This window comes from Prionailurus viverrinus, chromosome A3, assembly GCF_022837055.1.
Source record: "Prionailurus viverrinus isolate Anna chromosome A3, UM_Priviv_1.0, whole genome shotgun sequence".
Lineage (NCBI taxonomy): Eukaryota > Metazoa > Chordata > Mammalia > Carnivora > Felidae > Prionailurus > Prionailurus viverrinus.
In genome coordinates this window covers 38,659,195-38,947,552 of record NC_062563.1, presented here as the reverse complement: position 1 = coordinate 38,947,552, position 288,358 = coordinate 38,659,195, and the positions used below count along the sequence as shown (strand labels likewise).

General features: G+C 41.1%; 2 protein-coding genes across 4 annotated transcripts; both read right to left on the bottom strand.

The window, feature by feature from the left end:
- Window positions 1-10,274: 10,274 nt before the first annotated feature.
- On the bottom strand, window positions 10,275-84,902 carry ISM1 (isthmin 1). Of its 3 annotated transcripts, XM_047852077.1 has the most exons (7): window positions 84,468-84,544; window positions 57,216-57,339; window positions 37,738-37,977; window positions 28,522-28,786; window positions 19,400-19,543; window positions 15,834-15,923; window positions 10,275-11,983 (listed from the first exon to the last, which is right to left on the bottom strand). In XM_047852077.1, the coding sequence occupies exons 2-7, from the start codon at window positions 57,285-57,287 to the stop codon at window positions 11,466-11,468; spliced, it is 1,329 nt and encodes a 442-aa protein (XP_047708033.1). In that variant the 5' UTR covers window positions 57,288-57,339; window positions 84,468-84,544; the 3' UTR covers window positions 10,275-11,465. The 3 variants fall into 3 exon arrangements, with proteins under 3 accessions (XP_047708033.1, XP_047708032.1, XP_047708034.1); XM_047852076.1 differs by lacking the exons at window positions 57,216-57,339; window positions 84,468-84,544 and adding an exon at window positions 84,691-84,902; XM_047852078.1 differs by lacking the exons at window positions 57,216-57,339; window positions 84,468-84,544 and adding an exon at window positions 72,449-72,508.
- A 53,320-nt stretch (window positions 84,903-138,222) lies between these two features.
- Window positions 138,223-269,555, bottom strand: SPTLC3 (serine palmitoyltransferase long chain base subunit 3). The gene is made up of 12 exons (XM_047854390.1): window positions 269,127-269,555; window positions 239,499-239,684; window positions 226,812-226,966; window positions 226,026-226,174; window positions 208,221-208,345; window positions 205,943-206,036; window positions 191,441-191,546; window positions 181,850-182,069; window positions 173,178-173,304; window positions 150,680-150,815; window positions 144,932-145,061; window positions 138,223-140,336 (listed from the first exon to the last, which is right to left on the bottom strand). The coding sequence occupies exons 1-12, from the start codon at window positions 269,241-269,243 to the stop codon at window positions 140,223-140,225; spliced, it is 1,659 nt and encodes a 552-aa protein (XP_047710346.1). The 5' UTR covers window positions 269,244-269,555; the 3' UTR covers window positions 138,223-140,222.
- Window positions 269,556-288,358: the final 18,803 nt, after the last annotated feature.

Sequence of the window (288,358 nt, the reverse complement as noted above, 5' to 3'; positions counted from 1 at the left end):
GAAACTGGATCCCATACCTCCATGGAACTCTCTAAGGCCAGATGTATTTTTCACAGGAAAGTAATAAACCTCTATCTTAGTTAAGCCATGGTTATCTTGTTTGATATGTATCCCTCTTACATGATATGTGACGTGGTTTTATTTATTTATTTGAATCTTTCTAAAGCTACCCAACATCTGCCTCATATGCTTCCTTTCTTTTTAAATTAACCAGAGTTAAGTTCTCTTGGTTTCAGCCTTGAGTCCCGACTGGCACCATCTGTCTCAAAGTGTTGCCCTGGGTTTTGCAAACACACGCTGATACCAGTGCTTTTAAGGTTAAAATACCTCCTGCAACACAAAGCTAGTACACCATACGGACCTCTGCTAATGAAGTATGAATTCTCTTTGGAATTTGGCAAGTATTTTTGCTTGACGTGTGCACTACTATCCTTTCCATGGATTTGTCTTAGTTCTCAGAAAGACAGGAAAAATGTCCTGTGCTTCTCCAGGGTCCATGTCCCCTCAGCCTTTGCTGGGGGGGTGGGAGTGGGGGCTGTCACTTCAGGACATGGTTGATGGGACCAGGAGTGTGAGCTGTTGGTCCTCTGCATGGGACCGGACGCCTGGGCCCTTTGTGCTGCAGTTCCACCTGCTGCGTGTCCTCCCCACCCTCACCCCCTGCCCCTGACTTTGCAGTCCAAGGTCATCCCCTCAGAGCAGGCTGGCCAGATCCTCCAGCCCCCAATCCACAGACGGGTTGTTCAGAATTTCCAGTGCTTTCTTCCCTCCCTGCTTACGGGCCCCTGTGGGACCTGTGCTGGTCAGAGAGCCCCCTTCCTTTAACCAGACTCCAGACACACCATTGCCAGGTGTTCTGCTGGGTCCACAGCCCCAGAGATTACAAGATGCCATGCCCTCTTTGGGCCTCTGTCATATCTGCTGTGTGTGTGTGTGTGTGTGTGTGTGGTAGGGAGGGGCTCAGTGTTAGTCATCTTTTACATGTAGCCGAACTTAACCCCTTCATACCTTCAAGCATCATAGCAACCTTAGAACTCTGAAAACCAACCCTTTCTTTTTTGGGACAGATAAATAAGCTAGAATGTGGGTTATGTTTTTTCAAGCCTCCATTTCTTTTTTTTTAATATGAAATTTATTGTCAGATTGGTTTCCATACAACACCCAGTGCTCATCCCAACAGGTGCCCTCCTCAATGCCCATCACCCACCCTCCCTGCCCTCCCTCCCCTCCCTCCATTTCACCATCCTTTTTTCCCTATAGTTCTCTCTCTTCTCCAATCTGTGCCTTGTTGAGCCCTCTTCTCCCACTTTCCTAAGTGACTGTTCCCTGTTAGGATTAAGTGAGGCTCACTCTTCAACCCTTGGCCCCTGGGAGACCCAGACAAGATGTGGATCAGCGGCCCCTGGTGTGCCTGAGCTCTGTCTTCTATAACTTCCAGTTTCTTACTAGAAGCAGAAACACCTGGCATGCCAGGCTCACATCTGGTTCTTCCAGCGGAGGCCAGAAGTTGCTCATAGTCTAAGTTGCTCTTACTCTGTTTGCTTTTCTGCAATTCAATTTTTCAAGGGAATGGACGGTGGGAGAAATCTGTGGCAGATGAATGCTGAGTCATCGGTGATGGTGATGAGATGGACCACAAGAGGGACTGGTGGGGGTCGGGGGAAGCCTGTTGGGATTCAGGGGCCCTACTTGAATTTGGAAGGTGTTTAGATGAGAATCAAATCTCACCCCCTCACACCTAATCCAGATGCTGGTTGCATGAAGGGAAGGTGGGGCAGAGGGAACAGAAGTAAGAAGACAAACTATCTCCATGTTTGATGTCCAAATGGCGAAAAGAAATGTGGATTTGGAGCCAGACAAACCCAGGTTTAAACATGGATCCACTTGAGTGATTGTGGGCACGTCTTTCTACTCCCTGAGCCTTGGGGTCCTCACCTGTGATATGTTAAAAAGGTGACCGAGATGATTTCCCAATCCAGTGTCTAGCACAAAGGAGGTGCTTAGTAAGTGGGTATTTTAGCCTGAGGTGGGAGCCAATGGTCCCGAAAGGGGCAGTTTTTAGGCTGTCTTCTGGGCTCTGGGGGCAGCTCTGGGAGCAGGACTGCAGGGGTTGGGAGATGATAGGAAACATGACTCAGCAAAGCTGTGGGACTGCTTGAGGCCTCCCATCCAGGAAATGCTGGATTTGGGACCAGTGCTGTGTTTATCCCAAGCTGTACACACAAGAGAGGAAGGAAGAATTTGGAGAGATGCCAAGTGATTCTCTTGGAGTAACCAAGATGGCTGCTAGTCGGAGTGGGTTCACTGCCTGGGAGTGGGCGAATACAGATATCCCAACCTTAGTATTACCATCAATAGCCAATGGTGGCCTGCACAACTTCCTCTGTGTATGGACTCACATGTGCCATGGGGCATAGACTCATGACCCTGTAGGATTCCACCTGACCTCACTACATCATTTATTTTTTCTTTTCAGTTTTATTTTTAGTACTTAGTTCAAAATATATCAAATATATAGAGAATAATGTAACAATTGTATGTTGTCCAATGCTCAGATTTAACCAGTATTAACATCTTGCAGTATATTTTAGGTTTCTTTTTTTAAAAAAAGAAATATCATATTACCTCTAATGTTTTTTGCCTTCTCCACCCACTCACTGTCATCCATCCCCAGAGGTAACTGTTACCTTGAAATTCGTGGTTAGCCTTCCCATGCATAATTTAGTACTATCCCCTATGTCAGTGTCCAGACATAATGTAGTATTGCTTTGTGAGTTTTTAAATTATTGAAATTGTGCAATACTTAATATATTCATTTGCAATTTGCTTTTTTACACGTTATATTTTTATGACACTGTGACAGTATGCATAGCTTTAGATCATTTATTTTCACAGCTGGGTGGTATTCTGTCTTACTAATACAACACGGTTTATTTGTCCATTCTTCTATTGGTAGACAATTAAATTGTTTCCAATTTTTGATAATACAAAGAAAGCCCTCAGGGGTGAAATTGGTGACTTCTGCTACATGCACTTTACAGCATCCATGTTATAAGGTAGAGTCAAATTATCCCCAATTTATATCCCCAAAAGTGTGGCAATAAGAGTTTCTGTCTCTTTGTCCCCTTGCCAACACTTGATATCATAAGACCTTTTTTCCCCCTAAATAATATGTGGCAACTCTGACTTATTAATTACAACCACTGTAATTAATCCTCATCTGGTCCCATAGTACCTATCGCATTGTATGACAGTCATCTGAATTAGTCACCCCCTGCACCATTCACTTATGACAGGATTCCTATCTGTCCCTCTATCTGTCTCCAGTACCCAGCACGGTGAATGATGACAAGCACACAGTAAGTGCTCAGTACACACATGTTGACTTAAATCTAAAGAATTAACATATCAAAGAATGGTTCGTGTAGGAGTGGAACCAAGATTGATCAAAGAACCAGAACCTTCAACCCCTCCTGGATAGAATGTCAATTAATGTAACCACTTGGGAGAATTCTTGGATGGTATCTGCTAAAGCTGAACCTGCCCTAGGACCTATTAATTCCACTCCCAATGGAAATGTGTGTGTACAAGCACTAAAGGACACACCCTAGACTGTTGCAGCACTATTTGTAAAAGCTCCAAACTGGCAAGGACCCAAATGCCTGTTCATGGTAGAAAGGTTAAATAGAAAGGTACAGTCCTAGGCAGTGATGAGAAAGAATGACCTAGAGCTGCAAACAGCAATATGGAAGACTCTCATAATGTCATATTGAACAAAAGATGCCAGACTTCAGGGAGCATATGCTAGAGGATTCCATTCACTTGATGTTCAAAATCAGGCAAAACCAGTATGGTGTCATGATACTGATTACTTTTAGTGGGAAGTGGGTATTAACAGTAAGGTGGCACAGGAGTGATGGTAATGTCTTCTTTATTTGTTTTCCATTGAGGTAACATTTACATATGATGAAATTCAATTTTTTTTATAAGTGCACCATAGTCCAATGAGTTTTGGCAAATGCATACAGTTGTGTAGCCATCACCATAATCAAGACATAGAACATTTCATCCCTGGGAGCTCCCTCATGAACCTTATATTCTATTTCTTGACTTTGGCCATGAGTGTGTTCACTTTGTGAAAATCCATTGAGCCACCCATTTATGACGTGTACGTTTTTTCTGATTGTATGTTATACATCAATAAAATGAAGAGTATTTTTGAAAAAAGATTGGCTCAAAGAATGGAAGTTGGCTACAAGATCTCCAGTTGGGTGGCAAAGGGAATGAGAGATGAGCAGGGGGGAAGGCAACTGGGAGGGTACGAAGTAGAAATATTGAAGAAGAGGAAACAAAGTGAGTTTGCTTTTATCTCAAACTTCAGTTTTTTATATTTGCTGATGGTGAGTAGTGTGAGCCAGGCTTTATCTTCCTAGAATGGGATCCCTGCTTTCCTCCTTTTTTTTTTCTCTTTATAATATCTTGTAATAGTGGGAGGGAGTGCTCAAGAGTGGCTCCATGAAGGGCTTTTGCCTGAGACCTGGAGAAGGTGGCCTTGGCCTCCACTCAGTAGAAGTCCCCAGGTGAGGGCCCTAAAACATTCTTGATAGAAAGGTCTGCCCTCCATAGCAATCAGCACAGAGGACCTCACTTTTCTTTTGACTGGAAGAATCCTGATCACATGGCTCTGAAGCATGAGGTCTCTGGACACCTCTTCCTGGTCTTGGCTGGTCCCTGAAGGGGAATTTGAAGGCACCCTGGGAACAGGTGCATCAGTGGTGTGGGTGTCCCCAGTCTTACCTGTGTGAAGATCTCATTGGAGTTATATGGACAACAGAGGCACTGAGTTACTTTAGAAGCTCCAAAGAAGATTTTGTCCTGGGAAACCCTGGCTTTTCTCTTTGCCTTTTCCTCTTCTTTCTCCTTCTCCATTTGCTAAGCTCTCCAAAGGTAAAACAAACCAAACCCAATATAGGTGTAGAGGAAAGGAAGGCAGAGCTAGACAAAGCAAAACCACTTGTCTACTGGTATAAAACTTTGAAGCAGTTCTTGTTAAGATCTGCTACTGCTCACTTTCACTAAGGAATTAAAGGGGTACTTCATTTAGACCATTCCCTTCCATGGCAGATAAACCTAATATGTGGCCATGGCATTTGTGAAAAATAAACTTAGCTGCATAGAAAAAAATTTATTTTTTCTTTAAAAGTCAGGCTTGAAATTTTTATATCCTTTGAGTCATGTTCTTGAAGCAACTGGCTGATTAATTCAAGAAATGTTACTTTCCCAATTCAAATATGACATTTTGAAAATCATCCATGAATTACATGCCTCAAGAATGAAAGGCTTTTCTGTGCCATTTAAAAGGCTTTTTTTTTCATTTTAAGGGCAATCATGAATATCTATAAGGGTACATTTATTACTCCCAGAACAGATAGAAAATTAGCAAAGCTATAAAATTCTTACCCAGCTTTGCTATTGCAGCTGTGTCTCCGTCCAGCCCCCCGCCAATTCCCCTGCCACTAAAATGGTTGAGGATGATGTTATTTTTGCCATTACAGGCAAGGCACTGGCTGTTGTATGTTGGCTTTCCAAACCTCTACAAGGAGATGGAGATAGTAAAAAAAACCAAAAAACAAAAAACCAAAAACCAAAAAAAAAAAAAAATCCCCAACTGTATCTAAACTTTGTTCTTCTGGTTCAGCAAAGAGTGCTAGTCCCATAAATTTGTTTCTAAAAAGTCTTATCTTCTGATCCCAGAAAATGCCCCTCTTCTTCTAATCCTGTATGGTAAACCAATACTAAGTTTCAGAAAAGTAATGGGCTGTAAGCTTTCTGTCTTAATTTATACTACTGTATTCAGGATCTGTACACATGGATGTATGTTTCTGTGTATACCCACCCAGTAATTACTGAGGCAAGTCTTTAATTAGTCTGAAATAGTGCAGGCATAGTGGTGACAACCCACACATTTTTCCATTGGAAATTGTAAGTAGATGACAAAGGGAGAACCCCATCCTCTTTCCTCCCCACACATAACTTCCTGTGAAGCCTTTTCATGATTTTGTATATCAGGCCAGAATCATTGCTCTTGGGGATATTGATTACTGTCGCCCAGTTGATTATAACAGTGCTACTCAAAGTGTGGTCTATGGAGCATGATTGGTTTGTAGTCAGCAAGGAGATTAATTCAAAAACTAAGAAAAGGCGTTCAGCAATTTTTGGAGGTATCTGGCAGAGTCTCTGTCTGTTGGCTCTAATTGTAAAAACTGAGGGTTTATCATGTTGTTTTGTAGAAACAAAAAAGATCTATTAGAGCACCATTTTTTTTTTTTTTGGTAGAGCTATCAACAACAGCAAAACCTCATTTCCACATGAGGGTGATTATAGTAAGCTTATTTTTGAATAGCACTCAGTAAGTACTAAAGCATAAAGTCTTGGTTTGGGACTCACCCAGAAGCAAAGACAGAGAGAATGATCTGAGCAGGTAAGCACATTTGGGAGATGATTCCAGAGAGCAAAAGTAGCGGAGTCGGGAAGAAATACAGGGAAGGGAAGGAAGCCGATAAATGGTGTGTTAGCAAGCAAGTTAGCACTGTGGGTGACTGGAGCTCAGTCCCACTGAGAATTCTGGGAATGGTACAGAATATGCTTCAGAATTGCCCCACTTGGGTGAGGAGCTGGGGTGTTCCCCCATCAAGTTCCTGTCAGTCAACTGTTAAGTGTTCCTGGGGGGGCACTGTTAAGTCCCTGGCACTTTGGTCTGTTCCTATGCAAGCCAAGTGGGTCCCACTGCCTAGAGAACGTGTTCAGGCAAAGGCTTGCAGGAGCTTCCAGTTGAGAATGGGGCTGGTGTACACAGATGTGTAGTCAGTGTGGTAAGTGCCAAGGGGCAAGTGCTGGACATCAAAAGCATCTGCCAATGAGTAGGTAAGACAGGTTATCTTATCCAATTTATAGATAGTAAACTGAGGTCCAGTTTAACACTATAAAACAATGTGGAAGGTGGTGAGGGGCTGGGAAGGACTTCTCTTCTTTGGTTACCTACTTTCAGCCCACCCAGAGTCCTTTTTTGCTTGCTTACATTCCTGCTTTGTGTAATCAGGTAGTTGGTGATCTACCTCTGTGGCAGACTGGCTAATGCTCACATAGTCTTTCTCTGCTTCTTTCACCCCCAACTAAATTCCGTTTCCCAGTCTGCCTTGTGAAAGAGTGTGGCATGGAACAGAGCTGTGGAGATGAAGTGGAAATGATGTACAGTACTTCTCTCCTTGACCTATGCAAACCTTTATGCATGGCCTGCCTGCTCTTTACTCTTCAAGCAGGCTGGGATAGAGATGACCCCCAGGACATCCTAGAGAGTTACATTTTGAGGATGGCCAACCCACAGTATGGAAGGAGCCTGGACCCTTGACTCATCACCTAAAAGAGAGCCACTTGACCAGACACATCCCCTAGATTTTTACTGTGTTAAGCCACAGTGATTTTGAAGATTATCTATAATAGCTACTAGTATTACTATAAATAATGCAACATACATGTGTAATCAAATAATTTATTCTTCTTTATATCACTTATCATTATCTCAGATTATGTCTTTATTTTTCAGCTGTCTGCCCTCCAACAGGAGTATCTGTATTTGTATACTGTTTTATCTCTGGCATCTGGAACAATGCTGGGCAACTGGGAGACGTTCAATATACATTTTTCAAGTGACTAAATCCCAATGTCCAAACTTCATTGCATCTGACAGGCTCCAAGAACTTCATGGCTCTTATTTCATTCTCATAACAACTGCATGAGGAACTGAAATGCATAGAGGCTGATTAATCTATCCAGTGGTACCCAACAGGCAATTGTAGAATCCAGGACTAGAATCCAGGAAGTTTGACTCAACCTTCAAATTCTTAAGCCCTCTGCACATTGTCTGACATCTGCCAGGGGCAGTGCTAGGAGCTGAGACTGTAGAAAAGTAAGAGACACAACACCTGCCTCTGAGGCCTACCCAACAGGCAACAGCATGGGGTTTGCTTGCAGTAAGTTTGCTAGAAATGTTGAGTTCTGTTACTGACCCAACTGGAGCAAGGGCTCTGCTATAGGAGCAAGCATCCTCTTACAGAATGACAGAACTGAGCAGAATATGTAGAAATAAAGCCAGATACTCTGTCTCCAATGTGAGATATCATAAGGACTGATGCAGGGACATTTGGCAGATTTGAACAATTCAAGTAAAGGCAGAGTGAGTTAGAGAAAAACAAACACCAAACTGATCCTGTGAGTGCTGTGAAGACTTAGGAAGAGAGTAGAACAAGGGTTAAGGTTACAAATGTTGGGTTGGTGATTAGAAAGAACTGGCTTCAGCTGGCTCTGCCATTTATGGAGCATTTATGACTTTGGGCAACTTTGCTAACCTGGTTGGGCTTCTTTTTCCTCATCTGTAAAATGGATGTGATGCACTATGCTTGCCTCCCATGTTAATGTGAGCTGCACAGAGGCACAAAGTGTGTGCTCAGGAAAGGGTGGCTAGTATAGTACCTATTCTTTGATCCCTGATGTTAGGCTGGAGAACTCTATCCTCTTGGCCGCTGAGCTACACAGGCGGAAACACCCCGGAGGCTGTAATCATGGTGGACAACTGTAATGGGGCCAAAGAGAAAGTTCCGTTGTCCCTGTTCTCTTTCTCAACTTTCCCATGTGCAGCCACTAGAGGGCCTTGGGCATCTCTGTTTGCCACTATTGGCTTGCTCACATGGCACCCAGGAGGCCCAGTGATTAGAAAAAGGACTCTTTTTCCAGCAAAGGAGCAAGAAATTTGATGAGAGTCATTTGTAGAGCACTTGTTGAGGGTCATATTTACAGGTGCTGTTGGTGAAGGTGCAGCCTTCTCTGCTGCAGGCAAAGTTGGCCCTTGAGCACATGCTCCAATTCGAAGGAGAGAATTACTTGGGGCTACCAAGGGGCTGGCTTGAAGCCTTGTGCTGAATCAGACAAGGTTGCCTTGTCTTATTAGATAGCTGAGCAGAGGGGTCTGGCTTTCTGAGCATCACTCATTGGCTTTGGGACTGACAACTAGCTTATCCTGATTAGAGGCAGACCATAGTTCCACAAATTTCCAGAGGTGTGACACTAACTTGTACTGGAGAGTAGGGATGTATTCAGTAGGCAAAAAGCCTGGGGACCTCTCTGCTCCCATTTCACTTCACCTTCCAACTCTCATTTCACTAGGTCAGCAAAGTCTGATATGAAAAGGCAAAGAGCCCATTGCAAACATTGCTCATATCAGTCATTCTCACTGTAGTAGGAAAGAGCTCTGTTCCTTTTTGTCTTCCAGGCTAAATCCTTAATAAAGACACCTTAGATATGGCTCCATAACTTACCACTCTTGTTCCTCTGCTTATTCTAAACATACTAGCCTTTGGGAAACACCAAGCTCATTCCTAATTCCTTGTTTTTGTTCTTTTTTTTCTGACTCCAAATGCCTCCATTTCTCCCTCCCTCTTTGCTTTATGAAATACCACACCTCCATTGGACTCGATAGGTACTTACCTGATTCCTGCCTCTGTTTTCTCATAGTACTTTGCATTTATCCTTAATAAAACATTTATCAGAGGGCTATTATACGTTTTTTTCTCTCCTCATTTGGTTTTCTCATGTGCTTCATTTCCAGTCTCTGCTTGAATACCTGTCTCAACAGGGAACTCACCACCTCAAAAGTAATGCAATCTAATGCAACCAACTCTCTTTGCAAAAATAGTTTCCCTATTATAGAAACCAAATCTGCTTCCCTGATATATAGGTGTATTGATTCTCTCCCTACCAGTTCAGTTACCTAAAATTCCTTCAGATGTCAATAGGCTAGGAAAGGAAAGATGGGTCCAGTGTGATATATTCCCCCTCCCCGAGTTTTGGTTTTCTCATCCGTAAAAGGAATAATCTGCATGATTAGTTCTACTTGCTACTGTAATTGCTGAATTTTGTCTGGAAGCAGCCCTGCTCACCTGGACTGTCTTAAACCTTTGCTCTGGCTTGGTTTTCTTAGCTCCTTCTTAGCTCTGAGGAGGCAAAAACTTACCTGTGGGTCAATGACTTCAGCTTCCTGGGGACTGGGTTGACGTTCTTGGTGCCAAAGATGCTGAGTTATACCACCCACCATCACATCAATCAATGAGCCTTTTATTCCCACCTGGTTTAGACCTTCCTCTCCCCCTGCCTTGGAGTCCAGGGCTTACCAGGATTATTTATGGTATTTATATCATAAATATTGGCAGGTAACACATTTATTGCAGGTAACACATTTTATTATGATTTTATTATATATTCTCTTTTCCTGGAGTTTTGCAAGTAAAGATTTCATAAGAACAAATTCTTTATTTGTCCTAAGTTCCACATTACAGAACAAGGTAATTGCTTGAAGCACAAGACTCAGTGACTCAATAAATACTTTACAAAAATAACGTAGTTTTTCCCCCTTTCTTAAAACATAAAAAAATTAGGTTTTTTCTAAACATGAGTCCCCCTACTCTTTCTATATGTATTTACTGGGAATATATTGGTGGAGAAAAAAAATGTTACAATGGTATTAAAATAAAATAGATGAAATGAGGTTTATGTTCTTTTACCATTTATTTCGCTTGTTTTTCTTTGGAAAAGTGCTACTATTTTTACATCTGACCTTCCTGCAGCCTTCTGAACCTACTAAGATATGAGCAGAACGTCTCCTACTCTGAAGCCTTTCAGTAGAATTATAGCATTATGCTAATATTGGCCTTTTATTTTAAAGCCTATTTAAAACCAGTCATCATATTTGCCCCTAAAATACCCATGTGCCCCCCACCCCCTATTCAATCTTAGGCAAGGGCATTTTGGAAGCTGAGACTCCAGCAAGGTCCCTCAGGACTAAAGAATATTTGTTTTTAGGTGGCCGTTTTCTTATTTTGATACACTTATGTTGAGTTATTTAGTTTTTCTTTTTTTAAATCATTACAAAATTCCCTTTCTCTCCCACCTCCGGAAGCCCCTGTCTGAACTCTCACAGAAGGGATTAAACAGTTTCACAACTCCAGCGAAAAAGTTTATGCTTAAGTCACATTCATATTAAATAAGTTATATATAAAAACTGCTTATAACGTTTACAACTCAGTCTTTTCCTCTTTGCTTCTCTAGAAAACATTGGATCGGGGTGTGAGTTGAATCTCACCCACTATGGCTTCCAGGTTCTTCTGGCTTCTTTGTCCTCATCCTCCTGCTGACATCGCCCCTTGGAGGAATTTCAAGGAGCTCTGTGGGCATTTCAGATGGCAAGGTGGCTTCAGATGGCAGTCACCTGGAGCTGGTGCACACCCCTAGTGTAATTTATGAAAAATACCCATGTGGTATATACAAATATACATGTATGCGGATAAGAGGGGCGCTGCCCAAGCGGTAGATCAGTGTAGTGCATTTGTGTCACAAATACCCGAGGTGGCATCTCCTTAATACTCCCTGGCCTCTTGGAACTGCTTAATGTAATCTTCATCCGAGGGGCTCTCAGTGCACTTCTGTCCATTGTTGGGAGGCCGGGCCTCGTTGTATCTGCTCCAGTCACCCTTGCAGATGATCCAGGGCAAGACGTCCACCTTGTAGTGGAGCTCAGCTGAGAACTCAGTGCTGATAAGGTTGGGCGTCCCAGCCCCTTTGCCCCTGGTGATGAGCTGCATGTTGTCGCCATAGCAACAGTGCTGGGCGGCCAGCGTGGTGCTCTCCAAGGACAGCATGGAGCGAATGCAGTACCGGGCCGTGGGCTTGTAGATCTCTAGCTTCTCTTTGGGCCCACTGGCGTCCTTCCAGCGGAAGTCCTTGCGCTTAATGCGGTCAAAGATGTCCGCCGTGCTGTAGGCCACCTCTGTGGGGTAGGAGCAGGGGCAGCTGGGCAGGTCATTGATCACCTTGTGCATGTATTTCTTTAAGAACTCACTTTTGCAGCTCATCCATCGCTCGCAGCTGTCCGTGTCTGAAAAAGACCAGGGAGAAACCCTCTCACTACATGCAAAAGGGGAAGCAGGTTAAGGCTGAGGTCAACTCCTGCCCTCCCAGGGGCAACCCCTGCAGCCCCCTGGAACCACCAGCCTTTGGTTGGCTTGCTCACCTCCTTTGAACTTGGGAACTTTATTCACAAGGCAACCCCCTCTCCACTTTATACTATGAAAAATTTTCAGACACATAGAAAAGTAGAGAGAATACATTTAAGCAGTGACTACCTATATGCCATCACCCAGATTTAACCACTACATTTGCTTCATCTTTTTTGTTTTTTTGAAAATATATATTATCCTTGAGTTTTAGTAGGCATATGGGGGGAAAAAGGAGGATATGGGGATAACCACAACCCCCTTATCACCTATGACAAAATTAACAATAATTCAGAGGGCTATTTTGAATCTGCTCTTTAAATAAGTGGTGACAAGGTAAGGCAGAAAGTACCTCCAGGGGAATTTATAGGAACAAGTTTTATTTGTGCCCCTCACTCACTGGTTTAAACTAGAGCCATGGCCTGATCTCTTAACCATGGGTACCGAACAGCGACGACCACTGCAAGCAAATCCATACAAGATGCCTCAAAGAGGAAGGGGCTGGCCCCTGCTTTTAGGGCACTTAACATTTAGGCCAGAGGCCATTGACCTGAAGAACCCAGCCCTGGTGGTGTTCTATTTGGACCTTACAATATTAAAAAATATTGAATTAATTGCCAATGAATTAATAAATTATTGAATTAACTTAAGGCTTAGGTGATTCTAGTTATTAATGTGGATTCCTGGTTTTATTTGAAAAACCTAAAGATATGTTTATGCTGGTCCTGCACTGCCCCAAGGGAACAGGCGTCATGAACAGGCAAATAGTGGCGAATGTTGCACAAACCAAGGTTGAGCAGAAAAAATCTGCTGGGGTTGTCTGGGGGTGGGGAAACATTCAGCGTCACCAGAGCAGAGGTTATAGGGAATGAGGCTGTTGGCATCAGATCATGAGAGTCTTTGGTGCAGTTTAGGCTTGTTTAGATGGCCCTAGGGAACTGATGAAGGCTTCTGAGTGATAGTGAGCTATTAGCTAAGCTGTACAATAAGAAGATACATTCAGAGCTGATATCTGTCATAAGAGTCCAGGTGGGAAGGGAGGGGATGGAAGGGATCAAGAGTGGTCAGAGAGTTAGGGCTGCTGGGCCTTGGTGGGCTTGAGGGTAAAGGAGAAAAGACTTTAGGAGTGACTCCTCAGCTCTGACCCCAGGTGCCTGGGAGACTGGTGGTGTCCTAGGAGGGAATCAAGAGACTAGGATGGGGGTAGGGTTGGGAGGGGCAGTTTGGAGGAGGGTTCAGGCTTCTCTTCAGTGGAATGAGGAGGAGAGATATAGGGCATCTCTCAGGAGCTCAGAAAGGCCTGGCCTAAGATAAAGAGTGTGGGGTCTTGTGTTGGACCGCCTGGGATCAACTTCCCGCTCAACCGTTTGGTAGCTCATGACCTCGAGCATAATATTCTCCCTCACTGTGATTCAGCTTTCTCATCCTTACATTGGCGATGAAAATAATGCCTGTCTCATAAAGTGTGCTGAGGATTAAACTAGAACACAGGAAGTACCCAGCACGCACGGGACCGGGGTGCTGCCTGAGGGCATGTGCGAAGGCTCCATTTGGACCTGAGCCCTGAGACTCCACCCCTGTGGAGCCCCTGACTGAACAGTAGTGAGAGCATGCAGGCCTCCTCCTGGGAAATGTGTGTCTGCAGAACCAGTGAGGGTCTCTTTCAGAGAGCACGGTCTTCAGAAACAAAGTTCAGTGAGGTGCTAGAAAATGGCTTTGTTATTATCCTTCTAGTGTGGAAGGTCATCATAATTCATGTGCCTATAGAACATGCATTGACTTATTTTTATCAAACTTATGTAGATGTTCAGTGTGATGGGCATGCTCTAAATGCTTTGCAAATACTAACTCATTTAATTCTGCAATAACTCTATAAGTTGGCACTATTACCTCAGACCATTTTACATATCAGATAACTGAGGCAGTACAAGGTTAATAAATGACCTTGTGCAAATCAAGCTTTGTCCCATCTCTGCTAGGCATCTTCTGTTTGGGGTTTTATATCCTCATTCCATGTTTTTTCTTGCTCTGGAAGGTTTTTCTTGCTCTGGAATCCTCAGTGGATTGCATCAACACACTCCTTGAGCCCTGACTTCTTTTTGGGTTGAGCCAAGGGGAGGACCTGGCCAGAGACCAGGGGAAGAGAGGAGAGCGAGGTCAAGGTATTTGTTCCCGTGTTTCCTCCCTTGCTACTGCAGGTTGGCTACAACCTTCTTTAGCAACAAGAGTGCTGTTGGTAACCCTCTCCACACGGCTGTGGATTGTGGTAGCCACTCCTCCCCCTGCTCCCTTCAGGCCAAGGGGCAGTAAGGGCTCCCCACTGCTCTGTACGGCCCCGTACATCCCCTTCTTGGTTTCCATTCTACCCTGCTCACACCTTTGCAAACAGACCCTCATCAAATGCTCTTCAATTATCTGTTCAGTGTGCCATGTTTGTACATGCCCAGAACCTGACTGATACCCAGTCCTACTTGTGTCTGTGAGTCCTCAGTCGTATCTCAGGTGTGACTTTGCACAACAGGACCCATCCTCCCAACAAAGCAAGCAGCTGCCTGTCCGTAGGGAGTGCAATATGGAGAGACCCGAGAAGCTCTCTGCCCCACAAAGACAATCTTTGTTGCTCTACTATTTTATGTAAATGTCCCACATTTAGTCTTTAATTTTGGTGTCGGGGGAGTCAAACGCACAGTGTTTGCAGAAGGCTCCTGCGAAAGGTAGCTTGTGTGTGTGTGAAAGACTGAGGTGGAATCCCCGGTTGACACAGAATTTCCACACTGCCTCCAGTTTGGCTGAGGAGACAGGGCAAAAGTGAAGAGGCTAAGAAAGACTTTCTGGGTGACACAAAGAAGTGTGACAGAAGGAGTCTCATCTTTCTGCAATAAAGAATTGCACCCCAAAGCATGTGAAGCTATTTTTAAAAAGGAAGCTTTCACCTCACACCTGAGTAGTCACTTTTTTAAAAAAATTTTTTAACGTTTATTTTTGAGACAGAGCATGAATGGGGGAGGGTCAGAGAGAGAGGGAGACACAGAATCTGAAACAGGCTCCAGGCTCTGAGCGGTCAGCACAGAGCCTGACGCGGGGCTCGAAATCACGGACCGCAAGATCATGACCTGAGCCGAAGTCAGCTGCTTAACCGACTGAGCCACCCAGGCGCCCCCTGAGTAGTCACTTTTAATTTTGTCTGGTTCATGCTTATTGTGTTTGGTCTAGCACTTTCTGGCAGATGAGGAGCAGGGTATGCCGAAAGGTTACAAAAAAATTGATGGGGTAGAGAGAGGCAGGTATAATGCCGAGAAAGTTCCCTTTTTCTCTCCGTCCCTCCTTTTGCTGCAGAACTGAGATCAGCATTTCCTGACTTCTTGGGGACACTCAGTGAGGCCTGTGAGAAGAGACCCCATGCAGCCTGAGGCCCTACTGAGGCTGACTCTGTGCTCAGGGAGAGCAGTCCTGTCCCACTTCTTGCCACGGAAGCTGTGTAGCAAGCAAGGCAGACCCAGCAGGCTGCTCTGCTCAGGCTGGTCTGGGAGGCCCAGGACTGCTCTCTCCTGCTCGGACTGTATTCGGGTAGCAAGAAATGTGCTGGGAGAATTGGACCCCATAAGAGGAAAACAAAACACTTAAATGGATCCTGGGATGGGACGGCACTGCAAAAGCAAAAGGAATCACCAAAACATTAAATCAATATTTGAATAAAAAACCAAAAGGGGCGGGGGAGAAAACTCTCCTTACCAACTTCAAACAGCTTGGTGGCGTTAAACTCCTCGCTTCCCGCAAGCAGACTCACTTCGGTGGCAGCTGTCCTGAAGGTGTCTTCGATTCCTAGACACAGACAGGAGCTCATTTTTCCCTAGTTTTATGGAAAAAGTTACCCTCCAACCCCCCCCCCCCCCAGCAAATACAGAAACAAATACACCTGAACAAAGCTTTTTTTGTATTCATGACCACTCCTGGGTAGGAACTTGCCAGTGGAGGAAACAGTAAAAAGCAGGTAGTAGAGCATAAAATATATTAAAACCCCAGATACCATTTGCAGCATGAAATCAGATCCAAATGTGCCTGAATTAGCCTTTTTTTTTTTACCATATTTTTATTTTTTTAGAGAGAGTGCAGTGTAAGTGGGGGAGAGGGGCAGAGGGAGAGATAGAATCTTTTTTTTTTTTTTTGAGAGAGAGAGAGAGAGAGAGAGAGAGAGAGAGAGAGATGGAGCAAGTGAGCCAGGGGCAGAGAGAGAATTCCAGGAGAGGCAGAGGGAGATAGAGGGAGAGGGGGAGAGAGATAGATAGAGAGAGAAGCGGGGCTTACCCCAAGCAGAATTTGTGTTTACCTAAAGTGGGGCTCGAGCTCACCTGATGTAGGACTTGAACTCACGAACCATGAGACCACGACCTAAGCCAAATTCATATGCTTAATGACTGAGCCACCCAGGTGCCCCTGAATGAGTCTTAAGGAACTCATTCACTAGGCCCAGGAATGGGGTTTGGGGCAGTGGGGGACACATGTCTGCAAGGCTGTCTGTCTGCTGGTGTCAGGGTGACAAACTGAACTAGAGGCAATGGTTAATATTTTGTCTAGTGGCCAATACCAGTTTTAAGGACTGACTGGGTTAAAATTATAACTAGTCTGGTGACGTTGGGGAAGCCTCTTTACCTTTGTATGCCTCAGCTTTTGCATCTGTAAAATGGAGAGAAAGAAGTGCCCCACCTCATAGAGCTGAATGCATTCAACAAATTATGTGTAAAGAAAGCACGGTAGTTAAGCGGTAACTGTTGGTTGAGTTTTCCCTGGTTGAGAAAACCAGTTTTCCCTGGTTGGTTGAGAGTAGCTCATTTTGAGGATGTCGCAGTCCACAACTAAAGACCAGATACCTCAAATTCTAGGACTTTCAGCATTGACAACGATGCTTCAAAGAGAATACGCCGACCTTGTCAATACTTGCTCTGAGGGACTGAATTCAGCTTGCCTCATACTTCTTGGTTCCTCTTTCATCCCCAAACTACCATTCCCATCCAGGCTTCCCTTACGGACAGGAATCCTGTGCTAGCTGAGGCATCCAAGGAGGCTGGAGTGGTGGAGAGCCTTGGCTGCCTGCTAGGTGTGACTTGATTTCCTTTAAGGGGCTCTCTCTGACTTTATGTGAGGCCCCTTGAACTTATTTGTAGGGTTGACTTAGGGGACAAACTTTTACAGGGTAATCACTGCCAGGCTGGGGAGATTGCCTGCCCCACGACTCCTTCCAGTAAGGCTGAGAATCAACAAACCAAATAAAGAAAAAGATCCTGTAAAAAAAAAAATCCTTCATGAAGCCCTGAAAACCTGGAAGGCTGAGGAACAGAGAGGCAGAAAGGATGGAAGGAGGGCAAGATCAGATGAGAAGAAAATGTATGAACAGTGCTGCTGGGCATGCTGCTCTTGGTGGTGAGAGAAAATGAGAAGTAAACATTCAAAATGGTGGCAGAGAAACATTCACAATGGTGGTCACCAGGTGGTAGACTTGGATCTGGATGCCAGCCTGGGAAAAGAAATAACAGGCAAGCCCCCAAGCCCTGACAGTAAATGCCATCTGTATCCATGACTGGCTGAGCCCCATATCCTTCCTCCTGGTGGCAGTGGAATAATTTAATGGTTAAGAACATGGACTCTGGAACCAGACTGCCTGGATTCACATTCAAGATTGATCACTTGCTGCTTGTGTGACTCTTACAAGTTAATCCCACGCCTGTTTCCACAGCTGTCAAGCGGGTACAATAGTAAATACTTATTTCATGAGGCTATTGCAAGGATTAAATGAAATAATGCCCCAAAAGACCTAAGAAATTGGCTTGATACTTAAGTCCTCAAACAATCCTATTCTTCATGATCTTCATTACATTTTGTTTTCCTTCTTCACCATCTTCACTTTCTTTATCTTCATCTTCACCTTTGTTTTCTTGTTTTATCTCATCTCCATCATCATCATCTTCTTCATACTGTCCTTCTCTCCCTTCTTCCTTTTCTCCATGTATTTCTCCTCTTCCCCCTTCTCATGTTATTATTATTTATTGGTATATTTTGTACCCACCTAAATCCCATCACACCAGACTTCCGACTCAGCTTCATTACAGTGAGCATAGGAAAGATCGGGAAGAGCATCTTGATGGTTGCTCCATTTTCTGAAATCCACCTGCATGGCTGACATGGAGCCCAAGCTGCCGCTTGTTAAACGTCAGCCCCATTTTCTACACATGCCCCTTTGCTAACAGACACATGTCCAGTCTGATCCTTCCTCTCTCCCCTCAGAAACCCCTTTGCTCTTTCACTTCTTTTCTGTTTCAGATCTCAGCCTCATGGTCTGATAACCAAGTTTCTAGGAGTAGGAAAAGGAAGTCTGGGGGTGCAGGGATCTAGTTTTCTGCCTCTGATAGTCATCTTTCAGATGAAGCCATTTGGAATGTACAGTTTCTTGGAAGAACCTGAGATATTATTTGAAGCTGGCATTCTACCTGGCAACGGGAACACAAAAGTAAATGTAAAACTGCAGATCAGGAGCTGGTAAATTTTTTTTGTAAAGGGGCAGAGAGTAAATGTTTTGGCTTTGTGAGTCACATGTAGTCTTGGTTGCATATTTCTTCCCCTACCCCTACTCACCCTCCTCTCCCTCCATTTCTTCCTCCTCTTTCTTCTCCTCCTTCTCCCCTTCCTTCTTCTTGACCCTTTAAAAACGTGTAGGCCATATAAAAACAGGCCACATTTTGACACCCAACTGCCACAGACAGTCACAATTATTCTTTTACCCCCAATGGCCTCTCTCCAATTGCAATTAGTTTAGTTTTTAAAACACTGACAATGCAGTTTAAAGGGATAATTAACTGCCAGGTTTCCTCTGTCTCCTCCCTTGGAGGCTTCAGCAACTCTCACACATCACCGACAGGGCTACCTGCATGGTTCTCCTGTATGTGGCTGTCAATCCACTCATCCTGGCTTCCTTATCAGACCACAAATGTCTGTCTGTGTCTCTTCAAGGCACAACAAATCCCACATCAAAGTCTCAAGTTAAACAGAATCCCCCCTTTAAATTAAACAAGTACACTGTGGCATTGCATTCTAGGTCATGGCTCTAGCGATTGTGCATAAGGCTCAGAAAACCCATCTTTTCATCCATTCAGCTCATTATGCTTGTGTTAGCTCTTGTTGTTTCAGCCTGGTCAGAATTCTTACTAGGGAAATGGTTGTCTTTTAGAAAGTGACTTTCTCTAAGGCTTAAAAATAAGTTAAAAACTTCCCCCCGAACTTGGAGCCACTCCCCTGTGTATACCAACCTGGGCAGTTTGGACGATCACATGTCCTAGATTCTGTTGCGGTACATGCGTAGCCACAAGACCTAGTCCGTTTCTGGTTGCCGTTCCCACAGGTGACACTGCAGACAGACCAGAGACTCCAGTCGCCCTCACCATCTGTGGAATCTGGAAGGGAGCCAGGGATACGGTCACCAGCCTTGCCCAAGGAGTCCCCAAATCCCTCTTGTCAAGCAGCCTGCCAGTTGTCTTCTTCCATCGTTCTCACTGTTGGAGAGGACTAGATGCCGGCTGGAGGCAAAAGGCTTATGGCTCCAGGGTTCATTCTGGGATTAGCTTCATGAGAGCATGACTCTGTCTGAGGTTTTGAGCACTGTGGTGGTCAGCACACAGCCAGGGCCTGACTCCTAGAAGGTGCCCGGTCAGTGCTTATTGAGAATGCCTGCATTTGTAGAGTATGGGATCATGGAATACTATGGTAGGTAGTTTTCAAAGATGGCCACCATCAGTCCTTTCCCTCCTATTACATATGAGAGAGAGAGAGAGAGAGAGAGAGAGAGAGAGAGAGATTGAGAGTGTTTATTTCCCCTTCTTTAAAATCTGAGCTGACTTTGGCCTTAAGAGGGCCTGGCAGCTTCTGACTTTTGCTCTAGGCAATCTGGTCACTGTGAAAGAAACTGAGGCTAAACTTGTGAGTTGTGGGACACCGCATGGAGATGGAGGAGGCACATGAGGGGCTGCGAGGCACACACACATGAGTGAAGCCTTGTTGAATCTTCCAGCCCTTCCCAGTGGACAGATGAACACAGTGGATGCTTAGGAGCACACCAACTGCCTAGTGGGGCCCTGCATGAACTCCTGAGCCACAGAATCGGGATAAATAATAAACTGCTGTTTTTTTGTTTGTGTTTTGTTTAAAATTTTTATTTTAGAGAGAGTGAGAGTGCAAGTGGGGGAGAGGGGCAGAGGGAGAGAGAGAGAGAAAGAGAGGGAAAATCTTAAGCAGGCTCCATGCTCAGCTCAGAGTCTGATACGGGGCTTGATCTCATTACCCTGGGATCATGACCTGAGTCGAAATCAAGAGTTGGATGATCAACTGACTGAGCCACCCAGGCACCCCTAAAACCATTGTTGTTTTGGGATGGTTTGTTATATAGCAGTAGATAACTGCTACATAAAGGTAGAGATAGAAATGATCCTTTGAGTTCATCACTCAATATCTATCCAATGAATATTTATTGAGCCCCTATTATATGCCAGGCATAATTCTAGTTATGTGGGAAATATCATTAAATAAAACTTTCAAAGATTTTTTTCCTGGTGGAACTAATATTTTAGTAAGAAAAGTCAGACAATAATCAATAAAAAATGAGTAAGTTATACAGTGTATTAGAAGTCAATAAATGATAAGGAAAAAAGGAGTAGACCAAACTGGGGGGTGGGGGTGCTGAGAATGTGAGTGGTGTGAGGAAAGTTGGTATGTTATCAAGATGAAGTTCCTCTTTTAAAAGTAAAGAAACCAAGTCCTGGAGGGACTGGGGAACTTACCCAACGTCATAAGGGTAACAGAGAGGAAAGCTTGGGCCCTAGTGCTAAGCCCTCGGTCTGCACAGCATGATCCCCTCTGAAGCATCTGCACTCTGTAATACTTTCTCCTGATTTGTCCAGATCTTCCTACGGCCGTGGGGCTGCCGCCAATGCCAAACTTGGAGCTACAGGCATGTGCTTTGCAGGGAAGGGGCCCTCTCTGTTCATAACAGGTCGCGGTGATTGTTATGATGTAGGCCCATCAGGAATGTAGTCCACACATGTTTCTACCTGCAGGATGGGCCCTGTGCCAGCCTCCCAGGCTGCTGTTTGCATGGCATCCACTCTGAACACTCCTCAGGCAAACACAGGGCCGCCGAGTCTCCTCAGCCCATTAAACGGAGTTGGGGAGGGGGGTGTCGTTCATGGTTGTGTCCTCTTCCCTAACCCAGAGCAGAGAGTTTGCCCACACCTTGCCTGCCCCAAGGGCCCCCATCCATTTCTTCTCTCTCCCCAAAAAGGAATCTTTTTGTATTTTGATTATCTTCTAAGAAATGGTTTTCTAGAAACACGGCCGAGCAGGTGTTTGAAACTACTGTCTCGTGTGAAGGAGTTGGGCCCATTTCCCCAGTGTCAGCCTCTCCATCTCTCTTATCTCTTACTAGGCATCAACAGTAGAATTAGAGAGACAAGTTGCTTCCAGAGGGCGAAACCACCTCAGTAAGGGTGGTTGCTGCTCCCTCCAAGACCTCTGTGGCCTGGTATCTCTTGGTAATCTCCCCCTGAGAACACCAGAGCAATCATGAGATCACACTCTGGTCAGTGGGAACATCCAGGTGCAGTGGGTTATAGGCACACACGAACACACTGAACCACATCCAACACGTACCACCAAGACCAGATTTGTTGAAGGGAACAACGACAACAAAAGTCACAAGTAAAGGTCGTAATGTCATTAGACTCATAAAGGGGACGGTGGGCAAGTCAGAGAAAGCTTACTAAATCAGGTAAGTAGAGTTTATGTCATGTATATGCTAGGTACATAATCCAGTGATGCCAAGTGGTGTAGCTGTTTTGCTCAGCCAAAGCAATGGGACCTCAACCATCTAGATCTCCTACAGCCTTTCCTTCCTGTTGCAGTAAAATGGAGAGACATTTTGGAAAATATCTTTGACCTTTAAGATTCTAACATTAAACCCGCCATGCGGCTTATATTGGAATCTTTGCACAAGGTAATTTCTGGTCTTGGTTTCTTGGATCTAAATTATTGAATGTTAATACTGTGTTGGATATGTGAAAAATGACTTCCATCATTCCTTTCCCCATATCTGCCCTTCGGTTACTCTCTTCTCCTGCCCACCAGCCTGGGCCATATGACTTGCTTTGGCCAATGGGAAAATAGCAAACATGATGCAAACAGAGGCAGGAAAAGTGTTCGTGGATTAGGGTTTGCTCTCTTGACACAGAGAACTCTTCCATCACTATGTGAAGAGCCTGGGCTGGCAACCTGGGGGGTGAGGGACCAGTTAGAGGCCCCAACCACCCCAGCATGCCCAGCTATTCAGCTAGGGCCCCATCATTGAGTAAAGCCATCCTAGACTATCCAGCCTCAACCAAGCCAGCCCAGAGCTGAATGACAATTCAGGCAAAGTTCAGACTCTTTTCTTTTTTTCTTTTTTTTAAATGTTTATTTTTGAGAGACACAGAGAGGCAGAGAGAGAGCATGAGCAGAGGAGGGGCAGAGAGAGAGGGAGATAGAGAATCCCAAGTAGGTCCCATGCTGTCAGCGCTGAGCTGGATATGGGGCTTTGAACTCATGACCTGAACCCAAACCAAGAGTTGGATGCTTAACTGACTGAGCCACCCAGACACCCCAAAACTGTAGATTCTTAAGAAAGAACCCATTTGGGGGCGCCTGGGTGGCGCAGTCGGTTGAGCGTCCGACTTCAGCCAGGTCACGATCTCGCAGTCCGTGAGTTCGAGCCCCGCGTCGGGCTCTGGGCTGATGGCTCAGACCCTGGAGCCTGTTTCCGATTCTGTGTCTCCCTCTCTCTCTGCCCCTCCCCCGTTCATGCTCTGTCTCTCTCTGTCCCAAAAAAAAAAAAAAAAAAAAAGAAAGAACCCATTTGTTCTTTTAAGACACTAAATTTAGGGGGTGGTTTCTTAAGCAGCAAAAGTTACCTGTTACAAATACACCATAAAATTCTCCCTAAAATATGCTCTCTAGATGGCTAGCAGAGTCTGGAACAATGAAGGGTTTATTATCCCAATAAGTGGCTCTCTTCATGTTATTATTAGTTTTTTTGTTTTTTTAAAAGCATAAAGAGAAAGAGAGAGAAAAAATGAGCAGGGGAGGGCCAGAGAGAAAGGGGGACAGAGGATCTGACACAGGCTCTGTGCTGACAGCAAAGAGCCTGACGTGGGTCTCGAACTCAGGAGCTGAGTTCAGATCATGACCTGATCTGAAGTCAGACAACCAACTGAGCCACAAAAGCGCCTCTTCATGTTTTTATTTTAAATGCTCACAAAGCCACTGATTTTTCCAGTTTTTCAAAACATGGTCCCCCAAATCAGAAACAGAAAAGCTCCATACCCATGTGGCTAATCATTTCTATTAGGTTAGCAATGAAATGAAGCCACCTCCTAGGGCAAAGCGTGTATGTCCACTCACTACCCTGCAGGCTCCATAGCATACTGTCCCAGATAAATGTCCCAGCAAAGACCCTCCTCTTGGGTAATCTCTATTTGTTTAATGCATGCAAAGGACCGAAAGCTTTGAGGGCAGTATTCCTTTCTGCTATAGCAAAACAAGCCTGTTGTCATGTGCTCACCTGCCACGGAGCATCGCTCAGAGCAAAAAATGAATATGAACAACAGTAACCACTAAGATGACAACAATGGCAGTAAAACACAGTCCCTGTGACATCAAAGAGTTCAATGAAGGAAGAAAACAATCCACAGGGTACTGGGCTGAGAGCTGGGTCTCAATCATGTCATTTGAAATTTTAAAGTAGTGATTAAGCAGTTTCAGGTCACTAGAGTTCTGTGGGACAGTTATAGTGTCTGGGCAACTGGAGTGATTTGGGTCTTGACTTGGTTACTGGCAAGCCTCCACCACTAATCCTAGATGAGAGTGGATACCAATTATTGAGGGCCTGCTTTAACCAGCTTCTCCGTCTAAATACACTGATTAAACTCCTATAATAATCCTGTAAGGTAGGTAGAAACTTCCTCCTTTTATGGATAAAGAAACTGAGGCTCAGAGAGGTTAAGGGTCTTGCCTAAGGACACACAGCTCAAGCCTGGCAGATCTGGGATTAGATGTGAGGTCTCTGTGGCAGCATGCTGTTCTATATCCTGGTACTCCTGCAGCTTTAATTCTGGCCCATGTTGGCCTCTCTTTTTTAAGACACCCACTTATGTGGCCATAATTCAACATTACAAAGAAAAAGCCTCGACAAAAATCACTGTGAAATCTATTAAAATAGGACCATGACCAGTCAGAGAATTGCAAAGAACTGAGTCCCAACCCAGGTTTACAGTAAGCGATGCCTATCTGATTTCATTATATGGTTGATTCAGAACAATTTTGGCAATGGTATTCTACTATTTGACAGAAAAATATTTACTCAGATTCTTTCTTGGTCCTTGATGATACCTTAAGTGTCTACACAGAAGGTATTTAAAATGCAGCATCTCAAATTGAGTCCAAAATTGAGCCAACCCGTGGTCACATCATATGTTTCCACAATCGCAACTTAGGTGTAACTAACTCCCATTGTGTATTTTAGAATTTATTCTAAAGATGCCATTACATTCTATTTTTTTTACACCAACATTTTTTTGAAGAACTCTTTGGCCACAAACATTTAAATTATTACGAAAGATCCTCCCTTCAAAAATCCGAGATCAACTTCCACCACAAAGGCCAGTTCCTGTGGTGATTTTCACACATACTTAGGCACAGTGAGTCTTGCTGCTTTGCCACCGCAGGAACCTCGCCATCCTGGGCCATGTGTTCATTCCCTCTGTCCTTCACCACACACATCATAGGGATAAATACTTAGACATTGTTTAGTAGTTTCTTATTGATTGAAATAAAGAGCATTCAGCTCATCCGATGCTGTGTGGAATTCTGGAAATCACACATTCCTTGTGAGCCCGTCAGGGATGTAAGTAATCATTCATTCATTCTGCATGCTACTGAGCATTTACAACATGCTCAGAGTCTTGCTAGTCAAAGTGTGGTCTGAGCACTGTCAGCTTCATCTATGGCATCAGACGCTGCATTTTAAAAGACCCAAGGTTAGGGGTGCCTGAATGGCTCAGTCAGTTAAGTGTCTGACTTCAGCTGAGGTCATGATCTCATGGTTAGTGGGTTCAAGCCCCATATCGGGCTCTGTGTTGACAGCTCAGGGCCTAGAGCCTGCTTTGGATTCTGTTATCTCCCTCTCTCTCTGTCCCTCCCCTGCTTGTGTTCGTTCTCTCTCTCTTTCTCTCAAAAACAAACAAACAAACAAACAAACAAACAAACATTAAAGAAAAAGACCTCCAGGCTATTTGTGTGCACACTGAAACCCAAGAAGCACTCCCTTAGGGATATTTTAAGGGACAAGATTTTCTTTATAAAGTAGCAATCCTGATATCTGCTCTAAGGATGAGGAAGTTACCAAGAGATAGTCCAAACCCATGAAAGATGGGGGTTTCCCATGGCCCAGGGATGCTGTGAGATCCAGATGTGGGATACTGCACAGGTATTCTAGGCCTAGAGAGCTGGGGTGAAGGTGACAGAGGCAACCACAGGAACTGTCCTAGTAGAAGCAAATTCTATCCTCAAGATTGAAATGGACAATGTTCTTAATGTTCATGAATTTGGTAGAGTGTATTCTGTAAGAGCTTTAGATGCAAAAGTTGTTTCTAGTGGTGGTCTTCAACTTCAATGAGCATGAGAATCACCTGCTGACCTTGGCTGAGAAAAGAAAGAAACAAAAAAGCAAAGAAAGACCAACTCCAGGTCTCACTCCTAGACACTCTACTTCAGCAGAAGGACAGCAGCATCTCTCAAATGAGGCTGCACACCGGAGTCACTCATGGAGCTTTGAAAAACTAATGCTTGGGCCTCAACCTGAGAGATCCCAATATAACTGGTCTGAAGACAAGTCTCGGCATCGACTTTAAAAAATTGCTGGGTGAGTATAATGAGCAACCAAGGCTGAGAACCATTGCTCTGGGATAGTGGTGCTCAGTGTACCAGAACCTCTGGAAGGCCTGTTCAAACACAGATTTTGGGGATCCCACCCCAGAGTGTCTTATTCAATAGGCCTGGGGTTGGGGCCTGAAGATCTGCATTCCCATCACAGTCTCAGGTGATGTTGATGCAGCCGATTTGGGGTTTACACTTTGAGGAATGTTGGTATAGAGAGAGACAGGGCTGGGACCAGGATTGGCATTTTATTTTCATTTTTTTTTTATGGGTATTTTTGAGAGAGACAGAGTGTGAGCAGGGAAGGGGCAGAGAGAGAGGGGAAGACACAGAATCTGAAACAGGTCCCAGGCTCCTAGCTGTCAGCACAGAGCCCAACATGGGGCTTGAGCTCTGAAAGGCGAGATCATGACCTGAGACAAAGTCAGGCACCAAACCGACTGAGCCACCCAGGTGCCCCAAGGATTGGCATTTTTAAACATGCAACCAAGGGATTCTGATGTGGAGGGTCTGAGCTCCATTCTTTGAAACAATGTTCTGTATGTGCTGAGCAAACAGCTTAAGCCAAAAACCAGTGGTGACATGTCAGACTGGCACCCAGGGATCCCCTGTGTTTCTCTTGCTCAACACCATGGGACTTTCCCCCCCATTTATATCTTCTAATCTAAGCATCCATTTCTTTTGTCCTAAAGGATGTGCTATGTTTTATTCCCTAGAGAGGCAGAATAACACAATGGTTAAGAGAACAGATGCTGGACTCGGACCGCCTGAGATGAATCCTAGGTCTTGACCCTTCAAGCCAAATTGTTTAACTTCTCTAGCCTTCAGTTTTTCCATCTGTAAAATGGGGTATCGGCCTCAAATCGCTGATTAAATAAGCTAATGTATGTGAGATGCTATGAAGTGGGACTGGGGCATGGGGAGTGCTATAAAACGTTGATGATTATTCCCAGTCCTTTCTCTTAGAAACAGATAAATTGGACTTCTTCCAGAAAAGGGGGAAGGTTTGAGAAGCCTCCTGGCTGGCAAGAATATGGGAGTTCTCTTTCTGCTACCCTAGTATTTGATGTGTATCTCTACCATGGCACTGTTTTCCTCTCTCACTTAACTTTTCTCCCTTATACAGATGGTGAGATCCTCATTAGGGAAGACCCATGTCTTTCTAACTTTTGGATTCCCAGAGCCTAGCATGGTGGCAGACACAATGCATGATCTTCAGAAAAGGTCTTCCTGCTTTGGAAGTTGCCTGCTATCATCTATTAGCAGCAGAAATGACTCTCCAATATACAACTGGTCTTCCTACTGAGAAATGGAGGTAAGGGTGAGAAGGCAATGGTGTGAGACAAATCATCCCCATTGTATAGCATTTGTTCCTAAGGCTGCGGATGGTGAAGCCACAAGAACACTGTCATGATGGGTGAATTTGTAAGATATCAGATATTCTCATAACATGAGGCAGACTGCCTGATTCCCCACAAAGCCTTGCCAGGTCTGTTTCATTTCCTCTTTTTGCACACATGAGATGTGTTTCCCAGCTTTCCTTGAATCTATGTGGGCCATATGACTACGTGTCACCAACAGAATGTGGTGTGGTGGTGTGCTAAGCAGATGTGATGTGTATCATCTCCAGGCTGAGGGGTTAAGATCATGGGTGCCTTTTCTAGGCCTCCCCTGACCCCTTGACTGCCAGCCAAGGAGCATAACTCAGGTCCTGATGGTTTGCCGAGCTCCAACATGGAAGAAGCCTGGATCCCTGAATGACTGAGTGGAGCTGAGTTTCCCCCACTGTCTCCCACTCCGACTCAAGTGAACCATGATTTTTATTATTTAAATCACTGAATTTGTAAGTTGTTTGTTACCTCACTTCTCCTACTCTAAAAACATGGGAAACTAGAAATCCCAACTTGGGGTCTTCACATTTATTCGTGGGGGAGCCTTACTTTGACAACCTGTGAAGCACATGTTCATGTGGATTCCCAAGGGCTGCTCCACTGCCAATGTCAAACATAACATGGTTGCCTGGTCAACAGAGGCAACTGAACACATCTCTTTTTACTAAATTGATTTTTAGTATGAATTTTTCAGTAAAATATGCAAGGAAGTTAATTTGGTGCTATCTTCACTTTTAGAAATAAAACTTTTTTGGGAAAAAAAGCAGAATGTCAAAGATCCGTAACTAAAAAAAAAAAAAAAAAAAAAATTCTCTCCTAGGATAATTGGTATGATTTAAAAATTATAGGCTTTCCAGAAAAATGTGGCTGCTGGTGCCTCCTTGGGGCTTCTGTGGAACAAAGTCTTTATGAAGACCAAAAACCACATACTGTAAACTGGGTTTTGCTTGGCTCCGTGTCCATTAGGCCTCATCATCCTCATTTATTCTCCCCATCAATTTTAGATCGCTGGGTGGTATACTCACCATATTCTGGCTGGTCTTTGGTTTCAAAAGTCCGGTGGCCTGGGGCTGGACGGTCCCACCCCCTGGGGGGGTTGAGGAAGTTGCTGTCGTCTGAGGTACTGTCGTACTTATAGTCTTGGTCCCCGCTGTTGGCCCTCGTCAGGGACAAGGACCTCTGCCACCAGGCCCTCCAGTCAGGGGACGGGACTGACCAGCTGGGCTTATTCTCTGGATGCTGATCTTTATCTGCTTCAGAGTCAGGACCATCCACCACCTCTATGGTGACCTGAAGAATTCAGAACAGGGCAGAGTCAATGAGGAGTTGATAGTCTCCAAACTAGGTACCCTCAGAAGAAAGTCTAAGAGAGTAGAGGGAAATGATGGCTGTGTCCCTCATGGAGGAAAGCTGAGGCCAAATGGCAATACAGAATGGAAAACACCCAGGAATGGCCCAAATGAACCACATGACCAGACAGAACTGATGTACATGGGCTTCAGGTTGTGAGGAGACAGTTCATCACTAGGGTTCCTGATTTTCTGATGACTACATTGCTGGGAAGTCTTTAATTCAAGAAGTAAACATGTACTATATGTGTTTCTAAGGTGACACAAGAATAATTATAATAAAACCAAATACTTCTTGAGTACTAAATCTGTAACCAGGCACTGTTTTACGTGTTCTACATATATTAATTTATTTAATCCTCATAATAACCGAATAAAGTTGGTACTACTGATTGGCCCCTATGATTGACTGTCTGAAAAGATGGCCTCAGCAATTCATCCCATCTTTGTATTAAGAAGTGGAGGTTATTTCCTCTCCCTTTTATTCTGGCCCAGTCTTGTGACTCACTTTGTTCAGTAGAATATGGTAGGAGTGACGCTGTGACAAGCCTCATGAGGTCTTGCAGCTTCCATTTTCATTCTCTTGGAATGTTCCTACCACTAGGTAAGGAAGCCTTACACATAGTGAAGAGAGAGGCCACTTAGCAGAGAGCTGAGGTACTTCAGCCAATGGCCAGCTCCAGGGCCCCAGTCATGTGAGTAAGGCCATCTTGGATGCTCCAGCCCAGTTGGGTTACCACAGTCAATACCATGTGGACCAGAGACAAGCTCTTTTGGCTGAGCCCTGTTCAAATTCCTAACCCACAGGACTGTGGGCAATCCAGGATCATCGCTTCAAGCTGTTAAATTTTGGTTGCTAGACAGCAACAGGTTAGCTTTTTGCAGAGAAGTTAACAACTTGCTGAAGGTCACACAGCGAGAGTGGCAGATGCAAACTGTCTAGCCCTAAAGCCCATGCTCTCAACAACTTTGTGACACTAACTCTCAAAAGGTAATAGAAGTACTGTCCCCTCATGCAAATAGGGGGGGCAAGAAGGCCACAGAGGCTGGTGGGGACTGGCCGCCACAGGTTGTGTAGAGGTGTGAGCACAAGGTCCTCAAGAGCCGCAGTTGTGCCTTTCACCCATCCCACATCCAGACTCTGTGTGCACTCCTCAACTGACCCTGAGGGTCAGAGCAGATAATCCCAGAGCCAAGGTTAGAACTTGCTCTTGGATGTACAGAGCCTAGTTTTGAAGTCACGGGGCTGGAAGAATGCAGTTTCTTGGCTCTGAGAGACAATCAACGTAGAGAAACTTGTTTAAAAAAATATAATAAAAGACTCATTGGGTTCCTTTGGCCATCACATAGCCCTTGCAACACCCCCTGGATGAGTTGTGTGCAAATGAATCAGAAACATGTGCTCCGAGTAATCAGCGCAAGATGTACTGGGCAGATGCGTTTCCAGTTTTGCCCTAACTCGACATCTGAGAGAGTTGCTGGGATGCTCTGCCAAATTGCACCAGGGTGTGCCCATCTCTGAGACAAACAGACCCTTCCTTGTGTACTAGGAATGGGGAGGTTTGAATTCTACTCACTTTGACATTCCAAGGAGGTTGCCCAGCCTATGGTAGGCCTGGGCTATGGCCTTGTGTGGTCCAGACACAAGGTCAAGGGTATGACCATCAGTCCCAGAGTATCCTCGGGCTACAGGAAGCCAAGTGAATCTTTTTCTGGTGTGGGATACCTAGAAGGGCATCATTGGCTTTATTCCATGCCACCATCATCTCCAGCCTGGTAAGCATCTCTTGCATATTAATAAATAATTATGGAATGTTTAGTAGTCTTCCAGAAAGGAAAAAAAGGGAAGAGAAGAACAGGAATACCTCATACATCTTATATCACTGCTGTTTGTTGCAAAGGCTGATTGCTGGAGAGTGACTGGGACCCACATGCAGCCCTGGGAGGACAGGTGCCCCTGGAATGCACAGCTGGGTGGTGCAGAACTGACCCAGGTAGTGACAGGGCAATGCTGAGCCTTCAGAGACATAACCTTTCTCTTCTGCAGTCTCGTTCCCCTCTGCCTACAGACTGAACGACTGAGCCGCAACAATCATCTGTAAGGCTATTAAGGGTCTCAGAGGGGAGAAACTGCCAAGAGCTGGGCAAGCCTGCAATTATGGTAATGAAATCAGTCTCTGGGTAGAAGATAAGGGGGAACGTGCCCAACGGTTTTGGTATTCCATTTGTATTCAGACTGGAGTCGAAGGGATTGCCTAAGCAGACGTGCCCTGCAATTTCTCCAAGCTGGGAATAAAAACAATTTCATGTTTTAAGCTATTACCGTCAATACGATTTTTCCCCCCAAACTGTTGCTCAGGTCCAAACAAAATAGATTTGTTGCCTGGCCAGGCAATAAGTAGCAAAATACGAATTTACTCCAAAAACCATATCGATGACTGAATCTTAACAGCTTAGAGGTTTCTTTTTCCCCTTTAGTTTCTGGCCACAGCCCCAACTGAATTAAAAACAAAACAAAACAAACAAAAAAACAAAAACACACATAAATCTTAAACCCACCCTTCCCTGCAGTTAATAATGTGGAAATCTCATACTGATATCAGAAGAAGAAATCTAATCTTGAACCTGAAATTTTATAGGCATCCAATTAAAGAAACTTAATGAGCATGATCAGTGGCTTCTTGGATGGCAGAGATTAGTTTTATATTTCCTGTTGCTCTCATTCTTATTTACATGTTCTTCAGCATCAAAGAATGTGTGGATAAAGATGCCTTAAACAATAATCAATGTGACAGGCTGAAGATGTGGGAGTATAGCAGATTTCCAAGCCAAAAAAGATGCTAGACCTTACTATCTTTTCTGTTCCTTAATATGCATAATTGATGTGCTTTAGTATATTTATTTTTTCTGGACTTTTCCACACCATGAATCAAGACAGTACAAGAAAGAGAACTCTTTTAAAAGACCCAAGCCCAACTTCTGGCAGGAACTTGTCAGCTCCAAAAAAAGAAAAAAAAAAAGTCCAAAATAAGTGTCGATTTGGGGAATTCTGTCCAAAATTAGGAAGTGAGGATAAGATCCTATGAAGTGCTACCAGCTTCTTTCCTTCTCTTGATAGTTATTTGTTAGAAACAAACTCTTTACAGTAACTTGCTCTGAAAAGCACTTTTCATAGAGAAACTAACACATTTCTCAGTCTATAGGTTAATAAACTAATGACTCTGCGAATACATAAGCTTTGACCTCTCAGGAGAATCTTCTAGAATCTTTTAACTCAGTCCTCTAGGCCTGGAGACCTCTGGTGATTAGGCAGGTGTGGGTTGGTATTTCCCAGACAGGAAAATGAACCCTGTATGGTGAAGTGATTTCCTGAAAAGCACAGAGCATCCAGACAAGGAAATAATCTCCAGTGAAGAGTTAGGTCCCAGATTACGCTCTCCCTCCTTCCATGACAAATGCAGCAGAAAGAACACAAAATGGACTAAGGAAGTATATAATCTCTGCCTCTCAGACTCACCGATGCTCCAAAACACAACTATAGTAACCCAGCAGTTACCAGTAACTGTGGTTAGTACTTTGAGGTTTGCAGTGTGCTTGCCCAAACATTATTGCTTGTTCTTCACTAGTTAGATCTGAATTTCAGGCACAGAAACTGGATTGGAGAATTCAAGTTCCTGAGGGGAACAGCAACATGCAGAGCTGGTCTCAAAACTAGTTCTTATGATTCCCAGTTATTTTTTTTTAAGTTTATCTATTTATTTTCAGAGAGAGAGAGAGAGAGAGAGAGAGAGAGAGAGAGAGAAAGAGAGAAAATGCAAGTGGGAGAGGGGAAGAAAGAGAGGGAGAGAGAGAAACCCAAGCAGAATCTGTGCTGTCAGTGCAGAGCCCTATGTGGGACTCGATCTCACAAACTGTGAAATCATGACCTGGGCTGAACTCAAGAGCCAGACTTAATCAACAGAGCCACCCAGATGCCCCTGATTCTCAGTTATTTTATACATGTTTCCTCTGTCATCTTAATCCACTATCATCACCAACCTGAATCTACCCATTTGGGGACACTTACCATATACCTGTCTCTGTGTTAAGTGCTTCATGTGGATGATCTCATTTAATTCCCACAACAAACCTTCTTTTGTTCAGTATTGTACTACAGAGATACTCATGGGTAATATTATCACCCTCATTTTATAGATAAGGACACTGAGGCATAGAGAGGTCAAGTCACCTGCATGAAACCATAGAGACCAAGCCTGGTAGATTCAAGGGTGATGCCTGATCCAATGCAGCTCAGTGCTCTGGACAACATGCTCCCATGAGAATCTTAACAATATAGGCTTGTCCACATAGCCGTGTGGGCCCATGTCTTGGGCACAGAATTTCTTGTTTCTTCCTCAGTCAGACCTGCCATTCCAAAAGTATTTTAGAGGAAAAGGAGGAGGGGAAATCACAAGTCGTAGCCCTGCCCAACTCATCTGGTTGTATCTTGTGGCACTCAAGAGGCCTATGACCATGTAAATAAGTCTGTGCAAGTAAAAAAAAAAAAAGAACTTTGGGTGACTATTTTAAGTCTCCCTCAATTGGAAAAAAGAAATAAGTATATTGGTTGAAATTAATACTAATTTCGGCTTGATCCAGAAAAGAGAAGTATTTGTTTGTGAATAGCTACTATGGTAATGAAGTGATGCAGTAAGACTAGTAATGAGTTTATTTTAGAGACTTTTGTCTTTGCTATCTGACCATCAGCTGCAGACCAAAAAACCCAGCCAACAATACTAAAGTTCAAGTCTAACTTGTCCTGGGGGAATTTCCTTTCTTTCTGAATGATTTATTTATTTATTTTTAACAAAACCCAACTTCTAGAATTGTTTCAAATTTAATATGGAGATTGTGTTCAGGAGTTTGAGGCTCTTTCTTTCTAATTCGTACATTGTTGTCTTTTCTTTTTCCCACTCACTTCCACAGCCCTAAACCAGTCCCACCTGGTTTGGAGGGGTGGGGTGGAGGTGGGGTGAAAAAATCTCCCAAAATCCAGGCTTTTTAAAGGATTTCCCTTCCTAAAAGTTAAGAGGTCCAAGAGGGATGTGACAGGCTTGCACAGGCTCAGCAATATCACTTTGCAAAGGTGTGGGCTATTTGGCAAGAGGGACAGCAGACCCTAGTCCTGGAGCGTGGGAAACTCTTCCAGACACTGGATGGATTGTGGGGGGGGGGGGCTGTTCAGAGAGAGGGGTATCACATTCCTGTTCAGCTCCCCGGCTTCAGAGCAGGACAGCTAGGTGTGGGGGTGAAGGGCAGGTTGCCAGGGGAGGGGGGAAGACAAGGCCAGGGGCCCTAGCAGCGGAAGCTGACCCACTGATGCGCCCTTCACCTTCTTCACTCTCCTCCCCAGAGAGACAAAATGCTTTGACGGCCTGGGTGATCAGTGGGGCTGTCTGCTTGGCTGAACCGCCTCGTGTCAAACCAGTGCATTTCAACAAAAGGGCAGTGTTCTAAGGAAGGGGCAAGGGCTGCCAGCACAGAAACCATCACCCCCTTTTAGAAAGCACCTCATTTTTAAAGGACCACCAGGGCACTGGTTTACTCAAGTGCAGTGGTGCATGGGGCTGCAGGGGATGGCGCTGTGTGTGTCTGTGTGTGAGAGTGTGTGTGAGCATGCGTGCTAGTGTACTCACACGCAGACCTAGGATGGGGCGCTCAGGGATGGCAGCTGCTTCGTTCTTTCTTTGAAATCTTTCTGAGTGACCCTTGTGGTCTTCCAGAAAGAAGAGGCCAGAAACACGGCTCAATTTTCTTTTCTGTCAGGCCAACAGGTCATCAGATCAACAAAACATAGGCTGCTCACCCCTTTCTACTGCCTGAGGAAGGCTAACAGACACAGGGATTGCACAGAGCAGAAGTGGAGTGGCCCATTCAGGCAGTGGACAGAAAAGTGGTAGTAGCTTAATCTTCATGGGCTTTGGACACTACAAGTATCTGGGCTAGAGTACCATTAAATTTTTAATTCATTCTGCCCATAACCCTGATATTTGCAGCTTTGGGGAGACCTATGTTCTTGGGAGTTACGGTGATCTTTGCTGTCCAAAGGGCAACTCAGAAAGGTATGAGGTCCTGAAAGAGCAGCCCTGGCCTCTTTCCACTCTGTGCTCTAAAGCATCCCTTTCAGAAGCAGCACCTGAAGGAGAACTTTTTGTTCTTGAGCTGGGGTGGTGGTAAGACAGAGTGAAAACAAAGCACTGATTGTTTCTTTCCACCTGTTGTAAGTCTATGTAAACAGGTGGCTTGGGGTCTGAGAGGACACAAGAACAAATAATTTCCATCTCTGCTGTCATTCCTTTCTGACAGTGCACAGGGAAGCTGCATTTTATGAAAGTGCCAGAAGCTTTGCCAGAATCTGGTGTTTGGCCTTTTCATAACTCACCTCCATTTATTCTTTGCTCCTTGGTTCATTCTAGTTCTCTCCACATCCACCAACTCCAGCAGCCCCTCACCTCAGGAAGCTAAGTGGAACTGTTCCAGAGCATTCTCTCCTTCCCATCCAGACAAACAACACAGTTGAGGATGATTTAAAATGAATTGTAACCTTGGGTGTTCTATTGACCTCATGCACAGATCCATCATGCACTTCGCGGTTGCCCTGTCCTTCTTTTTGAAAAAGTAATCTGGGTTTCCCATGTCTAAGGATCTCAACCACTATTCTTCCCTGACATTTAGGTTCATGTTTTAAAAAGGCCCAAGTGAGGTCTGGGGATTTCCAGACTGATGGATTTATCTGGGAGAGAAGGAGGGGGGAACTTGAAAGTGTTGCCCCAAATTTGGTTCTTAGGTAGAGCTCCATGCACTTAGTAACCTACCAGTGAGAGGACGCTCTCCCTGTAGCCTTCAGTTTGTCCGCATCTGGGTCTTTTCTTGTAGCTTTACCTAAGAAACTCTTAAATCTATTACATTAATAGCTCAATCCTCAGCATTAAGCCCTATACTACATTTCCCACCTCTGGGGGAATAAAAAGGTGAGTCACAACAAACCTAAAATTGTTTGGAGCATGGCCTAAGCTCCCCTGGAGTGAAGGTAGTCTGGTCCTGAAACCATAAATTCTATAAAAAAGGAAGAAATCACTTCCTGTAGAGGAAGGCCTGATGGGGAGCACTGTCGAGCAACAGTAAGGAGATGTCTGCACCTTTTTTGCCAATCTGCACCTCCCTCAAGAAGATCCTCTGTTCTTTAGCAGAAAGCCATGCAGCCACTTCCTGGAGAGAGAGGAGTGGAGCAAAAGGCCTGTTTTTCTAATTAATCAATTAGAACAATAGAAGACTCATTGGAAATGTTAAGAGGTGCATGATGTGATTTCTGTGTATGAGTTGTCAAAGAATTACCTCCAAAGCATTGTTCACTTCTACACCCTCAACATTATCCTGCCCCATTTCTTCCCATCTATGCAGACCTGTTCACAATGGAACATAGCATTTTTTTTCTCTCTCGCCTCTGTCTCCATGATCCCTTTGGCATGGTCTTAAGTGGTAGCTGCGACCTTCATATGCATGTCATTTCCTGGAGGGAGAAGGTCTTACATTTCTTAATTTCCCATAACCTAACTCAGCATTTTATACACAGTAGGAGCTGGTCAACATTCTAACGGAGGTGTAGTCTCTGTGACATTTCTTAGCCACTATGACACTGGTATGATGAGCAAAACAACTCTGACCAAGGAAATCTGATCTAAAGTGGTGTCATGCACAGAATGTTAGTTAATTAAGGATCAATAGCTATGAGGTCAAGTTCAGGAACTTTCTGCCATGTAAGCTAATTGGAATTTGAAGCAGATAGGAAGAATACAAAAATGCTGCCCTTCCCCCAAATGAAAAGAATTGAGAACAAAGCTTAAAAGTATGGAAGCAGGCAAATGAGGACAGGAGCTACAACAGGCACTAGGTTGCCAGGGGTGGGTGAGCCTTCCTTGGTTATCATGGCTACCATCTTTGGGAAGACACAGAAGGAATTACAAGCAAAATTCAAAATTAGGAGTTTGTCTATGAAACATGGATTTGTAGGGTGAGTACTTCTGGGAGCTCAAGAGTCTACATTTGAGCTGCAACCACTGTTTACTAGACATATGACCTTGGGCAAACCAAATAGGAACTTACTGAGTACCTGTTGTATTATTGATAATGGAAAATGATGTGTGCTTCAGCTCCTTCATGAGAGTGTTGGAAGAGTCAAATCATATCAACATTTGCTTTGTAAAGCATTCTATTTCAGTGTAGATGACTTATTTTTAATCCCAGGTACCCTTTTCCCTAACCTGCCATTCTCTTCAGCTTCTTCCCATCCCATCTTAGCGGTACTGATTCATCTCTCTCCCAGGAACTTCTGTTCTCCCCTCCCTTTCTTTTATCCATTTTTAAAAATCAGTCATTTACATTTTAGAGCAACTGAAGTGTTGTCATCTCCTGAGGGGGTTGCTGGTGTCCAAGGCAAGCTAAGAGGCATTTGTGAGAGGGCCTTCCTGAGTACTTTTGAAACCCTACTATGATTTGTCTAGTGCAACCACGTGTGAGATGGGCCCTTTTCTAGAGCTACCATATTTCATCAATTTCAGGGCATCTTATTTTGTTTTGTTTTTATAATTCAACAGCTCTGAAATCAGGATGTATTGTAGTCATTGGTGTTTTCTTTTTTTTAGTGGTTCATGAAATAATGGTTCCTCTCACAATCAAGGGTGTTACACAGATGAAATACAACACTGTTCTCATAGAGATAAAATGATCGTAAATAGGATTCATTAGGAGTTAAGGAGGAAAAGGAGGTGAGGCAGTGGTTGCTTTGGAATCAGGTCAGGACACAAAGAGACAGATTGTTTCATTTTCTTCCACCTTTCAACTCTCTAGCATTACCTGGATATTTGGATTCTGCCCATTTATATCAGCTTTGGAAAGATCTGGAAAGTTTGGTAGATCAAGGAGAAAGGATCTGGGGCCATCTCTTTGTAGGGAAGGGTGCCCAGTGTCTTGCCGGAATCGCTGTCTGGGGAAGGGTTGGTGTGCAGCCTGGTGGTCCAGATGCTCCTCTGGTGCTTCTTTGGAGAGAGAAAAGCTGGTTTCTGATGTAGAGTCAGTTTCCACGTGGAGGTTATTCTAAAACAAACAGACAAGCAAATGAATAAATGAATATGAGGCACATGATTTAAAAATACCAGCCTTAACAGTCCATTAAGTTCCGGAGCAAAGACAATTCCAGTGGCTGGAATTAAACCAGGATGGCATTTCCAACTCATTTTCATTCCCCCTGGTTTATTTACTCCATCTTCAAAACGCCCAATCATCAAGAAACATTTCCCAGGCTGCTACCTGGGAATTTTCTGAGGGCTAATGAGTTATGGACTATATATTCCATTAAAGCACATCAACACAAAAGTGCTATTTTGAAGGAGAAGAGGTATTCATTCAGAACTGCAATCAAATTATGGTTTCTTTCTCACAGCTTCAATTAATTAACCACCCTGGCATTAGTTATAGCCCCAGTGTCCAGAGCTCATTTCGTCTGTGCAGGCCATGCAACAAAAGATCCGACCAAACTGGATAAACTACTTGAGTCAAATCATTGAATATATCCATCCATTGATCCATCCATCGATCCATCTCTCCACCCATCCACCTATGCGTTTCCCCATCCTATCCATCCATGCAACCATGTATCCATCCATCCAGTCAACAAGTGTCAACCACATGCTAGGCACAGGAGATAGAGCCATGAACAAGACATAGGCCCTATTCTTTTAATGTGTACAACTACTATGACAGATCAGATCAGAGGGTGGTGACTGGTAAGAAGGAAGAAGAACATGATAGTGGCCAGGGACAACATTCGATGGGTTTCTGGAGAAAACCTCCTTGGGAAGGTGAGACTTGAACACCTGCAACAATCTGGGGAAGGAACATTCTCAAAGAGGAAACAGTAAGTAAGACAGTCCTGAGCTGGGGATGAACTTGGCCCGTGTGAGAGACAGAAAGAAGGCCAATGAGGCTGGTATGGAGTGAGGGAGGGAAGATGGCATGCGATGAGGAGGAAGAGACAGGGATAGAAAAAGAAAAGTGACAACAAGGCATTTTGAAATTTAATGCCTTTATTCTGCAAAGAAAAGTGCAAGTCTGTTGTTTCTCTCAGCTCGTAAAAAAATGTCTCTATTTAGTTGTCTTTTGGGGGAAATTTTTCTAGTGATTGAAGGGTGTAAAAGTTGTTGGACTTCTTTCCTAAACCAGCCCTTCTTCTCCTCTCATTCTCCCTGGACTTCTCACTGGAGGTTTCCTCCATCCCGTCAGGGATGGCATTTTCATGTTTACTGGTGAAGGGAGATGTAGAGATAGAATTTCACCAGCGTTTGGGTCAGTGGTTAATGCTTTTGTTATTCTTGGGCATGTTCTGGGGTTTTGGAGTGTATATTCCAGCACACTGTCTCCACACGCACTCCCTGCCCCCACCGAAGTGCCTTTGACCCAGCCAAAGGGTTACATCTGGTATCAAAACACTCCTGACTCTGAGTACCAAAGGTCAAGAATGGCCAGGGGATGGAACACATGCAGCAGATAAATATCTTCTTAGAGAGCTAACCTGAGGGAATGGATTTTTCCTGTATCTCTTTAAACAGGAATGGGTCTGAGGAATAAACTTGCTGGTGCAGGGACCACCTTTGTGAATGTTCCAAGAGGCGAAGCGCAATTCTGAGACAGCCTGTCTTCTGTCTCCTTACAACCTGCAGTTATAGAGTTACAGAGTGGGGAAGCTGGCTGCTCCTCATCATGTTTTTGCTTGCCCTCCCTTTTTGCTCAAGAAATGTGGCCAAGGGCTGTGTCTTTGTTCACCTTTCCAGCCACCTCTCTGCCATGGTTTTTGTCTCCTGGCACATCCTTGCAAAGGGAGTTGCCCTGGCATACCCAAGCATTGCTCAGTGCAATGAGGGCCAAATGTATTATGCTGAGACTGAGCCCAGCACATGGAGAGAGGGGGTGGGGGAGGGGAGGGAAAGGGAGGGAAGGGGGAGAGAGAGAGTGAGAGAGAGAGAGAGAGAGAGAGAGAGAGAGAGAGAGAGAAGCATGCTAAGTCTTCCCTCAATATGAGTTCTCTATCATTGTTCCCTTGTTCTTCTTCTGGGATCCCCAACCCTAAAACTTCTGCAACAGTGTTAGGGAACACAGTTGGATTCTCATGGAGAATTTCTTGCAGCGGATTTGTGAGTATAAGTCTCAGAGGGAACCAAGATTTGCTTACCAATTGCTTCCGGAATCACTTGAGAATCCAGCCCTAACTTCGTTGTAGTTACTGGGACATACTGCTTAACTGGGTTAAAAATGGAGCTCTCTTTCCTTTACCCTGTGATGAAGTACACTTTCTACTCCTAAAACTCACATTTTAGAGGAAGAGATCGGAAAGGCTGTTTGGCATTTTGCTGAGATGGCTGAAAAACCAAGGACTGAATCTGAATGGTTTCTTGCTCTGAGTCTGGAATTTTCTTGGTAGGAGATACACCACCACAGAGTGATCCTGGTTTAGCCACGAACCAAGAAACCCATTAAACATTCTATGGCTCAATGATCCTCCATGTAAAACAGTCCCATGCTGTCCTAGCAGGATGGTTAAGACAACTCAGTTGGGTTGTTGTCTACACATGAGAAAAAAAGAGAAGTTTAGAGTTAGGGCAATCGGCTGGCCAGCTCAGGCCACAAGCTCCTCTGCCGGGAATAGATTGGGGCTAAAGTATGTTTTGGCTTGAGTTCTGCACACAATTGTGGCATTTCTCCATCTTTTCCCGATCCCCCTGACCACCCCCCAAACAAATTCAGTGTTTGTAAAGCATTTGGAAGATTGTAAGTAATAAAGAAACACCAATCACAATCTCTGAATATCTGAATTATCCTTGTGTCTTTATCAAAACATATTTATCTGGAAACCTTGGCTCCCTGCAATGGGCAAGCTCCCAAATTTCCAGAAACTGGAAGCCCTGGGGAAGGTTGTCTTACAACACCTCCTATAAAATGAAACTCCACTCTATTCAATCAATAACAAGATTTGGGAGTAGCCATTATTTTGGAAATCTAGATTTTTACATCTGGGGTGGGAGGCAGCAGACAGGATCTGCCAGCAGTGTAGGAGAAAGCCTTTTCTTCCTCTTGTCTTAGGAGCACACTGCACATCTTCCTTGCAGAGGCTCCACCAGAGGTCTGGGTTGATGGCCATCACTGCATCTATAACAATGAGCTCACCCACTGAGTGTCCCCTTAAGTTATTCTAGCAAAGTGAAGATTCTCAGGAAGGGTGGATCTCAAAATAAAGATGTTAAATAGTTTGTTTTACTCAGAAAAGCAAACACCTTTTTGTGAAGGTATTAGCTTGGGAAAGTCCAGGAACTGAGAAAGGAAAATGTCACCATACTTTCCAAGGTGCTGCGGGATTCATTTTGCCTAAACTCACATGACATGAAGAGGTCTGCTTAGTTTGAGAAAATATTTCTTTACCCACAATGTGTCTTTGAGCTGATCTTCAATCAGTGTTGCCACTCCAATAGCATTGTTCTCTCTGAAACTGTAATTTAAGAGCTGGGATTACCAATAAAAAGAGGAACAGAAGAACTAATGCTATCATATGGTTCATACACATTCACTGTTCAACAGCTGAGGCAGGTGATCTATAGCGGCCAAATTATATAGCTTCTGCTTGACATTCCTCATCTTTGTGCATAGCTCCTGTCCCTCTGTTATTTTATAACGATTCTTACCTAAAATAGAAAACAAAGTAATCATAAAATGTTAACACTGATAAAATAATAAAATGGGAGCCATGTATTTTGCCTCAGAGAGCAGTATTATGGCAAATATTGCAATTTGCCTAATTCTATCTACCTACACCTATATCATCTATATCTATATCTATATATGCATCTATATATGTGTCTATATCTGTATCTATATCTATAAATATATGGGTTTTTTCAGTATTTGTTTCAGGCGGCAATGTTCCTGGATAAAACTACATTTCCCAGCATCCGCTAGAAGTAACTGTGTGATACAGTTCTACCCAATGAGGTGTAAGTGGAAGGTGCTGGATGAGACTGCTGAGTGGGAGGCAGTCAGTTTACCATTTGCTTTTCTCTCTTCTCCTTTCTCTTGCCTAGAATGTGGACACAAGTGCTTTGAGTAAAATGAGGCTGCTGGCAGGCATGAAGTCGAAGGCTAGTCTCTAAAGGTGGCTGAATGGGCTTTCAACAATAGCCAAGTTATGAAAAGAGCCTAAATGTCCATCAATGATGAATGGATAAAGAAGATGTGGTTTATATATACAATGGAACACTACTTGGCAATGAGAAAGAATGAGATCATGCCATTTGCAGCAATGTGGATGGAACTGGAAGGTAGTATGCTAAGTGAAATAAGTCAGTCGGAGAAGACAGATATCATATGTTTTCACTCACATGTGGAACTTGAGAAACTTAACAGAAGACCATGGTGGAAGGGAAGGGGAAAAAATAGTTATAAACAGAGAAGGAGGAAGGCAAACCACAAGAGATTCTTGGATACAGAGAACAAACTGAGGGTTGATAGGAGGTGGGGGAGAGGGGAAAATGGGTGATGGGCATTGATGAGGGCACTCGTTGGGATGAGCACTGGGTGTTATATGTGAGCGATGAACCACAGGAATCTACCCCCCAAAACCAAGACTACACTGTATACACTGTATGTTAGCCAATTTGACAATAAATTATATTTAAAAAAATAATAAAGGTGGTTGAATGGAAAGATAGGGGAGCCTGGGTCCCTGAAGGCATGGTAGAGCCATCATACCAGTCCTGGATTGGTGGCCTCTGAACTTCTTTTACCACTACCACGAGCATTAATGTTGACATTGACAATGCTGCAGCACCGGTAACAACGTTCCCTGTTGTGACTCTAATTTTAGAGCTGTGACTACCAATGAGAAGGGAACAGCCCATTTCAGTTAAGTGACTCGAAGTTGGGCACTCTGTTCTGTGCAACTGAACACCATCCCCAGCTGATAGAGGTACCGACAGGGCATTTAGTGAGTCATCATGGTGAACTTCACAGTGGCAGCCAGGCTACTGATACCAGCTAACTTTCCTAATAGCCTATTCCAGATCTGCCATCCGTACCCATCTCCACACATTTATAGAATCTGCTCATTGTCTCAGCATCTATATATTAAATTTCTCAAACGTATTACTCACTGTGTAATGTAATATTTCCTTCAATTTGTCCTAAAGTCCTATCATTAAATTTTAAGGAGTTTGTCCTCAATAAAAGAAACCAGAGCTCCTTGGGCAAATGGCTGATTCCAGAGTTTGGGCCAGGAAGTATAGGTGAGTTTGGGATACTTTGATGTGGCAGAAAATGAGGAAGCTTTTAGTGGTTAATAGTGTCCTCTCTGGGGCGCCTGGGTGGCTCAGTCGGTTGAGCATCTGACTTTGGCTCAGGTCATGTTGTGACTTTTCCACCAGGCCACCGCTTCCCTAGTGGCATTTTCTGGGTCATTTGGAGGCTTCTAAAGCTATGTGGTTCTGGGATCTCCTCCCTCCTCCCTGCTCTTAGCAGATGATCCTCAGTGCCCCTGGGAAAGATGAACAGAGAAGAAAAAAGTCTCTCATCGGTAGATTGGGGACAGTTTCTAAGATGCTAAGCCCAGACACTTTCTCATTTGTGTCCTTTCTTCCCAGGACATCACTGGCCCAACCACTGTTTCCAGCCACTGCCTGGCCAGAGCTGCTCATTCTGGCCATCCTTGTGACCAAGGTGGGTTGCCACAGCCACATCAAGGTCAAAGTGGTCACAATGTTTAGAGTTTCCAGCTGGACATTTGGCACAGGTAGAGGGAGAGGTTCTTTGGAGAGGATAGGGTGGTAAGCTCAAGGGGAGGCAATCAAGGTGTGGAAATGAGTGGTGGGTCCACCTTTGGAAAAAGCATGCTAAGCATCATTGTCCCAATCTGCAAATAGCCACCTGCCCTATTCTGCAAACACCCACCAAAGGCTGGTATGTGAATAAAAGGGCTTATCTGACCATTTCCAGAACCTCCAGAAGAGGCACCAACTGGTGGCTGGCTAAGAGAGTTTTAGTGCCTTATTTATTTATTTATTTATTAATTAATTATTTATTTATTTATTTATTTATTTATTTATTTATTTATTTTTTAAAAGGCTGTGGTAACTATTCCCAGATTAACACAACCAGGCAGACTTCTTGGAGGCAGACGGGATGGCAAATTTCTGGAGGGCAATGAACAAGTATATCTGCAATCGCGAAGCCCACACCCTCCAATTCCACGAGCTCAGGGGGCACCCAATAAGTACTAGTTGATGATAATGATGGCTACGGGCCTAGTTAGATTTCATTTTAATTAGGCTCAGGCTACAGGCCTCATTACCCTTAATGGGGCTTTTATGTGGGATTCTAAAGAAAAAAAAAACAATCTAGGAATCTTCTATTGAAGATATTAAAGAAGATATTATTAGCAATGCTTTTGGTCTCATAGACTTTGAACAACAAACAACAGAGATTATAATTAATGTCACTGCAGCCTCTCTCCTTAAAACATACTAACAATATAGCTAATTAGCAATATGTCCTCATTTGGGGCTGGACATCTGCATATTATTATCGACAATGCTTGTTTCCTTTTTCCAGATTAAAGGAAGCCATGCTGCACCCAGGCATATGGCCATTCTCCTTTCACATTAAAACACTCCGCTTTTCTTCTACCCACGATAAACACACTCAGAGCTTTATCTGTGCTAGGCATCGATTTTTGTCTGGAACACTTCCACGCATCTAAAAATAAGTTCAAGAATGCCATTGGTGGTATTTCAAAGGGAAGAGCAAAATTTCCCTGTTTGGGAGATGAAAGAATGAAAGGGCACCCTGATTATCTTTACACATGATCGGAGAGCAGGCGCTTCTAGGAAGAGAAAACCAGAATAAACAAATGAGTTTCAGGCAGTAAAATCGGCTATCTCAAGGGGGTGCACTTGCTCGTAGGGCTCAGGAAGATAAGCACAGAGACCATTATAGCCATGGCAGCAGGGGGTGATGGAGGCTTGTCCTGTGAACTACTGGAAAGAAGTAACCAGGACCCATGGGGAGAACCCTGCACTGGTGAATATATGGAGGACAGGGCTGGCCACCCTCTGTTCTCTCTCTGTTCAGTGTGTGATGGCAATCACGCACCTTCAGCCAGCAGGAACAGAGAGAATATCAACAGCTTTATTTTACAGCAACCATGAAAATGCCAATTCCTGGCAGAGGGGAAATGGCTAGAGATATGCTTCCATCTTTGCTGTGGAAGCTTGAAGACAACCCTGGGAACTAGTGACATGGGCACATCATGTTTCAAGAACGCAGGAGTGTTGCATCTTGGTTGGGAATGGAGGCTTCTGTTGAAAGCCTGACTAATAGCTGAGGAATCTTTTGTTACAGTGGCAGAATGTATCACAAGAATGTTTATTTTAGGGCTTGGGAATGACCCTGCTTATGATCCCAGGTGAGGCTTTAGAAGACATGAAGAATGGTCAACTGGCTGCACTTGAGCAGGGAGCTGGCTCCATGGGGAAGGAGCCACTACTGTGGGCCACCCACCCCTGTGATTCTTTCTTAATTGAAGGCTCTGGGGGCTGGCTGACAAAATGGAAGTCAACACCCCACTGGCTTGTCTCAGATACTTCTGTAAACAGCTTTGATCTTGAAAATGTGCATGTTATTGGTGATTTTTCAAGTTGTGCTTTCTCCACTGCTGGCAAAGAAAACAGAGTGGGAACTATCCAGGGCCCATTTCCTTTATGTCCTGTTAAGCTAAAGAATGAACAGAAATGAAATACAAATTTTTCTTTCAAGTCTAAGAAAACATGTAAGAAGCAAGGGGAGGAAGCCAATTTGGCCAAAAAAACAAAACAAAACAAAACAAAACAAAACAAAACAAACAAAACAAAACAAAACAAAACAAAACAAAAAAAAACCTTCACCCATCATCTAAAACATCTCTGCAAATGTAGGGGATGGAGAAATTGTATTTTCCAAAACCCTTCTCAGGGGGAATGGTGGACCTGCCTAGAAGGCACACTTTGGTAAGTCCCTTTTGGTGTGAGACAAACCCTCCTCAAGAGTAAGCTCAGGGGAGGTTTTTGTCTGCTGAGAGGGCTGTCTGAATCTCAAGGCTGTAAAGAACAGGCCAGTGGTGGCCACCAGGGGGCCCTTGGGCCACTTGGAACTTAGCCTCCCCTCCATGTCAAATTTTGAGCAAAATACTTAATGAGTCTGGATTACTGAGGGTTTTTCAAGTTGTGCTTTCTCCATTTGTAGTAAAGAAAAAGTGGCAACTATCCAAGACCCATCTTCCAGGACCCAATTTGAAGAAGCACCAAATTGTTAATGTGCCTAAATGGCCCAACTATCTAAGCCAGCCCTTGACAAGAGAGGGCTGGTGTCAAACAGGACAAGGAGTCCCAGGAGGCTAACATCTCTGCAGGGATTCAGTGTCTCCCCACATGAAATGGGGGGAGGCTCCCAAGACCCAGGTCAAGGCTGGTGTTCTGCTGTTGACAGAACTAAAGAGCATTGGAGGGCAGAGTTCAGCAGCTGACCTGGGCGTGGGGGTGACCCTGGAGACCCTTGCCCAATTTATTATTTTAATCACGAAGATGGACTTCTCTCAACACTCAAAGTCAAGATCCTTCCTTGAAACCTACCACAAATCTCTGCTCCAAGTACCTCTAAAATAGATTTTATTAATTAAAAAAATTTTTTTAATGTTTATTTATTTTTGAGAGACAGAGAGAGATAGAGCATGAGTGTGGGAGGAGCAGAGAGAGAGGGAGACACAGAATCTGAAGCAGGCTCCAGGCTCTGAGCTGTCAGCAAAGAACCCGATGCAGGGCTCAAACCCACAGACTGAGAGATCATGACCTGAGCTGAAGTCAGATGCTTAACCGACTGAGCCACACAGGCAACCCCTCTAAAATAGGTTTTAAAGGAATTTAAATTTATTTAATTTAATAAATTTATAAATAAAATATAAGAAGTATAAATAAAATATAAAAATATAAATAAATTTATATATAAATAAATTTAATATCAAATTTATTTAAAGGAATAGGTTTCAAAGGAATTGGACCTTGGCCTGGAAATCCTGGAAGAGGGCTTATGGTATTGTGGAAGGTGCCTGGGCCAGGAGGTATAAGGCCTGGTTTTATGTCCTACCATTGTCCCTACCTAGTTTTGTAAACTTAGGTTTCTGTACCTGTTTGTCTGTGGTTTGCAAAAATGTCTACAAGTACTCTAAACATCCATGCCTTGGGTAGCTGCTTCCAACGCTGTCATTCTGTTTGGCCACGTGATTTACTTTGGCCAATGAATGGCCAAAGCAGAGAAAAGTACTTGTGTATTGGGGCTTGTCTATTTTTGTTGTGCTCTGTAATCCCAAGACCACTGTGTGGAAGAGGCCTGGGCTAATCTGTTGGATGATGAGAGGCATGTGGAACACAGATAATTCACCCCAGACAAGCAGCCAGCCAATGACTAGCCACTCAAATGGAGACCATCCTAAGACCATCCAGACCTAGCTGAGTCAACCCAGAGTAGAAAAGCCACTAAGACGACCCATAGAATTGTGAAAAATAATCAATGTTTGTCAGTTTAAGCTAATGAATTCAGAGTGATTTGTTATATAGCAAAAGCTAACAGATTCAGGGCCTCAGTGATTTCTTCTGTAAAATGGGCATGGTGAAGTGGGGTGGGAACTGCAAAGAACTTCTCCATCTATCCAGTTCTGACATCCTAGCAATGGAGTCCTTGAGAGACACTTGTCCTGGAGAAAATATTTTCCAACAATGCAAAAAGAATATTGTATCAAATGCTTCAAATTAAAGGTGGGAAGATTAAACAAAAAATCCAATGGTTCTAAATATATAAAAATGTAACTACGATTTCAATTATTACAACACCTTCACCTTCTCCACCTGCTAACTCAAAGCTGGGTAAAATCTGTCGGAAAACCACCCTCTGCCTACTGCTTCCGTCAATTACATGTGCTGCTTTGTTAACAGCTCTATTGCCAGTTTTTCAAAGATTCAACTTGAGATTTAACAATTCTCCCCTTGCACTTTCATGATGCACCTGTACAGCTCCGTGGGCTGCCAGAAACTAGCAATGCCCATTTACTAGGGAACCCCTACTGACACTATAAAACAATTATAGAGCTATCATAGACCAAATACAGCCTGAGGTGAAGAGAAAGCTATGCACCACCAGGAGTGGCTCCCTTGCCCACCTGCCCATACAGATTGTTCTTATTTGGACTGCTGTTCTGTTCTCCAGGGAAACTGTTTGATCCCTATTTGGAAAGCTGGCAGAACATGCGATTGTGATCCCTTGGCTTAGTCTGGCTAACCCTTCTCTATAAATGGTTCGGGTGTTTGTTCTTTTCGTGGATTCACTCAACAAACACCCTCCTGGGCACGCACTTTGTGCCAGGCGCTCTGCTGTGGGTGAGACAGGTCAATAGCACATCGCTTGTTAAAGACAAATTATCCCAAACTTGGAAATAAAGGAAGAGGATGTCTGGAAGTCAATCAGTTCATTCCAGGGCACAGTGTGACAGGCCGGTTCAAGATTATTTAACTCTAGGAGAAGGTAACTTTGTTTCACTTATTATTGACTATTGATGAGGGCCCAGACTAAAAGTTACACAGTAACTTGTACATTTTGATCTTGTAGAAATCCAATTTGTTTTTTGGCCTGGTAGAATATTAACTCATTAAAAATTGTCATCATAAGAAAAAAAAATCGTAACTCTGTGAGGTGATGGCTATTAACCAAACACTGTGGTGATCATTTCATAATATATACATCCATCAAATGATTATGTTATATACTTTAAACTTATACAATGCTATATGTCAACTGTATATCAATAAAACTAGCAAAAAAAGAGAGAGAGAGAGAGACAATAACTGAAAGTTTACTGTTTTATTGCCCTATAGGACATTAACCAGTTTTATTTCTAACTTACAAGTTTACATCCTCATGATTTTCTTAAGTAATGTTTTAATTTTTTTTAATGTTTATTTATTTTTGAGAGACAGAGAGAGAGAGAGACAGAGACAGAGAGAGAGAGAGAGAGAGCAAGCAGGGGAGGGGCAGAGAAAGAGGGAAACACAGAATCTGAAGCAGGCTCCAGGCTCTGAGCTGTCAGCACAGAGCCTGACGTGGGGCTTGAATCTACAAACCACGAGATCATGACCTGAGCCGAAGTCGTACGCTAAACCAACAGAGCCACCCAGGTGCCCCTTAAGTAATGTTTTAAATATGTGTTCCTCAAATCCTCTGTTCTGGCATTAACATCTTAGTTCTCTCATTAATTAGTTAATGTTAACAGTAGGTCATGTGCCAGATCGGGTGGGCACCCTCATTACTTTCAACCATTTTATTACCTCCCTGTACCCATACCGTTTCCTACTCTGACCGTAGAGAAACAAAGCAACCCCCAGCGTTGTTCTCCGCAAAGATAATTCTCCTGCTAGAAATCATTCAGTTCGTTAAGGTTCAAGAAAAGAGAACAACAGGTTTTCAGAGGCTGTCTTTCTGCGAGTGGTCATGAAGTGAGGGTTTGCAACCGAGAACATGCTTATAGGTTTACTACTCTCCCCAGCATAAACACCATGGTATTAGGATGTATTGGTCTGATTCTGGGCAGAAAATGGATGGCACTGAAGTCCTAGATGAGCAAGGAAAGCTTAATAAAGGAACAATTAACACATGTCTGAGCAAAGAGGCTGGAAACCACTGAAGACACTGCAGTGCCCAGGGCCACTAAAGCCAGGGAAATTTTATTCCCCCAGGCCTGAAGAGACAAGGAAAGAGGGAGGTCTCCATTGCCAAAAGTGAGAGAGAGAGTTGTGTGTGGGGGGACATACGGGGCTTACTCAATACTGCAACTTCCCTCTCCTCTTCCTCTCACCTGCTGCCTGAGAGCAAGGGAGCCTGTCGAAGTAATACACACAGATCAAGCACCCAAGAGATAAGCTAGGATGGAGAAGGGCAAAGTTGGGTCTAGACAGAAAAACAGAAGATATAGGGCACATAGCTCATGTCTGGGAAAACCACATGAGCACTTGTGCCAGGCACTGGATATGAAATCTAATCTTTACAACGTCCATTTGATGTAGCCATGAGTACCCCTATTCCACGGATGGGAAAGTGGAGTCAGAGAAGCCCCTAGCTAGTAAGTAGGCTCCACAGCCTTGTTCCTCCCGCTGTGCCCCATGGTCCTAACTTCTCCCCTGGACTAAGAGGGTACTTACTCTTTAGAGTAAGAGGGTCTGCAGCCCCTTGAAGCCCCGTCCTCCCCCAACTGCAGCTCCTGCCCAGGGGTAATGAGGGGTAGCTGTTCCAAGAGGACTGGCTTGCAAACACTGCCCTGAAGCACACTGTTGATTTATTCTTCCACTCTTTTCCCCCATTTTGTTTGGTGGGGAAGTCATGGTCCCATTTTCTTAGGAAGACTCATTCTAGTCCAATGCTTCTTGACTTGTGCAGTCTGACCGTATACATTAGTATACATATAATATATATATTTATAAATATATTTATATTTATTTATATTTATAATAATATTTTATTATTTATTATATTATAATTATAATATATTATAAAATTATTGTTATTAAATTATTATTATTTATTATAAATTATAAAATTGTTAAAATTAAAATATTTATTATTTATTATATTTTATATAATATATATTTACCTACATATTATATATAATTTGTGTTTATAAATATATTTTACATATTATTTATATAGTGTATATTTACATGAGATATATATTTATAAACATATAAACACTTATATATAATAATATATATAATATATAATATTATAATATTATATATATAATAATATAATATATAATAATATATATATAAATATATATATAAAACACATATAAATACAGTCACACTGTACAAGTTGAGAAAGATTGGGCTAGTATGAGTTTTCCTAGGAAAATGAATCTAGGACTCCCCCCTGCTAAAAAAGTATATACTTAAATGTATATATTTATACATATAAATTCTACCTATCTATTGAGAGAGGAGATGAAATAAGAATGAATGGCACATAGTACTTCATTCAAGCATTGTGACCGCTATTCAGGGGACCAGATGAGGCAAAGAACAGACAGAACAGGTCACAAAGAGCCAGTCCTCAAACATGTGTTGCTTTTGATATTAGCATTTGGTGCCATCACATTCATCCTCATGCCTGCTAAATTCGGGGTGAACTTTGGAAGTGGCAGTGGCCCAAATGGCCAGACACCCACAGTAAAATGTTTAAGTAAGATGCCTGCATAGAATAGTCACAGAATGAAACCCTATAGAGAAATGAGCAAACTACAACCACACCCAAGAACATCGAAGAATCTCACAAACATGATAGTGAACAAAGCAAGCAGATACCAAAGAACATAAAGCATATGATTCTATTTATACACAGTTTAAAAGCCAGCAAAACTAACAGTGCTGTTAGAAGTTAGGACAGTGGTGCCCGGGGCATGCTAGTGACCTGCAGGGAGTTCTTGACTGGGCTCTGGGGCACTGACCATGCTCTTTTCCTGGTCTGGGAGCTGGTCACACAGTGCATTCACTTTGTGAAAATTGATTGAGCTGTGTGCTTATGATCTGTGCTCCCTTTGGTATGCATGTTACTTAGATGAAGAACTTACCCAACTACCAAAAACACAAGAGAAAACAGAAAAGGAATCCTAGAGAAATGGCAATTGGCAAGATCACAGATATTACTTAAAGATGCCAAGCTTCTCTACTACTGCTATTTTCTGAACAATAAAGGGAAGAGGGAAACACACCTTTTGAAAAAAGAGGGGCTCCACCTGTAGAATGGGGAGCATCTCTGTGGTAAACACACGTCTTTTTTATTATTCCCTTTTCTCATTAGTCTTTCTAGTACTCACGGGTATATTGTTAACCTTTGCTCTTGAACATTTCCCTGCCCCCTCAGGCTCAGCTCCTATCTTCCCTAGTTGTAACCACACCTCCGTCTCCACCACCTTTTCAGAAATGTCTTCTCTGTGCTAGCCTTGTCCCAACACTCATCGTGCATCAACTCAGTGCCTCCCCAAGTTCCCCACCGGGTGGGTACAATTACATCATCTCCACCATACAGATGACAATGCTGAATTGAGAATGTTATCAAAGTCACTCAGCTCATAAAGAGTCTAGCTGGGGCTGACTGTGACTGTGAATCCGGCTGATGGGCAGGGGCTGTAGGTGTTAATGCTGGACAGTGGAGACAAGAGATGGCAGCCTGTGTTGGCCAAAGCCACCGGGAAGAATGTTAACCACCCCAGCATAAAGGGAAGGATCAGGACAGAGAGAGAGAACCAACCTAGATGACTAATGGGCAGCCCTTCCAAAGATGCCTACCCTTCAGGACAGAGGGAGTGGTCAGTGCTTTAGTCTTTTGAATTTTAAAGCCATTTTCATCTCCACGATCCCCTATTAAGACATAGCTAGTCCTGAGAATAGTCACAACAGACCTGTCTGGCAAGAGCAGGGCACAAAGTGGGGATCTGGCTCCTCATGTTGACGGAACATGATCCCAGAGATCTTTGGGAGGAGGTGGCACATGGAGAGAGTTTCTGGGCTGGGCCCAGAATGCAGGATTCCCAACTCCCAGCCTGATCTTCTTCCTACTGAATTGTGTGCTTCACAACTGGGTGCTAAATACCCTCTAAATAAATAGATGGAAGGACAGACGGGTGAATGAATGAATAGGATTTCAAAGCTCCAGAGCCATAGGCACAGCTGAATCACCCTGCCTCCCTGATGTTAGGATCCTGGGATGTGGGGAGATGAACAGAGGCTCTGGCAGAGGTGGGGAAAGTCCTCCCTGCCTCAGTTTCTGGCCTGGTCTCCACTGGTGAGGTGACCCCAATTTCTGTCCAACATGACATGGCACCCGCCTCCCAGTGATGTCATGAGTAGTGCCTGGCTTTACTCCACCCAGAGAGAGAATGTAGAGGCAGCATTGGAGGCTCCAATGCAGACAGCCACCTGTGTGTGACTGATTCACCATTCAACACCGAGTAAGTGCACCAAGCAGAAGCCTTGGTGGGGCAACATGGGGCAACAGGCACTTGGGAAGCAAGGACAGAAGGGAGACTCTGAAGGAGATGAGGGGTAGGAGCCCAGGTATTTTGTTCTCTTACATTCAGTTTAGATTCTAAACATTTTCTGAATCTACTTGTTTCTCTTCAGTGTCAAATAAGAATCCAAATATATTCTATATGTATGTCTACATACGTATTTCTTTACATATACACATTTATAAGTGTGGATACATAAGTGTATACATGTGTTCACCAAGCTCATGGAAAGTGTTAATAAGCTGAATTATCACCTGAACCTACTTGTTCTCAAAGTGTGGCCGCCAGTCCAGCAGCATCAGCATCACCCGTTAACTTGAAAAATCCTGACTCTCAGGCCCTGTCCTGCAGAATCAGTCTCTGGGGTGGGGCCTGGCAGCTTGTGTTTTAACCAGCCCTTCCAGGAAGTCGGAGGCAGGCTAACATCTGAGATCCTTGGCTTTACCCAGGAGAATATGAGGAACAGGTGGCTGAGTAGTAGCTAAGGAGCTATTATTCTGAGGGTCACTTTAGCAAAGGGAAAGATTTTCAGAAATGAAGGGCTCTCAAATGGTTGGTAAACTGAGGGAAATGTAACCAGGTAAATAGCAAATGAGCCCCAAGGCATCCAGTCCAGCACGGGAGACCCTCTGAGCAGTCACCACTCCTCAGGGACTCCCCCCCTCCCTGCAATGAGGACACCAAGGGCAGAGCTCCTCAATTCTTGGGTCCCTGGGTGAAGGAAGGTGCCGCTGAGTCAGGTGACATTAGGAACTAGGTGAAAAGGTAGAACCTCAAAGATGGAGGCTATATTATAAGACTTGGCTCGCTTCCCACTTATCCCCAGCATCAATGTCTTCTAGCCTCGTCCCGCTCATTTAGGTAGCTAGTGTCCCGAATGGGACAGCAACGGGTTTCTAACTGACATCCCCTTCACAGTGTATCTGTCTCTGAATAAGCCACTCTGGGCCATGGGGAGGGACAGGCGTGGGCCCTGACTGGCTATGGGATAAACTTTCCTAGCTCAGAGGGCTGGCAGATTAAACAAGGCCCATGAGGGGGCCCTCAGGAAGGCCAGAGAGAAATTATCCATCAGTATATGAGAGACGAGGGAAGAAAGAAGGCAGGAGACAGAGGAGACAATTGGACCAAGAGTTTCCTTCAGGCACCCCAAATGCCAAGTGCCTATTACCATGGTTTGGAGATGGCTCCTCTTCAAGCCTGAGAGCTCCCTACAAACCCATCACAAGGATAAACCCCAAAGTGTCCACCATCAAAGCTGCAGCTTTCCAGGAGATGTAAGAATGACACAGGTATGAAGTTGGAGAAGCAAAATCAATCTGTTCCCAGCATATCTACAGCCCTTACCATCAGAACCAAATGTGCCCCATTCCACAGGGAAACACCCCTGAGGAGGAGTCCTTTAACAGCTCCCTTTCACACTTGCTCCTTAACCTTCCAGGGAGGCCTTCTGGGAACAGAAGCCTGATGGATGAGCCCAACCTGAGAAAACGCTCTTTTCAGACAACCCACACAGGCCCTGACTGGATAGGGCTCATGTAGCAACCAGAGCTCCATTCTCCTCCAGCAAATTTATACCTCATTCTGTGAAAATGACATTTATTTGCTTCAGCTCAAACTCCCCCATTCACTCCCCAAGTCTGCAGATGGAAAGACTGGCTTGGAGTTAGAGAAAAATCCATTTTTAACCAAATGCTGGGTAGTCAGCCACTGAGAGGTCCAAATGCTCACCTTCCCCAGTGGTCTAGAGAAAGGCACAGAGTATGCAGAAACTTCTCCAACAAGGTACATGACAGAAACTTACAAATGTCTTTCAACATACTGACTTTTGAAAGCAGGCTCTATAAGGTCAGAATGTAGAGTTTGTTACAAGTGGATCTGCTCATTCCCTGACCAAAGGAAGTAAGTTTCTTGCCTTTCCAAAGACAAAAAAAAAAAAAGCATCTCATGATCCCTCCCTCCCACACGCCACTTCTGGTTCCCTCCCCTCCCTCCCTGGCCAGGATCTCAGGCCTGGATCCCAACTAATAGAAGATCACGTTCCCCGGAATTCTGCCCTCCCCAAGGGAATTTCTCCCATCCCAGGTCTTGAACAAAGATCCACGATGCATGTTTGATCTCTTCACGCTCCATTTTCATTAGTCCTTCACACTCGCCATCACTTAGAAAAATACAAACAGCATGGTTCAGTTTTAAGGTTAAGAACTGACAGTCTCCATAAACATTTTTACAATGGAAGCTGACTTATCCACTGCCAGGATTTGGTGTCTGTAGGAGGGGGTGAGGTGGGATGAAGGCAAGGAGTGAGTAGTAGAAGCCTTCAGTGTCAGAATGAGAGAACAAGTCCTGGGCATTAAGTACAGGTGAAAGACGCCCCTGTGGCATTGCTGGCAAAGAACTGGATTGGCCCATCTCTGGATAATTAAGGCATCGCAGGGAGAGACAGGGAAACCTGAGATGCAGCATACCCCAGGTATGCATTCCTGACTTATGGAAAATACAAAGCGATCAGTAGTCCTAAGCTGGGAGGTTGTATGTCATGAATATTAAAAGTGACCTAGGAAGAGGTTATAAAATCATCTCATTCTCAGGAAGAGACAGTGGGGTAAAATAGATGGATGCATAGTAGACCCAGAACTTAACCCACACTCCACCCTAAATCACCTCAAATATTTAAGAGCTGAACTTATCTGGGATTCATTTTGAATGGTGTGTGGGCAGATGCACCTCAGGACCTTTATTCATTTACTCACTCAACATGTAATTACTGAGAGGCAATTACTCTATTCCAAGGACTGGGAATGTGATGGTGAGAAGACATACCATTCTTGCCTTCATGGAGTTTCTAGTTTCTAGTAGGGGTTCCCATGTTTTGCTGTGCCTCCTGATGCCCAGGTCACACCCCAAACCATTTAAATCAGGGTGTTTGGAATAGGACCCGGATACTTTTCAAAGATCTCTAGGGGATTCCATTGTGCTGCTAAGTTTGGGAATCACTTAGGATTCTTTTTTTTTTTTTTTCCTCAAGTTAGTTAACATACAGTGTAGTCTTGGCTTTGGGAATAGAACCCAGTGATTCATCTCTTACATATGACACCCAGTGCTCATCCCCAAAAGTGCCCTTCTTAATGCCCATCACCCATTTAACCTCCCCCAACTCCCCCACACTTAGGTTCTTGACTGCGTTGCAGTGATTTGTCCCATCGATGAGCACCAAAGCTTGCCAATCATTTACCCTAGCAGCTCTTGCTCTGCCTTCTGAAGCTCCATGTGTCCACAAGAACTTCATCCTAATGTCTTCAGGACAAGTGCAAAATTCTGTGTAGCTCCCAAACGAGTTCCCTAACTACAAGTACTAGCCACATTCTTAAACGCTGGTAGGAGTACCTCCTTATTCCAAACCCTAAATCGGAACGCATTAGCCAGCACCTAATCTGATAATGGTATAAAATATTTGAGACCCAAGCCATCCCAGAAACTCTAAGCCTCCTGCTGCCATAGCTACAAGGTTATTTCATGGCATAAATCCTGGGAGCAGACTCCCAGGGGGTTTAAATCACCCGAAGTCTTTGTTAAGATAGAAAAAGAGAACTTGCTTGATAAGCCCTCTCCCTCTGTTCTCTCTGAGCTTTTATATCCCGTGTTCCCCTTCAAGCAATCAATGGAAAGCCATTATAGATTTTCTTGGACCTACTCCTGGATTTTCATCAATTTAGAAAGGAAACATTACATTAAGTCTTTTTCTGGAAGGCCCCAGGAATTTTCAAAAAATGAGAATAAAAGAAAAGAGAGAGAAAAAGGAGTTTGCTTTGAAGTTGCAATGAACGTGCCAGAGGAAACAAAACAAAACAAAACAAAAACCCAAAACCAAAACGATGGATCCTGAGAAAAATGTTGCAGAAGAAGGACTTCCCCTGCTTCCCATAGTGCGTTCTTAAGGCTGAAGTGGTCCCCACTCAAACGGCCAGCGCCTGCCAGTTGGCCAGCCCAGCAACATTCCACTATAGAGATTAAAACCAACTTTATGATTGTGGTGCAAATAATAAAGAGCCTGGCAGGGTTTCCTTCCAAAATGAAAGCTCATTTATTTTCCGAGGTGTATAATTTGGTTGTAAATGTTTCCTTTGGGCCAAAACATCCCAGATTGGGTTCTTGCCTGGAACACATCACTGCTTTGCTGGAGAAGAATGGCCTCCGTGTGGTCCTGCCGCATCCATCCACTCAGCATGGAGGGGTTCAAGTTGGCCTGCTCTTCTTCCCATCTGGAGGCAGCAGCCAGTCTGCTGGGCAGAACCAGACATGAGGAGGCAGGAGGCGCTGGGCCTGGACTGGCTGCACCAGCTCCCAAGCCCTGGTCCACCTATGAAATGGGCAGGCTCAACACTCACCCTCACTCATACCTGTTATGGTACTTCTTGATCGTGGGGAGAGTGGAAGATCATTAGAAGCCCTGTCCCCTGTAAGACCTGGCTTTTCTTCTAGGTCTTTGTGTCCTTATTTTGTTTATCTTTTCAAAAATTATCCTAAAAAAATCCACCCAGCAATGACTAATATTTGGATAAAGGCAAAGTCAGATTCTTTCCAGGGCTCATGGGCTGACCACATGTACTTAGGGCCAGAATTTGGACCGTGGTGTGTAGTCAATCTCACCCAAGTATAAACAGCTCTCTCTCCTATATAAGTAGCTTCAGAAATAGCAGCCCTTTCTACCAATTTCATGTTTATCAACTCTCTTCCTTATATCATATACTTTCACCCTATCTTCCACTTGTATCTTCATGGTAAATTCAAAGCCAGAGCTATGCTTTGTGGATAAATATATATTTATTGCACTTCCCCCCCCTCCCAAACAGCTGGTAACACAGAACAGGGAAACATCTTGTGGGATCAGAGGAATGGCATCAAAGTCATCCCTTCAGGATATCTGAAGTTGTTACTCTAACACTGGGATCAGCGCACAGAAAGGGGAGAGAGGTGGGCTGAAAGGAGAAACAAAATTAGTGCAGTTCACTGTAGGGAACACGAGAGGAACACTGGTAGAAATTAGTGTTATGGCACCTGGCTCAAGGGGTGAAGTTCAATGGTCTCACGTATTATGAAGTCACCTGCTGGGAAATGATGAAGCATGCTTTGGCTAAACCTAAGACCCTTCTGAGATTGACCTCAAAGCAGTATGTCAGGCACAATGTTACATAAAATAAAGTTGCTTTCTACAGAGTGTAGACACCTCACTGCTAAGATGAATGGCCCACCAACTTGTCAAAATTATATCAAATTTTCCAGCTGATCATGGCTTCTCTGAGTCAGTTCCCCCACCAGCTATGGGCAGTTCCCCTCAGCTTTTTGGATAATCACTTGCTGCTGGACGTTAGACTGCTAATTCAAGTGGAGAAACAAGAAATGTTCTTAAAGTGGAACCAAGGGATTAAATGCTAGAGGATAAAGGTTTCTGACAATTCACGAACAAAGAAATTACTAATATGAATAGGGCACCATAGCCTTAGTCTCAAGTAGCGAATTCCTTCAACACTTTTTGCTGCTGCCATCAACTACATGGCCCACCTGAAACTTGGAAATTCAGGTTCATACAGTATTTGGAAACCACAATACTGATGCAGGATGAAGAAGTCATAGAGGAAATTCTGACTTTCATCAGTATCAGACCCACCAAAGCAAAGGATTCAGACAATGCCTGTTGCATGAAAGTCATTTTTGCACTGTGGTTAGGCAGTTTTATTCTAGGACACACACATTATACTGAGATAAAAGAGAAACCAAGATCTGACTTTTTGAAAAAACATAATTCTTTCCTACTTCACTACCTTATGTCAATACATCTGAGCCTCTGGGGCTGTAAGTCACTTCCTGTCATGGTCAAGTTACATCTCCTTTATGAAGCTTTCAATATTTTTCACAGTTCCCAGGTGCAAACATGACTTGGCTGAAAGTCATTTTGAATTCAGAATATTGCCTACAGAGGTCTGGATAGTGGGTTTTGAGAAATAATTACCCTTCATGCCTGAGTCTCTCTTTTAAGTTGCTCCTCCTCCTACACACACACACACACACACACACACACACACACACACATCACATATACTTTTCCTGACAGAAATGCCTGTGGTTCCAGCCAAGGCATCTGGCAAAGTCTCTCGGGTCACTGGAACCCTCTTGACCTGTGCAAACTACAAGCTGCATGATAACTTACTTTATCACATAGTCAGAAGTGAATCAGGGGACAGCAACACACACACACATACACACACACACACACACACACACACACACACACACACACGGTGACATTTAAAAGCACAGTGTTTCCTGATGCTGCTTTTTGGGGTAAGTTGGAAAGGTTAATTCATGGAGGAACAAGAAATTGCAGATTCAGGGCCCCCTCCTACTCCTGATGGTCTTTTATTTATTTATTTAAAAAATCTCTGTTCTACTTCCTCCTTTGCCCTGGGATGGTTAAAAAAACTCGAAAGAATAAAACATTTATTACAATACAGGGGTTGGTGAGTGACTGTGAATCATCTCACTAAAAAAATCAGGTCAAGCTAAGTAGTTTTACATTTAAAAGAAAAAATCAGATCTGAATGGAGAAGCCCGAATTAGTCATTTCCTTCTTATAGGTCAGGGCATTGGAACTTGGGAACTTAATTGGGGCTCTGTCATTGTCATCAAGTAGGTCAATTTTCTGGGTGTCAGTTTCCTCATCTATGAAATGAAAATAAAAACACCCACTTTGTCTTCCCAAATACAGTGAAGGCATTTCGGAAAGCACATACTAATGGACAGAGCAAATTTCATTGAACATGTGCTATATGCAGGGGCTACACCATGTGCCCTGGGGGTATAAAAGAGAAGCAAGCTACTGTGTCTGCTCTTAAGACCCTTACCCTGTTTTGGCAGGCAGAGGCGGGGGAGTAGAGATGTTTCACACCCTCAGATAATTATATATAAGGAAGAATGCAATCGTCACTTAATGAATGTACAATGTTATAAGGTTACAATGTTATAAGGGTTCAGAAATGGCCTGACAGTTCATAGAAAAACTGTTGTGGCTTGTCCAGAATTTTCACAGCTGGAAAGAGGGAGGAAGGTAGTATTCGCCGAGGGAATGGTCTGAGCAGAGAGGCAAAAGAGCATGGGGAGGGCACAAGGACAAATAAGCGTCCAATTTGGCTGCAAATATAGCCTATAAAGCAAAGAGTGAGAAAAGTTGATTAATTCCAGATATGCAGTTCCTCAATACCTGGTCTGAGGTGAGGAACAGGAGAAACCATTGGAGGTTCTTAAGCTATGGAGCACAACAATTTTTAAGAAAATTAATGTGAGTATTACATTTTGAATAGGCAAGAGAAATCAGAATGAAAAGTAAGGAGATCGTGAGAAGGATCCACACGAGACAGTGAAGGGGAATTATCCACTGGGACAAATAGGAATTGGCAGGGACCCAGATACATGTGGAGAGGAGTGTGGAAGGCAGCTTCTGAAGGGCCCTCAGTGGTCCCATCTACTGGAATTCACACTTCTGTGCAATCTTCCATTCCTTTGAGGGTAGGATGGAACATGTAACTTAGCTTCTAACAAATAGGATATGACAAAAGTGATGGGACGTCACTGAGATTAGGTTACAAAAGACCATGGGTTTTGTCTTGCTCACAATGTCTTTCTGGCTTTACTCACTGTTTGCTCAGATTAAGCAAGCTGCCGTATTTGAGATCCTCTATGGGGAGGCCCCTGGAATGGAACTTTGGGCGCCCTCTGCTCACAGCCCATGAGAAACTGAATCTTGCCAATAAGCAAGTCAGTAAACCTGGAAGCCAGTCCTCCTCCAGCCATGTCTTGAGATGACTGTTGTCCTGTCTGATAAACTTGATTGTGACCCTGCATCAGAGGTGCCCAGCTAAGCTGTGCCTGAGTTTCCGACCCACTGAAAATCTGAGATAATAAATGTCTTTTTTAAGCTGCTAAATTTTGTAATAAGAGATAACTAATACAGGGAGGAAGATACTTAACTGGCGTGGAGATAGTGGGGGACAAATGCTCTTTGAGATTAAAATCCCAGCCTCATGGCCCAAAGTGGTACACAGTCTCTTTTCTAGGCTTTGTGGATTTTAGAAACTTTTCATAAAAAGAAACCTCTCCACCACCCTCTTTTTTTCACTGGTTCCTAGAGCTGATGAAGGAAACATGACTTGATTTTTGATTTCAAGCAACTCAGGGGGGCATTCCAGTAGAAAAACCAGCAGGAAATTAATGCCATACATACTAGGCAAGGCAGATGCTTCTAAATCTGACATTTAGGTGAAACACACCTTTCCTTTTGCCCTCTTTTGCTTTTGCATTGGCAGTTTGGTTTTAGGAGCCTGGTAAGGGGAATGTATTCTCTCAATATAAAATGCATCACCCCACCAATGCATTTGTGGCACCAAAATACTTGAATGATAGTTAACAAAAAAACTTGGCCAAGGGATTTTTAAGAAATTATATTCTCTCTTCATTTGTGTTTGAATTACAGCAGTATGTAGCAAAGCTAATATCATGCCTGTGAACTATGGAATGAACTTTCATGTTAAACCTTTTAAATATGTTTTTACATGGAATGCGATTACTTGTAATTAAATTCTTTTTGCTGGTCTTCTTGTAGTCAAGAAAACTGCCTTACCACATAGCTTGCAGGACATAAGGACATACAATGTCTAAGGAGGTAACCACATTCTGTTTTTATTAGCTAAGGCTTTTTTCCCCTCATAATGACATCCTCCATCTTCCACAGTAGTGGGAAACAGAGCCTCTGAACTTGAGCTTGACACCTAGGTGAGACCTGTAGTCATCACTGTGGTGAGAGACTGCCACCTGCAAACCAGTCAGAGATGAGCTGTTCTGGATCAGCTCTCCTCCTCATATAGACTTCATTCTAAGAAAATGAGCTTGCATTTAGTACAAGGTTGAGGCATATTTTCTTTCTGCATGAGTTTACCACGCTTGTCTGAGAGTGAAGGGGAAGACAGCAAAGTACAATTTGGGTTTGTCCATGAGTGTGACCTTTCTGAACTGCTAATGGGCTCTGTCTCTCACCTGCAGGTGGATCAACCCCTCCTCCATGGAAGCTGTGGTAAATAGATGAGTATTCCCTTCTGAAAATTCCATGAGCATTGAGACTTATCTCCATTCCACTAAAGCAAACACATAATCTGGATAATTGAGAAAATAAGTCCATCTTCCTTTCAAACATCTAACTATTTGGGGGAAACTGCACCTGCTACTCTAACTGCAGAAATACTGTGAATTCAATCCAACTGTATTCCCAATTAAGTGGGTTATAGCAACTTCTACCTAAACTATCTTTTGCTGATTAGTATCTGGATAAATATTCACAACACAATTAAATGCTTAGAGGTGATGGCTGTGGCTTGAAATTTGGGGCACGCTTAATTTCTTCCTTAGGTTTTGGTGCTGGGCAAGGACTAAGTTTTTTCTTGACTACATGTCTTATATTCTGAGAAGTCATGGACTGCATGGTAATTAATGGTCAATTATTGGTCAGGCAATGAGACAAACCCAAAGGTGAGGCAGGAAGAAGACATGAAGCTGAGAGCACAGGCTCAAGTGTACACAGACGTGCACACACAGAGTCTCAAAGCATAAGGCACATTGAGTAATAAGGCAGAGATGGCTAGCTGTCCACCAAAAATATGTACACTTGCTCCAAAGTGGAGGCCGCCAGGGAATGAATTTCCCAGCCACCTTGTATCAAGGTATGACTGATATGAACAGAAGTGACGTGTATAATTTCTAAGCTGGGACTATTAAGGAGACATAGTGCCTCCATCAGTCTGAGTCCCTGAATGACTGCATGGAACCGGCCACTAAGAAAGCTGAAGAGGATAGAAGTTGAATGTTGTGTCCAGGACCACAGCTGGTTGGTGGCAGAGTAGGGATTCAAACCCATGGTCTGATTTTCAAGGCAAGAGCTCTTTCTGACAATTAAAAAGGAAATTTTGCCTGAACCTACTGTGGGGCATAGTGGTCATAGAGACTGAAAGTATGGACTCGGGGATCCAGGCAGCCAGGGTTCAAATCCTGCCTCTACCTCTACTAATTGTGTGACTTGGACAAGTTATTTAACTGTATAGTGTAAAACAGAGTTAATAATAGTGCCTGTTCATGGTGTTGTTTTGAGGATTGAATAAATTAACATTCATCACATGCTTAGAAAAGTGCTTGACTCATAGTAAGTGCTATATAGGTGTTTGATAAAACCAGGTAGATAGAATCAGGTGAGTTCTGTATAACTACCAGCTTAACCAATACCACACTGAACACTAAAGGATCTCAAGCTATCGCTGCCAACCCCACCTTGTGAGACCTAAGTAACCCCATCCCTCATCTAATGCCTTTACACCAAACCAAATAATCACAGAAACAAGAACCCAGAGGCCACCATGCCATTAAGAAAAGGGTGTCAAGAGAAGCTCAAGACCATTCCCATTATGGTTTCTTTAGCTTCCACTGAGCGATCTCCCATGACCATATGCTCTCCATCCCATACAGCTTTAAACATTTCGTAATTGAACTCAACCTGTCCCCCTCCACCCTCTGAAACCCTTGTAAGACTTTCATTCCATGATAAACTATCTCCTCTCATTGTCAACTTCTTGACTTTTCCTTCAACCTCCTCCTATGTCTTCCTGGTCCCCATACCTGCTTTCTGACCATTTCTTTCCCCTTCTTCCTGAAAAACAAAACCAAAAACACATAAACAAACTCTGCTCCTTTCAGGATGATGGCTGTTCTAGTTGCTATTGTGATCATTTTTCCTCATTTATTGAAAATGTAAACTTCTGGCTCAGTCTTCTTCACCAATCTCATCTGTTGTCCTATTTAGTAACTTCAACATCCATACAGATGGCCCTCCTAGCCCCTTGATCTCTCACCACCAACAACCTTTTCCTCCACTGTATCTCAGCCACCCTCTGCCCAAGACCTTCCATCAGCAAATCTTCTACACAAAGGTACTTCCCGTCCTGTTAGCTCATTTCCCTAGTTTTAAACTCACTGAGATCCCTAGTCTTCTACCATTTTCTCACCGCCCTTCAGCTTTCTATTTTACTTTCTTTCTTATTTAGCACATGGTTGTATATATATATATATATATATATATATATATATATATATATATAAACCATTTCTTTGTAACTCCCCACGACTCTCCTGGCCTCCTCTCCCTCTGATCTATTTCATGGGCAAAACCTCAGTTCTGGTTGAATCCAATTATCCAACTTCCCTATCTATGTTAGTAGCCAAGCACATGGATGATGGGAAAAATACAATAGCTCAACTTTATTTTTTAAAATTTTATTAATGTTTATTTAGTTTTGAGAGAGAGACAGAGACAGAGACAGAGCACAAGCAGGGAGGGGCAGAGAGAGAGGGAGACACAGAATCTGAAGCAGGCTCCAGGCTCTGAGCTATCAGCACAGAGCCAATGTAGGGCTTGAACCCACGAGCTGTGAGATCATGACCTGAGCTGAAGTTAGACACTTAACTGACTGAGCCATCCAGGCACCCCACAATAGCTCAACTTTAAAACCTGGTCTGTTTCCCATGTTCTCAAACCTCAAACAAGTATTCAGCACTGTTCCAAAATTGACGGCCCTTCCCTCACAATTTTGCCTTCTCTGTTATCCAAGATGACTATTTCATATCTACTCTCTCCAAATCCCCTACTCTTCCTCACTGACCTCACTGCATATTCCATTGAAGGAACAGGAGCTTTCTTCATCCATGAGAGTTGTATGGTTAACTCTCATATACTCACACTATATCTACACTCCTAACTGCATAGTTCATCTTCTTCTTCTTTTCAACTATTGCATGGAACAATCATCCCTGCTTCTATCAAAGGTCAATTCCCATACACAGATTCTTGCTTTCTTGATCAATTTACCCCTCAGCCCTTCCCTCTCAATCTGTCACCATTCATTTTCCCCTTTTTACTGGCTCAGTCTCAGCATCAGTGATGCCCTGGTATCTCTGATCTTAAAACAAATGAACCAGAGCGTCCAACTTTGGCTCAGATCATGATCTCACAGTTCGTGAGTTCAAGCTCCGTGTCGGGCTCTGTGCTGACAGCTCAGAGCCTGGAGCCTGCTTCTGATTCTGTGTCTCCCTCTCTCTCTTCCCCTCCCTTGCTTGTGCTCGCTCACTCTCCTTCTCTCTTCTCTCTCTCTCCCTCTCTCAAAATAAATTAAAAATAAAATAAAATGTTAAAAAAAAACCCCAAATGAACAAAATACCCTCCCTTAACCCCAAGTCTACATGGTTCCCCTTCATGGCAAAGCTTCCCTAAGACTTAATTATAGATGTTGTTTTTTTATTTTTATTTTTTATGTTACTTTAGAGAGAGAGAGAGAGAGAGAGAGAGAGAGAGTACATGAGTGGGGAAGAGTGACGGGAGAGGGAGAGAGAGAATGAATGAATGAATCTTAAGCAGGGTCCACCCTCAGGGCTTGATCCCATGATCCTGGGGGATCATAAGCTGAGTTGAAATCAAGAGTTGGACACTCAACTGACTGAGCCACCCAGGTGCCCCTAGATTCTGTTTCTTCTTCTTCACCCACCTTTGCTACTTTACCCAGTAGAGGCTGGTATCAATTCCCATTCTTCTTAAACTGCTCTCATCAAGGCTTTCAACAATGGCCATGATGCCCAGTTGAATGGGCACTTCTCTGTCTTCATCTTTGCTCTCACAGCAGCATTCAAAATAACTCCTTCCTTAAGGCATTCTCCTCCCTTGTTGTCCGTGACACAACTCTTGGTTCTCCTCCTATCACTTGGTAGGACATCTCAGTCTCGGTTCCCAGTCTATTTGACCACTTCTCTGCTCATCATCTTCCCTTGGATGTCCCACAGGCATCTCAAATTCTATACATTCAATATAGATCCACTGATATGTATGCCCCCCCCCCATAAAACTGGAAGTTATCTTTGACTCCTCAGTTTTTCAACTCTGAAATATAACCCATTAGCACATCCCGTTGGCTCTGTGTCAGAACGGTGTCTTGCATCCATCTACTTCTTCACATGTTAGTCCACGTCCCTTCATGTCTTGCCTGGATTATTTTGTTACAAAACCTCCTAACATGTCCGCACCCCTCCAACCCATTCTCCACAAATCAGACAGAGCCATCATCCAAAATCTCTTTAATGACTCCTTCCTTGCTGATCTCAAAAGCACAGCTATATCTTTTATCATGACCTACAAGGCTCCACCCTCTTCTACAAATTCTAAAATCACTTTTTCCTTTATACTTACTCCCTTTCTCCAGTCTTTTTTCTGTCCCTTAGTCAAGTCAAAGTTTCCCACCTCAAGGTTTTGGTGTGTGGGATTACATTGCCTGAACTGCTCTCCTCCTAGTTCTTTGCAAAGATAGCCCTGTCTTATTCTTCAGCTCCAGGCTTCAGTGTCACTCTTCCACCAAGTCCTTCCTTGGCCACACTCTTTTAGTAGGTACCCGCAGGTATTCCCTATCTTTGCTCCCTGTTCATGTCCTGCTGGCACTTATTACCATCTACTTTACCATCTATTACTTTACCATCTATTACTATTATTGCTAAGCACCTATTACCATCTACTTTACATCTATTACTTTACTTATGAATTAATTCTTCTCAATCTCCCCTTCCAGAGCATAAGCTTGTACTCTGTTGAATCTCCAGTGTCTAGCACAATGCCTGCATATAGGAGACACTCAATATGTAAGTGTTAAATGAATGAATGGAATAATGGGATGCTTACTATATAGTCAGGCTATGCTCTATACTTCTATGTACATTATGTCCTTTACCTGACTGCAACCTGGTATCTGAAATAAAGCTACAATTCATGTTCATTGAATTTCCTTTCAGCTCTCATAACAACCTAACAATAACTATAATATCAGAGCCTGGGCACTTTAGATGTACATATGCTCCAGTTCTCTTAAAGATGTCCAGAAATGGGAGGTTGTGTGGCTTCCTGAAAGAGGACTGGCCTACGAGTTGGTCAACCTGGAATGAGTAGTATAGTCTTGAGGAAGTTCTTTCATTTCTCTGGGTTTTGGATTCCTCATGCAAGAAATGAGAGGTTGGGACTTAGTTTTCCAGGGGTCTTGCTGACAACAAAATTCTAGTGTTTGGTGAGTGCCTGCAACCTGCCTTTTAAGTAGAGCACCTCATCATGGTTGTGGGGGGTAGCACAGAGCTTAGATAAAGCCCTGGTTCAACCAAGTGAGCAGGGCAGTGACCATGCCTGCAACCACATGCTGTGACCCTGGCATACACCTGTCATATGCCCCCGTATCTTGATGGCACAAGAAGCGCTTCACTTAGATTGTTAGGACCAAGAACCTTCCAGGGCACAGCCATAGCAATTCTCCTGACAGCATCCACCTGTCCTTGAGTCTCAAGGGGGAGCCCACAGATGGCTCCCTGATGTTGCTTCAGGCTGAACATCTGGGATTTTGCGGGTGCTGAGTTTTTCTTTTAAAAAGAGTCTGTGTGGTCTACAGACAGCCCCTGCCACTTTGGCAAGCTCCATCTCACTGGCAAGTTTCCACAGCACTTCCATTTACACCGCATCCTAAATGGTGTGAAGAACTCTGACCCAAAGAATAGTAGAAACATACAGGGGCCTTCTAAGTAAAGTAAATTGAGTTAATGATTTGAGCAATCTTGGAGCAACAAGCATTCAGGGGCCCAGAGAAAAGATGCAGCCTCCTTAGAGGGTTGCTCTTTAAGGCTGTGATTGTGTCTCTTAGTTTTCCCCTGTGCTCACATCCCTGTCCTTCACTCACATTAGGAAGGTAGAAATGGTGCTCTTCTTGGGTCCATGGCACAGAATTCTTCCCTTATTTTGGACCCTGCCATTCTGTAACTGAGTTGTCTGGTTCTGGTCAGGCCCACTTGCCTTCTCCTCTTCCTCCCCTTTCCCCATTTATGAACAAATTTAGGGCCAAGGACACTGACATTCATTTTTGGGTTATCTCATAGCTTAGCATCGGGCCAGGCCTTGGAGAAGAAGCAGTGAAGGAACCACCGTCAGGCATGGGGACCACACTGGACTGCACCTCAGGGCAAGGAGGCCAGCAGTGAGAACTTGGAACAGAAAAGCTGTCTGCCGCAGGTGCCTTCAGAAGAGCCAGACTCATTATTTCCACCTGCTGCTCAGCAGTTAGAGTTACTCTCCTTGGGATTCCATGGCCTCTTCAAATATTTCCAGTTTCTTTCATTGGATACTTATTCCCATTTTAAGTGAGATTTATCTCATTTCATAGGAGTCTTATGAATTGCTTTGCTTCCATCAAACCCTCAACAGGAAAACTGTAGCTGCTTCACACGATAGGTGTGCCTTCCTGAAGGTGCCAGTGAGGGGAACACAAAGGAAAGGATCTTCTCAGCAGTTAGCCTTTTTCCAGCAAAGTATGGTATGCTGAACCTGTTCAAGAGTAATGGATTAAACAGGAGGGGAAGCCTTGGGCCAGGATGACTTGGCAACTCTTGAAATATTTTATCCCCTGTGGGCCAATGCACCACTGTAATACATGATTTCATATTGAAAGGATTGTTCTGGATTGTTTGGTTTTGAGCAGGCTGGTAAATTTTGACTGCAGAAGCCTCTTCCTCCACAAGCTGGGCCAGATCCCAAGTTACGCCAGGGACAGCCTATACGTTGTAAGGAATTTTACTTGCATGCTGCAGAACCTTATTCCCTCTTAGAAAGGGAACGAGGTTCTTACTTTTCTCACAGTCATAAAACAACTCCATTCTTTTGTCACTCAGTATCCATAAGTGCTAATAACTCCCTGAGACTTCCACACTTAAAGCTGTGTGAAGGAATGCTGTCCATGTTGGTATTAAGGGACTGCATAGAACTGATCCAGGCTTAGTTTGGGCTCAGTCCTTAAAAAATGTGTACTCCACAAAGGGCAACTCCAAATAAGTTAATGAGTACTGGGATACAGACTTTGCCATTCTGCCTGACTTCAGTGAGGTGGCTTGAAGTAGATCACCCCTCATCAAGGACTTTCCCAAGAACTTGCAAAGCCTAGGGAAAGGGTGGGAGCATAAAAATATAACTCAATTGGTCTAAAAAAAGTCACCATGTTGAATAGAAGGCTGTCAGACCAACGGCTAGACTTTTAGGAGTGTTTGGGCACATGTAACCACAGTGATGGAATGCTCACCTCACAGCGCTCTCAAAGGTATTCTTTTTTTTTTTTTTTAAGTTTTAAATTATTGCTTCTCTTTATTGTACACAGTGTCCTATAAAGAAGATATATGTCTACAATTGAGCTTTGAAAGAGGACCACGGGGCCAGTTCCATTTAAAGGGAATGAAGTCAAGCAGTAAATTTGCTGGTCATTCTTTTCATATGGACTGTATCTTAGTCAGCAGTTGGTCTTTGATGTCATAACAATAGCACTGGGCCATGGAGGCAGAGGAGGATCCTCATAACACCGAAACTAGTCCACATTCATTACAATTTGAAGACCAGTCTGCAGGGTAGTACACATCAGGGAGCAAAGAGAGTGGGCTCCAGGGCTTGTGGGTTGCCTTTCCCAGTGAAAAATGGCCATCTCTTCTGTACCGTCCACCCTGCCCACTGCATTTTTTACAGTATTTTTAATTGAAGTCTGATACACATATGGAAAATGCACATATATAACTATACAGCCCAGTGAGATTTCATAAACTGAATGCATCTGTGTAGTCCACACTCACGTCAAGAAACAGAACATTACTACCAGTGCCCCAGACAGCCCCTTTATGCTTTCTTCTAGTCACTTCCTTGACAAGGGCGACCAGTGTTCTCTCTTCTAGTTCTTCCTGGTTATTTTATATAAACAGAATCATCCATGTACTCCTTTGTGCCTGGCTTCTTTCAGTCAACATTACATTTGTGAAATTGTACATGTTGTGACTAGTTGTTCGCTGTGTGTGTACTTACTGATTATCTGTTCTACTGTTGACGGGCATTTCGCTGTTTCCAGTTTGGGGCTATTTAAATAGTGTTGCTCTGAGCATTCTTTTTCAGGGCTTGGAGTGCACATTTATGTTGGGTATATTTCCAGGATGGGATTGCTGGGTCAGAGGGTACATTTATATTATTTTAATAGCTTGGAAACCAATTTTCCAAAGTGTTCATACCAGTTCACATTCCCTACAGGTGCTCCACCTTCTTGCCAACACTTGGATCTCTTCAGATTTGGGTTTTTTTTTTTCTCATTTTTTCTTTCGGGCAGCATATTATAGTGATTTCATATTTTCAGTGGTCATATATTTTTTAAAATTATTTTTTCCTTTCTATCTAGCTATCTACCTAGTCAGTGCTCAATTCTGTGACAATTGGAAAATTAATAAGCTATTAAGATAGCTGAAATGAGACTGGTCCCAACTCAACATCTGGGGTGCAAAGGGAGAAGAAATAGGGCACTGCAGGACATACCTGAAGTATAAGACACAGCCTACCAAAACAAAAACAAAACAGAAGATAAAATACACTGGGGATTTAGGGGAGTCAGGAACTTGGCAAGAATAACTGAAAAAGATCTGGAACCAGAGTGGCTGACTAGATATTAGCAATGTAGTGCCATAAATAAAAACGGAAATATGATACTACTCTCACCTATGGGAAACATTTTAAAAAGCTGACTACTTGTTCCTCAGAAGACCTTGAGAAAATGGACTTTGTGACACATTGAAGAAAGGGAAAATTGGATTAGCCACAAGGAAGTTATCCTTCTGGCCAGCAACAGTCATTAAGAAAGCAGAATATACAGCTCAGAGAGTTCCTCAGGCTTCTGCCCCCAAGGCTTGTCCTGTTTCTCTTCTGTTATGTCTGAGAAAGGAAGGTAGGAAAGGGTGTCCCCCTTCATCAGGGAAGTGGTTGCAGGCTTAAATTGTTAAGGTTTGTGAGTGATGAATAACATATTTGCGGGCACAGTTCCATCCCTGCCATGGAGCACATGAATTTTAAGCAGTGAGACCGCACAAGGGAGGGCATTCAGAATGAAGACACACAGAGATCGACGTGCATTTCTTGACTAACAAACAACCTTTGGTGGGTGGAATCCTGTGCTGGCAGAGAAATCCACAGCCTTTTCTACCTCTAGTTTCTCAGAGGCAGGGGTCCTTCCGGCCTCACGCTTCCCCTCAGCCTGATGCTGGCTCAGAGTCAGGCTGGGCTGCTCCACACCACAGCCCCAAGTGATGGCTGGGTCCCACCAGAAGTGCTCATCACATCCATCCAGCATCTGCTTCCCCATGGTGGGTAGCATGGGGAGGGGGCTGCTGTTTAACCAGGAGGACAGCTGCTTTCCCAGTCTCTTCTCTCAAGCTGCCCCTGCTCTTTCTTTTTCTTTTCCCACATGGGAGCAGAAGCCAAGAATAGCCTTTTTAGAAGCATCACTGATTGGCGTGAGGCAGAATGTGTCAGCCACATGGAGCCAAGCCTGGACTACAGCAGTTCTGTGGTATCTTTCCCTCCACATGAGGTGCTCTGAACAATCAGATGTTAAACCTTGGTTTCCTCATATTGCTTTGCCTCAGTTTCTTCAGCTGCAAAATGGAGATAATCCCCATTGGGCTATTTTGAGTTAAAAGTGTAAATACATCTAACGTCTTTACAGCAGTGTCCGGCATAGAGTAAATGCTCAGTGTTAGCTTTCGCATCATCGTTATCAGTTTTGAAGATGAAGTTCACAAATTAGAATTATCCCATTAGGATGTCTATTCTTAGGTGAAGAAAATGAAATGCAGAGAGTTGAAGTGACTTGCCCAAGATCACACAGCTCTATCATACCCATGAGTTAAACCATTCCTATACATCAAGGGTGGTTGGTCCTTGCAACATTATAAGTTCCCAGTGATTTATATATTACTGTTATCCCATTTTACTGAACAGGGCACAGAAGCAGAGAGAAACGTGAGACTTTTGCCTAAGGGCACACATGTTAGTGAGAAGCACAAGTGAACTTGAAACAAATCCAAAGCCCATGCCTTTTGCCACTCTGTCGGGCCTGGTGACTAGTTTGTGCTGAAGGGATAGTGTGGCCCAAGCAAAGCCTTAAGAGTGCCCGTTGCCTCTGCCTTTCTGTGCATTTGATCATCATGAGAGGAACATGTGGCAGGTAGCTCACTGGTTGCAGAAGTATGGGAGACACATGGAAGAAACCCAGACCCAGCCCACAGGTTGCAACTTAGCCTGCCTAGATCTACTGAACCCCAGATGATCTGCAGACCCATCAGCATGAGAATACATGCTTATTGTTACAGCCACTGAGTTTGAGGGTACTTGGTCGTGCAGCATAATTGGGCAATAGATGAATAATACCTGACCTGTATTGAGTGTTTTCTGGGACTTGCGACTTGTAAGATACGCATCTTGAATGGTGCTTCTTAAACTGTGACATGCATATATATGATGAGTCTGGGGCCCTTATAAAATGTAGATCCTGACTCAGTTGTTCTGGATGAGGCTTGAGATTCTAAGATCCCAGGAGATGCCGTTGCTGTTCCACAAAATGCACTCTGGGTGCAAAGGCAGAGAAGTCACCCCAAGCTTCTCATCTGTGTCTCCGAGCCACAGCTGCACCTGGTGAACATCGAGGCAGCAGATGGGTAAGGGAAGGACAGTCCCTGCCCTCCAATGAGAATTCTGGGTGGGTTTGTAATACTGTGCACTCATAATGTCTGGCGTAGCCAGGAGATCAGCTCATATTAACATTTCCTCAACCCATTTCATGGGCTAAGGATTAGAATCACCTAATGAGATCTCCCCTTTTTTACTTTTTGCCCTTTCTACTTCCTGGAATTTGAAGGTTCATGGCAATAAAACTGGCGTCCAATTCGGGGCACCTGGGTGGCTCAGTCGGTTAAGCATCCGACTTCGGCTCAGGTCATGATCTCGCGGTCCGTGGGTTCGAGCCCCACGTCGGGCTCTGTGCTGATGGCTCAGAGCCTGGAGCCTGTTTCAGATTCTGTGTCTCCGTCTTTCTCTGACCCTCCCCTGTCCATGGTCTCTCTCTGTCTCAAAAATAAATAAATTAAAAAAAAACTGGGGTCCAATTCATTTGGGGGTCATAACCAATACCAGATTTCTAAGTCACAATGTAACTGAGTCCCCAGGCAAGAGATACCAAGTCTATTTCTGGTTTTCTTAAACTCTAGTCAGGGAAGGCCTGGGACAAGAAGATGAGGGGAGTGATGGACAGAAGCTTATGGAGGAAACTGAGTCTTCTGCTGGGACATCTTTCCAACCTGTTTTTCTGTCCAGCACCTAACTTTCCCTCTACCACCGTCACCTGGAGAATTGAGCCCCATGAAATTTCCATACTTTGGGCATCCTGGAAAAATAGGAGAATTCTCTGCAAGAAGACAATCTCTTCTCTTCTTCCTTCCATTTTTCATAATACAATTGAGTCTTGAACAACAGGGGTCTGAATTGCATGAGTCCACTTATGTGGATTCTTATTGGTTTTGTTGGTAAATACAGTATAGTTCTGTAACTGTATTTTCTCTTCCTTATGATTTGCTTAATAACATTTTCTTTTCTCTAGCTTGATTATAAGAATACAGTATATAATATGTATAACATACAAAATATGTGTTAAGCAACTGTTTATGTTATCAGTAAGGCTTCTGGTCAACAGTAGCCTATTGGATGTTAAGTTTATGGGGAGTCAAAGTTATACGTGGATTTTTGACTGCATTGTTCGAGAATCAGTTGTATATTGCAGAACACAGTCTACAAATGGTTTAACTGTAAGAGGATCTCTTCCTGAGACTCAACGTCCAAATTCTCTGAAGTTTTCCAGTGGCATCCGTGGATCGTTACAGATCCCAAACATGTTATGTGAGTGCCTTAAAAAGATTGCCACAATTTCCTAATTAAGCTAAACATACACCTATCGTATGACCCAACCATTCTGCTAAGTATTCACACAGGAGAAATGAAAGCATACGTCCATGCAAAGACTTATACCTGAATATTCATAGCATCTTTATTTTAATAGGCCCAAATTGGAAACAGCCTAAATGTGCTTCAATGGATGAGTGGATAAGCATGTTGTATGCATACAGTGCAATACTAATTGGCAATAAAAAGGATCAAACACTTTATACATAAAACATGGATGATTCTCAAAGTCATTATGGTGAGCAAAGAAGCTTGTTGTACTGTAAATTCTGTATGATGTTAGTTACATAAAAATCTAGGAAATGCAAAAGCTATAGTGACAGAAGGCAGCTCAGTGGCCCGGAGATTGCTGGAGAATGAAGGAAGAATCACAAAGGAGCACAAAGAAACTTTTGGAGATGATAGATTTATTCATTATCTTGATAGCAGTGCTGGTTTGACAGGTGTCAAAGCCCACTGGATTGTTCACTTTAAATATGCATGGTTCCCTTTATGTCAATTACACCTCAATAAAGCTGTTTTTAAAAGTAATAACACAACTGCCACTTTTCCCTCTATCTTCTTCCCACTGCTATCTCCAAGAGGCAGTTGGGAGCCAAGGCATGTTTTTCATTTGTTTCATTGGCATGGGCATGGATATTCTATCTAGATGCCTTTGGGAGTAAGTTAACACCTGGGGGTCTTATGGCATCATTTCCAGCTTCCCTGTATCCTTCATATAGATTCTAACCACATCTCGTTATTTTTGAAAATAGAGATGTGGTGTCTGGCAGGAAGTGGCCTATTGCATTCACAGACTACCTTCCTTTTTCCAGGTCACTTATGTGAACATCTGGGGATTGGAGCGCCCCAAACTGTGAGTCTGGCAGCCCAGGGTCCCAAACTTGAAGACAGGCCCTGCAGCACTGTCTCTGCCAGGGGGTAAAGGGGTACTGCTCTGTTACAGAGGTATATCAGTCCCAGACAGTGCTCTATGCAAGATGACTTGGTTTACTAAAGTGTGCATGGGTCGGACCAAGAGGAAGAAGGAGTAATTAATCCACTGTTTTTATATCTACTCAGTTTACAGAAACAACTTTTCAGTGACACATGCCGGTCAGTGCTTGGGGAGTTGATGAAGCTACATTTATCAAGGTATCTGGGCCTCTGCCTTTTTAAGGCATTAGATGACAATCCCATATATCTTTGAGGACTTTCTATTGTTGCTCACTCTCCTACCTAAAATAGCACACAAGCACAGAATCAGGCTCTCAGGAGAGAAAAGACCAGTTATCTCTTTATACACCAGCAATTTGAGGGTTTGCCCAGGCCTGATCTTTCCCATTCCTACAATTTTGGAATTCCCTCTGTTACCAGCTGCTCTGGGAGGGCATAGCATGGCCTGATTCTGTTGCTGCCCATAGCATGTACCTTTCTGAGACTAACAGGCCTCAACCTTGTTAATGATGGCAAGAAGCAGCAGGTGCCTCATGGAAACTCTGCCCCATAGCTTTCCTATACCATCACTATCTAGAAAAGTGGTCACTATCCCCATGCCTAATGTGTGAGTAGTGCTTCATTTAGTTTGGGTTCTCCCACAAGGAAACTCTGAGACAAAGAGCAAGTAGTATATTTGGGAGATGATCCCAGAAAGCTTTGGTAGGGGAAAAGGAAAGAAGGCAGAGAAGGGAGAAGCCATAAAGTTATGTTATCAAGACAATGACCACAGTGGGCAGTGAGTGTTTAGTCCCAAGAGGAACACTGGCCACTAGCATATTGACTTTATTAGCATTGTATTTCATCTAAAATATGGACTCATCAGCCACAGAAAGAAGGAAATTAAATTTTATCTTTTATGTTCATGGCTTCTTATGAAGTTCTTACTGAAGTGGAGCACAGAAAAGATTTAAATAAAATGCAAAATGAGATCTGTTTCTTAATAGCATACTCCTCCATTACTTCATAAACTCACTGCATATAATCCGGGCATTAAAATGACACCCCTAACTCATCCTCTGAAGAATCTTCTGTCCTTTAGGAAATGAATACAGAGGGATACTCTAGCTGTCACTGAAGACAGAAGCTTCATCACCATCTTTTTTTTTTATAGATTAAAAAATCCTGAGCCAAGGTTTGCAGAAGATGTTCTCAGAAGATGAAAGAGAAATGAGAGGACCACAGAAACCATTAAAATGCTATAAAATAAGACCAATGCAAACAAGTTGAAAAAAAGATTGAGATAATCAAATCTGGAGAAGACAGAGAAACTATTAAATAATAGACTTCAAATCCTACATGAGATGGTTTTTGAAAAGTTAATGAATAGTGGGGAAAAAAGGCAAACATGAAATAAAGATGTCGCATAAAAGATTCAAAGGACACATCAGAGGGAAAATATTGTGACACTGAGGGTTTTTAAAAGACACAGAATATGGTGGGATTCTTTCCTTTGGGAGCTTTAAAACCAAAATAGATTCTTCTTTACTGAATGGATAGTTCTCATGACTTCAAAGATCAATGATCAAGACTCAAAGATCAATGCCTTTTAGAATATGGCTGGCAAAGAAAGAACAAAGGGGCTACACAAACAATAAAACTTCCTTTTGGTTTGTATACAGGAAAATTAAATTAAGAAATAAAATTATAGTGTTTCAGTTCAAGGTGGCAGATCAGGCATTTTCATTTACTTCTTTTCCCTCTCCAAATTCTACTGAAAAGGCAGCTGAAATACAAATAAGTAAATAAATCCAGAACAGACGTGTAAAGCAGAGAAGTTTCGCCTACAGAAGAAGGAATGACTTCTAGTTGACATGAAATAAATTGTATCCAACTGAAAGCGAAACACTAAAGGAGTTGAGAAAAAGTGAGTTTCTTTAGAGGAATTCTTATAACAATATCAAGAATAGAAGCTGTGTCAGTTGTACTACTAGGTATTTACTCACATGACATGAAAATATATGTTCACAGAAAGGCTTGTACAAGAATGTTACCATGGTCTTTTAAAAAAATATATCCAACGCATGGGAAATGATCAAAATGTTTACCAATGGGGGGGATAGAGAAATAAATTATGATATAGTTATACAATGGAATACAACTCACCAATAAAAAAGAGAAATCTACTGATACACACACCAATACAAAAAAATCCCAAAAACATGTTGAGCAAAAGAAGCCAGAGACACACACACAAAATTGCACACCTGTGATGCCATCTACATGAAGATCTGAAACAGGCAAACTAATTGTGATGAGAGGAGTCAGACACTGGTTGTCTCTGGGAGGAATGAACTGCCAATAAAGATTCACAAGAAGGCTTTCTGGGATGATGTAGACATTCTATATCCTAATTTTGATGGTGGCTACATGGGCATATACAATCGTCAAAAATGGAACTGAACTTTTAAGATTATTTTATTGTATGTAAATTATTCATTACTTTTAAAAACTTAAAAAATTCTAAGAGAGAGAAAAAAGAGTAAAAAGGAAGAGGAAAAGGAGAGGAGGGGAGAAGAAGGAGGGAAGAGAAGAGAAGAGGCAAGGATATAGAAGTTAGAAAAAGGTGAGGACAGGAAACTGATTAAAGAGTGGATAAGCAAGGAGATTACTCAAGAAATGTTCTCACGACGAAGACAAACTTGGGGCTTCAGATTTAAAGGGTCCACTGAGTGCCAACCAGAACAAACTACTAAAGTCTTAAATCTAAACACAACATGATGACATTTCTGAACATTATGAATAAAGTGAAAAATCCTAAAAGCTTCTAGTTTAAAAAAATAGCCAGGTACAAAGACATAGCATCCAATTTTGAATGAAACATGAGCTGATGTAATAAAATTGGATTTTATCTTCAAAATTCTGAGGGGAAACAATATGGAACATGGCCAACTGCCAAATTAGCATGTAAGTGTGAGAACCAAATAAAGATATGTTAAAAAATTTAGGATCTCAGAGAGTTTAGCCTTTGATAAAACCTTCCTAAAATAACTTTTTGAGAATGCTTTCCAACAAAATAAAAGATGAAAATATGAGATTCAAGTAGCAGCAACAGCCAGTAAAGAAATCAGTAAATTTTATAGTTATGTCTAGATAATTATTAGAAACATAAATGAAACTGCTAAGAAATTTTCCTAAGAGTTATAATGAAAAATAAAGAAAGGAAGAAAGAAAGAAAGAAAGAAAGAAAGAAAGAAAGAAGAAAAAAGAAATAGAAAGAAGAATAATTTAGCCTAAATATTCAGATAATATGATTAAAAGCTGAGAGATACACAGGACACAGAGAGAAACAGAATATCAGAATCTTGTTTTTGGAGGCTTTAGGTTATAAATATGGATTGATTCTCAGCACTGATAAAAAGTGTAAGTTCAAATCTGTTAAAATGTTGAGAATAACAGCAATAGAACACTTTCAATACTTGAGGAAAAATGAACAAAGTAAATAGTATTTAAGTACTTATTGAATGTTTAAGTGCTAAGCTCTGATAAATTACTTAGTATGCATTCAGTGTTTTAATTTTTACAACAGCACCAGGAAATAGCTATTATATATATAATTTACAGATGAGGAAATTAATATAAAGGCTAAGTCTCTTGCCAAAGGTTACACAGATAAATTGGAGAGTAAGAGGCAAAATGGAAAAAATTGTGGAAATTTGAAAATACTACACAAAATGGGAAAAATATCTTCAAATCTATCAGTAATCACAACAAATATAAATGAGTTAAATTCATTAATGTGTTGCATGGAAACAGAAAATTGAGCTATCAGTTATTAATAAGAGAGCTATTTAAATTAAAAAAAAGTTAGACAATGTTTTAAAGTAAAGGTTGGAAAAGGACATTCGACAAATCTCAAAAGAAAAAGAAATAAAACAAGAGTTGCAACATTAATATCAGACAAAAAAGTATTCAAGACAAAAGTCAATAAAATGATAAATAAGGAATTTCATCTTGATAAAATATAACCACCAAAAAAGGTTATTTTATGTCCTAACACCATGGATTCGAGACAAGTAAAGCAAAAATTAATGGGATAATGAGAGACAGAAAAATCAACAACAGTAGGATAAAAGTGAAATTAATTTTCTTGAGAAATCAGTAAAATAGTGGACAGTAAATAAATCAAGTTGGAGGGTTTTCAAAATATAATCAACAATCTTGATCTGATAGGTTTTATAAAGAGATCCAAGAGTGTGCATCATAAAACATAAAGAATATACAGTTATGAAATATTTGCAAAATATGCTTGTACTATGTATAAACTTTATAGTGATAAAGTATAATTTATCAGTTTATAAAAATATATAATTTTCTGGGAAAACATAATTTATCAAAATTGACTCAAGAAAATTTATATTATCTGAATAGACTACTAACCATGGATTAACATGGAATGATAATCAGTAATCTCAAGCAAAGGTTACCAAGCCTAAAAGCACTTATGAATGAATTCTAACAACCCCATAAGAAAGAGATGATTATTATTTAAAGTGCTAAAGTGAAAAAAAAATGAATATTTTAACCTCATCCCATGGAACTCTAATGATACACTATTGAAATGGATACTGCTAGCTTTCATGCCCACACCAAGAAAACTGTAAGCATATATTTCTATAACTTTCCTATATTCAAGAACTAACAAATTGGAGAATATAACAACAAAAAATAAAACCCTATCCACAATAGGAAACAAACCTAGGTATGATAGGACAAGTGGCTATTCACTTGGACAAAAACCAAAGTTGTATCTTCATCTTAAACCTTAAACCCACAAATAACTTCAAAGCAGACTGTTGTTCTAAACAACAGCAGCCAACAACAATAAGGAACTATAAAACTGTTAGAACAAAATATATTTAAAGATTCTGACAACCTTTATTTAAGGAACCTTTTTGTAAGTAAAGCAAGACAACCGAAAATCATAAAAGGATTCAGAGTTGATTACATTCAAAACAGAAAGTTTTTTGGGGCACCTGGGTGGCTCAGTGAGTTAAGCATCAGACTTTTGCTCAGGTCATGATCTCATGGTTTGTGAGTTTGGGCCCTGCACTGGGCTCTGTGCTGACAGCTCAGAGCCTGCTTCAGATTCTGTGTCTCCCTCTCTCTCTCCCTCTCCCCCTCCCTGATTCATGCTCTGTTTCTCTCTCTCTCAAAAATAAATAAGACATTACAAAAAATAAATAAAGTAGAAAGTTTTTCATGACCAAAGGCAGCATAAACAATATTAAAAGGTGAGTGCAAGATTGGTCTAAACATTTACAAAGCATATGAGACAAAAAAATGAATATGGTAGATATTTGCAAACATAGCCACAGTAATTTCTCCCATTGCTATACACACGCTCCTTTGCAATATTACTTTTCTGGTCCTCCAATCAAGAGGAGTCTATTCCCTGTGCCCTAGACTCTGAGCTGGCCCAGTGATTTATTTGGCTCATAGAATGTAGCTGAAGTTGTACAAGTTCTTCAAGAGGCTTTGCAACTTCTGCTTTTACTCTCTTGCTGCTCTAAGTCCACCACGTCAGGCTCTGTGGGCTAGGTTCCTTGAAGATGAAAGACTCTGTGGAGACAGAGCCTAGGTGACAGCCAACATCAACCATCAGACATATGAGTGAGGTCATCCTGGACTATCAAGCTCATGTCAAGCCAACACTAGGCTAGAGCCACATGAATAATTCCAGGTGAGATCAGCAGAAGAACCACCCAGCTGAGCCTGGAGCAAGTTTTCTTGATGAGCTAACGAAATAATGGTTGTTTCTAGCCACTAAATATTGGGGTAGTTTGTTATGTAGTAATAGCTAAGTGGGACAGTCATCCATAATTTATAAAGAATTCCAGGGAGAAGAGCCACCAGCCTGTCTGGATAATGGGAAGACAAGCCATGAAACAAGAAATACAATGGCTGTTGACTTGAATCAGAGCTGGGAGTCTTTCTGCTGAATAGGAACAAGAACTTGGGCTCCAGTATCAGCCCGCCTGGTTCTGAAGCTCGGCCCTGTCCCCATCACAGCTGTGTGGCCTTGGGCAAGTTACTCAAATCTCTCCAGGCCTCAGTTTCCTCATCTATAAAATGAGTATACAAAGACTCAAATTCTCTGTCAATCCCACAGAATCATTTTAGGAAATGTACTTGTATTAAATACAAATAAATGTTGCTTTTGCTTCTACTGCTATAAATGGCTCTGATGACCTCTTCAGTACCAGAAGCTAAGTTGTTTTACTGAAGGCAAGTAGAGTGATAAAGGGAGAAAGAGCTCATAAAGACAGTAGTTAGGAGATAGAGAACAAAGACACTAAGTTACATTTCAGAGTTTGGGTTGCTTTAATGGCATTGTAAAAATAATCAATTTGATGGTTTATAATACTTGCTTATATCTCACTGTCTTAATAAATTCTAACTTTCCTATTAAAATCTGTAGAAATTTATGGTTTTAAATCTGACTGAGATTCAGTAGAGAGGTAGTCATGTGAATTTCAAATAAAAGAAATATAATAATAGTTGTTATTATTGCCTGGGGATTCTATATTTTGGGATGTTCTATCTTCCAGACTGCTTTTATTATATATCATTGTTTTCTGACTATTATTAAAGACCTCAAAGAACTAGTCTGCATCTCTGAACATGAGACACTTATTTCAATGAAGAGTTTAGATTTCATTCAAAAGTGAAAAAAGTTAATGTTTCTGTACATTTTTATGCAGCTGTTGCAGACAACCAGACAATTTCTTATCAGATATTTTTAAATATTCAAAATGGTGTGACGACTAACATCATTGGTTTCATGAGCCACTTGAAATATAGTGCTTCTAGGTGGGCAACCTTGGACAAGTTACCTAACCTCAGTTCTTTTAGTTGAATCAAGAATAATGATAGTGCCTGATTCACAAGACTTTTGTTGATATATGTAAACTGCTAAGGACAGTGCCTGACACATAAAAGACACTTGAGAAATCTTAGTCATGATTGTTGTTATTCTTACTGCTATTTTATTGGGTGTCCTTAATAATGTCAAAACAACCAGATCTTAAATAAGGGAGTATCTCTTCTTAAATGACCACAAAGATATTACAGTTTGGGTAAATAAACGAACCACATTTATTTCTCACTCCAACCTCATATTTTAGAATATTTTAAGCAGAAATAACAAGAACAATCATGTAGTCTAGGGACTGATTAACTTCCTGGTTACAAAGAATGAATTTAGCAGCTTAAAATATCACAGAACCAACACATTTAAATGGATTTTGAGATGGGTTACACATGTCCAGTAAACAGAAAGAATATAGTGTCTGCAGTTTTGTTTTTAAATACACCTGCTACTAGTGAATTCAGTGTCCTGGGCTGAAAACAATAACCTAAATGTTTTTTGCAGACCTCCTCACTTGGTGGGACATATTCTCTCTCTCTCCACTTGAATGGTAAGATCTTTGGAGAGCCAGAGAAATAACTTTAGTCAGGAAGAATATAAAACTTTTATAATAACAAATTACAAAAGAGAGTAAAATTATGAACCAAACTGTTAAACTCATCATTCTGCCTGGATAAGTGCATTGAGTGGACAGAATAATCAAACACTATTGCAAGATAAGCTGAAGCTGGTGGATTAGCAGCTGCTTGGGACCTAAGATACTCCTAGGAGCATTACTCCTTCTAAATCCCCCATTTCTTTTGCCCTCTTGGGGAACTTCTTCAGCCAAAGGCCCCTTTGAGAATTTAATCCACTTCCCCTTTGCAGCTGCCACTTCCACCAGCTGCTTCTCTCATTACCTTACTGTTCAGGCAGAAAAGGCCAACCCCAGGTTATTCTAATGATAGCAAACACCTCATAAAGAAATCTGCCAAATTTACTTTTCCATAGAACATCATTTTTATAGCTTTTCATGAGTCCATGAGGAAAGAAGGCATCATGTATAAAATACGACTTCCAGAAATCTTGAAGATATTAAGAATTATGCCGGCAGTCGTAGACTGGTGGGTGTCGCACCATCTACAGAATGGGAGTGTCTTCCGTTTCCCCAAAGGAATCCAGTAAGTCTGTCATTGTACCTGTTTGCCCACAGAAGACGGGCAGGCCCCACAAATTTAGAACATCTTCAGAGATGCCCCAAATTAAAATTTCTTTTTAATGGGTATTTATTTCGAGAGAGAGACAGAGAAAGAGAGAGAGAGAGAGAATGTAAGGGAGGGGCAGAGAGAGAGGGATACACAGAATCTGAAGTAGGCTCCAGGCTCCAAGCTGTCAGCACAGAGCCCTATGCTGGGCTTGAACTCACAAACTGAGAGATCATGATCTCAGCTGAAGTTGGTCGACCAACCCAGAATGAGCTACCCAGGCACCCCAGAAATGTCCCAAATTTAAAAGAACTGTAGGCTCTGGGTGTATTCTTTTCCATTCCTGGTTTTGTATTTGTGTGCAAGGATCACCTTGCTTTAGTCTATAACATCCTGGCAGAGAGAAAACTTGGTATAAGTAATCAAGAGTTTGGAATACATGAAAATTGGCTAGTTTCCTAATCTCTCTGTGCCTTAGTTTTTGCATTTGTAAAGGGGGCATATTAACAGTATAGTACCTCATTAAATCAATGAAATTCTGTAAAGCACTTAATACAGTGGCACACAGGCACATAGCAAGCACTACAGAAATATTTAAGTGAATTCTCTAACAATTTTTTTTTCACAAAAATTACATTAAAAAGTACATTAGCAGGGGCAATGGTTGTAAAGTCCTTTGGGAACAATAAATACTACTTATCTCCACACTGCAGAGCAAAGAGTTTAAAAGAGCTGGTTTGAGGAAGAGATTTTAGGAGGCAGAAAATTACCGAGGCTTCCTGGGAAAATCCTTGCTGACTTCTACCCATGCTCCAAGTTGACAGTTGTAACACTCAAGGAAAAACGCTTTCCAGGGCAGTGACAAGAAATCTATACCTGAGCAATCCTTTATTCGGAAAATATAATTAACCTTGCGTCTGGAGCCCCCTCACTTCTCCCCAAAGGCGACCCCCTCTCCAGCCTTGGAGCGCAACGGATGCTCAGAATCTCATTCCTAAAGCGACCCACAAGAGGGGCAGAACGCTGAAAGTCTTTACTATATTTTTAAAAGCCCCAGGTGACTCGGGCCCCAAGTACGACAGGTAGCTTGACTCCGCGCCCTCCGCAAGGCTGGGGAGGGACGTGGGAGGCACGTGGACCGCGCGGGAAAACAGGGTGTCTGTCCATTTTCCTCCGGGACATTATTTCCTGACCCTTGGCGATCCTTTCTGAAGGGGCAGACTCCCTGGGGTTCTTTCTCCCAAACCCAGTTTGGGGGTATTACCCTATAGTTAAGAGTCTCCTGCCGTTCCCCTCACCCCCCAGAGTAACATTACTCAGCCACTAAAGGGCAATCAAAGACTGTCAGCACCCCAAAAGAAACACATACCAAGCCGCCCATCCCAAGCCTCGCACCCCCAGGTACCTGACCTGTGAAAAACCTGGAGGACAGCATCTGCCAGACCTCAATACGGGGTTCAGTCTCCAGGCACGCAACCCCACTCCGTCTCTGCCTAAGACAGGTTGTCCCCGCAAGACCGTTGCTCTTTGGTGGGGCGGGGGACCCGCCCCCTCGCATCCAGCCTGCGCTTGCTCAGCACCCTGCCACCCGGTCCCCGCTGCCACGCGCGCCCCTCTCTGGCGGCGCACTCACCTGCAGCTGCGTCCGGCTGGAGTTGCCCGCGGCCGCGTCCGGCCCGTCAGCGGCTCCCGAACCGCGCAGCACTGTGATGTGCAGCGTGAGCAGCAGCAGCCCCAGCAGCAGCAACAGCTCGGCCGCCAGACGCACCATCCTCTTGAGGCGCGCGGCTTTAGGACCCGGCGCGGCGGGCGGCGGCGGCGGCGGCGGCGCCGGGGGAGGCGGAGTTGGAGCCCGGGAGCCCGGCAGCGCGGCTCCCGCCTCGGCCCCCGCTGGGCCCCCGCTCCCCGGGCCCGCGGGGCTGGCGCTGGGCTCAGCGGGGCGCGCCGGGCCGGGGGAGCAGGAGCCGCCGCCGCCGCCGCCGCCGCCGCCGCCGCACCACGGCGGAGCCACGGCGGGGCCGGGGGCGTCCAAGCCGGCTGTGGAGCAAACCCCGGCGCTCCCCGGCGGCGGCGGCGGGGACGGGGGGCTGCCCGGGACCCGGACCGGGCCGGGGACCACCCTGCGGGCAGGGGGTAGCGGGGGCGGCGGCGGGGCAGGCGCAGCCGAGCCCCCGAGCGCACATGGGCGCCCCAGATGTGGCCGCGGCGCCGCAGCTGGAGCGGGAGCGGCCGCCAGAGGAGCGCGGGGAGCAGGAGGAGGAGGAGAAGGAGGAGGAGGAGAATGAGGAGGAGGGCTTCAGTGGCGGCCCGGAGTTACCTCCACGCTTGGCTCCCCCGCCCTTGCCGCCCGGAGCCACTCACCCGACGAGCCACCTCCCCTCCTCCCCGCGCTCCTTCGGGCCGCAGGCCGCGCCGCCCCGCCGCCGAGTCCTAGGGTGAGCCGGCTCCAGATGGGGACCCCGGGTACACGGGGGCTGTCACAGTTTGGAGGTGACCCGGGCGCCCCTCCGGGGTCGGCGTCCGCCTGCCGGGCTGCGCCAAGTGCGCGCACTGCTGCCGAGGTCGCTGTGGCCGCCGAGGGCAGAGCCTTGTGCGTACTGAGGCTCGGGGCTGTGGGTGGGTGGGGTGCCTGGGCGAGTTTAGAAACCTTTATTGACAAAGTGGAGTTGGGAGTTGTGGTGGTGGAAAACGGAGGGCGCTCAGGGCAAGCCAGGTGTCTGCGACTGTGCGCCCCTTGCTGAAGCTGGCGTGCGTGTGTACCAGGGGAATGATAAAGTGTAGTTCCAGAAGGGTCTTGACACTTGCTCCTGGACGGTGGGCCTCCGCTCCCTGAGCAGCGCTGCTCACGCGCCCGTGGCGCCTGGTAGAGCCTGGAAAGGGAGGCGAGTCGGATTCGCTAGGTGTCGGTCCGGTGGAGAGCGCAGGTGGCGCGGTGGGAAACTTCAGGGCTTGGCTCGGGCGCGCAGTACGTAGGTGGGGCACTGGGGGTCAATCTCAGCTCAGGCAGTCACGGGTCGAGGGGCTCATCCCGGAGGCGCTGCTCCCGGAGGGGACCTAGGGACTGGCGTCGCACAGCCGCCGCTCCTGGGCCACCGCCTCATGACCGCGCTGCAGCCTCCGGCTCCCGCGCGCGGCTCATGCCGTGCTGGGGGCAGCCGGCGAGTGGAAAGGCTCCGGGGTCGAGCAGAGAGCGCGGAGCTTGGCCTCGAGCGCAAGAGCAAACTGGGTCCGATGGTAGGCTTGGATCACCGCAGTGGCACCGCGCGTTCCCCTCTCTTTTGATCTTGCTCAGGATCCCGCCTTCCCAAAGTAGCTCAGAGTGGTGAGCGCGCTCTAAGACTGGGGCCTTTTATACTGCACGTCCTCCGCCTCCTACCGGGTTTCCTCCCTCCCTCCTTCCTTGTGCCCGCCCAGCCAGTCCCTCCCCGCGTGCGGAGCCCTCAGCCTAGGCGTTCGCACAATTCATTTCTCAAATTTCCAAGTCTACCTAGCCTTTAGGATTCCAGTGCTCCGGGGATGAACCTTCCGTCGTTCCCTTGGTGGTTGAAATTAAATAAATAAGCAAAACTTTTTCGCCTGCCCGTCCCCCTGCCCACCCCCCCCCCACCCCGTTTCTGCCCTCCTCCTCCCGGTCCTACAAACTGAAGATTCTTAAGTCAACTACCTTCGGAGTTCACATCTTTACACAAGGCATCTCAGCTGAGTCTAACCCAAATTAAGACAAGAAACACTTCACCATTCCGAAAGTTTCTCGGGTCACCGTGACATTTTGCAGAATTTAAATAGCAATAGTAGGGTAGGGTGTGATAGTTGCGTTTTAATTTGTGTCAGGGGGAAGGAAAGGCTAGGCTAGTTGCCGCTTTAGAGACGCCTTGAGCATCTTTAAAATTCTAACCAGCCTTATCATTTTATTAATGGATTGGCAGGTGTTTATAAAGCACTCGATATCTTTCCCTTTTCAGTAATTTTTTTTGGGGGGGGGTGAGGGGGAGGAGTGCAGGGTCTGGGGAAGGGAGATATTTGGAGGGAGTGCTTGCTCTGGATTTTCAGGCGGTCGGTCCTGTCCGGCATCCATTGCAATCTCCAGGCTCTGAAATGCCAAATAATTGTCAACCCGAGGGCTGGGGGAGAATTTGAAACAATAGACCGTCCGCAGTTCAGATTGGAGATCAAAGGAGATCCTAGCAGTTCAGATCCCACAAGGATCCTCCAGTGTGCTTTCTAATTAGAGTCACTTCCAAAGGGGAGCAGGGTGGGACAGTGGGCGCGATGATGAAATACATAAATTAAGATGGCAAACTAGAATCTGAAGGCAGAGAGAGTTTAAGACCGGCTCTATACCACAGTTGTGCCAGATTATGATGTGGGCGCACAGGGACAAATGACTTTTCCTATTGCCTGAGGCAGGCTGGTCTAAATTAGAATCCAGGCGCTGCTGTGTCCCGTATTTCCATCACACACAGTCCCCACATGTGAGCCTCAATTGCCTCTCCTCTCATCTAAAATTAACATTTTTGGATCCTAAGGAAAAATAACTTAAAAAAAACTCTGGAAAGAAATCCTTGCAGTGAGTGTAAATTCTTGTAAATTTGTAAAGGGGGAGTTAGAGATCAAAGTCTTTGTAAAATGTTGTAAAAATTGTAAATTGAATTTTGGGGACAGAAGTCTTTATAAAATGTTGAACAAATGTATGAATGAATCCTATTAAAATCCTTTCACGCTGCGAGATCCAAATTCCAGGTGAGTTTATGTTCTAGTGAGTATACATAGCCAGTATCGATAAACACCCGTAATCTGTGACTGAATTTGCCAAACCAGGCTGCTTTTTAGGGGGTAGGGAAAACCGGACTATAATTTTTTGTGGAAAGAGAATTACAAATTTAATAGCCCAAACAAATTAAGTTGCAAGCACATTTATGGAATTGTGAATTGCTGATCAGTTAAAAAAAAGATTCCTACCTCCTCTTTTAGAGTCTTATACAACTTATTCATATCTTTATTATTGCTCTTATTTTGCCCTAATAGAATGTGCCTTCTCACCAGATCCGGATCACCATTTATGTAGAACATTCCAGAATACGTGTCCCCTCCCCTCCTCCAGCATATAGTTTTCTTCTTCCTGGGTTCATAGAGAATATTTTCCAGCAACACTAGATCTAGGTGAGGTGTGAAGAGCTCTGTTACATTCAGGTCTGGTTATGAAATATCACGAGTGAGTGGGGCACCCAGATGGCTCAGTCGGTTTAGTGTCCAATTTTGGCTCATTGGGCTCTGTGCTGACAGCTCAGAGCCTGGAGCCTGCTTCAGATTCTGTGTCTCCCTCTCTCTCTCTGTCCCCCACCCCGGCTCATATTCTATGTCTCTCAAAAATAAATAAACAAAAATAAATACATAAAACTCATGAGTGATCACCTATACACACGTTATCTTTCCTTTCTACATAAAAAAGGACTCTGAGGGGAAAGGAGCCCAAATCTCTGAGTTACTGCTCAAAATAGAGCTATTGGACCACGAATATCTGCATTTAACCTTGCGCAGTGAGAAATAAAGCTTGATTGTTCAAAGCCACTGTGATTTAGGGATGTTTGCTATAGCAGCTTATTATTACCTGTCCTGACAAGTACATTCTTTAAGAGAGGAACACCTGTCTCATCATCATTGTATTTCTAGACCTGAGCACAGTGCCTTGGATGGAGTAGTTGCTCAATCAGTGGTTGCCCAATGAATGTGGTCTTTATATAGACCTTACTTAATAAATTAAGTGTCCTTAAAGTGTTCCTACTATAGGCGGCTGACCTATAAATATGAACTCTTCTATGTCTAGAATGTACTATTCTCTCATAGATTTTTGTCTTGTGTTATTGGTCTGTTTCTTTTGCAGACAAACTTGTGTTACTGGAATATTAGGAGAAAGCAAGCAAAATTAATAAATCAGAAAACTTTCTTGGAAAAATTACTAAAGAGGAACTTGCAAGTCTATTATGTCATGATTTTACTGTTGTTCCCTTTTTTAAAAAATTTAAAATTGTTGCAAGACAGTAAAGAGTAGTTTTAGTATCTTTAAAATACACTTTTTTTTAATCATGGAAAAATTTAAATATGTACAAAATTCAAGAGACTAATATAAGAAGTCCTTAGACACCCATCACCTAGCTTCAACAAAACTCATGTTTCATCTGTATTCTCATGTACTTTCTCCCTCTCGGATTGTTTTGAAGCAAAATCCATGACATCATATCATTTCATTTATACATATTTCAGTTTGTAGCTCAAGAAGGCAAGGGGTCAATTAAAAAAATTTTAAACATGCACACTGTATGTGAGGTATAAAACAGATTTGAAAAGCCAAAACCAGAGACTTACAGGGTGCACGAACAATTAGCATTCAGGGATTCCAGTGGAGACTGCTATGTGTTACCAAAAATTGTTTCTTTTTCTCCTAGACTACATTTCCCATTATCCTCTGAAATTCTGGCCAATAGAATGTGGGTGGAGGTAATGTGTGTCACTTCCATATCTAACCCATAAAAGTCTCCTGTGCATGATCCTTCTCTTTTTCCTTCCTTGCTGGCTAAATGTGTCTGCCCAGACCTTAGAACAATGATCAGCCTGGATCCCTGGAGCAGAGCCCTTACCCCACCCCTAACTGTGCCCAGAACACCCTGGCTGGGCTTTTGTTTCATCTATAAACTTAAAAGAAAAATAAACTTAAAAAAATGTGTTAAACCACTAAAATTTGAGGGTTTGTTATAGGAGTTTCACCACCTTCCCTAATAAAGGGAGTACTATTCTGAGAAGGACGGGTGGCAAATCTTTCTTTTTGAGGGACGGATAGCAAAATTTTTTTTTTTTTTTTTTTTTTGGTCTGTGGGCTACAAGGTTTCTCTCAACCCTCCTGTTACAGTGGTGCAGTGGGAGAGCAGTCAAAGATAATACATGAACAAATGGGTGTGGCTGTGTTTTCATAAACCTGTGCATACACAACAGGTAGCTGGACCACATGACTTAGTTTGCGAATCCCTGTTTGGAGAGACTGGCACACCTCCCCACCTCCTCCCAGGTGCCAATATGAAGTGAAGTTAGATGGATTCCACTTGCTAGCCATGTACCTCTTGGGCCAGTTATTGTACCTCTCTGAATCTGTTTCCTCCTCTGTAAATTGGATCTAAGAATGGCTGTTCTAGGGCTGTTGTGAAGTTCAACTATCACTTCCACATCAAGACAAGGTGAGTAGTCCCAGGTCTTTGGCTCTACTAGATGAAGGACACCATGTTGTGTCCATGAGGGCAGAGAGCTTCTTTGTGTCACTCACTTCCAAATTTGCATAGTAGATGCTCCATAAATATTTGTTCAATGGATGCAACTTTTAGAAAACTGCTGGAAATTGTTGCTGAAAGAATCTGAGATAAACTCTAAGCCCTCAAGGAAACACAAACAAACAAAAAGCCCAAAGTGTTGTTTCATTAGAGTCCTTTGAACTATGAAGGGGTCACAGCACTCAAAAGTGAGAAAATCACCACCCTCAGAGGCTCAGAGGCTCAGAGGCACTCCCAGGGGCTCCAACCCCTGGAGCCACAGCCAGGCTTATGGGACACCTGGACCTCTGGCATTCTGCTTCCTGGGGCTCCAACACACGCAGGCAAAACAAAACGTGTGAAGATTGCAGGGATGCCTGTAGCTCTCTCCACTCCACCCTAAGGGCCTCTAAATGTACAAAGAACCTGAATCCACTGAGTGCATGACCTTTTGAGGAGGCCCAGAAATGGCATTCCAGAGTGAGGGCTGTCCTTCCCAGACATGAGCTGGAGCAGTGGGGAGATTGGATTGGCTTTTTGAAAAGGTTTATGAAGGTTCTTCCTTATGCGGCAGCGTCCTTTACTGCATTTCTAGTGTGATATTAAATATGAGATCCTGCCTGTCCACTGACATCTTCGGCAAATACCTGGCCCTCATAGCTCTCCTCTGTATTTTATTTACTTATTTTTTTGACATTTTATTTATTTTTGAGAGACAGAGAGAGAGCACGTGTGCAAATAGGGCAGGGACAGAGAGAGAGGGAGATGCAGAATCCAAAGAAGGCTCCAGGCTCTGAGCTGTCAGTACAGACCCCAACATGGGGCTCAAACTCATGAACTGTGAGATCATGAGCTGAGCTGAAGTCAGACGTTTAACCAACTGAGCCACCCAGGTGCCCTTCTAATCCGTATTTTTAAAAAGACCCCTTTATTGCTTTTGCTTTGCTATAATTACTTCTGTGCAAATCCTGGGAAGCAAAATAAAATCTCAGGGGCATGTTATAGCTGTAAGAGAAAAGCAGTTCATAGTTATAAGGTTATATATTATACATGGTATAATTTTTTTTTAACTTCTGACAATTTCTAGGCAGGAAGTGAGTGAACTATTCACTCAGAATTGAATCTCAGAGTCTAGATGTTGGAAGGGGCCCACAGAATTCACTATCCAGCTACCTTCTATAGATGAGGAAACTGAGGTCCAGAGAATTAAAGAGACATTTGCAATATTGCAAAGGCACTTGATGGCAGTATTAGGTTTTCCAGCTCCAAGACCAATATTCTGTTATTCAAAGTAAACTTTTAAAAAATGAAAATATGATCTACACATGGAAAAGAATACATATCCTAAGTGTACAGATTAGTGGAATTTTTACTACCCAGATCAAGAAACAATATATTACCAGCACCCCAGAGGCCAATTACCCAAATGTTACCAATGTTCTGACTTCTATCACCATACATTTGAGTTGCCTTTAAAAAATTAATATAAATTGAATTTTACAGTAGATTTTCTTTGGTATCTGGCTTCTTGTGCTATCATCTATCCCTTTACTCAACTTTTTATTCTGAAAAATTTCAAAGCTCGAGAAAAGTTACATGTATAATTGAATGAACACCCGTTCATCCTTGTGGTAGATTGCACAAATGATCAGTTTTTCCTTCATTGTACCCAAGCCCTTCACAACATGACTTTGTGGCTTCTCCCATAACCATGTGGAAGCATCTCCCCTTTGACTGTACTGGCCTTGTGATTAACTTTGACTAACAAAATGCAGCACAAGTGGGTTTGTGCCAGTTCTGTGGTTAGGCCTCAAGAAGCCTCACATGCTTCCTCTCTCTTTGTGTCTGACTTGGAGCTTTGTCACTGCCATGTGAATAAGCCAGGACTAGCCTACTGGAAGAGAAGAGACAGGGTTCCAGTCACTCTAACCAATACCCACCCTGTCCCCAGAAGTAGAGCCACCTACTGATTGCACACACACATAAGGGGACCCAACGGAGATGACAAGAAGCACCCAGGTGTTGTGTGGGGGTTTGTCATACTGAAAAAGCTTCTCAGTATAACCCTTCACCCCAAATATGTCAGCATATACCTCCTGAAGAGGTTCTGCTATATCATCACAGTCTAATCTTGCTCAGGACACTTACCATGGATACAATAATCTTATCTAATTTAAATCCCTATTCAACATTTTCTTACTGTCCCTACAATATCATTTACAGTTATTTTTTTTCTATCCAGGATGCAGATGAGAATTACTCATTGCATTTAATTCCCATTGTCGTGTCTCTTTATGTCTGTCTTGAACAGTCCCTATCTCCTCCCCACCACCCTTTTCTTTTGGTCTTTCATGTCATTAACATGTTTAAAGAGCCCAGGCCAACTGATTTTGCAGTATGACCTTCAGTTTATTCTTGTATGATTGATTCTCCAATATTAGTTTTAGATTATGCACTTTGGGCAGGAATGCTACCTGCATGATGTTGTGTTCTTCTTAGTGCATTGCATCACAGGCGCCATGAAGCCCAATTGTCCAGTTGTTTGGGAATCTCTTTCAAGATGCAAAGATCTTGAATCATTTTTTAAGGTTAGGTGAGAATTCTTGACTGAGGATACGTTGGTACTTTTTTTATGTGGAAAGAGAAAAACACAAGTTCATCTAATTTCCCAGCAAACTACGCCACTTTGTTCTAAGTTGTCAACCTTATCCAGTCCCCAGAGGGCAATGGTCTATGACCATATTAGAAGGTGATTTTTCTATGTGAGTCAGTTATTTTTTCATTTGGTCTAATCAGAAGTCATTATCAATTCATTCTTTTTTTAATAATTATTATTTTTAAAGTTTATCTATTTTGAGAGAGAGTGAGAGCACACACAAGTAGGGGAGGGACAGAGAGAGGGAGAGAGAGAATCTTAAGCAGGCTCTGCAATGTCTGCATAGAGCCTGATGTGGGGCTCAAACTCACATACCATGAGATCATGACCTGAGTCAAATTCAAGATTTGGGCATATAGCCAACTGAGCCACCCAGGCTCCCTTATCAATTAATTATTAATCATCTAGCCTCAAACTTCTTCTTCGGAGGAGGAGGAGGAGGAGGAGGAGGAGGAAATAGCAAGCCAGACTTGGTGTAAGACAAAAGAGAAATACATTTGTTATTAATCACAATTGGCTTCAGGGATTTAAAAATAATAAATACACTAACTCTATGTTGCATTAAAAAAATACAAGGAAGCTAAATATACCTAGAGAAATTACAAAGAGCTCAGTCAGATGAGAAAACGAACAGACAAGAAATGGTCGCTCTTTTTTAACAACTAAGGAGTAGTGGAAATAATCTTTTCAAAAGCTCCTGGTGAGGTTATGTCTGAAAGAAAGCTAAAAGCAGTAACTTTGCATTTAGAAATGGATTTAATGACAGCAGTTCCTCAGCAGAGAAAGAGCAAATGGACACCTCTAAGATGCCACATCAGAGATACATCCACTCACAACAGTTTGCAACTGACTGCTTCTCACATCTTTACTAATAAACACAAGATCTCATCACCAATGCTTGTGGCAAGGATTTCACAATGACTGGGGGTGTTGGGCCTCATTTGTGAGCCAGATGTGTCTAAACTGAAATCTGAAGATTCTCATTTGGTAAACTCTAAACATGATGATGAAAGTTAAATGAGAAATAGCCCTTTGGAGGAACAAGCATGAAAGAGCTGTTTACACATTTTTGGAACTCAAATTTGGTATGGTTATTTCACAAAGGTCGAGATTTTCCTTTATTTACCTGGTGTCTAACTTAGTTCTGAAATTGTAGTTGTTTTATCCCGATGTGATGAGTAGGAAGTAGTGTTTTGGAATAAAGATTTTCTTTGTTGGGGATATGAAAGCCAAATAATACTTTTAAGGGATATTCTGGTTACTCACACAGACTGAAGGCTAAACTGTTCTCACACTCTTTGTGTATGTGTATATGAGTAAACAATATGCGATGGTGATATCAGGCACAACAATATTGAAAGGCTTTTTATACATGTATTAGTCAGGGCAAGTAGCATCAGCTGCTATAACAAACAACCCCCCCCCCCCCTCCTACAAAGCTCAATGACTTAACAAAATAAAAGTTTACTGCTTGTGTATACCATAATACTTTGAACACTTTGGTATTAGAGAGCAGACTTCCTTTGAGTAATGGGGCCAGGCTCTTTTCATTTAGTGGCTATGCATTTTCTAGAACCTTTATCCAGCAGACAAGGGAAGAGAGGAAAAGATAGATGGAGGATTGCTCAAGAAGCCATTGGCCAGAACTCAGTCACATGGCCCTGCACAACTGCAAAACAGCTAAGAAATATAGATTTCCTCTGTGTTTAAAAAGAAAATAAAATGGATGTGTTGAATGTTTAGTGTTGTTTCCACATGGCACTATCTCTGCCAAAATACCACTTGTTTTCACCAGTATGTAAACAAAAGCTTGTAGTGTTGTGGACGAGCTAGGTAGAGCAGGGGTCAACAAATTTTTCTATAAAGGGCTAGATAGTAAATATTTTCAGCCTCGTGGGACAAGAAGAAAAATTAAAGACATTACATATGTACTTTTATAATCATTTAAAGTGTACCTGTTAAAGCTCTGGGACCACACAAAAAGAGACAGTGGACTGGCTGTGGCCTATGGGCCATAATTTGCTGACCCCAGGACTAGAGAAGAAATTCTAAAAGGAAATACAAGGTGCTGAAGGATTTTATGTTTCTCAGATTCCTTTCTAAGCTGACTTTGACTTTGGTTGAGATTTTTCAGATGACTTCTTATACCAAATTACATGAGAATGTAGACTAATTGAGGTCATGAAGATTTTGCTCAATAAAATATTTACATTCTTAGGAGATAGCATATAAAATAAAAATATCTACTATAAATTCAATAATAAGTGGGAAATATTAGGTTATATTTCAAAACATAGTAAACATATATGTCATTATAGAAGGGTTCATTTCTGCAACATAATGCACAATTACCACATGCTAGTATTTTCTAGGTACTTTGTAAAGATGTATTTATTGAGATTAATCTGGTACTTTCATTATCTCAATATAGCAATGAAATGTTGCATTTCTCCTTATTTTTCCTTTTCTTGGTTATTGTACGACTGGATAATAGTATTAATGAAAAACCGGATTTATGGAATAGTCCAGGCAGAGACACGAAGGAGGATGCCTGCTTGGCCTCACCATATCAATCCTGACTCATTAGCTGGTGTGATAAGGGGTAAGATTTTATATATCATTTAGGTTAAGTATTTTAACAAACTTTTAAAAAGCGAGGTACCTGGGAAGTTAGGTGTCCGACTCTTGATTTTGGCTTAGGTCATGATCCCAGGGTCGTGGGATTGAGCTCTGTGTCAAGCTCCATCCTGAGTGTGGGGCCTGCTTGGGGTTCTCTCTCCCTCCCTCTGCCCCTCTCCCCTGCCCATGCTCTCTCTCTCAAATAAAAAAAATATATAAAAAGCATTGCAAAAATGTGGTTTGTAACATAAGATTTTACTAATGAATAGAAGATTTGTTATTTTTATTTTTTTAAGTTTATTTATTTATTTTGAGAGAGAGAGAGAGGTAGAGAGAGAGAGAGTAAGTGGGGGAGGGGTCAGAGAGGGAGAGAGAGAAAATCTCAAGCAGGCTCCATTCTGTCAATTCAGAGCCCCATGCGGGGCTTAAACTCACAAACGGAGAGATCTTGACTTCAGCCAAAACCAAGAGTCAGATCCTTAACCGACTGAGCCATCCAGGCACCCCTCTTTTAATTTTTTATTAACCATTTTTGTAATTATAAAAGCAATATGTTTTCACTGTTGGAAATATGGAAAATTATAAAAAAGGAAAATCGATTATACATATTTCTATCACCTACAGATTATCACTATTTGCCTTCTGGTATAGTTCTTTCCTGTTGATACACATACATACACACACCAAACACATACATACATATGCACATGCAAATATACATAGTTTATATACCTATTTAGACATTTTACATAGTTTGGGGACATAACTGAAACAATAGCTCATATGACCATTAAAAATCTTCTAAAAGAAAACTTTTAATGATGGCAGCATAGTATCTTATATGAATATATCATAATTTACTTAGCTAACCTCTGTTTTTGGATACTTCTGTAACAAAAATATCTTTAAATAAAATACCACTAAGAGAGATAGATGCAACAAAATAGTTACATCAATAGAAAAACATGTGAGAATATTCATAGCAGCTTTATTTCTAATAGTCCACAGCTGGAAAAAATCTGAATGTGCATCAATTTTAGAATGGACAAGTAATTTTTGCTATATCTATACAATGGAACACCAATCATCAGTGGAAATGAACTGATGACTGGCTACTGCATGTAACAATAATGATGATTCTCACAGCCATAATATTTAATGGAAAAAAATAGATACCAAAGAACACCTTCCCCATGATTCCATTTATATGAAATTCAAGAATAGGGGCAACGAATCTAAGATGCTGAGAGATCAGAATAGTCCCTTGGGAGGGATGCAGACAGGAATAGGGCATGAGGAAAAGTCCAGAGTGCTAGAGGTGCTGTATATTTTGGTCTGGTAATTACATGCTACATTAATAGATTAAAATTAATTGAGCTGTACACTTCAGATTTGCGCAGTTTGTAAATTGTACCTCAATAAACAAAAATAAGAATAAAAATATCCTGTGATGCATCTCTGAAGACAAGTTTTGACTACATTTCTTATAATAGTATAATCTCATATGTTCTAAAAAGTGCTGTTTTGAACTAAATAGCATACTATTTTGTAAAAATCTAGGATCTCCTTTTCTGTTACCCTTATAAACTAGATAAAGGACAGCATTTTTCAGATAATGCTAGTAGTGCTTAGTTTTGTCAAAGAATAATAAATCAGTTGTCAGAATCAGGACTAGAACCCTTCTTTAGAATTCATAGAAATTTCCATTTAATCCAGTATTGAATGTAAGATATCTGAATTCAAGGGCGTCTGGCTGGCTCAGTTGGAAGAGCATATGACTCTTGATCTCAAGGTGGTGAGTTCAAGCCCCATGTTGGGTTTAGAGATTAGAAATAAATAAATAAACAAACAAATAAACAAACAAACTAACTAACTAAAAAAAAAAAGAAAAGAAATCTGGGCACCTGGGTGGCTCAGTCGGTTTAAGCATCCAACTCCTGATTTCAGCTCAAGTCATGATCTCACACTTCATGGGTTTGAGCCTCGCATCAGGCTCCATGCTGCAAGTGTGGAGCCTGCTTGAGATTCTCTTTCCCCCTCTCTTTTTGCCCCTCCTCTGCTCATGCTCTCTCTCTCTCTCTCTCTCAATAAATAAATACATTAATTAAAAAAAATCAAAAATCTAAATTCAAAAGTCAATATAATTAAAGATGTTATTCCACGAACTACACTTTACAAAAAGGATTCATAATAGGATTCTTTGTCTTGTAAAATTTCCTAGTATAATTCAATTATGCTATAATTAATAACAATTGTTTTATATTTTCAAGATACTGCTAGTTTATAGAGTAAAATAATATGCGTCCTAGAGTATACTAGCTTTATATATCAATACTCTGCTATGAGTATTAGTATTAGTATTAGTCTAGTTTCTGCTGTGATAATGCTGCTTAACAAAAACACCAACATTTCAGTGGATGCGGTAACAAATATTTTAGTTTACACTTGCAAATCTGCAGGTCAGCTATGGCTTCACTGATCTTGGCTGGTCCAGGATGGAGTATGGGTTTTAAGTTAGTTTCAAGTCTGCTCCCCATGTCTGCATTTCAGAACTCAAGCCAAAGGAACAACAGAGAGTCCTGGCCCAGCCACATGAGCACATTTAAAGCCTCAGCTTTATGTCACATCCACTTAACATTCCATTAGTCAAAGAACCATAGCCAAGCTCAATATCAAGCATTAGGGAGGTGAAAGCCTAGGGTTAGTACACTATGTCTGTACCAGTAAATACTACTGCATTACAAACAGCACCCAAACTCAGTGTCTTGAAAGAAAAATTTACTATATCTCACAAGCCTGTGAGTTAGTTGGGGTGGTTTTGCTAATCTGGGCTGGTCTCATGCATCTGTGGTCAGATGCCAGGTGGGCTGGGGACTTGTCCACCCAAGGTCACCTTAGCAGGGGCAACACAGCTCTCTTCCATGTGCTATCTCATTCGCCAGCAGACTAGCTTGGACTTGTCCTCATAATGACAGCAGGGTCCAAGAAAGAATGGAAGATCGCAAGGCTCTTGAGCTAGGCTTTGGAACTTGTACAGCATCATCACTTCTGCTGCATTCTGCTATCTAAGGCAAGTCACAAGACTGGTCCAAATTCAGAGTATGAGCAAATAGACTCTAATGCCTGATGGGAAGACCTGCAAAGGCACATTGCAGAGTGTGCCTTTCTTACTAATAGAAATGCCACATAAGGAATAAAAACCTGTACTGGGTTGCTTATCTTGAGATCTTATGTATACTGTCCAAAACCATTAAGACATTGCCAGGTGAAGGATTTTGTTCCCACTTAAGGTTTTAGTCAGGCTCATACTGAGACCCTGAGGAAGTTGTCTACTTGTACCTTATGAGAGGAGAGAAAGGAACACATTATACTATTCTAATTTGACTCTCCATGTTTTAAGTGTTCATCATTCAATTAACTGTAAAGAAACTACATGATCACAGAAACCAATGTCAGAATAAATTTAGGCAATGAATAAAATTGTGTAGATAGGGTGTTAATTTTATTCTCATTCCCTCATACTTTTCTCCCAAAGATCTTTCATTCTTCCTTTGAATGTCTGTATCGGGACCTGTGGTGGATTAGACTATTTTCCCCGTTTCTCCAGTGGAATGTATTTTCATACTCCATTGATATCAGGCTTAGCCCTGTGACTTGCGTTGGCTTATGTCCTGTGGATAGAAGCAATGGTGTGTTAGTTTCAAAACTAGGTCTTACGAGACCTTGTTTCTTCTCATGCTCTGTGCTTCTGTCCAGGGGCAGCTATGGTTCTAAGGAGGATGAGAGACATGTGGAGCAGACTCGCATCCAGCCAGTCTGTGGTCAAGGCCAACTGGGCCAAACTTAGGTCATGCAACCCCACCTTCTCTGCAGACAGGCGAATAAACGATCATTGTTTTAAGCTACTTGTTTTAGGGTAATTGTTGTGCAGCATTATTTTGGAATTAGTTAACTGATTCCTAAAATTCCCAGGGAAATGAGCTGAATTATCTATGACTCAGGTTCACATTTAACCACACAAAACTTGAACAAATTCCCTGTAAAATTGTATAGTTGGGAGACATTCATATCCTACATTTGTAATTTGCCACATCTGTATAACTCTTCCACTATTATTAACCTAATTTTGTGGACTTAATTTCAAACCAATCATCTATTTTTTTGCTTTTGTTTTTTAATGTTTGTTTATTTTTGAGAGAGAGAGAGAATGGAGGAGGAACAGAGAGAGAGGGGACAGAGGATCTGAAGCAGGCTTTGTGCTGACAGCAGAGAGCCTGATGCCAGGCTTGAATCCATGAACCGTGAGATCATGACCTGAGCTGATGTTGGAGCTTAACCGACTGAGCCACCCAGGCGCCCCTCAAACCAATCATTTAGATCAACATTTCCAACTATCCATATACAGGCAATAATACCCATGAAATCAAAAGTTTGGTGCGTTGTTATATTTTTCATATCTGTAACTGTATCTCTATCTATATATCTGTATGTACATATATACAGTAGTAGTGATAATTCTATGTATGCATCATCAAACCCCATTTGCTACTTTCCTGGGCACATAGAAGATAACATTTCCAAGCTAGGTGGGACCATGTGACTGCATTCTGGCCAAGAATGGTTAGATTAAGAATGGTCAGAATCAGTGGTAGTGATTTACTCATTTCTAGACCTGGTTCCTAAAGTCTCCTACACTATCTATCCCCCTCTCTTTCTTTCCTTGTCTACTGGCTAGATGAAAATAATATAATTTAAGACTCTAGGTTCCTTGAAAATAGCAGAGTCAGCTAAGGGAAGGAAGCTTAATTTTTAAACTATGTTATAGATCAGAGACCTACTCCACTCACCCCTTGACCCTCTCTTGCCATCCCACCAACCTTCACTGGACTGTCCATGAGTGAGAAATTAATGCTTACTGTGTTAGGCTACTGAGAATTCGGAGTATATATTTTTTTAGTAATTAGAGTTACCTGTCTAATAAAAAATGCACAACCCTTAAAATTAGAACATATCCATCCATTTATTACTGAAGCTTAACCTCTGCACCACCTACAATCCATATGCCATAGTTTGAAAACACTGCTGTGATTCAAATCCCCATTTTACAGTCAAAGAAATAGTCCCCCAGAGGGAAGGTGCCACCCAAGTGTGCATGGTGAGTTAGAGCAGGAGCTGGGGCTTGAATCCAAGATGCCCCAGTCCCAGACTGGCCATATTCCAGGAATGTCGTCCATATATTTAGTCCCCTCAGAATTATGAAATAGCTTGTAATCCACACTGCCAACATCCCATATTGCCTCGGCACCACGGCAGATGCCAAGGACTTTCCTCTTTGATCACCTGTGACTCTGCTTGAGGGTCTTCTCTGGCCACAGGAGTGCATCCTGCCTGCATGCGGTGATGTCCCAGGGCTGCCCTCCACCAGTATACACACACAAGAATTGGTGGGCCAGTACTCCTGTTCCCTTCCTTCAAAGCCTGTTCTACACAGTCTCTCAGCAGAGCTTCAGAGGGACCGAATCCCCCCTTACCCACCTACACTCCCCTCTCTTGGCTCCTTCCCTTTTCCTCTCACTTTCCCCACCCTACATGACATGGCAGATAGCTTGAGGGGAGTGGCCTCTGAAGAGAGACCTGAATTTCGGGAAGGACATGCTAGAACAGAGTTTCAGGCAAAAGATTCACCACTTAAAACATCCCTGGAGGTGGGCATGGGCTAGATTCCTATGGAGAGGTTTGAATGTGTCCCAAGAAAGATGGATGGTCAGCAAAAGGTCTTAAGCAGAGGAGCCATTTAACCAGACTTATTTTCAGAATTCAATAACAGACCTTCCCAGAAAATGCGAAGACCAAGGCATTGGTGGTTTTTGGCAAGAAGCAGCATAGGTGCCCCAACAAGGTTCACCTGTGAGCTCCCTCTTGGAGGGGAGGCCAGGCCTGGGTCCAGTGTCCTGTGCATGGCGGCCAATGCCTGCCCTCTGCCTTCCATTTTCACCATGATCTGTCTGTTCCTCTCTCCAGTCGAAAAGAGCTGATGGAGGTGGCCCTGGAGGAGTGAAGTTACCCCCACTGCTTTCTAAACGGACACATTAGTCTATCTTAAAACCCTTAAACTGCCAGCTACCTCATGCTAAATCCAGAGTGGAGTTAATTCAACTGGGGAGAAAATATGAGCCATGATTAAACAGGCATTTCCCCCACACTTCGCCCTGCACGGAATAAACATCTTTTTGTACCACACCCCGTTAAAATTATTAAAGGAGGCTCCAGGAATATTTCCATGCCCAGGGGAGGAATTCTATTACAAAGGTGGGCAACATTGGCCCTTGAAAACTCTAACAAGGGATCCTGGAAATGGCGGGGAAAATTGGGAGCTGTCTATGGAAAATAATTGACTAAAAGTGGCCCAGACAGGCAGAACAACTCAGCCTTCTGAGGGGAGTCTCTGTCACCCCGTTTCCTTCAGAGGTGGGGAATTCTGTTGTGAAAGCAATTAGGTTGTTCAAGACTTGGAACTAAGACATCTCAAAATTAAAATAAATCTATGGAAATCCAAAACCAATCAGTACTCAAAAGACTGATTAAGTCTGTCTTTAAACGTATAGATGCTTGAATAATATTATTTGAGTTATTATATTCATGAGGATTCTGAGAAGTCTTATGGCGTTATTAAGTTTTATGCGAAATGATTTTGCAAAGCTGTTTTTGGTGTGAGCCAATGTGACAGGCACTTGGATAAACAGGTTTTTTTTTTCCCTCTGGGAGGCACATTTATTGTGGTTTCAAAATAGATTTAAAGAGTTGGGTCAGAAATTGTTTTAAAAGGTGAGCTTACATGCAGGTTTTGCATTTCTTAGTCTGAAGCCCTCACACCCTGGCCCCCAGCCCCACTCTGAAGTTTAAAAAGATGATTTGATAGTACAAATTATTTTCTTTGTTTTCCATTTAACTGTGCTCGTGTTTTTTTATAGACATATCAACTATTTTTATAACTTAAATCTCTACAAGCTGTGGCATGAAGAGAAATAGCCAATGATTATAAAAAATGTATGCTAAATCACTGCTAATTAAAAATGCAAGTATTGACCATGTTAACAGAGTCAATTAATTGTTTTTTTTTTACATTATCATTTAACTTTATTCCCTTTTTTATATCCATGAAGACTCATTTTATTAAAAGAGGCCATGATTTCAAGCACCGGGGCGGTTAAAAATGCAAAAGACTTCCAGTATTTGAACAACATACTATGGATATTCAGATGAGTATTTTCAGTTGAAAAAAATACATATTCAAATATGTGAAACTTCATGAATGTACTAAAGGAGAGATTTTACTTCATTTTTTTCTTATTTATCTTTAACTTTAGAGAAGGGATTCAAATCATTACATTATCAATCTGCCCAGTCTCTGTGCTCCGATGTTTTTCATAAAACAGGGATAATAGTATGTTAGCTGACTGGAATTTAAATAAAAATTTGAAAAGAGAAAAAAAAACTAGGGATAATAATAGTGGCTACTTGTAGGACTATCAAAGGTATTAATTCAGTTAATAAAGAATCTAGGACATTGACTGGCACATGGTAACTTTAAATACATGTTACTTGTATCCCCCAACCTCCAACCCCCAGTTATCGAGTGTGTAGCTAATACTTAACAACTGCTTACTAATGAATATTCTGGTCAGGTAGACCTTTTCTAGAATGTGAGTGATAAGACATGTATTTTCATTAGCTCAGGGAGGCCATTAGCTCAATGACGCTCACATTCATTGGTGCTTATCCTGTGGTACAGCAAACCATTGGTGGCGGCGTGCTGCAGAAAGACCCATTTGTAAGACCGAATGTTAAATTTCCCGGAATTTTGTGCACCGCTTTTAAAGCGTGGCCATTATTAACAACTAAATCACATAAATGTGCAATTAAATACATTCTATTAAAAGCAAGTTGATATTCAAAATTTAACATTTCCTCATTATTATACATTTTACGATGACCTCTGCTCTTGAATTTATTTATATCTGTTGTAGCTATGCAGTGGCAAAACTGTTTAATGGTGCGCTTTTACACATCTCCTCGCAACTCTGTGTTCAGTGATGTTATTTAATGTTGGTAGGTTGAAATCAGCCGTGGAGTGAATATTTATACCATAGAACCCAGCAAAGGCTGCAAATCAGGGCTCACAAGCTCCTAAATATTTGTCAGCATACCTGTGACTATGCTCAGCCTGGAGGTGGGGGTGAGGGTGGGGGTGGCAGAGATTAGGATTGATGAATATAGTCAAAAAGTGCATTAAGGGCACCTGGCTCAGTAGGTTGAGCGTCCAACTTCTGCTCCCAGCATGATCTCATAATCTCAGGGTTTCTTGAGAGTTCGAGCCCTACATCTGGCTGTCTGCTCTCAGTACAGAGACTGCTTAGGATCCTCTGTTCCCCTCTCTCTGCCCCTACCCCACTTGTACTCTCTCAAAAATGAATAAACATTAAAAAAAGTTTATCATTTAACAAAACCTACAATTTTTACTGCTTCATCCCAAAGTTTTCTTCATGTTTAAGTTTTCTCGGATCATTACACAGGGAACACTGAACCCCTATTTGTGATATTTCTGATCACTCAGTGTGAAAATCTATGTGTATTTCCTCTTCTCATTTTCTTTCTTTGCACACAAGCATTTAGATGGTTAACTTTCGGTAGCATAGGAGTAGCATTTTATGCTGTTCCTGGCTCTCTGCCCCCAAAATTTTTCTGAAATTCACCAACTTCTTACCCCCAGAGCCAGCTGGCTCAGCAAGGCCTCCTTCAGGCCTCATCAAGGCCCTGCAACAGCCTTGACCTTCTCATTTTCATTCTTGTTCTTTGCAAATCGTTTTCTCCATATAGCGGTAGGAATGGTGTTTTTTCAGAATACATCAACTTTACTTTTTTCCCACTTAAAAATTTTTTTTAAATTTTTAATTATTTTTTTAAATGTTTATTTATTTTTGAGAGAGAGATAGAGCGCAAGCAGGGGAGGAGCAGAGAGAGAGGGAGACACAGAATCTGAAGCAGGCTCTAGGCTCCCAGCAGTCAGCACAGAGCCTGACGCAGGGCTCGAAATCACAAATGGTGAGATCATGACCTGAGCTGGAGTCAGAAGCTGAACTGACTGAGCCGCCCAGGGGCCTGGACCATTTTATTTTTTTTTTAAATTGCATTACTGAGGTATGATTGACACACAAAAAGCTGTACATGTTTAATGTATACAACTTGATGAGTTTGGAGATAACTATACATTAGCGCTATCTGTACGAGAAACACCCATCACCTCCAAAAGTTTCTTCCAGTTTTCTTTCTTTATTATCATTATTATTACTAATCATTTTTGTGGTAAGAACACTCTCGTGATCTACCCTTTTAGCAAATGTTTAACATCTATAATACAATATTAATAACTATAGGCACTATGCTATATAGTAGATCTCTAGGACTTAGTCATAGGAACAAATCTTTGAAACATGCAAATCAGGTCATGTCACTTCCGTCTTAAAACCTTTCCAGGGGGGTATGCATTGCACTTAGAGTAAGATGTAAATTGTGTGTCACAACCCCTAAGAATCCACAAGATCTGGTCTTTGCCTATTTGCCCTACTTCATCTTCTCATTGTTCCTCTTATAGACCCTGGAACATGTCCATTTTTTTCTGTGTCAGAGTCTTTTGCACAACAGCTCTGTTGTCTGGACCATCTCCACGCTTCCCATTCCTCAAAGCCTCGCTGCTTTTTGTCCTTCAGATTCGAGCTGATATGTCACCTCCTCGGAGAAGTCTTCTTTGGTCATCCTATATAAAATGGGTCTCTCCTCTTATATTCGTCTTAATATAGGTCTGTATCTCTTTCATTTATTGCATTTTGCATCATTTTAAAATACGTATTATTTATTTGCTCTTTTGTCTGGTTCTCCAGCTAGACAGTAGGCTTCATGAGTTCAGGGACTGGGTCTATCATGTTTCATCAGAGTATGCCCAAAGTCTGGAACAGTGACAGATACATAGCGGGCACTCAGTAACATTTCTTGAATGAAACATGCATGAAGATTTCTTTTTTTTTTTTTTTTTTTTTTTTTACCTTTATCATTAATTTTGTTTAATTATGGTAAAATACATAAAACATAAAATTTACCACATTAGCCATGTTTACAGTTCAGCGATGTTAAGTACATTCACATTATTGTGCAATCAACCTCTTTTCATCTTGCAAAATGAAAACTTTGTATCCGTTAAGCAATAACTTTGCACTTCCCCTCCCTCCAGCCTCCTACTTCCTGTCTGTATACATTTGGCTACCCTAAGTACCTCATATAGATGGAATCATACAGTATTTGTACGTTTGTGACTGGCTTATCTCACCTTAGCATAATGTTCTTAAGGTTCATCCACATTGTAGCATGTGTCAGAATTTATTTCCTTTACACTGCTGAATAATATGCCATTGTATGGATATGCCACGCTTTATTTAATCACTCATTGGTTGTTGGGCAGTCGCTTCTACCTTTTGGCTGTTGTGAATAATCCTGCTATGAACATGGATGTGCAACTGTCTTTCTGATGCCCTGCTTAAAATTCTTTTGGGCGTATTCCCAGAAGTGGCATTGCTGCATCATACAAGAATTCTGTTTTTACTTTTTTGAGGAAATGCCATAGCGTTTTCCATAGATGCCGTGTGATGTTTCATTCCCATCAACAGTGCACTAGAGTCCTAATTTTTCCACATCCTCAGCGACACTTACTATTTTCTGTTTGTTGTTGTTTGTTACAGTAGCCATCCTAATGCAGGCACGGTGTTTCCCTTTGTTTTTGAACTTCACATAAATGGAACCATTCAATATGTATTATTTTGTGTCTTACCTCTTTTGTTTCATATTTTTGTGAGAATCCTCTATGTTATTGCATAGAACAATATTTAGTTAATTTTCAAGGCTTTATACTATTCCATTGGGTGACTTTATCCTAATTTACTCTTCCACTCTAATGTTGAAGCACTTTCGGGTTGTTTCTAGTTTTTGATTTTTTTTTTTTTTTTTTTTTCTGAAATTTATTGACAAATTGGTTTCCATACAACACCCAGTGCTCATCCCAAAAGGTGCCCTCCTCAATACCCATCACCCACCCTCTCCTCCCTCCCACCCCCCATCAACCCTCAGTTTGTTCTCAGTTTTTAACAGTCTCTTATGCTTTGGCTCTCTCCCTTTCTAACCTCTTTTTTTTTTTTTTTTTCCTTCCCCTCCCCCATGGGTTCCTGTTAAGTTTCTCAGGATCCACATAAGAGTGAGACCATATGGTATCTGTCTTTCTCTGTATGGCTTATTTCACTTAGCATCACACTCTCCAGTTCCATCCACGTTGCTACAAAAGGCCATATTTCATTTTTTCTCATTGCCATGTAATATTCCATTGTGTATATAAACCACAATTTCTTTATCCATTCATCAGTTGATGGACATTTAGGCTCTTTCCATAATTTGGCTATTGTTGAGAGTGCTGCTATGAACATTGGGGTACAAGTGGCCCTATGCATCAGTGCTCCTGTATCCCTTGGATAAATTCCTAGCAGTGCTATTGCTGGGTCATAGGGTAGGTCTATTTTTAATTTTCTGAGGAACCTCCACACTGCTTTCCAGAGCGGCTGCACCAATTTGCATTCCCACCAACAGTGCAAGAGGGTTCCCGTTTCTCCACATCCTCTCCAGCATCTATAGTCTCCTGATTTGTTCATTTTGGCCACTCTGACTGGCGTGAGGTGATACCTGAGTGTGGTTTTGATTTGTATTTCCCTGATAAGGAGCGACGCTGAACATCTTTTCATGTGTCTGTTGGCCATCCGGATGTCTTCTTTAGAGAAGTGTCTATTCATGTTTTCTGCCCATTTCTTCACTGGGTTATTTGTTTTTCGGGTGTGGAGTTTGGTGAGCTCTTTATAGATTTTGGATACTAGCCCTTTGTCCGATATGTCATTTGCAAATATCTTTTCCCATTCCGTTGGTTGCCTTTTAGTTTTGTTGGTTGTTTCCTTTGCTGTGCAGAAGCTTTTGATCTTCATAAGGTCCCAGTAATTCACTTTTGCTTTTAATTCCCTTGCCTTTGGGGATGTGTCGAGTAAGAGATTGCTACGGCTGAGGTCAGAGAGGTCTTTTCCTGCTTTCTCCTCTAAGGTTTTGATGGTTTCCTGTCTCACATTTAGGTCCTTTATCCATTTTGAGTTTATTTTTGTGAATGGTGTGAGAAAGTGGTCTAGTTTCAACTTTCTGCATGTTGCTGTCCAGTTCTCCCAGCACCATTTGTTAAAGAGGCTGTCTTTTTTCCATTGGATGTTCTTTCCTGCTTTGTCGAAGATGAGTTGGCCATACGTTTGTGGGTCTAGTTCTGGGGTTTCTATTCTATTCCATTGGTCTATGTGTCTGTTTTGGTGCCAATACCATGCTGTCTTGATGATGACAGCTTTGTAGTAGAGGCTAAAGTCTGGGATTGTGATGCCTCCTGCTTTGGTCTTCTTCTTCAAAATTCCTTTGGCTATTCGGGGCCTTTTGTGGTTCCATATGAATTTTAGGATTGCTTGTTCTAGTTTCGAGAAGAATGCTGGTGCAATTTTGATTGGGATTGCATTGAATGTGTAGATAGCTTTGGGTAGTATTGACATTTTGACAATATTTATTTTTCCAATCCATGAGCAGGGAATGTCTTTCCATTTCTTTAAATCTTCTTCAATTTCCTTCAGAAGCTTTCTATAGTTTTCAGCATACAGATCCTTTACATCTTTGGTTAGATTTATTCCTAGGTATTTTATGCTTCTTGGTGCAATTGTGAATGGGATCAGTTTCTTTATTTGTCTTTCTGTTGCTTCATTGTTAGTGTATAAGAATGCAACTGATTTCTGTACATTGATTTTGTATCCTGCAACTTTGCTGAATTCCTGTATCAGTTCTAGCAGACTTTTGGTGGAGTCTATCGGATTTTCCATGTATAATATCATGTCATCTGCAAAAAGCGAAAGCTTGACTTCATCTTTGCCAATTTTGATGCCTTTGATTTCCTTTTGTTGTCTGATTGCTGATGCTAGAACTTCCAGCACTATGTTAAACAGCAGCGGTGAGAGTGGGCATCCTTGTCGTGTTCCTGATCTCAGGGAAAAAGCTTTCAGTTTTTCCCCGTTGAGGATGATGTTAGCTGTGGGCTTTTCATATATGGCTTTTATGATCTTTAAGTATGTTCCTTCTATCCCGACTTTCTCAAGGGTTTTTATTAAGAAAGGGTGCTGGATTTTGTCGAAGGCCTTTTCTGCATCGATTGACAGGATCATATGGTTCTTCTCTCTTTTTTTGTTAATGTGATGTATCACGTTGATTGATTTGCGAATGTTGAACCAGCCCTGCATCCCAGGAATGAATCCCACTTGATCATGGTGAATAATTCTTTTTATATGCCGTTGAATTCGATTTGCTAGTATCTTATTGAGAATTTTTGCATCCATATTCATCAGGGATATTGGCCTGTAGTTCTCTTTTTTTACTGGGTCTCTGTCTGGTTTAGGAATCAAAGTAATACTGGCTTCATAGAATGAGTCTGGAAGTTTTCCTTCCCTTTCTATTTCTTGGAATAGCTTGAGAAGGATAGGTATTATCTCTGCTTTAAACGTCTGGTAGAACTCCCCTGGGAAGCCATCTGGTCCTGGACTCTTATTTGTTGGGAGATTTTTGATAACCGATTCAATTTCTTCGCTGGTTATGGGTCTGTTCAAGCTTTCTATTTCCTCCTGATTGAGTTTTGGAAGCGTGTGGGTGTTCAGGAATTCGTCCATTTCTTCCAGGTTGTCCAATTTGTTGGCATATAAGTTTTCATAGTATTCCCTGATAATTGTTTGTATCTCTGAGGGATTGGTTGTAATAGTTCCATTTTCATTCATGATTTTATCTATTTGGGTCATCTCCCTTTTCTTTTTGAGAAGCCTGGCTAGAGGTTTGTCAATTTTGTTTATTTTTTCAAAAAACCAACTCTTGGTTTCGTTGATCTGCTCTACAGTTTTTTTAGTTTCTATATTGTTTATTTCTGCTCTGATCTTTATTATTTCTCTTCTTCTGCTGGGCTTAGGCTGCCTTTGCTGTTCTGCTTCTATTTCCTTTAGGTGTGCTGTTAGATTTTGTATTTGGGATTTTTCTTGTTTCTTGAGATAGGCCTGGATTGCAATGTATTTTCCTCTCAGGACTGCCTTTGCTGCGTCCCAAAGCGTTTGGATTGTTGTATTTTCATTTTCGTTTGTTTCCATATATTTTTTAATTTCTTCTCTAATTGCCTGGTTGACCCACTCATTCGTTAGTAGGGTGTTCTTTAACCTCCATGCTTTTGGAGGTTTTCCAGACTTTTTCCTGTGGTTGATTTCAAGCTTCATGGCATTGTGGTCTGAAAGTAAGCATGGTATAATTTCAATTCTTGTAAACTTATGAAGGGCTGTTTTGTGACCCAGTATATGATCTATCTTGGAGAATGTTCCATGTGCACTCGAGAAGAAAGTATATTCTGTTGCTTTGGGATGCAGAGTTCTAAATATATCTGTCAAGTCCATCTGATCCAATGTCTCATTCAGGGCCCTTGTTTCTTTATTGACCGTGTGTCTAGTTGATCTATCCATTTCTGTAAGTGGTGTATTAAAGTCCCCTGCAATTACCACATTCTTATCAATAAGGTTGCTTATGTTTATGAGTAATTGTTTTATATATTTGGGGGCTCCGGTATTCGGTGCATAGACATTGATAATTGTTAGCTCTTCCTGATGGATAGACCCTGTAACTATTATATAATGTCCTTCTTCATCTCTTGTTACAGCCTTTAATTTAAAGTCTAGTTTGTCTGATATAAGTATGGCTACTCCAGCTTTCTTTTGGCTTCCAGTCGCATGATAAATAGTTCTCCATCCCCTCACTCTCAATCTAAAGGTGTCCTCAGGTCTAAAATGAGTCTCTTGTAGACAGCAAATAGATGGGTCTTGTTTTTTTATCCATTCTGATACCCTATGTCTTTTGGTTGGCGCATTTAATCCATTTACATTCAGTGTTATTATAGAAAGATACGGGTTTAGAGTCATTGTGATGTCTGTATGTTTTATGCTTATAGTGATGTCTCTGGGACTTTGTCTCACAGGGTCCCCCTTAGGATCTCTTGTAGGGCTGGTTTAGTGGTGACAAATTCCTTCAGTTTTTGTTTGTTTGGGAAGACCTTTATCTCTCCTTCTATTCTAAATGACAGACTTGCTGGATAAAGGATTCTTGGCTGCATATTTTTTCTGTCTAGCACCCTGAAAATCTCTTGCCAATTCTTTCTGGCCTGCCAAGTTTCAAAAGAGAGATCAGTCACGAGTCTTATAGGTCTCCCTTTATATGTGAGGGCACGTTTACCCCTTGCTGCTTTCAGAATTTTCTCTTTATCCTTGTATTTTGCCAGTTTCACTATGATATGTCGTGCAGAAGATCGATTCAAGTTACGTCTGAAGGGAGTTCTCTGTGCCTCTTGGATTTCAATGCCTTTTTCCTTCCCCAGTTCAGGGAAGTTCTCAGCTATGATTTCTTCAAGTACCCCTTCAGCACCTTTCCCTCTCTCTTCCTCCTCTGGGATACCAATTATGCGTATATTATTTCTTTTTAGTGTATCACTTAATTCTCTAATTTTCCCCTCATACTCCTGGATTTTTTTATCTCTCTTTTTCTCAGCTTCCTCTTTTTCCATAACTTTATCTTCTAGTTCACCTATTCTCTCCTCTGCCTCTTCAAGCCGAGCTGTGGTGGTTTCCATTTTGTTATGCATTTCGTTTAAAGCGTTTTTCAGCTCCTCGTGACTGTTCCTTAGTCCCTTGATCTCTGTAGCAAGAGATTCTCTGCTGTCCTGTATACTGTTTTCAAGCCCAGCGATTAATTTTATGACTATTATTCTAAATTCACTTTCTGTTATATTATTTAAATCCTTTTTGATCAGCTCATTAGCTGTTGTTATTTCCTGGAGATTCTTCTGAGGGGAGTTCTTCCGCTTGGTCATTTTGGATAGTCCCTGGCGTGGTGAGGACCTGCAGGGCACTTCCCCTGTGCTGTGGTGTATACCTGGAGTTGGTGGGCGGGGCCGCAGTCAGACCTGATGTCTGCCCCCAGCCCACCGCTGGGGCCACAGTCAGACTGGTGTGTGCCTTCTCTTCCCCTCTCCTAGGGGCGGGATTCACTGTGGGGTGGTGTGGCTCGTCTGGGCTACTTGCACCCTGCCAGGCTTGTGATGCTGGGGATCTGGCGTATTAGCTGGGGTGGGTAGGCAAGGTGCTCGGGGGCAGGAGGGGCAGGCTTAGATCGCTTCTCCTTAGGTGATCCACTTCAGGAGGGGCCCTGTGGCAGCGGGAGGGAGTCAGATCTGCTGCCGGAGGTTTGGCTCCGCAGAAGCGCAGAGTTGGGTGTTTGCGCAGAGCGAGCAAGTTCCCTGGCAGGAACCGGTTCCCTTTGGGATTTCGGCTGGGGGATGGGCGGGGGAGATGGCGCTGGCGAGCGCCTTTGTTCCCCACCAAACTGAGCTCTGTTGTCAGGGGGCTCAGCAGCTCTCCCTCCCTTTGTCCTCCAGCCTTCCCGCTTTCCGAGCAGAGCTGTTAATTTCTGACCTCCCAGACGCTAAGTCGCGCTTGCTGTCGGAACACAGTCCGCCCGGCCCCTCTGCTTTTGCAAGCCCGACTCGGGGGCTCTGCTTGGCCGGCGAGCCGCCCCTCCGCCCCGGCTCCCTCCCGCCAGTCCGTGGAGCGCGCACCGCCTCGCCGCCCTTCCTACCCTCTTCCGTGGGCCTCTCGTCTGCGTTTGGCTCGACTCTGTTCTGCTAATCCTCTGGCGGTTTTCTGGGTTATTTAGGCAGGTGTAGATGGAATCTAAGTGATCAGCAGGACGTGCGGTGAGCCCAGCGTCCTCCTAAGCCGCCATCTTGCCGCTTGCATGAAGATTTCTTTAAGCCCAGGGTTACATTTTGTTATAACTACCATTTTCAAATGAAAATAACATGAATTTTGCTTCTTTCTCTTTTGACAGAATAACAAAAATTTGTTCCCTTTTCATGTATTTCTTCCCACTTTTATGTCTTTACTGGTCTGTTTCTTTTTGCCTGGCCTACCTGCTGCCCCTCTACCACCTGCTGTCCATGAGGTTTCATCTCCAAGGTTACTCCCCCAGGAACTTTCCTCTGGTCTTCCCAGATCGATATGCCCTTTATTCAACCTCCCTCTTCCTCTATTGTGCTTTCCCAAAGGCTCTTACCTTGCTGAATGTGATTGTAAAGTAGACTATAAACTTTTCCAGAGCCCATACAACTCTATATCCCCGAGGAACCTAACAACATGCTTTATAGATAACCCTGCCCTCAGTAAAAGTTGCTCAATTAGTTTATGATGAAAAACTGAAAAAAAATGAGCTAATTACCCAAATGTTTCCAAATGTCCAGATGTTTATCTTCATGTAGGAAAAAAGAAAACTTTGAATGACTGATTAAATGTCTTCCTTTTCATCTTTGTGGTTTAGAATTGTTTAAACACAATCCCATGGTTTGTTTCTTATCAGCTTAACCGTGTTCTCTCCCTTGCTCAAACAGTGCAAATTTGCCTTCGCCTTGTGCTTCCTCTTAAAAAAAAAAAAATTAAACAACTTAGTGTTTTCCTCTTTAAAGAAAGGCTGAGAAACACTAAAAGTACTAATACTGAAGAATAAATATCGTGAGGTGAAATTCCTTTTGTGGATTTTGTAGGAAGAGCCAAGGCAGACCTGCTCAAAGGACTGGCTGTCTCTCTAGGCTGGGATCAAAGGGCAGGTGACCTAGATTCCAGACTGATGTTTGCAGCATAATGTGTTTGCAACTTTGCCTCCAAATTCCAAAGAAGGTCACAGTAAAATGAGTGGGGTTGATGATGACTCCATTTTCTTAACTTAAAAGGCTTAGAAAAGTAATGTGCCACTCATTTTCAAAGTTAATGAAAATCTTGTTTTTATTTTGACTTTGTACAAGTATATCTTATAACCCAGCTACACAAAATGGGGGCTATGAACTTTCTGGGATGATGGCGATGATCTCTATTTTGATAGGGTTGTGGATTACCCAGGCGCGTGCATTTCTTAGAATTCATAGAACCAAGCACTTAAGACCTGTGTGTTTCCCCTATAGATATTGGACCACAATTTTTTAAAAGGAAAATATAAAAGATAACACATGGGTATTGGGGGAAAAAAAACAAGCAGTACTGAATTAGATAAAGGAAAAGATTCATAATTAAAAAATGACATAGGCAATTATCAGGCAATGTGGTCCATGGCCAGCAGCATCCTTCGGCATCACCTGGGATCTTATTTATAAGTGAAGACCCTCTGGCCTTACCAGGGAACTGCTGACTCAGGACCCATGGTTTAGCAAGGTGCCTTGTGTAATGCGTCTGCACGTTAAAGCTTGAGGAGCTCTGCCTTAGAAAAACTGGGTGGGGCACAGGTATCTTCTCCACTCTGAGGTCCCTTTTACCAGCTGTGCTGCCTTGTTTACCTGTTACTTTGGTTTAAAGTTAGCCATTTCCTCACCTTCCCACACTTTGCAGAATCTCCGTTTCCTTTTCTCCCTCACAGCCTCCGGTGCCTGTGCCTGGCATTGGAGGCTGTCACTTGGGCCCAATTTTGTTCACAGCCATACAGTGACTGGCTGAAATGAACCTGGTGGAAACCACTTAACTTCCGTGCACTTCTGTTTACGCTTCTTTACAAAAGACATAATGGCACTGGACTACCCAGAGCTTAAATTAATTAATGTTTATAGAGCACTTCAAGCCTTGGGGATAAAAGCCTCTTGGAAAGTGTGTGTAATTATTATTATGGCTAATGAAGCTGGCCGCTAACCCCTCCCCCTTACTGGGGGGTGAGGAGGTGCCTTTAGTAACAAAATCCAGAGAAGGTAGAAATTTAACTCAAAGGTCATTTTCCTTCTTTGGTTACTCTATTGATATTTTCAGGATCTTTTTCTTTCTTTCTCTCTCTCTCTCTCTCTCAACTACAAACTGCATGGCATGTAGATAAATTAAGTCAAGTGGGTGTATGGTAAAATAAGCAAACCATGTTCTAAATGCAGTGCTCTTCCTCAATCTCCTACACTGCACCCCTATTGTTCCCTTGTCTGGGAAGGGAGATCTGAAAAGCCTCAGAGAGAGAGAGAAGCTTTTACTAGAAAGTGACTTAGAGTTTATAGCGATGGTTCTCATGATGCTGAAGTTTATTATTTAGTCTTGGGGTTGACCAACTTCCAGGAACATAAAAGTTAGTGCTAACTGCAGTACGAAGATATTCTCAATAGGTCTCTGCTCTAAGAACATTACATTCTAAAGGAACAGACGCCTCTCCAAGTGGCAAATGCACAATTGACAGCCTTTCAAGGGAGACTCATCTGCTGCACAAATGACACTCAGCATTGACAATCTTAAATTACTCTCTATTCATTTCTATGGTTTCAGTCTCAGGTTGTCTCTGTTAGCTTGATTTCAGGGATCCTGAGGGAAGTAAATGCAAAAAGTCAAGGAAGGTGTCCCATATGAAAACAATCAATTATTTGAGTTCTGGGACATTAACTCACATTTATACGTACTAAGAGAAACTTGCTACTTTATCTGTTTGGAATCATTTCGAAGACAGAAACTTTAGATGGAAAAGATCTTTTGGGGACGAATTCACACATTTGTTAACTGGATTTTATCACGCCTAGATAAATCTTCCCAAGGAAGAATTCCTGAATCAGGCCTCAGGACTGCTCTGTGCAGGAAGAGTGAAGTCAACACCTTTGGTTGAAGGAGTTCATCTACAGCACGGACCATGCTTGGAGGAGGAAGAATCGCTGAACTTGAAGTGTGAACAATGTCTTTTGGCCACTATCTTGGCAGCTTCTTCAGGACAGGCTCACACCTTCACTTCCTCTGTATTCCCTAGAAAGGTTGAAGGCCCTGATTGGGGTGAGGGGGCAGATAAGTGCCTGGGTGGCTCAGTCAGTTAAGAGCGTGACTCTAAGTTTCAGCGCAGGTCATGTTCTCATGGTTGGTGAGTTTAAGCTTCTCATCGGGCTCAGTGCTGACAGTGCGGAGCCTGCTTGGGATTCTCTTTCTCCCTGTCTCTCTGCCTCTCCCCTGCTCATGATCTCTCTCTCAAAATAAATAAATAAACTTAAAAAAAAAAGACCCTGAATGGGGGATAGTGAACAACTGTTCACTGAAAACCTGAGTCAGAGTCCTACAGGCAAATACAGCAAGTTAGTTATGAACATATATATCAAGTTCAATGAGAGGGCAAGGGTAAATTAAGAGGCATTCCTGAGAACCAACTTTGCCCTGCAACATGAAAAGTTGTTCCTGCCCTCAAGGGGCTTGTGAGATACCTACAGAGACAAGATAAACAGATGAATGTCTGTCTCTTCCCCTAGAAGAGTTTTATGAGGGCAGGAGCCAGGCCTGTTTTACTTACCCTTTGGGTCTTGGTGCTTAGCAGAAGCCCAGTATGTGTTCTTCAAATACAGGGAGGGGGAGGGGTGCCTGGGTGGCTCAGTTGGTTAAGCATCTGACTTTGGCTCAGGTCATGATCTCACAGTTCCTGAGTGTGCATCTGGTAGATATGCGAGTTTGAATCTCATAGTTTGTGAGTTTTGAGTCCCACATAGGGCTCTGTGCTGAAAGCTCAGAGCCTGGAGCCTGCTTCAGATTCTGTGTCTCCCTCTCTCTCTGCCCCTCCCCTGCTCATGCTCTGTCTCTCTCTCTCTAAATAAATAAATAAACATTGAAAATATTTAAATGCAGGGAGGCAAAAGAAGGAAGGAAGGAAAGAAGGATGAAAGGAAGGAAAAGAGTGAAATAAACTATGCATGTTGTTGTTATTCAAATAGAAGTCAATTACTATGCTCAGTCTTCAGGAAGGAGGGAGGCAGTGAACCAGGATCCAATGGCAATAAGGGTTTGGAGAAACAAGTGGGAAAAGGAAGACATTCCAGTGGAGGGGAATAACAAGAACAAGGATGAAAATGAGCAAGTATGTTTGTGGGATGAGCTGGGAATTAAAGGTAAAAAAAAAAAAGATGAACAGAGAGAATGAGATCAACTTACAGGCATTTAGGTATGAGGTAGAAAGGCAGTGTTGCCTTTTATCAGGTCTTGTCCTCAGAATAATGAAAATTTATTAAAACTGAAAAATTTACTTAATAACCCAGGCATTTCCAAATAACTGAACATTTGTGATATCCAGAAAAGAATGTCGAAATATGAATGAAACTGAAATTTTCTAGGCTTTTGACAAAGACCAGTAGAGATCCCAGAAAGGCTTTGCTATTTATATATTCATGCTGCATGATAAGTTTTTAAAAAAAATTTGTTTTAATGTTTCTTTATTTTTGAGAGACAGACAGAGCACGAGCAGGGTAGGGGCAAAGAGAGAGGAGACACAGAATCCAAAGCAGGCTCCAGGCTCCAAGCTGTCAGAGTCCCATGTGGGGCTCGAACCAGAACTGTGAAATCATGACCTGAGCCGCAATCAGATGGGACAGATGCTTAATCAACTGGGTCACCCAGGCGCCCCTACTGGATGATACGTTTTGAAATTTTTTGAAATAAGTTGTGTCTGAGGGAAGGCATAATTATAATAGTATATGCATAAAAATCAAAGTCTTTTTTTCATGGAAACTAAATTATTTTTGCAGTGGGCATATCTAAAATCAGGAAACAAGAACAGAAAGGGGTTAAAAATTTGTTTAAAACTTTTCTAAGTCATTGACCAGGATACACAACTTGAACCCTAGGCTCTCTGGAAGTGAGTTGAAATGTTCTTTGAACATAGAATTCTCTATTATAAAATAATAAGTGGGGGGAGTACAACTTTTCACATAACTTAGAGGGCACTCTGATCGCTGAAGCCCAGTCTCTTGATGTTCTGTACAGGACTGAGCCAATTCAGTGAGCAAAGTGTAAGTAGGTTTTGACTTGGTCTGGACAAAGTTCTTTGAGTGTTCAGACAGGCAAATCTAAGAATAATAGTAGTGAGTGAAGTGTGATCTTTCCCATTCATCTTAATGGGGTTGTCAACTATGAAGTTTAATTATATCACTGTTAGCCATTTGACAGCAGTTATGAGACTCAGAGGCCAGCAATTAGTGGTGACTTCTAGCCCAACGAAGTACCTCCAGTTTCTTGATTGTTGTAATGATTGTTCGCTAAGCAGAAGGTCAGTTACAGTCTTTTTGATCCCAGTCAATCGCCTTAGTGACTGAGTCATTGGCTGCCTAATAATTGGCAAATCCTCTGGTCAGTTAGATCTGTCTTAGGTGTGATGGTCATTCTTCCCAGATGAACCAAATAGTCTTTCATTTCTGACTGTGATTTCATAAAGAAAACCACAAAATAGGATTAAGAAATGGCCAGTGAGCAAGTTCTGTTTCTTTTGTGTGACTGCCCCTTTTCTCCCTCTGGGGGGATCCAGTCCAACTCACTAACCTGGTAAATACTCAGTGAGGTTGAGTTGCAATTGACAGGCAGAGCCCTCAGGGAAACAAAGCTCGTGGACCAGTTTTTCCTTTAGTCTTCCATTTATTCATTTCATAAAGTGTGTTTTCAGCTCTGCTATGTGTCAGAAACTGGTTTCAAGTAAGTTTGGTTGACAAGTGAACTTACAGTATACAAGTGAGCAATTTAGAATTTACTTGTGTAATTCCAGTACTCTAGTAACTAGTTTAGAATTTACTTATGTAAGAGAGATAAAGTGCTATGATGACAAGAAAGCAGGTGCTGAGGGTGGTATGGGCATTGACTCAGATCATCACTGAACAGGAGAAATACCACGCAAGTCAAAATAGGAGCCACATACGTCATTATAAATTTTCCTGTAGTCACATTAAGAAAAGTTTTAAAAAAGGCATAATTAATTTTAGTAATATATATTTTAACTTGATATATCCGAAATAAAACTTCAACATGTAATGAGTACAAAAGTATTATTTTTAAATGTTTATTTATTTATTTTGAGAGAGAGAGTGTGTACAAGCAGGTGGGGAAGGGGCTGGAAAAAAGGAGAGACAATCCCAAGCTCAGAGCCCCACTCGGGCTGGATCCCACCAAGCTATGAGATCATCACCTGAGCTGAAATCAAGAGTCAGATGCTTAACCAACTGAGCCCCGCAGGCACCTCATCAATATAAAAATTATTAATGAGATGTTTTACATTCTTTTTTCTTACTAAGTCTTTAAAATCTAGTGTATATTTTACATATATAGTACCTCTGAAGTGTTCAACATCCACATATAGCCAGTGGCTACTATATTGGACAGCGTAGCACAGTTTTAAACAGTGGATGAAGAAGGACTTTCCATCACCCAAATGGTGAGAAAGAGCAGCCATGTAGAGATATGTATTCTAGGCAGAGGGATCATGAAGTACAAAGGCACTGAGGCAGGGTTAATTTTTTTTTAATGTTTATTTATTTTTGAGAGAGAGAGAGAGCATGAGCGGGGGAGGAGCAGAGAGAGAGAGGGAGACACAGAATCTGAAGCAGGCTCTAGATTCCGAGCTGTCAGCACAGAGCTTGATGTGGGGCTCGAACTCATGGACCGTGAGATCATGACCTGAGCCGAGGTCATATGCTCAACCGACTGAGCCACCCAGGTGCCCCAAGGCAGGGCTAAGTTTTTAACCAAGTTTGATTTCAATTATAAAATTAGAAAACAAATATAACTTGACATTCAATTTATAATACTTGTATGCAGCTCTGCTAAATGGCAAAACCAAATTATCTTCTCAAAATGCTCATGTAACACAACAGGCCATCATTTCCTAGGAGCTTAAATGAAATGACCTGTTCGGCTCAATTGAATAGCTTGATTATAATAGAAATGAATTCTGTGTAAAACAAAACTTTTTAAATAATGGCTAAGTGAATGCATCTTGAACATATTTTTTTTCTTTTGTCTTCAAACATGTAAATTAATCACAGTGTAGTGTGTATTTTACTGATAAATATACTAATTGTAGATTCTAGGTTCTAATAGTATTATCTGTCTTCAGGACAGGACTTTGTGAAAAATACATCTGTGGACCATTGCTTGTGTTTTATCTTTCTCTGGAGGCAGGCTGTGTTTGACCCCTCCGTTAGCCTAGCCACATAATGAATTAATTGGAAACAAAGGTATGCTATACATAGAAATGAGAGCTCACAGAGAAATCCCCTAAAAAAGAATCATTGAATACATTTTAAAATAAAACGTCTGGAACATGCTCTTCATATCAAGTAAACATTCTTATATTTGTATATGAGTTTGATGTATGTCTGCATTTGGATTCTTCCAAAACTGACCTTAAGAGGAGAATGTGAGTATAAGAAGCTTATTTGAGAGGCAATTCCAAGACACAGGGGTAGGCAGGAGGAATGAGACAGGGAGGGAAGGAAGCCAGTACAAGGTGCATTAAGAAGCCAGTCATCCTGGAGGACAACTGGAGCCTATTCAAGCTATGCCACTCTGGGATTCGTGTAGAACATGCTCCAGAATGATCTCACTTCAAGGGTAATAAATTTATTCCCCAACTCCATCTGTCACAGGCTACACTGCTCCAGGGCTGGGGGAAAAATGTTGAATCCCTGAACACTTGTGACCTGACTGCCACAGGGCAGAGCGGACTCCAGTGCCCAGAGAAGAACTTCAGCAAAGAGATGTGGGTGTCGGCAATTGGAAGGTGGGAAAGGCCAAGTGAATCAGGTGGTCCCTGAGAGTAGCTGCTCCATGTGTAGAATGGAAATTCATCCAGTTTACCTTTAGCACTTAACAAGTGTATCTTGCATCATCAAGCACTTTACAGTTTTCTAAGGGCCTTCATTTATGTTATTTTACTCACTCCTCCCAGGGACCCTGAAGGTTGGTTTGAGCAGGGTTTACTAGTCATATGTGATAGAGGACAGATTCATGGGGACCTATGCTCCCAGATGGTAAGGGAGGAATGCAGGGATTTTGTTTTTGTGGAAATTATGGTTGCCTCTCCTGTCCCCTCGATCATTGTCTCTCCCCACTGCACAACTATGCACCTCGCACTTTGCATGGGATTGACCCCACCCCCACCTATAGGGATGGGCCTTGATTGGTCAATCGGATCATTGTATTCTTATTAACATAATGTGATTGGTTCAGTTCATTCAGAGCAGAGCGAAGGACCATAGCAAACTAAATGACGGGGATAAGAGAAAGATATATTTTTACCTCTTTTTTGATTTTACACGTGGATGAGACATGTGTAGCCCTATAGTTGTTGGCAGCCATCATGTGAGCGTGAGGCAATCCAGCCTTGCGAAGCCAATGTCACCGATGGCAGAAAAGAGAGATTGACATGCATGCACACAAAGCAAAAAACAAAAACAGGACCCTTGGAGACATTATTGACCCACTGGATAAAACCCTACTGAAGCTGAGAAACTCCTTATATGGTTTATGAAAACCATCTGGGGTAGGATTTTCAAACACTTGCAGTTGAGAACGTTTTACCTGATTCCAGACTTGGTGCTCTACACCAAATGCCCCATGTCCTCCTCAAATGAAATAACTTGAAGCTCCTATATTGAAAATCTAGAGGAATTTTACATACCATTTGCATGACATGTTCACATAAATTCTCTCTTTTCATTTGAAGTCTGTGTCATAATCTGTGGAAGCATAAATACAGTCCCCGTTATAGCCTGAAGACCAGCTCTATGTTAGCAATGGAAGAGCAGAAGTGTTAAATAGATGATGAAGAAGAAATTGTTTCAGTTTTAAGTGAATTTGTGGCTAACATAGAGAATATACTATAAATTCATTTTTTTTTGAGAAATCATAAGTTCAGACAATAAAGGAAGAAAAAGTAAAACTAATGATACCTAGAAAATCAGATTTTCTCTTTTTGGGGGATATGTAACTGTAGCCACTATAAGGGGTTTGTCTACCTTTTTCTCCTTCACCCATCTCACTTATATAGGTTAGAAAAGTGAAATACTCATGGTCTTAGCCTATCTTGTTGCAGCTACAGATGGTTATGTGATATAGTTCCAGCCAATAAGATGTAAGCAGGTTGTTTTCTGAGGGAATTTCAGGGAAAGCTTTTGTTTTTCTGATAAAGTGGGGCATGTAATACCATGCCCCTTTCCACTTTTCCCTGTCCTAAATGATGCAAAGTCCAGAACTATTGTGGCCATTTGGAGATAACGAGGAGACAGACATAAAGCCGAGGGAGGTGGAGTGAAAAGATAGAAACAATCTGGCTACCTGGTGGCCCTACCAGTGGAACTCATGCCAAAAACAGTTGTCTCTGACTTTTCCTAACTGGTATATGCAACCACCTCAACAAGTTTTTGAATATCTAAGGTTATTTTAGACTTTTGCTTTATGTGTTTTTTTATGTTTCAATGGTTGTAACTTGACTCAGGAGATATTCGTATGTCAAACATGTCAGTGAGTGACTCTTTTTTTAAACATGTATTTATTTACTTAGTAAAAGAAATGCCCACCTGCTCTGGTAAAGCAGAAAGAGCCTCTATTGTGGATTCAGACAGTTTTAGGAGAATATCTGGGTTCTTCCCACTAATCACCTCTTTGATTTTTCATTCACTGGGCAATTTCTCTCCTAATTGGTATATTTAGACCATTCATATTTAAAGTGATTATTAATATAATTAGAATAATATCTCCCATTTTTGTAATTAATTTTTTTTTCCATTGCATTGTTCTTTGCCTCTCTTCCCCAGACTTTCTTCTTTTTCTGGTTTTAATCAAGTGTTATATACGGTTAATTCCATTTTACCTTTTCTCTTGACATATCAGGTATAATTAAGAAAAATTTTAGTGGTTTCCTTGCAGTGTAAAATATACCTTTTTTAAAAAGCTAATGTAAGTCCATCTTCAAATAACATTATAACATTTTACATGAAATCCAGGTTCCTTTTAGCAAAATATTCCTAATTTATCTGTCTTATTCTCTGTGACATCACTGTCTTTTTTCTTATCCATATCTTATATTCACTGCAATATGTTACTCTATTACTTTTTAAGTTATTATTTAAACTAAGAATAATAAGAATATCTTATCTCTACTTATTCCTTCTCTGATACTTTTTTGTTCTTTATGTAGATGCGACTGTCTGACCTAAATTATTTTTCTTTTGCCCGAAGAGCTTCTTTTAATATCTTTCTTGCAGAGCGGGTCTACTTGTGATGAATAGCCTTGGTTTTGTTTGTCAGAGAAAGTCTTCATTTATCTTTCAGTTTTTTCTTTTTTTAAGATTTTACTTTTAAGTAATCTCTGCACCCAAAGTGGGGCTCAAACTCACAACCGTGAGATCAAGAGTCACATGGTCCACCTACTGAGCCAGCCAGGCACCCCTTTCTTCCAATTTTGAAGGATTATTTCACTGGATATAGAATTCCAAGTTGATGGTTGTTTCTTCAACACTTCAAATATTTCACTTTGTTCTCCTTTTGCTTGTGGTTTCTGATGGCAAGTGCACTGTCATCCTTATCCTTATTCTTCTCTAAGGAAGGTATTATTTCCCTGTGGCTTCTTTCAAGATTTTCTTTTTGTCTTTTTCTGCAGTTTGACTATGATAGGGTTTTTGGTTTTTGTTTGTTTGTTTTTGTGTTTATCTTTCTAGGGTTCCCTGAGCTTCAGGATCTGTGATGTCTTAGTACCCATCATTAGTTTTGGAAAGGTCTCAACCATTATTACTTCTAATATTTCTTCTACTCTATCATTTCTTTCTTCTTCTGATATTCCCATTACTTGTATGTTACACCTTTCAAAATGGCCCTGCAGTTCTTGAATCTTCTGCTCTGGGAAATTTCTGTAGCTTGAGGATAGTTTAAACCTATCTTTAAGGTCACTAATTCTTAACTCAGTCATGTCAAATCTATTGATGAGCCCACTAAAGGCACGCTTCATTTGAATTACAATATTTTTTTTTAATTTTTAACATCCCCTTTGCATACTTTCTTAGAGTTTTTATTTCTCTGCTTATGTTAACCATCTGTTATTGCATGTTGTCTACTCTTTCCATTAGTGTCATTAGTGTATTAGTATAGTTATCTTAAATTCCTTGTCTTATAATTCAAATATTAGTGTCATATCAGAATCTGTTCTGAGGATTGTTTTGTTTTTTTTTCAAACTATGATTTTTTTCTTTTGTATTTTGTATGTTGTATTAGGTAATAAGAACTAAGGTAAATAGACCTTTAGTCTGAGGATTTATGTTTGTCCAATTAGGAGTGTGACTTTGTTTAAGGCTTGCTGTAGCTATGCATGCGAGAAATTTAGAAATACTCTAGTGTCGCTGTTTTTGTCTTGACTTTGAACTTCCCTAAGCATTCCTTACCAGAGAAAGTCTGTCAGCATTTTTAGTGATGGTTCATTATTAATATACTGGAGTTCTATTAATATTATGATAAGATGTTGGGGAAAGGGCATACTTTATAGACTTTAAATTAAATCTCAACATTTTAGTCAGTCTTTGGGCTGTGACCTTCACAAGTATTTTGCAATTGATATAGCTATTTTCCCCTCTGCACCCTACTTCCTTACCTGGCTGCAGTATTCCCAATCTATTTCCTTGGAACCCTGTCGCATGTTGACTATGCTCCCCAATCCCTTCCTCATTAGATGAAACAAGAAAGCTAGAGGGGACTGGAGTGGGAGACATGACCCTTTCCCAGGTGAGAGAAGGCTCTGACAACGTTTGCCCCCCACCCCCCCCCAACCTCCTTGGAGAGTATGAGTTTGTTATGGAAATGTTCTGGACATATTTTTATAAGGATTACTTCCATCCTGGCCAGTGGCCTCTTCACTGTGAGAACCTGGTGGATTTCCTGGAGATAAACCACATAAAAGTTTGATCCCCCCTCTTCCAAGACCAAGGCCCTATGGATTTTCTTACTCTCATGCTAGTCCACACAGCCTCCAGAAATTCATCAGAATTACCTTTGAGTGTCTCTACTACTTTATGGCTCCAACAACTTCTGTTCCAGGTCAGCAGATCATAATGGTCACTTCTGGATGACTCTGCCTCTCCAGATTTCAGAGCGGCTGTTTACACACCTCAGCTCTCTGATGGGTCCACAAAAAGTCATGGATTTTCAGTTTGTTTAGCCATCTTGCTGTAAGAATGGGGGTGACACTTTCAAGCTCCTTCCATGTCAGGGCTGAACCCAAAGTCCCCTTCCCTCTCCTTTGGATGTCTCTTTCTTTACCTATTAAAATGAGTACATTTATAGCTACCTTCTGATGCTATTGCCATTATTTTATGAGGCAATAATCTGTGAAAAAAGTAATGCAATACCTGTAGCAGGTGGTCAATGAAATGTCATTCTATATTTAAATTTTAGATGGAATTCTGCTATAAAAAAGCTAAGTAGATTTAAATTCGATACATTTACCTTGCATGAAATCAAGTGGATGTGCTAAAAACAAAAATTAATAGAGAGAAAATAATTTAAACAATATAAAGAGTTCTGTCAATCCATAGTAAACTTATGTCAACTAACAGAAAGGAGCAGTAAAAAGCTGGGGAGTGAGGGTGAGGAGGAGAAGGAATGAAAACTTCCAGGCAAGAGAAACAATGGATGGGAGATGCTTGGGGTGGGAAGAAGCTAAGAACATTTAAGAAATATGGGAGTGGAACTGAAGGGGAAGAGAGGTGCCGATAAAGCTGGAGGGGAGGTCTAGTGATCATTGCAGAGTGCTTGGACTCTTTTTTAAGATTAGTGGACTAGTTTCTCCAAAACTCAGTTTGTATCATTCACATATTTCATTGTTTTAATTTTTTTAGAGGTTTTATTTTTTTAATGTTTATTTATTTTCAGAGAGACAGAGAGAAATCATGTGCAAGCTGGGGAGGGGTATAGAGGGGGGTGGAGAAAATTCCAAGCAGGGTCTTCATTGCCAACACAAAGGGCGACATGGGGCTCAAACTCTAGAACTGTGAGACCAAGACCTGAGGCAAAATCAAGAGTCAGAGGCTTAACCAACTGAGCCACCCAGGTGTTCCTCATTCACATATTCAATAAGTAGAAAATTGGCAATGGTGCCTTACTGTTGATTTATTTTGTATTTTTTTATTGCTATCTGAAGTCAATATTTTATGTATTTATGTGAAATTATTATCTCATGTCTTATTTATTTTTAAATTTATTTTTAATTTATTGGTTCTTTTTTTTTTTTTTTTAATTTTTTTTTTCAACGTTTATTTATTTTTGGGACAGAGAGAGACAGAGCATGAACGGGGGAGGGGCAGAGAGAGAGGGAGACACAGAATCGGAAACAGGCTCCAGGCTCTGAACCATCAGCCCAGAGCCCGACGCGGGGCTCGAACTCACCGACCGCAAGATCGTGACCTGGCTGAAGTCGGACGCTAAACCGACTGCGCCACCCAGGCGCCCCTAATTTATTGGTTCTTATTGGTTGTTATTACTGTTGAAAAAACTTATTATGTATTATTTTTTAAATCTTTCATATTTGGGGGGAAGTGATCTTCTCCAATCTTTTGTTTTTCTTTCATTTTAGTTCCTACCATCTTAAAATGTATGGCTCTTCCTATCTGTTGGTGTAATAATTTGGTGGCTTATAATGATAAGCATTCATTTCTCACTCATGTGTCTTTGAGTTAGTTGATACTCACCTGATCTAGACTGGGCACTGTTTACAGAGCTGGTGTTTGTTTTTGTTTTTGCAATATGGTCCTTTAAATACATCCTTGTTTGGTTTCTTGGACTAGGTTATAACAATGCCATAGTTGACTGGGCAAGTTTTTGTGACTCTAATGACCACAGAACTCAAGGTCAGACATTTGTAAGTTAAAGAGAAAAAGGTGTCTTTTTGTTTGGGTTCACCCAACAGAAGACCCAGAGATAAGGATCTGGGTGCCAATAATTAGTTTGGGAGATGATTCGAGAAACATAGTGATAGAGTGGGAAAGGGAGATAAGAAAAAAAAACAGCCAATAAAGTGTTCATTGATGAGCAGGTTACCTCTGTGGGCAGCTGGAGCTTTAACCTGTTGAGGACATTGGGGGAAACTGTACAAGACATACCTTTAAATTATCCCCCAAGATGGCAAAGAGGTTGAAGTGCTTACCTGCCAACTCCCATCATTTACTGGGGAGGGTTGCTCCTGGGATATCAACTTCTTCTTGGCTACAGGTGGCTACTAAGAATAGAAAAAAACCCTTAGGAAGAGAGATGCCAGTGCTCTGGTAGGAAGCTGTCAGCAGGAAAATGTCCACCAAGCTGCAGGTAACCTCCAGGGTGGGCAGAGAGGACATAGGCAGAGCACCTGCCACAAGAAGGTACTACAATGCAGAGACTAAAATAAACCCAAGAATGTCATGACTCTTTTTATTAAATACTCTCTGAACTCAGCTGGTCTTCAGTAAACACTTATTATATTTAATTAGACCTTTGGGTTCATTTAGCAGAACGTGAACACCTTGCAGGTAGGGACAGAATGTTTGCCTTCCTTTCCCGACATCTAGTTCAGAGCCTGACATACCATTATTCAATAAATGATGATGTAGGGAGGTAGTTTAGGAGAGTAGAGAGAGTTTGACTTTTGGGGCTGAACAGACTGCATAGACTTTTGTGGTTTGGTGACTTATGCCTTTGTATTACAATGGTCAAGTTACTTGCTTCTCTTATTCCATTTCCTCATCTTCAACACTGAAATAGTGATGTTGAACTCAAATATTATTGTAAGAAGAAAATGAATTAACAGATGTTCTGGAATTTCTATATTGGGACAACTTAGAGGAGACAGCAATCTAGACAGAAGAGGAAACAGGGATAGGTATTTTGCAGAAGACTGAGAATATCATCATTCGGGGAAGAAATCCCTCCAAACACCCACTTGATGTTGCTACAATATTTGTTAGATTCTTAGACTAGAGTTTAGCAGGTTACAGGCTTTTAACCAAATGTAGATGTTAGTATCAGGCTATTCTGCAAGAGATTGTCCTGGTTTGGAAATGTTGTTGTGTTTATATCTTGTGATACATAATTGGAAATGTTTGGAAATGTTGAGTGTTTATATCTTGTGATACATAATTGTTATTGCAGTATAGTGATGTGAATCCTGAAACAGAAGTTTATAGTCCAAGACAGAAGGTACCCTTGAAATCATTCCTTTCTCCTTTGCTTTTTCTTTCTTGTGAGTATCTGAGTCCTTGTGGGTGACTATCAATCCAGGAATCAAAATTCAGAATAGGGTGAGGAACCCAACCCAAAGCCTGGATGAGTGATGAGGTCAGTGTCCCTACCCTCAACATTAAGAATGGCCAATCCTGTCCCCATAGGGTATGAACTTTGTAGCATAGGGAGACTTAATGGACGGTGGTATTGGGGAAATCAACAAATTCATCCTAGAAAACAGGATGGAGTCCAGCTCTGTCAGTATTCTCACCATGTTGGCTGCTAGGCAGGTTTGCAGGGTGTCTTGAAAAACTTGTAGCAGGCTCCTTAAAGTAGATGACCATGGGGAAAAGGTACTAGATGTTAACCCTCAGTGATGAACATTCCATGTCTGTGATCCGGGTTTCACTCTGAATGGAGCTTAAGGCCTCTCGAGAGGCATCTCCACTCTCCACTCTTTTGTCTCTGAATGCAGAGCCATAAACCTATAAACAGCCTTGACTAGTTATCTTTAGGGCCTGGCATCCAGCCAGCAGGGACTTCAAATCACGACAGGAAACAAAAAAGAATTGTTAACCCAAGAGAGTAATGTTCCGAGCTATTTATGTTGGTATTTTTCTTCCAAATTAAGTTTGTTTTATTTTCTAATTGTGGAAGATCACACCCCCCCCCCCCACCTCATAATCCTTACCCAGAGAAAATGGGGTGTAGTCTTCCAGATCTTTTCTTATGCACTATATAAATACATGTTTTAAATATGTAATTAGTCTTGTAAAAATATTTATACTTCCAATATCAATAGATACATTTTTTCAGTATTGTTAAACTTTGAATTCATTAAACTTAAGTAAATCTTAAAATAAATAAAAAGTCGTTTAAAAATGAGGCATCAAAATTAAATAAATCTATTTATGGACAGTTATGTTATTTCCAACATTTAGATTTTATAAACAATACTTTGATCCTTGTTGCTAAATCTTTGTGATACCTTTATTTGTTCCTAGCTTTCTTTCATATGTATATATTTTTAATCTCTTGATCTCCTTGGGCTGCATTCCAAAAAGTTTCTTTCTTTGTCTACTTAAACCTTCTTTTGTTTTTTAATGTTCATTTATTTTTGAGAGCAAGAAAGGCAGAATGCAAGGAAGAGAGGGGCAGAGAGAGAGAGAGAGAGAGAGAGAGATAGAGAGGCATGGAATCTGAAGCAAGCTACAGGCTCTGAGCTGTCAGCACAGAGCCCTACATGGGGCCAGAACTCACGCACCCGAACCATGAGATCATGATCTGAATGGAAGTTGGATGATTAACCGACTGAGCCACCCAGGCAACCCTTGTCTGTTCAACCCTTCTATTGAGATTTTATTTTTAATTATCATAATTTAATATTTCTAAAAATTCCATTTTTCAAGTCTGTCCTCTCTTTCTGATATATTCTATTCATTTTTTAAAAAATGTCTTTAATCATTTAAACATGATTTTTTTGTGGTGTCTACTATCATGGTTTCTGATAACAACTGCTAGTGCTCTTGTTCACAGTGGATTCTTTCCCCATGAGTTTTGTAATTTTCGTTCATGAGCTCATCTTCTGTGGACCTCATTGGGAATCCTGGTGTAAAAATATGCCCCTTCAGAGACATTTTCTGATAGCTTCTGCCAGGCACACAATGGGTATTATCAGCTCAGAACATGTTTTATATTAACTGATAGGAGAACTCTAGTGAAAATCTGAATGCCAAATCCATGTGGTCAGACCCATGATTATGAATTCTCAGACTAGACCAATTTTGTCTCCCTCTAGATCCTAGACAGAAAAATGTCATTGTCATCTCTCTCTGCCTTTGGGTGGATTGTTCTAGTTCAACTTCTCATCTGTCAGTGGCCAGAGTCCTTATCTGTGTTCCCCTACATGGGCATTAAAACCCAAGCCTAAGTTGTGAGACCAGAAAAACATCCATAGAACATCCAGAGTTTCAGCTCAGTTGTTATAACTTAAGATTCCAGGTTCCTATTCATTTTTTATCCCAAGAGATTTCCCTAACTTTCTTGCAGGGCTCAGCTCTGCATCTAAAAGAGTCTTAACATTTTCTCTAGTGTTTCCACTTTGTAGTGAGAGAGTTTTCGGTTATTTAGACTAAAATGTTGCCAAAACTTAAAAGGTCTTAAGTATATCTGCAGTGTAAATTCTCAAAGGAGGAATTTCACGTTTAAGAGACATGTATATTTTTAATGTATCTCATACATTAACATTTCATAGCTAATACACAATGTGGAAAGCAGTTTGTCCTCAGAATATCTTATAACTCAAGAGCACAATGATAACCCAGGACAGCTTTGAAATAAATTCTTAACTCTTTGGTTAATGAAACCTGTCTTCTTATTTCTCTCTCACTTTAAGCATCTTTTTGTTAAAACTCTATTTTTTCAGAAAGTGAAAAAAGCAAATTTCAGAGAGTGAAGCTCACTCTTTGATTTTTATTTCTGGTACGTTTCTTCTTTAACAGAACATCTGCCTCATCATGAACTTTGGAAGTTTAGATCAAATGGGCCTAAACAGGAATGCTCATGGAATTCTGATGAACAAGAGTTTTCTAAAAATGTGTTCCCAAGTTCTTCCCTCTACAAGGTGAGGACCTACTATATGTACATTCAATGTTCACATCACTCGCATATATACATGTCTAAGGCTGGGTGTTGAAAACAGAGGAAGACACTACCTAGGGGTGAGGCAGGAATGAATTAGTGCACATGTTGTGATTTTTTAGTGGCTACCTCTCCTAGTCCTTAAACTGTCACTGAAGAGTAGCTTTGAACAAGTTGCAAAACCCTGAAAGGTCATAATCCAGGAAGGGAGAGACTCCAGGAACATGCACCAGCAAAGATGCATATGGATAAACAAGCCATAAAGTGCACCATATTTTCTCTTTTCCAGCATTCACTGAAGAGTTGGCCTCATGCTATTACCCTGTGAAAGTGGAATTTTAAAACAGCCAACCCCAAACAAACCTGTACTAATCCCAGGGTGGCCAGCTTTATCCATCGCTAATGAAACCCAGGAGGGTCCCGAAGTGAAGTGTGACAATTTGAGAGGCAGAGTGAAGATCACAGAGGTGAGAAGCCTATCACCTCTCTTTTCCCATCCCAAGGAACATACGGGCCAGACTTAGCATGTCTGAAGTTCTTGTGGCCTGGACAGAGGTCCCCTGCCTGAGAGCTACAAGGAGATGGATGCCCACCTCTGTCACACCCTCTCCTCTAGCTGGCCCAGCTCAGCCCTTTCAAAGGTGCCTTAGCTGAGGGCATTCAGCTGTGACAGCCATTTGCACATGTTATTTCTGAGGAACTAGGTGAATGCACTCACATGGAAGGAGGTGATGAGAATGAGAAATGGTATAAGTGACTGGTCTGATCTCCTGGCTGGCAGGCTGTAGGGTCATGACTCTGTGCTCCCTCACAGGGGTATGGTTAGAGCTTATAAGTTCTCTTCTGTCTGACTGGAGTAAATGGGGTGGTGTTGGAGCAGTGCTGGCAGAGGAGGGCTGGATCTCCAGGAACTAAGATATAAGGATATTATCTGCCACAATTCTGCTTCTTATTGATCTCTAGATACTCCCTTGGATCGTAGAATCAGGCTCTGCCATACTCCTCAGAATGGATCCAAAGAGTCAGAATTAAGTCAGTCATCAGACAGGGATCAGAGGTGGACCTCCTCCATGCCCACTTTTCCTTTCTGACTGGTTGAAATCAAGAGCCTCAACCACACATGAAATGATGATGTCCTGGAGCTTTGTGAAGCCACAGGTGGGAAAATAGCTTGGGTCCTTGAAACACTGTGGCGGAGTGTGCTTTACAACCCCAGATATTAATTTTGAATTCTATACAAGCAAAAAAAAAAGCCCATCACCTTATATTAGGAAAGTTTAATGTACTTTAATAAATTATCATTCTGAGATTTCTTTTCATTGGATTCCTATATAAATTCTGCTTTTTTTTTTTCTGGATGGCATGTCTTCTTTTAGTTTGGATGTATTTATTTTTGAGGATTAATCAAATAATATTTTAGAGAAAGGGTACTGAGGAAATAAATTTCTGGACATTTTATGCCAAAACAAAAAGTCCCTATTTTGCTCTTTCTTGATTAGGTAGATTTTTATAGACAAAGGATTTTATATTTAAAACTATTTTTTCCCTCTGAATTCAAAGGCATTGTTTCACTGCCTTTATGCATCTATGCTAATGAGACATTTATGATAGAAAAAGTGTCAGGAGATAACAGCAACCGTGCAAACAGCCAGTACATACACGAACAAGAATCATGTGTAAATGAGAATCAAACATTAATGAGAATCCATTTTTTTCTCTATCAGATTGACAAAGATTATAAAAATGGTAATACTCAGCATTGGTGCATATTGGAAAATGAATATTTGTCTACACTGCTAATGAGTGTGAAATTGGAACAAAATTTCTGGAGGACACATTTATAATATCCAAAAATAAGATCTATTACTTTTACTTTGTAGGTGAGATTTTTTTTTTTTCCTAACAGGAAACATTCTAGTTCTCTTTTATCTTTGGTGTAGCAAAGTTTCATTGAGCTACATTTGAGTGAAAAGCTATTTTTATTCATCAGCTCAGCACTTACTGGGCCATTTCTACCTTCTGTTTTGTTCTAGCCTCAAGAAAATAGTTCTATGATTTATTTTTTTTTCCTGCTTTTCATTGTCCTGATATTTTTTTTCTTTCTCAAGCTGTCATTAGATGGATATTGGTCCTTCTGTATGGATCTGTTATACCTTTTAAAGTTTCTCTCATGTTTTTTATCCTTTTTTTGGTCTTTTGCTTTATATTACTTTTTTTTTTCTCTTAAAAAAAATTCTTTTTTTAAAGTAACCTCTAGGCCCAGCCTGGGGCTCAAACTCATGACCCTGAGATCAATAGTTGCATGCTCTGCCAACTGAGCCAGATAGGTGCCTCTAACCTTTGCTTTATATTTTTTAGAGATTTTAAAAACTTCTTTTCTTTGCTTTCTATTGGTTTAGTTTCATCAAATATTTAAATATTTTAAATTTTCATGAACTCTAGTTCCTTTTCATATCAACCTATTCTTGTTTTGTCGATGTGATATCTTCATATAATTAGTTTGACCAACAAGGGTAATAATTAGAATATGTAAAAAGTTCTCTTTTTCATGTTATCTGTTCCTGTCACTGAATGTTTTTCTCTTTTTTCAGGTTGGCTACTCATTTTGGTGTTGTTGATTTTCCTCAAATATCTGGTAATCCCTGATCTTTCATCCTTCCTCACAATTGAGGTCTGTGCTGATTAATTTGAGTAGCTGGCATGTTTCTTCTTTACTTGGCTATTATAAATAATAAATGCACAATACAAAATGTAATTTTAAAGAGTGTTATCTTGTTAGAAATGGGCTCACTTTAATAAAATATTTTATTTTTCTATATAATATGCTGGTAATATTGACTATCGATAGGACTGCTAGATTTATCCATATAGGAAATCTATAACATTTGTTTGATCCCACCTAAAGCTATCTGATTAATAAAATATCTTACAAATATACACTTTGAAATTTTGTCTAAGAATTTTTTGAGTTAAAAATCTCTTCGGGGCGCCTGGGTGGCGCAGTCGGTTGGGCGTCCGACTTCAGCCAGGTCACGATCTCACGGTCCGTGAGTTCGAGCCCCGCGTCGGGCTCTGGGCTGATGGCTCGGAGCCTGGAGCCTGTTTCCGATTCTGTGTCTCCCTCTCTCTGCCCCTCCCCCGTTCATGCTCTGTCTCTCTCTCTGTCCCAAAAATAAATAAACGTTGAAAAAAAAAAATTTAAAAAAAAAAAAAAAAAAAAAATCTCTTCATATTTAGTTGAAATGTTTTAGGAGAATCAGATTATATTTTTTTAATATCAACACATTATTTTATATGTAAAGGAAAATCCATTGTGTCATAGATGTCTATACTTTGTGACCATGATGTATTGATGCCTTATGTGGGCATAGATGTATATGTAAAGTGTGTGAAATTGGTATGGACACTATTAAAATAGTCACATGACTTAGCTACAATTATGTACAAAATAAACACATTATGGGGAAATCATGTATTGTTGGCAAAAGAGATTATTTTTCTTTAAAAAAAAACCCTCATGGAATGATTGGCTGAATCAGCCTGGTGAAAATTTTCATTCAGAAGATGCCAACATATTTTTCCATGATCTTACATTGCTACCCATTCATTTTTCACACATAGGGCCTTGTTCATACTGGGGCTCACAGTCAAGTTGTAGGCTAGATTGATCTCATCACAGTGAAGCCATTACACTTTTTTTGGTCTTCCTTACACATTTGCTCCATGCATGCTTAAAATCTGGAAAAAAACATACTCATGGGCTGGAGAAACAAAGAAGCAGCAATTTCCTTGCCTTATTCCTTGGCCAGTGATGAAGTAGAGAGCATGATGTGGTGATTGGAGCCAGACCTAACTCTGGCCATGGGCATTGCTGCCGACCCCAACCTAATTAAGAAAGATCTTGAATAAACTTGGGTGAGAGCCAAAATCACTAGCCTCTTCAATCAGTATTTTTGATATAAAAATTAGCATCTGGGCTGAGTAAAAGGGAGCCCTGTTTCTTGCCAAAGCAAAAAAAAAAAAAACTCTTTTGCTTCTACTCTGACTTCCTGATGTTGGGTATTTTATCAATTTGTATCTGTGATCATTTTCAGAGCAATTGACTTATAATTGTCAAGTTCTGTCCTAAACCCTGTCACAGGCATCAGCCTTTTCCAAATGGGTAAGCTGGACTGACTTGTTTTCTTATTCCTCCTTGAGTTACCCTTCTAATATATAAAGTTTAGCTGAAGTAACTGTAAGAAATTTGACTGGACAAGGGATACGACATTCAAAGGAAAATAACGCAATGCCCCGTTGGAGCTTTGGAAGTCCTCTTTACACATTGGTAACACCCTGAAAACTTCAACAAAATGGCCTTCCAAGATGAGTCCACTATTAATCTCTCCAAGAGTAGAGGATCATAGTAGAGAGTAGTAGTCTAGAGGATAATGTATGTTGAGGTCTTGGTACAGTATCTGGCACATAAGTGTCCAAAAAATGATTGATTTGCTTTCAAGATATCACATGACTGCTTCAGAAATAATTCCTAGTCTTGAGGTGCCTGGGTGGTTTAGCTGGTTGAGCATCTGACTTTGGCTCTGGTCATGATCTCACAGTTCGTGAGTTTGAGACCCACATTGGGCTCTGTGCTGAGCTCAGTTCAGAGCCTGCAGCCTGTTTCAGACTCTGTGTCTCCCTCTCTCTCTGTTCCTCCCCCACTAGCACTCTGTTTCTCTTTTTCAAAAATAAGTAAACATTAACAAAAAAACTCTTTAAAAAGAAATAATTCCCAGTCTTGATCCAGGAAATTCACACACAGGGTATGATATAGAGAAAGAAAAGATTAATATTTGATTCATGTTAATGCCTTTGTTATACTAAAGACTACTTTCAACGAAATTGAAACAAATTAAGGGACAAAGACATCGCTACCTTTTAGAGAAACTCAGTGAAATATTCTCTGATGAAATAATATGATTTTTGGGGCTTTCTTCAAAGTAATCTGTGAATGGGGGGAAATAGATGAAAGGCCATGAACTGATAATGTTTGAAGCTAGGTGATAGGTGCATGTGGGTTCTCTATACTATTCTCTCTTATTGTATGTTGAAATTTTTCCATTTTAAAACCTTTTAAAGTAGATGGATTAGAAATAATTTTTAAAAAGTGGATGGACTTCTGTCAGTTCCAATCTGAGTCCCTCCCTAAGAATTCCCTTTGGCTGAATAGAATTGTCTTGCCCAAAGTAATGCCCTCTCCCACACCTGTACCTTGGTAACTTGTATCTCATGATTAGTTGATGGCAGAAAGAACATAGAGGCTTGTCTCCTTTGCTTCATTTTGAGATAACTGTAACAGGCCATCTCTGTTGCATAGCCCTCCATGGGATTGACTGAGGCCTTTATTACGATGAAATCACAGGCTTCTCCTTTTTCCAATCCTGTTTCCTTGCTCCATCCTAGATATTGTCCCATTGTATGTGGTTTCAGTGGTGTGCTGGTAAAGGTTTAATAGATGGCTCTCCAGGTACCTGATTTGTAGTGTTTGCCAATTTCCATGGTGTAAATACTTTCAACATGGCCAAATTCAAGCTACCAAGGTGACGTCACAGAAGGAGGAAGTGGAAACAGATGGGCACAATTGGTTCTTTTGACACAGTTCAAGTCAGCACTACCACTCTTGCCAATTTTCCTTAATGGAATTCTTAAATGCAAATCTCTGAGTCTTTATTTAGGGTAACCCAAACTAACACAAAACCATCAATTATTTTTTATATTGTCTATTTTGGTGATTTGTCTATTAAAGAAACTAACATTTCATAGGCAGAATGAAATGACATTGGTCACCTCAAGTGTTTCAGTGAAACACACACACACACACACACACAGCCCACAATACTGTAAGACAGTGTCCCATAATAATTGCTTCAAAACATTTAAAATACAGACACCTTTTAATTTCTTAAAATTACACAGCTACATAGGGTGTTCTGAGAAAACAGACTTCAAATAAGTTGTTTATACTGAGACTAGGAAAAATGGCCAAGAGATCACCAGATAAGTTCAAAATATAATTGTTATTACTGCCGTAAATCAAAGTACATATTTAAGAGTTAAAGTTTCCTTATCAAATATTTTAAGTAAGAGTAAGCCATTTATAAAATTTGCTATCTCTGTAGAAAATACAGAGGAGCATTGCATGTTTGAAGAACTGTTAAGACTTTTACCCTATTCAAGAGCTGTTGTTGGAATAAATAAATAATCAGAGGCAAATATCCAATTTTGTAGAAAAAGAAAGTACCTGGAAAATGGGAACAAAATGTCCCATTGAGGAGAAAAGGTTGGAATAATTCACTTTACTTTAGTAGTATAAGCACCCTTAATTATCAACAGACACTCAGGACAAAGTTTCTGTTATGTTTAATTAGAGACAACTGATCAGTCAAAACAAGAACTCCAACAATGGTTCTCAAATTATGACATGGATTAGAATCCCCTGAGGAGTCTTGCTAAAATGTAAATTCCTGAGCACCAACAGCTATTCTAATTCAGTTAAGTCTGGCGTGGGGCCCAGGGATCTGCATTTTAACAAGCTTCCTAGTAAATTCTGAAGCCCATGTTGTCTGTCAAACCAAAGCATGCTGAAAGGCAATGTAGCCAAACGTCCACAATACAGTTCCATAATAAGATTAGGAATGTGTCTATGCCATTTCCGTTACACAAATGTATTTCCCTTACAAAATCAGTCTGCATCCTTTATCTACTGTTTCACTAAAGGCCATTTTTAGAACATCTTCTATCTATCTATCTATCTATCTATCTATCAGCAAGCCAGATTCTCATCTCTGTACCTTTTACTCTTGCTTGCTCTGTAAAGGAAGGGGAAAGTGTGTGTGTGTGTGTGTGTGTGTGTGTGTGTGTGTGTGTATGCATTTGGGAAGGTTGGGGTGCATAACAGAGTTTTGTTAGAAAATTCTCTTTCTCAACAGAACTGGCCAAAGGGACATTTTGGCTGTGGTATAGTTACTGAGATTCAATAATCCCTATTGATTTTAAATTATGCTTTTATTAACCTAGCAGATATTTTCTTATAAAAATTAAAAATTCTCACAATCACCCTCTTAACCAACTTCACTCTATATGACATGTGCTCTTATATTACCAGCCCTATGGGATCTGGGACCCTCCTAATGTGCATTGCATTTAGTTGTCCTCATAAGTGTATTCAGTGTAGACCCTCTGACAGAGTGTTTTTTTTTAAATCTTGCACTTGAGAATGTAATAAATTGCCCTAGGATCTTGATGAAACAGGAGTAGGAGTAATGTCCGCCTTGCTCCCCAGGCAAGGTGGGTAAGTAATTATTTTCCTATCACGACTTAGACTCCGGATCTTCCATAAAAGGCACACTGGTCACAAAGACATCCCTTTATAAGCTTAAAACTCAAAGCGTGGGTGTGAAGATGTGTATGAAGGTCATGGACATCCAGAATGGAAGGGGATGTTTACTGCTTACTGTACCTCAGGTGAAGCCCAGATGTTTCACTGGCCTCTTTGTCTATTGTTCCCTCTATAGGACTGAACACACTTATGCATTTTGGATAATTAACTAGAACCAATTTTGTTTCAATGAACATTTTCTTTCTTTCTTTCTTTCTTTCTTTCTTTCTTTCTTTCTTTCTTTCTTTCTTGTTTTACTTATTTATTTTGAGAGAGAGAGAAGGCATGAGTAGGGGAGGAGCAGAGAGAGAGGAGAGAGTGAGAATACCAAGCAGGCTCCACACTGGCAGTGCAGAGCCTGACTCGGGGCTCAAACTCATGAACCACAAGGTCATTACCTGAGTCGAAGTCGGCGCTTCACTGAGTGAGCCACCCAGGCACACTTAAGTGCACATTCTCGAGTGAAAAGACCTACATGTCTTCCTTTTTTGGGGACATTTATACTACATATATTTTCTTTGCATAAGTAATCCTATGCCAATTCATTGGGAAAAGTTGGAATTTAGTTATCAATATTAGTCCTGGGATGGGGCAACTGCATTTTCAGAACCACTCTCTCTCCTCTTTTGCTAAGAGTGATCCTAACAAATGTTTATGAGAAACTTTACCATTGTGATCCACTTTTAAACTGATGTACCTAGTAGGGGTTATACTTTCCCCATAAAAAGCTCTCTACACGGATCACCTTTATCCTTTAATAAGTTGTGAGCATCAGGGCATATTGCTGTATCCAACACTGGTGCTTCAGGCTGGGATTCTTTCTCGGTGCACAGCATGAAAGCTTGGGTCCATCTGTGTCACAAGTCAAACCTCTCTTGAAGTGATTTGTTTATACTGTCATTTGATGGAGTGGAATGTTCTGTAACTCATTCAAACTATTACAGAAGCTTTGCTAAAAGGTCACTATTGCTCTTTGGAGTTTCCAAATCTGGGAGCCATCTGGGAGCTTGTTAAAGATAAGGTTTTCCACTGGCTTTTTCCATACCAACTAGATCCAATTAGCAAAAGGGTACTATTCCAGATAAGTTTGTGTTCACATTTAGAAAGAGAGAAAGACAGACAGACATAACAGAGACAGAGAGAAAGAGACAGAGAGAGAACGGAGGTAAATTACAATTAGTCGCTCAATAGTGTATAAGCCTATTTTACACCAGAATTGGAGTTCGTGTGCCAGCAGACAGTAAGAACTCAATAGGTCTGAATGGGGGTGTCAGTGTTAAAAAAGGTGAATAGAAGTTGCTTTTAAATGTTGTTTTTGAATCAATACATTCAAGTATAGTCTTGAGAGTCAACTCTAAAGGAAATTGAATCTCACCATTTACTCAAAATTTAATAGGAAAATGACAACTCATTCCTTAAAGTAATAAGGGCTATGTTCGCAAGCTAAACATTCACTCCACATGGCACAGACAACCTTCCAGTTGCTATAACATTACAGTTTTAGTCTAGGCCTAAAATTGGCTTGTGTTTGCTTTCTGCCCCCTTCCTTACAAAACAAAAGTCTTGGATTTTCCAAACCTCAAAAGCTCAGCTGTAAAACTGTAGGAGACCAGCGAGAGGAAAAGGAAAGTTTCCTTCAAAGGCGTCTTTAGTCACTGCTGGCCGATTCTGCTCTCTCCCTCCAAACGTTAACTATGGCTTTTGACACTTGTCCTTGGAAAAAGTCCAAATGTGGCAAATGGTAGAAGCAATATTTCTTTACCCTCCTGCCTGGAGCTCCCCATGATACAGATGAGTTCTAGCTGGGGCATTCATGGGTGAAACAAGGAGGTCAGCTACTGCCCACCACCTCTGCTCATGTCTGCAGATGAAATAAGTAAACACTGAGTGAGAATCTACTGAATTAAAAATCAAAACCCTCTCATTTGGTTGGAATGCCTGAAAGAGTCTGGACCAAAGAGGCTGCACAGTAGCAGCTAAAACACAGGCTCATTGCCATTAAAAATGTTCTAGGAAGTGTGTGTGTGTGTGTGTGTGTGTGTGTACGTGTGAGTGTGTGTGTGTGCACGTGTGCGCATGCATGTGTGTGCATGTGTTTGTAGCAGGATACTTGGATGAGGAGAAAAGTTAAAATCTGGAACCATATTTTTGTCTTTGCAGTTCCGGATTGGAGACATTAAAAACATGACATTTCCTTCAGTTCAATTCAGCTGGTTCAGAAACCAAAATTGTCCTTAGAAAGGGGGAGAAATCCATTTATGTTCCTTTTGAGGCAGGGAGGGAGGTCTTTCTGGCAAAGTCTTTAGGTGCAATTCAGGACCAGGAGACTTAATCGTCCAGTTCAAAGCTTGTCTCATCATAGAGTTCAGGGCGCGCTGACTTCTTGTGCCGGGAATACTTCAGTTGCAGGAGATCACCCATTTCATCCAGGTTTTCCAAAACCTGCAAAGAGATTGCCTTCCATCAGTTATTCTTTAAACTCCTAAATGGCTCTGCAATCCAGAGCCTCAGAGATACAATCTTCTTTTGCCATCTTCTTTGATTTTAAAGAAAAGGAGAAAGATCCAAATCATTAAGGTGTGGTTTACAAACCAGCTGTAGAGGAATCTTAGATGCTAATTCATCTTATTTCATATTCTTTAACAGCCTACCCCATATTATGAATATTTAACTTATTTTGGGGGTGTGAAGAGAGGAATAAAAGTGTCTGATGCATGCTTACCCTTTCAGGCCTTATTTTAAAATTTAATGAATTATATATAACCTTGTGGAAGAAAAAGGTAAGGTTGCAGGTTACAACTGGGTTATGTCTTCATGACATAAATGGCCAAGAGCAAAATGGAACACTGTGGGAGCTGATTAGTGTCTTCTTCTCTCTCCCAAATTTCCCTACCCCCAGCTATTAAACACTCATCTCTGTGTTCCATGGAATCATCAAACTTAAAACCTTAAGGGACTGAGAACTCATCCATTTCAGTTCTCTCCATTCAGGCAGGAAAATGTATCCCCAGTTTTCCCGAGAAACAACCAAGATCCAGGACAGACATAATCTAACATATCACTAATCTTATGGTACTGGGGATATGCCCTTTTAACATTTTTAGGCCTATCTTTCTTACCCTGTCTGTTGAGACAGACGATATTAGGATCTAATGCTTTGAAAAAGGGAAGATGTTTGTTAACACTGGAACGAATGATTAGTGGAGCATAAGGATTTTCCTCTTTGGGAAGTCTTTCAAACTGGCATCAAGTTAGGTACCCACCAACATGTGAAGACTCATCTATTTCTGGGTGGTAGCATTACGGGTGGTTAAAATGTTCTTTTTACTTCAATGTACTTTCTAAATTTTTCCAGCAAATCTAAGCACTAAGACAAAGTAACAAAAGTTGGATTTAAAAGGACATCAACTAGGATAGTGTCTGTTGCTCTTTGCTGAAGGCGGGGATGGAGTAATACAGGGTGTGCATCTGCATACCTGGGGGGTAGGAAAGACAATTCCTGGAAGGTATGGGAGGAGAACATAGGCTTTTCTATTCAGGTTAATTTCAACCTTTTTAGCTTCCATTTTTGTGTCTGCTACAAAATGTACGTAATATATTGACAATGCATATATAACTTATAAATGGATTTGTGTTGAAGCCCATTGATCAGACTACCCAGAGCACACCTGTACTCAAATGAAGGTAGGTTTATTCTACTTGCTGCAGCTGGGAGTGCGTATTTCAGAAGAACCATCTTAGGAAGAGGGAGTTGGGAACGTCTCCTTATCACATTTGGACTTGTGCTCCAGATGACTCTAAGGAAGCAGGGACCAGTTCTGGGTTGGATGTTGTCTGGAGCAGGAGAAATTCAGTGATTGGCTATGTGCCAAATTCTTAGGTGGAAGGCAGGATGCCTAAGGTGGGGTGATTGGTAAAGGAGCAGCAATCATGTTAGAAGAAGGAAATTCTGAGGCATTTTGTGTTTGTAAAGTGGCTTCATCTCTGTTTTGTTCCAAACATGGTCATGGAGGAGACTTGTCTAATATGTATTTTCTGTGAGTGTTAGTGTTCGGTTGTTACCTTAATGCCCTGGCTGTTCATGGGTCATTTTTCACTTTCCCTGATGTGTATATTGAGGAATATGCTCACAATTTTTTATTGATGTAGGTGCCTGATTTCGAAAGTTTAGAGGCATCTGTCTAGATGATGTCTCAGTGCTCCTTCCAAACCAGGTAGTCCAAAGGAATTAAGAACTTGCAAAGAGAATCACAAGGTCTGATGTCTACAGAGTTGGGCATTCATGAATGTTTCAATGCTGTTGAGATCACAAAAAAATACGAATCCACCCCCGCTGCCCATCTCCTTCTGTCATCTCTGGGTGCTTCTCCCTGGCCATCTCCTTTGCTCTACCATGCCTAATGCTGCTCTCTTTACTCTTTTCCTCCCTTAATGTGTAAACATGCTCAAGTATTTCCCAATTTTCAAGCGCTTTTTCTAAACCTATTTTTTTTGCTTTTACTGTCAAACTCCTTGAAATATTTGACTACTTTTTGAAAAAAATAAATAATTTGTTAAAGTTAATCACTAGAAATAACTCATTTTAGAGAACCTGGGCAATATGGAAAGATACAAAGAACAACAACAAAGTTCACCCATCATCTCAAAGACCTAGAATTTGCTCAGTTATTAGTGTGCCATGCAGAAAGTTGTTATTATGTATGTACTCTGGAGTATACATTGGTTTAAGTCCTAAGAATGTAATGGTGAAGCAGAAAGACATGGAGAGTCTGTGTGTATGTGTGTGTAATTTATTATTGGAACTCAAAGTATTCACTTTTTTATTTGTTGTATTCTTATTTCTGTTCCCTATATTCTCCTAAACCTGTCTGCTTGGAGGAACATCGAGCTCCTGCTAATTGCTAATCCAATAGCTTCTTCCCATCTCTTGGAGACACTTTGATCCTCCCCCTCCCTGAAACTTTTTCCTTCTTACTGTGTTTAACACTACACTAGTTTGTGTCTTTTCAGACTCCTCTAGCCCCACTGAAGTCTCGTTCCTCACCTGTGGTTCCCGTGTCTACGCTGGGAGACGGGCACTCTGCCGGAGCCTGTCCTTGGCCTGTTCACTTGTGTTTGGACAATTATATCCTCTACCTTTGCTTTCATGATCCCTCAGCTGCCCAAACTACAGAAGCTCCAGCATTGCATATGCTCCCAAGCTTAGAATCTGATTTTCTTTTCCACAGGTGGCCCATAGACATATAATCCCAACCTGTCTAAAACTGAACTTGTTTTGTTCCTCCAGTCTCATTGATGATTTGTTGTTCTTTTTTTTTTTAATTTTTTTTTAACATTTATTTATTTTTAAGACAGAGAGAGAGCATGAACAGGGGAGGGGCAGAGAGAGAGGGAGACACAGAATCTGAAACAGGCTCCAGTCTCTGAGTGGTCAGCACAGAGCCCGATGCGGGGCTAGAACTCACAGACCGCGAGATCATGACCTGAGCCGAAGTCGGACGCTTAACCCACCGAGCCACCCAGGCACCCCGATGATTTGCTGTTCATTATTGCATACCTTATCTCATATAAATGGTTTAGCTTTACCATCCTTCCATTCACCAGGTCTGGAGACCTTGAATTATCTTTGATTCCCTTTTCCCAAATGTGCTCTGCATGTGATCATTTGCCAAGTCTTGGCAGCTCGGTGCATTTACGATGTCTGTTCATATATACATTTCTTTTGTTTCTACTGCCATTGATCTTGTCATCTCTTTTTTTTTTTTTTCAAACAGCTCCATTTTAGGTCCCTTCTTCTTGCCTTTTGCCTCTCCAATCAATTTGTTACATTTATTTTGTAGTAACATGATTATGTCACTCCTTTGGTCAGAAACCTTGGATGATGTTCCATAACTTTTATTAAAAAAGCCTTAGCTCAGGGGTGCCTGGGTGGCTCAGTCAGTTAAGCATCTGACTTTCACTCAGGTCATGATCTCACAGTTTATGAGTTCGAGCCCCACATCAGGTTCTGTGTTGACGGCGTAGAGCCTGGAGCCTGCTTTGGATTCTGTCTCCCTCTCACTTTGCCTCTCCCCTGCTCGCGCTCTCTCTCCCTCAAAAATAAATAAACATTAAAAAAAAAAAAAGGTCTAGCTCAAAAGTCACCTCTCCTGTGAAATATATATATAATATCCATATCCATATATATGGATATATATATGAGTCATTATATGTGTATGTATATTACACATATACACATAATTAATTCACATCTTTGCACATACTTATTCATATGTAATGAACGAATTCATATAATCTCATATATCATTTCTACCATCATGCTTCCACAGTTGTCCATATTTCTTTTCCAAGATGAATTTATTTTGTCCAATATTATCACTAGTTGCTTATTTATTAGTACCACCTCTTAGAGTTTTTGCCCTAGGGTTTTGCACATACTAGACAGTCAGTGTGTTTGCTAAACTGCATTGACATTATGAGACAGTTCCATCAATCCCACACTGATTGAGATGGCTTAGTTTTCTGATATCACTCATTCACATAAAGATCAAAACCAAAGGACAATGAAATGTGGTTTTTAAATCGTTTACACCTCATGTAGGTCTGGATGATATGATAGATCTGTCTTTGTTACTGTTTTTCCAACACATTGCTTCATTGGATCATATTTTATTATGATGGGCTTGGTGGCTATGAAAAATGTCAGGTTGTGGGAAGTTAATGCTGAAATAACACGTCAGGTTAGCTTTTGCATTTAAGAACAAGTAAATAGCATAACATGTGGCTACTCAGTCTGTTTTATGAAGCCAAATACTGACTTAAGTCTTCACTAAACTCATTTTCTTTTCTATCCCCTGAGTTGATCACATTGTTGACGTTGTTGGCATACCCTTGCTTTTTTAGCAGTGAGTTTATGAATGTTGTTTTTCTACACCACCAAGAGAAACCCAGGGACACCGAAGCTAGCTCAATAAATGAATGTGCTCAGAATGCAAGGCACCAGTGCTGGAGATTCTGTTGGCCTGTCGTGTACTTACCGTGTCTAGCATCTCCCGGGTATGTGCTGCTGAAACACAAAACCGAGCCCGAGCTTCTGCGAGGGGAGTAGCTGGAAATCCAACGACCACTACCCCGATTTTTCTATTTAATAGATGCCTTGCAAAAGCCCTATGGGAAAGGTAAAAGAGGAGGTTAACTGAGAGATGACAAAGTTACATGGCAGGAGAAAGAATATGGCTAGTTGACATTTCTTATTTTATATCAATAAGTAAAAATGATTAAAGTTACTAAGCTTCTGTCACATATAATTGACAAAGAAATGGGGCAGTTCTTCCATGGCACCCATGGCTGAGTGTGTATATTATCAGGTTCAGCACATTCATTAGAGCATTGTGAGTACTGAGTCTCTGACATAGAGCAAAAAAAGCTGATGTATATAACCCTGGTTTAACAAGTTGGCATCCTTTGTCTGAAGGGTTTCTAGGAATAAAAACCCCAAAGCTAACACAATGCAATTGCATAAAGAAAGAACATACATGAAGTGCAAAGTTGTATGTTTTAAAAATTTAATACCAATAACAGAATATGGAAATTTCAAGAAGCCTGTACTTAGTGACAAGAATTTGAGAACCAGGATCTGAGGGTCTGCAGGAGCCAATCCTGAGCTGTATGTATTCTCACTCCAGAGCCAAAGATATATATTTTTTGCCCTCATTAAACCAGACATGGAAAACAGCAAGGGTCTCCTCATTTTTTATTGTATGAATAAATACATCCAGGTATGGTCAGGGATAATAAACCCATTGACTGGGTTCAAGGGGAAATGGGGAGGGAGACAGTGAAAGAAATGTGCACACACAGAGTGGCTGGTCCGTAGATACAGCCTGTAGGATATAAGTCCTATAACTGCAATGCTTTTTGACACAGGGTAAAACCTTTCTAAACTATGATTCCTTTCTCTTATCTTCTTCTAGCCTCCTTCTTTCACAGAGCTAATCTCAGTGACAATTCTAGAATATCAAGCTCTCAAAGTCTGCAATTTTTTTGTGCTAAGAGCCAACATCAGACAAAAAGACATGTGCCCCCAAGTGAATCTTTGCCCATTTTGTGCTCTGTTGCTCTCTGTGGGAAACCTTAATTACGAAATGTCTCTGCCCACAATCAAGGTAAATGCCTCAGATCTGTTCTTAGCATTAAGAGGTTTCTGGTGTCCTATTTTAGGCTGGAAGCTGACAGCACCACACAAACCTTCCAGTCATAACTCAGGAAGGATTCTTGAACCAGACGTGGAGAATGGGCCTGTTCATTTATTCATTCCTCTTGCCATGGAGCTGTCTGCCTTTTTGGTTACCTGATGCAGAATGCATGTTATCAGACAAAGTGATGGAGATTGCAAGACCTACAGAGAACACTGCCTCTCTGGCCCTGTGGCCTATGCAAGGCAAGATACGCCTTCTATTTGGACTGGGAAGATTAACAAGGAGACGAAGCTTTCTGAGAAAGCTTGAAAACAGAGGCTGTTCTTTCTCTTTCTTGTTCACCCTATGGAAGGCTGCCCATGGAACTACACAGGATGAGAGCTCATAATTATCTGAGAAACAAGGCAAGGGCTTTTATTGCTAGAATACAAACTACCTGACCCATGATCTCAGGCTACTTTTCGGGACTCCCAAAAGACCATTTTCACTGTCTGCATGTTTCTCTTTGTACCAGAGGAAGCGAGTTTTGCCAAAGAATGCAGAGCAAAATATATGACTGTTGATTCATTAGGCTAATCTGAGGCCTCCCTGGAGCACTTTTGGGCTTAAAATTTACACTACTAAACCTGGCCTTCTCCAGTTAATGTGTCTGATTGCCCTGAACATTTTATATAATGAGCCTCTGGATTTGTACTCCCCAAAGCAAATTAAAGCCAGTGTGGGCTGCAAGAAACCAAACTATGTGGATAATAATAATAATAATAAAAACATTAGCACTGCGTTATGTACAGCATCCCCACCTCTTGTATCCTCTCATCCTCCAAGTGTATCACAAGGCCCAAGTTTATTTGGTAAACTCTGTACCAAATAATAAATACATTCTTGATTATCTGAGTGAATGTTTCATGGGTGAAATCACATTGTACTGAACGTCATAGAAGATTCCAGTGGTAAGAGCTGCAACAAAACTTTGCCCAAAAGGATATGTGGCTAGAGACTTTATTTTCATTCTGCAGTCGGTGGAAATGTGGAGAAATCACAATTCTTTAGTAAAATCAAAGGGTTTAAAATGAGCAAATGAAAGATCAAGTGCTCATACACTGGCTTCTACAATTAACTCCTTGTCTCAAAAGGTTTTCTATGTATAAACTTTCCATTGAAGAAGTATTTGAGAAGGAAACAAGGCCAGGCAGCAGGGAGGCCCTTGCCAGCAACTCCTGCCAACAATACACGATATTACCTTTTGTAACTAACCTGTTCTAAGTTTCCATAGACAACCCAAGCAATTAGATTTTTCTTTCCATTGCAGTGATTGATGCCTTTTGATTCACCAAAGATGACATTAAAGAGAGTTAAACTTATAGTCTGTGTTGCTTTAATGAGATGTGAATGTTTTCCTCCGTGGACTGAAGCTTCAGAGGCTGTGCTATAAACTGAAAAGAGCTCTGGTGTAGGAGGCTTTAAATTCTGGGCTCGGGGCGCCTGGGTGGCTCAGTCGGTTAAGCGGCCGACTTTGGCTCAGGTCATGATCTCACGGTCCGTGAGTTCGAGCCCCTCGTTGGGCTCTGTGCTGACAGCTCAGAGCCTGGAGCCTGTTTCAGATTCTGTGTCTCCCTCTCTCTGACCCTCCCCTGTTCATGCTCTGTCTCTCTCTGTCTCAAAAATAAATATACGTTAACAAAAAAATTAAAAAAAAAATTCTGGGCTCTACTATCTACAATCCGAGTGACTCTTAGCAGTTTAACTTTTGTGGGTCTCTGTCCTCATTTGTAAACTAGGACTAAGCATCCCAGCCTTGGTGAGTGATTGCTGATGTAAGAGTCTTACTCAGCATATAATCAGTGTTCAGCCACATCATCTCCTCCATAAATACCATGTGAAACTGGAAGGCATTAGATAGACACATCATCTGGTGTCTAACATAGCATATTTGATACAGACAATAGCAGGATATCTACCTACTATTTTCCTGGAAAGTCTATTTTTATTAATGCAGCCAAAGATTGCAATAATTATTTTGGAGAGCCATGCAACCATGGTGATTCATTTTTGCACTCAGTTGAAACTAATAACAATAATAATAATAATCATAGTAGTAGAAGTAGCAGTAATAATAATAACTACCATTGATTAAGTTATTATAGTATACCAAGTACTATATTAAATGCTTTATGTACATTGATAGTTAATACTACTACTAATAACAGTTCCCACCTAGACCATCGTGCACATGGCCAGCTCCTGTATAAGAAACAACAGGGGCGCCTGGGTGGCTCAGTCGGTTGAGCGGCCGACTTTGGCTCAGGTCACGATCTCGCGGTCCGTGAGTTCGAGCCCCGCATCGGGCTCTGTGCTGACAGCTCAGAGCCTGGAGCCTGTTTCGGATTCTGTGTCTCCCTCTCTCTGACCCTCCCCCGTTCATGCTCTGTCTCTCTCTGTCTCAAAAATAAATAAACGTTAAAAAAAAAATTAAAAAAAAAAAAGAAACAACATGTTTTATTCTGATAGGCCTCATCTTGCTTAATCTTCACAATGGCCTTATGAAATAGGCACAATTACATCCCATTTTAAAAATGAGAAAACTGGGGCTTCAGAAGTTTGCACAACTTGTCCAAGATCCCCCAGGTAGGAAGAGGTAGGGTCAAATCCTTTCTCATTCCAGACTCCTCAATACACCAAGGAGCATACTTTTACAAGTAACACCCTGTTTTTATTTTTCATATTAGCTGTTGTCCAGTTAGGATTCCTGACATATAAAAGAGCGGAGGTACTCCCTCTCTCTTTGCTATCGCAAAGTTGAATTATTGAATTTAAATGCATTTGTTTTTACTATTTGTGAACTCTTCTCATTACATGGATTCATTTTTCCAGCATGTTGAGATTCTATTTCCAACCTCCACCATCAAAGTCAGAACTATCCGTTACACTCCCTACTGCCTCCCTCCGGTGTTGTGCACTTGAGGCTCTCAAAAATAAAACAAATTTATTTTTGGTGTCTTCATTTGAGCTAGTGATAAAATATTAGATAGACATGGGCTAAGTGTGGAATCTTACTTCCAGAACACCCCATTTTGCCAACCACTCTGATTAAACATAGGCTTTCTTTTGTGCCTTCTGAAATCAGATGGTAAAGGGTTTGGGATTATCTGCTATTTTGAATCACAGTTATACCTCCTCCCTGCCATAAGTACAGAGCAGTATCCTGTGTGATGTTTCTGTAGCACACTGTCTTCTTGCCCATTACATGCATAGCCTGACCCAGATCTGTGAACAAAGGACCCACTGATGGTAATGGTGTGGCACACTAAAGAACTCATATGTGTGTTTTGTTATTTTGCTGTGGTGAAATGATACAAAAGCATATGCTGAAGAATCAATCTTTCAGAAACTAATAACTCATTCCTACCCATCATGAGTTCTCAACTGATAGCCCCAGAGCCCCTTATCTATACTTAAAATACTCTGCCAATCTATTGAGACTGTTAGAGAGTCAAAAAAAAAAATTCCAACAATAGGGTTATGTTGCAGGAGAGTCAGGACCAGTAGAATCTCATAAATATACGTTGACTATTACTTTCCATCGTGCACATGGCCAGACACCCAAATAAATATTTTACATTTAGAAAGGATTTTAATTAAGTTCCTTTTAATAACAGAGGTAGTGTGTGGCAGGTTGGAGAATGGCTCATGTATAAAATTGTCTATGCCGTATTGAGAAATAGTCATTTTTTTCTCTTTATGCAGCTATTCTCATGCTCAATTTCAGAGCTGTAATCAATGGGAAACAACTCTGCACAGGTTTATAGGGGAGGCTTAAAGTTTGGTGTTCAGAGCATGAGCCCAAGTTTGGGTTTGTCTCTTGGTAGTCTCTTGATTTTATTACTGCTTAACTTGTAGGAGTTTGGGCAAACTATTTAATTGTTATCAGCCTCAGTTTCTCCCACACTTGAAATAAGGCTGCCTTCTTCTGAGGATGGCAATGAAAAATCAGTGGAGAAAGCACAGAGCCTGGTAATGTTGTTTTCACATGTTGGGAGAGATGGTCTTCAGAAGTTCTCCTTGAAAAAGATCATGGGGCAGAAGGAGGCACAGGTTCATCCTTAATTTACAGTTGAGACCCAGCGGGTGACACCCAAATTCACAGAGCTCAAAAGTGGTGAGCCTTAGCACATGGTTCCTTTTTTTTTTTTTTAATTTGTTTTTTTACTTGAGAGAAAGAGAGAGTGAGAGGGAGAGAAACAGAATCCTGAGCAGGCTCTATGCTCAGTGTGGAGCCCGATGTGGGGCTCAATTACATGACCCTGGGATCATGAGCTGAGCTGAAATCAAGAGAAGAGTTGGATGCTCAACCAGCTGAGACACCCATGTGCCCCTTGATTCCCTTCTTAGAAGACCTGTGAAAAGGCCCTGCTGATGGGTTGGCCGGGGGCTTCCGAGAAATTATACAAATGAATTCTGAACTCGGCACCCCATTCAAAGTGCATAAGCAATGCCAATGCTGAAGGAGGCTCATAGAGTCAGAAGCACTGTCTTTGTCAGATCACCCTGAGGCTCCACTGTTATTCTGAGAGTCTACTGAATACTCACGCTACTTTAGCAGGCATGTAAAGGAGCAGGGGAACGACGGGAGATTCCTCATTGCCATAGATAATGAATCCCATTTCGTTCAGTCTCTGTCTGAAGTATCTTGTATTTTTTGCAAGTTGCCGTACTCTCTGAAGCCCTGAAAGGAGACAGGCATGAAATCCATCAATACCACCAGGAAGAGAGAAGCAAAGGTCAGATTGACTTGGCAAGCATTCCTAAGTCTTTCTGCAGACCTGCGTCGTTAGCTGGGAGGGGGTCAAAATAGGGTGGGTAATATCTCTTGGTGAGCAAGTGTGGGCACTGATATCTGAGAACTGTCCTGAGTCTGGAAGACAGGATCCAATGGGTGTGTGTGTGGGGGAATTGTGTTATTAGGTACTGCTAGCAACTAAAAGTAGGCTAGTCTGTGGGGTGATGAGGGGACAAAAAGGGTGTCTAGTAAGAAGGAAGGAAATGAACTATCATTTACTAGGTACCTACCATGTATGGATTCTGTTCTAAGTGCTTTAAAGACATTAACTCAGGGAAAGGGAATGTGACAGGAAATCACACACACACACACACACACACACACACACACACACACCAGTTGTTTTAGCCAACTTGAGCTGACCCATTAAGTTGTTTCTCATCTAAGTCTCCAATCAAAGAGCATTTCACCTAACCTGAACTTAAAGGGGTAGCACATCCCTGAACAAAAATAGGTCCAGCTGAGACCACAACTGTTTTCTGAGGCATTTGATAGTAGTAGAGTAATAGAGGGAAGGGAATAGAGGGAAGGGAAGAAGGGGACCTCTGTTTTCCCCAACCACAAAAAATGATGGTGTGGGCTCCAAACAGAAGGTCAAGGAAGGTACCTGTGTCCATTTCCAGGTTATTGGTGCTTCAGCTCAAAAGCCTCTGGCCTCCATGTGTGTCCCAGTGAGGACATCACACATATGAGAGGACAAAGGGAATTAAAGAGTGGAAAGAGTTCTGAAGAAACATGTCTACTCTATGAAGTAAATGAGCAAAACAGCCAAAACCAGAGTGTGTGTGCTCAATACAGAAGATTGAACAGAACCGGATGTTTAAGTCCCCTGGAAATCACTCCAGTGTTTGCATCTGATGCAAGGTGGCTATTGAGCAGGAACAGCTGCTATAGCTGACCTCCATTATGATTGGTCAGGTGTCCATTAAAACTGATCAGAGCTTTTGTTCTACTAATTTTGCAATATTCTGGACATTGATCCTTGGTATCTTTAACTCTCCTGGCGGAAAATGGGTAAAAATGTCAATAAATATGTTAATCAGGTTTCTCCAGTTCCTTCTTGGAGAGTTGGCCCCAGACTGTGTCTTGGCAAAAGGATTCACAGTGGGCATTTCCTGTTCAGCATCCTTCCTCCAAAGGTCCATGATGTTCAGTTAGAGTTGGCCCTGACTTTTCTCTTTGCTACAAGGGTAGCACATGATCAAGACGTGGCCAATTGGAACATTCCATCCCCTTGAATATTGGCTATGGAATACAACCTGGGCTCATCAGTCTTTCAGATCTGCTGAAGAAGAAGTATAAGAATGAGGTCATCCTCAAGCTACATGTTTGTCATCATATGGAGGAACAGGGGAGAGCTTATAGTCTAGTGGGAAGACTGATATTACATCTAAAAATGGATGTAAAATTGCAAATCTAATAAGTGCTGTAGAGAATGCTATATGGTGTTATGAGAACCCATATTAGAAACATTGGATCAAATTTGAGAAAGTCAATAAATGATGAGTGAGCTGAGATCAGAAAGGTGGACAAATGTTAACAGGCAAAATATCAGGGGACAGCATTTCAGGTACAGGAAACAGGTGCAATGGTCTAGTGGTTTGTAGAAGAAAAGAGTAGTTGAGAACCAGGTAAGATGTGGTTAAATGTGGGGCAAGATAAGGCTGGAGCGATGGGTAGATTGAGAAAAAAAGGACAGGAATTGAAGAATCCAACATTTCATGGTTGGGAAGAGGATGAACTTAAAAGGATGACAAAAACAGCAATCATAGAGGAAGAAGATAACTCAGGAGATAAATTAGTGTTCAACGAATTTGTTAACATGGCAATCATTGGTAACCTTCATTTTGGGGTCCCTGGTTTGGCCTTTGGCTTTAAAGGAACAGGTAGCTTCAAGTATGGTTTACTTTAACTCATATGTTAAATTTTTGCTGCATAGAAAAAGCCTCCTTGGTACTTAAAGATGAATTGCTTTGTAACATGCTGAAGGGTTTCTTGGAAACTTGTATGTGCACAGTTTATTTATTTATTTAAACTTATTTAAATTTGTCTTTATTTAAAAAATTCATCTATACATCAAGACTGCGTGTTTAGGGAGGTGATAGCATAACAAGTAGGGAGATATTGTAGAAGAAGAATGAAAAGAAAAAGAGGGGCTGGAGTAAGACTTGTTTTAATGAAGGTGATTCAAATGAAGGCAGAGATATACATCAGCCACCAAAATGTATTCCATATGGCCTGTCGCCTTGTCCGTTTAGCTCTTTTGTTGATTGTTAGCTGCACAATGAATAGATGACTTCATCAGGCTGGGTCTGATGATTCCTAAATGATCCCCCTCAAAGACCAGAAGGATTTCCTGGCCTGGAAGTGCATGAATGACTTAAATTGCTTTTCCCAATGGCATTATCTTTGCTCTTGCCCATAATGACTCATCTATCATTGGGCTGCCCAGCTACTTAATTGGCCCCGTCTGTCCCCTTTGCCTTGATTAACCCAAGTAACTGGATCATCAGCTAATGTCATCACTTTACTGCTTCTAGATTGTTTGGAGAGTTGACTGAATAGATCAGAATATTGATCCCAGGGGTAGCTGACTCTTAAGAATTCAATGTTTTCTTCTTGCCCTGTCTTTTCTATCTTTGAATCATTTAGCACAGCATGGCTGACAAGCCATTATGATACACTTCGTGGTCACCATGTTTTCTCATATAGATCACTATTAATGCCTTTGAGGTCCTTTGCATCGGCCAAGATACAGCTCCTTTCAATTACTCTGTTGCTCACTCTTTAAAATTGGAAACATTCTACTCTTGTAGGGCCTGGGGGCAGAAAGGAATTTGTATATATAAAATGCTACTCATCTAGACAGGATGTGGGTGATTTTATTAATTATTCTGTGCTTTGAGATCCTTGCTTTAAGAGTGTTTGTAAGAGAAGGAGGAAATTTTAGCACTTGTCTTTTTGTACAGAGATGGCCATGCCAGGGTGGCACGGAGATTGGGCATTGCAGCCACATTCCTTTCCTAACACTCAAAGTCTCTAATTCCAGAATTTCTGGTTCTTCTTTCACATATCACACAGAAGACAGGGAAGGTCTCTGCTCAGATAAATAAGTAAATGAGCTGATCTCTTATGTAGGGTTCTGGAGAGTTTATACGAGTGTTTATTTTGCTATATTCTGGGTTCTCTGAAAAAGGAATAGGCTTTGGAGTGAAATGGACTAAAAAACTAAACTCCACCTGGACAATTTAAGGCCTTAGAACCTTGGTTTTACCTGTAAAATACAGATAAATAAGCTTACCACACAGAAAGATAGGTGGAAATAAAGGGGTTAATGTAGAAACATGCTTAGTACTGTGCCTGGCATGCAGCAGGTGTTTGAAAGGTTAATTACCTTTTTCCATAGGGAAGTAGTTCCAAGTAACCTCATTGGCACCTCAGAATCATCTGGACAGGTTGGCAAAAATCCCATGCCCGGACTGCACTCCAGACCAATTAAATAAGTATCTATGGAAATGGGACCCAGGCATGAATTTTGTTTTTTGACAAGGTATAGCCACGGAGACTCAGATATCTCAGAAATAGCCACCATTGCCAGTCCAAGCCCAAAGCCATGCATTTCTGTGTTAAGAGCCGTGCCCTATGTCTTATTTCTCAGTTAGATGTAGAAAATAAAAAATGGGCACATGTCGTGGCCTCTTGTTTGGCACGATTACATCTCAGCAGTTAATCAGTGCTTGGGTGCTTGGGTAGTACATTTTGCGGCGGGTGACCTGCTCCCCTGACAGCTGTCTGCTCCAAAGTGCTCATTCAACTTGAGATCAACCCAAGTGTCCCCCTCACCCCTCTCATGAGGCTGGATAAAATATGGATGAACCCATCCAGGCAGCTGACCTGTACACTGCCGTTCTACCCATTCAGACTTCTAGCTCTGCCAACTTGAGAGATGGGCTAGGTTAACAGAGGCCACAAATACTTTAACCTTCTCTCCAGTGCTGTTAAAACAAAAACAGCTGGGGCAGGGGAAGGAAAACAAATAAAACACAAAGCATCCCACTACAAAGCTTTGCAGTCCCCTAATAAAAACAATCGTCTGTGGCGTTTCCAAAAATATGTTTGGGACAAGTCAATCTCCAGAGGGCCAGAAGGCATCACAGACGGTAGAGACTCCCCGAATGACCCATCAAAAGCTAAAGAAGGAAAATTTGTTGTCTGCTGAACCACTGGCATGCAAGAGAGAGAGAGAGAGAGAGAGAGAGGCATTTCCCTCTGAAACACTAGGAGGAAGAGGTGGATTTTACAAGCTTGTGAGCCAGCTCCAGTGCCACTCTCGATTTTCTGCAGATTTTGCAAGCTCCCTGGCTACCAGACAAGACATGAATATGCCCAGATGCCACATAGTGACTTATTTTGTTATTTCTCAGGCTTTAAAAATGCACATAAAGAAATGAATGCTGCTCTGCCTCCTTAAATTATTTAGCACACCACCGTGACAGTCACAATACAGTCAACGGACTGTCTATGGACAACCTCAAACATGCCCTTAGGCAGCATTGCTTGGAAAATGTTGTCCCTGTTTTTAGAGATGGGAGGAGTGTTTCCATAGAATATTTCTCACAATTTAAGAAGTTGACCTTTCTGAAAAATCAAACTGATGTTAAAGAATGCTTGAATGGCCTGAGAATGACTAATCTCCTTGTCTCTTGCCCCTTCTTTGTCTGTCCATTCACCCATGGCTTCTCCCCCCTGGCATGGGGGGTTGGTACTGGGGAGAGACCTTGGAGTCAAGTGTCAGTGTGACAGCAGGAACCCAGCAGTCTGTTATTTTAAGCTCTGGACACCAGACAGGACATTTTGTTTCCAACACACTTAGGGGCAGAGTGATCTCAGGAAAGATCAAGAGGCTACAGAGCAGCAAGAATCATAAGAATCACATTAGCAGTGACAAGCTTCCCAGTGGGATGGGGAAAACTGTTTGGAGTGGTTTGCTAAGAGGAACACACATTTTTATCAGGCACTGAAGCTCTCCCTTTTGATGTCCAGATTCCAAGGTTACGGCGTGTTTTATAGTCCAATGACTCTTCGGGCCCCTCAGTCATACCCCCGGGAATGCATGCAGGAGCAGGGAGGATGGACATTAAGGGTGGACAGCGGTCTGCATGGCCTGATTTCAAGGGCCCCAAGAGGACACCATTGTCTCCACTCCCTACCCGCTGCTCAAATATACCATCAGGCATTTAACTCATAAGGTGACGTGAGAATGGACATGTCCTGCACACCTATTATGAGCCAGAAATTGTGTTTTGGGGCCCTCTTTGCAGATACAGAAACTGAGGCTGGAGATCATTAACGCATTACCCAGCTGACCCAGAAACTAGCCGTACTTCCTGGTCTATCAAAGTCTGCTGTATGGGGAAAAGCTGGTAAATTCATGTCCGGTGAGGTGTGAATTCTATGGTTCATGGATTCACACATTTCAGAAATGAAAAGCACTCACTAGGTAAAGGAGTCAGGCCAGCTGCTAAGGTGAAGCAGAAGATAAGAATATTCTGAGGCTGTTGGGAAAGAAGTGGTCTAATGGTAGGGCAAATATCAAGTAATAGATAATTGAGAGGAAGAGCCTTAAGACAGATCTAGGCAGAGTTAGCAGGGTTTTCACACAACAATGCTTCAGAATAAATGATAAGATTTCATGCTAATTTGCATTTAAATAGAGAGCAGTATCTTAGCAAGTCACAAATTACGGAATTCTACACATTAAAGAGGGTAGTTTGGGAGACTGGGGCCTTCTGGAAACTTTGTAAATCAGTGATTCTTAAGCACAGGAACACACCAGAGTCTTCTGGGAATATTTCTTTCTCTAGAATATGTACAGTAAAGCCCCCCCTGTAGGTATTCTGTTCCAGAAACATTCCCAGGGTAACTGTGTTGTGCATCAGTTAAGAACCATTGTTGAAGTCATAACTTACAGTGTGGGTATTGATTCTGTTGATCTTGTGTGTCTGTTTGGAGGTGGGGGGCACCTGGGAAATGGGTAACTCACTTGCCATAATGTTTACACCACAGTCATGAGAAAGACCCGTGGAGTCAGACCACTGATAGTGGTGAATGCCACCCTAGGATTTGGAAGGTTTTGGTGGGTAATGGGGAGCCATGGCAGCATCATGAGCAGGGCATGCCATGGTCTGAGGGGGTTGAGCAAGAGGAAGCTCATGGTGTGTGGCATGTGGATTAGGATGAGGGGGAAAACTGGAAGTGGCAGGACAAGTAGGAAGCCAGAGTGGCAGCAAATATCTGAGGTGAGTGAGGAGGTGTGTGTCAGCAACTGTTCTGATCTGTGGCGGGAAGGCAAAGGAGGTGGCAAAGGACAGGTCCTGAGCAACTGGGTTCATGGGATTTCCTGGAAGGGCTCTGAGAAACATTGCAAGTCAAAGTGGCCATCGGGGAGCCCCATTAAGGCAGCTGCCTACATAATCCAAGCCTCTGGCTTTCCAAGTATCTGCTGGGGAAGCCTCAGAGAGCGGTGTGGGGATCAGGGACATTAACCAGTGTTTAAGACTTAATTAGGTTAGGGGCACCTGGGTGGCTCTGTTGTGGGTTAAGCGACCGGCTTCAGCTCAGATCATTACCGATCACACCGTTTGTGAGTTTGAGCACTGCATTAGGCTGGCTGCTGTCAGTGCAGAGCCTGCTTCAGATCTTCTGTCTCCCTCTCTCTCTGCACCCTGCCCCTCCCATCCCCCAACTATTGCATGCTCTCTATCTCTCTCAAGAAAAAAATAAAACATTAAAAAAAAAAGACCTAATTAAGCGAGCCCATAGGAGGGACTGGGCTCTCCCTGAAGAAAGAGATTCGAGGAGAAGGGCATCTGATGTGAAGGAGATTCTCCACTGCTGGTTTTGAGGTGGAGAGGGCTGCATGGTAAGGAGTTCAAGCAGTCTCTAGGAGTGGAGAGGGTCTGGCTCACAGCTGGCAAGGAAATGGGGACCTCCCTCTCGCAACCCCCCAAACTAGAGTCTGCCACAAACATGTGAGCTTGGGAGAGGAACCTGAGCTCCAGAAAAGAGGCCAGCTGCAGACACCTTGATTTGGCCTTGTGAGAACCTTGAGCAGAGAACAAACTGTGCCCCGACTCCTGACCCAAGGAGACTGAGATAATAAATGATGTTGTTTTAAGCCGCTAAATTTGTGGTCATTTGTTATGCAGAAATAGAAAAGTAATACATTCATTCTTTCTAGCCCCAAGCACACGCTGGGCTTCTCCAGGCACAAATCCACCTGCTTAATCCTCCCCAGCTGTGGCTGGTAGCATAGCTGGTTTTCTCTGCAACTTGTCCTGACAAGAGAGGGGCTGGGGCATGGCATCGGCTGCATTTGGGAGTTTTTGCTGCTTGGCTGAAAATGACCCAGTGGAAAAACAAGGATCAATGTGGAACAGCAGCTCCCCTTCACCCTCTAAGATGCTACAGCTGGAATCATGTTCTTTCCTTCTGTTGTGTTGAGCTAACATGGAATTTCATGTGTGCTCCATCACAAACTCCCCCATCTCAGAGTCCAGCCATACAGAGGAGACAAAAGCGAAGAGGAAGCTTCTGTAGGGCTCACGGTGTAAAAGGATATCTTGTTTGTGGGGAGGGTGGAAGGAAGTGGCCACACTAACCTTTTGCCCCAGTGCCATCTAAAAGACACACAGATTCTCTTTACACTCTTGCTAGGGAAATGTTTTAAGGCCTCCAAGCAAGTGCAGAATTTACTGAGCTGCCCTAAACCTCTACCCTTGCCTAACTCCTAAGGTGAAATAACAAAGGGGCGGGTTTTGCGAGCCACTCCTGCACAACCAGACCAGCTTCCTCTGCTCGCTGGAGTTCAGTTTGCTGGCTCATTCTGTGTTTATTGGATAAATGCACGTTGTCCTACGTACACATAAGCAGCACCAGGGCAGAGAGGCGATGCCTGTCACTTCGCTCGCTCACCCCAACCTGAGGTCCATGCATACAAAAAGGCCAGGTAGGACTTTTTACCCCCCAGCACAGGTGATTAATCACAATGGAGGCAGCCCCTCAGTTGAAAGCCAGCGGAGCGTAGCGCCTGGCCATCTGTTTTGTATTAGCTGTTGCTGAAATGCCAGTGGCCTGAAACCTTTAGAAAACACAGAAAGCCCCGAGTCTCTTTCTCTACCCCTGTCTGGTCCCCAGCGGGTAACCAAGCACATATCTTCAGGAAGCAGCAGCTAATTCCTCCCTCAACAATGCCGGGGCCCTCTGATGGCCCCGTTCCAGGTGGGTTCTCTGTGCACTCCTCTGGCATTCACTGAGTGACTTCCAAGAGACAGAGCTAACAGCATGTTGCCAGGTTTGAGGGGGGAAAAGAAATTGTAGGAAAGCTGACTTTTCTGCCTGCTCTCTGCCCCCGGTAGGTGCTAAGAAGTGAGAGACCTTTTAAATCCCCATATCTAATTATTAGAATTTCTTTGCCCCAACCAGAGTTCTTTTTTGGTTTTCCCTACCTCTTCCTCCTTTGAGGAAGAAACAGAATTCCTGCTGAAGAGTATATTAGTAAGAACAGCCCCAGATGAGCTTGATGATGTGGACGGATTAGGGTAGTTTTCAGCTCCCACACAGCACTGAAGAAAAGCAACAGCCTATAAGGGGAGTTTGTGAATGGATCTCATGTCAAATACAAGCAGTAAGAAAGTGAGAAAGTTTGACTGGAGAACAAACTGCTGTCACCCAGTGTAGTCCTCCCACTCCCCCTCCCCAATGCTAAATCTTCCCAGTTTAGTCATTCCCATTTTTAAACCTATCAAACTCAAGTGTAAAAATATGTGTGCCCTGTTCCAGGACCCAGAGCAAAGGTCCAAGGTCACAGCTGGAAGGCACGGGTGCCACTTTCTCCAAGTCCACGTGGGGTTAGAAGCAAGGTCAACACCTCACCTGCCAATCTCATGATAGAAGTTCACAAATGACCAGGATGAAGGAATTAATCCATACAAAATGATTTAAAGATGAGGCATGCTTGTATTTTCCAGTTCGAATGCATGATATGATAAGCCTCACTTTTTTTCCCTTTATCTTTAGATCCCTTTATCTCTTCAGAGGGTTAAAAAAAAAAAAGGAAATTAATGAATTTCCTTGAAAGACCTTGCCATTTTATTCCTCTTTTTCCTAATAGTTGAATAAAAAATAGAGTTTAAGCCTTCAGATTTTTTTTTTCAAATTTCAGATATGGGCCAGTATGAATGATCTGGTGTGAACTTACCCATGTAGAGATAATATACGTGAACTAGTGCTTCTCAAAGTAGATGAAATGCCTCAAGAGAAGTTGGGCAGGACCGTATATTCATATGAACTCAATGTTGATATGAATGCTCTAGTTTTATTTCTCTGAGTGCACAGAATTCAGTCACCTCTTGTGATGAGTCACATTGACCAGCCAACTGCTGGGTGCTGGTATGATGAGCATCAGAGGTTCAGTGCTTGTTCAGAACTACTTAGCCCCCTTTGAGTTCACGGTCCCCAAAGAACCCAAGGGTGGCTGTGTGACAGGGTTGGGGTGACTCAAAATGAACACATCCATTTTAGATAACTAGCCTAAATCGGTTCATGTGTATAAACTGCATGTTTTAAATTGCAACTTAAAATATTCTGTCTCATCACATTTCCCATTCCAAAAAAAAAAAAAAAAAAAGTCCTACTTGTCTGGGAATATGTTACTATTTCCAAAATATACATTCTTCTCTGTTCTGGCCTGACGTCCAGAGCTGTCCCAATTTCATGCCATTTTAATTTCTCCTGGAGAAGCATTATGCCCAGGGTCCATTTTCTGTCTCCAAAAAGTGCACAGTATTGAGGAATTTAGCAACATAATAATGATAATGATCTTGATAACTGCCATGGCCTGGGACTAGGTTCTGTGCAAAAGAAGCAGAAATGGTTGTACTAAAATCCAGACTCAGAGCTCTGAGAGTCCCTATAAAAGGGAAAGAGGCTCATCTTCGGTTCTTTGGACTTTGTTTTTCTTCTTTTCTTAGCTACTTTTATTCCATTCCTGGTCAAGAGTTTATTTACTAAGTCAATAGAGAAAGACTGGGAAACTGTCTAAAGTATACAGTGTCTTCCTACAGTATACATCCATCAAAAGTCTGGGGAAAGAATGTCCTGGACTGAGGTTAAGTACTGTGGCAAAGACTGGCTAGCTATTCACTGAACCCATTTCCTTCTAGGCAGACAGTTACTTCATTTCCGTGGCTCCTTTGTGGTCAGGCAAGGTCATGTGGCCAATAGAGTTATGGCCAATAGAATGTGGGCAGAAATGAAATGTGCCTTTCCAGTCATGGCCCATAAAAACATTATATACACCATGCTCTATTCTTCCTCTTCAGTGGCAAGCTTGGAAGCCATATGTTGAAGCTGGAGAAGCGACAAGATGGAAGGAGGCTGGATTCCTGGAAGAGAACTACCTGTCCAACAGGAACACCCATTTTGGACTTTATATGGCCAAAAAATAAATTTCTATTGTGTTAAGTCACTAATATATTGGGACTTATCTGTTACAAGAATGAATTACTTTAACTAACACTAGCCTTATAAGACTGTATATACCATGAAAACTTTCAAGGATTTAAAATCCTAACACTCTTCTACTTTTCATTGACTCTATGGTGTAAAGGGAAACTGTAATTTTTCTGCAGGAATTTTAGTTTCTCAACCTCTCATTACTAGTCACCAAGTAATGTCATGAAAACATGAAGTTTCTTGATTGAAAAAGATCCTAAGTGCAAATCATCATTAAGATGGAGGAGGGAAGAGATGGGGGTTCCTCCAGCATATTCAGTGGAAAATGCCATTTTGGATGCCTAAGAATAAACCTACTCTTCTCTATTTTAGATATGTACTTTGCCTTGGATGGAGAGGATTAGCTGGTGGCCAGGTCTTGCTGATTACTGTGTATAAAAAAGTCACATGCACTTTTGAGCTTTGGATGTCTCCATAGGAAATGTTAAGTAAGGGATTCAGCTAACTGCTTGTATAATTAAATGAAAAACTCCATTTTTTACTTCTGCTTTTTGGGTATCATTGGCTTGAATTACCCAGCTTACTCACCTCTGTATTCAACGGTGTCTAGACAAAGTCTTAGTATATGTAATAATATAAAAACATTCATTTATCAAAAGAATAGAAAAGGAACTCTAGATTTGGTCCACACATGTACTTGTCAAGGAAGTGATTCTAACTCCAGTATTTGAACCAAAGTAATTCTATAGGTAACCTATAAAGAAACGATATCATAATTGTTGATAGGTGGTGATTAGATTCTAAGCCTTGTCCAGGAAATCTGCATGGCCCCAAATCTATTCATTCACTTACATATTTGATACTTAAAGCACAATTAATTAACCAATCACTAACTACTTGGAGGGCTGGGTTGGGAGTGTGTGACTAACATTGGAGGAGGGGAAAATTGCAGGAGATGGAGGAGGGAAGGAATATTTTCTGACTGCAGTCATTGAGATAGGGCTTAGAAGGCTGAATAGGGGTTAGGAGATAAAGAATGGGTATAAGTGGGTTGTGGGGAGAGATGAACACCTTCCAGAGAGAGGAAACATCATGAACACACATAAAGAAGCTACCAATTCCTGGTGAATAGTTGATGGGATATGGCCAAAGCTTACACTGAATGCAGTCATTCATTCAGTCAACATGTACTGCTTGAGGCCGGGGACAGTGTCCTTGCCCTCACAGCATTTGTGTTCTCCTGAGGGAGACAGATGATAACCAGGGAAGCAAGTATACAATTCCAGGTGGTGCAAGTGCTATGAAGAAACATGGTGCAGAACAGGTGAGTAAAGAGAGTAACCCACAAAGAAGAGGGTGATATTTTAAAAAGGGTGGTTAGGGGAGATCCCTCTGGGTTGGTGGCAGGAGTTAGAAAGGTCACTCCAGCATGAACCCCCATTTCAAGACCCTGAGTTTAGTTCTGAGACTGTTCTGAGAGATGAGCTGGAATGGCAGAAAGCATAAGGGCATTTGTGTCTGGGGTCCGGAGCAAGGAAGGTCTTATATGGTGGTCGAGGAATCAACATGAGGAAATGTGGCAAGCCTCCAGGGAATCAGAGAAAGTCCCAGTTGTTTTCTTTCATTTTGAAGATAGATTTGTCAGGCTAAGAAAAATTTTATCAGTGACAATTTTTGATTTATCTGTGATTTCGAACATAATCTAAACTCGTTCAACTAACAGAATGTATGCTCCTTTTCCATTAGCTGTTGCTTTTTGCATAGAAACGAGTCATCTTTAGCCCCTCAGATATTCTCAGTGAATAGAACTGGGGATTTTGCAATGAAGGGACAGACTACCCAATTTTAATTTTAGAATAAACAATGTTACCATAAAATAGTGACACCATGGCATAATCAAATGTAGTGGTGTCTGGGTGGCTCAATCATTTAAGCATCCAAATTCAGCTCAGGTCATGATCTCACGGTTCATGAGTTTGAACCCTGCATTGGGCTGGGCTCTCTGCTGTCAGCACAGAGACCACTTAGGATCCTCTGTCCCCCTCTCTCTCTGTTCCCCCCACCCTGCTCTCTCTCTTTCAAAAATAAATAAACATTAAAAAAATATAACCAAATGTAGATTTAAAAGACATCCCCTCCTCATTTCAGGCACGGAGAGCCTCTCCATCCCAGAGGCTGATACTCAGAGGGAAAGAGGAGAGCGACCCCATTAGCTGAGAGCCTTCATTCCCCAACCCTGCCAAAGGCAGCATGGGATGTGCAGAGTTCTGAGGCCCAGGTAAGGACTTCTTCACAGATGGAGCGTTATTTGAATACTTCCCAAGTCATGCAGGAAATAAAAATCTCAGAAAGATTTAGTGTCAGGAGGCCCTCTGTTGGGGAGCGTGTCTATTTAATACTTCCTTCTCAGATCCTGGGCCCATCACTGTTTTGATTTGCCGACAGGCAAAGGAGGCCAGCTTGAGGAAGAATTTCCTGTATTGGCACAATGGCTGGAGGTACTTAGCTTGCATTTGCAGATTCAGTGTCCCCATCCTTCCTTAGCCTTATTGCTCAAATTCACCAAAACCTAGGTTTCCATGCTCTGTTAGGCTTGTTAAGCTTTTTATTCATATTGAAAGTGGAGAATTGAGGTAATGATTTTGATAATATCTAAGTTTGATTGGTAGTATCTAATATGATCAAGGAAGGATATGAGTAATATTGTGGCTGTGTTATCTTTTGTAGTAATAATGTCTGTGTACTATATTCAGAAAATATATTAAATTAGGGGTGCCTGGGTGGCTCAGTTGGTTGAGTGTCTAAATCTTGATCTCAGCTCAGGTCACAAACTCATGGTTCATGAGTTTGAGCCCCACAGTGGGGTCTGCCTGACAGCGTGGAGCCTACTTGGGATTCTGTCTCTTCCTCTCTCTGCCCCTCCCCCACACATGAGTGTGTGTGTGTGTGTGTGTGTGTGTGTTCACTCTCTCTCTCTCTCAAACTTTAAAAAATTTAGAAAACATATTAAATTAAAAAGATAAAACACCCTATTGTTGAGGGGTGCCTTGGTGGCTCAGTTGGTTAAGCATCTGACTTCAGCTGAAGTCATGATCTAATAATGGTTCATGGGTTTGAGCCCCGTGTCAGACTCTGTGCTGACATCTCAGAGCCTGGAGCCTGCTTGGGATTCTGTGTCTCCCTTTATCTCTACCCCTCCCCTGCTCATACTCTGTCTCTCTCTGTCTCTCAAAAATAAAAATGTTAAAAAAATTAATAAAAAATAAAAAAAAACAACCAAACAAAAAAAACCCCACCCTGTGAAATTCCCATCTTTTTGAGGATCGGGTATGATGAATTGCCTTATTTCCAAGAAGAACGTAAATCATTGTTTCATCTTTTTTTTTTAATATTTATTTTTGAGAGAGAGAGAGACTGAGCACGAGCAGGGGAGGGGCAGAGAGAGGGAGACACACAGAATCTGAAGCAGGCTCCAGGCTCTAAGCTGTCAGCACAGAGCCCGACTTGGGGCTAAACTCACAAACCACGAGATCATCACCTGAGTCAAAGTGGGACACTTAATCGACTGAGCCACCCAGGCACCCCTTATTATTTCATCTTAATTTTACTTTTAGTTTTTCCTCTACCTACACAGTATCCAGACACATCTCTGCTGTTACCCCGAAACTCCCTGTTTAAGGGTAAAAAGGGACAAGTATGACTTTGAAGAAAAAAAGAGAATTTCATTTTTCTTAACTTTATTGTATAAGCATAGGATATTTTATTAACAATAATAAAGGTGTAGTCTACTGAAATTGGGTATTATACATTATGAATTGGTATTCTGTCTTTATTTTTTCTTGTAAGTAAAAATTGTTTTCACACTATTGTTTTCATTTCTAGGGATACTACTGGCCACTCAATTATAAACATCAAATATTTTCACACATATGATAGCAAAAAGACATTTTGTGATTCAAAAAGTTGGTGACCATCTCAACAGCCTAGCCCTGAAGAACCAGAAGGGAGAAGGATGGTTACATCATGGATATTATGATTTTACCACAAGTCATTTTGGTGAAATAAGAACTGAGTTAGCCAATGGAATGATTCAAATTTAAGTACTGACTTGTTAATTATAGCTAGAATTGTTCCAAAACTATTCCTATCTCTGGTTAAGTTTTATATCAAAAAAATTGATTTCCATAAAAAGTAAAAATATTACATGTCTGGATTAAACTTAGATATTTGGATAAATTGGTCTATAGGCTGCGGGTTGGCAAGGAGGCAAGTAAGTGCTTGATAAGAATATAGTTGCTATTTCATCCTGACCTGAAATTGAAGGTATTCCAAAATCTTAGTCTGATATTCAATAGATATATCAGGTTGAGTAGACCATGTTTATTTAGAAGAGTGTCAATATCATTTCCACACCATGTCATTAAAATTGTAACAATCACAGCAGGGAAATGAGTAGCCAATAGGAGGCTGACAATTATAGTGCAAAGTCAAGCAGACCCCATGTATTTACAGGAAAAGCCATTCTTCCCAAGTTATGAATATGAAATACTTTGTCATAATTTATTTTAACTTATTAAACTTCATTTGTCATAATTTAATTTAAACTTAGCAGTTGCCCATTGGGGATCTCCTTTCTCACCAAATGGATTCCACCTATTGAAGATGCACTAAGACTTGAAGTAATTATTGTACCTTGTCCAACCCAAGAGACACGACTTATTAGAGAAATGGCAGTCTCTCTGTCAGATGTCTACTATCAAATCAAACAACATAATCAGTATTGTGATCATGAACTCTTAATGACTTTATGTACTTCAAAAAGTTATATGGAAGCACAAGTTTAAGGGAGAGGCTATTGTGAGCACAAGTATCTCATGAGGGCACAAAGCCCTTGGCTATCAGGCACTAATGGATTGTGGATTTCTTATGAATAGAAACCATCATCTTCATATCACTGGTGGTAAGCACAGTGCCTGATACATAGTAGGCTTCCAAAACATATTCTCCAAGTTGAATTGAAAAGAAATGTGCTAAGCCCTAATTGTGCATTGGCCATAATACAGATGATGATAAAATATCTGTTCTGGGCCATCTTTTCATCAAAAGAGTCAAGCAGAAATCTTTGAATATTTAATATCAGCCATCTCAGCATTGAACTTGCCCACCATGGTCAAGCCTCTTTCGTGGGATTCTTGCCCTATGTCTACATCTAGCTTTGCTCATTACTTTTATATTCTAATTATAATGTCACCAATGTCTGAAAAGGTTGTCTACGTGTCACCTATCATCACTTCATGTTTCATGGAGTGATGGGAGAATCCGATGGGAGGGAGAAAATGACTACAGATCATCATACAGCTGTGATTCTCAAAGTGTGGTCCCTGGGGCCACAGTATCAGCATTGCTTGGAAGCTTGTGAGACGTGCAACAAGCATTTCTGAGTCAGAAACTGTTGGCAATCCATTTCCACTATCTCTCCAGGTGATTATGATACAGGCTCAGATCTGAGACCCATGTTTCTGCATAAGGGAAAGGATAGGGTGTGTGGGGGGGTGTGCTTATGCAGAGGGAAATGTAAAGAAAACAGAGGATGAAATTCTGGCAAATGAAGACAGGGAACATGTCTAACAGAGAAGGGAAGTGGGGGGTGCCTGGGCGGCTCAGTCTGTTAAGCATCTGACTCTTGGTTTCGGCTCAGGTCATGATCTTGCAGTTCATGGGATCCAGCCCCGAATTGGGCTCTGGGCTGACACCTCAGAGCCTGCTTCGGATTCTCTCTCCCCCTCTCTTTCTGCACCTGTCCTGCTTGTTCTCTGCCTCTCTCTTAAAAATAAATAAAAAAGCCCTAAAAGAGAGAGAGAGAAAAGGGGGGGGGGGGAAGAACAGACAGAAAAATAAAAAAGGAACCAGAAAAGAAGAGTGTCTGCACAACTAAGGGTAGACTGCAAAGAGAAGAAGAGGTAGAGAGGTCAGACCAGTCTGGCTGGGGAAGGGCCAGTGGAGTAGGTGAGCAGGGGTGACCTTGGAGGGAGCAGAGTCCATGGAAATGGGAAGAGGATGAGATGAAGTTGCTGAAAACTGAGTGGGGAGGAGGAGGGGAAGCAGGCAGAACCAATCAGTGTTTCAGGAAGGTCTGTAGCAATGGAAGACAGGCAACTTGCTTGCTGTTGGAAGAGGAAGAAGGGATAAGGGAAAACTTTTTAGGATGAAGGAAATGAACACCCCTGAGAAAAGAGGCAGTGCCTATAGAAGGTGGGGAGGGAGAGAATCAAGCACAGAGATGTGGAGACTAGTCATTTATTTGCTGGGCTAAAAGGGAAAGAGAGGATTCTGTATTTGAACAAGTATTTGTTGAGAAACTGTAACTGCCAGGCACTATTCTCAGTGTAATGAATAAAATGGACAAAATGCTTGTTTACCTGGAGTTTACATTCTAATGAGGGAAAACGAAAAATGAGACGCATATATAATTTTTCAGGTGCTCATAAATGCCATGGAGACTAAAGCAAGGTAAGGAGAGAGTGTAGTTTAGGATAGGGTCGCTCCCCTCACAGCTGATGTTTGGCAAAGATGCCAGAAATGTGAGGGAGTGGGCCACACAGATATTGGTCAGAAATGCTGGTCTGGAGAGACCAACAAGGGCAAAGACCCGCTGCAGGAGCCCTTCCCTGAAGAATGAGGATGCCAGCTGCTTGGAGTGGACTGATGGTGGAAAGATGGTGGGAAAACAGAAGACCTTATCAGGAGAAGCCTTGAAGACCACATTCTGAACTCCACACTCCAGTAAGATGGGAAGCAATGAAAAGTTTTGCACTAGGGGTATTCTGAGTTACATTTCTTTAAAAGATTGCTTTGGTTTCTGTATGGAAAACAAGTCATCAAAAGGCAAGAGCAGAATGGAAAGAATATTCAGGAGGATACTCCAGTAATCCAGGTGGGAGCTGACAGGTAGAGTTGGGGCTGGCAAGAAGGGACCAGATTCTGGACATACATCAAAGGATGTGCTGTGGGATTTGCTGATGGAGTAGGTGGAGGTCTAAGAGAAAGGCAGAATCCTAGAATGAGTAAAAACTATTGAAAATTTGGAGGACAGAAAGCAGATGAGTTAAAATAATAGTAACTGTTAGCTTTAATTGAGTATTTACTATGTATCAAGCATCGTGCTAAGTCCCTCACATTATTTATGCCTATGTATGACCCCAATTAAAGATAAGGGACCAAGGCTAAGCAAGACTAAGTAGCTTGCCGGTCACAGAACAAGGGTGGCAGGGAGACTGGGCTATATGCAGTCTGGCCGCAGATTGCACACACCCATTTTTTTTAAACTTTTTTTTATTTTTGAGAGACAGAGAGCACAAGCAGGGGAGGGACAGAGAGAGAGAGGGAGCACACAATCCGAAGCAGGCTCCAGGCTCTGAGCTGTCAGCACAGAGCCTGACACAGGGCTTGAACTTGTGAACCTCGAGATCATAACCTGAGCTGAAGTCAGAAGCTTAACCGACTGAGCCACCAGCTTCTCCAGAGTGCACACCCTTAATCCTCCATGAGATACACCCTCTATATTCTCTGAGAAGGCAAAGATTATCCAGGGTGGGGAAAGAGAGAGTGCGGAAGGAGGCCAAGATTGGAAGTACAAAAAGAATATTACTGATTAATTAAAAAATATGAATCAAATATTTAAATAAATAATAAGACAGTTGTTGCCAGTGCTTTCTTAGGGGGGTTGCTATGGTTTGGGGCTTAGCCTCCCGTGGTGGCTTATGCCACGGCTAGGTGAAGAGAATGATCAAGCTGCAATCTTTCCGGACCCCTTCAAAAGTGGTGTCAGGTACAGAGGATCCCAAATACTGAGTGATCCCTCCAGCTGCCGCATGGGCGTGGAATGGATTCCAGGCTTCCAGTCCTGTGAGATAAACATCCTCTAGATCTTGTTTAGCATAAACACTGACCTGAAATCGAGGAGCCCAGTGAGATGGAAGGTGAATCATGACGTATTTATTAAGCCGAGCACCGGGTCTGACACTCACAGGAACACCAGATTAATTCAAGACACATTTCTTGCCTTTAAGGGGCTTACAGCATCGACTTGGCTTATGGACCACCCAACCACCATTAGGATGGAGAAACCAAATCTCCACTTTGGGCTTATTGTGCAGCACGATGTGACAGGCCAGGAGATTAAAAGGGCCTTGGTGCATGTGGAATGCATGCATGGCCTGCAGCCCCTCTGTGTGCATTAACTCCAGGAGCAGCCTGGCTGCAGAGTGAAGGTGGCTGTGCATAAACATTGTCATTTCACTGAGACTGCTATTTCATCTTTGAACTTTGGCTTCAAAGGAACACTGACCTTATTCCTGTAGCTTGCCTCTCTTTGAAGCCTATGGCTTTGCATTGCAGATTAAAGTGAAGATATTCATCAAGGGACAGATCTGGCCAACTGCTCCCCAAACTCAACCTGAAACAAAGCCTTGAAAGGCTCCAATCACAGTTGCAGTGGAGTGGGCCAAAGATGAAGGCTCAGAGCCTGGCTCTCTTTCTCAGATCCTGTAAGGCAGCTCTGGCATGACATAGTACATCCCTTTGAGCTCCGGGCAACTTTACCCCGAGTGTCGGTATATCTCAGCAGAAAGGGGTGAGTTAATGCAATATTCCCAACCTGTCCTATTCATTTCATTTAAAGCAGGCATTGTTGTAAATGAGGCCAGCATGAATATTCACTGGTGCCTTTGAATTCTTCAAAAGATGTGTCAGGCAGAACCATCTGAAACTTGGCTGATGATTCTGTCAATTTTCTTTTCTACTACTTTCCTTTGTTCATCCCTTTGAAAAGAAATTGTCCTGTCTTTCCCCTTGGGTCCTCCCATCTTGGCTCTTAGTAAACAGACACCACACATTGCCTTCTCTGTTCTTTTTTCTTTCTTTTCCCTATTAAGATGGCAGAAGGAGTAAAGTGAGAAAGTTTAACTGGGAGGTAAAAAGAATAATAACCAACTAATTAATTAGAAGGCTAAGAGAGAGAACCAAGGGAAATATCTCCCACCTCAGAGGAAGAAAAATTGATGCTAGAAGACTATCAAAGAACAAATGATCAAATCTTTCAATGTGGTTTTTCTGCAGATTTTCATCTGTGATCAGATAAACAGAGTGAGTTCTGTCTGTGATGAAGAGGTAAACCAATCCAGAGGAGGCAAGGAAATGATTATCAGGTTGGGTACATGTAAATTAACTGACTCTGAGAGCATATACACTAAAAGGTTTAAGAAATTAGTGCTCCTAATTTTTGGATAACTTCCTTCCTTCCTTCCTTCCTTCCTTCTTCTTCTTCTTCTTCCTTCTTTCTTTCTTTCTTTCTTTCTTTCTTCTTTCTTTCTTTCTTTCAGTTTATTCATTACATGAGAGAGAGAACACAAGGAGGGGAGGGGCAGAGAGAGAGGGAGAGAGAGAGAGAATCCCAAGCAGGCTCTGCACTGTCAGTGTGGAGCCTGATGTGGGGCTCGAACTCATGAACCACCAGATCATGACCTGAGCCAAAACCAACACTCAGACACTTAACTGAGGTATCCCCAGGCACCCCTCCTAGTTATTCAACTTTAAAATAATACCATTTTTGTCACTGTAGGACAATTCATTTAACTCGTATTTTAGCTTAAATTTCAAACAACTGTTTTCCATTAAGAAATGCATGAAGTTCAGGAAGATCATCAATATAGCTTCCTGAGAAGCCAGAGGTGCCAGACCAGTTTTTTCATGCAACTAGGACAGCTCACATGGGAGCAACTCTATTTCTAGCTTTGGTTTTAAAAGGTTGAAAGATTATCTGCTTATCTCTGCCATATCCTTTAATTTACTAACTCCCTCTCCCACAAATTTGGGTGTGGTCATATGCCTAGTTTTGGCCAAAGGACTATAAGCAAGGTGGTAAGTGTCTCTTCCAGGCGGATGTTCCTCTTTTCTCTACCAGGAGACTGCCAAGCCTTAGGCTACAAGTAGCCTGAGTCACTGCCCCCATGGAGGACAGCTGTGCAGAGAGTTGTCTATTTGTATTAGACTTGGCATGAGCAAGAACTAAACTTTGGTTCCAGGAAGCCATAGAGATTTTCAGGGTTTATTTGTTATGGTGGCATAACTTTTCTTATCCTGACTAATCCAGGGCCTTGGAGGACATCTAGTCTTACCTCTCTTCCATCATAAGAATCTTTCCTACAGCATCCCTCTATGTGGTCCAAATACTTATCACCTGAGATTTGAACACCTCAATAATAATAGCAAATAACAGTAGTGAGCAATTATAAGATGGTCACAAAATAATTGTTTTCAGACATAATTTTAAGAATTTTATATATCTTAATTTACCTAATTTTCACAGAAACATGAGCTCAATCAATATTATTTTCCTAATTTTACAGTGGGAGGAACGACACATTGGGAGGTAAACTTGCTCAGAGGTGAACAGATAAGTTAAATCACTTGTTAAAGCAAGAGTAAATAGCATCCCAGGAGTCACATCCAGGTAGCAGCTTTCAGTTTATGCCTTTAACCATTGCACCACATGGACTCCCTAGATTGGATTTTTATTTCCTTTGCACGCAGACGATTCAACAAGAGACAGAATCATAAAAACCCAAAGACAAGGTTGGAAGAGACTTTGGGGAACAATCAATCACTGCATTTTACATGGAAGAAGAAAATCTTTCTGCAAGCCATTTTCCTGTTTTAGTGAAAAGGAAAGGTCTATCTCGGGGGTTTTCAAACCAGTGTCCTAGGGAGCACTAGGACCTCGGGGGCTGCCAGCATGAAGGTAGGTAGAGACACAACTTCAACCAGCTCAGCCCTGTTCCCATCTGTTGTATATAGGAGACTTCTGGGTAAAATTTGTATGTGAATAAAGTACTCTGCTGTTTTAATAAAATTGGGAAATGGATCTCCCCATGCTTGTACTGAAGCAGGAGGCTTGGAAGGTTGCACTCAACAATGGAAGGCTTCCCACCAGCTGGGAGGTGGGGGGGGGCACATGGATTTTATGGCTCAGGGACCAGTCCTGGGGCCAGGATAATCTGCTACTTCCATAAATGCACTCACTCGATTGCCTGGCAGCAAGACTGCCTTATTCATCATTGTATCCCCACTGTGATATGTAGTAGAAGCTCTGTAAGCTGTATCTAAGAGATAGAAGGAGAGTTCCAAAAGGCTTTGATGAAACAAGTTTTCAAAGAGACGATTAAGCTCCTTTGGCTTGAGCAAAGAAACACACTTTGGCTGTGGTGACCCAAATGTCTGCAAAATGACTGGGAAGTTGTCGTGTGTGTTCTGTCCACATATCCTCAAGTGGGCAGTGGTAACCAACCCCTGCCCAACCTCTGGCTTGTTTCCAGGGAAACACAAGTGACGGTCCCAAGCAGGCACAGGCAAACACATACCGCTGTTTGCTTCATTTTAACGGAACTGATCATACAAAATTATCCAACTTTGCAGATCATGTTAAGAGGTGAATTAGAAAGTTTTCTTTGCTTAAAAAAAAGCATTTCTTTCTTTTTTGTGTGTGTGCTAGTGTATTTTTGTACTATGGGGTATTATATATCACGTACAAATTGGGTTTGTACAAATTGATTTTACAAGTTGGGTGAAGACAAAGGTATATATCTGAGAAGGGGGCAGATTGATAAGGCAGAAGGGAGACAGAGAGAAGTTTAAGGAAGGATTTATGGGAGTTGTGCTCCCCTCATACCCTCTTACCTTGTGTGGTTCCATCCAGTCCCATGATAAATTTCATTGATCTGATGATTTGCTCTGCTATCGGTGGGCTCATGGATGTAGCATAAGCAGCACTATGTGAGTGAACTCGTAAATAATCCACAAGGTCCTTTAATAAAAGAGTAAGCCCCAAAAGAAGGCAAATAAGTCTCAGTGTTTGCGGTGAGAATTATATCTCATCCCCTCCCCACCTACCATAGGACAAGACATTTGATTCTCGAATGTGGTCTGATTTTCAAGGGGGAATCACCAAACGGTTTATTTTGTGTTATCTCTTCTTCTTAGTCTCTCCCTCAAAAACCTACATGGCATACAAAAGTGGGATGCTGAGAATTCGGAGTTAAAGTCTGTAAGGCAAAACCACATGTGTAAAGGAAAAACGATTTCCCAAACATTTGTTGAATACCTAGCACGTAGGAGCACTGGCTTTGTATGCAGGAATCTCCAAAGAATACAGGATGCGCTTCTTGCCCTTGAGCCTACAACATTAGATTGTGCCCAGGGAAAAGTAATGGGAGGAAAAGTAACAGGACGTGCAAACCTGTATATGCAATAGGGTGATAAGACTTCGGAAGACAGGGATGGGTATTGCTAGTGGGAGCAGAGTGGAAAGGAGGGCTTCAGTGAAGAGGAGGAGATGGGGAGGGAGGGCTTCAGTGAAGAGGAGGAATGGTTGTAAAGAATCAAGACAGATAAAGAAGAAAAGGGAGTGGCAGAAGGGAGAGGTGGGAAATTAAACCAGATTATACATGAGGACCAGATAGACTCTGGTTATGCCTTGGTCAGCAGACAGCTATTGCAATTTTTGTGCAACGTTATTTGGAGTGCTGACCCACTGCAGATGCTGGTCTTTAGTGATAGGAATGACTCTTTGCTTGCATGCCTGACTCCTGAGGCCAAATAGAAGGTCCCAGGTAAGCTTGCTGAAAGCCTTAAGAAGCTCCTATAACACGACGCCACAGTGGGGAGGGCCATAAGCTTGCATCTGGAGGTGCTCAGTATTGACTGACTGGACCATCCACTAGTCCACCTGTGCTGGCTCATGGCTTAGGACCCTCAGGATGCTCTGCAGAAGAGCTAGTGGGCTGATGATAGTTCTCAAATTAGCAATGAGTCAGAAAAGGATCAGCCACCTTCTCTTCAAAGATGAGGAGACAGTTTAGAATCCCACTGAGGGGTCTTTTCTGATCTATTCCCTCATAAGGTGAACTGGGTAAATCCCTGCTTTGGGCAGACCCATCTCCTCCTAAACACCCATTTCCACCCCTAAGCCTGGGACTGTGCCCACCCTTCACTTTTCCATCTCGCTTGGAGAATGGGTACTATGGTTGTTCACAAGCATTTTAAACATTCTTTTTTTCTAAATTTTTTAATGTTTTATTTAGTTTTGAGAGGAAGAGTGCCAGTGGGGGAGGGACAGAGAGAGAGAGGGGGAACAGAAGATCGGAAGCTGGCTCAGCCCTGACAGCAGCAAGGCTAATGTGGGCTCGAACCCACAAGCTGTGAGATCATGACCTGAGCCAATGTCGAACGCCCAACCAACTGAGCCACTCAGGGGTCCCACTGTTTTAAGCATTCTGAGCTCATCTTCCTCAGTAAAGTGAACGGCCCATCTCACAGGTGGTTGATGATGTGATGCACCTACCTGGCCCATGGGGGACACTAGCAGCTCCATTCTGTCCCTTCCTGCCTCCTTCAATGTGTCCTTCATTCTAAATCTCCTCTTCCATCATCCTTCTTCCCCAACTTTCTTTCTATTGTCCTTCATTTCATACTCATTTCTTTCTTTTGTTTCTTCCTTCTACTCTGATTCCCTTTTTTGTTTCAAATTCTCCATTTAAATCTTTTTCTCCTCTCCATTCCTAAGTATTTCCTTCTTCCCTTCCCTATCCTTTCTTATCCTTTCCTGTCCCTTTTCTTTCTTCTCCCTACCCCCGGGGCCTTCTTCTCTGCTTTCATTTTTCCTTCAGCAAATTTGTACAAGGACTTGCTCCAGGCTCTGTTCTAGATATGGGAGCCTAAGAAGAGAAGGAAGATATAAAGACTAGTCCCTGGTAGCCATTATCCACTTACATTAAAATTAAAATTAAGTTTCCATCTATGCTTTTGTTTAGTGAATCTCATACAGGCAGTTGGGTGGGTTTTCACCATAGTCAAAGAGTATGTGCATCATGATGGCCTGACTTAAAGCATTGGCCACACAGTATTTGGAAAGTTCACTCTGGAGGATTGGGGGACAGGAGTGGGGGTGGAGAGTGTGCAGCTCAGAGGGAGAGAGAGAGAGAGAGAGACAGAGAGAGAGAGAGAGAGGTGGTCATTTTCCAGGGTAGCTGAAGCCAGGCTGTTCTTCACAGCATTATGCTCAGTGCTGCTCCATGAGCAACATCAAAGGTTTTCTTTCTCTGTTGAGAGTTGGTGCCTCCTGACAATGCTGGGGAAGCTGAGTAGGAGAGAGTGGGTAGGGCACAGGTGACAGGATGATGGGGGCTCATTTGGACTAAGGCTGGAAGGGGCTGCTTCAAGGAGGTGATCTGGCCTTGAAGGATGGATGGATTTGGACAGATGCAGAGGAAGGGAAAGGCATGGGCGTGTGCTAAAATTAGGAATGAGGCCGGCATCTTATCAGCAAAGCATAAAGAGTCAGTCAGGAGTAGAGGGAAAATTTCCCACAACAAAGTTATTCCCTTGAAGGGAAGCATGATCAAGGAGTTACAGGACAAGCTCTGGAACCTGACTGCTTGGGTTCAAATCCTGGCTCTGCCACTTACTGATGTGTGACCATCGGCAAGTTACTAAATCTCTCTGGGTTTTACTTTTCTTCTCTGAAAAATGAGATAATAGTAATGATAACTTCAGGGCCATTATGAAAATTAAATGAGTTAATATATATGTAGTACCTAGGGGGCACCTGGGTAGCTCAGTCAGTTTAAGTGTCTAACTCTTGATTTCGGCTCAGGTCATGATCTCACGGTCTGTGAGACCGCATAGGGCTCTGGGCTGACAGCACAGAGCCTGTTGGGGTTCTCTCTCCCTCTCTTTCTGCACCCCCCCAAAATAAATGAAAAAAAATTAAAAAATCCTTAAAGATGTGCTTGGGTGGCTCATTATCCAACCAAAACATGGTTGGATAACAAGGATTTGGACCCAAACGGCCTGGCTCTGGAATCCCCACCCTTAGCACCACACTACAATACTTCTCCAGACCAGAGGGGCTGGCCTGGCATGCGGTGAGGCGGGCAGGGGAGCACAGAGACTACCACCTTCACTTGTACTTCACTGTGGTACTTTCCCTGATCCACAGATTGCTCCTTTTTGGGGGGAGGTGGGAAGAATCCCTAATATACTCAAGTGTCAACAGCACTAAACTACAGACCGAATCACATCAGTCTCAAAATTCTTTGGGGCTATTGCTCTTGTTTCTCCAAGGGGAGTGAGACCCCCTTGAGAGCAGGGATGGATTAAACACTCTTCTAAAGTCCAGAATGGTGGGTACCTAGCAGGGGCCTGGTAAATACTGATGATCTAATGAAAAGAAGAGGGGTTTTAGGGAGTGAGGAAGGATGGGGAGGGTCCCTGAAGTATATAGGGTATATAGAGGGTAACTAAGCTGTATGCTTAGGAATAAGAATAGAAACATTCTCTTCATTTTGGGGCATCACTGACAAAGATCAGACAAAGAAACAAAACAAAGCTTTCTTGCGTCCCTAAAGGGCTCTTCTCAATGTCCTCAGCCCCTAATTTTCCTTTCCAAATTGGGAAATTTCATAAAGCCAAGGTCATGTGCATTCTTAGTTTGAATAAATGCCTCGTCAAAGCAGTTATCATTCCCTTTTAACATTAAGACTGTCTTGCCCACCATCTTATTTCTTTTAGACTGGGTCCACTTCCTCTGAAGGTCTTAGTTTGTGGACAGCACTAGTTTTCTTGTGTGGTTCAGAAAGTGGGGCTCTTTAAGTAACTTCTGCTGAGCATCAAGGAAGGTCTTGATGCCTGGTTTCTGGTTCCCTCTTCTCATTCCCCCACTGGGCACCAGGAGCCATGAATTAAGAGTTTGCTTTGGTCTTTTCAAGGAAAGTCTGGGTTATGTCTTCCTTCAGGGTGGGTGAGAGGTCTCCTCCTACCAAGGTTTCCAAGTCTTTTTTGTAAGTTCAAAACCCTGATTATTTTCTCTACCCATAGGCCTGGAGTTCAAGGGCAAGGGTAGTTTGCTGAGGAAGTCAGACAGGAGGCTCTTAGAATAAACATCTCGGTGTTCATACCATGACCCCCATTTACTTCAAAGGGCTGTTAAATATAGCCAGGGCTGAGCAGACAGGGCAGAGCTAGCTTCTGCAAGAGGCCTGCCTTTGTCTGGCACACAGGCTTCTGGGGCTAACGCTCACCCCAAACTTGGCTGCCCTGTCAGACTTCCCTCCTCCAGAATTCTAGCCCTGCCATCTATCAATCATTAAGGCTACCTTTTCTTCACTTGCTTGCAATCTTCTCAGCCCATGGAGACTATGAAAGCCAGTGGTTAGCAGCAGGCATGCAAGGGGACTCAGGATCCATGCCTGAGACATATTTGGACCCCTCAGAATCAGGGTCTTCAGTGTTGACCACACCTCCTTAGCAACTGGATCGACACACACATTAAAAAACAAAAATAAGAAACCTAGCCCCATCAGCTCAGGCTCTAACAGGTGGAGAGAAGTCATTATCTGATACCTCAAAGGTCTTGAAAGGACAGAATGTTCCAAGTTGGGTTGCTCACAGATCATCTACAGCAGTTCTAAACTCAAAGTGAAAAAAATAGCAAAATCTTGCTGGCTCTGGAGAGACCATTTGGGAGGTCTCCCTAAAGCGGGGAGAGAAGGTCGAGGCCAGGGCAGTAAATTACAACAAGCAGAGATGACTTTGTCGGACATTCTCTGACAGCAAGCCTGAGGCCAAGACAGAATCTTTACTCTCAGTGATACTATCTTAGCACCAAATCATTTTTTTCTCCCCTTGTTTCCAAACACTTTTCTTTCTGTGACATGTCTGGTGGCTAACAAAGACTGTAGTCCTGACTTTGATCAACTCCACAAAGACTTCTAGAGCCTCCTAGAAACTGCTATTAGGAACATAGTCTCTCTACTTTTAACCCTAACACTGACATTTAAAAAGAGAGCCAGACAGTTGTACCTTTTTCTAGATATTTTGACCCAAGTAATTATTTTCTAATCTCAAGATTCACTAAGAACCCCATGAACATAGTGAAATTGAAATTATTAGGGATTCAGAAAAATGTAAAGTTCTAGTGTGTGCATTTTAACATTCTTAGGGGTAAATTTTGTTGCTTTTGTACTCAAAGGTTAGAATCCTGGATATTTTGCAGTACACCCCCAAACTGAAGTATACACTGCAAAATATCCGGGAGAAAATATGATTAAACTCTGAAAACTCTTCTAATTATTTAAATAGGTAAGTGGGAAGATTTCTTTCAAATTAAAACTGTTAGCATTTGTCCAATCCTATGACCTATCAATTAAAAATCTTAATTCAAAACAAAGTCAAAGTGAAAATTTTTTTTTGCAAAAATAATCCAAAATCCAGAGGATTGAAAACCATGAGTTAAATGGAAACCACACGTAATTTAAAGTTAATATGACTTGGGGCACCTGGGTGGCTCAGTTGATTAAGCATCGGATTATTATTTTTTTAATTTTTTTTTAAGACACAGAGAGACAGAGCATGAATGGGGGAGGGTCAGAGAGAGGGAGACACAGAATCTGAAACAGGCTCCAGGCTCTGAGCTGTCAGCACAGAGCCCGACGCGGGGCTCGAACTCATGGACCGCGAGATCATGACCTGAGCCAAGGTCGGCCGCGTAACCGACTGAGCCACCCAGGCGCCCCAAGCATCAGATTATTGATTACAGCATAGGTCGTGGTCTCACAGTTCCTGGGGTCAGTTGGTGGGATCCAGCCCCACGTCCTGTCTGAATCCCCTGCTTGAGATTCTCTCTGCCCCTCCCCTGCTCATGCATGTATGCTCTCTCTCAAAAATAAATAAATAAACATTAAAAAAAATAAAATTAACATAACTAAAAAAAAAAAAACAACTAAAGGTACAGACAAGCAGATACCAAAATTCCATTAACTCTTAGGCATAGCAGGTTGGAAGGAAACCAATTTATCTGAGTTTATCACAGACTCACCAAAACCATTCCAGACAGGTGTGTATTTGACCGATTTTGAACTCATCAGGGAATGGCACATATAAACACTTTCTCAAGTGGCCTCCACGTCTTGGAAACTGCCCTATGTTTTTCAGGTTTTGCATCTTGCTCTTTTGGGGCAGTAAGTCTCTGTAGGGACTAATGGACCTCTGCCAAACACGCTCTAATTCTTGCTGCCATCTAGTGGTAAATTCAGAGACTGCAGTGTATAGTGTGGAGCGGGAGAAGACCTGGAGAAGACCTTTCCTCTGGAAAGGAAATGGGTGGGGGAAGGATGATGCCCTTCTCTGGATCCAGGCGCGCAGAGAATGAGTATTTTAAAGAGCAAGGAAATGAACATTTTTCTGCATTGCAATTAATATAAATGATAATTTTCCACAATTGCCCAGTGTCTGTCCCAAATGAATACGAGTTACATAGATAAGAACAAATACACTTTTAAAACAGTCCTCCTGACTTTAGGATGCAGAGTAAGAGAGAACCGAGTGAGCTGGACCTGACTTCAGGCCAGTCAGGGGTCTTTGTTTAAAGCAGATATCAGATGAAGGAACTCCAGGGGGAAAATGTGACATCTACCAAATTTGACAACATTTCAAGGATATGCTTGCTTCAGTTTATTCAGGTGCCCTTGGTTCAGGAAACATAGTTACGCTTGGTTAAAAATTTTGTAGCTCAGAACTGCTGCTAAAGTAATCACAAAACCACAAGCTCACAAAGCAATGTAACCCGGATAAGGGACCTCCTAAATTTGAGACCCTCTGATCCCCTTGCTTCGACAGTTGAGAAGGGAACGTTTAACCTTTCACCAGATTTAGCTAAATTTTGTAGATCCTAGGCATTCCCTATGTTTTTAGCATTACCAAACTAATTCCCAAAGGCCAGTGGAGGGAGGATGGAAAACGATGCTTTGAGCTTAGAAGAAAGTAATGCTTATTGAAGGGTCAAGACCACTGAATACTCTGAACATTTGAAGCATTTGTGCATCTCATGGCAAGGTAAGGGACCACAGTGAAATCTGTTGTTTTAAATCATGGGCTTTCAGTGAATAGACTGTATTCTGCTACAATCCCTAATTTGTCTAACTGGTTTACCAGGAGTCTGAACTCTTGTGTGTAAGTAATGAGTAAGGAATTGGGAATTTTGGAGAAACTGTTGATGCCACCTGCATGCACTGGTTTTGGGCCCAGTGTGCCTCCTCAGAGAAGCCAACATCACTGTCATAAGTCACTTTGGGACAGGTGTAGGCCTGAATGAGACAGCTATCAGGACTTGGATAAAGGGCAGACAACAGGCTTCTTTATCAATCAAATCCTCTCTTTAATTTCTTTTATTTTTTATTATTTTTTAAAAGTTTATTTATTTTGAGAAAGAGAGAGCAAGTGAACATGAGTTGGGGAGAGGGGCAGATGGTGGGGGACAGGGAGAGAGAGGGAATCTTCAGCAGGCTCCATGCGCAGCACAGAGACTGACATGGGGCTCCATCCTACAAACAATGAGATCATGACCTGAGCCCAAACCAAGAATCGGATGCTTAACCTACTGAGCCACCCTGGCACGCCTCTCTTTAATTTCTTTTAAACATTTATTGTTTTATATTGGCAATCCCCTTGATGATATTGGCCCTAAAACAACAGGGATAACACTCAATAGTCCGATTCCATCAGGTGAGAATTTAAAATCATGTAGATAAGATATTAGAGGGGCATCTGGCTGGCTCAGTAGGCATAGCATGTGACTCTTGATCTTAGGGTCATGATTTCGAGCCCAACATTGGGGATAGAGATTACTTAAAATAAATAAATAAATAAAATCTTAACAAAGAAGATATTAGAGGGTGACACAATTTGATGTATGGCTTATCCAAAATGTGGGATAGAATTATTTTGCAGAGAAAATCTCTTGAAAAGGAATTTCTGATCTTACTATGGCTTTGATTAAAACTCTTAAAACCCAGAACTTGTAGCACAGGGTCAACCTCATTAATAATCTGACCTTTGCCCACTGTTGCTATTACCTGTTTTATGTTTTTCATGCTACAAAAACCAAACTACTTCTCATTCTGTAACGTTTCCTTATCAATTTCTGTGGTTTGCTATACATTATTCCCTCTTTTTGAAAGATACCTTCCCCTATCATTTGTCTACAAGACTGGTATTTATTCTAAGACTCCTTAGATACTACCTTGCAGAGTGAACCATCCCTCTCCTTGTACTAAGTCTTTGTGTACACTTCTGGTGTTGTCATTTTATTACAATGTGATTACTATTCACTATTAGAGAGTGAATTCTTTGACATTCTGGGTCTACTTGGCTGTGAAGCCACTGTATCTGGGTTGCCATGATCTATTGAGGTGTGGTGAAGTGAACTGAAGTCCTCACGGAATCCAGAGAAGCCCTGCAGACTGTGTCCCCAGAGTGTTCAGGCTTTAAATAGACACAGGGAGTCCCTCTCTTACCTTCCTTCCAGCTATGTAACCTCCTGAGGCTCCAAAGCTTTTGGTGAATGTGCCCATAAACACATCAACATCTCGAGGGTCCAGTCCAAAGAATTCTACAACACCCCGGCCAGTTGGGCCCACGGACCCAATACTGTGAGCTTCGTCTATGTAGAGGTAAGCCTTGTATTTCTTCTTTAGAGCCACGATCTGGGGCAGATTCACGATGGAACCTTCCATGCTAGGGCATAAGGAGAAATGCTTGTCACTTGCGTACACTTTCTTGGGAAGCTCTGTGATGGTCTCCCTTCTAGTACTTCTCAGACAGCCTGCCCTGACACCAGTCAGCCATGACAGGGATATGCAATTCCTTTCTTCTTAAGGCATATTCTATTTTGCTAAGATAACTCTGTTAATCTTGTAAAGCTAATCTGGTATTATTTTATTGGTATAATTCACATTCAGTAGATTTAAGTGCTTTGAGTTGTTACAGCTAATTCCCAAGTAAACAACTAGCTCCCTGCATTGTTGATCAATTTATTTGTAAAGTCAACTAGTGTAACTAGACTAACCATTTTGGATTCTAGGTATTTTGCTAGTTTTAATTAAATTGCTCTATGGTAATCCATCTTTATCAGGTTGCTGCTCTCTGTTTGACCAGTTCTGTCTGACCTAAACTCAGTGCTTGAATTGCCAAAGATTAAAGGAAAGAATTAAAAACACACAGAAGAACTCTGCTTAAGACACATAGTATTAATAAAAGCACCATAGAAAGTTCTTAGGATCTCTTCTTCAGTGCTTATTGGAAATCAAGGGCTTATTTAAGGTATCTGGTAGTGTCCCATCTTTTTATTCCTTTAGGCCAATGGTTCTCATTCTTGAGTGAGCATCAGAATCCCCTGAATTATTTGTTAAAACACAGATTACTGCCTCCCTCCAACTCCCCACAGAGATCCTGATTTAGCAGATTTGGGGTGGGCTGAGAATTTGTATTTCTACCAAGCTCCCAGGAGATATCCTACCGCTGGTTGGGAACAACACTTTGAGAACCACTGCCATAGATGAACCCTTTAATTTTAGTCCTAAGTGCTTAATTTTTCATGGTATTGTAAATTGCAAAATCACTTCAAGTCCTCCAGCAAAGGGAAAAATATGAAGTAAATAAATAAGTAAAATTCATATTTACATGGCACCTTTGGAACTCAGTGGATTGAAAAGAACTTTTGGCTTTAATCAGTTGTCAGAACACTTGGTGAGCTGTGTCTATACCACACACAGTTTTGACTGCACTGACAGGCGAGTTCTATGAAAACACACAGACTCTCACCCTCACCACACAAAGGAGCTTGTCAAACAACTCAAGCAACCCTTCAATTTAGTTCAAGAACTAATCGATTGATGCAAACAGAAAGTTGAACTTCTCCCTTCTTCCTAATTAGTTTATTTATTAAATTTAATGCATTACAAAAATAAACTTAAGTGTCAGATCGATTCAGTCAAAACAGTCCAGCTGGTTGTGCAGTTGCCCAGGCCAAGTAGTGTTGGTCTGGAGGGAGTATAATGATCATCAAGTGCAGGATTTGTACTTTTGGTTTCTTTAAAGGCCTTTCTTATTTAGAGCAGTTTTAAGGTCACATCAAAATTGAGCAGAAGGTACAGAGATTTCCCATGCACTCCCTGCCCCACATCTGCATAACTTTCCCCATTATCAACATCCCTCACCAGAGCAATGCCTTTGTTACAAATGTGTTGTAACATCACAACACATCATCACCACCCAAAGTCCAGAGTTAACATGAGGGTTGTCTCTTGGTGTTGTGCATTCTGTAAATTTGGACAAACGTATGAGGACATGTACCCATTCTTAGGATATCTTACAGACTATCTTCACTGCCCCCCAAATCCACTGTGTTCTGCTTATTTGTTCCTCTCCCCACCCAATCCCTGGCAACTACTGATCTTTTCACTCTCTCCAGAGTTTTGCCTTATCCAGAATGCCATATAGTTGAAATCATGCGCTGGGTAGACTTTTTAGATTGGCTTCTTTCACTTATTAATATGCATTTAAGTCTCTTCCATATCTTTTTATGGCTTGAGAGCTCATTTCATTTTTAGTGCCAAATAGCATTCCATTGTCTGGATGTAGCACAGTTAACTTATTCATCCTCTGACTTGAAGGACATTTTGGTTGCTTCCAAGTTTTGGCAATTATGAATAAAGATGCTATAAACATCCACTTTCAGGATTTTGTATGGACACATTTTCAACTCCTTTGGGTAAATACCAAGGAGCATGATTGCTGGATTGTATGGTAAGAATATGTTTCATTTTGTAAGAAACCACCAAACTGTCCTCCAAAGTGGCTATACATATTGCATTCCCAGCACCAGTGTATAATAAGTCTTTCTGTTGTGGCACATACATCCTCACCAGCATTTTACTGTTGTCATTTTTTCCAGATTCTGGCCTCCTACCAGATGTGTAGCGGTATCTTGTTGCTTTAATTTACATTTCCCTGATGACATATGATGTGAAGCATCTTTTCATATGTGAATTTCCATGTATGTATCTTATTTGGTGAGGTGTCAGTTAAGGTCTTTTTAATCAGGTTGTTTGCTTTTTACTGGTGAGTGTTAAGAGTTCTTTGTGTATTTTAGATAACAGTCCTTTATCAGATCTATCTTTTGCAAATATTTTCTCCCAGTCTCTGGCTTGTCTTCCTGTTCTCGTGGCATGCTCTTCTGCAGAGCAGAAGTTGGTAATTTTAATGAAGCCAGTTTACTGCATTTGTGTTTTTCACAAGGCCAGTCTGAATGGCTGTTTTCAGATTTTCATGAAATGGAAAACAAATACAGTCATTTTCTCTTATATAAGTTTGTAAGTTAATTCCAGTATTTTCTTAGATTAATTGCTTGTTCACATGGTTTGCATTGAGAGTAGAAGGTAAGGTCATCTGACTAAGCTTAGATTGTAGCCACACCACTTCCCAGCTGAGGACTTGGGCAACGTACGTGATGTTCTTTGCTTCACATAGAACAAGCATGATGATGGAACCCTGCTCATAAGGTCTTTTTAAGGAAGCCTAGAAATAATGCTTGTGAAGTGTCTGACACATAATGAGCACTCGTTGAGTCATTCTTTTTCTTAGGAGGAGCTTAGGAGAAAATGGTTGCAGTGAGGCCCAACTCGAGAAATTGGTAGCCCTTGACAATACTCTGTGTCGAATCTTCTAGGAGAGAGGCATATGGGTGTCATACATAATAAATGGCTATATGCCCTCAAAATTCTAGAATCTACTTCTCATCTTTAACATGTTATAAGTTGGTAACACAACTATGCTAAAAACCTGCCATGTCACAAAGAGCCATTCTTTGTTCTGGAACCGAATTTGGCAGGAGCCAGAGTTAATGCTGAACAGTTTGCAGACACTCAAGGCAGCTAATTAGCTATCCTTCGCTGGGGCTGGTCTAGCTGATGTTAGGAGTCTGCCCACCTGGTTTATATTTCTTCCTCTAAGATTAATGACTCTACAATACTGCTGATTTCTGGAGTTAATGCAGGGCACACATGGGTCCTAGGGAGAACTCGGCTTTTATAAAGAGTTATATTCACCCGCACTAAGTTTTCATTTTCTCAGTGTGACCAAATTTGAATCGAACCTTTTCCTATAGTGGGATATTGAGATTGTGCATGCATAAAAAAGGCTATCTGTGTGATTCCTATAAATTGCCGTCAAAAAACACTGCCAAAAATGAAGTGTTTTATTTTTTCTTCCTGAATGGAAGGTTGTGTTTCAGAGACTTCAAAAAAAGAAAAACAACTAAAATACAACTGTAGGTAGAGATAATTCTACCCGTTCATTTGAAGCTCTGTGAAAGGACCTGAATTATTCTTAAACCAGCAAGCTAGTGAATAATTTCTTTATATCTTTTCTGTTACATAATGTATTAGCTAAGTGACAAGACTCTTTTTTGAAATCTCCCTCTCACCACCTTCTCCTCCACATATAAAGCATATTATCCATTGGCAGGATTGGTCATTAAACCACTGATTTGCCAACTTACATGGTGGAAAAATCTCCTTGGCAGGCCCAAAGCATAATCCAAGGAAGAAAAGAAGGTAAAGAGAGGAAAAGAAAGGAGCTAAGACTAATTAAAAATAAAGTACTTTCTTTTTCTTTTTTCTTTATTTGTTTAAACCATAGGTTAAAGTTCTCAATCCTTAAACTTACATTAATTTGGGCAGGAGAATGGCTTACGTCCTTAGAGGAAATGATATTCTGAGACTTAAACATTTGTTTACATATGTATTTTCTGGAAGGGCTAGTTATTATTTCTTTTTTTTTTAATTTTTTTTTCAACGTTTATTTATTTTTGGGACAGAGAGAGACAGAGCATGAACGGGCGAGGGGCAGAGAGAGAGGGAGACACAGAATCGGAAACAGGCTCCAGACTCTGAGCCATCAGCCCAGAGCCCGATGCGGGGCTCGAACTCACGGACCGCGAGATCGTGACCTGGCTGAAGTCGGACGCTTAACCGACTGCGCCACCCAGGCGCCCCAGTTATTATTTCTTAATACTTTTTATTTTGGAAGTTTGGGCTCTAGTTATACTAGATTATATCCCAGGTTATTTGGGACCCGCTGCCCTTCTCTAGTGTGTGTGTGTGTGTGTGTGTGTGTGTGTGTATATATATTCTTTATTTTCTCATTTTTTTTTTTATCTAAAGTAAGCCTCATGCCCAGCATGAAACCCAATGTGGGGCTTGAACTCATGACCCTGAGATCAAGACCTGAGCTGAGATCAAGAGTTGGACACTTAACTGAGCCACTCAGGTGCCCCTTTAGTAGATTTTTTAATAGTTTTGAGATTTCTCAACCACAATGACTTTTCAGAGACACAAAACTAGAAGAGTCTGACTTTAAAACAATACTTAAAAGAAAGCAGATGAGAACGCTAAAATACGATTGTACTTTTAAGCCCCAAATCATGAACTCATGGAACTTTATATTTCAAGTTTCAATCTCCCTATTTTACAGATGAAGAAACTGAACCCTAGGTAGGTAAATGGCGAAGGCCACATGGATGACTTCACCTTTTCTGTGTTTACTTCGTTGGATGGGGACACGTGAATGGACTCCCTTGTTGATATGGGGTCTCTGTCCCAGCAGGGCTGCCTGGTTTGAACCCTGGCTCTCTCTCATCTCAGCCATCTGCCTTGAGTCGAGTGTTTTCATCTTCACAGTGACATCAAAATACTGGGGGGACACCTGGGTGGCTTAGTCAGTTGAGTGTTTGACTTTGGCTCAGGTCATGGTCTCATGGTTCAGTTCATGAGTTCAAGCCCCACCTTGGGCTCTGTGCTGTCAGCACGCAGCCCACTTCAGATCCTCTGTCCCCCTCTCGTGCTCTTTCAAAAATAAATAAACCTTTAAAAATAGATATAAAATGCTTTATAAAAAATGTACAGGGGAGGCTTACTCAAAATCACACATGGGGAGCAAGGAGTAAGCCCACGTGTTTAGTAAGTAGCAGACACATAATAAATGTGAGCTCCTTCCCCTGACATCCATTCTCCAGCTGGGTGAAGAGCAAACAGCTTCACTCTGCAGACAGCTTACCGTTTTCCACGTTGCAACTTCCTCGACTGAAAATAAATTTAATGATGGAGACAGCTGCCCTTGTTGTGGACTTACTGTGGGCTGGGCTTCTGCCAGGAACTGGTCCTATGATCTTATTTAATATTTACAAAAGAACCCTATGAAGGACACAGCGCTGTAGGTGACAACACTAGGATTTGAACCCAGGGCCTGGGCCTTCCTCCAAACCCTGGCTCCTCCATATTCTCTATATAGATAATGAGACTTAGATGGTTTATGGATGGTGGCATTATTATTGTCATTACTATTAATTACTATAATTATCATTCTCATAACTGCTTTTGTGGAGTTTATGGACTTCTTAGACTTGGTATCTAGCTTTTTCCTACCTTGATACCTGCCTGCCTTGATACCAGACCTGAAACTGTCTGATTTGGCTGAATGCTCTTTTTAGGAATTATGAAAAAAAAAATGGACTCATGGGAGGCTTTTGTGGTGGGGGGACTTTGCCCATGGTGGCAAACCATAGCAATAGATAAAAAAATATATATCTGGGAGTAAAACTTCAAAGGAAGCTTTGTGTTGATATCAACAAGGTATGTATCTATAACACAACTCTAAAAAGTAGAAGTGTGTTTCTGAACTGTTGATTCCTAACCCTGGCCCTTTGGAAAATCTTGTGGGAAATAATTTCATTTTTTTGGTGATAGAAGCAAATGAGAATGCCCACTATGTGCCAGAACTCCAGTCTAGGCTAGCCTTGTTTTAAAAATGAGGAAACTGAGGCCCCAGGAAATATCGAGGCCTAAGAGGTGCCCTGCTTCCTAGCATTGAATGGGCCCTTTTAGCTCACAGTTTCATTTAAAGACAAGATTCTGTGCGGGTGAGATAAAAGAAAGCTCCTGTGAAGGGAGGTCCATGGAAAGTGGAGGTTTCATTGTATAAATAAATGTCAGGATGACTGAGCCACTATGGTAGATTGTCTCCAAAGACTGCCTGCAAGTCTCCCCATCCCTCCACACACGCGCCAATCCTCCCATTAAGAGGTGGGCTCTGGGGCATGTGGGTGGCTCAGTTGGTTAATCGTCTGACTTCAGCTCAGGTCAGGACCTCGAAGTCTGTGAGTTTGAGCCCTGCGCTGAGCTCCGTGCTGACAGCTTAGAGCCTGGAGCCTGCTTCAGATTCTGTGTCTCCCTCTCTCTCTGCCCCTCCCCTACACACACTCTGTCTGTTTGTCTCTCTCTCTCTCTCTCTCTCTCTCAGAAATAAATAAACAAAAATAAATTTTTAAAAAAAGAGGTGCTCTCTCTCTTCCCCTTGAATCTGAGCTGGCCTTTTGCCATACTTTGACCAACAGAGCATAGCAGATTTGCTGTACTGGTTCTAGGCCTAGCCATTAAAAGGCAGCAGCTTCTGCTCTCATCCTCTTGGAAGACAGATGTTCCTTCCATGTTGTAAGGAAGCTCCAGCTTGATTGCTCAGTGAGAAGAGCCTACATATGGAGAAGGCACTCCAGAGAAGAGAAGGGAACAAGGTACTTCAGTCAACCGCCAGTGCTGAGTGAGGTCATTTTCACATTCCAGATCCCAGTTGAACTCCCAGCTGAATGCAACCCCATGAATGACCCCAACCAGCACCACGTGGAGCAGAAAAACTGCCCAGTTGGTCCAGACAACCCACAGCGATGTGAGGAATACTAACTCATTGCTGTGTGTAAGCCGTTATGCTTCAAATGGCTTGTTACACAGTATGAGATAACAGAGCAGGCACCATTGCTAGTGAATCCCAGGTTGTGGTTTGGTGCCATGCCGGTGTGGAGCCAAAAGTCCACACCTGGCCCTCCTGCCCTCCTGAGACCATGGTGTGACATGGGCCCAGCCATTAACAAGCCTTGCTGCTGGAGTGGTTTCTCTATGTAACTGATGGGAATAGTTGACAGTGAAACGCTGGTGGTCCACTTAATTTTAGCCACGATCAAAGTACTTAAAACACAACTTTCCTTTAGTGGAGCTAAGCTTTGTTTATTTGCAGTTGGATTCGGTTAACTCTGGTTAAAGGAGACGCCCAATCTGCTCTCCCTCAGCTGATCCATGCTCCTGCAAGCCCAGGCCTGAATGACAGGTGTTTAGATAAGGGCTCCCCTCCTAAGCTGGCAGCTGGCACAGATCACACAAGGGAGCAAGACCTGTGCCTGAGGTTATGACAGCCCAGAGTCCATAGGAGATGACTTCCCAAAAGTAGCAAGTTCAAGGCCAGTGAGTAAATTATTAATTAAATTGAATTTTTAAAAAAATTTTTTAAATGTTTATTTTGGGTTTTTTTTGAGAGAGAAAGAGAGAGAGAGAGAGCAAGCAGGGGAAGGGCAGAGAGAGAAGGAGACACAGAATCTGAAGCAGGCTTCAGACTCTGAGCTCTCAGCACAGAGCCTCACATGGGGCTCAAACTCACAAACTGTGAGATGATGACCTGAGCCAAAGTCGGATGCTTACCTGGCTGAGCCACCCAGGAGCCCCTAAATTCAATTACTAATTGAATTAATCCACAGCAGGGTACCTCAGCCTCAGCACTGTTGATATTTTGAGCAGGGTGATCCTCTGTTGTAAGGGCCTACCTTGTGCACTGTAGGATGTCTAGCAACATCCCTCGCCTCTGCCCACCAGATGCCAGTAGTACTAAAGTTGCGACAACTGACAATTGCCAAGTGTGTCCAGAGTAGAGGTGGGTTGCGGGGAAGAAATCACCTTGGTTGAGAATGCTGCTCTAAGGTGATTGCAAAGACTTCACAAAGAAGACACGGTCTGGGGGCTGACCTGAGGAGGTACTGCATACATTGGGTTACTGAAAACGTGAAATACCAGCTTTGCAACCCCACAGAAGCACTGAGAACACCCAGAACACCAACCCCTGGGGCAGTAAGGACTAGAGAAAAAACAAAATGATATCTGGCTTATTATTGTTGTTGTTGTTATTATTATTATTATTATTTTACATTTAGTAGAAAGTACTTCTTTTTTTCCAAAAGGGATGAAGACACATTTCTTCTGCTGCTGGTTTATCTATTCATGGAACAGGAACGATTTGCACTCTGGCTGAATGAAGAGCTCTATCAGATCTCAAGTTTCCTTTGCAAACACACTTCTCCTTGCAGGGAAGTTAAGCTCTCATTCCCTTCTGTTTAATATTGTTCACTTTTCTGTAATTATAAGAAACGTCTCCCTTGATTCTCTCAACATTACGATTGTTTGAGAGCTGATTTAGGAGTGAGCACTCTGAGATGATGTTTCTTTGACTCAGGGACTTGGGCATTAAACAGAAGGGGTGGGAGGCATCCTTCATTTTAGTGTCAGTAATCAGTTCGGACAGAGAATGAAGCAAATCCCACCACCATGTTCCTCATAAAAGTGCAGCTCTCAGTGGCTTAGTGGGTGTTTTGTCCACTTAGCTTCAAAGTGGTGGGAAATGGAGCATACCTTCAGATGCTGAGTCCATCCGCTCCCAGCTTTGGATCAGGAATTGCCCTTGAGGTTAGTCTTATCTTGTGGAAGATGCACAGGGTTTTTGTATTCTAATGCCAACAACTGGCCAAGTTCAGCAAGCCACTGGAGTTTGTGTGTACTGTCTAGTTAGAAGCATCTGGGTACGTAGCAGCCATATCTACTATAGCCATAGAAGGCAAGAAGCATTCTGATGTTGAATAACCCAGCCAGCAAAAGCCTTTGAAGTTGTGGGCCAGTGAAAGGTAGTGGAAAGAATTATTGCAATGCCCTCTAAGGGCATTTCTGAGGACACCTTCACAAGCATCCAGCCTCCAAGGTATTCTGCCATATGTACAGACATTGAAAAGATAGGTGACCCAAGGCTGACAGCTCACATTGGTAGCTCTGGCTCAGGTCTCTCCATAATACCTAATACCTAACTTGTTTTTCCATTTAGCTAGGAGAGGTCAGCCTTTCCTCATTTGTTAGCTTGCTACAGGCCCCACTGTGTGCAAACATCTCAGGTGATTTACATACCTGTAGATGCCCTCAACTAGGATGAGAATCTTCTTCCAAGCTCTGCGGATTCGAGGCTGGCCATAGATTACAGCATCTCTTAGGAGCTTCTCTAGGCTTTGCATGTCTTTAAATAATACCAAAAAAGAAAATGAGTCATGACAGGGTTTGCTTTTTCCTCCCCCATTTTCTTTTTTGAGAAGGCATCAGGTTTCTTTCTTCTTTTTTTTTTAATGTTTATTATTTTTGAGATAGAGAGAGATATAGAGCATGCAGGGAAGGGGCAGAGAGAGAGGGAGTCACAGAATCAGAAGCAGTCTCCCGGCTCTGAGCTGTCAGCACAGAGCCTGATGCGGGGCTCGAACTCACAGACCGCAAGTTGGACACTCAACCGACTGAGCCACCCAGGCACCCCAAGAGAAGGCATCAGGTTTCCTAGGCTCAGGCTTAGACCTGAACTTTTTCAGAGAGCCAGATTAGAATCAGAGAACACCTGGGGTGGAGGGAGGGAGAGGCTTATACTTTAGTACAATTTAACTCTGACAAGATGAACAGTCAGGTTTATATAGTAGGCAGAATCACCCCACCCCCACCCCCTGCTGGAGGCACATGGTTTTATAGGCTCTTTTTCTTTTGAGAGAGAGAGAGAGAGAGAGAGAGAGAGAACACGAGCAGGGGAGGGGCAGAGGGAGAAGGAGAGAGAAAGATTCCCAAGTAAGCTCTGCACTGCCAGTGCAGAACCCACTGTGCGTCTCGAACCCACGAACTGTGACCCGAGCCGAAGTCAAAAGCCAGACGCTTAACCGGCTAAGCCGTCCAGGCACCCTGGTTTCATAAACTCTTAAAGGGCTCTCCTCTCCTGCTTCGGCAGAGATTGGAGCTTCTCCATTAAGTGCATCCTGTGGGCTTCAGCTTTGATACCAGGTTAAAATGAACTTGGAGGTATATCATTAACTGATACTCACCAGTTGTGTAGCCATGAGCATATGAGAGTTTAGCTGAGTTAGTACAGAGTGGTGGCATTGCTGGCAGGTGTCTCACTTCCTACACTTTGAGACCTGACTTTCGACATCCCCCACTCCAAACTTTAAGGCACGGGAAAAATTAGCACTCCTTTGAAAATTATTTGGAAGCATCTGGATACATTAATAAGTGCTCACAATTATTAAGCCCTATCTGGATTCCAGCCTGCCTTCTAAGCATATTCTTTGTAATGACTTGTGTAATCCTAAACATGACCCTAAGGGGAGGTAACTTCATTTTATGTTTCAGGAAACCAGGGCACATATAGGTCTGGTAAATTGCCTGAAGTTTATGATCACAACCAGCATAGCCAGGATCTGAACCTATGCAGTCTGGTACCATGGCACGCATTCGGAACCACTACCTTAGTTGAGAGCTCTTGTTCCTTCTTCTCAAACTACTCCACGGTCATGTTGAACAAAGAAGGATGGATGTCTGGTGGATTATTCTTATTAACTTGTGATGTCAAATATAATTCACAGTGACTTTTCATTTATCTGCAACCAGATGTAGATGACTGGACTTAGGCTGAGTGATTATTGGGGAAGATTGGTCTACCATTCCAGCTGTAGGGGTGTGTGTGTGTGTGTGTGTGTGTGTGTGTGTGTATGTTTAACTTGCAAAGCCCAGAGAGAGAGAAAAAAGGCAGAGGCTTATGTGCAAGTTTTTTAGATTCATTATATTTTTACCACATTTCTTTGTACCTTCAGAACTCTCCCTTTTTGAGAATCTGAAACCAAAATACGTTAGGTCTATAATCTGATTTCAGTTTGAAAAGTTGGAAATGCTACTGAACAGCTGACCTGACTGTTATGTAATGTTCATCAGGCATTAGAGATTCCACTAAAAAACGCTCACAGGAGGGCTTCCTGGGTGGCTCAGTTGGTTAAGCAACTGATTTTGGCTCAGGTCATGACCTCAATATTCATGAGTTCGGGCCCCGTGTCAGGCTCTATGCTGACAGCTCAGAGCCTGGAGCCTGCTTCAGATTCTGTGTCTCTGTCTGTCTCTGCCCCTCCCCTGCTCTCTGTCTCTTTCTCAAAAAATAAATAATAAACATTAATTTTTAAAAAAATGCTCACAGGAAAAACCTAGCATATATAAATCTAAGACGGTACAGTCAATATTGGTTTTAGCCACTGCATCAAGAAGCAATATACCAAAGAAGCGATATTAAGTGGATTGTCACTGGTCTAGGCTTAAGTTGGCTGAGGTTCTTTCTTTCAGTGGAGATCCCTGAAACTTTATTTTTAGTCCCAGTCTGTGGTGGAATCTGTTTTAGGATTTCCTTACAGCTCTAGTACCAGCACACAATATTAGCACAAAATCAATGTTTGATTATGGAAAGGAATGTAGACCAGGAAAAAGGAAGGAGAATACCACTTTAAGATCTAAATAGAAATTATGAAAAAGGATAATTGCCTCATTTCTGGAATAATATTTCTTTAAAAAATTTTTAAAAATATTTATTTATTTTTGACAGACAGAGTGCAAGCAGGGGAGGGGCAGAGAGAGAGGGAGACACAGAATCCAAATCAGGCTCCCGGCTCTGAGCTGTCAGCACAAAGCCTGACGCGGGGCTTGAACCCATGAACCATGAGATCATGACCTGAGCTGAAATCACTTAACCGACTGAGCCACCCAGGTGCCCCTCTGCAATATTTCTTACATTAACTGTGTTTTTGGTTTTGAAGACAGGCAGACATCTTGTGTCTTCACAGATGTAGTGCTTTACTGACACTACATCATTACCCACTAGATGGCAGCCAAGGAAACAGAAAGCAGCTTTCTTATTTTGAGAATTTCTGGGACAGTAAACCTTTGCCTGTATGGACATTTTGCTTTAGGCTGAGTTCCTAAGATGTTGAAGGAACCCGCGTGATTGAGATATACAGCTCCTTTTTCTATAATCTACTGCAGGCCTGTTAGTCTCTGAATGGAATAAAGAAATGACAAATGTAAGATTTCTGTAGAGTGTTTTCCTTCTGGGAAGTGGAATTTATAAGTTTTTTGGTACAGAAATGACACATGATGAGGGTGGTTCCAATGTCATAATAATAAAAACAAACCCAGTGAACCAAATTAGCAGTCACTTAAAAAGTGAATATTCTAAGATGTTGAAAAATCTGTATATGCAGACGTTATTCTACTTTTTATGCAATCAACTAGGTCACATACATATTATAGGTTTAGTCTAGGATTAGGTTTAAAATGGACACCACTAAAGAACATAGAAGATTCTCTCCATTCTTGCATTAACAAGCTGGACTGAGAACAAGCCTTTAAATGGCCACGATGTGTTTCATGCATTTTGCAGATGGAAACAAGAGGAATCCCAGTCCCTTCCATGGCAGGGAACTCATCCTGTTCCACTTGAACAGAGAGTTACCTGGGGATTGTCTTTGGTGAGGCTTCAGAAAACCCGTGGGGTCCACACACTGGGATTCTTGAGCAGAGGGGGAATCAATCAGTCTTATTTCCCCTTGTGAAGCAGAAACTCATTGACCTCTTAGAATCACAGAAGCTGCGCAGAGAAAGGGATAACTTCACTCAGTGCGGGATTCTGGACTTACATTAGTGTCTGGTAGCTTCTCTTTGGTTCTTAGGGTCTGGCTGTATAATGCTACAGCATGTGGGGTACAGATCTGTAGGATTCAGGGGTTTGTAGTTTATGTTCTGCAGGCCTTGTGCGAGTCTACTGTTTCAACAAGCCACATGCTAACATTTTTAAATAATGTTGCTTATTAAAACACTTATATTTGCATGATGTTAATCCTCATGACACCTCTAAGAATTAGGAAAGAATGATTAGGTTTGTGTTTTTTGTTTCTTTTTTTTTTTTTTTTAAGTTTATTTATTTATTTTGAGAGAGAGAGCAGGGGAGGGACAGAGAGAGGGGGAGAGAGAGAATCCCAAGCAGGCTCTGGACTGTCAGCATGGAACATGATGTGGGGCTTGAACTGTGAGATCATGACCTGAGCTGAAATTAAGAGTCAGATGCTTAACTGACTGAAACACCAGGTTTATAAAACCAACAACAACCAAAAAGCAAATGCAAATAAATCAGTTTGATATATAAAGAAAATACTGAGATATAGATATTAAAATAAAAGAATAAATTTGATGCTATCAAGGGGCACATACATAGCACTATTGTATAATATCTTTCTAATCTTATGACATGCTATGAATTTGTGATTGCCACAAATTTGGGTATCAGCAATGCCTTAGACATCATTCACTACCATCTGGCTCAATAAAGTGATTTTCTTTGGTTTGTGAAGGGCTGAGAGGAGCAAGCTGGCATGATGGGTGCTGAACATTTAGCCATTAAAAATGAAAACAGAGGCCACATCTAGGTGAGTGATGCAAAGGAAGTCCTGGTCTGTCACAGGCATGACTAATCGGTTTACTGGATTACTGAATACCTAGAATAATCCAACAGTGTGCCAAAAACGAATCAGGCTTAGGTGACAAATATACTTTGAGAGCCTGTTCTTGAGCCTGTCCTTAAATTCAAAGCCCTGATAGTATCAACAAGCCTCTGGGGTCTGGGGAAGCTGCAGTTAATGTACTGTGAAAAGTGGGCACAGGGAAACAAGGAAGCCATATTCTTCTCAGAAGAGAGGTTGGGTATAGTTCAAAAAGTGTCTTCCTGATGATAAGAAGTCGATATTGGGCTTTGTTCTGACTTTTGCATACAGTACAACACTGTTTCTTCTGCCACGGTTTCCTCGTTCCTCTTCTCTTGTGCCACTGACCTTTTATTGAGACACAAGACCGTTCTTACTGCTCATCCTTCAGTGGCTTTCCCTTCCTCTGGATCCAGGGCCAGCTGTCATGGTCAGGCTGAATACGGCCTGTACCTTCCATATGCTGCTCAGTGTGGTTGATGGTTCACACCTTCTTCCTTCAAAAGTCCACAAAACCCACCTCCAGCTACAGCTACATTTAGATGCATTCTCTGCTTTCCTGTTCCATGGGCTGCTCACCAAAGATATTTTCATGTCTGCACATGATAGACATCCATCAGATATCTCTTAAGTGAAAAGATGGTTGGATGATGAAGGAATGCTACCTGTTACTCTAAGCCCTTGCTTCCCATCTGTTCCCCCATTCTTCTTGTTCCTTTGGAGATGCCCAATTTCATCCTTCAAATGCTGAGCCCAAATGTGGAATATTAAGCAATGGGTACTTCAGTAACTGTGAATGATGACAAAGAAATCATTCTTACTTTTAAGATGGTGATGGGGGAAATGCCTCCTTTTTTACCCTATGGGGAAAAGCATAATCATGATGGCTAACTTTGGTAAGCAAAGTAAATGTCTTTCTCAAGTCACATTTATAGTCTCTTCCTCATGAGATCAGTGAGGGAATTTCTGATGCATTGAAAATTTGGTATGTTAAGATTTACAGTTTGGGTAAATACTTAGGCTCAGATTTTCTTGGTAGCTCTGTCAGTATGTGGGCAGGTGTTGCATGGCCTTTGGACAGGTTTGTAAGAAGCATGGTGATCTTGCAAGAGTGCAAAAGGCAACAGAGAGCAGGGGACTGAGCTGGTTTGAGGGTGAGGCAGGTGCTAGGGGCAGGGCCTGGGTACCTGGGGAGGGAAACCAGTAATTCTGACCTCAGGGACATGAGACAAAGGACAGGGAGAGCCTAAAGCATGGGGACAGAGTGTCCTCAGAGTTCTGGGCCGATGCAGCATGTAGGCCTCTGATTCTCCGGGAGGAATTAAACATAGTACTCAACTGGGATCCCCAAGGGCTTGAGGTCAATGCAGGAAGGTAAGATGCGATTCAGGGAACAACTTGGGGGCTCAGAGGTCAGTTCTGGGATCCTGCATCTCAGATCAAGGGTAACCAGCGTGAACCCTGGCTGCATCTGCCTAACCCAACTGCCTTGCTCTGGGAGGGCTGCATGGAAGAGCAAGTCTCCTGCATTCCACTAGCCAGGGGGAGACAGCCTTGGAAAAGGCTGGGAAAGGAGGTAAAGGTGAATTGTGCTTAAAAGTAGGAACTGGAAGGGCACCGAGGTGGCTCAGTCAGTTGGGCGTCGACTTATGCTTGAGTCATAATCTCACAGTTAGTGGGTTGAAACACCACATCGGATTCTGTGCTGACAGCTCGGAGCCCTGAGCATGCTTCAGATTCTGTGTCTCCTTCTCTCTGCTCTTTCCCCGCCTGTTCTGTTCTCTCTCTCTCTCTCTCTCTCTCTCTCTCTCTCTCTCTCAAATAAATAAATAAACTTAAAAACAAGGGAACTAGAATCAGATCTCCTTGGTGTAAATGCCAGCTCTGCCTCTGTGTCTAGCTCTGTGTGTCCTCACCACTCTGTCCCTCTGTTTCTTCCCCTGTAAAAAGGAGATGATCCTAGCAGGTGTCTCATTGTGTAGTTATGAGGCTCAAATGACTTAGTACATGTAAAAGGCTCATTGCAGCAAGGGTTCAATACTATTAGTTGTTGTAAAACATATAGAAACAATCACTGTCTTTATTAAAGTGAACAGCTCAGTTCAGGAGTCCAAGGAGGACCTTAAGATCTAAAAGGTTGTGGCTTATAAAAAAAATAGTCTCAGTGCTGTTTATAGGTTTGATCTTCCACTCAAACAGCACTCCTGAGCCCTCAGAAGCAGAACTCAGAGTTTTCCCACAAACATTGCACTCATTGTTCTGTCTCCCCTTGCCCTTTAAATGCCTCTAGGTAGAACCTTGGTTCTTCCTCTCCACTTTTTTTCTTTTCCAACTGCTCCAAATTCTTGGTCTGCCCAGCCCTCTGATCTCATTGAAACTCTCCTAGCTGAGAAAAAATTTGCTTCTCCTCTCCAAGACTAGTTCCAGAAGCCCTTTGTGACGCCCTTTAGGTCGGAGATTGCCTGCCTACCCTACAGCCTTGTAAGTGTGGTCCTGCACCAGCAGTACTGGTGACACTTGGGAGATGGGCAGAAATGCTGAGGCTCAGGCCCCGCCCCAGGTCTACTGAATCAGAGTCTGCATTTAAACAACCACCCCCTAGTGAATTCAGTGTATGTTAAAGTCTGAGAAACACTGTTCCAGAATCTAGATCCTAAGTAATTACCAGCAAAGTAAGCAGGTTCTGAGAAAAAAAAATAACTCAGTCCTGATTTTCCCATATCTCTGCAACAAGATGTCACCCTTTCCAGAGACTTAAAATTTACCCAGGGTTTGAGGTCCTGAAATGCCAGGGTGTTAATACTCAGCCCAGAGGATGTGTCTACCAAAGGCATCTGCATGCCCCAAGGAGCTGCGGCCCACTTTCTCAAAATGCACCAGAATCGCAGTGGAGAACAGATTTACTGGTCACTGGTCAGAGCTGACTCTGTAGCTTAGACTGTCAAATGTGCTGAAGAGTCTTTTTTGTGGCACCTAATGAGTCACAAAGGCAACCCAAGGACTGGCTATTTCACTGAAGCTGCCCAAAGGAGAAAATGTAGAGATATTCTTAGCATTTAGCCAGAGGAATTCAGAGGCTAAATTTTAGCATTCTGGGTTAAAATTTAGGCTACTAACAGGACAAGCAATCATATAGATTGATTTTTACACAATAATGCACTGATATGGCCTGGAAGTAGCTGGACTTAGCTAGTGGGTAAGAGTGTTAGTTAGCACATGCTGTACAGGCCCTGCCTATATCCCTCAGCCTGGCTCCTTATTGAAAACACAGGCCATTCTTGGTCCAAGAGCTTTCTTCCTGGCTGTGGGGGCATACTGAGCTTAAGCAGGAACAGCCTCCAACCTCCCACACATGGGAATTGGTGTATAAATAACCCAGTTCCCGCACCCCACTGAAGTATGTCTACACTGAGTTCCCAGGTAGGATTAAGCTCTGGCTGTCTATTGTGGTAACCTGCTTGACAACATGCCTTTTGTTGGCTGCCTTTCCTTCTCTGTCTCCATTCTCTGCTCATCTGCTGGTGCTTCCTTGGATCATGTCCTAAATAAATGAGTTACACTCAAACCCTTGTCTCTGGTTCGCTCCTGGGAGAAATGAACCACGATAAGAGCAACACACGTGGGTTTGAATTTGGACTCTGGCCGTTTATCATGTGTGATGTTGGACAGGCCATTTAATCATTTTGAGAATCAGTTTTCTCTTAATAAGTAGAGATAATGGAAAGAACTATAAATATGGGGTTTTGTTAAAATTAAATGAACTGATTATGCAAAGGGCTTAACATAGTGCCTAGCGATAAATATGGTCTCAGTAATTGTCTGTATTCACTATCCAGGAAGAGTTAATCTATGGTGATAAAGAATTCTAGTACCTGAATTTGGTATGGCTAAAAATGCACTCTGAGTCCTTGGAGATTTTCCCCTGGAGGGTAGCCTTTGTGTGTTCTGATTCTGTTCCCTTTCAGAATTTTCCTTCTGTTTGGTCCCTTTGTTGCTTGTTCTGATCTTGTGGGAAATAGAGAAATGAGGAATAGCTTGACGTTATTTAAGCTGTTCAAATAGGATTGAACATCAAGCTTGTCCAAATAGAATTCAAAGCTTACACTGGTCTGAATAGGTGTAACTGCACCTTAGGTATATTTTAGCCATACACAGTTAAAAAATTAAGGATCCACAATTCTGACTGATATACAGTTGCTCTAAATAACAAAGAGTATCCTTTAGTACTGATTTACATAAAACAGGACCTCTTCTCCTCCCAAAGTCAGGGGAGTATCTCAAGGTGTAAGCAGAGGTCACAGGCAGAGGAAAGCCCAGGAGGGCAGAACAAGTAGACGGTTGTGTGAAATCCCATCATCCCGATGTTTAAGTACATTCTGGTTTAGGCGGCCATTCTTAAGAACCCATCTCACACGTTATTAGCTTCGGTCTCTGCTGTGTTGTATGCTTATCCCCACACAGGAAGGCAACTTAATATCCTCTACATCTTCTTTACATTATTATTCCAATCTGCATGGATGCACGTTGAGGATTAAAGCATCATTGTCTATTGAGGAATTTAGTAGTATCCTGGGAACAGCAAAGTGGGAAAGACAGTCAGCAGCTACTGATGCCTTACATACCGTGATCCTACTTAATTCTTTCTCCTCTGTACACCATCTCATCTCTCTCACGTCTCGAGGAAGAAGTCATTCAAAGGCCCCTGGAGGAACCCCTCTCTCAGACGTGACTGTTTTCGCGATGTAAACACAATAGCTGGGAAATTGTGCCCATTCCTAAAGGTAGTAAGCACGCTAGTGAGTGGGCACAAAGGCTTTGTGTGTGAGAATGAAAGTGTATTCATTTCCTTCCAGGCTGTAAGAAATTAGCACAGACTGAATGGCTCAAAACAACATGTTCTCTTACAGTTCTGGAGACCAGAAATCTGAAATGGGTCTCACGTGATTTTAATCAACGTGTGGGTATGGCTGCCTTCCTTTCTGGAAGCTGTACATGGAGAATCTATTTCCTTGCCTTTTCTAGCTTTCAGAGGCTTCTGGCATTCCATGGTGTGTGACCTTCTTCCCTCTTCAAAGCCAGCAGTGACCATCAGAGTCTTGCTCACATGGCATCACTCTGACACTCCCTCCTCTGCTTCCCTTTTCTGCGTTTAAAGACTCTGTGATTACACTGGACCCATGCAGACAATCTCTTTAAGGTTAGCTGTTTAGCAACTTGAATTCCATCTGCAACTTTAATTCCTCTTTATCACATAATATATTTATAGGTTTTGGGGATTAGGACATGGACATTTTTAAAGGCCATTATTCTACCAACCACGGAAAGTTGAAGAGCAACAGCAGCTTAATAATAGAATTTTCACTAGATGATGGAATCGGGACCCGCATTGCACACACTCTCAGCTAGTTGGAAGGGGCAGCATTTATACAGACAGCTCCGGGCTTCACCACTGAGCAGTTGTATGATCTTGGACAAGTTGTTTAATACCTCAAAGCCTGGATCTCCTCATTTGTAAACTAGCACCTACCTCATGGGGTTGTCCATGAGATTAAATAAGTACCTCAGAGAAGGCCACTAGCTCAGCATCTGGCACAAGGTAAATTTGCAGTAAGTGCTGTTTACCGGTATAAAACGACCACAGCTAACATTTATTAGAAAGATGTAAATGAGAAATGTTTTCTGTTTTCTGGGAACACAAAGGGAAGGCGTGAAGAATAAGTTACTGAATGTTTTAAGAGCTTTGTAAAATTTGTGGATAAAATGAAATTCTGGAATTAAAGTTCCAGCAAAAATTAAGGAATTAAAATTTTATTTGAAGATAATATCAAACTCAACAAAAAATTATAAGAATAAGAGTACTACAAAGAACTCCCACATACTCTTTTTTCCAGATTCATCTATTAACACTATTCCATTTACCTTATCATTCTATCTATCTATCTATCTATCTAATTTTATCTATCTAACTAATTTTTTTTATCTATCTAATTTTACCTAGTATTATCTAACCTACTGGCCATATTCCAATTTTGTGAATTAGGAATGTCCTTTATAGCATCTCCCTATCTCTTTCAGAATCCAGTCCAGGGTCTGGTACTGTACTTAGTTATCACAGCTCTTTGGTATCCTTTTATCTGGATCATCTCCTCAGCCTTTCTTTGTTTTTTATGATATTAGCATATTTACAGAATACATTCCCTTTTTTTTGTTTTCTTTCCAACAAAGTGTTTCTACTTTGGGGTTGTCTAACAATAAAACTCAGTGTTCTGATCTGTATACTATGTTAGTTATGTTGAGTCTTTCTCAGCGTATCACATCTGGAGACACACAATGTTCACCTGTCCCTCACCAATGATATCAGTTTTTACCAGCTGTCCAGATGCTGTCGGATTTCTTCCTGATATAGTTACTGTGCTTTCTGTTGGATGTATTTTCACTGGAATTGCTATCCTGAGATTAGAATCTGAAGTAAGAGATATGGAATAACTGCATAGGGTGGCATGGGCAGGACCAGGAGAAGCTGGCTGAACTTCTCTCTGTCCCTGGAACAATTTCTGAGCAGTTGGAACTAATGGAAAGATTCAATCTGTGGGTGAACTGCATACTTTATTTGAGTATTTAAAATAAAGTTGTTTTGTAGGGGTCTGCTTAGAAATTTTCCCACTGTATGGTTTCTGTTCAATCATCTGTATATATTTGTGTTTGAACAAAAATGTGGAAATAATCTTCATTGATGTGTTCTTGTTGGCATCTACTCTATATACCCATGAATAACAGCAGAATTTTTGATAACTGTGGGATTGGAATGCAGGGGATGATTATCTCTTCTATTCATATTTTAGCCTCAGCCAGCAGGAAAAGAATCAATTCAAGCCATCCCTTGCCCCACTCCCCTCAAAAGGAAGGGCTGTTAACATAGCGGGTCAGGGCCTGACGTTCCTTCACCATGTTGGCCATGGGAAATTGTCTCAAGAAGCATTAGCCGAAACCAGTTTCACTTCCTGGCTTATGTGTTACAAGCTCTCAAGTTTCTTGTCTCTATGTAGACCAAGAATGGCTTGTCCTGCAAGTCATTTTGGCTGCTTTTCCAGTGACCGGGTGTGTAAGTGGCATAAAAGGACTCTGAGTCTGCTGAGTCATTCATTTTGGATTCAAAGGAGGAAGAAGTAGGAAATGACACTTGGGTGTCCAGCTTCTGCCCCAGCAATGGCGGCTAGAGAAGCTGTATTAGTTATCTATTGCTACATAACAAATTACCCCAACACAATTAACACTTATTATCCACAGATTCTGCAGGTTAGGAATTTGGGAACCTTAGGTGGGTGTTCTGGCTCAAGAAAGTTGTGAGCTGCAGTCAGGATGTTGGAACTACAGTCATCTGAAAGCCTGAGTGAAGCCAGAAGATCAGTAAAGATATCCTGTTCACGTGGTTGTTGGCAAGAGGCCTCAGTTCTTCTGTATAGGCTGCTTAAGTGCCCTCACTAGTGATGCCAGAGAGAAGAACAGGCAGAAGCCATAAGCCTTTAACACCTAGCCTTAAGAATGACATATCATCACTTCTATTGTATTCTTTCAATCACATAAACCAATCCTGAGACAATCCAGGAAGGGACTATTCAAGGCATAAATACCGGGAGGTGGGCGGGGGGGAATCATTGGAGAATCACTACCATAAAGTCTTAAGCTGGAGAGTAGGAAATTCTTGGTTAGTGTTTAAGAAAACGTTTAGTCTCCCAGTTGAGTATATACACATGTCTGTCTGCTTATCTATCTATCTATCTATCTATCTATGTATCATCTATCTTTCTATCATCATCTCTATAGACCGCCAAGGGAAATCTGGAGAATGGTAGAATTTGGGTTAAATTCCAAATAGTAACAAATGCAGGATAGTGAAGGTGTACGAGAACTATTATGGGGACAGTTGATCTTTACAATCCATAAGCAGATGGGTCTTTTCCTTCTGAGGCTGTTCAAAGCCTATCTCAAATCAAAGCTTATACCTTTGTTTTCACTGCCACTAGACACGAGGGAGGGCTACTAAAGTCATTGAACAAAGCCAATTCATCCAGAGATCAGCATGGAATGAAGCAGAACTGTCCAAACACCTTTTGTCGCTTCCTGAAGTACATATATCTTAGTTTGTGTATATATATATATATATATATATATACACACATACATATATATATATATACACACATACATACATATATACCTATACATATATATATATATATATATACACACACATATGTATGTATGTGTGTATATATATATATGTATATATATACATACACATATATATCATATAACATATTGGTTCTTCATTAACTGGCCAAGACCTTATTTTTCAGCTCTTCTCCAGTAGTTCAGCCTCACACTAGAGGTCTTGCTGCTTTTTACACACTCCAGGTTATTCTGTTTAGAAATTTCCTTTCCCATATCCCTGATCAGAATTCTCTTAATCCTTCAAAGTCTATGGCAAATACTATCCATCTCATGCAATCCCCAAAGTGAAATGATCTTTGCATTCCTCTGGGTCATCATAATGTTTTCTACTATCCTTTGGTGGCACTGGCAATGAAAATGATGAGGATAATAATAATCACAATAACAAAACAGGTACAAGTGACTCAGAAGTTTTCACTTCTAGGCATTGTGCTAAGCACTTTATATGCCTTCACTTACATATCAGTGAATCAGGCATTGTAATTATCATTTTTGGAATAAGTAAATTGAGATCCAAGAAGGTTAAATAATTTGACTAGGACCGCATGCTAATAAGCTATAGGACAAGGACACAAATGCTTGGGGGGGGGGAAAGCCTATACTTTTTTCTTTAATACCAAAGATATTGTATGATAACAATTATATTTTTAGGAAAATTTATTTATGAGGAAGTTGGCATATTTTAAATGTAAAATTCAATGATTTTAATAAGAATGTAAATATCACCCCAATCAAAATATCAAATATTTCTATGACCCCAGAAAGTTCCTTTATGCCTCTTCTCACCAATTCCCTCCCCTACAATCAGAGTCAAGCATCTTTGTGATTTCTATGACCATAGATTAGTTTTGTCTGTTTTTTTATTTGCTATAAACAAACTCATACACTATATACTATTTTGTGTCTGGTTTATTTCATTAAAAATAATTTTTCTGAAGAGTCATCCATGGTGTGGGTATCAGTAGTTTATTCCGTTGTTTTTTTTTTTTTTAATCAGAGAGTCATATTCCATTATATGAATGTAACAGATATTTTCCATTCTCCTATTATAGATATTTGGGTTGTTTCCAGTCTTGGCTATTATGACTAAATCTGCTGTGGACATTCTTGTACAAGCCTTTTTGTGGACATGTGATGGAAATTCCAAGGTGAAGAATTTATGGATCATGGTATAGGGATATGTTTATAAGACTGCCAAGCTGTTTTTCAAAGTTGTATAATTGTACCCTCCAGCAATGGGTGAGAGTTGCTTCATATCTTTGCTAATATTTGGTGTTGTCATCTTTTTTATTTTAGCCATTTTGGTGAGCATGAAGAGATCCACTGGCCAAAGCCTGTACTCTTAATCACTGCCTGATATTGCTGTGGCCCTTTTTCTACTTAACCCACAATACAGTTACTTTGATACATATCTGCCTCTCCTAGTAGATTGTAAGCATGTGCTGGGTGGGAATAGTGAAAGGAGTTCTTCTAAGGAAGAACACCACTTTTTATCTGACAATAACATAAAACTGAAGTCTTAAAACTTTCCTAAGTCAGAGTTATAGAAAAGGGAGAGTTATAACACTTCTGATGATTAAATGTCAGTCCTAAGAGATCAGTCATGTTTTCAGAGGCTGCACTGTAAGACCACAAATAACAGTGACACTAATGTGTTTGGGTTACAGTTAGCAATCTGGGTGTTTAAGACACTTCAACCATTTGTTTAAGGTCAGCAGAGGTTAACAAGCCAGTAGTGAAAATAAACATAATTGTGTTTCATGAGGCTAAGTTCCCCCATTCAAATGGGGCAAGGACAAAGCCGCATGTTCTAGAAGAAAGCAGTATATGTCAGGAGAGATGCATTGATACTCACTGTTGTGTTTGAAGATCCTTATGGTTGCACCTGAGAGTCGGGCCCCGAGTACGAGAGATGCATGGTTTAACTCATCACTTAAAATGAGGCATCCCTGTTCAGAAAGCAAACACACAAAGCACAGGCCAATAAATAAAATTAAAGAAAAATAGCATGTGGAAATAGAACGACACTTCAAGACCTTTAACAGACATCCCTCAAACCCATTTTCATTTTAAAAGGCCAAGAGTTTTACCTGGTGTCTATATGGGTAAAATCCTGTAGACAATTAGCTGATGAACATGGGGATTATTTTAAGGGATTATATCTTTAATCATTTGCATTTGATTTTCATCAGAGAAGATCATTCAAGATCTTGGTTAAATGCCAGCTAGCATTTTCTAAAGAATTGATGTTTGGCAGGAAAATGGATATACTTTGGGTGGGTTGTGGATTTTCTGGGGTTCCTCAATCATGCGTTGGATTATTTGGGATATGGTGTTCTTGTTCTGGAGGGGAGGGGTCTTTTCTGCAGGGTCTTTCAAGCTCTTGTTTTCCTATTCTCATTCTCCTCTGTATTGACATCATTGTAGATCAAAGTATCAATGCTTTCCAGTTAAAAACTTTGCATTTGGAAAAGTATGGATGGCAATTCAGTCTGAGGCAAGTGAAAAAGATCAATCAAATTTACTTCTTATAAATTACAGTTGTAAATTTATTTTCCTTTTTTAATTTAAAACTTTCAAAACTATAAAATTGTTCCAGCATACAAAAAATGAAGAGACAAACTATGGTGGCCATTTGTTTTTGTGGCCACCCAGAAGCTTTGAGTTCTTGCTCATACTTTAGAAAGTTCACACATGAAGTGTTGTAAGTTTTTTGGGGAAGAGCCAACAATACTCTAGATGAGTATGTGTGTATTTATAATTTTTTGGTGGACATTTGAGAGTTACTTATAAACCTGATGATACTTCACCCCTAAATTCTTCAGCATGTACTTACTAAGAACAAGGATGTTCTCTGGCTAAATCACAATGCAATGATCATGCCCAAGAAAGCCAACATTTATGTAGTACTATCATCTAAGAGACAGCCCAAATTCATGTTTCCCCAACTGTTCTAATGATGTCAATGTCTTTTATAAATGTTTTATTTCCTTCTATTTTTTTCAGTGCAGAATCCAATCAAAGATAATATGTTGCATTCAGTTGTCATGAGTCAGATTTTTTAAACCTAAATCTGATTATGGCACTTACTTAAACGCAGCCAATCAATGTCCCCATTTTCCTCAGAAAGAATTTCCAACACTCAAGGAGAACTACAAGGCTCTGTGCAATTTGGCACCTGCCTTCATCTCCAGTCTCCTTATCATCCACTACCCTGTATTCTAGTTCTTCCAAAGCTCAGTGCTTTATGCATGCTGCTATCTCTTCCTTACCTTAAAGAAAAAAACTTAACAGACAAGTAATAGATTCAGTTCTCACGTCACACACTTTGCACGAGCATCTCAGCCTTTCTTAAGAAGAGCTTGGAAGCAACTCTTTTGCTTTTCTCCGTGTATGTGCATGCCTTTTCTGTGGCATTCATCCTATTTTATTTGGTGTATCGTTTCCCCCACCAGACTGTATACTACATAAACTTACAAGGCACAGATCTTGTTCATCTTTGTCCTGTATCTTGCCTTATATGAGGGCAAACTAGTTTCTCAACAAGTGATTTGTTAATAAATAAATGAGTGGCATGAGCAAAATGTTTTGTTCAAATAAATGTCCAATAAGTGTTTTCTGCATTGCACCTGGGGACTTGGGAACCTAAAAATTTAACTGTTTTTGCTAAACTATCATCAAAGATGAGATGTGACCTACATCTAGGGCTTTAATTCTATAACTGAAATATCATTATGAATAGATTTGCTGGACTAAGCTGTTATATTTATTTAAAAAGCTGGACATCCAGGGGCAATTGGATGACTCAGTTAGTTAAATGTTTGACTCTTAATTTCAACTCAGGTCATGATGCGGTTTGTGAGATCGAACCCCACATCTGTGCCATCAGCACAGAGAATGCTTGGGATTCTCTTTCTTTCTCTCTCTCTCTCTGCCCCTACTGCACTCATTCTCTCACTCTCTCTCTCTCTCAAAATAAACATTAAAAAAAATAAAAAAAAAATAGAAAGCTGGACATCCAATCAGCTTTTCCTAAAAAAAAGGAACTTCTCAGCCATACTTCTAATAGTACCTGCCCAGAGTTGTAATTCTTAGGCACACGGAAGAAGACAATTATGTTAACAAATTCTCACCTTTCCAACTAGTGCTGGGATATTCATTGAGTTAGTTGCAAATCCCATCCCAAAGACCATAGCTGCTTCTACATTCAGGAACTCAGCCACAAGGTTCTCCAACTCTTTGTGTTTATCCAAACTTCCTGCACAGGAAATGATAGGATGAGTCAGTTTTCCCTTCTCTCAACAAGATCGAAAACTCGAAACCCAGTGCATCACCAAAAGACATGTGTGAGAATGTATGTATATTTGTCACAGCCCCAATCAAGAAACAACCCAAATGTTCACATACTGCAGAATGAAGGAATTAAATGCCTTGTGGAGATATTTACAGAGCAGAATTAAACACAGGAAGGAACAATAGTGCCCCACACAACAAAATGAAAAGAATCTCACAAATATATTGTTGCGTGAAAGAAGTCTGACACTTACACATGCATACAGGCTGAATCCATTTACATAAAGTTTACAAACTGGGGTGCCTAGGGCACTCAGTCGGTTAAGTGTTCGACTTCGGCCTAGGTCAAGATCTTGCCTTTGCCGAGTTCAAGCCCTGCGTCAGGCTCTGTGCTGACAGACTGTGTTCAGAGATTGGAGCCTGTTTCAGATTCTGGGTCTCCCTCTCTCTCTCTGCCCCTCTCCCACTCACCCTCTCTCATTAGAAGTCAGGATAGTGGTTAATTTTGTTGGGAGCACAAGGAGACCTTTGAGATTCTCTAAATGTTGTGTTTCTAGATTTCAATGCTGGTTACATGGGTATGTTTGCTTTGTGAAAATCTAATACTTAACAACTGGCGTACTTTTATATATAAATATTGATAATGCAATAAAACCTACAAAAAATACCACAATTTTTCTCTTCCCTCACCCTACATCCCTCAAGTGATTAATTAAATTGTAACGCTCCCAGGGGGTGCCCCACACTTAAATGCAAACAGATCCCATGACATCTATAGACAGTAGTAAATCTAGTTATAAATTATTGAACCTTTGGAGTGTGCTAGATTTCAAAGGTTACCATTCAAGTTATCTCATTTAATCTTAAAAGCCCAATAATGCAGTTATCATTACTTTATAGATTAGAAAACCAAGGTGTAAAGAGGTCACAGATAAAAACCAACAGAGATAATCCAGTCTAACTCCAAAGTTCATGTTTTACCATTCTGTTATCTTTTATGTGCTTATGCTCTGGCTCCTTCTTATACTGAATCGCTCATGCCTTACTAAGAGTAAATGTTAATGATCCTCATATTTTTCTGTTTGCCGTCACTGTCCTAGATCTGCAGTGTCCAATATAGTAGTCACGAGCTACATGTGGTTAGTGCAATAGAGTTTTAAATTGTACTTAATTTTAGTTAACTTTATTTAAACTTAAAAACTGAAGCATTGTAAAATATTTTCCACTGAACACAACTTTATTATCTGGGTAGGATTATATTCTACTTATTTCACTTTAACCAATGAAAATTTAGTGTCTGAACTGAGATGTCCTGTAAGAGTAAAATACACACTATTTTTTGAACGTTTAGTACAACAAAACAAAAACAATAACAAAAATAATGTAAAATGGTTCATAAATATTTTTATATTGATTACATGTTCAAATGATAATATTTTGGATATATTGGGTCAAACAAAACCCATAATGAAATTAAATTTACTTTTTTTTTTAACTTTTTTTTAATGTGGCCACTAGAAGTTTTATTTCATTTTATTTCATTTATTTTTTAATTTTTAAAAATTAAAAAAATTTAATGTTTATTTATATTTCTGAGATAGACACAGAGCGCAAGCAGAGTGAGGGAATGCAAGAGAGAGAGAGGGAGACACAGAATCCGAAGCAGGCTCCAGGCTCTGAGCTATTAGCACAGAGCCCAACACCGGGCTCGAACTCATGGACCATGAGATCATGACCTGAGCTGAAGTCGGACACTTAACTGACTGAGCCATCCAGGTGCTCCTGGAAATTTTAAATTACATATATGTCTTGCATTATATTTTTATTGGACACTGCTGCTGGAGATGATTCATTGGACAAAACACAAAAATGTACAAGTGGAGGTACGTAATTTGCAACCACAGAACACAGAAGCAGATTTAACTCAGCTTTAAGTTAGAGGAATATTGTTAGCACATTCAGGATTACTTATAAACATGCTTTTTTCAAGCTAAAGGTCAACATGTGTTACTATACAGAGTGTGATATCAGAATTTTATTTAAATTGGTAAATTAGCTTGCTTCTTGTGCTAAAATGGTGAAGGGTTGAACTTGAGAAGGCATTGACTAGTGAGTTCAAAATTTTATTTTGCATTTAATATGAAAGAGCACATTTCATGTATCATCTTTGCCCTTCCTGAGAGGTCACACTGTCATACAACAGATGGCTGCTGGCCTTTCTTCTCAGTTCAGAATTCATTTATCCTCCCAAATGTCAGAAACCATAGTAAAACAAGTATTCTAGCAGAATCAATTTTACTCAAGCTTGGGGGGAGGGGAGTTAAAACTTAAATTGTTATTTAAAACTTTATTATCAAAGATACAGAGAAAAAAGGAATACTAAAATTTAAAGATGTGACATGGGCACATAATCACTCATTGTATTTGTTTTTACCTAACAGAGACTACATCCAAAGGGAATGACCCCACGATAGATAGTGACCAGGCCATTGGCCTGGGCATGACATCCTTGGGTTCTGGCCCAGCTCTTCTGCTAAATAACAGAACAGCCTCTGGCTAACTCTTCTGGAAGTTTCCAGAGAGGTTGGGAGAAGTACTGTTTTAGGCTTCCCTGATGTTGGGACTGTTTTTTTCCTCCACATAGAATGGTCTTCTTGCAGTTCCCACTCACTTTTTGACATCCACCTAACATGATGTCTTTCCTCAGGTGCTGTTTTCTTTTTTTTTTTTTTTTAATGTTTTTATTTATTTTTGAGACAGAGAGAGACAGAGCATGAGCAGGGGAGGAGCAGAGATAGAGGGAGACACAGAATCTGAGGCAGGCTCCAGGCTCTGAGCTGTCAGCACAGAGACCAACGCGGGGCTCAGACTCACAGACTGTGAGGTCATGACCTGAGCCGAAGTCAGACGCTCAACCGACTGAGCTACCCAGGCACCCCCTCAGGCGCTATTTTCAACTTCTCCAGGCACACTTGGTCAGTTTCTTCTGAGATCACAAAAGCTTCATCACATAATGATTATAGCACTTATGAAGTTGAACTAAGAACATTCATGGGGCCATCTTCTCTACTACAGAAAGAGCCCTCAGCGTGCCAATACTGTGTGCAGGATGTTCATCTTGGCAACCATAGAGACTAGTGCAGAACTAACACACACTAGGTGCTTGTTGAGTAGCATGCAGACTTTTGATGGAGTATAAGGACAGAACTGAGCCCAGAGTAGGGGACTGCACATGGAAGAAGGTCAAGAAGCCATGTGATGCCAGGGCAACAAGGTGTCTAAGTAGTGAGCTCCACTTTGAAAGTACCCATACCTGAAGAAGTCCCTGGCAAGGATGAAAGGTGCCCAAACATTGCCAACTTGGTAAATTTCCCCATGAGCCTTTCCTTCCCAGAGACTTGGGTGACAACTGTGTCCTGGCCCAGTCACCCAGAAGTGATGAGTAGAAGTTCATGGTGACTCTCTGTGATGTCTTTCTCCACCTTCATCTTACCCAAATCTGCCATCCCAGGGCTTTATCTGTAACAGTTGCATCACCAAAAGTCCTTAGGATTATGTGGAATGTATTGTAAGCAATCAAACAGCCAACCAACTAATAAGAAGTGGGTGTGTCCAAGAACAACCTGAGAAATTGCCCTCTATGAGGTCTTTATCATTAGCCCTGGATTAAGGAGAGGGAGAAGAGAGGAAATGCAGGTATCCATATTAGGTCTACAGATCCAGCCTTCTTCTGGATTTCCAGTGGTCAAGTGGATAGTAAACTAATTTTGAAATATACCAATTTCTATGACCAGACGTCTCACAGCTGAGGTATGAATTATGAGTGGTTTTGCACGTAGGAGCTTATCTTCATTTATAGAAAACAACAGTTCCCACCCCCAACCCACCTTATCATAGGATTTCTCTGTTTGGTGCTCCTGGCTCAAATTTCATAAATAGATATGAGAGAGCCTCAGGATTGCTAGACATTTTCTACTTCAGGAAGCCATGCTTCTCAAAGTTAGCAAAGCTGTCTGGGTGGGATGTGGTTCATTAAGGAATATTGAGAAGTATGGCTTATTTGTATTAATAGAGTGCTGCTTTCCTCCTCCTGCTCTTCACACTGAAGAACTAAAAATGTAGGAAGACTTGGGGAAACAAAGCAGTCACAAAAATGTAACAAGCTTGCTTTTTGTAAATATTCAGGCTATATCCCAATTTGGGTGGAGGTGCCTGAGTCATGTCAAGCTGCAGTTGGTGGTCTGAGTGCTTGAGTGGTTCTAGAAATTATAGTCAACATTTTGTCTTTATTATTTAAATATGGACTTTTTTTTTTAAATCCCAAGAAAGCATAGCTATAGTCCTAACCAAAGGTACAAATAAATCCACAGTAATTTTTACTTCTTCTTCTCTCTGACTTTGGTTTTGTTTCTGTTTTTCAGTCTCTGAAGGTCAACAACAGCCACAAATTGGCTAGAGACAATGGATCTCCAAATTGCTACGTTGTGCATATATTGACATTTATTCTCATCCTGAAGGTTTATTTATCCAATGGGATACTGCAAACCTGCTTTGTGAATAAAAGAACAAATACAAACAGGATGTATCCTCTTCCCAGCTCTCTCCATGGTATTTTCATGCGCCAAACACTGGGCTTAGCACCATCAGTCAAATCAATAAAAATTAGATGCAGGAGAAAGTATGGATATTATGTTTATAGACTGGATACTTCTGCTGGATTTTTATTGATACTGATTGGTTCATACTCTTTAGTCAGAACATAAAGACTGCTGGCCTTCAAACTGACACTGACTAATAATAGTAAAGGCTGTGGGTGTTATTAGCAAGCCTGTTTCACCACCCATGTCTTCTGTGTGGCACACGTGAAGACTAGTTTTCAAATTGTGACTGTAGTCACTTTTTGTCCAGAATATCCTGTTTGTAGATTGTTCTTTAGACTTGATCTAGGAGCAGACTGGCATTTGTCATGACAACCTGCCAGTGGGCTCATCTGGCTGTTCCAGTTGTGCCATGGATATCAGCCCACATCTGAGCCAGTTTGCTTGAACTGGGGACCTGAATGTGGGAAGTTAAGAGTAGACATTGACAAGGTCCTTGGTCTTCCTCAAGTTGGTATCAGTGACTATAAAGGATACACATAGGTGCTGGTGTCAATGAAAGTTAATCTGTATCCTTAGTGTGTTTAGATGTAACAGGATTTTTTTGTGTGTGTCTAAATGAAATAAAAGAGACAAAACTTTCATATACGTTGATGTGCACTGGATTTGGAAATCTGAACAATTGCTAATAAATCTAGAGGACTCCTCTTCCCTACTGCTATGATGGCGAGTGCTCATCTACACAGCAAACATTTTATAGAGGGCCAGAGAGAAAATATTTTGACTTTGTGGGCCAGACGGTCTCTGTTGCAACTATTCAGCTCTGCCATTATAAAGTGAAAGTGGTCATAGACAATACACAAAAGAATGGCTGTGGCTGTGTGCCAATAAAACTTTGATGGATACCGAAATTTGAATTCCATATAATTTCACATGTTGCAAAATATTATTCTTATTTTTATTTTTTTTGACCACTTAAAATTGTACGAAGTGTTTGTGACCTGCAGGCAGTACGAAAACGGGGCAGCTGGAATAGTTGGGTGACCTTTGAGGTAGATGGTCTCTGATGTTAGCTATGAATAGTATGGGGTAGTGCCAAGAGCTCTTCAGTGGAACCCAGGAGAACTGGTGTCCAGTCTTGACTCCTCAGCCCACCGACTGCAGACACATTGATTGGCAGGTTATTAAAAAGCTCTAGGCTTCATGCATCGCATCGTATGCTATTTGTGTGGGTGGAGAGAGGGTGGAGGAACACGCACATATTCTGAAATTCCGAGTTTCAACTTTGTTCACTCATCCCAGGCATCGCCTTGATGGAAAGTATTATACTTACATAAAATTATTAGGATATCTTGTTGAATTGTTATGCTCACTTGGCTCTGTTGAACCTACAAGGCCAAATCTGCACTTGCAGAAATATCTCTGCTCATTGCAATTTGGCTGTGCTGTAATTTCTGTCATTGTCAAGAGAGGGGCAATTACCTTGTCAGAACTATAACAGGTATCTGGAAATTACCAAAAGGCTTTCAGAAACCGAGATACGCTTTCATTTTCCTACTCCCAAACAATTCCCCTGAGAGTCTGTCTCCCGTTAAAAATACCCTTACAGAAAAATAAAGAGGCTTAAGAGAAACACAATGAAATCTCATTAATCAGAATTTACAATAATTTGGTTGGAGAGGAGCTGGCACTGTTTATGAAGAAGGGTTTTGCTGTGTAAATTAAGAAGGTACAGCTAATTGATGTGGGGATGTTTATAGCTTATTTAATCAAATCCACTGCTTTAAAGCATGTTTATAGCATTGATTTGCATAAAATGGTATTAATTAAAATTGCTTTTTTTAAAAAAGAAAACAAGATCTCTACTTAGTAGCAATTTCTTAGAAACTGCTCAATCTCATAGGAACTTTAAGGCCATAAGATGATATTTATTTGAAATTGCTTTAATTCAGACATTTTGCAGATTCAGGCTGGCCCCTATTTCAATAGTTCAGGCTGGTGAGACTGTACGTTTCCTGGATCTAGACACAAATATTTGAGAAAGAAACACAGAAAGAGCCATGATAATTTGAATGAAATGATAGCAGACAGTTTTCCAGGAAGATAAAGAGGGAGAAAAATTATCGAACGATTTAGGATCATGTTCTCAAACTGAGAAATAGAAATTTCAGCAAATTGGTACATTACAACTAACATAAATATCACACCCGAAGCTTGAACATGGAAAATAATTTCCTATTCTATCCAGTCGCATCATTTCCTAACTTAATATGCCCCTTCTGATGTTTTTAAGATGAAGCTGTTTGAAGGCTACTTCTTAAAATTCCAATTATGACTTGAGTGAATAGTCTGCACTAGGCAGTTTTGAGGTATGTTTACTATTCAGGTTTCCCTGATGAGCTGAATCAAGCACAAGGCTTTCCTTTTCAAAGGAAGAGAAGTCTCTAAGTAGAGATGAGCTTTGCTTGAGGCAGAGTTAGTCTTGCCACAATTTCATGAGTGTGTTTTCTTAGAAGTGAACTTCTGACCAACAGTTGCCAGCAGCACAAAGGGCTTATAGAGGGTATGTATTCAAATCATATACTGTTATTACACATTTGCTCTTACCCAGGAAAAGAAAGAGAGAGAAAGGAAACACCCTTATAGGATAAAAGTGGGGGAGGGGGGAAGAAAGGAAACAAAAGTTTCTCTTTCCTTTGCCTGAATTTAACGTTTCCTGGATTTGGACATTTAGACCAGCAATGTGTGGCAGGATGCACTCAGACATCAAAACCAACTTGCTTCTCTGATTTTCTGGCTTGCCTCTTACCTACTTTACAGTTTTTATTTATACTCCTCCACTCCCAGGCATATGTGGTATTCACTCCACATAAAGTAAAACACCATTGCCTTTTTGGAAAACGTTTGACTAATTTGGTCAAGAAAGGCGGCCATGCAACATAGTTTCCAGTGGTTCCCAAAGTTTAGTGCCTAGAGCAGTAGCATCAACATCACCTGGGAAGTCATTAGAAATGTGAGATCTTGGGTTCTATTCCAGCCCAGCTGAACCAGAAACTGTAGGTGGGGCCAACAACCTGTGTTTTTCCAAGCCCTGCAGGTAATTCTGATGTGAGCTGAAGTTTGAGAGCCAGTGGTTTAAGCTCAAGAATCCACATAGCCTGTGGCGGGGTCCTTTCAGTAGACCGGAAAATTTGGTCTGATTTAGTGGGCATGTCTTGGAAGTGTCAGAATTATTTTCATAAGTCTGTGCCTTCATTTTAGACTCTTGTTGACTTTTAAGGAAATAACTGACCTGAGAAATATGAGATCATTGGAAGAATCAGAAATTAAATACAAAATACAGTATAACCATCTGTATCATGCAAATATTCAAGTAAAATATATTTTTAAAAATGCACTCATGATATACATACTGTTATGAAACTTGTTTAATTCTCTTAACAATCTATTTTCCATCTTACAGAGGAGAAAACTGAAGGCCAGGAAGGCACAGAGTTTATCTCAAGCCCTAGCAAGTCAAAGGGGAAAACTAGAATTTGAACTGAAGAAACTAAACCCAGAGCCTCTGCTCTCAATCATGGTGCTAAGAAATTACATTTATAATATTTACATGGTTAAATAACATTATGTTAACCAGACCTACCAAGTATATTTAATCAATTTTCTATTGTTGGAAATTCACTTATTTTTCCCAGTTTTTACTATTATTCAACATATTGCACTGATTATTCTTGATCATACATCTTTGAGCACTTATTCAAAAATTTTAAGGCAAAATTTCTCAAAATGAAATTGCTGAGTTACATGGCTTTCTATTGATACATTTTCAAATTGCCTTCCAATATACTCTATCAACAGTTTATAAGAGTGCCCTTTACTCCTTTGAAACTATGGGATTTTTTTTTTTAAACTTTTGCCAATCAGGCAAAAAATGGGAACTCCCATGTCTTAAACATTCTTTGATTATTGGGGCAGAGTATTTCCACAGGTTCATTGGCCATTTACCTTTCTTTCTCTTTCTTTCTTTCTTTCTTGCTTGCTTGCTTGCTTGCTTATAATTGCCTATTTGTGTACTGGATCTACTTCTTAAAGTAAGATTTTCATTACACTGTACAAACACTAAACATATACATTATACATACACTATAACATACATATAGAAAAGGAAACAAATTGGGGTGCCTGGGTGGTGCAGCCTGTTAAGCAACCGACTCTAGATTTCAGCTCAGGTGATGATCTCATGGTTTGTGAGTTCAATGCCCCACATTGGGCTGGGTGCTGACAGCATGGAGCCTGCTTGGGATTCTCTCTTTCCCTCTCTCTCTGCCCCTCCCCTGTTCACGCATACACTGTCTCTCTCTCACTCTCAAAAGAAATAAATAAACTTAAAAAAAAGAAAAGGAAACAAACTGTAATTATAGAACACTATGAAGTTTCAAAAAGTGAACACACGTATAAATTGCATCAAGATAAAAAAAAAACAATATAGATAGCACCTAAGAAGTCCCTTTGTGCCCCCTTCTAGTCACCATCTATTTCTCTTGAAAGGTAATTACTACCCTATGCATTCTCAGCAGGGATGATGTTACTCCCGACAGTGACCACCTGTTCTTGGATGGAGGCAGATAACTTACTCTGTGTATAAGGTACAGATATCCGTGACCTCAATAAACAGGTGGTTATTATATATGCAATGTTAAAATACCACAGGAAGCAGTGATAAAGAAGAAAAGATGGAGAAACATCACACTATCCTGACTGTGCAGTTTTGCTCTTTTGCACGTTGTCAAAATCTTGGCCCACTTCTTTTAATTTTGTTGTTTGACTTTTAACTTCGCGGACATGACTTTTACGTACAGGAGTTTAAATGCTTCATTTTGTTGGCTCTTCTCCCTTATGATTTCTGGGAGTGCTTTCTCCGGTTCTCCTGAGCATGAGGACACAGTAGACAACTATCTGAATCAGGCTTGACAAATCTGAAGGGCAAGTAGTTGTGCCTAGACGTTGGGCTGGGAACAAGCTTCCTTTCCTCTAACAGGGAAAAGTACCTGTTTTCCATGGACATGGGTGGCCTGTGTTGCATGGTGTCAGTCTGAGAGTAATTTAAAATGGATCCCTCCCTCTAAGAGGACATTCTTCTGGGTAAGGTGAATTAGGTGAGGTGAATTCTGCTGGAGGTTATTATGGGTAGAACTGAAATATGATCCAAGTGACAAGCTACGGAAGAGGCTGCTATGGTCTGAATGTTTGTGTCTCCCCCAAATTTATATTGGAAATCTAATGCCCAAAGTGATGGTGGTAATAGGTGAGGCCTTTGAGAAGTGATTAGGTCAGAAAGATGAAGCCCTCCATAAATAGGATCGGTGTTCTTATAAAAGAGGTCCCAGACAGTTGGCTCATCCCTTCCACTACGTGAGGATATAACCAAAAGTTTGCAACATGGAAGAGTGCCCTCACTTGACCATGCTGGCAGTCTCTAGAATGGTGAGCAATGAACTTTATTGTTTATGAGTCACATAGTCTGTGATATTTTGTTATAGCAGTTTGATTGGACTAAGACAGAGGCATTGCACATATCAGAGGAGCTACAGCCTGATAGTCCTAGCAGGGCCCTTACCAAGGAAAGCAGAAAAGTACATTTTGTATTTGAATTGTTGGAGTCCTTTTCCTGTGTTTATTTGTTCATTTATTCATCACCTCACTAACTCATTCAGTTTTGATTTTATTTATGTAGTTATTTCTGGTGGTGGTGGTTGTTCTTATTTTTTATATTTCAATCTCAAATGCATTTGCAATTTACACAAGTGTAATTTACTTAGATATAATACCTGAAGTAGGAATCTAACTTATTTCCTTATATGATCAGCCATTTATCATGACACTAATTATGACATAATTGGTCCTTTTCCAACTGATATGAAAAATCATTCTTTTAATTTTTTTTTTTTTTTTTGAGATAGAGTATGGGAGCAGGGGAGAGGGGCAAAGGGAGAGAAAAAGAGAGAATTTTTTTTTTAACGTTTATTTATTTTGGAGATAGAGAGACAGACTGGGGGAGGGGCAGAGAGAGAGAGGGAGACACAGAATCCAAAGCAGGCTCTAGACTCTGAGCCTGTCAGCACAGAGCCCGACGTGGGACTCAAACCCACAAAGCGCAGGATCATGACCTGGGCCGAAGTCAGACACTCAACCGACTGAGCCACCCAGGTGCCCCAAAAAAGAGAGAATCTTAAGCAGGCTCCATGCTCAGCATGGAGCCCGATAGATACAGGGCTTGATCCCATGACCCTAGGATCATGACCTGAGCCAAAATCAAGAGTTGGATGCTCAAAGGACTGAGCCACCCAGGTGTCCCAAAGTTGTTTTTATTGTCTACAAATAAGTGTGCCAAGTGTGCCTATCTCTAGACTTCCACTTCCACTCCCTGACCTCCTCATCCTGTCCATTAATGTCATTAGGAATGTGTTCAGTTTACATACTCATTTGGTGAAGAACTGATATAGAAGTATAACACTGAGGGGTTCCTGGGTGGCTCAGTCGGTTGAGCGTCTGACTCTTGGTTTCAGCTCAGGCCATGATCTCACACTTTGTGAGATTAAGGCCCGGGTGGGTCTCTGCACTGACCGTGTGGAGCCTGCTTGGGATTCTCTTCCTCTCTCTCTGCCCCTCCCCTGCTCATGTGCTCACATGGACACGCTCTCTCTCTTTCTAAATAAATAAACAAACAAACATTTAAAAACAAGTATAACACTGAGTAATTACCTTCTAGGATATATTATCTCTAATTTTTTCAAGTCTTCTTTTAAGTTTTTTACAAAATTTTTACAGTTTTCTTCAAATAGTTTCTAGACATTTTGAACATAAGTTTATTCCCTAGGTGTTTGCTAGTTTTGTTCATACTTATGAATAGTATAATTTCTCTAATATATCTTCTTACTGATTATTGATTATTGACTTTATTAATTTTATTATTAAAATTTTTTTATTGTTTATTTATTTTTCAGAGAGAGACAGCATGAGCAGGGTAGGGACAGAGAGAGAGGGAGACACAGAATCTGAAGTAAGCTAAAGGCTCTGAGCTGTCAGCACAGAGCCCGACATAGGGCTCGAACTCACGAAGCGCATGATCATGACCTGAGGCAAAGTTGGATGGTTAACCAACTGCGTCACCCAGCCGTCCCAGATACTTATTATTTCTAATATTTTTTTTGCTATTTAAATATGTAAAATGGAAGAAAGTATACCAAAACTCTGTCCCTCCTTCTCAGCTCCCTCTTATCTCTGTGGTGGCCCCAAGACAGAGCCCCTCCAGAGGTCCCCTTTGCTCCTCACAGATCACAGCTTGAAAACCAGAGAGGTGAACAATCAGATCATCTAGCAATAATGGTTAATTTACCTCTTATTATACCTATACTTCTTATTCTCTCACATGATGGTCATTCAATAAATATTTATTGACTTAAAGAATGAAAAGTGAATGAATATTATGTTGTCTAGTACTTCCAAATATTAAAGATGGTAAAACATATCTTCATCTTTTTTCTGACTTTAAAGTGAAAGCTTCTAGTGTCTCATCATGAAATGTAGTACAGTTTCTTTGTTTGAAGTAGTTATTTTTTTATTGCATTCTAGAATCTGCTATTTTTATTCTATTAAAATTTGTGTAAGGAATATTATAAATGCTTAGTGATATCTATCAAGATAATCGTGTTTTCTTCTTGGATCTTCATTTTTTTTAAAAAAATGTTTATTTTATTTATATTGAGAGAGAGAGAGAGCAGGAGATAGGAAAAGAGAGGGAGAGAGAGAATCCCAAGTGGGTTCCACATTGTCAGTGCAGAGTCCAACACAGGGCTCAAACTCACAAACCATAAGATCATGACTTGAGCTGAAATCAAGAGGGACACTTAACCAACTGAGCCACCGAGGGGCCCCTTTGGATCTTTCAATATCATGAATTGCTTTATTATTGGGCTAATGATCCTCATAGTCCCTGAAGGGGACTTGATCCTAGCATCTTGATCCTAGCATCTTGTTATTTGAATACACTGTTGGATTTGCAATGTCAGTTGCTTACATTTTTTTTTTTTTTACTAAGTAATACTGCCTTCAATTTTCCTTTTATTAAATGCTTGTTTGTCAGATTTTGTTCAGTGGTCATCAACTCGTTGCTGCTCATCAAAATCACTTCTAGTGACTTATTAAAATACAGATGCCTTAGTCCAATAGAAACTGTCCTTCTCTAATTTGTTTCTGTTTTTATTTTTAATAATTCAATACTTCTGTTTTCCTTTTATTCCTTACTGCATGAGTAGCTTATTTTACTAGCTTCAATCTTTCTTCTTAAAGAAAAAGCTGGACCCTATGGTGTTCTCGTAGTTGTTAGTTGCGTGTTTAAAGCAATGTAAATGTAAGTTCATTTCCCTTTTGATTCAAGAACCTTTTAGGAAAGGGCTTTAAAATCTTCCAGAGGTTTTAAAACAAGGAATTGTTTCTAATTTTGTTATTTATTTTTAGCTTTATTTCACTGTGATCCAAGAATGTGACCCCTGTAGATTCTATGTTTTGGAATTTAAAGAGGTTTTCTTTGTTGCATAAAATATAGTAAATTTTTTTGTGAAAATTCAGTAACTATTTAGAAAGATGAATTATGCTGGTAATATGTTTTAGGGCTCATAATTCAATATATAAATATTAAATGAAGCTCAATAGTTAAATCGTTAGTGTCCTTTATGTTTTATATCTTCCTTCCTTTCCCCCTGCCTTCCTTTCGTCTCCCTCCTTCCCCCCCTCCCTCCCTGCCTCCCTCCTTCTTTCTCTCCCTCCCTCCCTTCCTTCCTCCTTTACTTTTCAAGGACTGGGAGGTACTTTGTGGTCTCCTATCACTATTTTATTTTTCTTTCTTTTGTTTCTAATAATCCTGTGGAATGTTAAATTGACCCACATGACTTTCAAAGCCTCCCATAGTTCATTATGTTAATTTCCAGGTGTACAGAAAAATAATGTTACTTGATTCATAGAGGACTTAGGAGTTGTATCTGTCTTCATTATGGGCTCTCCACATCATTTTTATAAGGTGAATCTCTTATTGTGTTTAATGGCTAATAACTTTAAGCTAATCTTCTGCTTTCCTTTTTGTTTCCATTGGCCCCACACGTTACGTTGTTTGTCTATTTTTTAAAGTTTAGCTTCTTCTTTACTCTTCAGCTTAATTCATATGAAAGAAGAATGAGCAATTATACAATTACTTTCCCCCAGGGGCTGCTGCATTACATTTTCACTGTCGAACCAATACAGGCAGACAAACATCTTCCACATACAGAAAAATTAAATAGTTCTTTCAGATAAAGAAATTCAAAGATCAAATGCGGGGATGCCTTGCATAAAGGAGATATTATTGATCATTGGTTGATGTTAATCCTCAGACATCATGAACAATTTGTACACAATTCTCAATCCCAGTACTGAAAATCTAAATGTAAACAGTTATTCAGGTGACTCTCCAGCTAAAAATCTGGAGGCAAACCACCTTAAAAAAAGGATATTGAGCAGCAGTATCTTCAACTTTTGAGAAGTGGTTCAGTTTAGAGTTTGCAATAACACACCAAAATCAGAAATTTCTAATCTTTCATGACATGTTAACAAAATTCTTGGGAATAACTAGGCTGTAATTACCAAAGATATGGTATCTGGCACACAGTTTGAAGTAGACTGCCCCGATCAAGGAGAATTCCAACCAAAACAAAAAACAAAAAACAAACAAAAAAACCCCACCCATGAATATAGAAGACAAGAATTAAAAATGTGTCTGGCATTTTAAATGCTTGATTGTGACTCCAACTTGCCATGTCACTCTGCTTCCTATTTAGGATATTTAAAAAATGCACCCTTCCCCTCATCAGCCTAGATGGAAGGTTAAATTGACCACAAGACAGTCAAAGACTCCCTTAATTCTGCATGCCACGATTATTTCGTTGTACATGACACTAAATAGCAGCACGTCATTTCACCTCTTAAAAACAGCATTTGCAATTGTGTACATATGAGTCTGGAAATGTTTCATTACTTATCGTTACTTGCAGCTCGGTGTATTTCGGGTTGAGTTCTAATATTTGCAGGTGCAGATCGGGCAAACAACCTTACTCCTGGGCTCTCTCTTTGTTGCCCTTTTTACTGACTGGACCTCCCTCTTGGGCACTGAGTGCATTGGTGGTGGGTGCAGCAGGCAGGTGAGAGGCAAGTGTCTGGCTGAGATCTATCTACTTTTCATCCTTTGGAAGAACTTTTTTATTATTATTTTTTTAACATTTATTTATTATTGAGAACAGAGACACAGAGCATGAGCATGGGAGGGGCAGAGAGAGGAGGAGACACAGAATCCGAAGCAGGCTCCAGGCTCTGAACTATCAGCACAGAGCCCGACGCGGGGCCTGAACTCACAAGCCGCGACATCATGACCTGAGCCGAAGTCAGATGCTTAACCAACTGAGCCACCCAGGTGCCCCTGGAAGAACTTTAACTTACGTGTGTTTGTTTTTATTACAGCACATAGTTGAGTTTGGGTTTTTGGCCAAATCTCAGTTGTTTGCTTTCATTGGGCAAATATGGTCTTAACATATTTTTGGCCAAAATACCATGTGTGGTCTTCTATCCTTTCACAATGCTTCAAATACTTCCTCTTGATTTTGTTTTTGTTTAGTTTTATATTTTGTAATATGATTCTGTGTGCTTTCCCCCTTGAACATTGGAAACTATTTTTAAAAGCTCTGGGGAAGTACTCTTAAGTGATTAAATGTTTCTAAACTTTTACTTTGGGTTCCTTAAGAAGTATTTTTGGTTACTAAACTGGTAAGCCTCTTTGGTCCCAAATTTTCATTGATAATCCACTGGCACTGTTAACCATTCTCTTAAGACTAGATAGCCTATGTTGTCCAAAAGTTATTTGCATTTCTTGAAATAAATGGTATTCAACATTACACTACTACATTCTTGCATGTTATGCTAAGGTTACTGTTTATGTTGCAGAATACTTTCAAAGGTACCCTGTTTATTTATTTATTTTTTGACTGCTCATATCCACCCTCGTTATCAGTTCTTCCTTTTGCCTAAAATTAGTGTGGGTGGCTTCTATTTTGCTCTCTCACTGTTTCCTTGAAAATTGTTAAAATCTTCTTCCCAGAGCTCAAGCTGGAGACTGAGTGAAGCAAGTAAAAGCCCAGTGATTCAGAAGGCTGAGTAAAGAGAGAAAAAACTTAGTCTGTGGGCAGTCCAAACTGGGATCTTCATCTCTGACTGGCTTCTCTGGGCTCCGTGACTCAGCAGAAGCAGGGACTCCTATTCTGTATCTGGCCCCCTACAGGACACAAACCATTGCCCATGTCAGGCTGCCTCCTGTTAGCTTCTGCTGGCTGTGATTGGAAAGTGTTCTGTCTCAAATGTGTTTTCTGTCTGGTTCTTTAACAGTCCCAGTGCTGGGTGTCTCTAGCACCAGAGAAAACATCCCCAAAGCTTACTGACTCCATGCCTCTTAGGATTGGGGGTATTCTTCCAGTCTCTGCCTACCCCCGCCAAATGGGCGACCCAGTTCTGCTGAGTGATTGACGTAGAAACTTCCTCTATACTCTGCTTATGCCTCTTGCCTCAAATGAAGATAAATAAGATGCCTTTATTAAAAAATCTGGGCAAACACTTACAAACTCTGGATCTTTAGCTAAATGTTTATTGAATGGATGGATTAAAAGGTTACTTTGTTCAACTTGAATTGTTCTTTGTTGCATGGGTCTGAATAATTACATGTTTTTAATGCCCTTCTGTCAACTGGTTATCTAAGAGGGGCACATGGCTCATTTTCCATTAATGGTAAATCCTTTTTTAGTAGATTTACCTTGGATTCTTAGGCTGGCCTGAAATTGACCTGGGGAACCCTGCATACATTATTCTGGATGGGAAACTGCTGCTATAGAAGCTGAGCTGGACTGGGAGGTAGTATAGTCAATAAGCCACTAGGGGCACATTATTCAGTCACTATGATCCTGTTTCCTCCTCTAGAAGATGAAATAACATCACCCGTGCCACCTCCTAGAGCAGAGAACTTTTGTGAAGAATAAATGAGATGATATAGAAGAAAACAATGTGTCAGAAATATGGCAAGACACTCTAGAGGGGCAAGCCTGCATCGCTTTTTCCCCCTGAGGTGGAAAGGGCCAGAAGTTTCCTTCTCACAGATTTCACTCCTTTGAATAAGAGAAAAAATGTTTCAGCTAAGAGAGAAACAAATAGGCAGACAACTTGGCCAATTCAATCCCTCCTTTTATAAAGGTTATGTTTTAGCAGCAGCGATGGGCAATATCCAAATACAAAAGCAAGATCAGTGATGGACATCATTAAGAAAAGTGGAAGGAAGAGCAAAATCTAAATGAAAAGTTGCTCAATGGATATACAACTTTAGTCATGAAAGAAGAATAAGGTCTAGAGATCTGCTGTACAACTTAGTGCCTATAATTAACAATACTGCATAGTGCTCCATAAAAATTTATTGAAAGTGTGGATCTCATGTTAAATGTTCTTACCATAAGAAGTGGGGACACAAAAAACTTTCTGAGGCGATGGATATGTTTATTACCTTGGTTGTGGTGATGGTTTCAGGGTATCTATGTATCCAAACCCATCAAATTGTATACATTAAATAAGTATAGTTTTAAAAGTATCAATTATACTTCACTAAAGCTGTTTAAAAAAAAATAAAAGTGGGAGAAAAGACCCAGAAAAGGACCAGATGGAAGGGGCACCATAGTGTTATTTTAGATAATGTGGTCAGGAAAGATCCATTTTTATTTATTCTGGAGAATTAAAACCTATAATTAATAAATTGCCTGGCAAGAACATAATGCTTGAAATTTCCAAAAAGGCCTTCAGATACTTTTTTCTTTTTGCATTTTATAACAGCTTTTTGAGGTACACAATCTAGGTATGATTCAAGTTGAAGAAGTTACCACAAGGAATCTGAGACCCAAATGGACAAACTTTCAAAACAGTGAACATACATACCCATTTCATGTCTGGTGCTGGCCACACCTAAGCCATATTGCTCTAAAACATCCTTTACCGTCTTCATAGATTCATCATAACTGGCAGCCAGGCCAAGGAAGTTATATGAGCCCATGTTGATCACATCTTTAATGATTCTTCCAGTAAACCTGCAGAGAGAGGAGCACAAAGGGCATTCTCATTTCACATCATCTAGTGTTCCATAAAAGACTTTTACAAGGAGATCTTGGGTCTGGGCCAAATCATATATTTTCTTTTTCCTTTCTGACATGCACTGCTGTCGACACAAAAGGGTCCACCCTTTGAGGACAGTAACCCCATATTGAAGCTGGGCAAAGCATTGGAAAAAGGTATCCCAAGTCATGGAATACTACTCGGCCCTGATTTTCCTTGGGCACTTGCTTCTGTGACACCTGTGCTCTTGTTTACATTCCGGCAAGAACTTTCTAAGCGAGAAAGAGCCGTGGTCATCACTGTCTCCTTCAGCAAGAAGTAGGGGTGGGGTATAATCTGTCAATAAAGCTGAAGAGGCTCTTCCTGGCTGGTTCTGTGTGTCCTGCACCTTCTGACACAGGCTTTACTTTAATTGTAATATAAAACAGCAACCTTGGCAACTGAATTACCATGACTGCCCCAATGGCATTATGAGGGCTTGCAAAGGGCTCCATGATGGAAGACCAGTGGCTTCCATGATTTGGCTTTTATCAGATCTGTAATCTGGGGCCCCCTCCAGGATTTCCTGGAAAGTAATTCCTTCAACTAAGCCCCTCCAGAAGGCTGTCTCACCGAAATGTCCAGTTATAGTCGTCTGACACCCTCTCCATCACGTCGAACAGAGCCGACGGGGCGCTGCAGATGGGCCGGTTCCAGTTGTCTCTGATTCTCATGTACAGGTTCCGCGTGTAAAAGTTCTCAAAGTTTTGATAAAGTGGCACAAAATCCTGTTGTAACAGAGGCAGAAGTTTACCTTTGGTCTCCTGCTTTTTGTACTTTATTTGCATTGGAAGGCTGGAAGAGCCATGCAAATCCTCCATCTGCAAATAGTTTTTGAGCAACGGCCTATCAGTAAGGGGACAGACAGGTGGGTCCACAAATAACTCTGTGAGGCCTCTATTCCCAAAGAGCTTACACTTGAGTGGGAAGAAGTAAAAAAAAATGTGACACATAAAGGTAGCAAAGGTGACAGTGCAATACAAGTCCCAAAATGAGTGGTGGAGACAATGAACCCTGCAGGATTCCATCTGAAAAGTAACAATAGATGTTTATGTCAAAGGAGTTTAGTTGGAAAAAAGCAGTCAGAGGATAATTCAGTCTTAACTTTTTTGAACATGAATATCCCACTCATGTTTTCAGAAATGTGGGTGAACTTGATCTTGGACCTATCGGCACAACTCTTGGCAGTTGGCTGGCTGTCATATAGCCGAGGGCCTAGAAACCTAGTTGATGAGCGTGTGGGGGCACCTGGCTTCTCCCACAGTCGAAGTAATAGCACTGTTTTATTGTATAAAAGGTTATCCATGCATGAGGGCTTTGCAATCTGGCTGAGGCTTAAAGCAAGACATATCTAACTTTTGGTCATCTAACTCCTAATAGTACAAAGCAGAAAATACAAACTTTGGTCTAAGCCAAGTACTTCGGGCATTTGTAAGATTAGATCAAGAGAGAGTCACATCTTGCTGGAGGAATGAAAATAGCTTTATGTAGGGGAGGTCTTGGAGCTGGGCACTGAAGGTGGAGTGAGATTGCTTGGGCAGGGATGCTAGGAAAGGGCACTCAGGATGAATGGATCTGTGCTGAAAATGTAGTGTGTATTTGAGAAAAATGAGGAAAGATAAAACATGAGACAGAACTTGTCACTCTGATCAGAACCTATAATGGCTCTCACCTCATTCAGAGTCAAAGCCAAGGTCCTGAGGGGTCTGCTCCCCGTTACCTTCCCGATCCCGTCTGCTTACTCTTCCCTGTGCTATGTTAAGGCTGCAATATCCTGTTGGGCACAGAAAGTGGGAACTCAAGTGTCTAGATGAAGAACTCACACATTATCCTGGAGGCAATGGGGAAGCGCTGAATAACTGGGAGGAGTTTTCTTATTCTCCCATTCTCTTTGAGTTCTTCACTCTCCTTCCCTTAATGGAATAGAGCTGATATCCTGAGGGAACAAGGGGGACCAAGGGTAAGGCTTTGTGGAAGACCTTCTTGTGCTACTGGTTTGGTCTACTCATCTCCTGATCTGGTCCATTCCAGAGGAAAATATATAGAATCTGCAGGTTTTGGTGGCTGGTGGTTGCATCCAAGCCACAGTCTTTTTTGTGACATCATTAGGTTTTCAGTGGCAATGGCATCATTGCTGGGGGGAAATTGTGATTATCTATAAGAAAGAATGTTTATAACCACATACTGGGGGACTATCTGTTGCATGTAAATTTGGAGGATGAAAAGGCAACTCTACTGGTTACATTTGTAAGTTGAAAATCTCATACCAAATGCATTTGTCCCCAAGTAGCTAAGTATCCTGAGAGAGGTTATAATAATTATACCCTTTTATGGTCTAACAGGGAAATGAACATATTTTTGAGAGAAAAGGAGATTATGCAATTTCAGGAAAATCTTTTCCAAATGATTTCCTCTTTTTTTTTTTTTCAAACTGTTTACTGATTTATGGATTACTCCATATCCCTAAATGGATTACTCTATATCCCACAAATGTTATTTGTGTCCTCCTCTTTCTAGCTTTTATTTCTTATTTGAAATGACATCATATAAATTCATACTATCATGAGAAAAGAGAGATGTAGGTCTGTAAGTACTATTTTTGGACTCTGGATCGAATTATAGTTTTAGATTTTTTTTTGAGAAATCTTAGTCAAAATAAAATAAACAGCTGGTTCAGGAAAACACTTGGTTTTAGGTAGGAAAAAGCCAAATATTATGTCTACAATATTTTTTTAATATATATTTTTTTATTTTTGAGAAAGAGTGGAAGTGGGGGAGAGGGGCAGAAGGAGAGAGAGGAAAATCCAAGCAGGCTCCATGCTCAGTGCAGAGTCTGATATAGGGCTCAATTCCATGACCCTGGGGTCATGACCTGAGCTGAAATCTAGAGTCAGACTCTCAACCAACTGAGCCACCCACATACCCCTATGTCTATAATATTAAAACACAATTAATTTCAATGTAGAACCACAAGATGATAGAACCACATGCAGAACCACATGAGGGGACACAGAAATCATAGAGTTCAAATACCCGTTAGACATGGGAGGAAAACAGACCCAGCAAGTGAGTGACTTGAATTCTGGCCAGCCTCTGGCTTCAGTCACTTTGTCAGGAGTCACTTCAGAGTGACTTCAGGCTGGCATCTGCCCCACTTGGCCAAGCTTCCCTCCAAAACATCAGTGGTAACAAAAACCATAACACACAAAATGGAAAGCTAGAGCCAACAGATTGCCAGACCATGGAGGAATGTCCACTCATCATAAGCAACTTGGCATCAACTTGAGGAAACAACCTAGGGCTTTTCATCATTGATGCCTCATAGATGTATGCCATCATAGCCCCTTGAGGGAAGGTGGGAAAACACTCCATGCTGTCCAAACTTTCTGACTCCTGGCTCGGAGATCCAGATTTTCCACCTATGAGGAAATAGGCAGTCAGCTTTCTATTGAGATAAGTGCTCTGAGGGCAACATACAGGGATTCTAACTTATTCTGTGGGATCAGAGAAGACTTTTTATCTAGTAGGAATCATCTTCACATTCAGTAGGATTTTTTATAAATTAAGTACTTGAAACTTTTCTGCCAAAGGGATGGGCCAGTTTTTTAACCATGTAGAGCCATTTCGTTCTGAGTAGTGTGAGTGCTAACCCAGATCTGAAACACAAGCTCGGCAGTCTATGTGTCCCTGAGAGGGAACTGCTTAGAATTTAAGGTCTGGTTCAAGGAAGAATTGCCTTCTTTTGCAGCTTTGTCCTGTTCTTTCTCTGCACCTGTGAGGCTTCCTGCCTCTACATGGGTGTATTTTCACCCCACCCCATTCCTTTGAGTACCAGTGAGGTTTCTTCAGGAGCAGTCAACACCTTCCTAAGGTCAATGTCCTCTAATCTCAGGTAAGCCTCCCACAGCATTTTCGCTCTACCAGAAAATGAAACTGGACTAGATATTGCAAAAACAGGAGCATTGCAAGATATCTTTATCTATCTGTAGATTCAACTTGTCACTTGGCCTAATCACTACCTTTATTTTTCCTCCTGACACTAATGGCTAGATGTGAGAGTGAAATTTGGGCCATAAGAACACAATTGTTTTGGGGGTGTGGAGTGTAGGAGGGTTGAGCAAAATCCAAAAATGCAGGCACAAAAATGTCTTTTGTTTCTACTGCAATATGGCAATCTTTCTTTTTCCACCTTTAAGCTAGTAGGATACTTTATAATTTTCCAAGTGTTATACATATTTCTATCCAACTTTTATAGACGAATCAATAGAAAGTCAGAAAATATGTAAGGAGTCATGAGTTTAATTCCCAAAAACATTTTCTGTAATAATTGAGCATGTACCTCAACAAAACAAACAGAAGGAAATAACTAAGAAGGAAGCCAAATAATGCCAGGAAAAGTAGTAAGAAAGTGATGGAATATAGTTTAGCCCAAGTAGTTTTGTATATGCAGTATAGAGAAACAGAACCTAAAAATTAACAAATAAATGATAACTTGGAAAATGGGTATGTGGGAGAAAGAAACATTATTAAATTCTTCACCTGGTCAGTGGAAGACTCTAGTTAGTGAATAACTATCTAAATTCTAAATATATGTGTTAAAAATTCAAAGAGAACCATTAAAAACTGGTAGGGAGAAATACTATATACAACTCCCTAACAGTGATGAGAAGAAAAAAATGTACAACAAAGAAAATTCAGTCAAATGTATCAAAGGTATGAAAGGAAAAGTATTTAAAATAAAAAAAAAAAACCCAGAAAATGTAAATGTTAAATATAGAGATGGCAGGAATAAGTTTAAACACATGAGTAATTAAAGTATTAGGTTTAACCACAAGGAGTTGCCAATGTCTGTTTTTAACCTACAAAAACAGCAATTTCCTATGGTTCAAGAAAGTAATTGCTCATAGCTTATATTATTATTTTTTTAAACACAGAAGTTTTCACATGTGTTTTAAAATAAAACTATATGCTGCTTATAAGAGACCTACATTTTCTGAAAATGATGAAGACTGAAATAATGAGATGGCTACTGAAGAAAAGGCAGATGTATAAATACTAATATTGGAGACAGCAGAGTACAAGGAAAAGCAAATCTAGGGAACAAATACACCAAGAACTGTGAGAGCCAGGATTATATATCTGACAATTACACTGAAATACATAAGAAAAAGAAAAACTGACAAATCCATATGCACAGTGGAAAACATTAATACTCATTTCAGAAATTATAAGCTTGATACAAAAAAAGAAGTAAGTCTAGAGGATTCAAATAACATAGTTAGCCCATTTGTTCTAATAGACTTGAAAGAGAGTATACAGTTTTTCATGGCGCATATGTAAAGTTACTAGAAATTCCAATACAACTAACTGAGAAGCTGTGGCAGCTAAGGAGAGATATTCATTAAGGTGGTAGCAGTTGAAATTAAAATATGAAAATATCAACAGCTTTCCCATATGCCATCAATAACTAATTAGAATATGGGATTGAAAAGGGCTCCTGGGTGGCTTCAGTCAGTTAAGCATCTGACTCTTGATATCAGCTCATGTCACGATCTCACCATAATCTTGCAGGATCAAGCCCTAGGTCAGGCTCCACACTAAGTGTGGAAACTGCTTGGGATTCTCTCTCTCTCTCTCTCTCTCTCTCTCTTTATCCCTTCCCTGCTCATGCTCTCTCCCAAAATAAATAAATAAACATTTAAAAAATATGGGATAGAGAAAAAAGATAGTATTCAAATAATACCACCATTGAAAACTTGTACCCAAATAATGATCATAAGAGGAAATCTAAGACCTTAGAATAAAGAACATTATAAAATTTTATTAAAGAACATAATAAATATCTAAATAAATAGAGAGTCGTATCATGTTTATTAATGGGAAGACTACTATTCAGGTGTCAAATTTTCCAAAGTTCACCTATACCTATAGATTTAATATTACCAATTAAAATGGCAACAGTTATTTTTTTTAAATTAGATGCCTGAAAAGCTAATTCTAAAGTATACACAGAGAAAAAATCTGTAAGAATTACCTAAAAACTTACAAATTTACATGAAAAAATAGACAAATGGATCAATAATTCAAATCAGTGGGTAAAAAAATGCAATTAATTATATTGAGACAACCTAAAAATCTTTAAAAAGAATGTTCTACCTCACACAATACATAGAAATCAATTCCAAGTGAATTTATGGGTTAATGAATAAAAACCACAAATCATAAAAGTACTAAATGACATTGTAGGAAAATTTGTTTTAACTTTAAGATGAAAAAAAATGTCTTCCTAAACATGATTAACTCTCCCTTCCCAAAGAACAAAACTAACAACAAAGAAAAGGAAATGTTTGATACATAGGACTTAAAAAAATAAAATGGCTGCATATAACATAGAAAAAATTAGAAGCCAAGAAACAGAATTAGAAAAATATCTAAAATCATTTAATAGGCAAATTATTGATATAAGGATATATAGAAAGAGAGATCAGTGAGAAAAAACAATTTAATGAAATTAAGAGCAAGGGATATGAATAGGCAATTCTAGAAGAATAAGTCTAAAGCACTAATAATCATGTGAAAAGAAGCTTAGTCTCACTGTTAATCGGGAAAATGCAAATCAAGACAAGAACAAAAAATGTTAACCTATGAGAGTGGCAAAAGAAAAAATATGTTGATAACATCAACGTGTCAAGCTCTGGTGAAGAGACAAGCACTCCTAAGTACTGCTGACTGGAGTCTAGCTAGGCAAGCTTGTTGAAAGGCAATTTGCCGATCTCTCAGAAGTTAAAGTGTACATTCCTTGAACCCAGAAAGCCACCTCTAGGAATTATCCTTGAATAAATACATATGCTATTCATCGAAGAATTGTTTGAAATAATAAAATAATAAAAAAGGAATATAATTATATATCCACATTATGCAATACCATCATGCAAGTATTAAAAGGAATGAAGTAACCTTGTACTAGCATGTAAAGATCTCCAGATAAGAGTTAGGTGAGAAAAAGTAAGTCACACGACAATGTGTATATGATCCCATTTATCCCATTTACGAAAGGACAGAGTAAGTGCAATGAACCTTTGTGTGTAATTACATGCATGAAAAAGACAGGAAGAATGCAAAAAGAGATTGCTTTTTAGAAAAAAAGACACAAGTTTGAGAGGAGACTCTTCATTAGGGCTTGTCATAATTCACCCATGTGACGCATTGGCTTAGTATTAATTGGTATAGATAGCAAAGCTCTACCTTATCAAAATCAATTAATTCTGCCTGCCTACTATTTGTAGATTCCTTCTTGCAAAGGGAAGCAGAGAGGCCTATATTGTAAAAGAACTAAACAAATGATTTAACTAACATTTAAATGATATTACGTTGTGTGTAATGTGTGTGTGTGTGTGTGTGTGTGTGTGTGTACACATAAGTATATATATATATATATATATATATATATATATATGTATTTGATAAATGTTGACCTGAGTATTCACTGTATGGGGGCTGTGATCTGATTTTACTGATGGTCTTATTTCACAAAATATTTCTAGAACTATCATTTTGGAGCTGTTACAACCTATGGTACATGTTTCCCTGCTAGGAGAAATTGTGGAAAATATTCATCCCTTGCAGGGCGCATTTGCTTTTTAGAAGCAGTCAGAAGGTATTTGGAACCAAGCCTATTTGGGGATATTGGGGGTCTCACTGGCCAGCAATTTCTGCTGCATTTAAAACTATTGCTTTCTTAGCAATATTTAAATCAAGGAAGTGAGGGAGTGACCATTTGTATGCACAGGAAAGTCTGAGAAGCATTGTTCTAAAACACTGGTTTCTAACTTTGGCTATACCTGGGAATCATGTGGGAAGCTTTTATGAACCCCACTAAGGGTCCACAACAGGTCAATTCAATCAGAATATTTGCAGGCAAAGCCCAGGTATTAGAGGCTTTTAAAACTTCTCAGGTGATTCCAATGTGCATCCTAGGCCAAGAACCACTGGTCTAATATTACCATCTCACAAGCTGCTGGTTAATATGTTATGTTCCCAGGGAAACCCCAATGAAAGCTCTCTGAGTTTGGACTCACCCAGGTCCAAACAGGAAGACCAGAGCTTGGGCCATCTGTGTGTGTGCTTTGGACAAAACTCATACTCAGTGACCTTAATGGAACCCATCCTTCAAATTATTCAGAAGGAAGTCTCTCTGGAGGAATCCTGCTATCCTATCAGGATGCAAAAGGGAAATTTTTAATTTATGCGAACATTTGGGGATTTGTCTTAAAATTCTTTACAGTTACAACTTGCTGAACACTCTGTTTCATGTGGGAGTAAAAATCTCTGGGGATGGGTCAGAAATGTCTGGGATTTACTTGTAGGGGCACTGGGGACTCTCTGGATCCAGTGTGAACATGAAATTGCACTGAAATGTTTTACAACAGGCTAGTGCCATATGGAGTGGGTCTTGCTGAACCAGTTATCGAAACATAAGGATTGGGAAATGGGGCTGTGCTTGAGGTTTTTCAAGTCTCTGATGTTGCTTGACATTCATTTGGGTTTATTTGCTGACATCCTCTTCTAGATTTTGCAAAGTTAAGTTGTTGCATCATTGAGAAGGTGATTTATCCAGAGGTCTTTAATAAATTGTAATTCACTGCTGAAGTAGTCTTTGGTTTAAAAAATCAATGTGTCCCCAAAATTAAGAGTTAAAAGGAGAACTTATGCAAGAATATTTAGACCTTGTACCTGTCTGTATGGTCCTTTTCCTTGCCACTGTATTCTGATCGTTAGTGGAGTCTGTCAGAAGTGCAGGTGCCTTGGGCCTATGATCTTTTTTAGTGCTCTTCTGGAGGAAGATTTTTATTTTTGTATTCTTTTCACTTATTTTGTACTAAGTGAATCAGTAATGAAGTGATCTAGATAAGGGAATTATCAGAGCCTCATGTTTTGGAGTGTTAGAGCTAGAAATCAAAAAGAAGAAGAACACAAAAAGATTCTAATTTGGGGCATCACTTTAGTTGAAAGGATGATTTGGTCTGAGAGGAGTCATCCCAGTGAGAGAGAAGATAGGAAAATTGAATTAATGAATTCTTGTATTTGATTAAAAAAAGAAAGAAATGAGGGGATGAACATGTCAATTAGCTTGACTGTGGCAATCATTTTGTTATGTATATTTTAACCAAAATATCATGTTGTACACCTTAAACTTTTACAACTTTTATTAAAGATAAAACAAATAAAAAGAATGCACATAGAGGGGCACCTGGGTAGCTCAGTCCCCTTAAGTGTCTGACTCTCGATTTAGCTCAGGTCACGATCTCACAATTCATGGTGATCGAGCCCCACATCGGGCTCTGTGCTCACAGCGTGGAGCCTGCTTGGGACTCTCTCTCTCTCCCTCTCTCTCTCTCTGCCCCTCTCTGCTCTCTCTCTCTCAAAATAAATAAACATTTAAAAAAAAGAACTCACATGGAGTAAAAGAGTGTAATCAGTAATCAGACAGCTGCTTATGATCTTTCTGGAAAACATAATTACTATTCTCTACCACCACCTCACGGATGCACTTTTCCTTAGTGTCATTTTGTTCTTGGTTGGTTGTTCTTATGGGACAACTTATTCTGCACTCTCAGTGGCCAGAATGGAATATATTGCTCGTGTCTGCTAGAAGAACCAGGAGTCACTGGAAAACAGCGTGTTTCCAGCAAGAGACTTTAAGATGTGCCTCAGGTAGCTTATTAGCACAAAGCAAGAGTACTGTCAGAAGTACCGGGCTGGGGGAAATATTAAAAAGATAAAGGTCAGCCTGAAGTTAGGGTTTCTAGTGACCAAGTCCCATCAAAAAGAATATAGCTACTGCAGCCATTGTTACTCTGGAAGGCTATAAATGTCTAAAGGGGCTCAAAAGGAAGGAACACATAATAAAAAGTGTGCCATGTGAAAGGTATATCCACCAAGATGAGTCAATTGTCTGATGCTCTCTACCTCACAGAGGTCAAACAGGTGGGAAGTCATTTATTTTGTAAAGAAATGCAAGGCACTGATTTATGTGATGCACTGCCTCCCTCCTGGGAGGAGGTTGGAGCAGTTCTTGCAGCCATAGTGACTGGTGCTGCAATACAGGCTGCTTGTGCTCAGTGTATCCCATAGTTCAGGACCAGGCACCCCTTCCCCCAATGCCAGGAGTGTTGGAGGCTGGCAGCTTGCTGAAGGAAGCTGCCTGGCTCAGGATCACATCCTTCTATGGTGGTTAGCTCCCATCTATCTTCCTTGGAGACTCACACCCTTCCCTCAGTGAGGAAGCACCCTCTCATCTCCAGAGCTCCCTGTGGGATCCACTGAGGCCTTGTCTGGGACTGCATCACAATTCACCTGCCTTATCTTGCTCCTGTATCTTGCTCCCTTGCAGGTGTACAGGTGTTACTTCCAAGATCACTCCATAAAAACCATTCTCCCCTCAACTCTCCATCTCAGAGTCTGCTTCCCCAAGAACCAGTTTGCATATATATATAAAAATATGTTCTGCTTGAAATGTAAGAAATTCTTTAGAAAAACCAAACTGACTAGCCCTGATGGGTTGATAGAGCAAAAATATTGGCACAGGTCAGAAAATAGATGGCAGAGCTGAAGCCTAAGCCTGCCAAGGGATGCCACACCTGAGAAATTTACATTTGACTCACTCTCTGTCCTAGTAAATATTCTGAAATGTGCTAATTTATTGTGCACCAGTTACCTACACCTAGGGAGCAGGCAGATTGGTGATAAGAGCTTCTAGAACAGACAGCTGGTGTCAGGGAGGGGCTGTGGGGATCCTTGGGAGAATGGCCAAGTAGAATCTGCTTTCTCATTTCAGTCTCCCATTTCATCATCAGCTCCTACTAGATTTTACTGTTTCTATATTCTTTGCCACTTAAGAACCTGTATATCCTCAAAACCGTATCTGTGGACATCTTTTTGCCAACATAAAACCTTTCCATTGTGATGGGTGTGCCACTACTATTCTCGTTTCTGACCAAAGTAGAAATTTGAGATTACCCTAGTTTCTTCCCTTTATCTTATTTTCTATACCTGCAGCTGCCAAGACTTGTTGATTCTACTTCCTAAATATCTCTGTAATTCCCTTTTCTTCATTCCATCTACCTCTTCCCCAGTTTAAGCATAAATATCTCTTTCCTAAAATATTATAAGGCTTTTGAAATTGTCACTTTGCTTCTAGTCTTGAATTGGAATTTTATCTCTTACATCTACTAAATTCTCTAAAGTTCTTCATTCTCTTCTCTTCCTTCCTCTTTTTTCTCCATAGACCTTCCTTGGGAGATTTCATCTACTTCTATGGCTTTGATGTTGATATGCTCAAGATATTCTAAAGATCCCACAGTATCCACACTATCCATATGGGACTTTTCTCTGAGGGTCTAGACCTTTATATCTATCTGCCAATTCTCAACCTCTCAAAAAAAAAAAAAATTGGCCCCTTTCCCCTCCAATTGGATCTTTCTTCTCTATTCCCCATTTCAATGAATTCCACAGCCTTCTTTCTGCCCAGCTGTCTAAGGCATAAACCTAGGTGTGGTCTTTGATTTGTCCATTTCCCTAATTCCCCAGGTCAAGCCAATCATCCCTGACTCCATCTTCTTTAACATCTCTTGGTCTTATCTCTTACTACCACTCCTATTATAACTACTACCCTGGTCTTACCCCAAAGTCTCATCTAGCTTTTTTGTTTGTTTGGTTTTTTGTTTGTTTGTTTGTTTTTAAGCTGGATTTCTGCATCAGCCTCTTAACTGGTTTTTTGGTCTGTGCTGTCCTCCTGCAATCCCTTCTTCATAGGCCAGTGAGCATGGTCTTTCTAATCTGCAAATCTGCATTCCTCTGCCTGAATTCTTTCAATGCCTACCCATTGTTCTTATAATAAATATCTTTGGCTTATAGAAACCCATTATAGTGTGGTCTCTACTTGCCTCTCAAACAATCTTTCTCCCCACATACTCCCACTGTCACTTACAATAGTCCAGTCATTGGAATTCCTCAGTTTCTTGAATGTACAATGCTTTCTCTTACCTCTTTCACACCATGGTTTCTTTCCCTATGTTCTTTACTTAGCTGTGTTCAAGTCTCCATCATGTGGAATGATCTATGCCCATAATCATCATAGTATTTCAAAGCAATTTTTAGAAAAAAGGAATTCAGGGCATCATAAATCATTTGAACCGATTTAGAAAACATGTTAGGGAGATTCAGGCTCTTTGCAGATAACTGAATATTTTCCATGTTGTCCTGATAGCTCTGTAGACTTTTGTGGGCTATCAAAAGTATCTAGCTTGGGTTCTAAATTGGGGTGTTTTTGCACTTCAAGATGCATTTGGCAATGTTTGCATGCATGTTGGATTGTCAAAGTGTGTGGTTGGAGCACTGGGTGTTGTATGGAAACCAATTTGACAATAAATTTCATATTTAAAAAAAAGTATGTGGTAGAATGCTAATTCACTGATATGAATAGAGGCCAGGGATGCTTTTAAAAATCCTACGATGCACAAGGCAGCATCTCCCATCAAAGAATTATCCAATCCAAAATGTTAAATGGTATTAAAGTTGACAAACTTCGACTATAATGAAATTACAGTTTCATATTTCACTCAGGCACACTTTTCTATTCTAGAACAAAACATAAATAATACTCATCTTGCAATGAGAAGACCAGCATTCAGTCCTATCCAAATGCCTTTGCTCTTATATTTTGATTTTTTCATTTCTTTAAAATGGTATTTTAGGAGCACCTGTGTGGCTCAGTTGGTTAAGCATCTGACTTCGGCTCAGGTCATGATCTCCCAGTCTGGGAGTTCAAGCCCTGTGTGGGGCTCTGTGCTGATAGCTCAGAACCTGGACCCTGCTTCGGATTCTGTGTCTCCCTCACTCTCTGCCCCTCCTCCACTCACACTCTGTTTCTCTCTCCTTCAAAAATAAATAAACTTAAAAAAATTGTCTTTTAATACCTATCTCATGGGATTGTTATAAAAATTAAATACAATAATGTCTGAGAAAACCCTTAGTTCAGTATCTGGTGAATAGTAGTTAGTTGCTCAATAAAATACTTAAAAAAAAAAAACAAATCCAACACATAGGGTATGGGGTTTACGGGTGGAGATGAATAGAATTTACCCAAATGGTTTCTGAGAGCATCACTCGTTTTAGGATCTGTACACGTATCACCACTTCTGAGAACATTTAATAGAAGAATATGCATTGACAAAGATCCAAGCACGTACACATACATACTTTTTGTTCTTCTCGTTCTACGGCTGCGTTGCACTTTTCTATTCCGCAGTTCCTCAGAAAGTCTCTGAAATAGCCAAATAGGGTTCCAAGTCCATATCCCAAGTAAGTGAAAACCATAACATGAAGAGGTGCTTCCTCAAAGGATTCAACAATTGGCTTATCGTAAAAATGTGGTTTCCCATTTTGCTAAAACACAAAAGAAAATAGAAGGTTAGTTCTCTTCTATTGCAATAAAATATAATACTTAAAACTTCGGACTTTCAAACTTTTAAATTTCAAAGGACATGTTTAAGATCATAAAAAGTGCTTAGAGAAAAGTGGAAATTGATCATTAAAGAGGGTAATCAGAAAGTTACATTTTATTTTACAACCCCCTAATAAAATAATTGATTCAGGCAAAAATTCTCAACAGATGCTAAATCCATTAGGTGAAAAGTTAATGAGGAATATGGTTTTTGCGAGATGCCAAAGTATCACCCCATAGGTTACCCCCTAATCACAAGTCTGAGGTTACTACCTTGACCAGGTGATCAGATTACATCACCAATGTTGGAACAAGAGCATCTGTGCTCTTACCATAATGTAATACTCAATACTCTAATGATACATTTAACCTGAATTTAGTCAAATGTTTATATCTAATATTAATTTCACAAGAAACATCAGGATCAGGATAAGGGAATGTGGTAAATGACTTCATGAGGAAACAATAAGATAATCCACAATGTGCACAGCAAAGGAAATTATCAACAAAATGAAAAGGCAACCGATGGAATGGGAGAAAAAAATGTGCAAACCATATATATGATAAGGGGTTAATATCCAAAATAGATAAGGAACTCATACAACTAAAAAATTCTTATAAACCATGTTTAAAAATGGGCAAAGGAGGGGTGCCCAGGTGGCTTAGTCGGTTAAGCATCCAACTCTTGATTTCAGCTCAGGTCATGATCTCGCGGTTCATGAGATCGAGGTCTGTGTGGGGCTCCGTGTGCTGACAGCATGGAGACTGCTTAGGATTCTCTTTCTCCCTCTCTCTCTGCCATTCCCCCATTCATGCTGCTCTCTGTCTTTCCAAATAAATAAACTTAAAAGAAATGAGCAAAGGACCTGAATAGACATTTTCCCAAAGAAGATATACAAATGACCAACAAGTATATGAAAAGGTGCTTAACATCACTAATCAGGGGGACGCAAATGAAGACTACAGTGAGACACCACCTCACACCTATTAGGGTCTGGGTACTCTCAAAAAGATAAAAGATAACAATCGTTTGTGAGGATGTGGAGAAAAGGCAACACTTGTACACTGTTGGTGGGAATGTAAATTGGTACAACCAATATGAAAACATGCAACCCATATGGAGGTTCCTCAAAAAAATTTTAAAAATAGAACTATCACATGATCCAGCAATCCCATTTCTGGGTATATATCCATAGGAAATGAAATCAGTGTCTTGAAGAGGTATCTGCACCTCCAAGTTCATTCCATCATTATTCATGAGAACCAAGACACAGAAACAATCTAAGTGTCTGTAGATAGATGAATGGACAAAGAATATAGAGTACTGTGGAATACTATTTAGCCACAGAAAGGAGGAAATCCTGCCATTTGCAACAATATAGATAAACCTGGATGACATCATGCTAAATGAAATAAGCCAGACATAGACAAATATCGCACAATCTCATTTATATGTGGAATCTAAAATATCTGAACTCACAGAAGCAGAGAGTAGAATGGTGGTTTCAAGGGGCAGGAAGTAGGGGAAAGGGTGAGATATTGGCCAAAGTACACAAATCTTCAGTTACGAGGTGGATAAGTTCTGGGATCTAATGTGCAGCATGGTTACCACAGTTAATACTGTATAGTATATTTGAAATTTGATCAGTGTATCTAAAGTGTTTCACCACACACAAAAAATGGTAACTAGGTGAGGTGATGGATATATTAATTAGCTTGACTGTGGTAATAATTTCACAGTTTTTACATGTATCAAATAACATTGTATATACAGTTTTTATTTGTCAATTATACCTCAAAAAGCTGGAGAAAAGAAGAAAAAAGGGGGAAAAAGGGTCTGTGGTGGAGGGGACTTTAAGAGACACAACCCAATGCTGTGTGTGTTCTTTCATTGGATCCTATTTTCTTGTTGTTGTAAAAGCCTGGTTAAAAATACATAATTTGAACAACTGTGTAAGTCCAAATGTGGCCTGGGTATGTATCTTATTAAGGAGTTATTGTTAATTTTGTTAGGAGTGACAGTAGTGTTATAGTTATGTGGGGAAATGTTTTAAACTTTATAGTGTATGCTGAAGTATTAGGGGAATGAAATGTTATGACACCTGTAATTTCTTTCCAAATTAAATACATATGAAGCAATTTGGGGAAAATGTTAATAACTATTCAGTTAGGTAGAGGTTATATGAATGTTTGTTATTTTTTAACTGTGTGTGTGTTTGAAATTTTTTATAACAGAAAGTTATAGGAAGTATTTCTTTATATTAGGTGTCAACATTCCAGTGGAAAGTCACTTTTAGTACCAAACCATTCTGATTCCTGCTTAGTTGATTTGTATATAGTAGCATAATCAATATTGGCTCAATGGATTAGTGAGTAAATTATTCCTAAGGATAATGTTTAATTACATTTTAGTCTTTAATAAATATTTATACATTCATTCATTCTTTCATTCAACAAATATAATGCAATGCACAGATTCTGCATTTCTCAATGAGGACTGTTTTAACTACTTGGAATATATAACTTTTAGTGACTTACAGGAAATTGTCTAATGCCTACTAATATTTAATGCATTAATTTAATTTACACATATATATTTAAATGATGCATTATATGACATCATGTTAATTGGAAACATTCTTTTTGCTACTCTCATAATCTCTGTTGTTACTACCAGCACTGTTTGATTCCATCAACACAGTTTTCTAGAACATGTCACCTTCCTTTCCTCTATGTTGCTTGAGCTGCAATGTTATAGGATCTCTATGTGACTTAGTCACTGGAAGTTTTATCCCAAGCCACAAAATATATGACAATCAAAAAAATCTACCTGTAGGGGCCCCTGGGTAGCTCAGTTGGTTGAGCATTCGACTCTTGATTTCGGCTCAGGTTGTGGAACTGGGCCCCATGTCAGGCTCTGTGCTGAGCATGGAACCTGCTTGAGATTCTCTCTCTCTCTCTCTGTCTGCTCCTCTCCCCCACTCGTGTGTGCTCTCTCTCTCTCTCTCTCTCAAATAGTAATAATAATAATAATAATAAATGTATCTGTAGATGAATATTTCTCATCTCCACATAACTTGTTTTTAAAGCAATTTAAAAAATCTTTTTATAATGACATTGAACACTTAAATTGTTACATCAAAACTCCATGAGATATTATTCCTTGCCTCCTTATTTATCCATTATATCAGGTTACTTTTCTAGATACCCAAAACTAACATGGATGGATGTTGCTCTTGTCTCACATGTCTTCCCCAAACATTACCTGGTGGTCTCAAATAATGACAGTGAGATAGCATTGCTTAATATGAGGTCTTGAATGAGAGGTTATAATCAATGTCCTGTATTTGGGATTACAGAGTATTCAGTGGGTGCCAACTGTGAGCTGACTATATGCTATGTTCTGGGGATACAAAGATGAACAAAACAGACCAGGTCCCTGGCTCCTGATTTCTTGACCTCCTTCTCACTATGTCCTCACAGCAGTCCTGTAGGTCTGGTGGACAGCTGATATTACTACTGTAGTGCCAGTCTTTGGCTCCTTTCCCTGGCTCTATTCTGTGTTTGACCTTTGGACTGCATCTGTCTCCTGCATTTCAAGTGACCTCCTGACTCAGTTAGGAACCATCTCCTGGTTCCTTCCACATCATTGGGGCACACAATTAGCTTCCTTTCTTCCTGGATTTGTCAGAGTCCAGAAAAAGAGACTGAGATCCTCATGAGGAGGAGTTGATAAACTTTTGTGACTTGTTGGTACAAGGTCGAGGAAGAGGAAAATGAAAAGTATCTGCAAGGAGCATTATGGTATTGTTGATAAGAAGACAGAGGGAATTAGAAGGGGGTGCTGCTTATGGGGGAAGACAACGCTGAGTTGGAGGTGGTTATGGTTCTCAGAAGTGGGACTGTTTGATGAGCAGTTAGAGATGCAGGGAAAGAGAGAGGCCCTGGCTGAGACAGAGTCAACTACTATGAGGTACAATTTAAGCCATGATTGAAGGTGAATGTGATAAAGGATTAATTATAAAGAGAGAACAGTAGGTCTGAGACAAAATTGGGGACCATAGGGAAAGAAGGGTGAGTAAAAGGGGCCAAATACAGGTGACTTCCAGAAAACTGATTTAGTCTGCTCACAAATTAACCACTTTGGTTGATTTCAAAGATGGCTAAATTATGTAACCCCATGAAAAGAGATAAACTTCCAGGCCATCCTGTGAAGATCAGCAGAAGATTCTCCCTTTTTCCTTTCCTGGCCCTATATCCATTTATGAGCTCCACATGTGGCCAAATCAAGCAACACATTTCCCCTGAAATCCATGGGAACTTTCTGCTTACATTGGCTCTGACGCAAACCTGCAGTGCACACAATGGTCTACCTAGATGCAAATAACACTCTCAGTTGGGTGCACAGCCTGAGCTTGTGTAACTATTATTTTGCCCCTGTGACTTGTTCTGGAAGAAAGTTATAACATAAAGAAGAAATTTTCAACAATGCCCATCAGCTCCAACCAATATCAACTTTATTTTCTCTCATATAACTTGATTTATTTATTTTAATTTAATTTAATGTAATTTTATTTGGCAGGGAGAAAATGAGATATCTTGATGGAGAACAAAGTCACATGGAAATATATAGGTCTAAACAGATGGAAAGCAACTCATTTACTATATCCCTTTATTTAAAATTGAAGTCCATCATAGCTCTTGGGAAAGATTTCTCAATCTGGGATTGGATAGTTATTCTGAAATATGAGATTTTGTCTTTTCAAAGTAAATGAAGCATTAAAATATTGCTTAATAAATTTGCTGGCCAAATACTGACACAGCATGGTAATCTGTAATGTGCTTTACTTCTCTGTTCTAACTTTTCCTTCATAGCCTTGAAAAGAAATAGATCCTGAGCCACCTGGCCCAGAGCACCTGCTCATTTGGGACATTGTGACACCCTGAGGTTTGTTCACCCTGAATTCCTGTCACATCTGGAAATAAACAGGGTGCTGGGGCATGCTGGGAGGACCCACTTTTACAGATGACTAGTCTTCCATTCAAAGTAGCAGGTCTTTTGTTGGCTGCCTATTGTAGACAGTTCTAGGTTAACATCAGAGGGAATATGAACTCAATAAATACAGTCACTTTCTCCCAGAATTGTTAATGTTATGGTGTATGTGGGAGGTGGGGTGAGGACAGGAAAGGGAGTGAACAAAAACGACCACAACATAAAACAAAAAGTAAATGTCATAAAGATGCCACAAATGGAGGGACCATATCATACAGGGGGAATCAGGGATGGCTTCCTGAAAGAGGTGGAATTTGAGCCCAGTCTTAAAGAGCTTAATGGTAGACAGCCCTTGGACAGCCATGAGACTGCCAGGGTTCAAATCCTGGTACTTTCATTTGCTGACTGGATGACCTTGTTCAAGTTCCTTAATTTCTCTTGTCCTCAAATTCCCCAAGTGTACAATGGAGCTAATGAAGTTGTTTTGAAAATTAAATGAGATAATATATGCAAAGTACCTGCTTCAGAGTAAGTACTCATGAAATGTTAACGATTTTCATGAAATCTGAATAGAGAAGAGAGATGAAACTGTTAGACTAAAACATTTAGGAAAAAAGGGAAAGAATATGCATAGAGCCCTGGCCAGTACTTCTACACAGGGAGAAGTGGGAGGAGGAGAATCTTCCAGGAGACAGCAAATGTGGGAGGTTCAAGAGGGAGGAGAAGAGGGGAGTTGGGACACTGGAGCTGAGGAAGACCATTGCATATGTGGTGTGCTGGTGAAGGGGTGGGACAGACAGGAAGTGGTGGCATTGGGTACTAATAGTAAGGGGAGCTACTTCTTTGGGAATAAAGAAACAGCATATTTAGGAATTTAAGAAATTACCCAATAGATTAAGGATAACTGGAGATAAAGGGAAGAGATAGTATAATTCTCAGAACAGGGCCCCTGAGGGGAATGGGCAGAAGAGCACATGTGACTATCTTGACCAGAATGACACTGAGGGTCTCAGTAGCATCCCCTACGCAACCTCCTCAGAATTTTGGAAAGAAAGAAAAAAAAAACATGCTGCAGGCTTTTGTTTTGCTCTAGGTCCTTAGAGTGGGATAAAAAGGGATGAGCAAATCTGGAATCAAGTTAATTCTGTAGATTAAGCACCCACTCAGAAGCGAGCTTTTGTTTTCAGACTGAGGCAGTCCACGGAATTTGGCACATTCCATTATACTGTTGTGTTGGTCCATGGAAAGAAAAGCCAAGATGAGGATGAAGAGGCTGTCAGGTTTTGGTCACTAGGAGGGTAGGAAGTTTGGGAATAAGACAGTCTTTGGGATGACAAAATGCTGAAGGGAACTTCTAGCACCAGAGATAAAGAAGAGGGCCATCTTCTTTTTTGAAACAGGATGTATGCAGAATTTCCCACATTATGAGAGTTGGGTAGATAGTCCTGCGAGGTCTCCTAGGTAGAACACAAACTTCCAAGGATACTGCATTTTTAGGAATGAGTGTCTACCTACATTGTAATAGCTAAGTTTTGAGCAGAGAAACAGAACCACTGTGAATGATATGGAATAAGAGATAATTCTAGAGATGATGTTGTACTCAAATGTGGGAAATGGTTAAAAATTTATGGAAGGCGAGACTATTTCCACAGTGGTGCTGTGAAGAGCTTCCATAATCTGTCTTAGCAGTAAAACAAGCATAACTCATAAAAATTATAAAAATACAACCATTTAAAGTACCTGGAAATGGTCTTAAGGACATACAGCAGATGAAGAAATATTTGCTTACTGCTAGTGTGTGTGTGTGTGTATGTATGTGTGTATATACATATATATATATATATATATATATATATATATTCCTTTTTAAAAAAATTATCATCCCTAAGGTAGTAAAATTTAAAGCAGTTCCTTCTTCAGTAGAATCCTTTTACTTTTACTCTAAAATATTTGAGTGTCTTATTAATTCCAAAGTTGCCATTTATTTCTCTTCTAAAATACTTTGGAATGTCAATTATATGAATGATATAGCCCCAAAGCTCATGAAAGCAGAATGATACAGAAATGATGAGAGTACACAATTCTACCTTGTTTGGAAAGTGCTTTATACCTGAAAGTTGTTTGGGTATATCAAGAAATAAGTACATTAACCACAGCCTTATATTATGTGTTTGGTAGATTAAATGTTTAGAGATGCTTTATAAAACTCATATGTCCCAGTTTAGTCTATGTCCTAACATCTCATTACAAATAAGTGAGACACTTCTGCTTAGAGTATGCCATTTGATTCTATATGTAGATAGTCATGTTCAATTTGGGAGTAAGCACCTTACTAATAATTTTATTTCTGATTTTTAAAACACCAGGTATAATTAATCATTAACTACTGGCAACCCTTAGATTAAGATGTTCTACATGATAGAGCCAAGTGGAAACCTCTTATCTAGGGTAGTCCAGGAGGGTGGTTAGAGTTAAAGAAACTGAGTTGCTCAATCAACAAAAATTATTCAAACCGCTGAGATACACTAACATATGACAACTTAGGTTAAAATTATTTTTATACAGTCTTAAAACTCATCAAGCATCCAGTCTACCTAAAAGATTTTGTTATTGTTGTTTTCTCCTATTTCAACACTAAACCAAGCCTTATTAAGTGCCTGTGTTACCAAATACTCTGCCAGGAGACTGGATGTGCCCACAGATAGACTACAGGCTGACAGATGTTAACACAGGGAGATTTTCAGGGTACTGTGGGAACTGAGAGAAAAATGTATCTAACCCTGGCTGGAAGAGGTAGGCGAGGCTTCATGAATGAGAACACAGTTGACCAAGGGCTTGAAAGATGAATGCAGGAAGGATAAGGGCAGTAAGAATGGACAGAGAGAAAGATCCCCAATATAGAACTGAAAGCATCAGGTGAGATGCTCATCAACCTTTCTCCTGGACCACTGCAATCACTCCCTGGATGGTCTCCTTATTCCATCCTGACTCTTCAAATTTTCAGCGGCTTAGGTAACTTAGCTATAAAGTCCATTTATAGCAGTATTTCCAAAGTGCTCCCGAGAGATGGCCATTAACAAAAAGGGTTTTGGAAAGGCTACATACCTCTGTGTCTCTTAGGTATTGAAAGTCTATAAAAGTTAGAATATAAGAGCCATCTTTCTCATCCTTCAATGTTCTTCCCTATTGCTAGCACACAGCTTCCCATGGTAGGTGCTGACTAAAACTCACTGATTGAACCAGCTTATTGAATGATATCAAAATAACGAAGTGAAAAACCATTTAACTTTGAGAAATGCAGCACATGTATCAAATGTATTTTTTGCCTTTCATGCAAATCTACCTAAGCCATGACAAAAATTCTCTCTGGGAAGTGGTGGTTTCTAGCATGAAGCTAAGTGTCTTAGCAGAGAAATGACCTGCCTCAAGTTCTCTGATTTGCTTCAGCAACATTAAACTTTCATTCACAGCTTGATTTTTATCCCCTCCAAATCTTTTCTCATGAGGCTACTTTCCTGTGATTTCTTCAGTTATTACTCTTTTCCCTACTTTCCCTCTGCTGCCACTCTCCCTGATCTCCACTCCACATACATATATACCCTTTGTCCAAAGTTTGAGGCCCAGCTCTGGCTGCTTCATTTTGTAAAAAGATCCAGCATCGATGTACTCACTGCATAACACTGTCATTATACTCACTCCATCATATTACAATAATATTTTTAAAAGAGAAGTCATTTAATAAAAGGACAGAAAATAAAGGATCACTTGCAAAAACAATAGCTTTCATTATCTTGCACTCAGGCCTTTCAAATATTTCAAATATTTTAACCCCGTTGTTTTTCCAGTGTGGCAAAGGCTGGCTGTTCACCAAACCCGTTTCTCTTTCCTCTTCCTCCCAGCTGGGCTACATTTCTCATATCCCACCCCCATGTGACTGAGTGATGGCCAATGTGAAATGGCCACTTCCATGCTTGGCCCATAAAAAAGTCTATCTCATGGTCCATGGTCTTTCTCTTTCCCCTACTGCCCTCTGAATGGTGATAGCCAAAGTGACCCTGAAGCCACATATTGAAGATTGCAGAACTTTTGTTAGCCTGGTTCTCTGAATAACTACGTGGGCAGAGTCCTCACAACCTCCTCCTCCTCCAGTTTCATATCACTATCAATTAGACTTACTACAAATGAGAAATAAACTTCTATTAGGTTATGTCATTGAGAATTGGTGGCTCATTTATTATGACATCTAGTCTTATACTATAGGAATTCTTTTAAATTTTGTTGTTGTTGTTTCCAACCCTTGCTTAGATGTATTTGAGAGAAGTCTAAGAACTGAGTCATCCCTTGAGGAAACGTGTGTATCAGGACCCATCTGGACTGACTAAAATTCAAATTTAAATCTGGGGAAGCTTATGCCAGAAAATTCACTGAGTCAAAGATTCAATTCTTGATTTATTGAGCATCTCTGTATGTTAGGCAGTTCATGATGGGAAAAAGGATGTTACCTGATTTAGGCTTCAGTGACCACAGAAGTCAGAGAGACAAGATTATAAACATGGAACTTTTTCAGGGGATAAGATTTTTATATATTAACTACTCCAATCCTTTTTTCTAGCAATGAACAAATTACATTCTTGTGAGGTTAAGTTTGTTTTCCATTGTCTTGGCTTTTCCCTTTCACCACCTGAGAAGGTAGCCTGTCAGTCAGGGCAGCTCATGAAGACAGCCACAGGCTTCCAGAGGGTACATCCAGATTGGGAAATGAAGGGCTCAAAGAAAAGGGAGGATTGCTTGGAAGGGTGTAAAGAGTCCCTAGCAGAGTGCCCAGTGAATATCTGCTGTAGAGATGAGTGAAATGAGAGAGAGAGCAAAAGAGAGAGAGACCGAGAGCACTAACATTGGGAAAGGCTGGGAGAGGAGAGGAGGGCCTTCTGGGATAGGAGGACTAGCCTGGGCATTTGCTGGTGGGTGGAAATGAGAGGAATAGAATCTTGCACAGACCTCTGGCTGGACCTCGTGTGTTACCTACTTAGAGATGAGATGTATGGCACCCACTGGAATTGAATGAGCCTTCTACGGCAAGGTAACCTAGACTTTCTGTTTCAGATAGCAGTGAAAGAAAGGTGTGCCTTCACTGGGATGCCTGTTTATCAGAACTGCAGGAGGAACACAATGCAGAAAAACTTGGAGGATCCCCAGATCTAACCTGGGATGACAGCTGGAGAGGAGGCTCTAAAGTCAATTTGACATAATTTAACTAGGAACAAAATGGCTATTCTTCACCAAACTGCAGTGATTGCATTCTTCTGATACTATTTACAACCAGCTGGCTTACTTGAAGAACACAGAGCTTTTATTAAGTTATCCTGATAAACCAAAGAAAACAATGTACCAGTGATTTAATATCACTGAGAATCACTACCATCTATTATCTTCTTGATCAGTTATGTGTCATGTAAGAAGAGTGCCTCTCTCTGAGGTGCTCAAAGATTTTGTGGCCATGATCTTATTTATTTACATGAGATTCTTAAGAGGGAGGTGGTGGATAACTGTAGTAGAATTAAAATTATCTTCACTTAATAATAGAGACATACAGCAATTATGGGGAAATTAAGCAATTTTCCCAAGGTTATAAGGCAGGACAGGTCAGGGCAAAGTTGAATTTTTCAACTTTACAATAGCAAGATTGAAGAAGAGAAGCTTGAAGTTAGACCTTTGATACAGGATCTTTGGAACATATTTCAGAAATAAAATAGCTATAGGACTGAATCCTTTATCTTTCCAGGTAAGTACCAGTAGCTGCAAACACTCTGTGGGAAGGCTGCTACCATGTGCATGTACCTGTACTTGGAGTACCATTCAGGGAGTCTCTCTTATAGCCCATCTTCATAGAGTTCACAGGCTAATGGGGAAATAAAATATGCATAGAAAAACATAATATTTCAGGACTAGAAAGAAAGAAGTATTCAGTAGCAGCATCTAATCAAGTGTGTAGCAGTGGGAAAAAGCAAAAAGGGAGTCTGGTAAGTCATCCCATACTTATACATTTGTTCATTCATTCATTCAACAAATGCTGCTGTGCTAGGTTCAGGTGACATCATGGTGACCAAGAGGGTCACAGCCCCTGACCTCATGGTCTATATGTGTGCTGTCCAATACAATAATCTCTAGCCACACGTGGCTATTTATATTTAAAATTAAATAATTACAATTAAATAAATTTAGAGATTTAGATCCTCAGTTGCACTAGTCACTTTTCAAATGTTCCATGTGGCTAATGGCTACCTTATGGAAGGGAGCGGATATACAACATTTCCATCACCAAAAGAAATTCGGTTGTTCAGAGATTGGCCAATTGTGGCCTATAGGTCATATCGGGCCCACCAACTACTTTTATAAATAAAGTTTTATTGGAACACAGCTATACCCATTTGTTTATATATTGTCTATGGCTGCTTTCATACCATAACGGCAAACTTAAGTAGTTGTGACAGAGACTGCATGGCCCACAGAGCTGAAAAATATTTACTATCTGGCCCTTTACAGAAAACTTTGGGAACCCCTGGTCTAGATGGAAATATCAATACAGAACAAATACTTACCAAAAGGGAAATGCTGAATAAATGAGTGCTGTGGCATGGACAGACTAGGGATCTGACCTAGTTCAGGGAAAAAAGAAAGGCCTTCCTAAAGAATACAGTGTTTAAAATGAGATCTGAATAATCAGTAGGAGTTTACCAGGCACCATTTACCCAGTAGAAGAAAGGGCCTGAAGAACTGGGGGGTGGGGTGTGTTTGGCAGGCATAGACAGCACAGTGAGGGGACAGGCATGGGTAACTGTCATTTCTGGGAGGGGAACTCTATCCATTGTGTCTGCTGCTAGCACACCAGTGCCTAGAATGACATCTGATATGTAGTAGATATCCAATAAATATTTGATGAATGAATGAATGAACGAATGAATGAATGAATTGCCCAGGGAGGTTATGTAGAGCTTAAAAACAGAGTTTAGCACTGCAGCCTTGATCCTAACAAGGTGGCCACTGAGGAGTTGAAGAAAACCATGGCTTAAGAACCTGATCAGGGGCACCTGGGTGGCTCAGTCAGTTAAGCATCCGACTTTGGCTCAGGTCATGATCTCATGGTTTGTGGGTTTGAGCCCTGTGTCAGGCTCTGTGCTGAAAGTTCAGAGCCTGGAGCCTGCTTCAGATTCTGTGTCTCCCTCTCTGCCCCTCCTCCACTCATGTTCTGTCTGTCTGTCTGTCTCTCTCAAAACTAAAATAAAACATTAAAAAAAAAAAAAAGAACCTGATCAGATATGTGTTTTCCAAAGGGCCCTTGGAAACTGGGTGAAGAATGGATCTTTAGGAGCACCCACATTCAGTGATTCACAGGGATTTGTGGTCATGTGGTTGGTAATTTTAAAGTCTTTCCCACATCAAGCGTGGAAGATTTAATGAAGCAAACTTATTCAGTTGATTTTGAAATTTTGAATTTATCAAAAACCAAAAAGGAAAGAGTCACTTAAACTGCATGGGAATGAACCAACAACACAGGTGTGCTTTGACACCAGGTGAGGTGTGCACTGTGGTATTTCTTTACCATGCCAGGCAGCCAGTGACTCATAGGTGAGTTACAACAAGGGTGGGGCTTTTGGAAGGGCACAAAGTGTGGTTCTGGGAGTCATTTGGCTGAGTTCAGTGGACTGAACTTGGATTACAAACAATGGTTTTTCTCTTTGAAGCAAACTGAATCTATTTTTCTTTTGTACCTCAGTGATGCTGAACTACATATTTGAACTGCACCCAAAACTTCCTGTCCTGTGAAGCTAGACCAAACTGTGCCTGACATTCAGCACCATGAAGAAGCAGAAGGCCCTGTCATCTAGAAAGAAAAAAACTTGCTAAGGATTCAGTTGCTGTTCCTTCTCTATGTGTTTATTAGTATTTGGTTCATGGTTACACATACCTATTCTCCTTGCTTTTCTCCTCCCTTTCTTTGCCTGTCACCCTATAAAACCACACATTTTATGCATGTCAAGAGCAGTCTGGAACCTATAACACGGTTTACCTTTTGCCTGTCTTTGAAGACAGAACGTGTCCTTAAAGAGATAATGGTTAGTTGAAAGTATATGGATTTCCTGACTGAAATCTTTTGTTTGCATGGAAGACAGCACATACCATTTTAGTTTCCATGAAAACCTTTTGCTCTGTGGAAAAGTAAGTATCCTGTCTCCAAACAACAAATTCACCAAGAATATGGTGTCATAAACAATTTATTTCATTGTTTTCAAAAAATATGATAATAGCCATGGTCATAGCTATAATTACCTGATTAATTTTTCTTACCATGTGACATATAATGTAGAAAAAAGTAACTTCCCCAAGAGCAAGGCTAATCTTGGCTAGTTTTTATCTGTACTCTTGAATCAACTAATCAAGTAGATTCAGGCATTTTTAGCCATATCATAGTTTCTGAGCCCTAAGTAGTGAATTGGTGTGAGGCCTGAGTCCTTTGGTTGGTATAAAGATTGTTTACACTTAACAACAACAACAACAACAACAACAACAAAAACCCACTGTGTTCATGACCTGCTTTTTTCAGACTTTAAGTCATTTTCTCAGACCACCATGTGGAATAGTTCTGTTTATAGTCTGTAGGCTCCTGATTCAGTGATCTTGCTAAGGACTGATCAGTGGTGGGACACCTGGCTGGCTCAGTCTGGAGAGCATGCAATTAATCTTGGGGTCATGAGTTTGAACCTCATGTTGGGCATAGAATTTACTTTTTAAAAAAAGAAAGGAAAAGAATTGACCAATGGCAAGCATGGCCCCTTAAAGAAAATGCCAGAACCTCTTGCATAAACTAACAAACCAAATCCTGAGGTACATCAGTTGTGGGATTTTCCCTGGTGCCCCAAATTATTTGCAAGAGTTGGCAAAAGGTGTTAGTGCCAAGAGCTTCTATGGAGTTTGTTTTTGGTTCTATGATGTGAAACGCAGTGTTGTGTAGAGGTGCTAGAAACTGGAAGTGGACAGAGGTGTGTCTTGCTCTGGATTGGCCATTTTGAGGTCTTGGGCAAGTGATGACACTTATTTGAGTCTCAGTAGCCTATTGAGAAATGTGTCAATAAGATCTAGAAAATGAGATAACATGCTTCTCTGAGATCTGAGATCAGTTCTTCTAATATTATTCAAGTGTTTGAGATGATCTGGAGCCTAGTTTCTTTAAGAATAATTATCAAGTAGGTAACTGAGAAACATGCCATGTAAAGAGCCCAAGAGCTCCTACCATGTCAATGTCATTGCCTTGGACAAACTCAGAAAAGGAACTAAGACACAACTAGACTACAAGAAAGTGCTCATGGTATGAAATGCTTGAAAATGAAGTTGAGGTTGATAAAGGGCTCAGAAGAAGGTACTTTTGAAGAATACACATGCTATATAACATAAAGATGTGAAGACAAAGGAAATGATTTTAAAAGAAAGATTTATAGGAAGTTGTGCTATCTGATGTACCATGTAAAATCACTTTGCTGCCCAACTATGGATATCTAAGGTAGAAATTAACATTTTTTCAAGGCTTTCAGAATTTCAAGGACTTCTTAAAAAAATTTATTAAAAGTGGCCCCCAAAGTTTACAGCACTTTTTTTCCTGTGAATTAAACTACTGAAGGACATATGCCCTGATTTTTTTCATTTCCCACGTGTTCTTGCAAGGAGCAGTTGATGGAGTTGTATGCACTATATTAGGGCTGGATCAGTCCTTTGAGACATTATTGAACTTTCAGGTCAGAATGTCTGGGACTGTTGTTCAGCTCTGTCCCCATCATCCATGTGGCTTTTGTCTCATTATTATTTTTCTGAGCCCTTGTTTTTTCATCCCTGTAGTGGGCCAGTAACAGTCATTCTGTCTACTTCACAGCATTGATGTGAGGGTCCAATAAGATCTTGGATACAGATGATTGTACAGTGATAAGGATCTGGGTAGCTGAAGGTTAAAAAGACAAAGAATTGGCTAAGTTTTTAAGAAATCATTGTCTTAATTTCAGGTTCCCCTGAAGCAGACCCTGAGTAAAGGATTCAAATGTAAGTTGCTTATTTAGAAGGTGACCCCAGGAAGCACTGGTAGAGAGGGGGATGGGACAGTGAAGGGAAGGAAACCAGTGAAGAGTGTGCTGTCAAGCCATTTACTACTGTGGGCAATTGGACCTCATTTCCAGATGGGGAAACTGAGGCACAGAGGGATCATGCCACTTGTCCAAGGTCAAAGATCTATGAACATGAAGATGGAATTCAAGCCTACACAGTGCCAATGGGAAGCCCTACTCCCAATCTCTATGTGATGATTCAGCTTATTAGGGCAGCCAGGCTGTGGGGTGTGGCAACAGGTTATGTGATGTTAGGAATCAGATGATCCTGGTTCCACTACTTACCAGACAAGTGAGTGATTGTCTGATCTCTTCAAACCTTGAATCCTTATATGTGAAATTTGAAAGCCTATTGTGAGGACTCACAATACTATTTCAAAAGCATAAACACATGGTAGGGCCGAAAAGCATAAACCTCATGTGTGGTAGCAGTCATTCACTCTAGTTAATATTGATTTCTCTGACATGGTGTTCTCAGATATCTGCAAAAAAAGAAGCTTTCTAAGTGTGGCTTTTATTTTGGAAAACAGGAAAGGAGACACCTTTACTTCCTATATGAGACAAACACAATTTTGTAATATCAATTTTAAGATGGAGGCTAGAGAATTTGAAATAGCAGATACCACTCAGAGTCATCAAATACTGTGGTCCGTATTTGTTTAACAGTGTGTGGTGGGCAGGGTCCTCACGTTGGTGTGACTTTGGAGGTAATTACTTAGCTTTGTTGATCTTCATTCCTCCATCTATAAGAAGACAAAGGATGGAGTGGAATTGTAGGAATTTCTAAACTAAATTCTCTTTCTGCCAGATGGATTATACTAAGGTCAAAAACAGAAAATTGCTCTTGATACCTTTGGAATTCTCTGTGTATGTACAACAGGGGAGTTTCTCTAGACAGCCTTCTGTTAGCCTTTCCTTTAATTAATGAGATGCCAATTTACGCATTACTCACTTCTTTTTTAAGCCAGCATCTATCTTGGTAGTTCAACTGGAGGAATGAACATAGGGGTGATATTGTGCCCACACATGAATGGACTGGTTAGGGAACATGTAGACCCAGACCCAAGAGACAGGAATGCTTCTTTATCATTCAAAGGAACATATAGAAATACAACCCCACAATAGCTTATGCATGTTCAAGTAGTTAGTTTGAGCACATACAGGCAGCACTATCCTGAACAAAGAGGCATAAGATATACCTAATGAAATATCCAACACAAGGAAGAAAGTTGGTTTTTTGTTTGTTTTTTTGTTTGTTTCAGATTCCACGTCTTTTAAGAGGGAACAGACCTCCGTGTGACCAGACAGAGGGGCATCAGAAACAACTAGGTAACATCTGTTACTATGACTTCATGGGCCTCGGGTCAAAGACGTCCACCTTCTCACAAGACCCCTGCCCCAAATTTTGCCCTTAAGAACCCTGACTTGTAAGCCAGCGAGGAGTTTGGGGTTTTTGAGCATTAGCTCCTTGTTCTACTGGGTGACACCACACCAATAAATCCCCCATCTTCCTTCATGGCCAAAGCGCCATTGCAATTTTCCTTTGCGTGTTGCATACCAGATGGATGGATTCTCATTTACTTTGGTTATATTTTATCCAGAGATTAAACTCACCAATGTTAAAGGGACAGTTTTATAACATCTTTCCACAGTCAAAACTATATTATGAAACGTTTTCTAATAAAAACAATCAAAAGGCAGTGTAGGTCAAAATTCACTAAGTGGTGTAATTTAGATTTGTGCATTTCATAGTATATAGATTTTATCTCAAAGAAGAGGGGGAAATAGCTATAGACAAATATTGAGGCCACATGGTATGCATGCAAAAGGGTTTAGGATGAAGTGTACTGATTCTACATCTTTCTTTGAAATGCATAAAACTTGAGAACTGATAGATGGATGGATTGATGGATAGTCATGTAATAAACAAGTATAGTAAAATGTTAATTATAGAATCTAGGTGGTAGGTATATGAGTATTTATAGTAGAACTCTTTTAATTTTTATGTGATTTTATAAATATTCACAATAAGACATTTGAGAAAAAGGAAATTATTTTTCTAGTGAAAAAAGCACCTGGGGCCAGTCTGCACTACTAACTAGAAGTTTAATCTTAGGCAAGTTCACTTAATTTTTGTATGATCAGTTGACTCATCTAAAAAAATGGGATAGAGTAAGAGTATTAGACTCATAAGGTATTTGTAAGGTTCTTAGCATGTAGTGTGATGGAAAAGTTTGTTAAATGAAATTTAAAAAGTCATCTCATACACAGGGACATTAGTGGGAGAACAGATTATACTGATTGTTTTTGACATTCAACTCTAAGAATGCAGAGTTTTATTAAAACCAGATGACAGGCTTATACACCCTGAGGTATTTGTCATTTTCTCTCTAACCCAGGTAAATTTCATCTCCTACTAAGAGGTAGCAAGAATCATCAGGATGGGTCAATAATACTTAGTTTCTGTTTTCATTTCCTTCAAAAAATTCCACTTGCTTAAAGCAGGCTCCCTGACCCCAGGCTCAGTGTATATGTAATATCCGGATATCAGTATAAAAGCATGTAGCTACCTGGTAGTATAAAATAATCTAGTGATTCGGTGATTTTCAAAAAGAGAACAGTAAATGGTAGTCATGTTCTCCATCAAAGGTTAGGAAACCTGTAAATTAATTAGTAAGAGGTTTACACTTTGAAATTTACAAAGAAGCCTGTGTGTCACATAAGTTGAGCTTTCCCCATCTTTTAAAGAACTAGGTATATGAACAGCAAAGGCAATTTAAATAACAAACAAAATAAGCTGAAATGAGAGTTCTTACTAACAGTAGATTAGCACAAATAGGTGGTCTTTACTCATTCCACAAATATCTTTGAGCACCTACAGGCTCTGATCTAGGTGCTGGGGGTTTAGTTATGAATAAGACAGAAATCTCTGCCCACATGGTGTTTACATTCTAGATGTTGAGGCAGACAAGAGACAGGAAATCAGTTAGTATGTACATCTGTGTGCAGGCCATGCATGCATGTATGTGTGCGTGTATGTGTGTGTGTGTGTGTGGACAGTGTTAAGGACTAAAGAAAACAATCAGGAAGGGAAGGGAGGAGGTGAGAAGGTTTGCAATTTTTTTTTTAAAGTTTATTTTTATTTTTGAGACAGAGAGAGACAGAGCATGAATGGGGGAGGGGCAGAGAGAGAGGGAGACACAGAATCTGAAACAGGCTCCAGGCCCTGAGCCATCAGCCCAGAGCCCGACACGGGTCTCGAACTCACGGACTGCAAGATCGTGACCTGAGCTGAAGTCAGACACTTAACCGACTGAGCCACCCAGGCGCCCCAAGGTTTGCAATTTTTTAGATAGAGTTGTGAGCTTACATCTCACAAAGAAGGTAACATTTGAGTGAGGACTTGAGGGTAGGGAAGGTGCAGGCATGTGTACATCTGGGAAGTGCATATGGGAGAGGAGGTGTGAATGTCCCACATGGGAAGATGCATGGCCTGTTTGCTCCAGTGTGGCTGGAAAAGATTAAGTACAGGGAAAAGAAGCATGAGGTGAGTCAGAGATGACCAAGCCATAGGCTCTTATGGTCATTTTAAGGATTTTGGCTTTTATTTTAGAGTAAAATTTCTGCCATGGAAAGGATTGGGCAGAAGAGTGACATCTCTGGATTTCATTTCAACAAGACCCCTCTGGCTGCTCTATTGAGAACAGTCTTGCTGGTGGTAGTAGAAGAGAAGGAAGAGGCAGAAGCAGACTATGGTAGTTTTAAAATATGTCCATGAATTCTTTGATATTCTTCCCATTGAGAATTGGTTGGGGAGGGGGGGGCCCTTGGACCAGGTGGGCTTGCTTGTGACTATTTCAACCTATCGAGTAGGGTGGTAGTGAAACCGAACTCTGAGGCTAGGTTATAAAAGGTCATGAGATTTCTACTCCATTTACTACAAAACACTCTTAAAGCCCTCCCTGCCAGTGAGACCACATAGGCAATTCCTTCTTGTCCTTTTTTTCAGCCATTCCAGCCCAAATGTCAGACATGGGAGTGAAGAAGCCATGTTGGAGACAAATCCTTCTGGCCCAGCTATTCCAGATCCAGCCAGTAGAGTCATCCCAATTGAGGGCCCAGACATCATGGAACAGGAAAGAGATGTCCCATTGTGTAATTTCTGAATTCTTGACCAGTAGAATCCATGAGTATAATAAAATGACTATTGTTTAATGTCACTAGGTGTTGGGATGGATGATTATGCAACAATAGATAACTGGGGCACAGAGAGAAGAGATGAGCCTCCTACAATAATCTGGGTAAGAAATAATGGTGGCTGAACTAGGGTAGTTGCTGTGGAGAGGTGAGAAGTAGATTCTGGATATATTGTAGAAGTCGGGTCATGTATTTGCTGACTGATTGAATGGCAAGTGAAAGAGAAAAGTCATGAGTGATGCTAGGGTTTTGGGTTTTAGCCACTGGAAGGGCAGAGTTACCATTTACTGGGATGGGAAAGACTATAAGGGAACAGGTTTGAAGGTGGAGGGTGGGAGTCTCAGGAACTCAGTTTTGGACATGGTAAGTTGGAGATGCCTTTTGATGATCCAAGTGGAAAGTAGGTGTTTGGAAATGACATAGATACACACACACATACACAATCATAAGACAAGATCAGATCATTGTGAAAGAAATGTAGTCAGAAAAGAGAAGGGGTGGAAGAACTGAGCCTTGGGTCACTCCATTGTTTAAAGGTCAAGGAGATAAAGAGAATCCAGGAATGGAAACTAGAAAGGAATAATTAGTGATATAGGAGTATTGTATTGTAGAAGCCAAGAAGAATGTGCTTTAAGGAGGAGGGGCTGATTACTTGGGTCAAATGCTGCTGACAGGCCAAGTAAAATGGGTCCTGAGAAGCCACCATTGGATGATGGAATTTGAGGGTTTAAGACTATCATTTATTGAGCACCTATAATATGCCAGGCATTGTATTGAACATTCTTATAATAGCAGTAGAGGAGAAAGAGATGGCTGCAGGCTAACTTCAATAGATGACAGCTATCATTTATTGAGTATCTATTGTATATCTGATAGTTAAGGGGAGACTTACATATGCTATCTCATTTAATCCTCACCATTGCCTTGTGGGGTATGGATCAGGGATGTGAAGCCGCCCAATGTGGCACAGCTAGTAAGGGTCAGAGCTGGGACTCAAACCCAATTCTATCTGATGTTGAAGCTCTCGGTCTTTCTGCTATCATTCCTCCTGAAGTGGTTTCCTGGGAAATCCTGGTGAAAAGCCACCAGAAAAGAAATATCTTTCTAACTTCAAGTTAAGTTTTGCTCAAGGTTTTTAGGGAGGATTTAAAAATGGTTTTCTAGTAAAAAAGTATGAATGCGCTGTAGAGTAACTTGCAAAATTCTAATATAAATTTTCTAAGTAAATAAATAACACATGTGGGGGCTTGCCACCTGAGTGGCTTTGGATTGCATGTGTTTTTCTCTCTTTGGTGAATCAACTTGTGAATTCATTACCCTGTCTTCCCTGGAGAGGTTGATTTGCTGGTTATTCTGGTTGGGTTGTGAGGGCAGATATAGCCTAATTAACAAAGGCACTCCAGAGGCTGAGGTTCTTAACCTGGAGATTTGAGAAAGTCAGGGAAGGCATGAATTCTCTACCTGGAAAACTTTGGGACTATGGACATATTTGTTTCTCCACAGGAAGTATCTATCAGCTTCTCAAAAGGATCCTTGACTTCCAAAAGGCTAAGCCCCACATGGCAGAGAAAGACCATCAGGTATAACTTGTAGTTATGAGGATAATCATGATTTTCACACAATCCTTTTCTTGGGCAACTTTTGAAGGCCCAGTTATGTCATATCTGGAGAACACTAATGGTGACCAGGCCTTATGATTGCATTGTCTAACAAAAGGTTTGTGGGTCACTTCCTACGAAGCCTGAGGAATGAGATTTGACCAGTAAAATATTGTCAGTTCTCTGACATTTTGACGGACACCTTGGTACATAATATTTGATCAGGAAAATCAAGTATATGTGGTTGGTCATAATTGTTCCTCAAACTTGCACATCCCAGGACCAAGTGTTAACAACTCAGGAAAATGAAGATGTGAGATTCCTCTATTGCTTTTTAAAAATATATACTCTAAGTTAAGAAAAGCCAAATTCCCTGAGCCATTTTCCTGAATATATATGAGAAATATCACTCAATTAATGACCTCTTATTTTTATCGTCCTATTTGCTTATAGTTCTGAGGTTATAGATTTGTGGCTGGTAGCAATGTTTCCTTTAAATCCATGCTATTTGAATTTTTAGATTAGATGCCAATATTTAAAAATCAGCAGATCCCACCTGCCCACCCCCTCTTCCAGGCACCTCTTCCCACCCCATTTGGATTTCCAGCTTCTTTTGAAACTCTTAAGGCAGCAGGATTCAGATTGGCTATGTGATATAGATTGGGAACAATTCTGAATACTTCTCAGAGCTATGCTTATAGTGTTGTTTTTTAAATGGTTAATCTAAATTTCAAATTTGTTTCTAATTTAGTGGCAACAGCTCCTTCTCACGTGAATTTATAGGTTGGTATACTTTAGAATTCCAGAAAAACTACATTAGTTCAGGCCTACTGAGACAAATGTGACAATACTTAGTGAAAAGATTAAGTGTATTTAAAAATAAATATAGTTGATTCTTTGCAAGTAATTAGGTTAATATCAATCTATCACTAGTAGTATTTCCAAAGGGAGAGTTTTTCTAGGACACCTTAACAAATAGACAAAATTAATTTTATATGGCCGATATTAAATATGCTTAATTAAAAACATGTATCATTTTAATTAATAAAAACATCTGCACCTGAGCACACATGCTCCCCTGAGTCAGCTCTTTCTTTGTAGATAATGCAGTAAATTACAGGCCTCCTCAGGTTAAATAATTACACTCCAGATTTGGCAGCATTCAAATGATTGTGCTTTTGCATTGGTGATATTTGAGTTTATTGTATTTGGTATTTGGCTATGCCAGCGAGACACTGATCGTAAAGCATACAGCCATTATTTCAAAACACAAGCCAAACAAAAGTGTACAGTTTAGGGAAAGTCATCTTTGCCACAGATTAAATGCAATGGATGGCCCAGACAAACTCTTCCCTCAAAAGGCAATATGCCAGTACTTTTGCAAATGGTTACTAAGTGAGATTGCAGAGTGATTTTTCTGGGCATTTTAAGAAATAGAATACCCACGTGTTCATTTATCTACTGCTGCTTAACAAACCACAGTTAAAACCTTGTATGTTTGCTCAGGAATCTATAATTTGGGCAGGGCTCAGCTCAACACATCACTACTGCATGAGGTATCAATAGGAGCAGATAGACACCAGGGCTAGAGGACCCACTTCCAACATAGGTTACTCACACAGTAGACAAGCCTGTGCCACATCTGAGCCAGGGGCACGACAAGGATACTTGGTTTCTCTCTACTTGGGCTTCTCTTTGGGACTGCTTGGGCTTCCTCGAAGCATGGTGGCTGGGTTCCAAGAGCAAGTATTCCAAGAAGACTGAGATCAAGCCAGAGGCTTCTTGTAACTTAGTCTCAGAAGTTCCAGATTATCCCCTCTGTCTCATGCTATTGGCCAAGTAAGTCATTAGGTGTAGCCCAGACTCAAACCTCTCAATGAGAAATATCCCAAAGAATTTGTAACTATCCTCCATCTATCACATCACATGTCCAATATGTCACTATTAGCAGGAAATGCCTATTCAAGGTGGCCATGTGTCCTGGAAGAAAGCTTCTGAATATCAAATTATTCCAAGGCTCCATCTGGGGTTCAGTCTGAGTCCATATTACTCAGAGTCACATGGATTGATTTTCTTCAAAATCAGAGTTGTTTAGGGGCGCCTGGGTGGCGCAGTCGGTTAAGCGTCCCACTTCAGCCAGGTCGCGATCTCGCGGTCCGTGAGTTCGAGCCCCGCGTCAGGCTCTGGGCTGATGGCTCAGAGCCTGGAGCCTGTTTCCGATTCTGTGTCTCCCTCTCTCTCTGCCCCTCCCCCGTTCATGCTCTGTCTCTCTCTGTCCCCCCAAAAATAAATAAACGTTGAAAAAAAATTTTAAAAAAAAATCAGAGTTGTTTAAAGTGAAGAATGGGGGTGGGGTGGGTCATTGATGTAGTGTATCCATGAGTGGATTATGTTGCATATTGAAAGCTCTGGTATATGAGTTTGGTGCCATTTGGTGATAAGCTCAAATATTCACTAAGAACAATAAAAGCAAACAAGCAAAACAATCCATAATACCTTTAACTCACATTGATCTTGCCCGTCAAGACTGAGGTAAATTAGCCTTTTTGCTGTAGAAGGAGGTATGAATCCCATTTCTAGTAATGTCTTGTGGTTAGAGAGGCAGTGTGGACTAAGGACTTGGATTCTAAAATTAGACAAACCTAGAGTTTCCAAAGCTAGAGCTGATACTTGTGAGCTGATGACCATGCCATGACATACATCTTTTGTTTTCTCTACTGCCAGCCACAGTAGGAGGTTCTGTTTATGTTGCTTAAGAGCATAATCTAGTCTTTTATGATTAGGCTGAAGATAATCCATAAGCCCTGTTCTAGAAGTCACCAGATATAAAACCTACACAGCCTGAGAAAACCACATCTGATCAAGCCAATTTTCTTCTCAAAACTGCCTCATTACAAATATATATGGCTATACACTTTTGTTGCTCTATCTCTTGCATTCTGATGATTTCTTCCTGCAAGCACCTATACCTCAGTTTGAGGGCTTTCTCTGGTCATACATACTCAGGCTAGAAGTGCTCTGTGGTTAATGTTCCTCCGAGCATCCCTCAACTGATGATGGACAGGACTTCACTGATATATACCTCTTTTTCTTGTGACTTAGTTGGGGCAACTTCACGGCATATTCTACATCATCACTGAGTTGTCCCCCCAAATCTGAGCCCTAGTTGCCCACAGTGGTAACCTGTTCATGAATGTATTTTCTTCCTTGTCTTCTGTGTCTCACTTAACCATTCCCCTAATTCCTGGGTTCACCTCTCAAACAAATTACTTGCACTCAAATCCTTATGCCTGGGTCTGTTTCTTAGAGCATGTAAATTAAGACAAAGATATTTTATGATCTTATTCTGCCTACTTTTACAGGCTTATTACTGCTTATCTCCGTTAAACATCCTAAACTTAGTCCCATTAACCCAGCCTCCCAAGACCAAACACATCTTGATGTTTGTCTTGATGTTTTGTATCTTTTTAAGACCATTTCCCTTTGTTAGAATGCCTTTTCATGACTGTGTTCCTGGCTACTCTGCCTTTAGGAGTCAGTCCAAGAGTGGCTTCTTTGACTTCCTATCCTGGGTCAGATGCCCCCTCCTCTGTACTCCCAAATATGGATCATATACCTCTGCTCTGACACACTGTTTCCAAAGATGGTCACAAAAATTCCTCCAATATCCACAACCTTTTGCAAGCTCACCCCATTAAGAAGCAGACCCCATTTCCCTTCCCCTTTCATCTGGACTGGCCTTGTGACTAACTTTGACAACAGAATGTGGCAAAAATGAGCCTAAGCCTTACAAGGACTTGCCGTTTCCATTTTCATTCTCTTGGAAGCCAGCCTTCATGTAAAGAAGCTTGAGCTACTCTGTAGATACTGAGAGATCACATGGAGAGATTATCCTTGTGAAGGAGACACAAGATGTCCCAGACAACAGTCAGTATCATGGTCTCAGTGGGTCCATATTGAATGCTCATTAAACACCATATGGAGCCCAGACAGCCATTCCTACCAAGCCTTGCCTGAATTCCTAGCCCACAGAAATCAACATCAGTTGTTTAAAATGATTGAATTTTGGGGTAATTGTTAGACAGCAATGGAAAACTACAATATCTATTATAGAACTTGTCATTAAATACCATAATTACTTATTTACTTGTCTGTCACATTTGTGAGCTACTATAAATGGAGACAATTTTCATCTTAATAGCTGTGACACCTGACCTATGGGAATGCTTTACAATGGCGAGCCTAGGAAAAAATGAGACTTCTTAAGGAGATCACAGAGAAACCTTGTCACACTGGAGATTTTTTAAAGGAAATGAGTACCAAAAAACAAAAGGTTCTAGAGAATGATTGTGGAAGACAAGAGTGGATGAAAATTCAGAGCAATTGCAAGGGACCTCCAAAATGTGTATTAGAATTCTTCGAACAATTGGTGAGATTATTGACCTCTGTTTCAATCCATATGCAGCCTAGATGGGCCCCACAGTCACAAGTATTTACGAGGGCCTGTCAGGCAGTTATCACTCTGTGCAATTAAACTGTACATCATGGTTCTCACTCTCCGGAAGAAGTTTACTGTAACAGAAAAGCAGATGTACCAACACATTGTGGGCTGCAGGAGGATATGAAAAGGTGGGGAGGACAGAAGGCTCAGATTCAATGGTTTTAGACCTAGGCAGGATTTCCACGAATCCGCTTCATCTTTTCCCTTCACGTAGTGTTTACTGAGTACCGCCTGGGCATGGCACTCCCTCTCCCTCTTATGCTGAAGCCTCGCCAAATTGAGGAGTTTCTCACATGTTCCACTCTCTGTCATGCCTCATAGCCTTTGCTCTTTCCCCCTTCCTTCCTGGAATGATTTATGACCCATGCTTCCATGCCCTTCACCTAGTAATGCTTGTATTTGTCTCTGGAGCTCCTCCCCCTTCTTTTCCTCATCCTGTCCCCAGGAAGAAACCCCCCATTTGCTCTGCCATTTCAAATGTCTCCAGATTCAGTGTGAGTCCTCCCTGCTCTGCAAAGCCATCACTGACCATCCCAACCTGGGGTTTCCTAGAATGTGGTGGAAAGGGAACTGGCTTTGGAGCAACATGAATTTGGGTTCAAATCCTGGCTGTGCCGCTTGTGATTCTGCACAAGCTCTTTAATCTCTCACATTTCCTCATCTGTAAACTGGACTTGATGCTCCCACTTCATAAGGCTGTAATGAGGGTATGGGAGATCGCTACATACAGTGTTTAGCTGAGTCCTGGTATGTAACACACCAGTGATACATGTTATTTTCTTCCTCCTCTCTGAACTTCTGGCATTTAATATCTGCACCACTCATTTGTCCTCAAATCATAGTTATTTTGTGACAGCTCCTGTCCTGTACCATCATTTAACTTAATGTTATTCCTTGCTCATTTTTAATATATGCTTCCTCCTAATATCTAAAATATAACTTTTTATATATTTATATGTCCCAAGAACAACAGATTCTTAATAAATATCAGTGCATGAATGAATAGACAGTGGAGTGGGTGGCTGCCTCTTAGGGCTTTCTATAGTACACTTTGTAAAGTACAGCATTGCAGGTTAAGAACTCACTCAATTAGAATAATTCTAATTTCAGGGTATTTTTTTTTTCCAGGAAAGGAATGATTAGGGAAAAGTTCAACACTTTTCCTTATCCTACTGGATCAGTGTAACAGAGGAAAATGAAGACCCCATCCCATGAAAAGATAACTCGGAGGCAATGCAGTATTGAGAACAATGAAGACACAAAGACTACCCCCTCCAGCTCCAGGCTTTTTTTTTGATTAATATGCATGTATGACCAGATCAGAGATAATGAGTGAGAATGAAAGAGCAATTATGTGAAGAGTAATCCCCAATTGATTACATGGGAATTAAGTAAGCTGATAGGAAATATCAAGTTTGGATTAAGATATTAAGGGCCCTCCTGTCATTTAGATGGAAACAGTCGTGAGGAGGGAGAACAAATCCTCTGTGACTGACTGAGGATCCATCTGTCAGAAGTAAGGGGTAGGATGACATACTATAAGTGAACGAATAAATGGACTTAATCAGGGATGAAAACCAAGGATCAGGGCACCCTCAGGACACGCGAGACTTAAAGAGAAGACAACACAAAATAGGGCCAAGCTCCAAAAAACCTCCAGAAAGGAACTCTAGAAGTTTTCTAGACAGGTGTCTGCTCCCTTGCTAGTCTTGAGGTTGCGGTAGTGAGCTGCACTCCATTGTGAGGCTGACCAAGCCATGCTACACTGGAGCAAAGAGCAGGAGGGTTCTTGAGAGAGTGCCTCACAGTGATTTCAATATGCTTTTTTATGCCAAAGGACCCTTTGTTCAGAGTCTTATAGAGTCCCACGATACATAAAAGAAACAGAGGTATTGCTGTATGATTGCAAAGAAGCAAGAAGAGAAAGGGTGAGGGGATCTTGGAAGATGATAATATCTTGGATCCCGCTTCCTAGGACCTTATGCTTGGCAGAACATGTTGGGAAAACCACTGGCCCAGGATATCTATAAGCCTTTATGAATTGCTCTTGTCAACTGGCAAGGTTTTTGGCTAAGATTCAGTTGGTTAAAGCCTTCCAAAGCAAAATGTACTAAAACTAGAGACTAAAGATCATGTAGTAAAGATGACTTCATCCCCCTCGAGGGGAAAACAGGCCTTTGTCTGCTTTACTACACCAAAATCTCAGCAGGGTTTATTCTTTCTGGAAAATATTCTTCAAGTCATAACTGAGACTCTCAGTGGAAGCCAATTTCAATTTAGTAACACGTAAATATATCTGAACCAACAGGTTCTGGATGGCTCTTCAGAATGAGCTGTTAGAAGAGACAAGAGCAGCCCTCATATTTCCTAAGAGAGGCCTTGATGTCCGAGGATATTTTCAGTCTTACAGGACGGTTTAATAATGAATACTTGGGATCTTGAGGTTCATCCTAACTTAAGAGTGAATGTAACCATTGAGTTAAGTTTCTAACCTCAGACACTAGAAGGGTAGTTACAAAATCAAGAGAAAGTAAAGAGACAGAAGAATGGCTTTGAAGGCCTTTCTGCCAAATGAGAGCCCTCAGGGTAATACTGGCTGAGAGTGTAAGTAGGTTTGTGGCCAGTGTTCCCGGCATGTCAGGAGTGTAGAGCGTCTTGGGTGGTTAGTAGTCTGAATCAACACTTACTGACAAATAGATGGCGGATACTATCATGACTGTCCTCATGGGAAAGATAGGAGTTGAATGTTTTCTCTTCACATTGCAGTAGGTTTCAGATACTCAGCTGAGAGAGACCAGACCTGAGGTTTTTGGTGGACACTTCAAAGCCGAGGGTAATGCCTATTGTTAAGAGGGGGACACATTTTGGGACCATTGCCTTTTCACATATGCTCCAGGCTCCAGAGTGCCCCTCCCCATCCATGCCTTTCAACTGGAAGCATGAATTTAATTCACTGAGAGGTGGACTGGCCCCCAGCCTGCCTTTCCTGTCCTGTGATCTTAGAACAATCTGACCTTTTCCCTGGGTGGATGCTGGTTCCTAGGGGATGGATGTGTAATGCAGGACAGCAGGGGTTCCCCACCCAGCTCCACATTTCCTAAGAGTGAAGGCACCTGTTTGGCTATGCTAATTTGCTCCTGATGCAGGTGAGCTCACCCCTAGCTGCTTTAGCACAGAAGGGAGGAAAGATGCCTTTTCACAGGTACCTTATATACCTAGGCTCCCTCTTTGAATGTGCTGACAACATTTTCTTAAGTTCCTCTTCCTCCTCAGTAACATCCCCATCAAACATTCTGTCAGAGCAAGAGCCAAAAACAGAAAAAAAAAAAGTATCAAATGGGAAAACAATGAAATGCCTGTTTGGTTCCTGTGTGCAGTGAGCAACAATAAGCCACACTTTCTGAAGTGTCTCAGAAAGGAATGCCTGTGATGTTCTTTCAAAGAAGGACTCTGGCCCCAAACCAAGCTGTAAGCCATGACAATGCTCCACTAAACACCAAAAAGAATTCGCCTTTCAGCCAGAGAGGCATTTCTCATGTACTGGGGGAAAATGCCACCCATACCACGTCACCTCAGCACATTTACTGTCACTCCCCTCTTCCTGCTGAAGCCAGAGGAACGTAGCACACTGTGACTGTTGGGTGGATTGAAACTCAGCTGAGGAGTCTGAGCCCTGGGAACTCTGCCCCCTAAGATGTGCTCCGGGGAAAGCAGGAGTCTAGGAGGTGTGTTTGTATTTTAGGGAGTTTACGGCTCTTGGGTCCTCTCTCCTACAGAAAGACCTTCTCCCCTTCGTCCCCACCTAAACTTTCCCCGTAGCCAGGCATTTGAAGTTAGCTGAAGTGTCAAAACACTTCGTAAAAAGGCCATTGAGTCAGGAGGGCTTCACCGCGCCTGGGCAAGTTCAAGTCCTTCAGAGGAAAAGGGGAGGAGGGATCGCCTCTTACCTGGGCTTCTTTCACTATTCCATTTTTCGTGCAGTTTCCACTTTGCAGGCTGTCGCTCTGTTTCCTGTGATTGTGCAGATTCCCGTTGCAGACAGCACCACCTCCAGGATTAGCCATTTGTGTGAAATGACGGAATCCAGCCGGTTTTCGTCCAGAGGTTCTAGGCAAGCTTTAGTTTTGAAGTTGGTGAGGGAATGAGAGAGGAAGCACTTTGGGCTGAGTCCCTGAAGGAATCCTACCGATCAGGCTTTCCAGAAGAAGAGCAACAGCCTATCTTTGGGGCAGATCTTTGAAACAAAAAACAAGTGGTTACCTTTACACTCCTCAGCTCAGAATGTGACCTTCAGGACAACAAACCTGCTTTTGAAACTAGGAAGGAGATTGTCCATGCTGGCTCCTTGGGGGGGCTGAGGAAATCTGGAAACTGCAAAACCCAGAGGCAACTGCGAGGAGGCCGGCTGAGGGGGTGGAGCATCTTTTAAAGACACACACACACACACACACACACACAGCACAGTCAAGGTCTCCTATGTGCAGTCAGTTTCGAATTTACGTCTACCCCCACCCCTCCCTCCTGCATCTAATTACAACTTTTGGTTGTAGACCAAGCTCAAGGTCAACATTTCCCCCCCCCCCCCCCAAAACAACACTCAGCAGTGGTTGCCTGGGCTAGCAAGAAGGAGAGGATAATGGGAAGTTACTGTTTCACTAGCACTGAGGTTTTTAGCTGGTTCCATGGATGGTGGTGATGGTTGCACAACAGTGTGAATGTACTTAATGCCACTGAACTTTACACTTCAAAACGGTTAAGATGGTAAGTTTTGCGTGATGTGGCACACAATAATACATAATACAAAATGGCAAAAATAATAATAATGTTCAGAACCCGTCTGATGTTAAAGCCAGTGATAACACAAGGGGTATTGGCTCATCCAGAATTCCAGTAACACGAATCTGGGAGACAGAATATTTGGTTTCTGGTTAAGGCTGTGTTACTTTACCATGTGACTTCAGGAGAGCCATTTGCCTTCTTTTTTGCCTCATTTCTTCACGTGTACAAAGAGACAAAACATTTTCAGTGGGCCAGTGGCTGAGGGGGCAGCAGGAAAATAAAAGTGTGGCCTGGGTTTGTTACTGACACAGGTGTTGTGGGGCAGATGGTGAATGCAGTGCCACAGTCCTGCTACACCTCTGGTTTACTCATTAACTCTTATTGTCTCGATGCTTTAGTTACTAGAGGGCTGTTTTCTCCTACCACCAAATGACATTGTAGTTTGTTGGACAGTGTCAATCATTTACAGCTTGTTCAGTCCTCAAGCCCACTGTCATGGTTGCCCTGAATGGAGCCTTCTTTAACATCAGGCACTTAGGAAAAAACAAAAAAAAAAACAAACAAAAATGAGCCATTTATTGGATCAATGGACAAAAACAAAGACACACACAAGCAAAAAACAAAAAACAGAAATGGTCCCTGTTGTTAGAGCCTCATTTCTTGGTTCTCAGCTCTCTAGGACTGGGTTCATTTCCCAGTCCATTGGCTTATGGAGGAGGTGATGATAATGCTTCTTCTAACCATGGTTTGCATGTGAGGGTTGCCAATTTTCCACCTCAGGGAGAGCTAAAGGAATAAGGTGAGGTCTTAGGCCAAATAATGAGATGGGGCTAATGCCAAGTGTGCCCACCCCTTTGTTTCTCAAGCTCAGACTTTCTATTGCATCTCTCCCAACCTTTGTTATCAGAGCAGAGCTAGCTTTTCCCTGGCTAACTATAACTCCCTGTTACACTGGGAGTTGGGAGTTATTTGTATTGGCTTATTTCCTTCTAGACTTATGCAAAAAGGAGATGAAAAGGTAGGATGGGACACTGATAACTGCTGGCTTGACTGCCCCAGCTTACTTAGGGAGACAGGTTGAAGGGGTGCCTGGATGGCTTGGTTGGGCATCTGACTCTTGATTTTGGCTCAGGTTCACGGGATCCAGCCCAACATCAGGCCCTGGGTTGACAGCGTGGAGACTGCTTGGGATACTCTCTCTCTCCCTCTCTCTGCCCCTCCCTTGATCTCATGCATGCTCGCTCTCTCTCTCAAACTAAATAAACATTTTTTTAAAGGAAGACAGGTTAAAGACATGGTGTTATTTTGACTCAGCTCTAATTATCCATACAAAGTTTTTTTGTTTTTTTTAATAAAGATTTTGAGATAAAACTAACTAAATTCTGTACATTAGATGTTTCTATCCCTCTTCCTTTTCTTTTCTTCTTCCTTCTCCTTCCCTTTCATCTTTTGAATTTCCTTTTCCTTTCTTCCTACTCTTCCTCCTCTTCTTCTTTTATTTTTTGTTTTTATTTTCTTTTTACAAGGGGACAAAAACCATATATAAAGAATACATCTCAAAACAGAACTGAAATCTGCATCACTTTGCTTTCCCCCTATTGTCAATTGCCAACTTTAGATAATCACATGTCAACCTTCTAGAAGTATCTATTACATGTCCTCATTCTTGAAACTTTTCCACTTTGCTTGCCATGTTGGAATATGTGAGTTGCAATGTGCACAAAATCATATAAAGACAGCAACCATTTGTCATCAGGCAATGGACATGCGTAATCATGATGGCTCATTGTGTCTCCAGGAAAAATAAGTGGGGAGGTCTGTTTGCATTGTGTTGTAGCTTTGAGTTTAAAGACATTTATTGCTATGGTCTGAATCTTTGTGTTCTCCTAAGCTCATATGTTGAAATCATGACCCAAGGTTATGTGGTATTAGGGCAGTTGGGAGGTGATTAGATCATGTTGGGAGAGTCTCCATAAATGAGATTTGTGTCCATACAAAAGAGGTCCCAGAGAGCTCCCTTCCCTCTTTAGCCATGTGAGGTTACAGTGAAAAGACAGCCATTTAAGAAGCAGATTCTCACCAGACACCACATTTACCAGTGCCTTGATTTTGGACTTCTAGCCTCCAGAACTGTGAGAAATAAGCTTGTGTTGTTTCTAAGCTACTCAGTTTAGGGTATCTTGGTATAGCAGCCGAAACATACTAAGACCTCAATCAACACTAAATGCCAACTGAATGTTGGGTATGATTTGCTGTCTCTGAATAACTAAGTGAACTTCAGCTCAACCAGGAAACTTAGTAAGTATTTCAATAACTGTCAAGTATCAGTTTTCTACGCCTCTCCATACAATAACGAACAAGACAAACACAGTCTCCACCTTCACAAAACCAAGAGTTAGCAGCACTTACATACCCTTTCAAGAAATCTCATTAGTGAAAGTAAAAAGAAACCTGTCCATTAGTGTATTAAAGGCAAAGATGAAATCAGTTTACTGTGGCCTTGTGGTGTTTCCTGAAGCGGATTCTTGGCCTAGATGCCCACTTCTAGAAGTAGGGAAGAAAGAGATGTTCAGAGGCCTGATAATATGTTCTGAAAATGTTGACAGAAAAGGGAATGAATGACAAAAGTAAATGGTCAGAATTTCACGGTGTCTAGAGATCTATTCTTTCTCTGTGACTCGGTCTTTGCTTCTGTAGTAGAGGGTGATGCTAATGCCAAAACTAAAGTCCCACACACCATGATATCTCTCCTTCAACTGCTGTCTGGAGAACCATCAACTACAACGAAGACAAGTAACAAAAATTGTTATGGGTTGAGGCATTTTATTGAATTAGCCAAATAATAAATACATTTTTTATTTTCCCTTCCTGATCCATGAAAATCCTATTAAATAGATGCAAAGATCGAATGATATCTCTGTACCTCCTGGGATTTGATAGCCTGGGATGCCTCCTCAGAGAAATATTTAAACGTCCTAAAGTATTCAGACTAGAAAAATTTTAGTACAAGGATAATTCAGATCCAAAGCTTTTCTTACCAATAAGTTGTAAACACCATGACACCAGAAGGCCAGATATCAGTGTTACAGATGTCAGGTGTCTGTTTGGTTTTTATTTCTTTCGAAACATTGACTATCAGAATGGCAAAGCTATATTTAGTTAGAAAAAAAAATCTTTTTATTCATGACTACTACCCCATGGTCAGCAAGAGTGGAGTAATTCTGCTTTTCTCCTTGACATAATCCTCTGGGAGTAGTGTCTACTTGAGTTCTTGTGGCGGCAGTTACCATCAGAATGCCTGTAGCAAATAACAGGCAGTGTCTCTCCTCCCTATGGATGCCCCTATGGATGTCTAGACTCTTTGGCTGTGAAACAACATCTGTTAAAGAAATCCCGGAGAAAAAGGAACATAAATACCATATAATTTCACTTGTGTGAGGAACCTAAAAAATAAAACAAATGAATAAACAAATAAAAAGCAGAAACAGACCCACAAATACAGAGAACAAACTCTTGGTTGCCAGAGGGGATGGGGAGGTGGGTTGGGAGAAGGGCAACATGTGTGAAGGGGAGTGGGAGGTATAGCCTTCCAGTTATGGAATGAATAAGTCATGGAGATGAAATGTACAGCATAGGGAATATAGTCAATGATATTAGAACAGCATTGTATGGTGACAGGTGGTAGCTATGCTTGTGGTGAGCAGAGCATAATTTACAAAGTTATTGAATCACTATTTTGTACATCTGAAACTAATGTAGCATTGTGTATCAACTATACTTCAATAACCCTCCCCCGCAAAAAACTTTCAGAATTGAAATTTTCAAAACAAAACTAGGTACTTCTCAGAAGTACTCCAGAGCCTCTGCTATAACCCAGCTATTCCAGATGTTTGGAAATGAGCTTCTCACAGGCACTGAATTTGGGTGAAATTTACCTAATTTTATTAATCAAAAGTTTTTTTTTATTTCTGTCACTAGAGAATTCTTAGTTCCTTTAGAGAATTCTTTGCACAAAGCAACGATGATTTACTTAAGTGGGTTTTAAATTAATACTTGGCATATTAAATTAGAAATTGAAAACCTAGTAAAGTTCAATCTTTGTATCTTATTAGGACTTTTGTATAAAATAAAAAATACTTTTGTGATTATTAATTCATTAATATTTGACTGATATATGTTGAGTAGGCTAAATTCTCCTGAAGCAAAAAGTGCCATTTATAAACTTAGTTAATGCACTGCCTTAAAATATTTAAAACTTAGTTAATTAAATGCCTTTAAAATTTAAAACATAAAAACACTTCACTGTATTTTATTTTTTTTAAGTATCTCAAATGACTAGGGGAAACTTCTAGCCTTAATAGGCAAAACCCTGCCAAACAAAAAAATGACTTATGTAAATTTAATAAATGTAAATAAATTTACATGGCAAATCGAGTTCTCAATATCCCAATGGTGTCTGAACTGGTTAGTATGCTGTTACACACCTTAACTTAGAATTACAAGACTTCTATGTTGAAAGCGTCTTAAATATTATAATTTTTAAGCTCATTCACACACATACATTATTCCTAAATTTAACAGGCAAGCATTAACACTGTGAATTTTATTTTCTTTATCACCTCCATACTAATGTCAGTATTCCCAGGATTCAAAATACGATCACCCAACTTTAGGGAACAGATGTACCCTCTTGGTAAGGTTGAGGTTCCTGGCAGTGGTCCTAAGGATAAAGAGAATTGACAGAGGTGTGGAGGCCCCAAAGGCCATGGAATCCAGGAGAGCTGAACCAGAGCCCCAGTGATGGGCTAGTCCTATATTTTTCCATCTTGTCAACAGAGAGCCCCAAGTCCACTTTGCTGGACTTCTGGGGGCTTATTTGAGAAGAATGAATTCTATAACTCTCTTCACTGTCACATTGTTTCCTGCAGTGTTTTCACATTCTCTTTTTTTAAAAAATCAGAAGTCAGGGGTGCCTGGGTGGCACAGTTAGTTAAGTGTTGGGTGGCTCAGTTGGTTAAGTGTCTGACTCTTGGTTTTGGCTCAGGTCATATCTTGCAGTTCGTGGGTTCAAGTCCCTCACTGGGCTCTCTGCTGACGCACGGAGTCTGTTTGGGATTCTCTCCCTCCCTCTCTTTCTGTCCCTCCCCTGCTCTCTCTCTCTCTCTCTCTCTCTCTCAAAATAAATAATAAAACTTAAATCAGAACTAATTTTGCAACATCTTGATTGAACTTGCTTCTTTTCATAATATATGTTATGATTTGGAAATTTTATTAAACTGACCAAATAATAAATTTTTATTTTGCCTTCCTAATCTATCTTGGGCATTCAGGCCCAGATCTTTGGTTATTCTAGTGATAATTTCAACCCTCCTGGTTTCACATATTGCCGTGCTACAGAAATCAAACTCCTTCTTTAGCTCATACAGTGTAAATTCAGAGTATGGAACAAAGTAGAACTGTAATAATCAAATCATCTATATGTTCTTAAGGTCATGGACAGCTTCGATTCTCATTGTCAAGTTTCTGTGGACGGAAGTAACTAGACTGAATAGAAACCAAATTTGGGTATAATCTGGATTTAAAAAATTATGTATCTGAGATGTTTATTTTAATTACATTTGTTTTTTTTTATTTTAAAAGTAGAATGTTACAAGTTACTGGAGAGTTCTGTTGACTTGGATTCTTGATTAATCTTTGTTATGCCTTTAATGGTTGAAATAAGAAGGATGATATAAAGGGGAACACCCGTTCATCCCATATTAAAGCAGGTTTCTAGTAATAAACTCTTGAGATGTGTCTATTAGATGCAGTTCAATCAGATTTCTCTTAAATGATTCATGACTGCCTAAAATGAGCCAGTCACTGTGCTTAGCTGTCAAGAAACAAGCTCTCAAGAAACAGAGATGAATCGGATACAGTCCCTGCCCTCAAAGAACTGTGGGCAAGGGAAACACGCAGGGAGGTGTAGTCCAGTGTGAGGGGAGAATCAAGAACTAGGGAGTACACGTGAGGAAACAACTAATTTTGCCCAGTGTGGAAAACCACACATCAGAGGCAGGATTTGAACGAGGACTTGGTACATGAATAAGTGAGTATCAGGAGACAAGATGGGGAAAGAATGTTTCAGGAGGAAAATATATGACAAAAGAGTCACATAACAATGAGGAGAGACAGATCAACTTTTTCTAAATGAGGAAGTGAAATCAGGGGTCCTTTCCAAATTGCAGGTGGGATACGAAGAGCTTGAAGTGCATGTGGAGAGGATGTAGGCAGGTCATTGCAGGAAACTTCCCAGACCTCTTGATTGACCCTGGCCCCCAAGTGGATGGGAGGCAATGCAGACATTTTCAGTGAGTGCCAAGTAAGGCTGGGAAGCGACTGTGAGGGTGAGACTTTGCAAGGCTGCCAGGACATCACTGAGGCAGTCAGTGGGTGCATGGAGGTGTAGGGAGGGACCCCTGCAATGTTTTGGTGAGACTACTCAGCACCAAGCAGCCTAGGAGTGTGCTGAATTGTGCCACAGAACACCTAGCACACCATTTGGGGAGGCGCCGTGCCTCACTGTTGCAGGGAGCAAGACTGGATGCATTACAGTTTGCTGGACAAACCTGGGAGAGTGGAGATATGGCCCCTCACTTTCTACTCCCTCCATAGTGGCCTTCGGTGTGAGCAACCCCAGAATGAGAAAGAGATGGGCCAAGGGAAAACATACTACATGTGATCGAACATTAAATCTGAATTGACCAAGAAGTGACTGCAATTCTCTGAGAAAACCCAGAAAGTGACCATACCAGTTTGTCTGCTATGGGGTAGAAATTGTGACTCTTAATGAAGTTTAGTGTTCACATCTCTGGGGTTTGTGCACCATTGTGATTGGGAAAGTCGTGAATAATTCATTATTTATCATATTTATTACCACAGGCCTTTGCCTGGAAGTAGATCAAATCCACTGAGGCGAGGCAGTCCGTACCTCTTTCATATCCTCTTGGCGTCCCCTGGGAGCCCTGCCAAACAGTTCCCCATGTACCAGCTGCCTCTTGTATCTCTCCTCTATGCTGCGCTGCACAGGTTCTCTGACCACGGGGTGTGATGCACTTATGTGGCACGGCTAGCTACCTGTGTTAGGAACTCACATCCCTGGGAGCAATCCCCAACCAATGAAGGACAAGAGCTTGTGCATAGATGCCCATATTCTTTTCTTCTCTATGGGATGATTCTGAGGTGTGTTAATTGTCTATCAAGACTCCCCAATGAGATTGAGTGCCCCCCTGCCACCTCCCGCAGTAAGCATCTTGTGAAAACACTTGTTACTAGTTTTCCTCCCTTCTTTGTTCTATTTATCTAGTCTTCCCGGAAATGCCCTCCAAATGTGCCCAAATCCTTGTCTCAGAGTCTGTTTGGGAGAAACTAAACAAAGACAAATGAGTCCCAGTTAGTCCACCAGATCTGTTGATCAGAGATCCAATTGTACCTTTTGAATGGTCAATATTGGATTGCCCTGAAGATTGAGAGACAACATATGGACAAACTCAATGTGGTTCTTGAGTAAAAAACCTCAGTAAACCTGGGAGAGAGACAAGAAACCTGCACTCTTGTGTCTCCCATAGGAAAGGTTTGTGGGGCATATAATAAGAAGAGAGTCTCTACAATCCTAATTGGGGAAGGAAAGTCATGAAGTTGAGTTATAGTATCAAGAAAGCACTAAGCATTTGAATGAGGAATGGGCTCAGAAAAGTCTCTGAGAATGTGTTTTTTAATGCTTTATTTATTATTTTTGAAACAGAGAGAGAGAGACAGAGACAGAGTATAAGCAGGGAAGGGGCAAAGAGAAAAGGAGACACAGAATCTGTAGCAGGCTCTAGGCTCTGAGCTGTCAGCACAGAGCCTGACGCGGGGCTCCAAATCACAAACTGAGATCATGACCTGAGCGGAAGTAGGTCGCTTAGCCAACTGAGCCACCCAGGCGCCCCAGAGAATGTGTTTTACCTGCATAAAAAGTAAAACTAACCTAGCTTTTCTTTAAAGCCCTGGTGGAAAAAAAAAATCCTTTTGTTTCTAGCTAGTCAGGGAAGATAAATGGAAATTGTAGGCTTATTATCTTTCCTAGTTTTCTACTGCTGTCATAACAAATTTTCATAAACTTGTCTAACCACACAAATTCATCATCTTACAGTTCTGTAAGTCAAGGGCCTGACGTGGGCCTTACTGGGCTAAAATCAAGGCATGAGCAGGATTGCATTCTTTCCTGGAGGCTTTAGGAGAAGCTGTTTCCTTGACTTTTCTACCTTCTCGAGGTCCCCGCCCCCCGCCCTTCCATGGTTTACAGCTTCCTTCCTCTATCTGCAAAGCCAGCAATTTTGTATCTCTCTCTGCTTTCTTCAGTTGCCCATCTCTGACTGAGCACAGCTGGGAAAGGTTGTCTGCTTTCCAAAAATCACATGATTAGATTGGGACCATCTGGATAATCCAAGATAATCTCAGAATAACCTCAATTACATCTGCAAAATACCTTTTGCTACATAAGGTACCATATTCACAGTTTCCTGGGATTAGGGTGTGGACATCTTTGGAAAGGCATGATTTTGCCTACTAGAGTACCTATTACAAATAATTTAAAATATATGAAGAGTCACAGAGGGTCCCTTTATTTAGTTTATTCCTGCTTTTTTATTTTCAGCTGAAGTCTTTTTTTTTTATTTAAATTCGAGTTAGTTAACATACAGTGCAATATGGGTTTCAGGAGTAGAATTCAGTAATCCATCACTCACATGCAAAACCCAGTGCTCATCACAAGTGCCCTCAATACCCATCACCCATCTAGCCCATCTCCCACCCACCTCCTTCTACCAACCCTCAGTTTGTTCTCTATCATTAAAAATCTCTTATGGTTTGGTTTGTTTCCCTGTCTTCTCTTCCCTCATCCCCTGTCCTGGCTTCCCATATGTTCATCTGTTTTGTTTCTTAAATTCTTAAATTGTTTCTTAAATTTGTTTCTTAAATGATATCATATGGTATTTGTCTTTCTCTGACTGACTTATTTCACTTAGCATAATACACTCTAGTTCCATATACATGGAATATTACTCAGCCATCAAATAGTTTATTCTTCTTTTTTTAAAAAAAAAGAATATAGTAAATGTGTATTTGTAAAGGCTTTTGTGGGTTTATTCCTCAAGTTAAATATCCCAAACCTTTTCATAGAAATTTTTATTGCAGTCTTATTTATTTAGACAAAAGAATACTATGTGTGCAACTCAATGAATTTTCAAAAAATGAACACATCTAGGAATCACCACCCAGATCAAGAAATACAATGGTCTAGCCTGAAGAGTCTCCTCATGCTCTGTCCCACTCATTACTGTCTTCTCTCCAAAATAACACACTAGGTTGATTTTTGCCACCATAGATCAGTTTTGCCTCTTAATCTTAAACAGAACTATACAGTGTAAATTATTTTTTATGTGGTTTCTTTCACTCAATTATTGTGTTTGAGAGAGTTTTCCATGTTGGAGTATGCAGCAGCAACTTGTTCATCCTGACTGGTATGTAGTATTCCACCTTAAAAACCTACCATAATTTATTTATCAATTCTATTGTAGACATTGGATTGTTTCTAGTTTTTAGCTATTAATGTTATTGCTACTGTAAATTTTCTAGTATATATATCTTTTGTTAGCCATATATATATACATTAATGTTGAGTATATACCTAGGAATGGAATCATTGGGACATAAGGTATACATGTTTTCAACTTTGGAAGATACTGACAAACAGTTTTCCAAGTGTTTGTACCATGATCATTCTAGCTGGTCTACATCTTCAACAACACTCGGCACAGTTAGTCTTTTAAAAATTTTAAACATTCTAGTGTGTAGTTGTATATCATGGTGGTTTGTTTTGTTTTGTTTTGTTTTAATTTTGTTTAAAGACAGAATTTACAAAGTGAAATGTACAAATCCAAAGGGTACAACTGAACAAATTTTATCAAACCTTAAGCTTGTTTGAACTTTTAGATTCCAAGTTGTTGCAATGTGAATTTTCCTACCCAGACAATTTTGGAGAAACTAAATCTCTTGTGACTGAAGAGGAAAAACTGTATTTATTCCATGTTCCTAACCCATTCCTTCTTGTGTCAGACATAATACTCAGGCAGAAGCAAGCACTCAACTGGGTCTGTGGACTGTTGGATTGACTGAGTCAGTACGTGTTAGTAACCTGAGAAGCCATTACCTACTTCCTCAAGGGACACTTGTCCAGGAAAGGGAAAGGCAGAACCTTAGCCTATGAGTCTCAATAACATTACATAGTAGCGTAACAGCAAGAGGGTTTGCCTGCTTGGCTCCAGGCTCTTGTTGTGGCCGCCAAACCACAAGTATGTGATAAGAATGAAGCCAAGAGCATTCTGACTTCAAAACAGTCTCTTTTCTTCTTCTTCTTCTTCTTCTTCTTCTTCTTCTTCTCCTCCTCCTCCTCCTCCTTTTTCTTCTTCTTCTTCTTCTTCTTCTTCTTCTTCTTCTTCTTCTTCTTCTTCTTCCTCTCCTTCTCCTCCTCCTCCTCTGCCTCCTCCTCCTCTTTCTTCTTCCTCTCTCTCTCTCTCTCTCTCTCTCTCTCTCTCTCGCCTCTTATCACATTCCTGTATGAGTCACGTACAACTAGATATTTATGTCATGGTTAAAGCATATTCTTCTCCATGCCTCTGGCACACACAAGTCATGATGCTTCATACTTAGCTTGCTACAGATGTACTGTGTAGTTTTAACTCATCTGCAAGTAAACAAGGTGGAAAAAAAGCTGTTGGCTTGTATAAAGATGTTGACCTGGATATTCTCTGTTTAATTAAATAGTCTCAATTTTCATTTCAATAATATATGTCTTATGAAGGCTGGATGGTGTGGATAACTGGCTTTGCTGGGATTAGGCAAATTAATTTCTCTGAAGCTTCTTTATTTCCATCTATAAAAGATAATAACAGCCTTCTAGGGCTGTCATAAGGATTATATGAAAGAACATTGGAAAGCACATTGTACAAAAGTTTAGAGTCTCTCTTCCACCTTTAGCCATGAACATGGTTAATGATGATGTAATGACTTTTATGGAGCTAAGAAGAAATGTTCCAAAACCACAAGCTGTAAGTTTGATTGATGTAAGATCACCCATCAAGAAAGTTTAGTAGGAGGGACTGCAACTTCAAATCATCCGGATCCTCTTAGAATTTCTACCCAAGAAACAAGGAAGGGGGGCAGATATTGGCAGGGATTACATTACCCAGTTCAAGTGTAATGTCCACACTGAAGTGACTCCAGGCTCTATCATCTCAGACCATGTTTTCCAAAGCCACTATGGTCATCATATTTCCTTGGTCAAAGGAGAAAGGTCATTGAGCAGTGCCTGAGGGAGGGTTTTATGGGATATGTGTGGAAGTGGAACATATTGCTTCTTCCTATTTCCATTGTTGCAACTCAGCGACCTGGCCATGCTTACCTGCAAGGGAGGTTAGGAAAGGCCATCTAGCTGTATGTCTGGGAGGAAAAGAAGAATGCAGATTTTGACAATCATTAGCCACTTCAGGCATATATGGCTGATAGCTTGATGCAAGGTAATCTTTACCACATTCATGAGAATTTAATTGTAGCCACATCACTGTGGCAGCAATGTAGGTAAAAATCAGAGGCTATCAAAAAACATTTATAAATTGCTTTCAGTCCTGTTGTTTAAATAAAACCTATTTCTAAGTTTCTGTTTCTGTTTATTTATTTATTTTGAGAAAGAAATACAGAGAGAGTGGGGGTTGGGTCAGATAAAGAGAGAGAAAGAGAGAATCCCCACAGAATCCACGCTGTCAGTGCAGAGCCCAATATGGGGCTTGAACTCATGAACTGTGAGATCATGACCTGAGCCAAAATCCAGAGTCAGACGCCCACCCAACTGAGCCATCCCAGCGCCTCATATTTCTAGTTTTCTTAAATTCAGAGACTCAGTGGGAAGCATTTATGTAGCCTGTCTCTCAATTTTCTAGGCAGTTTATTTGGATTCCTAAGTGTGACTGGGTCATTTTATATCCCTGCTGTGCATGGTCTAGTTAAAACCCACCTCATTCTAGACAGTTGAAGGGTAAACCCATCCTGGGGTGGTCTGACGCTGGACGTAAAACCTGAGGTGATTCTAAGCTTCCAAGCTTAATTCTCTAAGCTTCCAAGAGGCTTATGGCTGATATTTCTGATATACTGACAAGAGGTTCAGTGCTATGGATCCTAGCTGATGATGAGCTCTGGAGCTGCTGGAGGGCCGAATCTTTCTAAGCACAGCAATTGTAAATATAGCACACATAAAATCACAGCCCACAACTCAACTGTGCAAAAAAATGTAACTTTTCTTGGAACTTAATCTCGAGGACCCATTCCCCTCCTATCAGATGGTTGAGATAATATCAGTCCATTAATCTAGTTATGGGGGCCATTCATGAACTCAGCTTGTTCCAGAAACAGCAGGCTTGAAACATGATACTCACTACCTTTGGTCATTGACATGTGCTACAGAGCATCTTCTCATTCTGCCCTTCCACCCCTTTCAGCTCCAGGGGATTTCTCTGTCCCTTCTCTGTGCCATGTGGGAAGGCAAAGATACAATCTGCTGTTTCTCTGCCAGGCTGTGTCCCCCAGGACATCCCTCCCTTCTCAGACTTGCTGCTGTCACTCATGTGAGTCTTTTGTGTTCCCCAAGGTCTTCCCTTTTGGAATACAAAAGTCCAGAGAAATTTTAGTCCTCTCCATACTGTTCTGTAACTTCTTCCTCCTGGCTCAATGAGAATAGAGTAGCTGAACAGCTAGGGTGAGAGGTAAAGAAGAGAGTGAATGTCCATCAATAACTATATTAGAATAATATTCTACAACAATAATTCACCCGCACACCTATATTCCTTAGGACATATAGACACATACATACAAAGGAAGAAAGCAAACATATTGTCTCCCTATGGCTTTTGAAATGGATGTGTGTGAGCTTAGGCATTTCAAATTGTTTCCTTTCAGCTACATATACATACATACATATATACAGACACATACATATATACACAAACACTGTAGATAATTTTGTAAGAAAAATTGTCCACAATTCAGAGATGGCCAAGGGAAATAACAAAATGTCCTTTCAGGTGGAGTGCAGGACAAAGTCCAGTGAATTCTCAGGGGGTCATCTGATTCTATAAGAGTGTGCACCTTTTGATTGATTTTCTGTTAACTATTTTACAGTTCTGTGGAGTTAAAGGTTAATGTGTAGAAAATTGATAGCAATGCTAATGATTCTTGTGGATAGCAATGCAAGTGAATTTCGACTAATAAAGATACAATTGATTTCTGCCAATTTGAAAAGATATCCCCACACATTAAATTGCCTTGTCTTATAGAATACTATCCAGTTTCATGTTTATTAGAATATTAATGTCTGCATTCTTGTCTTTCTCTATATATTTATCAATATATAAATATATTCATATGTTTTTTTCAAATTCTCCTTTGGCCCAGTCTTAATATATTACTGGTGATTAATATATACCCATTTATTATTATCTTTTAATTTTTTTCTAATGTTTATTTTTGAGAAAGTGAGTGAGTAGGGGAGGGGCAGAGAGAGAGGAGAACAGAGGATCTGAAGCGGGCTCTGTGCTGACGGCAGAGAGCCCAATGTGGGGCTCAAACTCACAAGTTGTGAGATCATGACCTGAGCCGAAATTAGATGCTTAACTGACTGAGCTACCCAGGTGTCCTGCATTACTTTGATCCATTTTAAGGTCAAAATATTTCAGGACTATATCCTCCTGTAAAATTAAAAGTATTAGAAGATGTTACGGTCCTCATTTTTGCCCTTTTCAAGAAAAACAAAATGCTAGCTTTGGAGGTTTAAATTCAAAGCAACATTGGTGAGATATAAAAGTTGACCACATAATAACTTTTGCATCCACACTTTATAGAGGGTGGCCTGTAGGACATTGGATAATGGGCATCAGTTACATCAAGGGATATATGATTTGAGTATCATACGGCTAACAATCTCCAATCCAGTTGTGAAGTTAAGGCATGGATAGGTAAAATGAAAAGTGCCCATAAGATTAAAATATCTAATCAATATCAAAATTAATTAGTAATTTGAGATAAAATAAATTATACTTCTCCAGCAGTGAAAAGTATGGTCATTATGTTGTAATTTGGGGGAAAGAGAAGAGCATAGGTGATAATGTTTTACAAGGATATGTTGCCATTTGCAACAATACGGGTGAACCTGGAAGGCACTGTGCTAAGTGAAATAAATCAGACAGAGAAAGACAAATATTGTATCATCTTACTTATATGTGGAATCTAAACAAACAAAAACATTTTTGTAAAAAGAGATCAAATTTGTGGTTATCAGAGATGGTGGGGGAATGGAGTATTGGAGGAAGGTGATTAAAAGGTACAAACTTCCACTATATGCTAACTAACTTAGATGTAAATTAAAAAATAAATCAGTTACTTAATAAAAACAGGGACAAACTTCATGTTACAAGACAAATAAGTAGTAAGAATGTAATGTACATGATGACCATGGTTTTCACTGCTGTGTGATATACAGGAAGGCTGTTAATAGAGTAGATCCTATGACTACTTACCAAAGGAATTTTTTTTCCTTTTCCTGCTTTTTCTTTTTATCATATCTATATGAGACAATATATGCTAACTACACTTATTGTGGTGATCATTTCACAATATATGCAATTCAAACCATCCTGCTGTACATCCTAAGCTTATATAGTAATGTATATCAATTATATGTTAATAAAACTGGGGGAAAAGATATTGTTTTATGTCAGTTTGGTATATGGGTACAGAATTGATCAATCAGCTCAGCTTTTATTATTTTCCTTTTTGTCTCTTCTTCAAACCAAAAGGTGTGATTCAAAGTTGAAGGGTACCATTCCTGGGGTCCTTTTTTACAATGTTTATAAGAATTCTTGCTTTCTTCAGACTGGCTTCTCTTGATTTTTATTTCTGGCCTGAACTCATGATTCATGATATTTTGCAAAGCTGCCATAAACATTTTTTCTTGAATTTCCATACAGAGAAAATATGAGTAGACCTAAGAGCAGGACTAACTACCTACTTTGCAGGCCCAATACAAAATGAAAGTATGGACCCTTTGTTTAAACAAGAAACAGAATATTGCCACCACCCCAGAATCTCCCTCATGCTCCCCCAACTATTACTTTCCAAGGGTAACCATTACCCCCACTTCTAATGGCAGATTAATTTGGCCTCTTTTTGACTTTATATTAGTGGAATTATGAAGAATATATTCCTTTGTGTCTGAATTCTTTTGCTCAACATTGTGGTGGTAAGATTTTTCCATATCCTTGCATGTAATTGTAATTTCTTTGCTTTTTTTTCTAGATAACATTCATTTTATAGAATCTTAAAATTGTTACCACTAGTATCATAGTAGGTTTCCTTTTGTCCCAGATCTTTTCTTCACATAGGCACACACGCACACACACATTTTGATGAATTCAGTCTATTGTGAATGGAGGTGGGGAAGATGGAGTTGTATATTAACTGGGTTTTGACCTCTGCATAGAGTGTTGGTTGCTCAGTAACTGCAATGTGTTAAATATCCTGAAGATATTGGTGGACACATTTAATCACATCATCTTCTTTTCTAAATGGCTACTTTTTTTTCTTCCTGTGAACGAGATAGTGCATGAAACTTTAGCTGGTGACATACCAAATCTGTATTCAACCTGTTTTTCCAGTTCTGGGAACCTGACAACTTTCCCTCATTCCATTTCCAACTAGTTGGTTTCTAGTTCTTGCCATATTGGTATAATGATAAGCATGAAGAAATCACGCATACCGAATGACGGAAAAATTCACAGAAACGAACCACAACTAAGATGTGCATCAATTACATCTTAACTTGTTTTGAATGCAGGGATATGTCATCAAATATTTTCTGCCAATGTTTTTGAAGTCTCCAAGACTGAACTTTATTCTTTTTATTTCTTTACTTAGCAGTGTTATTAATGTGTAATTCACATACCCTATAGTTCACTCATGTAAAAGATACAATTAAATGGCTTTTACTACACTTCTAGAGTCATGCAATTCCCACCACAGTCTCAGAACATTTTCATTACCTTAAAAGGAAACCCTATACCATTAGCAGTCACTCCTCATTTTCCTCCAGTCTCCTCCTCCCCTCTGTTTGTCTCCAGGTAGACAACCACTAATCTAGGTTTTGTCCCTATTGTTTTACCTTTACCTTTTATGGACATTTGATATAAATGGAATCACATGATATATGTTCTTTTGTCAATGGCTTCTTTCACTACATCACTGCTTTTTATGGCTGAATAACATTCTATATATATATAACATTTTGTTTAACCATTCATCAGCTGATGAATATCTGGATTATTTCTGTTTTTTGATTATTATGAATAATATTGCTATGATCACTTGTGTACAAATTTTATGCAAAAACATGTTTTCATTTCACTTGGGTGTATATGTGGTTGTAGAATTACTGGGCCATAGATTAATTCTGCTAACCATTTTTAACAACTAGCAGACTGTTTTCTAAAAACTCTCTTACTTGCAACCAGCAATGGAGAAGTGTTCCAATTTCTGCACATCCTCACCAACACTTGTTATTATCGGTCTTTTTGGTTATATAGCTATTCTAGAATGTATGAGGTGGTATCTCATTATGGATTTGATTTGCATTTCCATGATGGCTGATGATGTTTAACATCTTTTCATGTGTTTATTGACCATGTGTATGTTTTCTTTGGAGAAATACCTATTCATGTCATTTGCCCATTTTTAATTGGGTTATTTGTCCTTTTTTATTATTAAGTTGTAGGAGTTCTTTATATATTCTACATACAAGTCCCTTTTCATATGTATGATTTCCAAATATTTTATCCCATTTGTAGATTGTCTTTTTGTATTTTCTTTATGGTATTCTTTGAAGCACAAAAGTTTCTTTTTTATTTTTTTTTCTTTTTTCTTTTTTTATTTTTTTTAACATTTATTTATTTTTGAGACAGAGAGAGACAGAGCATGAACGGGGGAGGGGCAGAGAGAGAGGGAGACACAGAATTGGAAGCAGGCTCCAAGCTCTGAGCCATCAGCCCAGAGCCTGACAGGGGGCTCGAACTCACGGACCGCGAGATCGTGACCTGAGCTGAAGTCGGACGCTCAACCGACTGAGCCACCCAGGTGCCCCAAAAGTTTCTTTTTTAATTGAAGTGTATTTGACACACAGTGTCATATTATTTCAGGTATACCACATAATGATTTGACAATTCTGTATATCAGTCAGTGCTCACTATAATAAGTGTAGTCACTATCTGTCATCAAAGTTTTTAATTTTAATGAAGTCTAATTTATCTATTTTTCTTTATCATTTATTTTTTTGTGCCATTGAATTTGATTCTTTAATGAGATTTCAAAGCATTATTGGAATTGTTAATGTTTAAAGATTCTTTTTTTTCCCCCTGGAACATAGTTCCAGGAAACATAGTAAACTATGTTTATTATCATTTTAGGGAAGAATTTGTAATGTTAAACCACTCAGTGATTTTATTTTATTTTTTTTAACTTTATTTATTTATTTATTTTGAGAAAGAGTGAGCAGGGAAGGGGCAGAGGGAGAGGGAGAGAGAGAATCCCAAGCAGGCTCCACGCAGTTGGTGCAGAGCCCTATGAGGGGCCCAATCTCACCAATTGTGAGATCATGACCTGAGCCAAAATCCAGAGTCAGATGCTTAACTGACTGAGCCAGCCAGGTGCTCCAAGCCATTCACTGATTTTCTATATGTTTTGGGGAGGTTGGGATTCCCTCTTATTGCCTTTAGCTGGTTTGAAAGAAAATCTTTTCTTAAAATAAAATGGGATATTTTTTTTTTCCTAACAAGAGAAAACAGGGTGACCAGGAGATGAATGACCTTGGAGTCAGCCACAGGATAAGAATGTTTGGTGGCTGTTTGGCATCTGGTTATCCTGGCAGCCAAGATGCAAAGATCCTAAGGGAATCAGTCTAGTAATATGTACTTAGTGATTCTGGGCCCAGGCCGGGCTAAGAATTATGGAAGGCTGACACACAGGCTGAGTTCTGTTCTGTTTAGGATCTCATAAAGTAGACAGAAGAGACATATCTAACATACAGGAAGCAATTATGAACAATCTCTCTAATTCCCAAGGTATCCAATTTAATGCTCAATTGGTAAGTCTTCAGTAAATATTTATATAATTACCTGAAAGATAATGTAGAATCAGGGATTAAATTGTCTGGTATGGAGTATAATTATGGTGTGACTTTGGGCAAGCCATCTCACCTTTCTGAACTTTTATTTATTCATCTGTA

Bases quoted from the DNA above. Each gene is read 5' to 3' on its own strand.
- ISM1 (XM_047852076.1), bottom strand. From the start codon at position 84,828: ATGGTGCGTCTGGCGGCCGAGCTGTTGCTGCTGCTGGGGCTGCTGCTG. The intron at 37,978-84,690 runs GTGAGTGCGCCG...TGTTTGTTTTAG, and splicing joins CCAGCCGGACGCAGCTGCAG to AATAACCTCCACGTGGAAAC. The intron at 11,984-15,833 runs GTAAGGAGAGTT...GGTCTTTTTCAG, and splicing joins CACCAAGCTGTTTGAAGTTG to ACACGGACAGCTGCGAGCGA.
- SPTLC3 (XM_047854390.1), bottom strand. From the start codon at position 269,243: ATGGCTAATCCTGGAGGTGGTGCTGTCTGCAACGGGAATCTGCACAAT. The intron at 182,070-191,440 runs GTATGTAAATCA...CTTATGCCCTAG, and splicing joins CTAGTTGAGGGCATCTACAG to CATGGAAGGTTCCATCGTGA. The intron at 145,062-150,679 runs GTGAGTATTCAG...CCTTTCCCATAG, and splicing joins TACATGCCTGCTAAAGTAGC to GGCTTTTGCAAGGCATCTAT.